The sequence below is a fragment of the Triturus cristatus genome, chromosome 5_1 (assembly GCF_964204655.1).
Source record: "Triturus cristatus chromosome 5_1, aTriCri1.1, whole genome shotgun sequence".
NCBI classification, from domain to species: Eukaryota; Metazoa; Chordata; class Amphibia; order Caudata; family Salamandridae; genus Triturus; species Triturus cristatus.
The window spans coordinates 565,606,359-565,894,716 of NC_140587.1; positions in this window are offsets into that span (position 1 = coordinate 565,606,359).

The following is a 288,358-nucleotide window of genomic DNA, read 5'->3' on the forward strand; positions in this document are numbered from 1 at the left end:
AAAAACTCTACCCCACCTGGCTAAACCCTCTACCCTACCCTTTCCTTGCTTCCTTCCCAGCGAAGGAATTTGTTGGAAATAATATGTGGTGGTGGGAGAGGCCACAGAGTAAAGTGGCAGTAAGTGCATGATTTGATGTCAAGTTTGGTGTGTGGGATACACAGTGATGAATGTGACAAATACAATCTATATAGCCTATTCCTTCCCCTGTAGTGCAGTCCATCATTGTCTCCATCTACTTACTGCAGACATGATAATATTAATATCCACATTTTATACATGAGGTATATGATGTAGTATCTTATTTATTATTCATCTGCCTCTTTGCAGTCGGGGTAGAAAGAGAAATGCATTTGAAGAAGAGAAGGGCCAATGGAATTAACAATTGATCATTGTCAACTACAACTGCCCCAGCTGTGGACACGCTGGCTAGCAATGGCTTCATTATTTTAGCAAAACACACAACTTGTACTCCATAGTACATAATGCTGTACTCATTAATGAGAGGTATTTATTTTTCAACTCAAAGTGTCTGTTTATAATTACTTGAAAAGCTTTAGAATAAAAAAAATATCAAATCGCTGTTGTTTTAATTCAGTGTTATTCTCCCTTTTAAATAATACTTTTCTGCCACACAGTCAGTGCTTTTTATGCAAGGTATGTGTGAGTAAAACTTAAAATTGGCCTAGTGACTCTCTTAATCATAATCACATCAATTTCTAATGGCCCTAGGGGACCAGCAATTTACTGCTACTGTGCCAACCAGTAATTTAAAACAATTGTTTGCACAGAGCATTATTTACAATTTGTCTTTTTAGTTTTTTCTCAATATAGCTGCTCCGGCTGGTCCAGCTGGACCACCCACCAGGTAGGAGATAGCGGCCTGTTTGCGGTGGTAGAGGCTGGAGCATATCAAGCGAGAGTACCAGTGACTGGTGATCCTGGAAGAAGATGAGGAAAAAAATGCCTCTCAGTGCAACCAATTCCCCCCAGTCTCCTGGTTATCCCATCACCGGTGCCACCGCCAGCTTCCATCAATTGTTTTGGTGGTAGGGATTTATTATTGTAGGGGCTGGGTTGTGGAAAACTAGCTTCAATAGCTGTCAGCTTCTGCTGAAGCCATTTTGTTTGTGACAGCTATTTTAGTTAGCCATGTGCTCGCCATGTGCTTTCTCCCTCTTTGCTGTTGACTGCCCTTGTATTTTGCTTGTGTCATGTGATATAGTTAACTCTTTCAGCACTGAGCTAGAGCCTTGCACATGCTCAGAAGAGTCTGTAGCTGGTCATGCACCTGCCTTAGACTGTAACTGTCAGGCTGTTCTAACTGATGTCAGCAACTCATTACTCCTCCTACTTTGTCGACTAAGTATTTTCTGTTAGTCCTTAAATGTAACTAGCTATTCATGTGCACACTTGTACTGCCTCTTTTTGAGTCTTCATGCTCACTCAGCAATAAACTGGCCATAAAAGGCACCTGTTCTCTGTACTCCTTAGACTGTCTCCTACAGTGGCCTGAGGGAACTGCACGATGCAGTCTCCCTCATGTGAGGTTAATAAATACTTCTTTTTGATATTAAAGCTTCTGTGCCAATCTCTTCTTTGTTGGGTTAAAGGACCAGGTGTATCAGTGAACCCCTAAAAAGGTTTTTATTTCTTCAGGGTGGAGAGGGTAGGAAGAGAGTTGAGACCAGGCTTGACTTTCTTTAGAAATTTTGAATTTTGGGACATTGAGGTTTTGGTCATTTTTGTTTGGGGAGATGGGTGGGCATGGTATGTGGGTTGAGACAGTGAGTTTCTTTGTAAAATAATAAAGGGGGAAACTATTTTATTTCATCAAAATGTATGCCTGTAGTAGTTTGTTTTACTTTTACTTTGCACTGCTGCCTACAGCTTTTACGTAGTCTGTTGATGTACTTGTAAGAAAGAGTGTAGCACTTAATCATAGAGTTATACTCTAACTATCTTGACCATTAAGGGGAATGCTGCCATTACCTATATTGTCTACAACAACCTACATAAACAATAGTAGCAGTTAGTTACTTACTGACTTTGTTAACTAGTTCACTTCACTCCATACTAGTTGTTTTACCTGAATATAGATGAAGCAATAACAGGGAAGGCATCACAACTGTCCCACTTCCAATTTCACCCAGGTGAGCTCCAACTGTAAAATTAATCTGAATGATTGATTATCCATCATAGGCAACTAAATGCTAATAAAAAGGCTGAGTTAGGGGTTATATTTTTATCAAAGCTTTACAAAGAATTGACACCTGAGTACTACATGATGACAGAAGGAGAATTTCTGATAGTGCTAAAGTTTTAAAAAATTGCAATACTGGTAAGTTTTGGCTAATGGGGAGCTAGAAGTATTATTTACGAAATCCTCTCATAATAAAAAATGGACTCAAAGTCTGGAGTGGATAAACTTGGGTTAGGTGTTTACGGTTGCGTAACACAAGGCCTGAATGATGATGCTGACGACTGATGTTTTACATTCTATATTTAAAATATGGATAACTTTTCATGCACGGGTGGGTAAATGGAACCAGTGTGGGCTATTACTAAGACGATCCTGCAGTAAGTTGGTGTTGCTTTCACCACATCTGCCCCATGAAGTGTGTGATCCATTGATGATGTAAATTAAGCCTTCCCCTCAAAGAATTGCACGACCCGGTGGAAGAGGGTCAGCAGTTTGATGATTGGATGGATGGGAAGGGGGATTTGGGGAAAGGTTTGACAAAGACAAATACTACACAAGGACAACATTCATCTGGGCAATGAACAGCACATCATTCGTCATCAATCTGTTGTTGAAAAAAACAAAGGAATGATTATGACAGAGTACAGATAAATGCATTACAAACAGTCCTTCTGCTCCCGAGACCCAAGTCATCTAAATGTTCTGTCTTCTAGGTTGGGGAGTGAACCCACCCGCCCAGTTCTCCAAATATGATTGTTAAAAGAAAAATGATACTGTATTGCAAAATTAGGTGATGCATCTGCATTCTCCTCGGGAATGTCTAATCTTGGGTGCCTGCCTGGACTAGTCCAGTAGGTAAGTAGGTGTGTTGCTGAGCTAAGCATTTGCCTTTCGTTCGTGCAGGAGACTAGAAGAAGGCCTGCAGACTGTAAAAGAGAAACTGTATTTTAGAGTCAAGGAGAAGGACAGAAGGATAGTAAGTTTCATTAGTAGCATATCAAGAAGACTCAGAGGCAGAGCATACAAGCATTGGCATAGCCAATAGGTCTCGCCTTTGGGACCTTATTAGCGTTTAGCCATGCAACAGTTGCATAACTAAATACTTATAAGGTCCCAAAAGCGAGACCTATTGGCTATGCAAAGCGGCCGCGAAAGTGAAAGTGATCGCGATCACGATCAAACATCAAAGCGGCCGCGAAACCGAAAGTAATGTCGGTAAAGCGCGGCGCGCGCGCCCGCGCACATGCACTGTGGTTCTAGGCTGGCCTGGTAGCACTTTTTGGAGCCCTCTCAATAAGTCTCGCCAGACCAGCGCATGCGCTGGGTCAGGGGAGACCTAAAAAAACAAGAGGGGGACTCAGAGTTTAACTTTTGCCACAAGTCCAATACACACACACAGGAGCATTTCACAAACACACCTCTCTCCATTTAACATAGCTGTGTACTAGGTCTCAGACTCTTTTTTCCTTTGAACTGAAGTTGATAATGTCTTGCATATAGCTGTTGATGCGTTCTTCCATCCTCCTCATGAGTTCTGACTCCGAGTAGCTCCGTCCGAGACCAGTCATCATCATGACACAAGCAAGATAGACTTTTAGTGCTGCTGTTGAAGAACAAGTAGAGAAACAGGATTGCAGTATTTTCCATAGGTTTTTGTTTGTTAACTAAAGTGATTGTTCTGGTCTCCGAAGAACCAGAAAGAAGAAGAGGAGGACCCTGCAATTAAATCTGTCTAAGTGTGAAAGGGCCAATCTCCTCCAGAGGAAAAAATGACCGCCCATCACTCAGGCCCCAAACATTGCAAATCAAAACTCATCGCAAGAAATTTTCAGTATTACAGTTCAACACATACCCTCCCTCACTGTCAGCCACCACATCAATCATCACTCACAGTCACTCGATAATCTGATCACTTATTGGTGCAATGGTTACCTATTCCAACCGAAGCACGATGGTAGGTACACCATCTCCCCTTTGATTCAAGCAACAGATTGTAATTTGCCAGTTTTGTAAATCAAACGAATGTCTGTGGCTGCCATCCTAGATTATGAAAACAAAACAGAATGATTATAGGAGTGGACCATGCAGGTTAATTAATTTTTGCTAAGTAAGTTTGTGAAGGCCAATCACTTCTAGGGAAAAAATGAACACCCATGACTCAGGCCCTAACATTGCAAACCACTCATATCAGGCAAGTTCCCACATTACAGTTCAACACCCTCTCTCATTGTCTGCCACCACATGAATCATTAATCATCATCATCATCACTCACACAATCACTCACTCACAGTGCAATAGTTGTAGTTACCTCTTCCAATCCAAGCACGTGTAGTTTAGGTATTAGGTATTCATCTTTGATGCAGGTAACACATTGGAATTGGTATTGGCAGGCAGTCTTGTAAATCAATGATCTTCTGGAGAACAACTTCTAGTGCTAAGTGACGCAAAAAGGGATAGGCAATAGACATGCGGGGGCAGGCATTGTCTCCAATGTCTTGAAGGAATTGTGGAGGCTTCTTCAATGCACACCGGTACAACTGCGTTCGGACAATATATGTGACTTAAGAAATGGTGGGGAAGCATAAATCTGACACAAAAATATAATGTTCTTATAGCTATTTTTTAGTTTTTTTGCGAAGATAGAAGTTCAACGAGAAATAATTTAAATGTTTTATAGGGGCACTGGAATTCTTAGTCCGGAAGTAGAGTTTGTCCTCAAACTCAGGTGATTCACCCAGAAGTTGATCAGCTAACATATTTGATTCAATTTCAGACCAATCACACTCCTCCTCCTGTGCTGTTTCAGTAACGGTGTAATTGTGTGGTATATAATGTTGGTTCATTTTGATCATAGTGAATCTCTCCACATTTTGAGGTGAGAGACCGGTCCTTCTCACTGTAACAACTGCACCAGCTGCACTGAACACAATTTCAGCAGACACCCTGGCAACAGGACAAGCCTCATACCTTATTGCCAGCCTGCAGAGCTCTGGCCATTGGCGCATCTTCCCATAACAATACATCAATGGGTTTTGATCCACATAGACCTATTTTGGATCATCCAGATACTCCTGGAAAATCCAGTGAATGGTCATTGGTGCTGCCACTTGCTGAAAATGTATTAGCATCACCTCTGCACTGGACTTGAGCCCTGTCAATTGAAACCAATATAAGGCAGAGGTTGGGTCTGATCCTTCTGTTGCTGGTGTTGCCAGTGTTCTGGTTGATGGTGTTGTTTGCTGCTGTGGGAAAAGACTGCCCTCACTGGAGGTTGAAGGTGGCACCCCAGAACTGCAGGGTGGGACGCGAAGTTACAATCATTTTTCTTCTAAGTCTCCGGCTTGCTCTACAATCCATTTCTTGTATTTTAAAACATCCCCTTCAGAAAAAGGAATGAAAGTAGGCAGAATTGTTTTGTACTGTGGATCAAGTAATGTGGCACGGATGTACTCTTTGAATGCGATGATGTCATGTTGCAGTCTTATATTACAAGCCAAGCGAAAGATTAAGGTCTCATTTGCTTCAGTATTTTCATTCACACCTGCGGGGGTGAACCTTTCAGACACATTCTTTACCTGTTCCTATAGGAGATGCAACAACGGGATAGCTTGGCCAATCGTATTGTCCTCCTTGCGAACTTCCCCAGTGAAAACCTCTAAAGGGAGAAGCATCTGTGCCAGGCATTTAACTAAGCCCCATTTTTCTGCATCCATGGTCATCTCCAGTGGCGTAACATAGGCCCCACAGCCCCCGCGGTGTAGTTGTGGCCCCAAGCTCCAGGGGCCCCCTCAGCACAGTACCTTGACCTGAGAGTTCCTGATTAAGATTGGAGGGTGGCCCCTCCATGTAACTTGCAGGGGGGGGGCTTAGGTTTTGATACGCCACTGGTCAGAGGTTTCCCAACTGCATCCCCTCCTTTTTAAAAGACATACTCATTGATCTGTTTGTACTGCTCAGGCAGATGTTGTAACATGTAAAAGGTTGAGTTCCAACATGTTGGCACCTCCTGAATCAGGGCTTTAACTGTTGCTCTGTTATTATCCTGAATAATCTGCAACTGATTATGGGCTTTAACAGAATGGCTGAATTGAGTGCGGATTCTTCTTCAGCTGGTCAGTATGTTGCAGACTATGGGCCAGATGTGCGACCATTCAATTTTACGAGTCGCAAGCTGTGACATTTTGCAACTCGCAATTTACGACTCGCAAAATGGAATATGCAACAGTGTCTCAGATGCTGTTTGGGACTCCTAATGTGGTTGCTAAAGACCTACCTCTTTAATATTAATGAGGTAGGTTGCAATTTACGACCCATTAGGAATCTCAGATAACACTGGGATGGTGCCTCATCATGTCTGTGTTTGTTTTTTAAATAAAGCAACATTTTTTCTCCAAATGCAGCTGTTTTTCTTAAAGGAAAATGGGATGCATTTAAAAAAAAAAGAAAAGTGTTGTTTTCATTTGCCTCCTGTTAAAAAATATTTTTGCATACATTCACAAAGGGGAAGAGGTCCCTTGGGTACCCCTTCCCATTTGTAACTGGCTTACTACCTACTTGACGTAATTGCAATTGTTTTGTGACCGCATTTGGGGTCGCAAAATAATCGCACATACCAGTGTGACTCGCTATTATGAAGGAACGCCCTTGGCACACCCCTTCCTTATAGTGACTCGCAAACCTTATTTTGCGAACCAGTAATAGGTTACTGACTCTCAAAATAGAGTTTGTACATACCAAAGCCCTTTTTAGCAGTTACAAATGGGCGATTTCCCGTTTGCGACCACTAAAAGGGTCGTACATTTGGCCCTAGGTCTTCTTTTTTGAAGAAATCTTGCACCACGAGCTTGATGCAATGGGTCAAACACAGGACTCTGAAAGAGCCTTTGTCCGAGACCTTTGAATCGCAGCCATTATACACCTTGGTGTTAAATTTCTCCAAGATGTTTACAGCTTTACAGCTGTATGCGATTTCTCCATGGTGAACAAGGCCACTGTTAAATGCCGCCAAACGCTCTTAAAACGTAAAACTTTCTTCAGGGCCAAGAAAGGCAGATATCTTTTGCTTTACCACCGCAATAGAGATCCGGTGTGCAGTGATGCACATGTAATCAGTCACCTGACAACTATTCCATATGTCTGTCGTCAGGTGGATGGTGTGCACAACACTTTGCTGCAAAGCTTGCCCACCCAACTGCAGCACATCGTGATGGAGCACAGGAACAGCATCTCTGGAAGAATAGGTCTGACTTGGTACCTTCCATTTCAGGCAGATGGCTGTCACAAATTCTCAGAATCCCACTCCTTCCACAAAAGAAAAAGGGAGGAGGTCCAGCGCTACCATTTTTGCCAGCTTCTCATTGTACAAACATGCATTTGGGTGGTTCCGCTCGTAGGGAGCTTTCTGCCCAAAACATGTCTGTAATAGCAGCCTGGATTTTTTTATTTTCTGGGGCCATTGACCCAGGTGTCTTTTGAGAAGCAGATGGTGGTGGTAGACTCAATGTGCATTGTGGTGGGGCAGTCACTGTATGCTGTGGTGTCTCCATCTCACTCTGAATCTTGTGCCATTTTGAAGTGACACAGGTGGGTGAATCTGATGGTGCACTGCTGGGGACAGGACTGCTTTGCTTGAAGATGTCACACCCTCTTCTTTCTCATCATCACCTTCCACTATGATTGGAATTATAGCTGATGCTCCCTGGCTCCCCTCACCATCACAACCACATTCAGCAATTTCTTTAAGGTGCTCCTCCCACTTGATTGTGTGGTGTTTTTTCATATGGGCCATTTGGCCTCCAGTACCAAAATGTGTACCATGCTTACCTCGACAAACATTTGTGTAGCAAATAGTGCATACTGCAATGCTGTAATGGGCTCTCCCTCTTTGCTAACTGAAAAAAAGTCCCAAACTGGAGAGGAGTACTATTTTAATGTGGCACTGCCAATGCCTGATGAAGAACTGGAGGTAGGTGGGCATGTCATCGATTGCCTCTCTGCTACTCCTGAGGTAGTGGTTGGTGCAGGTCTCAGCTGGGGCTTTGCAAATATGGGATCTGGTGGCGATGCTACCTGTGCCACATCCCTTGGAGCAGGCTGAATGGCAATGTCAGACTCATCTGTGTCACCTTCCACCATGACTGCCTCGTCATCATCATCCTCCTCATAATCCCCTTCCATAAGTCTAAGTCTTTCAAGAACTTTTCTTTTCCCTTGCCTCACCTGTTGTCTCCTGGACTCTTCCAGGGTCCAGTCCATGTCCCTTTCATCATCATCATCAGAAGAAGAAGTGCTTGGAGAACGTGGTGGAGTGGTACTCCTCCTTTTCCTTTCTGGAGATTTGGGAGCCAATGATTCTGAAAAAATAGGCTCTTGCTCGGACGGAGGCTCAACTTTCTATTCTGCTCCAACATCAAGCAAATGTACTATTGCTGGCTGTGACTGCTGTCTACTCTGCTCTGTTTCCTGAAACAATTGTGCACTACTTTGCGAAAGGGACATATATAATTCAACGTCACTGCTCGTCGGTATTGACATGATTGCAGTGGCTGCCTCATTGACCGATATGGTCCTGGGCTTAGGTTGGAGGGGGGGGTCCTATTGATGCAGGAGTGCTACTCTCAGCTTGCTCACCAGAGTCTGGTTCAACAGGCACACGTTTACTGAAAACGGTTCTGGCGTGCACACCAGTGGTTGAAATATGCTTCTTCTCCTCCTCACTGGCTACTTTCTTGACAGCACCTTTTTTTAGGTCATCTTGAAGTTGTAAGTTGGCAGCGGCACTTACCTTCACAAGCTGAGGAGATGTCCGTGTTGCGTAGTCAGTCATGTGTCATGTTGTACACAAGCCTTCTGTCTTGCATTACTCTCCACTTATAAGCAAACAAGCAAGAAGAACATCAGTGAAATGTGGCATTGTTTCAGTTCAATTAGTAGTACAAACAAACAATATCATTTAGTATGGCTACTTAAGTTATTATAAATATTTAGCAATACAGTGGAACTATCCATTCGTAAAACCATACCAACATAAACTTTCCTGGTGTACACCCAGGAAGGATAAGAAAGAGCAACAACAACATACAGATGTAACTGTTTGCTTTATGTGCATCAAGTTGGGATGTGGTACTTAGGGATGTGCAGGTGACAATGGAATAATCCTTAGACAGTTAATGCTGTTGTGCACCTATAGCAGGTATGGGGTTGATGCGGCATGTTAGGAAAATGGGAAAAACAACAAAATAAAAACAAAAAAGCAAAAAAAAAATATTAAAAAAAATAAAAGAGAAACAATATAATAAAAAATAATGAATAACAATTAAACAAATTCAAAAATTCAAAAATTAAAATAAAAAAAGTAAAAATTCTAAATACTTGTTTTTTATAACTAAGTGAAATTATCCTCAAGCATATCATTTATTAAACTGCTATCTCAACCATCCATGCAAGCCTATGGCAAAGGACCACACTGGCTGGACACACAAAATGGCTGATAGCCAGTGCTACATGGTCAACAACAATGAGCAAGAAGGCATGGGGAGCAAGAAAAAAGACATGCAGGAAAGCACACTGGCTGCTTACACAAAAAGGCCACCAACCACATGGTGAAACAGCAATCAAGGAGGCATGGCCACAACAAAGAAGACATGCAGGCCTATGGCAAAAGCACACTGGCTACCTGCACAAAATGGCCACCAGCCACATAGTCACAACAACAATCAAGAAGGCATGGGGAACAAAAATGATATGCAGGCCCATGGCAAAGGCACACTGGCTGCCTAAACAAAAAGGCCACCGACCCCATGGTCAAAGAGCAAGCAAGGAGGTATGGCCACACACAAAAAACACATTCAGGCCTATGGCAAAAGCACACTGGCTGCCTGCAGAAAATGGCCACTGACCACATGGCGGAACAGCAAGCAAGGAGGCATGGCCACAACAAAGAAGAGATGCAGGCCCATGGCAAATGCACATTGGCTGCCTACACAAAATAGCAACCAACCACATGGTCAAACAGCAAGCAAGGAGGCATGGCCACAAACAAAGAACACATGCAGGCCTATAGGCACTGACTGTACAAAATGGCATCTGGCTACATGGCATGGGAACAATACATTTTAAAAATTGAATAAAATTACAAATAAATCCAGGTGCATGCCCTCAATAAAACAAACAACACCCTTATACACCAATTTTTCAAATTACCAGTGAAATCTCAAATAGAAAGTCCTTAAATCCAATGGTATATATGGCGCAGACAAGGAGAGCGATTCTTCCAGCTCCAAATCCCAATGAAAAGTGACCTGGAGAGGGGCAAAGCACTGGGAGGACCCTGCTGGACAGGAACAGGAAGTTGGAGTCTCTGGGGCACTTCTTTCCTGTTTGGAAAAAAAAGTTAAAAAGAAAGGCTTCTCGCACACAAAAAACAACAACTCCAAAGGTCAGTTGAAGAAGAAAATCTACTACAAAAGCCTCTCAGCAGCATCTCAAGCACAAAAGCTGCACGAGCGCTCAGTTTGCGAACTGCACTATATTGGCACTGTGAGGTCTGGAAGCCATGCAAGTGAGCGCAAAGTCTTGCAGGAGCTCGCTAGCGGTGCGAAAAGTATTTTGTGCGCTCACAAGCGGCCCGAGAGTATCTTGGTGCTCACGAGTGAGTGCCAAAACAAAACTTGAAGGTGCAAATGGAAAAAAACTCTGCTTCGTCCCCGAAAGGCAGAATTTTGCAAACTCCGCGAGCCGAGCAGAGTTTTACACCTGGGCCTAATAGAGATGGGAAAAAGAACATTGAGTAAATGTTGGGGATCTAGAAACTAGAGCAATGCAGTGAACCAAACAATGTTGCTTTGTTGTGTTGAGCTAAGGGGAGAGACCAGTGTTGAGATGCATCTACTATGATGCTTCTCCCTTCCCCACTGCTGGCATATAATCAGGCTGACTAGTGCTACACACACATCTTTGCACCATGGTGCAAAGGTTTTTGTTTGTGTGATGTCTAGCATAGGTTTTATACTGGAAGGGTACTCTTTCAGCTCAAAATACTAAGCCTAGACAAAGTTTGAACTTTTCACAAATTGGATGTGTGCTGTACAGTGCAGCACACATGCATGCTCTAAAACATTAGCAGAAACTAAAAGATTTCTCCTACTTAATGTCTCATTCAAGAGGCTGTCAGAACTCCATTTGCAGGGCAAGCAGGGGTCATTGGGCTCCACCGTGGGCTTTGAGGTGTTTTACTCCTGATGTCCCAGGGCCCGACCTAATGATCGTGAGCAACTGGGCCAAGTACTCCGACAGCACTTGACTCTCAGGAATAGCGTTGTCCGAGCAGTTCAAGGCTCCCTTGGGGGAAGCGAATACAGGAGATAAACACAGGCGGACAACTTAAAAAATACATGCACCAGCAATAATATATTGTCCAGACTAAAATACTCACTCTTTTATGGCAAAAGAAATCTTTTATTTTTCTGCTATCAACACAAAGGAAAATAAGACATTTACAAAGAACTGCACAGCCCCCCTGAGGTCCGGTCTCTGGTGTTTCCTAGGTGGTTCCCTGACTCCCACTCTCTTCTCACTCTAGTGATAATGGTTATTTCTCAATCACTATAGGGAACATCCAGTGTAAGCCCCACTAGCAGTCCGAGTCTACTCTGGCTCTGTATTAAATTCAAAAGTGTTTTAGTGCCGAAGTGCTATCTGAAAAGTTCTCCCAGGTTGACTGGCCCAAAATTAGTATTGCCCACATCTGCAGGATTGGAGTGACTAGAGTTCCTGAGCATGCCCCCTCCATGGGCGTTGGAGCAGCAGCGGCTGGTTCAGGTGAATTCACTGCTTGCGGCACAGGTGGGCTCCACTCTGCAGTCTTCAAGTTCCTCACACAAAGTTGTGCATTCTCAGTGACCAGAGGTTTTTGTCAGCTCCTACTGGCAAGGTAATTATTTGGTTTGTCCCAGAATGTGTGGGGGGAAATTAGTGCAAAGGTCCTGTTGCTGAACCTCTGTTCTGGTGTAGGGGCGCAGGAGTCCCCACTGTGGCTTGAACAGGTCACACTTCTTGCTGGTCCCAGCGACATCTTCAGGCATAAGAGCTCACTGTCTCCTTACAGCACATGGGCTCTGGCCCAATCACCACTTCAGATTCCTTCATGGGGGCCTCTCCTGGTATAAGGGGTTGCTGGCAGCTACCCACTGTTCATGGGTCCAGTCCACTCCAGCACAGCAGTCTGTTTATAATGGCCCCTCCTGGCATATGGGGCCACCGGTCACTCATTGCATAGGACTCCGCTGGATTGGCACAGCCGTTATCACAGTCCATTTTGCAGCAGCCCCTCTTGGCATACGGGGTTGCTGGTTCCTCACTGCACACTGGTGATGAACCTGTTCGCACAGCTCCTCACTGTCCCCTGGCTCACTTCACAGCAGCCCTCCAATGGCATACAAGAGTTGCTGAAATTTCCTGCTCATGGGCAATGACCCGATCAGTGCAGCAGCTGTTTCCTCACACCTTGCAAAGGTTTATTAAACATGATTCCCAGCAGGACTTCACTCCATCCAATGTGCTCCTCTTCCTCACAGTTGTCCTGCCAAGCAAGCAAGAGCTGGTGCTCCAGTCTCCATTGTAGGTGCTTTGAATTCCCAGGGAGATGTCCCATCTTCCAGCTGGAAAACTAGCAGGCCCTGGTTCCCAGTCCTAATTACACAAGATTGTCTAGTTGCAGTGACCAGAGGTTCTGGTCAGCTCCTCCTGGCAAGGTAAGTTCTTTGGTCTGTCCCATGGTGTGTGGGGACACAGTAGTGTGAAGGTCCTGGTGCTGATCCTGTGTCTAGAGTAGGTATGCAGGGGTCCGCACTGCAGCCTCACTCCTTAGGTGATGATCCTGACCAGGCCACACTTCTTGCTGGTCTCAGTGACCCCTTCTGGCATAAGGCCTCACTTTCTCTCTACAGAACACAGGTTCTGGCCCAGTCAGCACCTCGGATTCCTTCACGGCAGCCTCACCTGTCATTCGGGGTCTCTGGCTCTCCACGGTACATGGGATACAGTCCACTCTGCATGTCAATCTGTTTACAGCAGCCCCCTTCTGGCATATGGAGCCACCTGTCACACATTGCATATGGGCTCTGCTCGATCTGCACATCAATGATCACAATTCATTTTCGCAGCATCCACTCTTGGCATAAGGGGTAGCTGGTTCCTCACTGCACACTGGTGGTGACCCGTTCCACTCATTAATGTCCACGGCTTTCTTCACGGCAGCCCTCCTCTGGCATACAAGGGTTGCCAACATTTTCCTGCACACCAGCAATGACCCGATCAGTGCAGCAGCCATCTACTCACATCTTGCAAAGGAAGTAAACTCAGCAGGACTCCATACAGGACCTCACTCCCTCCAATGCTCTCCTGTTCCTCACAGGGTACATTAATTTTGGTAAGCATGCAGACGCTGGTGCTCCAGGCTCCAGGACAGTTGGTCTTGGATTCCCTGAATGATGTCCCATCTTCCAGCTGGGAGACTAGCAGGCCCTGATCACAAACAAAAGTCGTAAAGACCTTCTCCTCCTCACAAAGCCCGACTGACTGCTTGACAGGTGACAGTTGTTTGGGGTCACAAGCTCCCCTTTGTAAGAAATTGAGTTAGTGGTTGTGAAGTACTCAAATAAATATCCCAAGGGCCACACTTACCAGTGACCCGCAATATATATATATAATAATGGTCAGTCTGCAGCGGAGAAGGATCAAAAGCTTTATTGGCCAAAGCAAACTCTATATAGAGGAGCCTCATCGATCCTCACCCATCAGGTGCGCCGAGGAAGACTGCTGGCTCCTTGACAAAACCACACTTATATACATAACAGATACAGCATACAAAGCCATACAAGTGGAAAAGTACCAGTTAGTCCATGGGTTCCTGAATGAGCTCATACAGTGTTAAGTTTCAGCCTTACACAAAGGGTTGCTATCAATACAGAGGAGGTCGGCAGGGTGACTCCCTTTTCGTCCCAGGGACTGAATGAATTTGCTTGATACTCCCTAAAGCAGATGTGACCTTGGGCCTCGGCCGTAAATACAACTAACCTGTCTCTGGGCTGGTACGAACTAAATCATGAAGATGGTAGGCAAAGGAATCCACGTGATCTGACACATGGTCTATCACAAACCAAGATGGCTACAGTATGGTTTTCGGCCCTTTTTGTCGTGTAGGAAGAAACGAAAGAAAACGCTTCTCCTAGAACATATCAATAGGCGTTTATGCGCTCAGAATACTGTCATAGATACATTGTGCTAACTTTACATGGCGCGAATAAACAGAACAAATGATTTTTATCCTTAAGTTGAGAGGTGTGAAACCTTACTCAAGCAGGAACCACAATCCTTGCCTGAGTAAAGTCACAAGCAAACCCTAAATTAGCCTGGGCTCAACCCAAGGGTAGCTTGGCACAGAGCAGTCAGGCTTAACTCAGAGAATATGTGTAAAGTATTTGTGCAACACATCAAAGAGTACCACTGTAAAAACACAGCACAAAAAGATCCCACACCAATTTAGAGAAATGGGGCAATAATTTCTAATAAATAAAACAAGACCAAAATGACAATCAGTAGTCCGGCGATATGCAGATTTAAATATTTGAGTAGAAATAGCGCCAAAAAGCACAAAATTGCAACTCTGTTCTGGCCGAACATGATTGAGCACTGGCTTGCTACAGGCTTGGTGAACAAAGTACCATAAATCCTGGTTTGCGGGGCATTGCAAGGTTCCACATCGAGGATGTGTCGCTCAGCCTGGGTGATGCCCTAGTTCCGAGGTGATGCAGATGTGCGATGAGAAGCCCTGCATAGTTACCGAAGATACTGTTGACACGGCCTTGCAATGCCAAGTCCAGCGTTGATGATGCGGTGCGCAATAGAGGTGAAACATCAGTTCTGAGGAGGTGTGAGACTGCGGTGTGAGAATCTGCATCGCCATTGAGGCTACCATCAACGAGAGATGCAGGGACCTGTGTCAAGAAAGCTTTGCACAAGCTATGGTTCTGATGCAGCTATGGGTTGATGGGGAGTCCCTTGCATCGGAAGAACCTTTGCAGCAGAGGCAATGCATCGGTTCTGAAGGTGATGATCCGAACAGCAAATGCAATGCGCTGGTTCTGCTACAGATGCACCACAAGGAGTTATATTGGTTCTGCTGGATGCACAGTGGCTGGCTGAGCGCCTAAGGCCCACTTCTAAGGGTCCAGGACTGGGGTGGCACAACTTGATAGGGTAGACTCTCAGATGGCAGAGTCCAGGTGCTAGGTTCACGGTTGTTGAAGCCTTATGACCTTGAGGCTCTAGTCAGGAGGCCAGCTAACTAGCTCTTGGAGTCACTTTGGGGTCCTGGATTCAACATTTGCAGGTCCAGTCCTTCTAATTCAGGCAAGAGGGCAGCAGGTGAACACAGCAGGGCAGCAGTCCTTAAGAACTGCTGTCCAGCACACTGGCAGTCCTTTCAGCAGCACAGCAGTCCTTCTTCCTTGGAGAGTTTCCACAGGTCCAGAAGTATACCGAAAAGGTGGTGTCTCGAATACTTATACCTGGTGACCTACCTCTGGAAGGTGGGAGAAGCTTCTAGAGGTTTCCGTTTGAAGTTCCCAGGCATCCTTCCTTCCCTGTTCCGGTTCCAGATTAACTACAGTTGTATGCAGCTCTTTGTGTGGTGGTAGGACACAGTCTATTCAAGTGTAAGTAGAGCTGTGCCCAGCTCCGACATCCCATCCTGCCAGTAATGGCCAATCCAGGCACACCTAAGCTGTTGATTGTGTGTGGCTGTCTAGGAGGATTACTCAAAGTCCAACTGTCAGCTACACACAGTACTGTGAGGCACGACAGGCTAAAGGCACTAAATGGAAAAGGCAGAAAAATGCCAACTTTCTAAAAGTAGAAAGGGAAACTAGGACCTCAGTCTTAGACAGAAGGTGCACTACGCTATGCACTCTAAGGAGTCGTGTCTAGTTGGTCCGGCGTTAGGATTGGAGGCAGCACGTCATGTTAAATATCGGCTGTTAGAACTTGGGGTCTCTAGTTGGCAGAGGTAGGTACCTTTGACCAAATAGGGACCATTTGCTTCTAAGTCAGGGAAAGGGGATTACACTACTGGATAACCCCTGCTCACCCATTTGGTACCCACTTGACAGGCTTATCTCAGAGGCAGTGTGTTAAGCATTTGTGAACACACACAGTAATACAGTGAAAACACTACAGATGGACACCACACAGGTTTTATAAAAATAAGTATTCTTTATATAGACTTAACACAAGACCACACATTACAAAAATCCACAATACTGTACTCAAAGTTGACTTAAAGATGGTAGGATTAACTTAATTCAAGTGATGGTAAATGCGACACAGTTCTCACAAAAGTACCTGGATGCGTAACGCAAAATAAACAAAAGGCTCGCAGCGTTGCAGATGCGTCGATTCCTTGCTTCAGGAGAGACGATGCGTCGTGCCTCAATGTGCAGAGTAGGGGATGCTTCTTGATCCTTACTGGAGAGGAGGTGATGCGTAGGTTCTCGTGTTGCAGCCCGGTTGCGATGCGGCAAGATGGCGCCTCGATGAGATAATCCGGTGCGATGCGATAAGATGGCACCCTTGATGCGATGATGTTGAGACGATCCGGGCACGCCCTGGCAGACTTGCGGCGACTCTGTATTTTGGAGCCGCGACAGGCTCTGCGACATGCTTCTCTGGTGATGCGACGGTGACCCTCACGGTTGCGACGCGCTTCTCCGGTGCGGCGGCAATGCGGTTCTTCTCATTGCATCACGCTTCCAGCTCTCAGCGACATGCAGGCTTCAGCAGATAGAATTCCCAGCAAGGAAATTCAGAGGAGAGCTGGCGGTGAAGTCTGTTGTCTTTGAGACTTCAACAGGAGGCAAGCACAAGTTTAAACCCTTGGAGAAATATTCTTCAAGATGATGAAGTACACACAAAGATTCTTCTCCTCTCCTTGGCACTAAAGACACCACTGTAGGCTAACCCAGCAACACAGCACACTGGCAGGGGGGCAGCCCACTCCTACAGCTTCCTTTGGTTCTTCTCCTTGGCAGAGGTTTCTTCTTGTTGTTCCAGAAGTGATCTAAAGTCTTGGGGTCTGGGTCCCCATATTTACACTACTTTTCTCTTTGCTCTCGGAAGGCAGAGAGGCCTTTGCCTAGTCCAAACCAGTTATGGTCAGTCCTGGAGCATTTTGTTGACAAGACTTCTTTCCTTTCACAGTGCAGACCAGGGACATCAGACGCACAACAGGAGGTGGAGCCAGCATTGTGGAGGGAAGGCACCGCCCTATTTAGGTCCCAGGTGCAACTCCTCCCACCCATTTACATGCAGATCTTTCTATTCAGCCCTGTGCTCTCTCCTGGAATCCCCCAGCCCCTGTCACTCACAAAACCAGACACACAATACACAACCTAGCAGAGGCAGGCTTGGACAGTTAAGCAAGAAAATACCTACTTTCTAAAAGTGGTATTTTCAAACACAGAATGTTAAAACCAACTTTACTAAAATATGTATTTTATCATTCTGAGTTCAGGCATACTAAACTCGAATTTCTACCATGTTCCCTGAGTCAGTTAGGATTATAAGATGTAATAATCAAACTGCCCATTCGGGCCTATAGGGAACAGGTAGCCTTGCAATAGTGAAAAACGAAAATGGCTGTAATTCACTATTAGGACACGCCACACACACCAGGGCATGTCCTACCTTATACTTACAATGCACACTGCCCTTGGGCCTACCATAGGGATGTCTGAGATGAAGATAAGGGAAAGTTTAGGGACTGGCAAGTGGGTGCACTTGGTCATTGAGCATGGCAGTACCAGACTGCACATAGGCTCTGCAATGGCAGACCTGAGACACACTTTACAGGCTGCTTCTGTGGGTGGCACAACTAGTGCTGCAAGCCCATCAGCTGCATTTGATTTACAAGCCCTGGGCACCCATGGTCCACTGTACTAGGGTCTGATAGGTAAATCAAATAACCCAATCATGTAGTCACTAATTAATACATCAATTTAACATAGGGAGCATTTTCACTGTGGCACTGAATGGCAGTGGCACAGTGCCCAAAGCATTTAAACCAGAAAAACATATCAAAAACAGAGGAGTCAATCTGAAAAAAATGGAAGGGAGACTCACGCCAATGGTACCAGGTCTAACACCGGCTGCATCACTTACTATCAGAGCTTCACTTAGAATCCACGGGTGAAAGAAGAAACAGAAGTTTTTCATCAGTTACCATGTCGGATAGACGTATGACAGTGAACACAAAGGTTCGGTAAGTCGAGCAGAAGTTTCAGAGCCAGTAAGAGTATAGCATTGCGTTTGTAACTCAAACGCGAGAGAGAGAACATGGACCGTTATAGTTTATTTTCGTTTGCTACAGTGGGAGCTGTTCGTGTAAACTGTGGGTGTGTCACACTCTGTAATCCCCTTTGGACACATAGTCATATTCCAGTCAATCTTGAAGATAGCAGAGGGCCTGGCTCGTGGAGTTGAGTTCTATACATCAGATAGAAGATTGGTAAGTCTGGTGGCCATTTTGAAATTGGGATATCCGTAGTCACTTAGTGTATTGCGGTACAGTGGCAGACAATCATATGGATTTTTATGTTGCAGTTGAAGTAGCTCCGCTGATTTGGGGAAGCGGAACCAGTTGAATATGTTGAATACTTCGGACACCTCACCGATACCTATCAGTGCTGTCCATACACAATACAGGAAAATCACATTTAGTCAGGTATACTATAGCAGGAATGAGTGGACTATCGACAGCACTAGAAGGTATTTATCTAACGCAGGAGGAATGCATGCGTGGGAGCATGAGAGGTCACGATGAGGGAAAGTGATTACAGCGAGTGGTCAGGGCCACAAACGGAGCACATTTTGTTTGCATGTCTCAGGAACACGTTGGGTGAGGTCTATGGAGCGTCACATTACTATCTTTCTTTACCATCTTTTTTCAACCCTTTTTTCCTTAAATTTTTAAGCCATTTCCACCCCTTCCTGTTGTTTAATATGAAATTGTAGTATAGCAGTAATTCTGGTTTTAAGGCAGGTTATTCACGTAATTTTGAGTTAATTATCCACCTCATTTGAATATGTTGGCCATGCACCAAAATGAAATGTTTTTGAGTAATTGCATGAGAGGCATGTTTACAACAGTTGTTATAATTTACTTATATATTCCCTGAAGAAGGGCTTTTTTTTTTTTGCCTGACCTGAAGAAGGGCTTTTTTTGTTGCCTGAAATGCATTGGGACTAGCAGTGAATTACATGGAAATTGTTTAAAAGACATCCAAACACTGAATGACAATCTCTCCATGAAGCATTAGTGCTTGAATATTAACGCAGAAGTTGAAGAATCAAGTGTGTCGGAAATGACTTATTGGAGTAATATGATCATGTATAATGTTGCTTGTGATTAATGTTTTGTTTGTATATTGATTGGACATAATTCACTAGTGGTATAATTAGAGGTTGACACTCCTTAGAGTGCATAGCAGTAGTGCACCTTCTGTCTAAGACTGAGGTCCTAGTTTCCCTTTTCACTTTTGAATCAGGAGGTGGGGTAGAACCACCTCAGAGGGTGCACACTCAATCATTTACATTTGTTTCACAGAACAAAATAGTAGAATTTAGTTTACTTGAGTGCAACAAAGCTATTCTTTTGCTTTCCAACTTTTTAAAAGTGGCATTTTCAGAATTGGAATTTAAAATCTGACTTTAACATAAGAGAGATGTTTTCATTACAGTTCCAAATACACCAAACATGAACTGGTTACCTGCTCCCATTTGGAAGGTACAGTGTATTAAAGGTAATAAGGTAACTCCAATGTTATCCTATGAGAGTGGTAGGCTTGCAATAGTGAAAACCAGATTTGAGTCTTTCACTACAATGCCATGTGCAACTTAAAGTTACATGCCTTATGCTTTAAATATACTGCACCCAGTCCAGGGCCTACCCTAGGGGTGCCTTAGATGTATTAAAAAGGAAGGTTTGACCTTGGCAAAATGTTTGTTTTGCCAGCTTGGAATGGCAGGTTACATTTGCACACACAGGCTGCAATGGCAGTACTTAGACATGTTTAAAGAGCTACTTAAGTGGGCGGCACAATAAGTACTGCAGGTCCACGTGTAGTATTTAATTTACAAGACCTGCATACATGTAGTACCACTTTACTAGGGACTTATATGTAAATGAAATATGCCAATTGTGAATAAGCCAATGTTATCATGTTTTAAGGACTGAGCATGTGCACTTTAGCATTGGCTAACTGTAGTAAAGTGTGCATTGTCCTAATGCCAGCAAAAACGAGATTAGGACTCAGGAAAGCCTTGTTATAGATGTAAAGCTTTCAGGCATTGCAAACCGCAGTAGTGAAGAGGAGCTTTGACACTGCCTGAATGGTTGCAGGCAAATGACCCATAATTCTGGCTAACCTTCAGAGGGATAATTCTCTATCATGGGTACTAAGTGTATTGCTTTCTTTATTAACATGCTCTTGTTTTTTTTTTTTTTTTTTTTTTTTTTTGAAACCGTTTATTGCACGATGAAAAAATTACAGGCATGGGCCTACAACCATCAGGCCGGCCGCTAGAGTAGCAAAAGGCATATAACATACATACAGTGAGAGTCTCTCGGCGGAGCTGATTGGCAAAGCAGGTAATATCAATGGCGTAGGCCGCATAACTCCTAGCCCACAATACGGTTTCCTTTTGTCAAACAGAACAACACAAAAAACCACACCCGCAAGGCAACCCGCGATCCAAGTGACAGTACGTGCTCCGTAAATGGGGGATCCTAACCAGCAGCAAAACTCTGAAGAGGGGAGTGAGAGTAGAGCAGGGACTGGGGAGCCACGTGCCCACGGCTGAGGGAGGGGGTCGGCTAAGGAGATGGGGCTGGCGAGGCTGCCGGTAGCGGTGGCGGCTCACAAATACCCCCACGGTAGGCGTTCCAGGGGCTCCAGATTTTCACCCACGCCCCAGGCTTACCCCTCGCCACATACACTACTTTTTCACGAAACATACACCAATCCATATGTTCTTTCCAGGCCAGCACCGCCGGGGGCCTCTGGGATCCCCACAATTGGGCAATGTCACGCTTCGCTATCATGTATCCCAGAGTCACCCACCGCGTCTGCGGGACCGAATAATCATTTGGTTCCCACACATTCAGCAAGCATCTCCTCGCTTCAGGCAGCAGTGCGACACGCGTAACCACACGCAAAACCTCATGCACACCACGCCAGAATCGCTCCACTTTCGGGCACTCCCACAGTATATGCATGAAAGTGGCCAAAGCACCACAGCCGCGCTTACACAATCCGTCACCAGCAAAGCCCATACGTAGAAGCCTCGGCCCCGTGACGTAAACCCGGTGAAGGATCTTAAGCTGGACGAAACGAAGGCGAGCCGGGACGGCCACCTCCTTCGGAGAGGCCACCGCGGAGATCCAGTCCTCGTCGTCCAGCTCCAGCCCATCGGCAACCCAGGCCTCGCGGAGGCCAGTCAGCAGGCACGATCTGTCATTGATCAGTTTTTTATATATAAGGGAGATCGTGCTGTCTGGTACATGGCCATCCAGCACCCTGTCCTCCAGGGGGGAAGACTCCGGAATGGACGCAACATCCGGGAAGACGGAGGCCAGCGCGTGGCGGACCTGCAAGTATCGAAAGTACTCACTGCCTCGCAGCTGAAACTCCGTCTGCAGCGTCTCAAAAGTCTTGAAACCCCCCCTCGTCCAGAGATCTCCCACCGTGCTGATTCCGATCGTGTCCCACTTCTCGAAGCCCTTCGATGTCCACAGGGAGCCCAACCTCTCAGACGCATATAGCGGTGACGCCCGGGTCAAACGGTCCTTCCACCCCATAGCTGCATTAGCCGCGTGCCATACATGCACCATGACACGCGTCGGTCCCGTCAGACGGGAGTCGGGCGTGCCAGAGTAGAGCGCTCGATTATAATCGCCACCGGGCAGGAGCATCCTGTCCATTTCAAATGCCGGGTTCAAGGCGGGCCCGTAAAGGCCATGATTGATTGCAGCTAGCTGGGAGGCCCAGTAATACCGTTTAATGTCCGGGAGGGCGACCCCCCCATCGTACCACGGGAGCGTCAATTTGGCCAGAGCAATACGCGGCCTCCCGTCCCAGAACAGGCGCCGCTGCAGGCCCTCCACCTCGCGGAAGTAGCGCGCTGGTACCAAGTCCATAGTGTTCTGGAGGGCGTACAGAAAGCGCGGCAAGGACATCATCTTAAACAAGGCCGCTCGGCCAAGTGGCGAGAGCGGGAGACGCCGCCAACGCGCGACATCCTCTCGCAAGCGCTGGAGGGGGGGCAACAAGTTCCGCTTATAGCGGGCCTCCGGGTCTAGAGTGATATATATACCCAGGTACCGGAACCCCTGGGAAGCAATCTGGATCGGGCAATCACGCGGCAGGGCCGAAGCCTCCCCGGAAAGCACATATACGCAGGATTTCGCCCAGTTGATGACAAGGCCTGAGTTACGCCCAAATGAGCGCAAAACATCAACCAGGACAATCAGCGATTTGCGCGGGGAGGCGAGATACAAAAGGATATCATCGGCGTAGAGGGACACGCGGTCCTCATACTCAGGGGTCCAGCGGAGACCACGGATAGAAGGGTGCCACCGTAGCCACTCCGCCAAGGGCTCCAAGGCCAGTGCAAACAGGAGCGGCGACAAGGGGCAACCCTGGCGCGTGCCCCGCCCCAGCTCGAATGGGGCCGAGACTCGCCCATTCACCACCACCTGCGCCAATGGGTCCGAATACAACAATTTGACCCAGCTAATGAACCCCGGGCCAAATCCGAATTTCGCCAGCATCGCCCAGATGTATGGCCATTCAAGCGTGTCAAACGCCATGGTGGCGTCTAAGGATGCCAAGATGGCCGGCTCCCGCACAAACGGGACACGCGCGAGCACCCCGTGCAAGCGTCGCAGATTAAGAGCCGTGTTGCGATGGGGTATAAATCCAGATTGGTCTTGGTGGACCAAGTCGCCCACCACACCGACCAACCGGTTGGCCAACACCTTGGCGAGGATTTTGGGTTCCGCGTTCAAGAGCGAAATTGGCCTGTAGGATGTGACCCGCTCACGGGGTCTCCCCTCCTTGTGTATCACCACGATCGTGGCCAGACGCTGGTCCGGCGGGAGGGAACCCTGCGAGTGGGCCGCCAGGAACATCGCGCGCAGGTGGGGCGCTAGTACATCCGGGCGCAGCTTGTAAAGCTCGATGGGGAGACCATTAGGGCCCATGGCCTTGCCGGACGCGACAGAGCGAATAGCCTGGGCAATTTCGTCCGAGGTAGGAGGAGCGTCCAGCGAATCCCTGTCCTCCACCGAAAGGGAGGGCAGCGCTATGTCCCGAAGCAGGGAACGGGAATCGTCCTCCGAGCAGGGGGAAACCGGGGAGTACACCTCGCGGAAGTAATCCGCGAAGCAGGAGACGATGGCTTCCGGCTCGGTGATACGTGTACCATCCATCCTCTCAATCAAAGGAACCACACGACTCGCTCTCTCCCTCTTATCCAGCCACGCAATCAATTTACCCGCCTTATCGCCCACATCATACAATCGTCCCTGTTGCTCTCTACTGAGGCCCCTGGCCGCCTCCGTGACGAGGGCCCTATAGGCCGCCTGCTTGAGGTGCAAAACATGCAACTTGGCATCCGTTACCCCGCTCCCCAGGTCACCCTCCAGTTCCACAATCTCGGCCTCCACCCGGGTCACCTCCTCCCGTTCACGCCTCCGGGCATGGGAGATAAAGGAGAGGGCCTCCCCTCTGAGGACTACCTTAAAGGCCTCCCACAACATGCTCTTGTTGATGGAGAAAGCACAATGTTTTCACCAAATCTATTGTGAAGTTGAGAAATTGAATACTTTGAGTTAGGATTAATATTTATTTTGTCAGGTCTTTCACAAACCGTAGGTGTTTAAGAAGGGAAACTACCCAAACTCTTTGTTCAGTTGATCTCTGAATTTTGCCATGAACAACATGTTGTCTAAGTACTGAGATCATAGAAACACTATCACTGATTTGAGCAGCTTAGTGAATCCCCAATGGGGTACAACCTGAAAGGGTGCCTCTTGAATTGCATGGTCTGTCCCTTCCACTGACACTATATAATGTGTATGTGGGATCAATGGTTTGGAACTGATAGATATGCATCCATGAGATCCACTTTCACCAACTAATCCCCTTTTTGTAGGAAATCCCTCAAACAATGTTTTCCCTCCATTTTGAAATGACTGCAATGAGAATAAATCCATTCAGCTGTTTTAGAATTATAACCAGACAAAAACCTTCATCAACCTTGTGAATCAAGAACACGTTTCTGAGAAACCCTGGGAGTGAATTGGGACATTTTATATTGCCTTTTTGTGAAACAACTCTTTTCCCACTTGTGTTATCAACTGTGTCGATAAACTTGTGAATTACAATGGATGGGGAGGAATCGGCTGAACTGCAGGAGTATATTATTCTATTATTTAAGCCTGAAAGATTGCAAAGCCCATCGACCTGTTGAAATTAAACTCCAGTTGTGTAGAATGAGGACAAGTCTGCCACCCAACATTCTTTGGGAAAATAAGTTTTAAAAAAACTAACATACCAGCATTCGAGCTAAAATGTTCTCTACTAATCTGTGGTCTTCATCTGAAGTGATTTCCTCTCAACAGGAAGAACGGAACATATCCTCCTCCATTGCTGAAGCCAGCTGTTTGTGCTGTCCTCTTGGAGCATAGAAGTTTGGGCAGTAAGCACTCTAGTGAAGGGTGCTCGTAGATCTTGCTCTTCCTTTATCGGCCTTGGCAAAAACACATGTCTAATTATTTTTCTAAGGTTTTGCTGAGCTTTGTCCTAAGATGTAGAAGTTTGAGCATATATGAAAATCTCTTTTACGAAATAGCTATCAAACTAGTGACACTCTGCGTCATATCTAATTCTTTGTCATCCATATCTATGAGGTTCGGATCAATCCTCATTAAAAGTATTTTCTTCGTTCTGTCAATATTTGCATTAGAATTCCATAGGAGGCAAACTTCAATCTGACTCCATCCCCTAAGGACAGCTTGATTAACCATAGTTCTATAGGGTGAAGCATGTTCTGTGATGGTCATAATTTGAGTAAGTGGACCCAAAATGTCTAAAAGCTTGTCTTGACAGACTCTGGTGGCTTTGTGGATCCCTTTCTCTGGATCTTTACTTTTTTGGATAAAATGGAGACTGTAGCTAGGTCAACTTCCAGAGGCATAGCCAATATGTGCCAAATTATTGGTCTCTAACATACTGGCCAGAGCTTATTTCTATTAACCTTGTCATTAGGTGTCCTAATCCAGTGGGCTACAAATTCAGAAATTGTAGTGGAAGAATCCCATTCTCCAGATTTAGGATGCATAATTATTTGTAGGTCGCAATAGGGAGAACCCTCAAACTTCCAAAATAACCCCAGTGCTCCGCGCTATGGAGTAACTGCGTTCCCTGATGTGTGTGAGTTATCCGGATTTTCATCATGATCGGAGTCTTGTTGATGTCCAGTAGGAGAAGAACTCAACTAGAATTAGAAGGGTATGTTAAAGAAACCTTAGCTGCTTTGCTTTACAAAACAGATCCCCCACAATGGTAACCTTTCCAGGTGTTTTAGGCATAAATTGTGGTCTGTTCTTTCGGATAAGATGGGGTGTCAATATATTCTATAGTGCAAGATGCCTTCTTTGAAGACGTTTTGGCATGTTCAGCATGTGGGAACACTTATTCCTGGGAGGCCTGTAGCTCATTCCTAGGACATAGGGAGGGGGGGGGGGGGTGGGAGGTCATTGCTGACTAAACAACCTCCCGGACTGTGACTTGTCCTTCATTGACCGAGTCATGTCTTTTTGTGCCCTCCGGGCCATCCTCTGTCACAGAGGAATCCAGTTCAACATGGTCTGAACTCAAATGCGGCTTCAGAGCAGAACATCTGCTGAGGCCACTCTTGTCAGTAATCCCCATGATACACTTGTAAGCAGTCTCTAAGGCAAGCAACACTGGCGTAACGAAACTTGAGGTGGACCCTTGCGAGGTACCTGGAGGGCCCCCTCCGGATTCAATCAGGAGCTCGCCAGCCAGAGTATTGTCCTGAGGGGGGGGGCGTGGAGCTTGGTGGCCATCCCACACCGAGGGGGGTGCAGCGGCCTGTGTTACGCCACTGCAAGCAGGCACAAGGAAAATAAGGTAAACCTCGTAGTAAAAGCAGCCAAAAGGTAAAAAATTAGAACATTTGTTGTGAACTTCTCCTTTTACTTTTATTTTATTGTTTAAATAAACCTCTGTCGAATAATACCACTTAAAATAACCCTAGCTGTGGCTGCCCTTATAATCAAGCAACTAGAAATAACTCAATATAAAGCATTCAGTGTGGGGAAGGGCTTCATTGGTAATGCGAAGGGAAAAATGAGATACAATGTTCCAGCCGAGAACTCTCCTGAGAGAGGAAGCTGGGGCATCATCAAATTGAAGGACTTAGGCAGCTGAAGGAAAGCCACAATGTTGCTTGTCTGACTCAGAGACGCATCCGGAAAAAATAAAGATGGGAGCTGGCAAGTGCAGAAGAAATACAAGGCAGACGCTGCAGAGGATTACAAATGTACCAAAAAGGAAAAGACCCGATCAGGCCTACTCGTCTCGGGGAGAACAGACAGCACTAATACATACATTTATGAACAAAATAGAATGATACAAGAACCATAATTAGTAAAAGAGCACTTCAAATAAGGGACAGATATACAAATAATACCATGCTTGAACCATATGCCACAAGTATATAACAACATCGAAAAACAGTACTTACCCCTGCGAGAGCAGGAAAGAAAAGGGACGTTGAAGCTTTGCAGGTGTTACCGTGCTATGTTATGGAATAACATTGGTGGCTTTATTGTGATGTCATTCAGCCAATGGACCGCTGCTAACCTGTGTTGTGTTAGGTTACTTTAGTATCCATGGTGGCTGTCTTGTTTAACACTATACTTTTTCTTTGCTGCTAGAGTTTTCAGTAAGCAATTAAAGTAATAATTGAGACTCCAGTCTAGTACTAGAATCTCAGCCCACTGTGTTTACTTCTGTGCCTCTGAGTTGCAGCATAATTTACTACATCCTCTCTGATGTCAAATGTTGGTATGCACCATCTGGCAAATTTATTTGAAAACAAATTAACCACCAACTCCGCTTAGGGCTTTTATTTTAATACTATTTTAAAACATATCTATAGTGTTTCGCCAAATTCTTGATGGTGGCTCATGATCCATCTCAGACTAGCAGATTATTGGGAGTTCTCCCAACATATTTTTCAGTTCACACAATTGAATTTGTGCATGTGTATAAGAGTAAGTGTGAGAGCTCCAGAGTTATATACCTAAAACATGAAATGCCATAATGCAGAGTCAATCAAATTGAAATTGATATACGACCGCTGAATTTAAAAGAACAAGGCGGAAACCCTCAATTCTTTACTGCTTTCCAACCAATAATTCACATAAAGCAAATCCAAGGATTCACAGAAAAAAAGGTTTCTTCATTTTTGATTCATCTGGGAATATAACATCTCATCCAGATTGGATGAGCAGGTTGCTAAAATGAAGGCAAACTATCTTCAAAATACATTGCTTTCCATTTGAACTTTTGGCCTTTTAGGTTCATAGGGCAAAATAAGGTCTACAAATTGTGGGGTTAGAAAATGGAAAGTCTCTGTGGGAGTGAAGGATTAATTAATCATTTTCCTGAACAGAGTGAGTGTGGGCGATTTGCAGATAGAGGATTTTCTCTGTGGTGGTGTTCAGTGAAAGATAGGTGGATTTTGCTACTTTCCAAGGAAACCCATGTGAATTTCAAGTAGGCCATTGGTTGTCCCTATGTGCTGTTCTGAATTGAGGGAGAGAATTCCGGTTTCATGGAACCAACCTAATCTGAGCTGGCTTGACAAGTTTGTCTGTCAGTTCTTGAAGTACCAAGAGGTGTTTTAATGGCAAAAGGGCATGTGCACTTGTTTACTCCAATCATTGGCCATGTCAGAGTCATTGTAATTAATGAAGTCCATAGTACTTAATCTTTTACGCTTTGTATTATTATGTGGAGTTAATGAAATGTCTTTGTGGCCGCTTGAGCTTTGTGAATGTTTTGTACATAGTGCTTGATTTAAATTTAAGGCTACGGTATTTACATTGTCAGGACAACAGAGTAACATACTCCGTCTGCATGACGGTGTACCCGTACTTCAAATTTAGAGATATTTTCCAGCCAGTGGAAATCTCTAGTCATTGACAAGAGCCACCACACAGCAGTTCCTTTCAAGAAATTGAAAGTTTGACAGAAAAATGACAGTACCAGTGGCGGTTTCTTTATGACGGCGTGGGGGTGTTGCCCCTCTGCCCCGGCCCCATATTAAACAATAACATTTCCATGTATTAGTCACAGCAGTGTGCGGCATGGCCTGGGTAAACTTTGCCGTTTTGTAATGTAGAGTCAGCTGCGGGTGGGCGGAGTCAGACTGAAGTGGGTGAGGGGGTGGAGCTTGAATGCTGGCTGTTGAGTGAGTGTGACGACGCTGGGACGCCTTGGTGGGAAGTGCACATGTCAGTTGGACGGTGCTTTGCTCTTCCCAGTCCCGACATGTGTACTTGATGCCTTGCCTACCTGCAATGATAGGAGCCCGGGATGGATTACATCCAGAGCCCGCAAGTCTCCAGATGAGTGTTGGCAGCCCCCGACTGAGCCAATTCTTGTGCTGCTCTCCTGCTGTTTAAGGCAGTGGAGCAACGCAAGGATTGACTCAAGAGTCGTGGGGGGGTGGGGCTGCAGCTCGGCCGAGTTGGTGAACAGTGAAGGCCGTGACCAGACTGGAAGGTGAGGACGCCTGCTCATTTTTCTTTTTTAAAAGTGCCTTCCTGGTGCCTCATGTCATTGGAGCTCAGCCGTTCTTAAGACACATTGAGCTCACATTGTCAGATCCAACATCTATGAAAGGCCATTTTGCACAAGTTTGTATTGTTCTGCCAGGCGCTAGCAATGTCGGAGCAACCAAGTAAATGGCAGTCTTCTATCTGCATTAAGCCCGTTCTCAGTTTATTAAGTGGTCATTTCAAGTCACACATTACATTGATAGTTGAAGTGATTTCACACCCTGTTCATGCTAGAAAAACACAGGAAATTACATCACACAACCTTTAATCCCGATGATCGGCTACAAAATTTCTTTATTGAAAACTCGAGCCAGCCTGCTGTATGAAAAGGACAAGTGGCAATTAAAATCATCATCAAAATCTACAACTCTACTCACTTTTAGAGATCAGCAATCAGAGATTAATTTTAAAAGAAAGGTAGCAAAGCTGGCCGTAAATCTGTATGAGGCAATACACGATCAACCATGGCCGCCCTTAATTCATAGTTCTCAAGCGGGCACATTGCATGAGGCTGACTTCGAGCCAGTCCTGGTCACCGAGCATACATGCAAGGCGGAAGATGAAACTATAAGTCCGTGCTTGCCTTCGGTTATTGGTGGAAACAATGGAGTTGTGCCAAGCATGACAGGGAAGTTGGCAGGTCGGCATTGTGATGATTTGACATGTATTCTAACCGTATGAGTTGAATAGCAATAGAAGTTCTTTCCATAAGGCTTGGTGTTCCCAAATATCTCTCAATCAGCAAATCATGTTTGTCCAGTGCATTCTGGGACATGAAGTCCTCGATTTCCTTCATTAGATGTTGCTCCCAAGTTTTGCATTCAACATTTCTTTCTGTTAATACCATGTGCTTACCCAGAAGGCCCTAGACCCTATGCCTGCTGCCTGACAGGCCTCCGATGCAGCATGTGTAATTCTTCTAACACAGCACTGCTGGAAGCGGGAGCTGGTAAAGATATGCAGGTTGATGGATATTCTCGGACATGACATGCAGTATGCTATTGTGAATGCATCCTGAGCCCAGAATGTGTTGGAACAGCAGGAACAAGGCCTTTTCACTGCTTGTTATATCGTGTTGAAATGTATGACCCCCTGATCTCTGCACAGCTGTAGTGACTTGGTGAAAATGAAATGCTTTTCTTCAGACTGAATATTTTATGGCAGGAGCACTGCCATAATATGTTCAAGCCAAAGGTCATGCAACATTTTCTGGTGAAACAATGTACTTACGTGTGGTATGGAAACTTGAAAAATCCTACCTTTTTTGGTCACAGAATGTTGTTATGAATATTATATCTGCCAGTCTGTGTTTCAAAAATAGTAGTTGCTCTTTGCGCCTTTTGTATATTGACACATAGCTGAGGGAAGAAGTGTGTGGCTTCCATGACAAGTGACACTATCGTTGTTTCTCATTTATCTTAAACAGTTACAGCAATTTACAAAGCCAATTGTATTGTCCGGTTTTAGATATATGTCAGTTGTTGTGTTATATATCTGGATGCAAAGACATCTCAGAAATAAACCAAAATACCGAGCAGTTGGCACATTATAGGAATCACAGAAATGCATTTTACATGTTCCCTTTTAGAGAGCCCTCACTTTTTTCACCCAACTCCAAAGTTGATGTCACATGTAATGCAGGACAATGGGCAAGCACACACTTTAAAGTGCTTAAGTTGTCACGCTGGACAATTTCCACATTACAGTAACAGTTTAACATATTAATGTAGTAAGATATGGGGCCGTTTTTAAGGTGTTTAATATTTCAAGAATACGCATTCCCCTAATTTATCACATTAATTTGCTTTAAAATGCACCATTTGCCAATTTTTTTAAATTGGGAGGAGGCCCTACCATGTACTCACCTTCGACCCCACGCTTGTCCCTTAAGCTCGATAGTGTCGCTCGCGTACATAAAAGTCATACCCAACTGTTACGCCACACCACTTCTAAATGTCACCAGCCACCACTGGATGGTACTGTCTGTTAAACTTTTAAATTGTTTTTTTTTGTTTTCAAAAACAAAAACCCAAGTGGGATTCAGTTTTTGAAAAACAAAACAAAAGACTCCTGCATCATGGGAGTATTCACACACGGTGTGAGGGTTATTTAAACATTTTTACTTTCCTTCTTTCCCTTACCTCCACATTTATCACGTCAGGAGTAAAAACTGCTCATTCAGTGACCCACTGTAAATCGGTTGAACATTTGAATGAACCAACTCTTTAACGGCCAGTTGTACTTCATGTTATCAGAGGATTATGTCAACAACGGAGTAGCCTCCATCGCTGATATATTTAAAAACTGCCCCACTGTAAATCGTTGAGCACATATAGTTTCAGTTGTTGATTGATTTAGTGCTTACCTATGTCTCATAACGTCATAGATTACAAACAGCTCTTCAGGCTAATTGTTCTAAACATAGTCTTGTCTGAACTGCGTTATTTGTTTCAACATTCAGTTTCCATTGTGAAATATTGATTATCTCCCTTCAATGTTTCAAATAAATTTTGTTAAATGATACCTGGCTGGGCAACGCATGTATGGGTAGCAAATTAAAAACCTTTCATTTCTTTTGCTGTGCTAGTATGTTCAACATACATTTTTTAACTGTAACGTAACTTTTAAAGACGTGATTGCAGAAGCAGAAAATTAAGGCATAAGGAGCCCAATAGCAGTGTGCAGCTGCACCACTCTTGGAGTTTTTTTTTTTTATAAAATAAAAAGCAGGGAGGGTCAGGGGAACAACAGCAAAAATCTGGATTATAACACAAAACAAGCACAGTTAGCATGGAGTACAGTAATACAAAAAAGTAGTTCCCTGATCGAAAGCCGTGCAAGGATACAACTCATCCAGTCAGAAACACTATAAAACAGCTATGCTCCTCTGAAGGGACAAAACAAGAAGAGGGGAAAAAAGCCATCGAATACAAAGCAAGGAAAGACGAATGACATGAATGTCAACCATTGATAAGCAATAGGCTGTAAAAAGCTCACTCTAAGTAATGGTATTGTACACAGTGGGTTTTTCAAGAACAGATTGCTAAGGCTAAAGCTGTCTGTAGGGAAGACATACAATGGCTGTTGAGAGGTGTGTGCGGGTAAAAGATGTGCGATGGAGCCACAGAGTTTGTGATCTGGAGACATAACTCGTAGATATGCTCATGGGTGTAAGAGACCCTACATATTTCAATTAGCTTTTTTTTCTAAATATTCGCGAATGCTAAAAATAAATAAAGTGGGTGCCGTTTGATGTACTTTTCTCATTATCACAGATTTTCACATATTTGTCACTATGTTTAGACTGCCTCCTCCTATGAAGTACAGTGAACGTTAACAGGCATGGAATTTTGGTTGTACCTCTGAACTTTTTTCAGAGTGAACCATAGCATACAGAGAAACCACAACAACCATTTCTTCAGTATCGTCTCCGCTAGCACTTTGTTCTTCCACCACAATTATGAAGCAAGTTAAAAACTTCCACAAAAACTCCTTCCCAAATGTTCTCTTGGTGCAATGTATTTAAAAAGTAGGACATTTAATTTGATGTTTTAAATGTCCTGGCAATGAAAAACTCTTGAATTCATTTTTCACTACTGCAAGGCCTGTCTCTCCCATATGATAACATTAGAGTTCCCAAAATGCGAAGCGATAACCAATTTGAGTTTGGTGTCTCTAGAATCACAATTTAAAATCCTAACGAATGCTGAATTCAGATTTTAAATGGCAATTCTGAAAATGCTTTTGTAGAAAGTTGCCATTTCTTGTCTTAGCCAGCCAGTGCATGTAGCCCATCTCTAATCACATGACTGGGAGAAGCTGGTAGTTGAGCTTTGTGTATTCCTCCTAGACAGCCACACACAATAGGGAGCTTAGGTGTGCCTGGATGGACCATCACTGGTAGGATGAGAGGGAGGAGTGGGGCACAGATCCACTTACACCAGTATAGGCTGTGTCCTGCCTCCACACAAAGGGATCCATACCCCCTTTAGTTAGTCTGGAGTCAGGGCAGGGGAGGTTGGATGCTGGAGGACTTCAAAGGGAAGCCTCTTGAAGCCTCTTGAAGCTTCTCCCCCACTTCAAAAGCACAGCAGGGTTTAACTACTAGACCTCAGACACCAACTTCTCAGTACAATTCTAGACCTGTGAATATTCTGCCAGGAAGAGATAAAGTGGGTGCAGCTTGATATACTTTCTCATTACCACAGATGTGCACATATTTTTCACCATGTTTAGATTGCCTCCTCCTATGACGTACAGTGAACGTTAACAGGCATGGAATTTTGGTTAACTGTGCTGCTGCAACAATTTCCACTCTAATGGACTGCTACAACTTCATCTTGAACCCAGCGTCCCAGAGTGACTCAAAGGCTTAGTCAGCTGGTCTCCTCATATGTGGCCCATGGAGATAGAAGGCTACCCAACCTGTTCCCTGACCACCAAGTGGGGTCTCTCGGGTCCTGGTCCCTTAGTGTGGCTTAGAGGCTCTTGAAATCAAGCTTTTGGGCTCTTCATGACCACAAATGGGTCAGTTTGCACCAGAACCTCACCTCTTGCACTGAAATTCAGCATGAGCCACCACCAGCAGTGCTTTCCTGGCGCCCTGCGACCCTCTCCAATGCGAACGAGACACTTGGCACAAAAGCTTGAGAAGATAAAACTTAAACTGGACTAATCTGGAACTGTATCCGACCCACACTCCATCGCGGTCGGCCACTGGTGTAACGAAACTTGAGGGGGCCCTCTTGCAAGGTACGTGGAGGGGCAAGCTCCAGCCTCATTAGGGGCTCTCCGGGCAGAGTACTGTGCTGAGGAGGCCCCTGGAACTTGGGGGCTGCGAGAGCTTGTATTACTTCACTGCAGTCTGCCTGAACTTTTGACTTTGACCTGGTCCATCACAGCCAGATAGCTGCGGTTGGTACTTTTTGCTTTTAGGCACTATTTTACAGTTCATTTAAAAAAAATTCATAAAACTGGTTCAATGGACTTGGCATGGGATCCTTTTCACTGTTTTACTGTTTGGAGAGTTGCACAAATACTTTACACATTGCCTCTAAATTAAGTCTGACCACTCTGTGCCAAGCTACCAGACAGTTGAGCATAGGTTCATTTGGGTTTCCTTTTGCCTTACCCTGACAAGGATTGTGGTAGCTGCTTGACCAGGGCTAACCCCAGTCAACCAGTAACCCAATTTCTTACAAATATCATCCCCAGATACTATCTCTGTTACTTCCTTGTGCCCTATGCCTGCCTGACTGCCACTATGTCAGATGTTGTGTCATGACCAGGGCTCGTGCTGGTGTGCACTCAGAATCCCAGTTACTACTGTGAATGAATTAACTTATGTGTGTAGACTTTGTAGATGCATCACTGGTGGTTCCGTCTGTCCTGCAAGACTACTGGATCAGACACCACCGTGGGTGTGGGTTAATGGTGAAGAATGGTCTAGCGGGCCAGCTATACCAGGAAGGGGTGGGGCTCTCTCCAGTTAATTTCCCTGAACTGGTCACCTCAAGGATTTACTATGGCAATGGGTCCTCCAATGAGTGAGAATTAACCCCTGGAAAGGCCCCTGGATACAGAGCTTACAGACTTACCTAGTTACAAGAGGGGAGGAACTCCACTTAATTTCCACATTCCCTCCCTCCCCCACCCCCCTCCAAGGGATTATAGGCCTCGAGGGAGTAGCACACACTTTTCATACAGACAAGTACATGTGATCAAATAATGCCTCCAAATGCTGTCACTAATTTTGTGAAATATTTCATGAGTTTTTCCTCTGAACTGCCTTATAAACGCGACTATTAAGGCAATCCATTTACAAAGTGTTGCTGCACAATAACTTGTAAAAGACACACAATTGATGGACGGAATGCAGAACAAATCAAAACATTCACCCCCAGTCAAGAGATCTGGGTTAAATCCATCATTCTTTTGCTCACCATGCCACCCCAGTTTATACCTGGCCATATGCAAATCAGTCTTGACACTGTGCCTCATGGGAACAGTCCAGCCCAAACTGCCAAGCCAGGTCCTCCCTGGACCATCAACTGCTGCTTTTAGGTCGAGGACCGTCCGGTCTGCCGAAGGCAGAACCGGAAGTCGGAGATTTAATGTTTCTGAGAGTGGCTCCTTAGCCCGCCTCTCTTTTTGCCTCTCCTCCATTGGCTGGCTTCCTAAACGGAGGCCAGCCATTGGAGGAGAGAGCCGTCCCTCCAAATAGGCTCCGTCTTTTTCAGATTCGGGGGCGTGTTCCTTGCTGTTCTTTCCACTTTTTAGCCACGCCCTTTTTCGAACAGCAGGAACACGCCCTCGAATCCGAAAAAGTTTGGAAGCTTCCATCCGCCATTTTTTAGCAATCACGCGAAGCTCCGAGTGCCCTGCCCCCTCGATTTCTGCAGCTGAAGGCGGCACAGTAACGGGGCATGGTACGGGTAAATGCGTTGCTTGTTTTTTTATTTGATCAGAAAATGCTTTAGTTTATCGACTGAATTTAAAATAAACTATTTTCGCATAATGTAAAGTAGTAGGCCGTTTAGAAGTGGAAATTTACTTTAGTTCACAAGACGTACTGAGGCTTTTTATGTTTCTCAACTGGTTCCCGGAAGAGGGCGAATTGGAGGTTTGACCGGTGTTCGAGGAAAGAGCCGTTTAGGCGAGTTTAATTTGAACAAAAGACATGCCATTTGCTCCAATAACTATTGGCGGGTTATAAAGTGATGAAGCGGAGGTGGTGACAGCGATAGTGCGCCGAAGACTTGTGCTTTACCGCGCATCCTTGACGTAACGTCTCCCTCTCGCACCCATCAATTACTGAAAATTGCAATCAATTACTTGCCGCCATTGCTCCCAGGGCGGGGGATGGACACTGCCTTCTATGTAGTACTCTCGGGTGAAGGGGGCTGCTAGGTGCTTCCCTTGGAGCCTCGCCGGGTGGAGGGGCAGATCCCTAGAGGTCTGAGCCTCCTGCTGGACCGCATGCGAGCAGCCCAGCCCAGCAGAGGGCATCTCTGCCTTGTCCTCGCTCTAAGGTGGCCATTGTATGTGTCGAGCAGTGCCCTGGGGACGCAGCGGCCCACGCGCTTTTGCTCATTTCAGATACAATCGAAACCGATGCCTGGCAGCCACAGCCAATCCCTAGGACACGCTCTGCCCAAGTTACAGAAGAAAAACGAAGGGGAATAAAAAAGTTACGCAATACATTATTTCATTTTATCCTTGTGTACACGATTATTGAAACAACCCAACAGGACCAGTAACTTGACAATAAATATGGCTTTCGGGGGAGTAGTAAATACTTATCGAGTTACTTCTGAAGAGTACGAGCTAACAGCCATTGTGAGTTATTTTGTTTTTGAGAGGGTTGTTTTAGTTTTAGTCTCGTGTGTAGTGTTGCGCTTTCATTTCCAATACGCACGTTAACCTTGCGAGTTGCAGCCGAGAACTCGGGAGCCCAGTGCGTGGTCCACAACCACCCCCCTCCCCCGAACACACTCACACAATTCTGCGGGGCCCGGTGCGTCCTCGAACCCTGCGGGCACGGACAACAGGGCCCTGGTGCTTCACGGGCAGCGCAGAGTATGCTGACAGGTGGATCGCAGGTCTGTTGCGCACGCGGGCTGCACAACCCTTGACCATGGGCACACACTTGGAGATGCTTGGAATGATCATGAAACAGCAGCATTAGCGGTGCATTGAATGTTGATTGCTTCGTGAGTGAATGCGTATGATCATATAGTAGTGGGCTGTGTTGCACTACGAACACGAAATGGTGCGGTTCATCCCCTGCCTAGAAATGCAGATGGGCCATTCAAATGTCGCGAGCAGTGGACGCGGGAAGGTAGGGTCTAGGGAGGCACAATTTTTTTAGCAAAAACAAACGACCTGTTGAATTGCTATACCTGCTACCCCTTCAAAAGCCTACATGAGACAGGAGTCCCTCCTTCATGCAAAGCTCACTCCCCCTCTCGCAACAGCACGTTAAAAGAAGGGCAGCATGCTCAAACTAGTACGGCAGCCCAGGTGGTCCGTGTCCCTGCTGCTTCTGTGGGTTGGGACCCTGCAGGTTAAACATACGAAAGTCACGGAGCTCTTGCTCCGACTTTCATCTCTTTGTGGTGGATAAAGAAACTAGTGTCGTTTAGTTGGGGTAATACTAGTCACTTAAAGCTCTGTAGAATATTTTCTGTTAGGTAGCAGTTTACAGCGCATTTCAGAAGTTCTTGTCCCTACGCCAGGCTCCTTCCGCTAGGCATCACATTGCTGGTGTGAACTGGGTTGTTTTACAATATCTAAAAACTCAACTTTCTTTCTTTGGCGTAACAACGATCGGAATTGACCAGTCCATGCTTTTCTTGTTAAATTGTGTTTTTGTTTGTTTGGTTTTTATTCTATTTTCAGAAGGGCACCGCTTCACCTGAACGTCAGGAGAAGTGTTAACAATAAACTCACAAAAATATGATGTGATGCTGCTTTTGTGAAGGGTTCAAAAACGTCTACAGTTAATAAATTAAATTAATCGGGGTTTCTTTGTACATAAATATGTTTTGCTAAGGTAACTATGATATCTACAACACAGCAGGTGATACAGGAGACAGGTTTACAATCTTTTTTAAACATTTCAAATATATAACGCTCTGTTCTTTACAACAACAGTATTTACATAGTTAAACTATCACAGTTTATTGACTCGAACAGTCCATATTCTAGCCGTGTAATTTCCCTTTGGTTTGATATAAAAACCTTGGTTGGTCTATTGACAAAGAAGGTAGTAAAAATAACTTTAAAAAACAAGGTACACGCTTTGCTTTAAGTGCATTGGTTACCTTTAAGCCTCAACTGAACTTTCCCTCCTGCAACCGACAACCCCCTTTGCCCCCAGACGATATGCAAATTGCTGAATCAAAAATTTAAAAATACCATCCGGGGCTCCCGAAGGATCAACATAGCGTACCTACCAGGAAGGCGAAAATTCGTATACTTAAACAAAATCAGTGAGAGTAGGAATGAGCACTTAAGCCAAAAAAAGTGACGTTCTCGGCTAATCGCCGCCTCAAAGGAACATTTGACATCATTGTGCAAATTATTTAAAAATATACTTTGTATGTTTTTTTTGTACTCATGAGGATGCTATTAATGATGCTGGGCAGAGATTACGTTTCCTAAAAGTAGCAGCTATGGGCTGGCAGTCCCGGCGGCCTCGCCACTGTCCATGTGATCGCTCGTGTCTGGCTGCAGTCAAGCTGCTTGTCCGCGCTCGGTGTCCTCCCGCAGGGCTTTCTTCGCGCTGTTTGTGCATTTCCTGTTTGGTCTCTGGTTGCGTCCCCAGGTCAGTCTCTAACACACCTCCTTCCCGGCACCGGGCCCAGGCAGGGGGCTGAGCTGTGTGAGCTGGGCGGCGTGCTCCTTGGCCATATGCAAATCAGTCTTGACCCTGTGCCTCATGGGAACAGTCCAGTCCCAACTCCCAAGCCAGGTCCTCCCTGGACCAGAAACAAGCATCCTAGGACCGGTTTTGGGGTTTCACCCCTCTTCAGCCAGGATAGCTTGATTCCAGTGGCACAGTGAGCCCAGGACCCACGTCTGGGCATACCTGGCACACTTAGGGCGAGAAAGCAAAAGACACACAATTGATGGACGAAATGCAGAACAAATCAAAACATTCACCCCCAGTCAAGAGATCTGGGTTAAATCCATCATTCTTTTACTCACCCTGCCACCCCAGTTTAGACCTTACCATATGCAAATCAGTCTTGACCCTGTGTCTCATGGGAATAGGCCAGCCTGAACTGCCAAGTCCTCCCTGGACCAGAAACAAGCATCCTAGGACAGGTTTCGGGGTTTCACCCCTCATCAGCCAGTGTGTCTGTTGCAATATACATTATCAGCCATGGTTTTCTGTTCATCTGAACTTCTACGCTTAGATGTGGTCAAAATATATATTATTTTTACATTGTGGTAACTGTTGTGTTGACTGTGTCATTGGGGTTTCTTATAGACCACAACAATTTTAGAACTCAATAAGAAAGATTTTTTTTTTTTTAAAGTCCATCTGCCTAAATGAGTTTGACAAGCTAACAGAAGAAAAACCTAGAGTGTAAGGATTTTCTGAGGTTCTGGTGATTGTCATGGTTATCATAAGTTTCCCTGCCAGGTGATGGGTTTAGCAGCTGACATGAGTATGGCTACCCAGAAACCTGCTGTTTTGGTTTGAGTGGCTAGCAGAGATACAGATTTGAAGCCCCTCACGAGAAGTTACGGTAAACATTTTCCAGGTGGGAAGCTGATAAAGGCTTACTCTTGTGTCGAAACCTCCAACTCCAACTCCACCTCTGGCTGTCCTGATGATATCGTGGTCACTAAAACTGATAGCAAGAAAGTTGTGAAAGGTAGTATGGTACATCTGTCTAGACAGTGCTGTAACATCGGCCGTCGCCATACCTTGCCCCTGAGGTCCTGATTCTTTCAAAATTAGTTTGGAGGGTCCAGTCCAGGTTGCAGTTCTCTCTGGTGCCATAAAAAGCTAAGTGCCAATAGAAATGACAATGCCATTTATTTAGGGATACAAAAATAATAAAAAAAAATAATGAGCAATACCAATAGCTCTACCTATAATATTGCCGAGACCATTGCATTGTAAATGCTTGTTGCATTTGTCACCTCGAGTGGGACGGGTATGCTCAGACGTGAGTCCCGTGCTCTCCATGCCACTGGAATCAAGCTCTCCTGGCTGAAGAGGGGTGAAACCCCGAAACCGGTCCTAGGATGCTTGTTTCCAGTCCAGGGAGGACCTGGCTTGGCCATTCGGGCTGGACTGTTCCCATGAGGCACAGGGTCAAGACTGATTTGCATATGGCTGGGTTCAAACTGGAATGGCATGGTGAGCAAACAAACCATGGCTTTAGGCCCAGATCTCTACTGGGGTGAAAGTATGACATTGTTCTGCATTCTGTCCATCAACTGTTGTTTTTGCACAATAACTTGTAAGAAGTGTTTCCAAAAACTAACCTGAGGGGCGAACACCCCCTCCTAAATATAAATAAATGCGTGGACAGACTCGGGCTGCATTTCAGAAGGCAGACCATTCGCGCAGCGACTCCAGTATCAGCACCCCCCGCCAGCCATACCGGAAACCAGAGCGAGTCTCGTCGAGTGGCGGGTCTGTAGTTCTCCCGAGCTGGACGCTTTCCAGAAATGCACAGGCCAGACGGCCTTGGTCCTCGCGCATCGATACACCAGAACAGGTCCCGGGGTGCAGCGTCTACCGGCGAAGGTAGCACATATGGGAACAGGCATTTCACTTCTCCGCTTTTACAGCAGACTATTTACTAGAAATGGATTTGTTGACTTCTTAATGCGTTTTAGCACAAAGGTCCCTACATCGCATGAAGGCAGAGAGTGAGCGCACAGTAATGATTGACGTGCCCTGCACGTGTGCATACGCTCACAGCCACGTGATTGGATTGAATACTCACTGTACATCTTACGCACCGTCGTGTGACCTCGGATTGTCATTGCTGGAAAGTGGTCCGTGTTAGGAAGCCCCCCTTAATGTCCTGGGTGGAGAGCTGCAGCTGGACACCCAGGGGGGCAGGCTGAGTGGCCGCGGGGGGGGGGGGGCGGGGGGGGGGAGGGGGGATCGGAAGGGGAGTTACTACCCGCTGGAAAATTGAATCTATTCCTGCAGAAACCTACTCAAATTCAAAATCCTGAAATTGTATTTGCACCAGTAAAATTAAATAGCGTTAACATGTAATGCAATTTCTAACGGAACGTGGATATTTCAGAGTCCGGTTTTAGGAAGAATCATCCATGAAAATGGGAAGCACACTGGAAAGTTGTGCACCGCATTTCTGGCGGCGTCTGGTTTTGCCCTTTTATATGCATAATACCACATCCTTTTTTATCTAACTCCTATCTGTTTGTCATCCATTTATCCAAACACCTAGAAAAAGCTTTCATTATGTATATCGAAGTCCATACATTCATCTAACCTAATATTTCCCTTTCCCTTTCCTCCAGCTTTTCCTTTCCTTATCCCCCTCTTCCCTCCTTTATTCTATCCTATCCTCTGCTCTTTTATTTTTTGCTTCCCTCTATTTTATCTTGTATTCCTGCCTCACTCCTTACAGTTTACTGCAGTTCTGTTGTCCAGTCACATGGCTCTCTCTACCTCTCTGTGATATATTTATGTCACTTGTATGTCCTGGAGGGTCACCAATTAGAATTCGATTTTGTCCCCTTAGAGTACATTAGTTCCGGGCTTTAAGTGGGATGAAAAAACTAGGGGGTCTCTCAAAGGGACGTGGCCAATGTAATTAAGGGCGTGGCTTAAAAACACCTACACAAACAATCTGTGCTTAGCATAGTGTGCCGCCCGACTTGTATATTGCGGTTTCTGTCATCGCATCCAGATATATGACAGAACAAGTAACATCATACCTACAAAGAGTCACGACTGTTGGCTTTGTCAATGGTTGTTAGTTGCAAAAGATAAATAAGCAGCAACCATTGCTTGTATATAATATTAATAAAGCATCCACTTAAAGCCCTGGTGCCACCACGACAATGTTGCTGCTCCTGAGTTCAAAAAGAGAAGGGAAATCCAGAAAGAAAATCACTCTCTTTAAAGAATTTCCCTTTCACTACAACGCTCACCTGGCATGACGTCATGCCATAACTTCTCCACTAGTGAGAAGTGAGCAGTGTGAACAGCGCACATCGATGTGCCTGCTGTCATTGCAGTCCAGAAAAAAACAGACCACCTGAGCCAGGGCACAATACAGAGCCCGATAGAGACCAGTTTTGAGGCCTCCTTAAAAAAACTGCCAGTGCTCAGCACCGGTGAGACCCGACCCCCTTAAAGCCCTGCATTAGTTCTGGCTAAACATTGGTTTCAACGCGTTTCCCTACAGAGATAATTATTAGTTGGGTGAAGGATTATGGTGAGGTATGATTACAAATGTTAAAAAGTTGAGAACCGGCCCATCATGCAGAGTGAAAACCATGCATTGTTATTGTATTTATGTATGTATGTATGTATGCGGCATTAAAATAAAACAATCCTGTGCATTGAATGAGGATGCACAGAATATCACATTACAGTTGTTTGGAACTATGCAGAAAATGGGGACATCAACTGTAAGTGGTCAATAGACGGAGTCCATCAATTCCCAGCCAACTTGAGCTTTGGTAGCTGAAGTTTAGTTAGAGGCAGCATCTGCTCAATAACCTTCTAATTTGAAGAAATGTTGCTTCGGACTTTGTTTGAAAATATATATTTATATTTTATTGTTTTTTATTAACATTTGTAAATTCGATCAAACACAATAACAACCGCTCTCATATATAGAGGATCTTTCATCCCTGATGCATTGTAAATATATCCACACATTGAGATCAGAATTAGCCAGAGAGTGCACATCAGAAATGTTCACCACATTGATATTCTATACACTGTTGAAATAGGAAACTGCCTACACAATAGTTCAGGAGATGATTGCAGCACGAGGGGGAGGGTGGGGGTATCGGAGTTGGGTAAACCTCCCCACATAGTCATACAGTCTAGAGGAAGTGCCTCAATTGGACCCTCTCTGCATTTCTTTGCAGATATTGAGTCAAGTGACTGGCTTGATTTTAAGGGGAAGAGCGTGCCAGCAGTGGAAAGCCATAAGAGAGAATAACCTGTACCAAGAGGAGCACTGTGGCGTTTGGAGAGGTGGATGTTGTAGATGTGTGTATTCTGGTACTTAGAGACCATAAACCCAACTAGGCAGAAATGGAGCATTGCACATACAGATAGCGGCTTAAGAACAATGCTATGTCATTTGAAATGATTCTCAGTCGTGCATGAACGCTGGGGGGAGAAAGCTGTGGATGATAGGTGATGTGAAAAAGATGTGCCGGGTAATAGACTGAGCTCAACAAGAGGGCTATGTTAGTGAGGGACATGTGCACTACTTAGAAGGAGCTTGAGATAGACAGTAACTGGTTAGCTTGGTCCTCAAAGGCAAAGGTGGGTGCAGAGACAGAATATTGATTCAAAAATATCGAGCTGCACAAATATCGAGATGCAAATATAGTGGGTCAGAAATATCGACATAGAGATTCTCGTGGTCAAGAATATCGATTTTAGGTAAGTAATATCGATGTTAAAAATATCGAAGTGTTTAATATCGTTTGCAAAAATATAGTTGTTAAAAATATTGTTTGTTTATTAATGTTATGTATTTTAGTATATATTTTATATGTAGGTGTCGTATGTTTTTTGTATAAGACCTATTTTAAAAAAAATATATGTGTTACATTTTTTGTAGATATTATTTTTTTATTTATTTAAATTTTGCGTTTTTAGTTCTTTAGCGGGTGTGGGTTTATAGGGGAATAGGGTGGGAAGTAATTCAATTATATTAAATATATATAAATATATTATTTCTTTTTTATTTATTAATATTTGTTTAATTGAGATGTTATATGGTTAAATGTGTAAGTTAATTTATTATTAATTAACAATTGGTTGTTAATTAATGTTAATACATTTAAATTAATTAATTGGTAATTAATTATGGTAATTGTGTAATTCATTTTAGGTGTGTTGTGGTGTTTATAGGTGTTAAGGGTGGGAAGTTATTTATTTTTAATTGATGAATTAATAATTGTTTGTTAATTAAATGTAATTAATGAATTGGCAATTAATTATGGTAATTGTGTAATTCCTTTTAGGTGTGTTGTGGTGTTTGTAGGTGTTAAGGGTGGGAAGTAATTTATTTTTAATTGATGAACTAATAATTCTATGTTAATTAATTTTAATGAATTATTGGTAATTAATTATTGTAATTGTGTAATTATTTTTAGGTGTGTGTTTTGGTGTTTATAGGAGTAAAGGGTGGGAAGTAATTTGTATTTAATTATTGAATATGTAGTTGTTAATTAATATAATTCATTAGATTTGTATTTTGGGTCATTGTTAATTTTTTTGTCTGTTTTTTTTACTTTAAAGGGGTAAAGGGTGGGTATTAAATACATTTTAATTACTTTATTATTAATAGTAATAGTTTTTAATTTATAAATACGTTTTAATTGTGTTTTATTATTTTTTGAGTTTAAATTAGGCGTGTGTTGTGGATACCATAATGTTAAAATGTGTCTTGCCAATTATTCTTTATTAGTTCTTTTTATTATTAATATTGTTTAATTGATTATTAATTATGTTAATTTTGGGGGGAAATTAATTCAAAATGTTGAAGTGTTTTGTTATTGGTGTGGTCTGATAGAGTAGGAAATACAGTAAATACATTTATGTATTAATTAATTTATTTGTTTGTAAATATTTTCTAGTTTAAAAGAATTTTATTTTAGAAACGTATTTATTATTTTACATTACCAATATCATAACAAGAAGAGAAGTAGGGGCATGGAGCTGACAGGACACGGCAACAAACAAAAACGGTGAAAACCATCCTTTTAGGTAAACATTAACACTTGTGTGCCCCTGGTACACCTCCAGAGCACCACATCCATGAAGGCTTTCATGTACAACTGCGGGACTGGAAGAACTAGTCGCTTCGACATGGGACAATTTAGGAGTCAGCAGTAGAACTGTAAAATTATAGATATAGCAACCCTCCTGAAATAATCAGGTAGTATATTATTGAACTTCCAAGTGTTCTGCTGAAAAGTGCAGGTATTACACCTATAATTTATAGAACAAGCAAAGCCCTCTCCAGAGCAGTGCAACTTTGCATCATCACCCCCCTCTGGTCATGGCCAGTCATCACTCCACAGTGAAATGTGTTACAATCAAGCATTTCTTCACTGAACCAACTCACATTAATAGCATGAAGCAGACCGTCACTCTACGTCCCATCTCACCAGATAACATAGCCAAGTGCACTGAGTGAACAAGTGAAAAGACAAATATATCACAACATCACCAGTTGCAATACGAGTAGACAAGTGAACCAAAACATCACCAAGTGAGCCCCATGGAGAAACACAGACCTCACCAAACCCTCACAACTCTCAAGCCACCATTTTTGACAGTGACATCCACCCTTTATCACTGTGAATTCTTCATTGTGAGACTCTCTCACAACCTTCTTCAACATTAAAATGTGTCCCCTCACTCAAGTAATCTCTCTAGACACACTCAAAACGAGACAGATCCTACCACTCCTGAAGCTACGAATCCTGTAGAACAACCACCTTGAAAGCTACAGACCACTCCACACTTAGGGTTCAATTAGAATGTCGGGCGGATCGCCACCGCCTGCATGACAGTGGCTGTCGCCCGACATTCTCCCGCCCGCATGCCATTTACCCCCACCATATTTCTATGGCGTGGGGGACCCCGGCGGACGGAAAAACCATCCGCCAGTTTTCTGCCTGGTCGATGAGTCAACCGGGCGGAAAAGGTTTTAATATGGTGGCGGTATCTGTTAGACACCGCCATCCATATTAGGATACATGCAGGGATTTGCCTTTGCCACGGAAAGGCATGCGGTGCTTGCCATTGGGGACCCATTGCGGGCCCCCAGGAATTTTGGGGGGTGGCGGGTGCACATGCGGGGTACCTATGGTACCCCCCTGCATTTGCATGCACAACATGGCAGACTCCGCGCGGTGCCTGCCACATTGTGCATGCAAATGTACAGCATGCATTTTTGGCATTGCGGCGGGTGGTGCTGGAAGCACCGCCCGCCGCAATGTCAAATATGCAGGATGCGTCTGCCAGTGTGGCGGGCGCATATTAATCTCCCCAACGGGACCGCCGCACTTATGGCGGACGGCCCTTTTCACGTCGGGATGGCGGGCAGACTCATCCTAATGATGCCCTTAGCATTCTTTGGGTAGCTATCTCCATGCACTAACACAACACAATCCATGAGAATGATCACATGCTCAATTGCCAGTCCAGCTTTGGGCTTTGATGACATACAATATGAGACAAAGGGTTGCCACCGAAAATGAAAGAAAGCTTGTGAGGTCTGGACCATTGGCCCACTGCAGTGACTTGGCTTACACTGAGTAGCCTACCCAGCCGCCAAGCCAAGGAACTTAGGGAACACTTTAAAGCAGATTTTATTAATATGGGAAGTTAATGACTGATGTATGCAGAAATCAGTCAAAGCATGGTTATAAACAATAAATATGTGTGAATGAAAGTGGGCCACATTATTGAAGACATTCTGTACACTTTGTGGTCACCCTGTGCAGCATGAGCAGTGGGTCACCCGGCACTCACCACTATTCCTGTATTGAAACGCTTAGTTATCAGAAGGATGGCCAGCTCCCGGGAGCCCCAAGTGAAGTTCAAGTGGCAAACGCTTGTGCAGCCATATCATCCAAGGAAAAGTCTTTTTGTGCCCAGGACATGCATCTTCTGGAGGAGGAGCATAAGTGGGGTCAGTCGTTTTATATTTGCCATAACAACACCTTTTGATTTTGCTGTTTAAGTCCTTTTACGTGCACATGGTATTTGCTCTGGTGTGCTATGCTGTGCCACAGTGAGTACCATTAGTGTCAATAGCACAGATCTGTGATGCGAACTAATCCCTGTTTTAGTGGCACTGTCCGCTTCTAAGATAATTCTGTATCTTGAGGTTGATTTAATTTATGTCTGGGTTAGAGACAGCTTTAGCTGTCTCACTAACCTCACCCCCCCCCAAAAAAAATTAGACCTGTGAGTAATTTTAATTATGCTTGAGTAATTAAAGTAATTTTGGTAATCTGTGTTACTCTTTAATGCAGAATTACCAATAATAATGCAATTACACCAGCTCTCGTGATTCTGAGTAATTTTGAGGTCTTTAATCACAGCAACAACACATTTAGCAAGAAGCTGCTCATGCTGCTGTTCATGCTCTTTTGCATTTAATGCTATTGTCTTAGCGTTAAATTCATCTTCGTGCCCATCCTCACACGCACACCTGCACACACCCACGCACATGTTCTCTTCCTCTCTCTCTCTCTCTCTCTCTCTCTCTCTCTCTCTCTCTCTCTTTCCCTCTCATTCTCTCTCTCACTCTCTTGGTCTGCCCTCTTCATCCTTTGGTCTGGGCATAAGCTATTCAAATTTTGCTTCCACCCATCACAGCATTGGGCAATGTGTCAGCCCACGTCATTCACTGGTTCTTTTCACAAGGAGTGATGGTATTTTGGTTTTACACATGCACCTCACAAATTACTCTACTTTAGTTCTAAGGCTGGTAGGCCAGGTTCTGCCCTCATTTTTTTTTATGGATTCTTGCAAAGGTTAGTTTTTAGTTACTTTTCTTGTAGATGTGCACACCACATGTAGATAATGTTTTATTAATTTTACACATTTAGGTGCCGATTCCGATCCTGTAAAACCCGGGTACGAATGGTCGTACGGAGCATATTCTCAGTCCGACTCGTACCCGGGAAAACCACCTTACAAACCCGCAAGTACGATTCGTACAGAAATACCATTTCTGTACGAGTCGTACAAAACACCGACCGGCAAAAAAATACCCACAATTCCGATCCAGGACATCGCGTACGTGACGTCCGGACGGAGTCAGGCAGCGTTTTACGGACCAGCAAGTACGATCCGTGCCCACGTCACTCCACACCGCTCATTTTTTACGGCAGCCAAAAACTCCCGGGAAATTGTGGATGACGCGAAGAAGGAGCACTGGTACGCGACGGACAGCCATGGACCCCATCCTACGTGTCATCCAGGCCTTCGTAGCCTACGACATGGTACACAGAAACCGACGCAGACGCAGCAGAAGGTCAGAACAACACCCAGGGGCAAAGGGGGGGGGGAGAGGGGCAGGAAACATAATCCCCAGCCAATGTAAAACATATATATCCTGCACATAAATTACATCCATGGTCTGGTCACTTCGGGGGGCGTGTCCACCAATCCCACGTACCGCCACAACAGAAGTGGACGTGGACGCGCGTCACCACTACAATGTTGGTACGGCCCGTACCCACGCCCCCAGAGCGTGGGTACGGTCCGTACCACCATTGTAGTGGTGACATAGGGGTACGAGTGGTACGGACCGTACCCACGCTCTGAGGGCATGGGTACGGGCCGTACCACGCGTACCCCTACGTCACCCCTACAATGGTGGTACGGCCCGTACCCGCACCCTCAGAGCGTGGGTACGGGCCGTACCCCTACGTCACCCCAACAATGGTGGTATGGACCGTACACACGCTCTCAGAGCGTGGGTACGGACCGCATCATGCGTACCCATAGGGCACCAGTACATCAGTGATACAAGGCGTACACACGCCACGAATGTTGTCATAAGGCCTGGTGCAGCATCTAACCAGTATATTAGGGGGGGGGTGTATGCCCCGGAGACCAGTGTACTGCACCAAGGGTGCAGGCGGGTGGGTGGGTGGCTGCCTAGGATTCACATCAGTGGACAGAGACATGTGAGGGTTGGGTGCAGAGGAATACCTGCAGTGGACAGAGACATATGAGGGGTGGGTGCCTATCACTCCCAGCAGTGCCCAGACATATGAGGGGTGGGTGCCTATCACTCCCAGCAGTGGACAGAGGCATGGGGGTGGGTGCAGAGGAATACCTGCAGTGGACAGAGACAGACGAGGGGTGGGTCCCTATCATTCCCAGCAGTGCCCAGACATATGAGGGGTGGGTGCCTATCACTCCCAGCAGTGCCCAGACATATGAGGGGTGGGTGCCTATCATTCCCAGCAGTGGACAGAGACATGGGGGTTGGTGCAGAGGAATACCTGCAGTGGACAGAGACATATGAGGGGTGGGTGCCTATCACTACCACCAGTGCCCAGACATATGAGGGGTGGGTGCCTATCACGCCCAGCAGTGCCCAGACATATGAGGGGTGGGTGCCTATCACTCCCAGCAGTGGACAGAGACATGGGGGTGGGTGCAGAGGAATACTTGCAGTGGACAGAGACATATGAGGGGTGGGTGCATATCACTCCCAGAAGTGCCCAGACATATGAGGGGTGGGTGCCTATCACTCCCAGCAGTGCCCAGACATATGAGGGGTGGGTGCCTATCACTCCCAGCAGTGCCCAGACATATGAGGGGTGGGTGCCTATCACTCCCAGCAGTGGACAGAGACATGGGTGTGGGTGCAGAGGAATAGCTGCAGTGGACAGAGACATATGAGGGGTGGGTGCATATCACTCCCAGCAGTGCCCAGACATATGAGGAGTGGGTGCCTATCACTCCCAGGGGTGCCCAGATATATGAGGGGTGGGTGCCTATCACTCCCAGCAATACCCAGACATATGAGGGGTGGGTGCCTATCACTCCCAGCAGTGCCCAGACATATGAGGGGTGGGTGCCTATCACTCCCAGCAGTGGACAGAGACATGGGGGTGGGTGCAGAGGAATACCTGCAGTGGACAGAGACATATGAGGGGTGGGTGCCTATCACTCCCAGCAGTGCCCAGACATATGAGGGGTGGGTGCCTATCACTCCCAGCAGTGCCCAGACATATGAGGGGTGGGTGCCTATCACTCCCAGCAGTGGACAGAGACATGGGGGTGGGTGCAGAGGAATACCTGCAGTGGACAGAGACATATGAGGGGTGGGTGCCTATCACTCCCAGCAGTGCCCAGCCATATGAGGGGTGGGTGCCTATCACTCCCAGCAGTGCCCAGACATATGAGGGGTGGGTGCCTATCACTCCCAGCAGTGCCCAGACATATGAGGGGTGGGTACATCACTCCCAGCAGTGGACAGAGACATGGGGGTGTGTACATCATCCTCAGATGACCACAACTCCATGGGTGTATGAACGCATCCACAATGTGCGACTATGTTGAGAGTGCCATAACAACACATCACTGACAGCAGTGTCCCACTCCCATGAGGATGTATGTCCTTCCCCCACTGCATGACACACCACATGTGTGTGTGATGACAAATGACACATGCATACCCACCCCTGGTGGATGCAGCACAATACACACACTGAGATCATGCCACAAGACTGTATAGTCATGTTAAAGCCTACTAAACTAAGAGAGCCAAAGGGAACACACACTGTCATGCACATTCCAGGACTGACAGGAATGTACAATTTCTGGGACAGCCACCAAGTTGTTGTCTCCCATGGAAGGAATAGGGTGGAGTTCCCACAGATACAATGCCCACAAATGTGAGTCAGGTGCCCAAATACCCTGCAGAACAAGTAACATATGTGTGCTAGGCTGGGAGTACACACATGCATAGTGCGTAAAAGGGACAATTTCTACATGAAGGCATGGCAACATACTCTATACACAATTACAGTGACTACCAAGAATGGCACAGACGATGCAGGCGGAGACATTGATGAGCAGGCATGGCCATAGTTGAAGGGATCCGTCACCCACAAACGAAATGTAGACACAGGTCAGCACAACAATTGTGCAACTCCCTGCAGGGAAGATGTCAGGTGCCACAGAGGAAGGAACACTCCTTGGGACAGTGTCTCCAAACACAAAGAGCATATACGACCAAAGATTCTTTTCAGAGAACTTGTGATGGCACGCAGATACCAGGGTCCACCCCATGAGCAGCAGACTACAACATTTCCCAGACACCTAACACATGATCACAACCCCAACTCAGGGAGCATCAGCACCAACATCAATACCTGAAAACCAATCATGGTCCAAGGAAAAACAAAATGCTTTATTCAGCATTAAATTAAAAGGTATAAAAGGACAATATTTACAAAGGCCATAGGCCAGTCCAGATGCGAAGTATTGGGGGGGGGACACATGTCCACGCATCTCCCCGAGCTTGCCTGCACATACTAAACCTCTGGTTCAGCAACTGGGGGGGGCATCATGTGGGGAAGGACCAGGCACCGCAGGGACAGGAGGGGGAAGGGTAGGTGTTGTGGGTGCAGGGACGGATGACTCCACCACAGGGGGTGGGGCAGCGCCAAAGGTGGAGGTTAGCATGGCGCTGCACATGTCCGCAAGCTCGGCCAGCATCTCCCCTGCACTCGAAGAAACCACAGGCCCCAAGGAGGAGGGGGGGTCAGAGGGATGGGTTGCAGCGCTACTGAGGGAGGTGGTGGACAGGGGGGGGAGGCTCAACTCCCCTACCCGTGGAGTGCCTTGCCCGTTTGCATGATGGTGAACCAGTAGGGCAGAGGCCCAGCACAGCCAAGTATGTCTCCTTCTCAGACTGTGGGGCAGGGGAGCCGAGGGGAGTGACATTGGAGGGACTGGGGAGTGAGGCATGCAGACTTGGACTGTGGCTGCGTGTCTGCCTGTGTGCCCTAGACCCAGTGGGTGTGCCTTCTTCCCCCTGAGTGTGCGTGACAGGAGGTGTGCGCTTGCCCTTCCCTGTTGGTGTGCTGCCTGTGTCTGGTGGGGTGCGTGGCTGGGAATGTCTGTGTGTGCTTGGGACAGGCATGGGAGTGGGAAGTGTGGATGGTGCAGGGGTAGGGGGGGATGAAGCTCTGCATGAGACTCACTGCTGCCGTCAGTGACGAGTCCATGGACCTCAGCAACATCCGTTGGTCAGACATCGCTGATGACATGCCCTCCATGTATGACGCCATCTGTGTCAGCAGTCTGGTGTGGCCATGGAGGACAGTCAGGATCGATGTCTGCCCAACCTGCAACTGCCGCTGAATGTCCACAGACTTGGCAGTGAGGGCAGCAGGGGAGACAGGGGCAGGGGGTGCGGTGCGGTGCCTGGAGGAAGGAGACACGTTGTTGCCCTACACGGACAGAAGGGACCCGAGCAAGTGGGAGGGCGGTGATGGGAATAGAGGGGGCGGTGACTATTGTAGTGCTGCTGCCAGCTGTTGGAGCAGCCTCCGCCCCCTCAGGGAGCTCAGCCTCCGACCCGTCAGCGTCGTAGTCGGTGTTGGTACTAGACAGGTCCTCCGCCTGACTCCCCTTGCCCTCCGTGCCATTTGATTCCACCGAGTCCCCAGCAGTGGTGGCACCGGTGATCGATCCCTCCTCCTGGTCCGTGCAGGTGTCTCCCTCGGTGTCCCCGATGATGCTGTGTGCAAGGTGAAGATACATGAAATAATCAGTCACCTGTGTACATCTGACACATGAGTCCAAACAAAATCAGTCACAGTGCATATCAGGAAATGCATCATGAGTAACATCTAGAATACTCCGCACATATGTAAGCCATGCACTCCCCAGTTGGTTCACCCACCATGCCCCCTGAAAAAATTAACATCAGGACACAACAGCAAATAACTCGATATCCAATTATACTGAGAAGCTAGTGTCTGTGAACAGTGGAGCACAGCCAGACTATGAAGGCATGCCACCTCTTGTTCACTGTGACAGAAACAGTATTGGTGCACCCAAGGCCAAATAACAGACGCCAATGCTGAAGGTGTCCCCACACTCAGAGACCTGTGACTACTTTGTAAACCTTAAGGAAATACATTGTGATCCCTTGGGAATCACAACACTTTACACAATCGACATGTTTGGAATGTGTGAATGTGCCACTTTTGGAACAGAACACACATTTGCCTGGATAACAGAAGTCACACAAGGCGGTGAACAAAAAACTACTTTTACACAGTCATTGTATGAGCTACCAGCCTAATGCAAACAAGCCACTGTTAAGAAGAAATGTGGTATCAGGAAGTACATATACATGGCACAACGGTGGTCTGGATGACTTGACACCCGTAAGTTGGTATCAGCAACAACCGAGGAATAACCCTAATGCAACCACACTGTGGGAACATGTATATGTATAATCTCTAATCAATTTTATTACAGAATTGTGCCTTTGTTTTAAATGTGCCAGCATGTCCCCTAAAAGTGTAAAGGTGGTTTCTTGTGCACTTACTTAGGAGACATCTGTCATGCAGGCATATTATTGTCCTTCACAACAAAAAATCAAAGTCAAGCATATAAACTATTGGGACATGTTGACAAGTGTAGTCAGTGCCAAGGTACAAGACATCTTGACTAACAACTTGAATCATGCCACCTGTCACATGGCCATCCGTACCATGATGACACAGTTGGCAACACATCTGACCCACTACCTGTCATGTGGAGTGGCACACATGTCCAGACACAGGACAATGCATTAGCTAATGGCCCTGCAATTGTGTCGGAATAAGGAGCACCTGCACTGAGGAGACACCCTCATGGGAACCAAGAATGTCCACACAGATGTCAGCACACACAGACCAAACTACGTAGCATCTGGAGCACACACCGGTGCCAAAAATGGATGAGCAGGAAACATGTCTTTTAACTTTTGCCACATGCTGCAATGCACAAACATTACACCCTGCACAACATGCCTGGGTCACTGCACGTTGAGTGTCTGTCCAGACAATTATCACACACAGGTCAGACTTGGCAAGGAGACATAAGGTTTGGACATGTAGGCCTTGCCTGCACAAACCCCCCTACCTGAGACAATGTGATTGAGACAGAGCAAGTAGTTACACCTCTTAATCTGGGATTAATAAAATGTGCATCAAGAACTCCTAAATGTATTCAACATCTGTTGCAAAGTCATCCTGTGCCCTGGGCACCCCCCAACTTTTTGCTGACTGGAACTGGTGGTAACTGACTCTGACTGACCCTGGGCTCTGCCTAACCAGGCCCAGGCCAGTGCCAAGCTGAAAGGAACACATTAGAATACAGTTAAAACACCCAACAAACACTAGGGTACACTATGGTATGGTGGGGTGCCCCTGTAATTGGTATGACCTACCCCATAACCCTCTAGTATCTAACAGGGCAGGGGATTGAAACTACCTAGAAGTCCCCAGTACCCTGCGGTATGGCAGTTTAGAGGCCAGCAGCTTTTTCTGCACTAGCATGTGTGCAGTGCTGAAGCCTGAGGTCAGTTTAAATGCAGCACTGGGTGCCAGGACTGCTTTGAAACAGTAAATTGCTGGTCAAATTCGACTTTGATACTAGAAACACAGTAAAAGGAGAATCTGCAATATTTCTACAGATTCAGAACCCCTAAAGTCTCCCCTAGTTGCACAGGGGGTGGGGGTCCTGTAGAAATTAGGGAAATACTTATAAAATATGTTTTTTATAAGCCCTGGTGCTAGAAGACTGGCCCAAGTCATTTTCCCCATTGCAAACCTCATGGCCCATAGGATAACATGGTAGGAAGTTAATGATTAATAAATATTGATAGGAGAGGACTAGCCGGACCATTCAAAGACTTCCCAGAATGGTAGTAGTATATCCAACAATATTATATTGTTGAATTTCTCCTAACGTGTACATACAAGAAGCTATAAGACTTTCTTGTTTGTAGTCCAAATTCAGCCTTCCAGTGGTCTGCCCTGATTGGTCAGAGTTAAGTGGATTAGCCAGGCTGCTTTGAAGAGGTGATAAAGAACCACTCTGCTGGGAGGGCAGTGTGCTGGTCTATGGGTATGCCAGGCCAGGAGGTGTAGTCGTAAACTCAGGGCTAGGCTTAAGGAAGGTATGTGCAGATGGTAGGGGGAGAGTCCATGGAAATAAGCCATCCCAGGGGGTGTGTTTAGCCAGCTCCTACCTCCTTGCTGGAAAATCAGCCATTATGGATTTGGAAGAATGATGTACTCTGGGACAACATAATGCCACACTCCACCGGATGTGGTCATAACTATGAGGATTTACCCTGCTTTCATTGGTCAGAAGTGACCTGTGGCTTGACCCAGAGAATTTTGAATAAGTATCTGAGAGGGGCAGAGCCCTCCAGATCTGCTGCTTGAAACTTACTTGAAGCAAGACGTGCCCTGCTGCGAAGTTCTGCTGTGCAAAGACTTCTAAGGCCTGACCTCTGAAAACTGCGCCATCTGAAAACTGCAGCCCTGTGGATTACCTTGCTACAAAAGGACTAATAAGTAGACTTCCTGCAAGCTACAGGTTAACAGAGCTCACCTGGACATCCCCACAAAGAATCCCCAGCCTGGAGCACCAGTGGATTTGAAAGGGTTTTGTTCAAGTGGATTGCGGAATTGAAGTTTCACACTTTCAAGGACCCTCTTGGAGATTCCAGATCCTTGGACTGTGTGTTGGATACTTTGGAACCCGCAAGCAGAACTTCAGGAAGGAGTTCTAACTGGACCTGCCTGCTGGAGAAGGCAGCACTGCACAGTGGTGAGGTATTCTCCAGGACAGTTTCTAAAGGCGTGTCCCTGACAGAGAAAACGAAAAGACTAAAAGGGGCACTGTTGGTTTCTAAGCACTAGAAAGTGAGTAATCTTTAAAAATTCATAACTCTGGTTCCCTACAGTGGATTATTTTCGTTTTGGTGTCATTTAAAAGATAAAAATATTACATATTTTTATAAATTGGTGTTGGATTTTTATTTTGTGTTGTATCTTAATTATTTACTGAAATGGTGTTTTTGAATGCTTTACATACCTGTCATTGAAGTTAAGCCTGTCTGCTCGCAGCCACGTTACCAAGGGTTGAGCATAGGAATAATTTTCTTAGACCTATGCTGGGTCCTATTATGTGTTAGTGGCCTTATTGCCAGTGGCAGACCTACATTTGCCCCTACCAATAACCCACCTTCCAACATTTGATGGCAGCGGTGGGATGTGGACTTGCATTTAAAAAGTACACCTTTCAGTGAATGATTTAAGAATATAAAAATCCTCTAAATTGCCTTAGAACAAAACTTTTGAGTTTGATTTTTGGAATTTGGACTAAACTGTTTTTAATCCATTGTTTTGATTTTTCCAAATTGTTTTAAGTCTGTTGTGCCTAGTTTTTTGTGACCCAAAACTAGGGAACCATGGAGCTGGACCTGCCTAAACTGTCCCAGTTCGCAGTGGGTGATCTTAGGGTACAGTGTAGGCTTAGGGGGCTTCCTGCTTCCAACAAGATTAAGAAGACAGCGTTGCTTAAGTCCCTAATGACCTGGGCTGGGGTAGCTGAGGAGATGCAAGGGGGGTGGGAGGATGTTCCCCTCAACCTCAGCCGAGAGAGAGGTGAGGATGAGACCTCTCCCATTGTGACTAGTGTTAGCCAGGTGGATCAAGGTGATGGTGGGAGTGGGGGAAGGGTCCCTTACTCAGGTACCACTACTGTCCCTTGCAGAGAGACAGCTTCAGGCTCAATTAGAGCTGGTTGCCTTGGAGAAGGAGACATTCGAACTGGCTAAGAGAAGATGGGAGAGGGAGGAGGAGAAGAGGAATGGTGGCAGCGAAAGTGAAGAGGATGTTGAGATGTCCAGGGGTGGTAGATTTGAACCTAAACTTCCCAAGGGCATAGTACCCAAGTACACTGAGGGGGATGACATTGACAGGTGGCTAGCAGCTTTTGAGAGGGCCCTTAAAATGAGTAGGGTCCACTCTAGGTATTGGGGTGCACTCCTGTGGGAGTTGATTGCAGTAGCTGGGAGGTATAGGCTCCTGACCCTGAAGGGAGAGCATGCAGAATCATACCAGCAGATGAAGGCATGCTTAGTCAAGAGATTTGGTCTGACTCCAGAGCAGTACAGGATGAAGTTTAGAGGCACCCAGAAATTGAGTTCAAAGTCTTGGGTAGACTTTGTGTACATTTCAGTGAAGGCACTGGAAGGCTGGATTGTTGGTAACACAGTTGGCTCATATGAGGGATTGTATAATTTGTTTTTAAAAGAACATATTTTGACTCATTGTGCAGAAGAGAAGTTACGCCAGTATCTAGCGGACTCTAAGCTGACAGACCCCAGAGAGCTGGGAGAAGCAGCTGATGAGTGGGTGAGAACCCGGGTTTCCATTCAGCACCAGGGGGGTGACCAGAAGAAAGGAGGACAGGTCCCTCCCCAGGGGAAAGCCCAGGGAAAGGAAGGTCAAAACCAAGAGTCCTCCAAAGACCCACAAAAACCTGCACAAGGAGGGGGGGCCCGAGCCAACCTAAATTCAAATGGAGGGGGTATCAGGGAAAGAATGTTAGGTTCTTTGATCCCTCAAAGGTGGGTAAGTGCTTTGACTGTAACCAGCCAGGGCACAAACAGGGAGATGCTGTCTGCGCCAAGAAGCTCCCCCCTAAGGGGCCATCCACAGGGAATGCCAGTGTCAGTGCAGGGGTGGAGAGTGGTGCCCCAGAGAGAGGTAGTCAGGTGGTGGAAGCAACCTTAGTGTCCCTGGGTGGGGTGAATATTACAACCCTTGCTGCCTTACCTCCAAACATGGACAAGTACAGGCAGAGGCCTAAAGTGAATGGGGCTGAGGTTGAGGCTATCAGAGATACTGGGGCTAGTGTAACTATGGTCCTGGATGAACTGGTGCCTCCAGAGAGGTTGTTACTTGGTGAGTTTCACCAGGTGACAGATGCAGACAGCACTACCAAACTCCATCCTATGGCTGTGGTGGATTTTTAATGGGGAGGTGTGTCAGGCCCTATGAAGGTAGCTGTGTCAAAGGTGCTCCCAGTCCAGTGTTTACTGGGCAATGATCTTGAAGCCTCTGTGTGGTCAGAGGTGGAGAGAGTACTCCATGTGAAAATATTGGAGCTCCCTGAGTGGGTATGTGCTGTGAATAGGTCACAGACTAGCCAGAAGGGAAGGGCTGGACACTTGGACCCTGGAACAAAGGGCCAAGCATCCAAGGACAAGGGCACTGGGCCTGGTGAGCCAGCCCAGGGAACTCCAGAGGTGCAGGAATAATCTAACCCTGATGGGGAGGATCTGGCCTCTGAGGGAGGGACTCCATCCCTGCCAGAGCTGTCAGATTTGGCAGAACTGACAGGAGCAGGTGGACCCTCCAGAGAGGAGTTCAGTCAGGGACAGTGTGACTGTCCCACCCTTGAGAGCTTGAGGCGGATTGCTTCTAAGCAAGAGGAGGGGGATGACAGTGGGTTTCACAAACTCTACTGGGAAGATGGACTGCTTTATACTGAGGCAAGAAACCTCAAGGAGGGGGTCACCAGTTGGTTGGTGGTGCCGCAGAAGTACAGAGAATTCATCCTGACTTTGAGTCATGATATCCCCTTGGCAGGACATTTGGGACAGACAAAGACATGGAACCGGTTGGTGAACCATTTCTATTGGCCCCTTATGTTTGAAAAGGTAAAGGCGTTTTGCAGCTCCTGTGTCACCTGTCAGGACAGTGGCAAGGCAGGGGGCAAGACAAAGGCTCCCCTAATACCACTGCCAGTGGTTGGGGTTCATTTTGAAAGGGTGGGGATGGACATTGTTGGTCCCCTGGACCCACCTACTGCATCAGGGACTAGGTATATCTTAGTGGTAGTTGACCATGCCACTAGATACCCTGAAGCCATACCTCTTATAACCATTGATGCTCCTGCTGTGGCTAGAGCACTGCTTGGTGTGTTCACCAGAGTGGGTTTTCCAAAAGAGGTGGTGTCAGATAGGGGCACAAACTTCCTGTCCAGCTATTTGACTGCTATGTGGGATGAGTGTGGTGTCAACTACAAGTTCACCACCCCCTATCACCCACAAGGAAATGGTCTTGTTGAGAGATTCACCAAAACCCTGAAGGGCATGATAAATGGGATGTCAGAGAAACTCAGGAGGAGATGGGATGTTCTCCTCCCATGCTTACTGTTTGCCTACAGGGAGGTGCCACAGAAAGGGGTTGGTTTCAGTCCCTTTGAGTTGGTGTTTGGACACCCTGTGAGGGGGCCATTGAGCCTGCTAAGAGAGTCTTTAGAGAAGCCTCTTAAGGAAGCAAATGACAATGTGCTTGATTATGTGCTAGGCCTGAGCTCTAGAATGGCAGAGTACATCTACAAGGCAAAGAGGAAACTGGAGGCCAGCCAGGAGCTCATGAAGCACTGGTATGATCAAAAGGCTACTATGCCTGAGTATACTCCAGGACAATTGGTGTGGGTGTTGGAGCCTGTGGCTCCCAGGGCCCTCCACGACAAGTGGAGTGGGCCCTATCCAATCTTAGAAAAGAAGGGTGAGGTTACTTATTTGGTTGACCTTGGCACCCCCAGGAACCCTCACAGGGTCCTGCATGTGAATAGATTGAAACCCCACCATGACAGGGCAGACATGACCATGTTACTGGTCACCGATGAGGGTGTGGAGGAGGAAACTGAGCCTGTGCCCAACCTCCTTTCCACTAATGTGCAAGATGGGTCAGTGGAGGGAGTTGTACTCTCTGCCAAATTGACAGACCAGCAGCACAGAGACTGTAAGCAGGTGCTGGAGCAGTTTGCTGGCCTGTTCTCTTTGACCCCAGGCATCACTGAGTGGTGTTTGCACCACATTGACACTGGTGACAGCCTACCTGTCAAAAATAAACTGTACAGGTTGTCTGACCATGTCAGAGCCAGCATTAATGCTGAGGTTGCTAAGATGCTGGAACTGGGGGTAATTGAACCGTCTGAGAGTCCATGGGCCAGTCCAGTGGTGCTGGTACCTAAACCTAATCCTCAGGGGGGACCCAAGGAATTAAGGTTCTGTGTGGACTACAGATGTTTGAATGCAGTCACAAAGACTGACACACACCCTATACCTAGAACTGATGAGCTCATTGATAGGTTAGGGGCTGCTAAGTACCTGAGTACGTTTGATTTGACTTCAGGTTACTGGCAGATTGCCCTCACTGATGGAGCAAAGGAGAGGTCAGCATTCTCCACACCAGAGGGACATTATCAGTTCAAGGTAATGCCCTTTGGATTAAAGAATGTACCTGCCACCTTCCAAAGGTTGGTGAACAGGGTCTTGTCTGGGTTGGAACAGTTCAGTGCAACTTACCTGGATGATATAGCTGTATACAGTTCTACCTGGGGGGATCACTTAAACCACCTAAGGGAAGTGCTTCAGGCCATGCAGCAAGCAGGCCTGACTATTAAGGCAAGCAAGTGTCAAATAGGGCAGAGTTATGTGGTGTACCTGGGCCACCTGGTAGGTGGGGGCCATGTACAGCCTCTCCAAGCTAAAATCCAAACTATTTTGGATTGGACAGCTCCTGTTACCCAGACTCAGGTCAGGGCATTCCTTGGACTGACAGGGTACTATAGAAGGTTTGTTCAAAAAGAGGCCCAAAAAGGTGATTTGGACCCCAGAGTGTCAGAAGGCTTTTGACACTCTGAAAGCTGCTATGTGTTCAGCACCAGTGTTACTGGCCCCTGACTATACAAAATAATTTGTAGTTCAGACAGATGCTTCAGAGCAAGGGATTGGGGCAGTGTTGTCACAGCTAAATGAAGGTGGCCTTGATCAGCCAGTTGCCTTTATTAGTAGGAGGCTTCTTCCCAGAGAGCAGAGGTGGAGTGCCATAGAGAGAGAGGCTTTTGCTGTGGTGTGGTCACTGAAAAAGTTCAGACCCTATTTGTTTGGGACTCACTTTCGTGTTCAAACTGACCACAGACCTCTTAGGTGGCTCATGCAGATGAGAGGGGAGAATGCCAAGCTGTTAAGGTGGTCCATTTCCCTACAGGGAATGGACTTTACAGTGGAACACAGACCTGGGGTTGCCCATGGAAATGCAGATGGACTTTCCAGGTTTTTCCACTTAGCTGATGAGGACTACCAGGGTGTAGGTTAGTAACCCATCACCTTTCGTTTGGGGAGGGGGGGCTATGTTGCAAAGTCATCCTGTGCCCTGGGCACCCCCCAACTTTTTGCTGACTGGAACTGGTGGTAACTGACTCTGACTGACCCTGGGCTCTGCCTAACCAGGCCCAGGGCCAGTTCCAAGCTGAAAGGAACACATTAGAATACAGTTAAAACACCCAACATACACTAGGGTACACTATGGTATGGTGGGGTACCCCTGTAATTGGTATGACCTACCCCATAAGCCTCTAGTATCTAATAGGGCAGGGGATTGAAACTACCTAGAAGTCCCCAGTACCCTGGGGTATGGCAGTTTAGAGGCCAGCAGCTTTTTCTGCACTAGCATGTGTGCAGTGCTGAAGCCTGAGGTCAGTTTAAAAGCAGCACTGGGTGCCAGGACTGCTTTGAAACAGTAAATTGCTGGTCAAATTCGACTTTGATACTAGAAACACAGTAAAAGGGGAATCTGCAATATTTCTACAGATTCAGAACCCCTAAAGTCTCCCCTAGTTGCACAGGGGGTGGGGGTCCTGTAGAAATTAGGGACATACTTATAAAATATGTTTTTTATAAGCCCTGGTGCTAGAGGACTGGCCCAAGTCATTTTCCCCATTGCAAACCCCATGGCCCATAGGTTAACATGGTAGGAAGGTAATGCTTAATAAATATTGATAGGAGAGGACTAGCCGGACCATTCAAAGACTTCCCAGAATGGTAGTAGTAAACCCAACAATAATATATTGTTGAATTTCTCCTAACGTGTACATACAAGAAGTTATAGGACTTTCTTGTTTGTAGTCCAAATTCAGCCTTCCAGTGGTCTGCCCTGATTGGTCAGAGTTAAGTGGATTAGCCAGACTGCTTTGAAGAGGTGATAAAGAACTACTCTGCTGGGAGGGCAGTGTGCTGGTCTATAGGTATCCCAGGCCAGGAGGTGGAGTCGTAAACTATGCTCTCCAAAGGCAGAGGGGAGGCCTGGGTTTCAGTTTCACTTTGACACTCGACCCAGAGTCAGGGCTAGGCTTAAGGAAGGTATGTGCAGATGGTAGGGGCAGAGTCCATGGAAATAAGCCATCCCAGGGGGTGTGTTTAGCCAGCTCTTACCTCCTTGCTGGAAAATCAGCCATTATGGATTTGGAAGAATGATGTACTCTGGGACAACATAATGCCACACTCCACCGGATGTGGTCATAACTATGAGGAGTTACCCTGCTTTCATTGGTCAGAAGTGACCTGTGGCTTGACCCAGAGAATTTTGAATAAGTATCTGAGAGGGGCAGAGCCCTCCAGATCTGCTGCTTGAAACTTACTTGAAGCAAGACGTGCCCTGCTGCGAAGTTCTGCTGTGCAAAGACTTCTAAGGCCTGACCTCTGAAAACTGCACCATCTGAAAACTGCAGCCCTGTGGATTACCTTGCTACAAAAGGACTAAGAAGTAGACTCCCTGCAAGCTACAGGTTAACAGAGCTCACCTGGACATCCCCACAAAGAATCCCCAGCCTGGAGTACCAGTGGATTTGAAAGGGTTTTGTTCAAGTGGATTGCGGAATTGAAGTTTCACACTTTCAAGGACCCTCTTGGAGATTCCAGATCCTTGGACTGTGTGTTGGATACTTTGGAACCCGCAAGCAGAACTTCAGGAAGGAGTTCTAACTGGACCTGCCTGCTGGAGAAGGCAGCACTGCACAGTGGTGAGGTATTCTCCAGGACAGTTTCTAAAGGTGTGTCCCTGTCAGAGAAAACAAAATGACTAAAAGGGGCACTTGTGGTTTCTAAGCACTAGAAAGTGACTAATCTTTAAAAATGTATAACTCTGGTTCCCTACAGTGGACTTTTTTCTTTTTGGTGTCATTTAAAAGATAAAAATATTACATATTTTTATAAATTGGTGTTGGATTTTTATTTTGTGTTGTGTCTTAATTATTTACTGAAATGGTGTTTTTGAATGCTTTACATACCTGTCTTTGAAGTTAAGCCTGTCTGCTCGCAGCCACATTACCAAGGGTTGAGCATAGGAATAATTGTCTAAGACCTATGCTGGGTCCTATTATGTGTTAGTGGCCTTATTGCCAGTGGCAGACCTACATTTGCCACTGCCAATAACCCACCTTCCAACAACATCACCTCGTGAGGCTGACCACACATATTTGTGACAAACAACCATCAACAGATAGTTGTACATAGACACACAGGCACTGGCCAGTGTGAGGATGCACAAGCCTAATGGGGTCACCATGGACAGTGGACACATGTAGCACACTTTACGTAAATACAAATGAGGCCATGGAACAATGCCACGGAGGCCAACCTATGCTGAACACACAGTGAATGGGCACAGTGTTTGATGCCACACATGATTCCTAGGAAAAGGTGCCTCAGGGGACTGTAGTGGGCACACTGCTCCATGGTCCTGGAATGATCTGACTGTAACAGGAGCAACCGTCCCGGCAGTATGCATATCTCCCACTCATGCACATCATGTCTGAGGCCACTACATCGTTCATGCATGCTGCAAGTCTGTTTATTTGAAACCTCACACTCCTATGTTGAGACTCAGGACAGTGCCAACAATTATGGACCCCCAAATGAGTGAACAGAACATGGCACAGGCAAGGTACCAACACATGTCACAGACCACCCCCACCCATGATGCTGAAAGCAGTGTGCACCTTGATTAACTTGCAGCCTAGATGACCATGTGCAATAGTGATTACACACAGACCAGGGAACACATGTCAAGGAGGGGAAGGGAGGAAGAACAGCACCGGTTGACTTGGGGGAACAGGATATGTACTGCACATATCAACCCTGGCAGTGTATCCAGGCGACTGAGCACTTCCAAAAGCTGGTGACACACAACAAACACACATGTACCTACCCCCTTCCTGCTGCTGTCTCTCCTGTAACCGCCTTTCCATCTCAGGGAAGACCACCGCCAGGACATGCTTCATTTGGTGGGTCAGGCGCCGGCGCCCGCCTGGGGGCGTGGTGGTGAGTCCCCCAGCAGGACCCGGGCGATGCTCCTGGTCCAGCACCGGATGTCCTGCCAGCGTTTCCTCACTTGGGGCAGGCGCCGACTGCGACCCTCCACCGTATTCACGGACCTGACGGCCCTCTTCCAAATTCTCCCCTTCTCGTAGGCGGTTACCTGTGAGGATGAGAAAGTGAGACTACATCACTACACCTGCTCCATGTCACAGAGACACACATTTTAACATCTTTGATTTGTTGAATAGGGCATAGTATGCTACCAACTAATAGCACCTTTGTCATAGGGACATTCGCCTCTGTGTAAGCGCCAATGCACTACATGGCATTGAAAGTACACAGGTGGCATGAGGGTTTCGACACACTCCCTGATCATGGCACACACTGTGCATCACAAGCAACACAAGGCTGATGGACAGCACCTCCAAGCAGTCACATGCCCCAGGCCACTGACGCAACCTCAGCGGAGTAAACAGACACACACAGGCACAGATCATTCACCAGCCATTGGCAACAGCGGATACAAACCTCACTCTGCACATGTGCCACTTGCCTGGGGGGTGTCACAGGCGTGGGGCTAGCCCAGCAAGTCAGACACACAGCACGGCTTACTTCTCACATCAGATGGGTAGAGCAGTTGCCTCCTCCATGCAGCTGTGGTGCGACACTCCACATAGACACTCACCCACATGACAAGGAAAATTCACACACATCAATGTCCAGGGGGCGTACACATCATTTGGACACTATCACCACAGCTCCACTCAACTCACACACATCTGTGGGTACACTCACCTGTCACATCGTGGGAACCACTGATTCACCTCAGGACTATAGAACAAGAATGCCCAAGAGGATTAGCCACGCTGAATGTGCCATGCACCATGCAGTGAATGTCACAGTAAGCACAATGCAAGTGAGGAGTGCACACATGAACCACATCATGCTCTGCATGAGAGACATAAGCCATTCCCCCCCCCTGGGACCCACTCTAAACAACATTGCATGTCTGTCACACCTGGACACAATGCCAGAAGTGACAGTCACAAAAAAAGGGGCACAGTCAAAGGTAGTGGAGTCAGCACTCACCTGCTCCCCTGGTCTACCATACAGGCTGGGGTACTGTGGAAGGATGACATCCAGCAACGCCTCATTCTCTTCCTGTGTGAATGGCTGGGCCCTCTCCACAGACCTTGACATGGTGCCAGAGGAAGACAAGACAGCAGCAGTGGTGTCGACTGACATGTTGTGCAGGCAAGTGCCCTCTCATGGGTTCTGCCTGACTTATATCTGCCTTGCTGGCCTATTTCATTTACAGGAGTACAGAGTGATTGGTCAGACTCATTTGCATCCAACGTTTCCTCTAATCCCTTTAAACATACACCAGTGACAGCATTAGCATCTTTCAAATTTGCAGCAGCATGTCAAGTCAACAACCACTTTGCAACAATGTATAATGTGGCCAACTGCTTTTTTCAGCCCACATGATGGAAAAAATTGATCTTGAAACTCGGTATCCATGACAACCAGCATGCATTTAGGCCCTAATACTTGTCCCTTATGTGTCCCCATTGTAATTTTCAAATCCCCACACAGGTACGGTGCGTTTCACACGTACCCCTAGGGCACCACTACTATTGTGATACGGCCCGTACACGCGCGTGTACGGGTCGTATCCCTATAGTAGTGTTGCCGTAGGTGTACGCCATAGTGATACGGCCCATACACGCGTGTGTAGGGGTCGTATCCCTATAGTAGTGTTGCTATAGGAGTACGCCATAGTGATACGACCCGTACACGCGCGTGTACGGGTCGTATCCCTATAGTAGTGTTGCTGTAGGTGTACGCCATAGTCATACGGCCCGTACACGCGTATGTAGGGGTCATATCCCTATAGTAGTGTTGGCGTAGGTGTACGCCATAGTGATACGACCCATACATGCGCGTGTATGGGTCGTATCCCTATAGTAGTGTTGGCGTAGGTGTACGCCATAATGATACGACCCGTACACACGCGTGTACGGGCCGTATTACTATGGTGTACACCTATGCCAACACTACTAGGGGGATAGGACCAGTTTGTACACGTACGTGTACTACCGTAGTACACGTACGTGTACACACTGGTCGTACACATACATGTGTACGGTCCGTACACACACACGTACTCCTACCCAAACCCAATATAGTGATACGACTGTACACACGCCCTCAGAGCATGTGTACGTTGCGTTTCACAGCTTACACTGGTGATAGGAGGCGCACACGAAAGGAATGGAGGTGTCTGACTCGCACAAGGCTGTACATCAAGTCAGTGTCAGTGCAGTGCTTCATGTGCAGGGCCTAGGTGTGTCAGGCAGTGATGTGGCACATGTCTCCTCATGTTTTAGCACAATAGATGTGTGGTGACCTGTGTACACATGTCATGTGTGATGGGGCACTATGTTGCACACTTCCCCTTCACACTTTGCACATGTCTGCATGTAGTACAAATGTGTCAAGCACTGCATCACTGGTATGGCACAGTCCCCAACACCCGCAACTGTCCCCTGATGCCAGGTACACGGATAATTACACCTGACATCTAACTACCAGCATGCCACGATGTGACTATGTCATGTGTGTGTCATGTGTTCCCATGAGCTTGCTGTTGGTGTTCCGTCAACTGCATCTGCTGTTGCTGCATCCAACATGTGTCTGTGTGTAGATGGGCATGGCACACAATTACGCACACCATGCCACACGTGGAATCCCACGTAACGTGTGTCTGTATGCATCGAACATGGTATTTCGACCTGAGGACATATCTGCGTTGTCTCAATGTCTGTGTTATCAGTTTTGACATGTACCCCTTCATGGCAATGTGTGTGATCTGTACTTTTTAAATGACATGTGACGTGTGCATCTAGCTAGCCGAAAGCTGTCTGAATGAGATAACATCCTTCGAATGCAGATATGTGGATGTATGTCACTCCTGTAATGTGTCTGGCTGTTCACTTACACTGAACCACAGCTAGTTTCATGGCATGTCATGTAGACCTTGACAATCAACGTTTGTAGCTGGCTCTTCGTAGGAGTATCACCTGGCTGGCATACGTGTCCTGGATGTATTGCCCAGACCAGACTCTGTATCAATTTGATTGAAAATATGGAGTATAATCCAGATATAGAGACCTTGGTTACAATGGACATCAATTCATTGTATACGAATATTCCCCAACAAGACAGTATTGAGGTAATTAAACAAATCTTAGACAAAAGACCAGCACCATTGGAGGTCCCCACAGAGTTTATTATCGATCTGTTGAACATTGCCTTGACTAAAAATTATTTTAGGTTCAACTTGGACTACTACCAGCAATGTTCGGGTACATCAATGGGTGCAATTTTTGCCCCAAATCTGGCTAATCTTTACGTTGGAGACCTAGAAGAAAAGTTTATCATCAATACCAACAATCCTTTCCACACTAACATCAGGTGTTGGAAAAGGTATATAGATGATATTTTCTTCATATGGGTAGACACTGAGGATCTGGATGAATTTATATCATACCTACATACCTGCCAGTCTGCACTCACTTTCACCTACTTCAAAAACAAAGAAATGGTACCCTTCTTAGATCTAAAAATCAGATGTCGAGTTGACCATCTAGACGTTACACTGTATCGAAAACCGACGGACAGGAACACACTATTGCAATATAATAGTTTCCATCCTAGGTCCCTCAGAGATGGTCTACCCTATGGCCAGTTTCTGAGGTTGAGACGAAATTGCACACAGAAACAGGATTTCTTCACAGAAGCCAACCTTTTGAGTTCCAGGTTACGTGAAAGAGGATATCCCAAGAGATTGGTTAAAACCTCAATGAAGAGGGCCTGGTTTAGTCCTAGGGAGGTTTTACTGGAAAAAACGGTGAGAGAACCTATAAAAAAAGTTGTGTGTGTCACCACCTTCTGCCCATGGAGTACACAGATACAACGGATAATCAAAAAACATTGGTCCACCTTAAACACCTTAGATTGTTGCAAAGAAATGCCCCTATTCTCCTTTAAAAAAGGAAAGAATATCAGGGACCACCTGGTTCACTCAGACACGAGTGTGTTCAAAAATGAAAAGAGCATACAAGAACTTTGGTCATTACCAGCGGTGACAGGGCATTACAAATGCGGGAACTGTGTGGTTTGTAGCCTCACAAGAGAGACAAAATTCTTCGAACATGGAGATATCAAGATCAAACTGCATGACCTAACAAATTGCTCAACCCCTAATGTCATTTACTGCATTTGGTGTCCGTGCGATCTAATTTATATAGGACAAACCATGCAACCAGTAAAAGCACGGATCGGCCAACATAGGAGTAGAATCCGGTGCAAAGTATTGAACGCCCCCTTGGTCGATCACTTCATTGAAAAAGATCACACAGCCAATGATCTAACTTGGCAGGTGGTGGAAAAAGCTACACTTCCACGTAGAGGTGGTGACATGTCCCTGATTCTCCAGACCTTGGAATGTAAATGGATAGACAAGTGTGGGTCTATCAAAAAAGGTCTGAATAATCTCGAAGAGTGGCGTAAATTCATTAGTCTACACTGAATAGACGGAAAGGGTTCATTTAATGAAAAAATCTCTGTATAACACCATGTCTTGATCTCGGCTACTGTTACACTAGCGAGATGTGAACTGACAAGAAAAAATATTTTTAAAGAAATATCGATCTTTTGTGAGGTGTAATTGTCATATAGATATATATAAATATGGCTGTTACAATGAAATAATAATCGATAATTATACAATGACAATAATGAGAAATGTACCACAATCTGATTTGACCATTTATGTGGAAATATTCCTACACCAGTATTTACTGTATTTACGCATGCATCTATGTATACGCCATATGGAATTTTTTGTTTCACCTTTGTGTATTGTTATTTAGACAACGGGGAAGTCTCTCCCCCTTCCTCTATTTTTCCCAATCCAAAATTGCTATGTTTTTCTTCCAAAACATATGTCATACCAACAAGATGTAAATTGATAGGAGAATGTATTTTTAAAAATAAGAAATATCGATCTTTTGTGTATTACAATTGTCAAAATATGGCTTTTGCAATGAGATAACGATGTGAAGTGATAATCTATGGTCACATAATGACAATAATGAGAAGTGTATTAGAACCTGATTTGACCATACATGTGAAAAGATTATGCATCAGTCATTATCGTTTTGTATCATTTATGCGCATATATATACCATATGTAATACATTTGTATCACCGTTGCTGTATTGCTAACTAGATCACTGGTACATTTCCCTCTTTCCTTTTCTCCCAATCCAAGATGGCCACGCTTTCTTTACTAAAATCGGCCTCCCGAGACATAGATTGAAGACGTTTCATTAATGAAATGATTCACTAGATATGTCGCTTTTGGGCAACATATTGGGGTATTTACATGCCTAATCATGTGAGGTGATGGGATTTTATATATATTTTTCACCGTTTGAATCGTGGAACATCGTTAGCCACTAAAAGATGGCCGCCATTCTTTTCTTTCCCCGGGCCGAGAGAGATAGATATAATTCTGACTCACTTCCGGGTCTGGGAGCCAGTGTGATTTACTCCGCTACCGGCACGACACGGATTAATCGCGTGTAGAGTTTGGGTTTGATTACGGACCCCGTTTCCTTCGCTGCTGTCTACCAGACTTGTAAGTAATTACAATCGCTACTCCAGCGTGGAAACTCTGTGGCAGTCATGTATTGATTATCTCTTTCGATACATTACAGCAAAGTCGATCTAAGAACAGGTCGTATCCCCCTGAATAATTGGGGCACCACTATAATATAGATAAATATTAACGTAAAGCCCAAGTAAGTGGTTTTGAAGGAATTCACGACACCGTGGTGTTATTTAAGAATATTCATGGAATACAATTAACAACCCCTATTCCTCATTTAATAGGGAAGTGTGTCCCGCTATATCTTCGAACAACCTTTTGACCATTATGGGTGGAAGATACAATAATATACAATATATTCTGATCACAAAGTAAAAGTAAGTACATCTAAAGATTCCACTCCATGGTGAACTAATGATCAACGTCACATTTGAATTCATACTATGAATCATAATACGTGTATGTTCATTACCTACAGGTTTGGACACAATAATTTTATTTTGCATACTGGATCCGAAATGGACTTATGTATGCCATAAACTAGGTAAGCCGTTAAGTTACTATTCACAACAAATTCAAAGATTTTAATTGTATATATTAGTACCTTGATTACAATAGAGTTATACACGCCCTCTTTTTCTTCCCTCCATTAGTCCCCATATTTACAGTCCTGATGAGACCCGGTATTTAGAAGTGGGTCGAAACGCCGTCGACAAAGGAAATAAGAGACAGCTCTGACTGAATTATCATACATTATTTATAAACTGTCCTTGTTATTTTTTCCAATAACCCTTTGCACTTTCATTATATTTTTTGTTTATTTGTGTTTGTGAGGTTATGGTTTCACTGGGGTCACTTTGCACTGCGAATGTAAGAAAGAGAGGAGTAATGTATATATGATATGTTTTTATATGTGATAAAAAATTTGTGTTAAATAAAAGACCTCGGCTGAGGCTTGGTAAATTATGATTGGTTGTGTGTAGGCTTACTGTGTTAAGTACTGACTTCGTGTTAGTCTTGTGAGAGATTAATTCAAACACAACTATTGAAGTTGTATGCAATAGATGACTATTTTCAAATGAGTTCCTTGTGAACATTGTTTTGTAGTACAACAGACTCTGTATTTAGCAGATGTGTATTAGCTGTTGAACATGTGCTCAGTTCATTGACATTGGTGTTGTAATGTACTCAATCTTCGTTATTGCTTCCAAATTTCTGCAGGGCACCGCCTCTCCCCGACCAATGCCAGACTTGGGTGCCATAAGGGAACGTGACTGCATACGCCATTACAGATTCACCCAACAGTTAATTGAGGACCTGACAAACAGGCTGGCACCACACCTTCAACCGCGACACAGTTATCCTACTGCGCTGACCCCCAAGATGAAGGTGATGGCAGCCCTACATTTTTTTGCCACCGGTACATTTCAATTCACCATAGCTGATGTGGGTGGCATGTCCCAGACCATGTTCAGCCGTGTCCTGCATGATGTTTTAGAAGCCATGTTGGAGCACCTGGATGAATTCATCCATTTACCAACTCCTGAGCAGTTGACAGGTATCAAGGGTGAGTTCTATGCCCTGGGAGGGATGCCCCATGTAATTGGGTCCATTGATGGGATACATGTGGCTTTGGTACCACCACAGGCACAGGAGGTAGCCTATCGAAACCGAAAACCTTATCACTCCATTAATGCCCTTGTGGTGTGTCTACCTAACATGCTGATTTCCCATGTCTGTGCACGTTTTCCAGGGTCAGCACACAATGCCTACATCATGAGGCGTAGCAGGGTGCCAGAAATAATGCTGCGGCTGCACAACGATCGAGCATGTCTTGTTGGTGGGTATACTCTGTTTGTCCTGTATTTAGCGGTATCTTTGTATGTTACGGCATCTCCTGACCCACTTCTTTACATGATGTTTCCACGTAGGGGACTCTGGCTATTCCCACATGCCATGGCTGATGACGCCTCTCCGCAACCCCAGAACAGCTGCAGATCACCGTTACAACAACGCCCATGGGCAGACCAGGTGAGTGATTGAGAGGACGTTTGGCCTCCTAAAGAGCCGATTCCGGTGCCTCCACAAGACAGGCGGGTCCCTCCCATATGCACCGGTGAAGGTCTGCAAAATCTTCCTCGTGTGCTGCATGCTGCACAACATGGCAGTGGAGAAAGCTGTGCCACTCATCCTGGATCCGGATGAGCAGGAACATCCACCCGTGGAGGATGAAGGCCTTGGTCACGAGGCAAGTGAGGAGGAGGAAGAGGAGGACATCCTGAGTCAGCTCATACGCAACTTCTTCTCATAATGGTGAGCCCCTGGGTCTGAGTGTGCACGCTTGGAGCCTTGTGTGGCATGTGTTGCAATGTGTGTGTCCAGCTGACTGTATGCTAAGTGACTTAGAGGTGTGTTCTGATGTGTCACTCGAGTGATGATGTCATTCCACACATTTTAGCTGACACACTCAATTTTCAACTAGCATGTTGTCAACCTTATTCATGTAGAGTACATGACCATGCATGCGGATGACTATCTTTTTCCTGACTTCTTGTGTGTCTGTCATCCCCAGGTAGTTGCGCATGCTGTCTGCTCGTGGCATCGTTGTGCTCCTGCTATTCCTCATGAGTATTGCAATGTGTTCCGAATCAGCGTTACATGCACGGACATGGTGAAAAGTCTCCTTTGGGTAAGGATTGCAGCAAGGCATTTTGGGTGTGGTAGTTGTTTGTAATGTGTGGGCACTGCTCCTGTGCAGGTTTTGTTACTATGCATGCATGACGACTCACCATGGGGCACATGACATGTAGCATGGCTCACATGAATTGATAGTCACACTTTGTGACAGTCATCTGTAATGGGATTGTGGATTGTGATGAAGGCCTCAATGTGTGTAAAACTTCCCTCTGAAACATACGGGATGCTACATGTGGACATAGTGTGGGACATCCCCATGAGAGGCTCAATGGGGAATTGCAGCCTCTCCGTGTGCAGCAGGGGGTGTTTGGCTCACCCCCTTCACTTGTGTGCCAGTTCAATGGATTTACAGCATCTGTGGTGCGAAGGGGGTGTCCAGTGTAGGTCCCACATGTTCATCCAAAAGACCTGTGAGTCTGTTCATATTGATGCATTTCCATAGGTGTGAGCCTGAGTAATAAAGGTGTTCCTCACCCTCCAAGGTGCCTCATCTCTGTCAATGCAGGTCTCTTGCCACTGTGCATGCGGCATCTCTGGCAAAGTTGTCCAAGATTGTGCATATGAGTCTATGTGTAGATTAGCAACATGTATGCTGTTCTTCATGTATTTGATTCTCTATTGTGCATGAAGTCCATGGCTGTGTATGTGTTTTGGCATGTTGGTCCCCACAACAGGCCGTCAACACCTGCTGAGGGTTTGTTTCCTGAGCACAGCTCGGCCTTCAGTTTCCTGATCCGGTGTCAGTCATCTTTGGTGATTGTGCATCCATTGTCTCTGGGTGTGCCATGGAAAACCGGACACTCCTTCCTTTATATACACCTGTTGCAGTTGTCCTTTCTGACATCCTTGTCTTTGTGTCCAACTTGTGGCATAGTTTCCAGGACATGCCGCCTGCTGTTGCAGCCCCTGCAGCAAGGGCACACGAAGTTTCCGGATTTGGCAACACACATACATCAAAGATGCTCCTCCCTTAACCCATTCATTTGGCTGTCATCAGCTTGTCTGTGCCACAGTTGCGGCCACGCGGTGCCAAAAGCTGGACCGTCTGCACATGCAACGTGCACATTGCACGACCCTCAGGTCCTTGCATGACCCACATCACACTACAGTCTGATGTGGCAGCCACCCTCCAAGCAATGTCCATCCACAAATCTACCGCCTGCTCTCAGGCATACACTAAGCACACACACAACACCTTTGCATGATGAGTGTGCAACTCCAACTGCCTACACAGCGCTGCCACGCTTTCCAGGCCCTGTCACACCAACCAGGTCATGTCCCTCCTACTCCCCACCGGCTCTGTACCCCAGCAAGGCCATGGGAGTGGGACTCAAGGCTTCTGCATGTAGTATGGTGTCGTCATCAGGCACATGGCACAGGTATCATCTCTCAGCGTGTCAATCTACAATGTGTCCAGGACCCCCCTCTCCACTATCACATGCGCACAGCCCCTCATCATCAGCTCGTATGCCATTGACAGACAGGTGCTCCTCACCCTCACCAAGGACGCAGACATTGCCAGTTCTAATATTCAAGAATGCATGAGATCCATTGATGAATGGCTGAACATCAGCCACCTGAGGCTGGACTTGTACAGGACTGAGGTCAACATCTGAGGATTGTCCCTTTACAGCTGGGTAACTGCTTGTGTCCCACCCGCAAGAGCCCTGCACAAGCACCCAGTGTCCACGCACACAAGATGGTGTGCATCATGGATTGCTTGCTCACATTTGCCATGCTAATCACCAGCATCTGTGCCTCAGCCTACAACACCCTCTGCATTATGCACATGATCCCCAGATAGATCCACTCCAAGAAAAGACGGACCATCCCCCAGGTCCACGACAACATCCGTGTCAAATACTGCCCTGCCCTCTACAGAGCAGGCACATCCAAACTCCCGGGAAACTTGTCCACATCCAGGGTGCATCTGCACACCTCAGCTTCAACATCCGGCGCACCAGCCACATCACCATCCAGCAGAGATAGCTGCAATGGATCACTGTCTGCTGCAGGATGACCTTCACACTACACACCCACACTCAGGAGGCAGGCCACAACCCCGAACCCAAACCAACCTTGTACCACTGTCATCCGAGACCCCGTTGGGCCATCTTCGTGCATCCAACCTTGCCCCGGATACCATTCTTCACATCCACCTTACTCCAGCATGCAGGACATAGTCCTCCCACCTGGCCACACATACCTGGGACTCCCTCCACATGAGCCATGACCTCTGCGCCTTAATGATACTCTTCCAAATAGGTCTGTCCGCACAGTATTGCAAGCCCCCCCTCAGCAACTTGAGGACATCACAGGTGAGTATTGTGCTCCATGTCTGCATTGAATGATACATTGTGACCCATGTGTGTCCTGTACCAGACTCAGATCCCAGGGTATGGATGGGTTGAGTTAGTTCAACACTCATGCATAGTTTGATATTTACACACACATATATTGTGGACTAATGCAAAATGACAGCAACATCTCATGAAAAAATAATGATTTTTATTTAGGGTGGGGTACGTGTTTTGGTAGATAAACTAAGGTGCTCTACCGGGTGCATAGAATCCAAAGTTCACAGGGGGAGATGGGATCCTTTGCTTTGGAAGTCATCAGAGTCCAGACCACAGTGTTGGTCATCATTGGTCAGACTGTGACCAGCAAGTCCATGTGGCAGAGAATGTCATTGGATGAGGTGCTGCTGTTGCGCCAGAGGGCCAGGTGCCAGGCCAGGTGACCTGGGAGATGTGGATGGTCCGCTGACTCTCACGGTCTTTTCCGTGGACGACCCACCTTCCTGGGGGGACCCTCAGATGCATGCCTTGACGATGCTGGTGATGCTCCGTCGGACGAATCCTCCTCCTCCTCCCTCCCTGTGGCTGGTGGTGGTCTTCGCCTGGTGGCGCAGGGAGGGTTGCCCATGTTGTCGGCGATCCGACGGAGTGAACGGCTCATGTCCGTTTGCACCACCAGGAGCTAAGCCAGTCTTGCCTCCATTCGTCCTTGGTGTTGTTGTTGACTGGCATGTTGCTCGGCCTGCAGGTTCTTCATCTCGTCGAGGGTCCCTTTCATCTCTGTGAGGCTCACCACTACCTGGCTGATGCCCCTGGTGTCACGCCGGTATGTGTCCAGGATGTGGTGTATGTGTGACATACCGGTTCCCTCAGCTGGCTGGTCAGGTTCGCGCCACCGTCTGCCTCCACTCCCACCACCCCTGCCCACACGAGCCTGGCCTGCCGTTGTGGGCACATCGGGTCTACGGGACCCCTGAGGGATGGCATTTGCGGGGTTGTCTGCCTCCTCCTGGGTGCCCGGAGAACCTTGTCCCTCCTGGTCAGACTGGCTCTGTTGTTCAGTGCGAGCAGGGCTCCTGGGTGTCTCCTGGGATGTGGCAGGAATGGGGGTGGGGGTTGGCACAGATGTACCTGATGCAGGTGCTGCAGGGGCTTGGGCACCAGAGGGGCCAGGTTGGTCGGGGTCATCCACGGAGTGGTGAGAGTCGTCGCTGCCGGTGGGATCATCTTCACGCTGAGCCTGGGACTGTGATTGTTCCCCCCATTGTTGGGGGGAGGTCCATGATGTTGCCCTGTGTGTGAGAGAGAGACAATGTTAATGCTGTTTCATGCCACATCCATGTTTCATACATATTCAAGTTGTCACAGTTCCTCCAGGTAGTTGGATGTGCCTGGCATTCCTCTCAATGGACACTTGGGGATGGGTATGTTGCGGGGGACAGATTGATATGTTCTCCTGAGTGTTTGACCAGTAGAATTTTGGCTAGGATGCTTATTTGGCTATGGATTGGTCTTGTTGTGTCACATGTCCATTGTGAGAGTGGGTAAATCCATTGACTGCCCCGGGGGTGTGTGCTTGTGTAAGGGGGGGATGTGACCGGGCCTGCTGTTGGGTGTAGTGTGATTTGTCATTGGGTCTCCCAGGTGATGTGTCTGTCCCCTCATGGTGCATGCTGGCATGACAGTGAGTGTGAGTTCCTGTGCTAGATATCTGAGCTTGTGGAGTTGGTGTTTGAGTGTACAGTGGTCACAGGAGGGCCTTGTGCTGCATACAGCAGGGCAAAGTGTCAGCTACCTTGTCAGTACTTTGCCAGTCCCTGTGCATTGGGCATGGTGCATGGGTATGTACCTAGGCCATATGGGCTGAGTGCATTGGTATCTGCTTCTGAGTTGCACAATGTGTTGTGTGAGCCCCACCCTCCCAGCATCCCGGACATCCAGTCTTGGGTTTGTGGTTGGTGTGGCCTGGGACATGGCATTGCTTTTATTTGTGAATGGGGCATGGAGACGTTAGTGGCATGAGCGTGGTTTTTGAGTGTGGTTGTGTGCGGTGAGGGCTTGGGGGAAGTTGCGTGCATTTGGTGTATTTGTGGTGTGGATGCCATTCCCCCCATGTTACGTGAGTTGTTTCTGTACTCACCAGGCTCTGCTGCGTGTACTCCCATCCGCGGAAGCAGGGCCATCACCTTCTCCTCCCAGGGATGGTAATGTACCGGTCTGCGGGGCAGCCCACCTCCAGTGATGTTACTCTGGGCGTATTCCTCGTTCATTTTCCTCTTGACTGCCCTGCGCAGATCGTACCACCTGGCTTGGCATTCATGCCTGGTCCTTCGGATGGGTGCAACAGCATTCACCTTATCGACGATCCTCTGCCACAGGCTTGTTTTTTGGTCTATGCTGGTCTGTCTGACCAATGTTCCAAACAGCTGTGGCTCGACTTTGATGACTTAGTTGACAAGGAGGTCCAGCTCTGCCCTTGTGAACTTTGGATTCTTGTCTGTGGGCATGGTGTGGGGTGTGGGTGTGGATGGTTGTGGGTGTGTGGGTGTGAATGTGATGGTGTGTGTGGGAATGTGAAGAGGGGGTGTTTGTGAAGGAGGTTGTGTGAAGGTGTGTAAGTTAAGGTGTAGTTAAGTTGTAAGTAAGGTGCAGTTGTTTGTCTGTGGGGTCTGGCAGCAGTGGGTCTGTTGCAAAGGCTCATGGGTTGTGTGTGTGAGCCCTTTTTATTGGTCCATTTGTGGGTGTGGCTGGGTTTGAAATTTTGGTAGGTGTGTTATAAGAGGTGGTTGTGATTTTGGGCCTCTGTTTGGATGTGGCAGGTCAGTCATTGAGATGTATTTTGTCATGTAGACGTGTTTTGTGGTGTTGTGCGAGTCGAATTGACCCTCCTTGTGCTGTTTTACAGTGTCCTGGTTCTGTACGAGTCTTTTTCGCCTAGGTGAGTGTGGAAATGTGGATTTTCCTGATCAGTTATGTCCCCTATCTTGGACCCCAACGGTTCTATATGCATGTTACAAGTACATGTATGTTCCCTCCAGTTCCAGTTTCTAAGACGCAAACATATGTGTGTCTACCGTCAACATGTTCTCTGTCAGATCCGCCATCAATGGGCTGGATATTCGATTCCTAAGTATGAAAGGCCACCGACTTTATATGGCTAAGTTACTTCATTTTTACAGTTCAGGCAAGTAGGCCCGATTCTGTCCTCAAGCCTTTCCCTGCTCTCTGTCTCTGACAGCTTCAGCTTGAGCTCGCATCTGTATCCATGAACTTTGTCCTACTCCCTGTGCAGCTAACGGTGCCTGCCTCGGCCAGTTTTCGCCTGTCTGCCAAGAAGTTGTATTTCACCTTCGAATTATCTATTTTGCTCTCCAGCCGATGCATTCCTGTCCAGTGATTTAGGTAAACATTTCCTTTAGCTCACAAGCAGAGGACTCAGCCTTTCCGTCCTCCTGCAAGTGATTCATAGCCCTGTTGCCATGGAAAGTTTTCTATCCCTCGCATCTCATATAGACACTTAGACGCTTGTACACGTACACAGTCAGTATAGAATAGATTCTGTCCGAGAGTCTCTTCCTTGTGGATAACATAGTTCTTTAAACATAGGATGTTAGATATGATTTGGGATTAGGTTGACTTGACCCCCAGACTTCTCGTCTCCACATGTAGAGCTAAATGTCAAGTCCCCTTCACCCCCTAGTTGCACGTCAATTACACGTCATGCTGCCGCGCGCGCATCTATGCCAAGTATTATCTTATAGATCCACCTATGTCTGATAATTCTAACCAATCATGTTTCTTTTATTCCTTATTACGCCTAGTTTCGATTATGTCACTGTTTTGTCACTTTTCTTATCAAATGTTACGCCTTCTACATTCGTTTCATTGTAATGTACTTATTATAAAAATACATGTCTGTTAATAAATTATTGTACTTCACTTCCTGAACCCTCGTGGTGACGGAACCTGAAGGCCGCGACTCGAGTCGGCCATTTTGAATGGAATAAAGCCCATTAGAAAACCTCTTATACCACGAATTCTGCCTCTTGTTATTTTGAGCTATTTACTTTATTTTAAGATTCCGTATGAAATTCAGTCCGGTATTTTTATTTACCACATAATGGCGCCCGAACAGGGACACTTTCTCATCTCACGCGCCGGCGGTGCGGTGCAGGCCCGGTCTCCTGCCACAGCTGGACGGACCATAAACGCGTACCAGCAGGATTTCCTGTAAGCTCCCTCCGGTCAAGCGGGGGCGACTGAGGCTGCGATCAACCCAGACGAGGCGGTGAGAAGTGCGAAGTATCCCGACCAGAGCCTAGCTGAGAGAGCAAGATCCGAGGTATACAGAGGCCCACCAGGTTTTCCGAAATCCCGACGTCCAGAGGGTCCGATGTCCGCAGTTATCGAGTCCTGTCCATTCTCTGAGGCCTTCCGTTTCAAGGAGCTACTCGGTGAGTACCATCGCCGGGGAGGCGTGTTGACGCGCACATAGGTTGTGCCGGTCAAGACGGATTTGGGTACACAAATCCGGTCTGCACTGTTTAGCAGTGTATATGTACTGTTTAGCAGTATATCAAGTATTCCGAAGTATTCAGTTATTGTCAAGAATTCAGCGTGGTGATTAGTTAGGCAGACTGTCATCATTGTCGATCATTGTTATAATGTTTAATGTTTAATGTTTAAAGTATTCAGAAATGTCTTGCATATTGTGATATGAATGACTGTTCATTGTTCACTGTTCATTTATGGTGTTTTTCGTATAAAGAAAATTCAAGAGTAAAGTATCAGATCAGTTGTCAATATGCCGCTCTTCTCGAAGTTAAGACAGATTACTACCAGAAAAGGGGTGCTTGAAGAAGCAGTTCCTATTCCTCCTAGGGACACCCCAGGGCATTTTATGTACCATAAACATGGCTTAGATGCCATATTGTTTCTTGATCTATGGGTAGATTATACCAAAGGATTACCGGAAAGTCAAAGGTGGCCCATAGCGGGAACCTGGGATGCAGAGTGCATCATGAAAGTGGAGGAAGAGTTATGGAAAAGAAAGGTCAGACAGTCACAGAAAGACGCTGTTGAGTTATGGCGTAAAGAATCTCATAGACGAACAGAAAAAGCACGTAGACAAGAAGAGAGGAGTAAAGAAAGTTCAAATAAAGTTCAAGAAAATCTATTAATTGAGGAAGGTATCCGAGTGAAATCAGAACAAGTGAATAGACAAAGAAATGCTCTTATGAATGGTATGTATCCCCTTCTAGCCGAAGGACTACCTAAGGCTGTTACAGAGATGCCAAAAGACTTGCCACCCCCATTATTTCCAATTAAGGTACATCCAAAGGGGCATCCCAGAACCGCAGAAGATGTTTTTCTTTCCTCATATCTAGACGATGCAGCTCCCGAGTATGCTAACGCCACACCACATAGACCGTCTGGCGGAGGGGTTCAACGTCAGGATCAGGTATCTGTCCCCGTGCAACAGCAAGTCCCGATACAAGCTTCGGCAAGCACATCTGTTTCCGCATCTGTCTCCGCAGTCGATCCTATAGGGGTATCGACACCCATAGTTGCTGTGTCACGTTCAACGAATCCATTCACACCCGACGCCCCAGATGGGGCCACGGGAGGTGCTAGCAGTACCTTTACACCACCCAGAATAAATAAACTTGTTTTTCAAGAGTCAGCGCATTCACGTACACCTAAATTCGTAAGTGAACGTACGCTTAAGGAACTCCTTGTAAATTGTAGATATGACCCAGTGGTTGGTAAAGAGGACGAAATGGTCCTGGCATCATTACGTATCAGGCGAGCCGCAGAGTATTTAGCAAGGTTACCAGGGATGACTACGCATCTAGATAACATATATCATTTTGTTCAAACAGGACGAGATCCAGGATGTATTAACAGAGCTATGGAATTCCAGAAAGTAGAGATACAGGGGGAACTGTTACGTTTCCTCATAAACTGTGTAATCAGAAATCAAGATCGTCCGGGGGTAGACCCGAATGCAATGCTTATTCTTACAAGATGGAGTCAGAATATATCAGAAGGGAGACACGATAAGCAAAATTGTATAATAGCCATGTGCCGAAAAATACGTAAAGAAATAGAGCGTATTCATGAAGAGAGATTGGGAACAGACGAGTTTGAGCAAGATGAAGTGTCCGAATCAGGGAATTCCGCAAGACAGTCAGAGACCATAGCCTATGTAGGCAAAGGAAGATATTGTGAAAATACTAGATGTTTTTCTGATCCCATACACTCTGTATGTCCAAATAATAGCAGAACGTATCCGACGCCTGTAATAAATCTGAAGTCTCCTGAACATTTGTTTCAAGCCGCAGATAAAATACTACGAGAACGAAGAGGTTACCACCTCCTCGATTCCATGGATGAGCAAGAATTAGCCAGATCAGCCGTTCACTGGATTGACAGTCCTGAAAAATACGGTGATGAGACCGTAGCACACACGTTTCTCAACCTCAGTACAGATGAACAACGTTTAGCTGGAATCTATATGATTCAGCAACTCCTCATATTATATAAGAGCCAACATACTGACCCTGGTCCTTTACCTGATATATTAACGGAACTACTCACGAACAGATGGAGAGGTTCTAGTAACAAGCTAATTAAAGAGATATTAGTGTCACGTAAGCAGTATGTCCTTTTTGTAAGTCCGGATTCTCTCTCGCTGCCCCACAGAGAAAGAGCGCCGTACTATATGGATAGACAAAATCCCCTACGAGAAGTGCACCCAATAAAAGGCGAAGACAATGAGTTTCACCGTGTATTTGTTTACACACCCATATCAAAAATGGAATTATTAGAAATGAAAAAAGTAGTACCTAGTCATGACAAAGACCCAGCGGGTTTCCACCGAGAAATTAAAGACATGTTACTGATGGGAGAGTACACCTTTCCTGATATTATGACGATATTAAAGGTGCTTTTGCCTGCTGGCATATATGAAAAACTGAAAGAAAAAGAGTGGGAAGTGGGAGACCAAAAGATAGACTGGACAGCATTAGCAGAGGAAGAAAGGGGCCGAGCTGCAGGTTCAGGGCTCGGGGATAAAGTTAAACTATTACCAGGTTTACTAGTACAGGTACTGCCACGTTTATTAACTACAAAAAAGGAAGATTGGGGTGCAATCACAGCCTGTAAACAAAAGCAAGATGAAGACACAAGCGATTATTATGCTCGATTTGAAAAATGTTTTGGTATAAATAGTGGTATAAAAGCAAGTAGTGACTCATATCCACATTTATTTGTGACAAAATTAGTGGAAAATGCATTGCCTCCAGTGAAGAATAGAATATTGAAATTCGAGAGTACCTGGCAAAGTAACACTCCGTCGCAAATGCTACAAATGTTACAGTATCATCACAATAGAATTAGGGATGAACAAGAACACGAGCATAGACGCATGAAGGATACAAAAATGAAAATGCTAGTTTCTCAGACAGTACCAGCAGATGGTCACAAAAAGGGTGTGACACATTCTGGTGATTCTGCAGTTCCTGTAAAAGGAACCTGCAATTACTGTAAACAACTAGGCCATTATGTACATGATTGTCCAGTCCTGAAACGTAATATAGCTACAGGTATTGCAAAAGAGAGACCACGATTAGTTAGACAAGATCAGAATGAACAAGGAGCTATGCAGCATGGACAGTCCATGCCAGTTCAGCAACAGTCCATGCCAGCCTCACAGCAACCCATACAGTTTGTGCCAGCTGCACCACCGTTGCCTGCTACTGCCACATAAACCACAACACGACAAATGTATCAGACTGCACAGTATGAATACCCTGAGTATCAGCGTTACGCATGAACCAGCCTAGAGAGGGAAGTTGACTTACCGCTTATCGAGATTCCTGTAGATCAAGAAGGACCTTATGTACATAGTGAATTATTAGGTCAAGATAGAAAATTCTTACTCGATACAGGGGCAAGTCGAACAACCATAAAACGTAGTGAAGTTCCAGGGGCACCCCTCTCAGGCTCTCAAAATGTTTCCCTTGGTTTTTCGGGAAAACCTATTGTTAATGAAGTATCACAGCCTCTACCACTTACGATAGGACCTTTGACACGAACTACAGATTTATTGCTTACTAAATCATGCCCAGAAAATCTGTTAGGAATTAAGACTCTGAAAGCACTAGGAGCCATAATATGTTGTTCTCCGGAAGGAGTAAGGTTGTTTTTACGTGATTTTAAAGGTCACTATGTGTCCAGAGACATGGATCCCCGACTACAGACTTTACCAGTACAGCTATGGGCACAAGGCCCTACGGATGTTGGCTGCATGAACATTACACCCTATCGAGTTACATTGAAAGCAGGAGTGGTACTACCACGAATGCGACAATACAAGTTACCGCATGATGCTGTAGTGGCTTTGTTGAAAATCATTGATGAGCTGATTGCCCAGGGAGTAGTTGTAGAAACAGACTCCAATGTATGTAATTCACCGATAATTCCGATTCTTAAACGAACTGATCCTACTGCCCCACCAGTATACCGATTGGTTATTGATTTGCGTGAACTAAACAAGTGTATTGTACCACAATTCCCTGTGGTCCCTGATATATCATCATTGTTGACAGCAATTGATTCCGAAGCAACATTCTTTACTGTAATTGATCTCAAGAATGCCTTTTTCAGCGTCCCAATAGATCCGGAAAGCCAATACTTGTTCGGATTCAGTTTAAATGGGCGCAGCTTTAAATTCTCACGCGCTCCTCAAGGATTTACAGAAAGCCCCAGCATCTACAGCCAAGCACTGAAACGAGAACTTGACAGTATCCACATGCCAGTCAATACTGCATTGCTTCAATATGTCGATGATCTGCTGATCACCGCGAGAAGCGAGCCAGAATGTGAAAAAGCTTCTCTGACAGTTTTACATTTCCTAGCCGACAAGGGGCACAAGGTGTCCCCTTCTAAGCTGCAATTCTGTGTTCAGCGAGTTATTTATCTTGGTCACTCGCTGTCCAAGGAGGGAAGGCAGCTTACACCAGATCGCATCCAGTTAATTGCTAACATGTCAATACCCCAGACACAAAAGGAGGTGCGGGCTTTCATAGGCCTCACTTCATATTGTAGGCAGTGGATCCCTCAGTACGCATTTCTAGCAAAACCACTCATTCAGTTAACCACACAGGAGGCAGCCACATCGACTGTTCTCCCTTGGACTCAGGAACATACACAAGCTTTTGAAAGCCTAAAGGAAGCTTTATGTCAAGCACCTGTTTTAGCAACACCATGTTATAGCAAACCTTTTACACTCTTTGTTACAGAACGCGAAGGTACTGCCTTGTCAGTACTCACTCAGGATCAAGCAGGATCATGCAAGCCATGTGCTTATTTTTCCAGTACATTAGATCCCGTAGCTCAGGCTTTGCCTGCATGCCTGAAATCAGTGGCAGCGACAGCTTTAGCAATCAGACAAAGCGATGCCATAGTATTAGGACACCCATTGACAGTTCAAGTACCACATGCAGTAGAGGTTCTTGTGAACCGAACACAAACACAACACTTGACCATAGCAAGACTTACCGGTTATGAACTGACATTGACTGTAACATACTGACAGATTACTTGGCTTCCTTGATGTCTGCACTACAATCTTCTCGTTCACAGGTAGCTGCAGCCTTTCCCGACAACACTGAGGCGAAACCCCATGACGTTGTTCCGGGTAATCTTGTCTTTGTGAGAAATTTCGACAGGAAAAGTCAACTGGAGCCCAGGTGGAAAGCACCCAAGTTGGTCCTGTTGACCACAAGAACAGCCGTGAAGATCGAGGGACGCAAAGGGTGGATTCATTCAAGTCACGTCAAAAAATTTCATGGACTACCTTCAGATATAGACACTGTGCCCTGCACTCCCTCACAGACTGATTCAAAACTTCCTTTTGTTGAACAGAATGACTCTCAGTGCTATAAATTAAAGCTTAGGCCCAAACAGTCGAGCAATTTGATTGTTTAAGTCCTCTCCAAGGTGAAGCGGTTGAATTGTCTCCGACATGTATCCCTTGGACCTGAGTAGAGAAAATACCCGAGAAATGTTGAAACGACAGGCGTATTGTAAATCACTGCGTAGCTACTGTATGAGGACATTATTAATTTTGTTTTTATTGAGTATTTTAGTAATTATTACGAGTGTGATTTTGCACATATATCATCCTATCTCTAGACATGTTTATAATGTTGCTGCAGAACATTCTTTTAGTGACCTACCGCCACATGAATTATCTTATAGACTTGCGCTGCGCAATAACACCTTCATTAGTATGTTACATCATTCCCATCAGACTAGTAATGCGACCAATTGTTGGGTGTGTGGCCGACTTCCTCCCTATCAGAATAACCAAGGAGTTCTGCCTTTCTTTCCACATCCGTTCACACACAATGGCTCCTGTGGAGCATGGTTTAGTTTATTAAATTCCATAGACCCAGACACAGCAGTTTATCAACAACATTGGATATGGGGAAATCTGAATCTAGTTTTATTCAAAGTCTGTCACCCTAATAAGGAGGGTCACCCCAGTAGAACAGGAACTGATTTAGAAAATGAAGTGTATAAATTAGGTAATTTTACGCCTAATCTTATGATTCTGAATGTCAAATCCGAAGTTGAACTAATTCTGCCCACTATGTCAGTATTTCCAGTTAAGGGTGAATTATGTGTAAGAAAAGTTGGTTCCATACATATGGGCCATAGCCAATGCGTTACTACAGTAGAATATAGTGATCAAGGTAAATCTTCATTTAGAGCTTCTCGCCATTCTTACTTCATATGTGGTCAGACGGCATATATGCGTCTGCCTCTAGATTGGGATGGTACCTGTTACATAGCATTCCTTTTGCCACCTGTTTTCCTAGCTCCCCCTGATTATTATCGAAATGTTCATTTAGTACACAATAGAGAGCAAAGAGATCTCCCAGTTGTCGATTATACTGAGACAGCATGGGACAAGTATGTAGATTTCAATAAAGGTATCTTTCCCTATATAGGTACAATATCAAATAGTAAGCTGATACGCAGACTCACCAAGACTCTTGAAGCTGTAGTAAACGAGACTATAGCCGCCCTAGGCAATCTGACAGAGGAACAATCAGTGATGAGAATTGTTGTTCTCCAGAATCGTCTTGTCCTTGACGTCATCCTGGCCGATAGGGGCGGAGCTTGCAGGGTCATCGGATCCAGCTGCTGCATATTCATACCAGAAAATTCGCCATCTGTATATAAAGCTATAACACACCTTCATAAGATTGTAAGCCAGATACACGAAAATCCAGGCACTTGGACGTGGTCCGGGTGGTTTTGGAGTGTGATATCAGCCTGGGGATGGAGAGTTTTATCCTTCCTAGGTATTGGCCTTCTTATGCTCTTCAGTTGTTGTTTATGCCTGCAAGGTGGACCAGCGATTTGTGGTCTGTGTGCCACATCATGCATTCCACATCACAGGTCCCGTTCAGAATGCCGGAAGGAAGAAGAAATGATGCTCCATGAGCAAATCAATGGAATGATGAAGATTGATGTCTCGTGAAGGGCAAGAAGGGGACAAGGAGGGAATGTGGAAATGTGGATTTTCCTGATCAGTTATGTCCCCTATCTTGGACCCCAACGGTTCTATATGCATGTTACAAGTACATGTATGTTCCCTCCAGTTCCAGTTTCTAAGACGCAAACATATGTGTGTCTACCGTCAACATGTTCTCTGTCAGATCCGCCATCAATGGGCTGGATATTCGATTCCTAAGTATGAAAGGCCACCGACTTTATATGGCTAAGTTACTTCATTTTTACAGTTCAGGCAAGTAGGCCCGATTCTGTCCTCAAGCCTTTCCCTGCTCTCTGTCTCTGACAGCTTCAGCTTGAGCTCGCATCTGTATCCATGAACTTTGTCCTACTCCCTGTGCAGCTAACGGTGCCTGCCTCGGCCAGTTTTCGCCTGTCTGCCAAGAAGTTGTATTTCACCTTCGAATTATCTATTTTGCTCTCCAGCCGATGCATTCCTGTCCAGTGATTTAGGTAAACATTTCCTTTAGCTCACAAGCAGAGGACTCAGCCTTTCCGTCCTCCTGCAAGTGATTCATAGCCCTGTTGCCATGGAAAGTTTTCTATCCCTCGCATCTCATATAGACACTTAGACGCTTGTACACGTACACAGTCAGTATAGAATAGATTCTGTCCGAGAGTCTCTTCCTTGTGGATAACATAGTTCTTTAAACATAGGATGTTAGATATGATTTGGGATTAGGTTGACTTGACCCCCAGACTTCTCGTCTCCACATGTAGAGCTAAATGTCAAGTCCCCTTCACCCCCTAGTTGCACGTCAATTACACGTCATGCTGCCGCGCGCGCATCTATGCCAAGTATTATCTTATAGATCCACCTATGTCTGATAATTCTAACCAATCATGTTTCTTTTATTCCTTATTACGCCTAGTTTCGATTATGTCACTGTTTTGTCACTTTTCTTATCAAATGTTACGCCTTCTACATTCGTTTCATTGTAATGTACTTATTATAAAAATACATGTCTGTTAATAAATTATTGTACTTCACTTCCTGAACCCTCGTGGTGACGGAACCTGAAGGCCGCGACTCGAGTCGGCCATTTTGAATGGAATAAAGCCCATTAGAAAACCTCTTATACCACGAATTCTGCCTCTTGTTATTTTGAGCTATTTACTTTATTTTAAGATTCCGTATGAAATTCAGTCCGGTATTTTTATTTACCACATGAGGTCCGTACATACGCGATGCTGGGTGAGGGTGCTGGGGTACGGTGTTGTGGTGCAGCGCGTACAGGTACGGGGCTGGGGTACGGGCCTGGGGTGCGGCGTGTACATGCACGGGGCTGGGGTATGGCCCTGGGGTACGGTGCGTACAGGTACGGGGCTGGGGTACAGGCCTGGGGAGCGGCGCGTACATGCACGGGGCTGGGGTACGGCCCTGGGGTGCGGCGCGTACATGCACGGGGCTGGGGTACGGCCCTGGGGTACGGCACGTACAGGTACGGGGCTGGGGTACGGGCCTGGGGTGCGGCGCGTACATGCACGGGGCTGGGGTACGGGCCTGGGGTGTGGTGTGTACAGGTACGGGGCTGGGGTACGGGCCTGGGGTGCGGCGCGTACAGGTATGGGGCTGGGGTACGGGCCTGGGGTGCGGCACGTACATGCACGGGGCTGGGGTATGGCCCTGGGGTACGGCGCGTACAGGTACGGGGCTGGGGTACAGGCCTGGGGTGTGGCGCGTACATGCACGGGGCTGGGGTACGGGCCTGGGATGCGGCGCGTACATGCACGGGGCTGGGGTACAGGCCTGGGGTGCGGCGCGTACATGCACGGGGCTGGGGTACAGGCCTGGGGTGCGGCGCATACAGTTGTGGGGCTGGGGTACGGGCCTGGAGTGTGGCACTTACATGCACGGGGCTGGGGTACGGGCCTGGGGTGCGGCGCGTACATGCACGGGGCTGGGGTACGGCCCTGGGGTACGGCGCGTACATGCACGGGGCTGGGGTACGCCCCTGGGGTACGGCGTGTACAGGTACGGGGCTGGGGTACGGACCTGGGGTGCGGCGTGTATATGCACGGGGCTGGGGTACAGGCCTGGGGTGGGGTGCGTACAGGTACGGGGCTGGGGTAAGGGCCTGGGGTGCGGCGCGTACAGGCACTACGGGCCTGGGGTACGGTGCGTACAGGTATGGGGCTGGGTAAGCGCCTGGGGTGCGGCGTGTACAGGTGCGGGCTGGGGTACGGGCCTGGGGTACGGTGCGTAAAGGTACAGGGCTGGGGTACAGGCCTGGGGTGCAGCGCGTCCTGGCACTATGGGCCTGGGGTACGGTGCGTACAGGTACAGGGCTGGGGTACAGTGCGGACGGGGGGGGTACGGTGCTGACATACGGGGGTACGGTGCTGACATATGCGGGGGGAGGGGGGGCTGTACGACTCGTATCCGGGCACAAGTTTACCCGTGTACATGTGTGCTACTGCGTTTGCACCGTACGGGGCCTTTTTACATGCGGTTGTGTATTCGGACGGGCGGTACGGATCGTACTTGCGCGTTCGGACTTCTGTTTTACGATTTGCACGTAAAAATGTCCGGCTCCCTCTTGTACACTTTTCCCGACGCTATTCGTACGTAACAATGTCCGGCTCCCTCTCGTAACCTTTTCCCGACGCGATTCATATGTATTTTTCACGCACGAATCGTACTTCGCCGTTTGTACGGTACTTGTACGATTCGTACGTGGAAATATACGGATACGAGTCATACGCAAATTCATTTTACCGGATCAGAATCGGCACCTTAGTGTCTATTAAACATGTGTGCAAAAAGTATGTATCACAATCCAGAAACCTTTGGGTCTAAAACAAAACACAAATGTCAAAGGAAAAACCAAGCTGTGATGCCAAGCCACTGCACTGGCTACAACCCCTTCTCGAGAAGGAGCAGTTCAGGGATGTTTTCTTTTGGAGCTTAGTTGTATTAAGTGCAGTGCACCCCTAAAATTCTTATATTGTTTCTCCCGGAACGCCCTTCAAAATCCTCTACTCTTGCTTCCAGTGCAGCCGCAGTGGCTAGCAGAGTGCAGACCTGTCCTTCCAATGTTTTGTTAGAAGTCTGAAAGGTGGTTATGGAATCTTCATCAGATTTTACGCTGGAGCCAAAGTTTCGAAGATCCGCGTGCATCAGGGTGACTTCTGATGCTACGTATCTATCTTTCCTTCCAGCACCTTGCGAAGCCCCTGGAAAGCCGTCATTATATCCTGTAACGTAGGGGTATCAGCAAGGTCAGAGAAGGCACCATCTGTTCCTCGGGTGATGTTCCCTGGGGGTCCGACTTGCCCTTGGCAAACTTCTCTAGTTTTGTTTGGTGGGTTGCACGCGCATCTTTGCTCCCCGACATCCTCTTGCTGGGTTGGTTACCCTTCAATCTTAGGGAAGGGCCATGACCTCGGCCCGGGAGGGAAACGACAATGGTATTCAGGCCCTGTGGACTGAGGCCAGCCCTCGAGGCACAAAGTATGTGATCGAATTAAGTAATTGGCTTCAAATGTCGCAGAAACACTCTTGGGTGTAAGTTAGGACCGGCTCCTGCCTCAGTGTCTCAATTAGGGTGGCACTTTAGGTGAGTCAGGCCCCCAGGGGAGAAAACCGAACACGAAGGGGGGGGGGGGGGAGTCCAGGTCCCCAGCCAGGAAGATAAACAATGATATTATTCAGGCCGTATGGATTAGGACCGGCTCTCGTGGCACAAAGTACATATCAGTGTTGAGGTTTCACCCTTACCCACCCCAAACATGCTCCGGGGCGCAAGTCAGGGTTAGCCTTTGCCTTTTTTTCCCCCTAATTGAGGTGGCCTTGCAGACGAGCCAGGCATCCGGGGTAGAGGACAGGACACCGGGGGAAGAGTCCAGGCCTGGTCAGTAGGCTGCAACTCAAATCAGCCTCTGTGTCACGAAAGGAGCCACTAATTGCCTCAAGTTTAGGATCTCCCCCTCCGGAACCATCAAATCATGTTCAGAAGGTCATCGCCGCCTCCTCCGTTTTGGCAGCGTCCTCCTCGTTCGCCCTGGCACTCTTGCGTCAGGCGTGCAGCAGTTGGTCTCGACTCGAGGCACCTGGTTGCCCTGCACTACATCCGTCCCGCTCCGGAGCCACCTCCTCACCGGAGACTCATCTACTCTGCTTGGGAATTGCTTCCGCGTGCAGGCCCCACCTCGTCGCAGCCTCCCTCAGGACCTCTGTCCCGCAAGGCCTGTATTACATCTCCGGGCTGTTCGAGCATTTAATAAGTGCCGATCAACAAGTTGTTCATGCTGGATCGGATATTTTAACGGATATTGCAGGGGCATTACGAAGAGAGTCGCCGGAGCTCCTTCAATAAGCAGCCATCACGGTCGGCTGTTGGCCACACCCCCCTATTCCTGCATTGTCATTCACAAAATATTATTCCTTTAAGGGATGAACTGCAACTACAACAAGCATTGGTATGCCAATTAGTTTGGGTTATTAATGAAAGTGCCTTTGTGTCCTTGTTGGATTTAGTCACTAAATAAATCTTCGGACGCTGTCACTTTTTTTTGCACACATGCATCCATTCAGCCATCCAGTAACTCATTGTATGCACCCTTTGACCCAATCAAAATAAAACCCAAACACTCAACAACATACGTAAGATGAATGACACCCAGACAGACAAGAAGAAGGCAGACCCAAAGAAACTTTAAGGGCCTCAGCATGATGTTGGTTGGATCGCAACCGACATGGCGGTCTGACCGACATCTGGTGCCACAGTCCGACCGCCGTATTATGATGCGCGCCGGCTGGAGGCAGCAGGCGGAGAGACTGACCAACGCTTCCAACTGTATGCTGAATATTGTCAGACCCCAGTCACACATCTGCGTTGAATTAATTGTTTTTTGCTCATCATGCCACTCCAGTTTGCACCCAGCCACATGCAAATCAGTCTTGGCCCTGCTCCCCATTGGGTGAAAACCGTGCTTTAAGATATCAAAACCCATGCAGCAACTGAAAGTGGCAGATTGTGTCTGCTTCATATTGAGTCCTACTGATTAGCATTTCAGCTGGCACAAATAAAGAGGAAACAGCCTTTACAAAGAAGACTGAATCATGCAAACCTTTACAACGAAGGCTTTATCACACAGGCGTCTATTTGACGCAAGCCTTTACAGCTCAGGATTTTACAACCAATATGCCTTTGGCTTTTGTGTGGAAAAAGTCTTTGGATTTCGAGGGCTTCTTTCACCGACTATTGCATTTGGTTACACTGTAAGCTCTTTGCAGTACTATCGCTTTAAATGTCCTCTGCAACTAAACTTCACTGTGTTATTTCTCTGCCGGGCAGTTCCCGCATTCGTTAGACTGGAATATTTAGGATTCCATGGGCTCCTTTCACCAAGCATCCCTTTTGGAACTTTCAGGCGATTTTTCACAAGAGATGCAAGAATCTGGGGAATTAAAAAATGTATGGGTGAGTTATCATCATCTCAGGCGCTGAGATGCATCCCAGAGTTGAAGGCAAATGCCTCCTCATGCAGGGCTACTCGAATGTGGAATTACCATGGAACTCAGTCTGGACGCGTTTTGTGTTTTTAACCGCTCTGTTGCTTACAGAAATGGCATCTGAAGGCTCAGCGCAGAGTAATTGCACAGAGATTGCCTCTCCTAATTAAACTTTTACCACTCACATATCTTTACCAAGCATGCAGTCACTACGAAATGTTCATGGTAAAGGCCTGTGCTTCTAAACGCCTATGCATGGTAAAAGTTTTCGTCCCAAAGAAATCCGTACTAAAGAAGCATGCGTTGTAATGACGGTGTTATAACAGCATGCGTTTTATTGACATGTGTTATTCCGTCATACAACCCAAATAAAGGTACATGCTTCAAGACGCCTTAGTAACTCCTTTGTTGGTTAAAATTGAGCAGGGTGGAGGAGGCATCAGAACACCGTCTTGGGAAAGAACAGCCAAACACGCACAAATGTCCCCTTGTAGAGCAATAATAGCAAAATAATAGGAGGAGGGGAACCGACTTAGGAAGACTTTGAATCCAAAGGCATAAAAACAGTAAATCATTTACTAAAGTAAGGCAAAGGGGAACCTTTTGCAGAAACACAAGCTGCATTTTATCTGCAACCCCTCCATTTAAAGTCTTTATGTACATGGTGAACATACAATGTGGTGGTATCCAAGCTCTATAAAATCAACAAGAATCACACCTTTTCAGAACTGATATCTAAACCGTTGAAAGATTGGTGATCACTCCGGCTTCAGATTGATTGCTCAGTCAAGGACTGGCTAAAACTTATGACCAATCACGACGAAGAGAAAGACGCCTGTTTGAAGCTCGGCTACTATGAAATCATACACAGATGGCATTAGTCCTGTAAAAGACTAATGCCCAAATGTACACATTTGTTGCATCATGGTTGTGTTACATTTTTAATGCAGACCTGACGCAAAATCCATGCTGGTATTAACAAATACAATTGTTGGTTTATAACCAAGAGTAACACAAGTCAGCACACTGCGCTGGCTTGCTTTACTTTGCATCAAAGCGGCTCATGGGTTGTGCATGGGCATTCCCATGCATCCACCCATGTATTTCAATGCAAACCCATATCTACAAAGAATTGAAGAGATTGATTTGTGCCAAAGTCCTGTGCCTTCTGAGGCTGGCGTATAGTGGTAAAAAAAGGTTATTTCTCCTCGTTTTCTCCTCTTTGCATGTGCTGCATTTTGCAGCACACAGACAAAGAGCAAATTGCCTTAAACCACAGCTTTTGAGTAGGAGGGAGCCCTTCCTGCTTAAAAACTATGCTGATCACAATGCAGACACCTTGCACTATGGCTCAAGGGTGCCTGCGTTGATGCATGGCTGCTGAAAGTGCGCGGCACAGGAGAGAGCAGAACTGCACCACTTCTTTGTAGATATGGCACAGTTCTTCTCTCTCCAGTGTGCGCAACGCACACAGCACTGTTCAGCACAGCAGCTTTGCTTGCTGCCCTGAGTTGTGTCAACTCTTTGTAAATCTAGGCCCTACGTGAAAAACAATTCATCACGCCTAATGGATGGCACGCATTTTTAATCGTATAAAGAATCAGCTGTCAGTCTCTTTAGTCTCATGCAATAAAAACATCAAAACCAGAAGTAAAGATGCATGTATGTACATTAATAGAAGGGTTTCATGCATTGTTCTGTTCTCTTGCCATTCACATTTTGCCTCCGCGCGCCAGAGCGTGAAGCATTGGCAAATGGATCACCGCATTTGGGCCATTTGCTCTTTTGCACCTTGCGTTAAGTATTTTTCTGATCACATGTACACATCTACCTAAAAAGAAGTGGACTTCAGTGCTAGAGCTAGCACATGAAACAGCAGCGCTCTTCCCTTTCCATTCTTTAAATGTTTTCAATTTTTTGGAGCCACCCTTGTGTGTGTAAACTATATTTTCAAATAACATTAATTTAGAGCGAATAGTACATTTTCCTGTTGAATTGCGTTTACAAATTTCAACGAAATACAAAAAGAAACGTAGTTAAAATGCTAAGTATAGCGAGTTCTTGAGCAGAGTATGCTAAACGCTAAACTTTTCTAAAACCTTTCCTGCCTACATCCAAGTCATTAATAATAGGCACTTAAGTCAGACGACAATATATAAGGAGACCGCAGAATTCTAAAATAACGTGCCATATTCTAAAATGGCAGATTATGATGAGGTCAGTACCGCGTGGAAACAGAGGGGGCGCAGGAGGGCTGGCAGGCCGCAGACTACAGGCGAGCCTCAAACGCGGCTCTCCTCGTCCTGCCCTTGCAGGGCGTTCAGCGTCACCGACCCATCGATTGGAATTAGGAAGTTAATAAGCTTTGGGCTAATTCATCCGCGGGGTAGGGACTGGAACTGCACTGCAAGGCTTAATCAAGTCATCAAAGCTTCTGGGCCGTGGAGGAGGTAATTAAGGGAAAAGGATGCTCAGTGGATAGTAACAAAAGCGGAGGAGGAAGGACTCGGAGAGGAAGATAGAGAACCTCCATTTACCCCTGCGCCTTCTCTTGATATAAATCAGGCCAAACGACCCGAGTACAGAGTTCTGCTTCCTATCGGCCGCGGGTCTGCCACCGTTTGTAAATCACTCACAGAAAGTCATTTGCTTCAGCTAATCTAATTGCCTATGCTCCCATGTTTTCCCATTTAAGCTCTATTTCAGTGCGAATTCCCTTTTCGTAGAACTCTTTGGGGCCCCGGGTGTCCCGGTTCTACAGCCCTTTCAGTCCTCATGGCTTTTTACCTCAAACAGCTCTGTATGACTTTTTAAAATACAAATTATAGGTCAAATTGTTTTCAGATTCACACAAATCCATTAATAGTGAAGATTATTTGATAATGCCAGGTTCAATACAAATATTGAATATTGTGTGAGAAATGCTGGTTTTTATCCTCATTAGATCATTAACCCTTACTACCCTCGCTAATACAAAGTTAGAACTAATTTTGCTCATAGACATTAAAAGTTGTGTAGAAAAACTTGGATCCTCACCTAGAAACTACATTTACATCAGGCACTCTGCATGATCTCATACACAACATCACTTGTGACATCTCAAATGACATCATTACTGACATAATTGATGAGGTCTCACATGACATCTTTGATGACAACAATTATTAGATCAGTGTGTGGCGCAGCGGCCAGAGTGCCTGACTCCGGATCACGGTGTTCACGGTTCGATCGCCGGCAACAGGTTAGCCCAGCACCATGTGCCTCTTGGCAATAGCTTGCTTAATCTTCCTGAAAGCCCCCAGCGCTGGGACACCTCTCCGGAGGTAGCTGTGCGCTTTACAAATGCTGGTATTTCATTTCATTTCATGATGTCACCAATAACGTTATTTTAGAGGTATACATTGTGGGCTTTAATTATTTCTTATCCTTGCTTGATGTGCACACTGTCTGTAGTGCACATTACAAATGATCACATGGTGATTTTGTCATTGGTGATTTGATAAGTAAACTTCTGAATTTTATATATTATATATTGAAATTAATAGTGCCCCTTCCTTTCGATTGAGCTGAAAAATGGCAACTCAGACAAGTCGGGTCTGTTATGTCCTTTTATACTATGCTTGATGTTGAGTTGTCCCGAAGAACATTTCAGGAATAGTGCATGGAGACAACAGCTGTCACTCGTGTTTCGTGCCTCTTTCTTTTCTCTCTGTCCTTGCCACCCTAGACCAACTTCTTCCTATTTTTCTGACCCTTAAACCATAGACCCTGCCACAGCTTGGCTTGCTTACTCAGAAATTTCCCTGCCAAGCTAGCACCTTTGTTAACTTGGCTATTTGATCTTTCCTTCATTGAGGGCAATTTTCTACAAATGTAAAAAAAAGGCATTATCACCCCTTTGTTAGAAAAAATAAAAACAATCTGTACCCAGCAGTGCTAGTTGATCACCTCCCGGTCACTGGCCTGCTGGTACATTCAAAACTCTTGGGGAAAGTCATAAGTTCCCAGTTACAATCTTACTCATATGCTAACTGCTGCCTCTTGCCAATTCATTCTGCCTTTAGACCATCATTCAGAACTGAGAGTACCCTGACTGGCTTTTAGGGTGATGCATTTCAATTGGCTCATGAAGGAATTAGTTGTTTGCCATTAATGTTAGAATTTTCAGCTGCCTCCAATGAGGTGGACCAATCAGCTCTTCACAAAAGATTTTCCTCTGTTACGACAAACATGCTCTTCACTGGTGAATGTCTGTTTTTTTGCCACTCCACCCCAGGGCCTGATTCACAAAGGTAAATATACATGTGTATATTTAATCATGTGGTATATTTACTTTTACACATACATAAAACTCTACAAATATTTGCTCCTCAGCATTTTAGAGTAGGACTTACACTTATGTGTAGATATATATGTCTTCCTCACTTCGAAGGAGCAGGTGGAGTCTCCTACGATGATATTTATGACAGCAAGTTACTGCAAGTAACTTTAAACCTGAATTTTACATTCCATCTGGTTGACAAACATTTCCGACCCAGAGATGGAGACTATGGCCACCGAGGTGGAGACCAGGGTCGGACTGGCCGTAGCGGGCATCGGGCGTCTCCCCAGTGGGGTGGAAGAGTGGGGGCCGGTTTTGTATCGTTGAGGGCCGTTTTTGTTGCTTGGGGCCGGTTTTGCAGCAGTGCTGGTTTATGATCCCAGTCCGGCCCCGGTGGAGACCCCGGAATGGAAGACAATAGGTAAATACTGTGCACATTCCCACGTTGCACAAAAATGATGCCCAACTACTTAAAAACATATAAATACAGCCCACACCCTAGAATATGTCCTTACTTAAAAGCATATCAATACAGCGCACACCCTAGACTATGCCCTTTTCCTCCTGCACTACATGAACATGCAGTCACCGGGAACCACATTTGTCTCCAGGACACAGACAGCACTGACAAGGAAGAGGAGATTCACTGAGGAGACAGCCCTTGTAGTTATATTTGTGATTAAACACTACAAACAGCCATTGCCTGTCTCCATTCACCCATCAGTGGAGAACAGAAGACATCCTTGTAACAGGAGGGCACAGGCTCTATTAATGCTTTGGAGGAAGAGCCATGCACTGTGGGTATCACAGGAGGTAAGTGAAATAAGTGCTCCAGGATTAATTTGGCAAAAGCAATTCCTGGGGGAGCATCTGGAACCCATCTACATCTAACCCCACTCGAGGAGTTTGTCCTCTCCGCAATGCACGCTCACCTACTATAGGGCCTGTCTGAGGAAAAGAACCATAACAGAATACCAGCCTTACAACCACTCACACAGCTCTGTCCTTCCCCCAACCACACATGTTATGCAAAAAGCCCATACATATCCTCCAACAAAAGATTAACACACATTTTAAATGAGATGCTATTTATACCAATTTCCTTCTATCTTCCTTCCTCTGGTATAGTCACAATTACAAATGAAATGGATGTTACAGCTGAGTCAGCAGTACTTCCGAATGCAGCAGGGCAACACACAGGGCCTGTCTCTGCACGCAACCTCAACAAACACAGGTATGTCCTTAATATCATTATGCTATCACATTTAACACTGTATAAGGAATGTTTCCCTTGTTGCTTCCTGTTTCACAGTTTAATCTATTGGTGTTTCATTATGATTAAGTATTTTCTCAACTATAACTAATTTTGTCACTTCTTTAACACCAATATGCTTTTATATGTTTTATGTTAATCCACTTTTAAGGGCCTGTGTTGTTGTCCCATTTTCCACCTGCCACCGCCTCTACTTCTCCTAGTGCGGTACTAAAAACACGATTGGCTGCACAGTACACACAAAGTGACTGGTAAGTATACCATTTGTTTGTCTGGGTTGGGCAAAACCCATCTCTCTTTAAAAAAAAAATATATATTATTCAGCTTGCAAGCAGTAAAATCAGAAGACACCCCAACATGAGGTGAATTATGCCAGCAACTGACACCCCAACATGAGGTGCATTATGCCAGCAACGATTTTCCATCACAGGATATCCATAGAAGCTGTCTTACAATTATAGAACTCAACCCAACATGGACTATCCCTGCAACTGCCCCCCCATCCCCCTCGGCACTTGCAATAGCATTTCAATAAGTCCTGAATAGCCCTTCAGGGTAACATGCAGCATAGATTCTGACAGTCCCTTCACCCTCCATGTACAGTCCAGCATAGCGTACGATAAATTAACATTGGTCTGGCTTGCCTAGTAGATACCCTGTAAGGGGAGCCCAGAAGTCCTTGGGGCGAGATGCCTCCGGTGTTTCCTCCGCATAGGTGTCCAGCTGGTCCCTACAATACAACAAGTCACGTATCCACTGTTTCACTGTGGGAACAGCTTTAGCCCCCCCACCTCTGTGCAACCGCTCGCTTAGCAAACAACGTGGCGATGGCAACTAATCTCCTGTTGCAAGGTTTAAGCTTACAAATCTATCCCAACAGACGTACAGCAGGCACACATGCTACAGGTTCCATGACAACCTCCGTAAGCACTTGCGTAACCTGTGCCCAAAACTCGGCGATGCCTGCACAGTGCCAGGCCAAGTGCAGAAAATCTGCGTCATCTTGACCACAATGCACGCAACGCGCACTATCTCTTAGCCCGAAACGTCGTAGCTGAAGCGTGGTATAATAGAGTTGATGTAGATATTTGAAATGTATTATTCGGAGATTACAATTCGCCGTCAATCGTCCTGTCAATTCACAACAAAATTTCCATTCAACCAGTGTCATAGAGGTACCCACTGCCATCGCCCATCTGACATATGAGGGGGACTCCGCTAGTTCAGTCTCTCTAAGAGAGGCATTGTATAGTTTTGTGATCAGGCCCCTGCGTTCCTCCCCCGCCAGCACAGCCTGCAGTGCCCGCAGAGTACGTGGTTCTGCCGGGAATTCTGGGTAGATATCACGGATGGCTTGTTGCACCCGCACATAGGTAAATCCCAGCATCAGGCCAGCGCCATGACGACTCTGCAAATCTGAAAGGGCCCGAATCTGGCCTTGAGTGTACAGATCCCGTAGGTAAGTGATCCCTACCTTGCCCAGCATCTGCAAGGCAGTTTGTTCCAGTGCAGCCGGTATATCTGGATGCGCCGCGATCGGCAGTTTGGGGGCATATAGGTAATCCACCCCCGCCCTCTTAGCGAGTGCACTCCAAGCCCAAGCCGTACAATGAACCGGGCTGATTTCACTCCGTGGACCCCCCTCCACCCATCAGGGCTGCTGCAGCCAGGGACACCGGAAGGAGTGAGTTCGCCTCAATTGCCATGTGTGGTTGGAACCTCTGTGGAAAGTACAAGAAATGCGCATATTGCGCCTGAGCACATAAGTAGTATAAACGGAAATATGGGGCCTCAAAACCACCACGCTTAAACGGCAGTATCAAAACCCTCCAACTGCACCGGGGTTTCCCACCACCCCAAACAAACACGAGCAGGACTGACTGCAATGCATTAAAAAGCGCAACATTCAATAGGATAGGGATATTTATAAAAAGGTACAACAGTTTGGGCAAGAATTTCATTTTTATTATCGCAATACGATCCGCAAGAGAAAGAGGTAGCTTAGCCCAGCGCGCCGTTTGGTCCATAATCTTATCGACGGTCCAACCGTAATTAGCAGAGATGACCACTGCAGGGTCTCTATGCAGCCATATGCCCAAATACTTCACTGGGTCAGTTGACCATTGCAAGGGTAAGTCCATCTCAATCTCCTGAGTACCGGCTGTCAGAGGGAACACCGTGGATTTAGCCCAATTAATCCCTAACCCCGAAAAGCCCTCAAACCGGACATATTCTCTTAGTAGCTCTGGCAAGTATGTGGCGGGCTCCTGCACATAAAGCATCATATCATCAGCATATAATGACACCATTAAGGGTCGCTGACGGAACTGCAACGTCGCTTGGGCATGTTGCTGCCGCAGCTTACAGGCCAATGGCTCCAATGTCAGCGCAAACAGCATGGGCGACAGCGTGCATTCCTGTCGGGTACCACGCCTGATGGGAAATGAGACCCAGCCATTTACATGAACCCGTGTCACCGGTGCATCATATAGGAGGTGGACCCATTTTAAGAAGAACGGATGCAAACCCATTCGCAGTAGGACAGTGAACATGTACTTCCACTGGAGGGAGTCAAACACCTTTGCTGCATCAAGCAGCATGGCCACTGCCTGAAAATCCCAGTCGAAATAATGCAAAGTAGAAAAAATAGTACGGAGGTTGTGTGTCATGGACCTGGAAGACACAAAGCCTGATTGGTCCAGTAGGACCAATTTGGGGACCAGGGGCTGGAGCCTGGTGGCAATCATTTTTGCCAAAATGTTGGCATCTATATTAATAATAGAGAGGGGTCTATATGAGTCACAGGCATTCGCTGATTTATCAGGCTTCAAGAGAATTACAATTAAGGCTTCCGTAAGGGATGGAGGCAGCTTGCCAGATTCATATACTTCAGCAAATACCTCCAGCAGCTGCGGCACCAGAGCTTCAGAATAAGCCTTATATAACACGCTAGGCAAGCCATCAAGTCCCGCTGCCTTGCAAGTAAGGAGGGGCATGATTGCCTGCTTCACGTCCTCCACGTCAAACGTCATAGTGAGATACTCCCGTTTATTGAGGGACAACCAGCCCAGTATCATCGAGGGAGTCATTAACCTCACAAATAGGTGGCTGATCGCGTTCCTCATATAATTTAGAGTAGAAATCTAAGACCACCCCACTGATGTCCATCTTACCGAAATGCACCTCACCTGCCTCGTCCACCAACTCGGTGATGTAGGCCTGTCTACAAGGCGCCACCAATTTCTGCGCTAGTGAATGCCTGGGTCGGCCCCCCTCCCCATAATATCTAGCAGTGCACCTCCGTGATCTATGCCTCATTTCTTGATCAACTGCCCCGTTTTTTTCCGACACTAGCTCCCGGATTTCAGCCAAATTTTCAGTGGCGGGGCAACTGGCATAATCACGCTCTAAAGCAGTTATGTCCTCCCCAAGTTTCCTAATCCTACGGCGCAGATCTTTGAGATCCCCGGCCTGCGCTCCAATACAAACCCCCCGAATAGTAACCTTGAACGCCTCCCAAAAAACCCCGGCGCTGTCCACAGTGCCAACATTTTCCCAGAAGTAATTATGAATGGCTTCTCCAACAGTGTTTTTAAACACCGGATCCGACAGAGAGGACGGCTGCAATCTCCACGCAAATGGGGGCCTCCCTCCCCCTGGGACCTGCAATGCTAGCAGAACCGGCGAGTGATCGGAAAGAGTTTTGGCCAAGTGCTTGGCATCCACAGCCCACGTGCAGGCCGCCTCAGACACCAACCAATAATCCAGGCAAGACCAGGACCCATGCACAGTAGAAATAAAAGTGCTCTCTTTGACACCAGGGTGCCTCAAGCAGACATCATGCACATAACCAGCATTCAAAAACCCCACAAGGGTATCAGTGGACTGTCGGTGTTGCGGGTCCCCGCTCCCCCCTGTCCTCGTTAATGTCCAAACACGTATTAAAATCGGATGTATGACGTTACAACGCATGCTGTTACAACGCATGCTGTTACAACAAAAGTTTTACAACGCGAGTGCATTGACAACGCAGGACATTACAACGCAAGTCTTTACATCGACTTGCACTAGATGGTGTGCTAACATTAAAAAAGTGTAATTTACTATTCCAACTCCAGTCCACGTAACAGTAGGGAAGGTGTTGGGATAGTAAACTACACTATTTTTAATGTTAGCACGCCATCTAGTGCAAGTCGATGTAAAGACTTGTGTTGTAATGTCCTGCGTTATCAATGCACTCGCGTTGTAACAGTTTCGTTGTAATGGTAGTGCGTTGTAAAAGTTGCGTTGTAAAGGTTGTTCCCCATTAAAATCCCCTCCCCAAATAATTTCAGCACTAGGAAAGGCAGATATCCTGCACCAGACATCTGCAAGAAAAGGAGGCATCATCCACATTCGGACCATACACGTTCACCAATAGGACACTCGTACCACCCAGCGTACCATGTACAATCGCCAACCGACCCTGCTCATGAACCCGGAACGGTGTGCCCTTCTTGACAAGAGTCATCACACCCTGGAGTAGGATGAGTAAGAAGATATAATTCTAACTTCAGCCCATCTGGTACCTACATTTTTCTCATTTAGCAAAGTCAAATGTGTCTCCTGTGACAAGGCTACCTGAACATTTCACCTATCCAGAGACCTATCCTATACACTGCGAATTTTCTTTGGACTGTTGAAACCGCGCACATTCCAGGTTACAAACCGGAACACACCACCCATGGCGCATTAGCAATGTGAGATCCGCCCCTGAAAACATTCCTTCAAGGCATATATAAGATACAGTTCACAAGTGCCGACACCCCCAACCCAAACCCCCCACCCACTTCGGCACCCCCAATTTGCCACAGCAGTCCCAGTTGCGACTTAGCAAACCCCAGAAAACCCAACAGAAAAGCAACATAGTGTGGGGAATTCCCATACAGGGGGCGTCAGAGTGCTACTACCGTCCCACTTCGTAGGAGGTGGCAGATCAGGTCTAGTACCTGTGTTATGATCCAAAAGCAAATATTTAACTTTAAGACATCCAATCTAGTTTGCATATAACATAGAAACATTCACCCTGCCCATATATACAAGAGGCAGTGAACTAGAGTCATGTTGCATAAAGTGAGTCCCGCTAACAGGAGGATTCACTTAACAAGCACAACCACAGCCCCACCCCAACATTACCATTCTTCCTCTCCATGTTCAGTCTCGGCCTCACGCCGGTGTCTCTTCAATTGTTTCACATGCTCCATCGCCGCCTTAGGGGTCGAGAATATTTTGAAGTACCCTTCTGAACCCACACGAAGACACGCGGGATATAACATGGCGTAAGGAATGTTTTTGGACTGGACACATTTTTTTACTGCCCCAAACTCACGCTGCGCAGTTTGAACTGCGACAGTAAAGTCAGGAAAGAAGAACAATGTGTTCCCCTGGTGACATATGTTGCCCATCTCCCTGGCCAGCGGCAAGACGACATCCCGGTCCCAGTAGTTCAGTAGCCGAGCTATTATGGGACGAGGTGGAGCCCCTAGGACAGGTCGCGCTGTCAAAGAGCGGTTGGTTCGCTCTACTACAAACATAGAGGACAAGTGCTCAGGGCCAAATATTTCCTTAAGGTGAGACTCAATGAAGTGCTCCATCCTACCGTATTTGTAGATTCGAGAAGGCCCGTAATTCGAATATTGTTCCGCCTAGACCTGGCCTCCAAGTCTTCGTTCTTGGCCTGTATGAGGGCTAAGATCTATTCCATATTTAGGGTCTTACTGGAAACATCGCTGAGTCCATCTTCCGTGTTAGAGACCCTTTGTTCCACCTCCCCCATTCTTGCATTTTGTGTTTCTAATTACGAAGACATATGGTCCAGCCCATGATTTATAGTCGACATGCTACTCTCAATGGCCTGGAGACTTTTGCATTGCCAGCAATGTAGATTCCAGATTGGGCGGGCCCTCTCCATGCCCATCAGCCTCAGAGTCAGAAGCTGCTTTCTGTTGGACCCTGCCTGACTTTCGCGCCTCAAACGTAAGGCGGGGCTGTGACTTGTCCGGCTTCCCCATAATGAGCGACATAGAGGGCAGGCACCAAACAACCGCCACAGCAATATGTCAGCTCCCTCCAGCCACACCCTTAACACTGTATCCGAGAATGGGCTCAGCGGAGGATTCAAACAGCACAATTAACTCTCCTTACAAGACGGGTGGCATACGCCTTCCTAGGCACACCAGCAATCAGAGCCAAGCCAGCGCTAGAAATCGTGAATAGTGTGACCATGCAAGGCAAAACTGCAATTGTATTAATGCTCCCAGCAGACACTGATGCTTGAGCAATAGACACAGCCCGCTCCCAGAGGCTCAACAATGATAGAAGAGTGGCAACAGTCCCGGGTGTGCTCCCACCACAAAGCAGCTCTTCCTTGATCCCTGGGGATGCAGGTCACCCGGCAGTAAGCAGGGACCAGGTCATTCGGCAATGCAATAAGCTATGAAGAAGGTGATCTCCATCTGGCACTCTATAATGGTGTGCAGCCCCCGTGCCCCCACAGTCAAGACCAGGCCAGGCCCAAGAAGCTGAATAGAGGGAGCGAGAACATACAGTCAAGCAGTACGGTGACAGAGTCAGCACTCAACAGAGTTTCCCAAAAATGCATGGGGTAATGTCCAGGCCAGCCGCAGATGGGACTCAGGCCGGTACAACCTTCGTGCAGGACCCCGCAGGCCTCCCAACCACCGCACACCATGCATGCAGGCTGTGGTGCTCAGAACACAGCCTATCGCTCAGGCCCACATCTGCCTCCGCAGCTACAGGTCCAAGCAGGCCGCACCCCACTCATCACCCCCTGCCGCGGGTGCCAACAGTTTCTTTCAGCGCTGATCCCTGCACACCAGAAGTCCGCCTCGCTCCGGGCAGGTCCACAGGATGGGACTGCACCGATATGTGCAGTGATGCGGGACGAGATCTACTCTAGCCCCAGGAGCTCCAGAGACCTCAGGTAGGGACTCTGCACCCTGCAGTTACGACGGGGGCAGCAGCCATATTTGCCTTCCCAGGCTCAGCCGCTCGCCCGCAGCAGATATTGGCCGCAGTCAAAGACCAGAGCGGGCCCCAGTAAGCCGCCACACACTCCACGCCCGCTCCCGGGACAGCCTTATGTTAGTGCAAGGGCAGGTTCAGTTTCTTCTGCCGTCCTACTAGCGGCTCGAGCAGTCAGCAGCAGCGCATTCCGTCAGGCAGGAGACTGCGTGATCCGATTACAGCCACGGCCGCTCAATCCCCAATTTAGAGCTTACAGCACAGTAGACAGCCAGTTGGGCTACCTCCGTGCTCCAGCGGCCGCCATCTTGCCTACCGCCAGCCGTCGCTCGCGATGTAGATTCCGGCTTTCACTGTGCACTCCGGGGAGCCACAATTGCCCGAACAGCGGCAGTGGGGGATCGTCTTGCAGGGCAATCTTTTTTTGGAATGCGATGCGTCGATTTTGAGGCGGATTCTGAGCGGATATGGGATCAGCTGGGCCAAGAAGCACTAATGTGCGGTCATCTTGCCTGGCGCCCTCTAGCGCCCCCACCGTCTATCTTTTTAAGTAACAGGATAGGTATATATCTACTTTCCCACATAAGCATATCCACAGAGGTGCCCAATTTATGAAACTATTATTTGTGATATTTTTTGTCACTTTTCTTTATCCTCAGACTTTGCCTTTAATGGCAGCACAAGAATATTTCCTTTAGCCCTGTGTTAACCTCCAGGAGAGGATCCTGTGTGTCTGTTGCACTATAGATCCCAGACATCACCATCCCATCATAATGTATGTCTTTGCATGTTTTACTGCACAACAAAGTTTGGGGCAGGCCCTGGCCTGTGCCAACACCACTGATGCCCAACTCCCTGCTGTGCATGGCCTTTGGCCATGTGTGGCGTGGTGTTGGGCACAGGGCATGGTGTACTAGAAGCTCCTGCGCCAAACTCCCTGCTAACGCCATACCCCCACAGCAGATTTGCTGTGCGTAGCATGCAGTTGAGCACAGGGCCTGGCCTGCAGCCAGGCTCTGGGCCCAAACCCATACTAGCACCCAGCTTCCACCCCGCTACAGACTGCCTATGGCCGTGAACAGGGTGGGTTTGGGAGCAGGGCCTGACCAAAACACCCAAATATAAAAAGTGGGCCTATTGGCTTAATCAAGGGGTCAGCGTATCAACATACATAGAGTAGACCTATTGTTGTTGTCAAAATTGCACCAATAATTATAATCAAATGTGCATTTAATTAATTTTCACATTGCAATGTTTAATAAAAGTAATTATCATAAAAAAGATTGAATAAAGTTTTATTTAAAAAAACAACATGTCTGAGACTTTCTTTTTACATTATGTAGCCCACAAAATGCAGCCATTAAAACAACCACAGGATGGCATAGAGCTCCAGCTAGGAGTGCTTTAAAAAATGGTAAGTTTTCGTGGGATTATGGATTTAATGATCCAGGAGACTTATTGTTTTTTTTTTCTTCAATGCTGCAGGGGGCTGCTGCACTCCCTGCTGCTCCCCACAACATTAGGGAAAATGGTTGGTGGTGTCCCTACCCCTTCTAAGGACATCCCTAGGCTCAAACAAATCAGTAAAAAGCCCTTTGAGGGCATTATGGGGCACTCCATTCTGGAGCAGAGAATAATGAGCAGCTGCTGTCACTTATTTATTATTCTTTAATATATTTTTCAATTATTTGTGGGGTGTCACTTTGTTATGTAATACTGGGGTGCCCCAGTGCCCACCCAGGCTCCCCTCAGCATTTCCAGCCTTGGGTGCTGCATCGAGAGCCCAATGCCCCCATAGAGCCCCAGCGGCCCCCTGTCTGCACTAGTCCTGGGTGCGGCGGAAGCCGGCATTGCTCCCACCTGGCGCAAACAGCTTTTCTCTGCTTCCCTGCCTGCAAGAGTGTTGGCAGGGAGAAATGTTTGTGCCCCCACACGGCAGAAGAAGCTTTCTGCAAGCAGGGAAGGACAGTGTCCCGGGAGATGGGTTCCCCTGGACACTGTGACTGAACCTGCCCCAGGAGAAAGGGGTCCTGGGGCCCCAGTAAAGGATTAGCGAGGAGGGCTGAGCACCCCTTGCCCTTTACATTTGCATCAGCCCCAAAGGATCGGCTCTCAGGGGGCTAGGATAGGCTCATGAAGGGGGGCTGCATCCCCCCCTCTATTGAGTGTATCGGCCCCAGGAGACAGGGTCCCCGGGGCTACAAGGAGGCTCAGGGAGTATTGCCACACATCTCCATACCCTTAATTGTTAACTTTGTCCCAGGAGATGGGGTCCCGGAGCCTGTTAATGGCCTGGGGAGGAGGGGACACACACACCGACCAGAATTAAATAAATTTGCCAGGGGATGGGGTCCCAAGGGCCGGGAAACACCCAGATGGGGTGCATGCCCCCTTCCCCTTATTAATAAAATCGGCACTGAGATATGGAGTCTCGAGGGCATGGAAATTGCCCAGGGAGTGGGGCCTCACACTCCCATCTCTTATTAAAATGTATTAACCGCCCACCCAAGGCTCTAGCCCACCCAAGGTTTTTTTAAATATTTACCTATGGATTTTCAGATCCACTATAAAACTGCAGTAAAATGTAAAAAAATAAGAAAAGTACACGTGTGGCCCACCAGGCTTTCTGGGCCAAGATGTATTGCTTTCTACAAAATTTTGTGCAATTCAGCTGTTTTGGCTGTAGTTGTGTCTAATTTCCCTGTGGAAAATTGCATTGAAAAAATGAATTTCTTTGCACCCACCCTCCTTTGTCTCATTCCCCGCTTTACAGATCACCCCAGAACTTTCCAATCAGAAGCTGAGGTGGAAGTGACTTTTTTGGGAAATGTTTGTGAAAATTCGTCAAACAATACCAACATCAAAAGTAATCCCAAAAATGCTTTTCCTTTGGAAACATGGTCCTAACTATAACTACCCATTGGTGACTGCCACTGGATAATATATATCTATATATCTATATCTAAAATAATTTTGATTAGATAGTCATGAGCAGACCAAAAGATTTTTCATTAGGCCTTCAATGCAGCATTTTTTGTGATTAGAAACATGTATGAAATAAAGGATCAAGGTATACAATCTTTATTAGGCAAAATTACCCTTCGCACGATGACTACCATAAAAATTATATAGTAGTAAAATGACTCTTTATCTTTATTAGAATGTTTGTATACATGTTAACTGGATTTTTATTAACAAATAGACCTCCAAAAATGCTGTGTTTAATGGAGTGTTTCATACATATATCCATGCATTTTGGATTGCAAGTTAAGTTTACACAATGACAGCCTCACATAAAAATATGCTGTCATAATTGAAGTGTAACAATGCCAAGGTTAAAATGATGATATATGCTCACCAAATATAAATCTTACAATACATTTCCATCATGCTAATTTAATTTAATTATGCTTTCACAAATGATTTAAACATTTAAAAGTGTATGCAAAATGAACAGTCATTCAATTCATTGGTATAACAATCTAACACTTGTTAAAATCATTCTGTACATTATGAATAAACATTAGACTTCCTGGACATCACATGCAAAACACATATTACACTTACTGTCTCTCAGCTGCCCCAAAGCTTCCCTCTGAATGTTGAGGGTTGGCCAAGCTATTCTCGGGACTCTCCTGTGCGTTTATGTCATCCTGTGTGGTGCATATGTAACTTTGGGTTCAGGCCATTCAAGTAATAGCCTTTGATCTGGGCCCAGGGCCGAAGCTTATCCCAGTGCTTGCTTCCCTTTTTGGATGTGAGCACCTATTGCACTGAAGCATGTGCCAATATCTTTCCATATTTGGACCCTCAATGCAATACTCAGCGGGGTCTCTGGTCCTCCATGAGGCAGAGCAGAGGTTAATTTTGGAGAACCACCTCACAAATAATAGATAATTCTTCATTTGTGCATCTGCAAATCTTTTTTTCTTCTCCCTCAGCCATTTTGGGGGCTTAGCTTGCCTAAGGAGCAGCAGGATGGAAGAGAATGGTGTTGTGGTGAGAGAATGGTGCAAAAAAATGACAGGGCAAAATTTCTGTTATTTGGGCATCATTTCACATAACTTTGCTAATTGCATGCTATGCTCCTATACGAAATTCCAGAAATTACGAATATACAGCAAGCTCATGGAAACTTCTCCAAAGAACAGGAAGCAAGTGACTGATGTTTATGGCGCTCATGTTGTATACATTATTTTTAGCATGAAATGTGTCCTTGTGTCCAAAATGGACAGTAGGATGGATTTGCTCTAAAATATAGCACCAAATGCTGATCTTGCATTTTACATAATTATATGTAATATATCCTTATTTTGCATAATTTTTCAGAAATTCAAAGTAATTTCATAAAAGCGAATTATGTAAATTTAGCAAATTCATAGTCAGAGTGACAAGAAAATGGCCAACCTGCTGCATGTAATTTCTTGTTCGTAGATGCCCACCCTGAAATGGAGGTCTCTGCCCCGTATGCAGTATGCAGAGGTTTCTGCCTCGCCTATGGAGTCTCCGCTCCGCATGTAGAGGCCACCATCTCACATGCAGAGGATGCTAAAAAAATATTGAAGAGTGTGATATCTGTTACAGGGAGTAGATTGTGACATGATTTAAGGTGTTAAGTTATATGCATACATAGTTGTGCATATTATGTGAATGATTTTACTTCAGTGTTAAAAGGCTAATATGATGGAATAAGTGTGAAAGGAATATCTATGTGTATGAATAAATAGAGGCTTGCAGTGACATTATAGTACTGACACTGTTGCCTCAGGATGATATGTGTGGACGATGTATTAGTCCATCAGTCATCATTAATTTGGTACTGTCAAACCACATAAATGCAGCAAACAAACTAGGTCTTAAGGGAAAAATAGGTCAACTAGTTGATGCTGCAACTGCAGACCCTGAACTTTGCTCTGTATCCTATCCTCAGAATCTGGAAACTACCTTAGAACAGGAGTAGTATCTATAGGTAAGTCCTACTGCATGGCAGTGTTGTGCAATAGGCAGGTGAGGTTATTACTATCTTGCACACAACTTCAGTGAAGTACAGTAGAACCACCCTGTATGGTCAAGACATCTGAAGCATGATTTAAGGATTCCAAAAATCCATTAAATAATGACTCATGTACATGTGTGTACCTTATAAAACCTATATTGAGGTAGTGAGGTTGGACTTTAGAAGGGTGTGAGGAGAGGTCATACACAGCATCACCTAAAACAAAGATGGGATATTTCTTAAAATGTGCTTCCATTCTAAATGTACGGTACTGTATACTTTAGCCTTACATGCTGTTAAGGAAAGCATTATGTGTTTCTATTGTGTTGTAGTGAATGATGACTAAATATGTTTGAGGTGACACCCCCATATATACACATGCGATCCCAATGTGAGGTGTTATAACTTACCTATGAGCTGCTGTTGCAGGGATTCTGCTTATGCACAGAACTATGCACAGGAAACCAGGACCTCAGTGAATTGCGGTGTACCAAAAACTCACCTCAGAACCCAGAACCCCTTATCCGACCAGCATCAGTGTCCCATTCGTTATCCGAGGTTTATCTCGGTGGTCCCAATGTATAGACAACCCAGAACAAGCGACTTAGGGTATTCTCAGGAATGGTGGGAATCAGAAATACCTGTTCGTAATTATTCTCATATCAGTCCACAACAGAATAAACAGAGACACGGTAAAGTTTAAAGAGTTTATTTTATAAACCTTGTGTCCTAAGATGCAGTACTTTGGCTAACATAAGCAGACAAATGATTAAAATCAAAACCATCAGCATAGTTACAATACCATAGAAAATGAAAGGAGTAATCATACTAAAATGACAGTGGATCTCAGCCACCTTCCTTTCGCTAGCAAACTAATATTATTATTATTATACTAGTAAAAGGTCTCTAGGCTTAAATGGGGAACCCCATACCGTAAAGATCAGCTCAGTGAGATCACATCACAGGATCAGCTAGGCTCTGCTCCTGGGAAAGCTCTTCTTCCGAATGTAATGAAAAACATGTAACACTGCAATATTAAAAGCACCCGACTTTCAGGTATTTGCAGCTGCGTGCGTGTTATGGCTAAATAGTGGGCCGATCAACCTGAAACCAACAACATGCACCATCTAGCGACCCAGACTGTTTCTTTACACGATGTGCAGACCAAGGTCGCTGCTCACTGTTTGGGATGTGAACAACAGACAGTTCTCATGTGAAGCAAAGTCGAGCAAGCATTTCTCAATTAATAACATGTAACTACAGTGTTGTGTGCAAAAGCAGCAAAAGCGGCAAGATGGCTTTCTAACATCTAATGCGGTTGTGCTAACTTAGCATTGTACTTATATAGATAGCAATCTTCACTATACCCCCCTTGATCGGACCACTAACCAGTAGGGGCGCACTTGCAAGAACGCAGAGTTCAAGTTTGATAGAACGGAACCAAGGGCATGAACTGTAAGTCCATATAAGGTAAGTGAAAAAGTTCGAAGAGAAAAAACAAAGAAAAAATAAAAAAGAATTGAAAAAAAAAATTTAAAGGCTAAAAAAACATCATTGAAGGACGTATGACGAAATGAAAGTGCAAAAAAGTCAACCCATCAATGTATAAGCACAATAAGTTGCAACAGCTTCCAAGAGGAAATCATTGGAACGTTCTGCAAAATTATCTGCCATCCAGTTCAGCACGGGAAAGGAACATACATGCTCCTCGACCACCGGAGCCTCCAGCACCATTCGAGGACAACTGGCGTGCTCTTCTAGATAACTTCTCGCTAAGAATTCAGTTGCAGCCGTTCCGATGTCCCAATTCCCAAGGACTCCATGTGCTGCTCCACAGGCCATAATACCGACGCCAGAACAGTCCAACTCATGAGCCACTAAGGGGCTCATCAGCCGATCATAATACGGGGCAGGAGGCACCAAGTTCGACAGACACAAATCGAGAGCCCATTGGAATGGACAATCTAGGCAATGAAAGACGAGCTGTACACAAGTAAAGTAGGTAAACCGGAAGGACAATCCATAGGCTATGCTTAAGGTCGCCAGTGGTAAAGTGCCATAGTATTCAACCATCCGGTTACGAAGATGTAACAGCCGGGACCTGCTGTCGTGAGACGCAAGTTGTGCATCCATAGCGTAGTGCGCAGATCAACAAAAGTACCCCAGCTACGAGGGCGAGAAGCAAAGGGAGACCTCCGAAGACGATGGAAAAATGCCGGGATCACACCAAAAATAGTTTGAAAGGAGGTCACGAGGCCGGAGCCCACAATTTAAAAAAAATGAGCCAGGCCACTTGTTGACGAGGCATTAAAGATAGTCTGAATCAGGGTCCCAAAATGAAGTGGGAGATCAGTATTCAAGAGCGCTTGCACCTCAGTGCGCGTGTTTTTTCTACGTGAAGGACAAATGTTTCCCGGGATGAAGTCAACGCGACTTCTTTTTGAGACAATAGAGCCCTTTTTCTGCTCATCTTATTGAACTCTGCTTTCAAGGTTGGGGATGGAAGGCCAGATGGATACTTCGAGCCGTCCATGCGGGGGTGGGAAAAGGACGTTATTACAGCAAACCACTCTCTGTGATACAGTCACTATGTAGGGAATTCCCACTAACATCCCACAGCAAGCTTCATTATTTAATAGCAAATAACTACCGTTAGCAAGCAGCATAAAAGACGGTGTTATAACTGGCACAGGGATCCCTTTCAGGACGCAAGCTAAATTAGGAGCGTGCACATTACATGCACCATGCAATTGAATGTGCCTACACACAACAGAGTGATCCGGAGTGGAAGTGCACTCTTCACCTTTTAAGTATACCTCGTTTCCGTCTCTCACACATCTATACGTGAATGGGAGTGACCAATCTTCGTGCAGGAAGGCAGAACCAAGTTTTTCATATCTGCCAAGGGCATAATGTTTCATGCACGAACTGAACTTAAACAGAGGGAACGGTAATGTGATCAACCCATGGATAAGCCACACAGCGGAATTTAATTCAGCAACAGAGAAAGGTAAATGTTCTAACTTTTTAATGTGTAGCAATGAATAAGTCGCATCTTTCACGGACATGAACTGTTGTTTTGCGGTTAAATTAAAAGAAAGGAACAAAGATGAAGTATTCATGTAATCCCAAGGGACTTTCCCAGCCTTTAACGTCTGCAATGTCCATGCAAACTGCATAATAGAACGCAATTGATTCTGACCATTATACAAAACAGACAAATCATCCTGCACAATGTCTACCACAGATGAAACAATATTGTCTAAGGTATAAATTCTGGAAGACAGGGTGTTAATGCTATTATCTATTACAGCCAATACCTTTTCCATATTGGCTTGATCAATAGCACGTAATCTGGATGCAGCCTCAATTTGTGATAACTTCCAAACTTCGTTGTAAACAGCATACACCCATCTTTTGGACCTGCCAACCGCAGGACCCTTAACAAAATCATTCAAATCTATTTTGTCGTTTAATCGTGCTAAATGAAGTTTACCAGATGCTAAGTTGGAATGTTGCAGCCAAGATTGGCATAACTTCCCTACTGAGTAGGTAGTTACAGTGTGAGAAGATTCAAAACGGGGTCTACACGAACTTGTGTATACCCCGGCGCCAAATCCAGAAACCGATGTTGACAGGAATCCAAACTCGTTTGCCACACCAACCACCCTTCCGGGTTCAATTCAGAAATATTGAAGGATGTGCTGGAAATGTATGACTGCAACGTAGCAAGGGACAGATCCGTATGATTACCCCAATTTGGATAAGCACCCAGACCCGGAATGGAGGGAGAATTTAATTTTTTAGACGTAGCCAATCCAAAACAGGTGGTCTGAAAGATTGAGGAATTTAAAAATACCATGTGATTCGGGATAAGACAGGCACAATGCAAAGCTTCTGTTCCTTGTACCTGCCACGGTTTAGAACCCCAAACTGATTTAAGATCGAAAGTAGCTTTCCACAGATCATATCCTCCAATTGCCAACTCGTCCATAAAGGACTTGGAATACAACAATTTAGTGTGTGTCAGTCTAACTTTAGAAGCAGACTCAGGCACAACCTTAAAATAAAAGGAGGCCGGATTTGACACACTGAAGTCCGAAAAATATGTGAATTTGTCCACTAACGTGGTGGAGCTGCCCAGCCTAGGGGCGGGACAGTGTTCCCATTGTGTATAATTTACGAAATTTCTAAACTTATTTGCTTTGTGTAGGAAGTGTGTGCCATAATGTTGATAGCAGAATTGCTCATCATAATTAGCAGTTTCTAAATACAAATCTTCAGCATCAAATGCAGCATAAGATTTCAAATCAGAAAACAGTGCCTCTATTGCTTGTACATCCCAATCATCCGAGTGGATGTTCTGCTTAACTACATCACCCATAGAAACACGAAATACATTTGGCACATTGATCACTTCAGTGGGGCCATGAATTTGAAATTTTACAGCACCCCAAGCGGTCCCATCACGTACGGGCCAGGCAGTAATGTTCACAAAAGTCTGGTCCCTTTTCATGATATGAGATGAGGAGTGGGGGGCCAAAGTTCCATCAATCAGTCGAATTGTAGATCTTTCTTTCAGGTAGTGTCCATTGATAAGTCTTAAAAATACTACCACAAAGCCAATGGACATAAACAAAAAAATACATATGAGCACCAGCCAAATGCAAGTCCAAGGTGGAATTAAAAAATGTCTTTTGAACCAGGCCACAAAGATCTAAACTTTTGACGGGGCAATGGAAGTCATTGAATTAGAGTCAAAAGAGTATCGGGACTGGGTAACTGTGGTGGATTGTAAAACAGGCAATGAAACATCCGCAGGATAAGAATACTCAATATCTTCAGGTAGACCACCAGGTGTCGGCGGCAATAAAGGACCAGTAACTGTATGCATCTGGACGGCAACATCAGGCAAGGTGTTAGAAGCTGGGGCCACAACAGAATTTCTCAGCATCGAAGGGCAAGAAACTGCCGGTGTCATACTAAGAAGAATCGGCCACTCGCTGCAGCTTGACATTGTCAATAGAGATGTACCTGTTATCTTTTCGACCAGGAAGTGGAGGTAAAATGACTGTTCGTGTACCCTGTACTCCAAGCACTGGAACTGGTGCACGATAAGAGGGGCCAAACTCCTTCTTGTTCTCCACCTTCTCACGGACCAGATCACCAACTCGAGGTAGCCAGCCGACTATCGGAATCTTAAGCGCAGCATCAGATGAGGAGGGTATGTGTTCCTTCGCTAGACTGTCTCTGGCTTCTTGAAGATTCTGCAATACAGCACAGTGATCATCTACGTCAAAGGGTGCGGCCGACGCCGCCATGTCTAGACCATCAAGGTCCGGGACAAACATTCGTATGCCAAAGAGCATCATGTATGGGGTCCGCCCACCCAGAGACCTTCTAGGGAGATTATTAAGTGCACGTTGCACGTCATATAAGTGGGCTAGCCAGTTCCGGCCAGTACCTAAAACCCTGGCTGTCAAAGATTGCTTTAAGTCACTGTTCATTTGCTCCACTACACTATTACCCTCAGGTCAGTATGGAGATGAAAATCTGACTTGGACCCCAAAATTTTTCATGGTATCTTTGTACTCCTTAGAGGCAAACGCAGGGCCCTGATCAGAATGAAAGGTACCACATGCAAAACTTCCAACAAAGACACGCAAATCCTTGATGACAGTACGGGCAACAGCACTCCTTTGTGGCCACACCCACAGAAAACGTGTGCACGAATCCACTGCAACCAAGATGTATTTGTACGCAGTATCAGAGGTAAATGGACCGCAATGATCTAAATAAACACAACCCAGCGGTTTATTAGATATGTACAACTGAGTCTGTGGTGGGCGCGCCACAGTCGAAGGTTTTATCTGCTGGCAAATGTCACAATTAAGAACATAAGCTCGGGCTTGTTTATATAAACCGCACCACCAGTAACGTTGTTGTAACAGAGATACAGTAGCTGCAACGCCGGCATGCGCGGACGCCATGCCCTCGTTAGCTGCTAATATCAAAGATGGTCTGCAGTCCGCGTTGGGAATCAATCTGTCACCAATGTCATTAATCCTCACTAATGGGACGTTATCAGGACTTAAACGATAATGGTAACGAGAAGGGAAACCTCTTGGACATTTCGTTCCCTTCTCTGTAACAGCAATAGCTGCCAAGATGTCATCATCGATCTTACTTTTGGATCTTGTAACTGCTGCTACTAAGTATGTTGCCACTGCTGTTTTTGCTGCCTCGTCAGCCAGACTGTTGCCGACAGCATGGACACCAACTCGTTGGTGACCAAGAGTGTGAATAACATTCACGAGAGGCAGATGTTCTTTAAGTTCTGCCACTCAAACCCAAACGTTTTATGCTTAATCGTGCTACCTTTGGAATCATGGTAGTCATTCTGAGACCAAAAATGTAGATTGTCGTTGTATGATTTGACACAATAAAATGAGTCACTCACTATAAGGGTAGTGACTCGGGGATCAGCAAACTCCAGCGCTAGCACCAGAGCTCGAAGCTCCTCCAACTGTGCGGTACAATCACCCAATGACTGCGTATGCACGACATCGGATTGGAAATCACCATTTACGAAAGTACCGACCACAATTGCGCAGGCCGCTGAATAGGCATGCTTTGATCCAGTTGCTGGTTGCGCAGAACCGTCAGTGTAAATGACACAATGGTAATCCTCGAGCGGGCGCAAAGACAGAGGAGCTGGATGAACGAATTCATACTGCAAAAACTCCTGAGTCTGAAGTGCCGCGTCAAAGATATATGTGACGTCAGGCGATGTCAAGGAAGTGGCCCATTGTATCCACCTTGGATGCAAAGCCTTAGAATTTGGTACACTTGCTTTTGTCACCGCCTCAAGGGCAGGATATGGTGTTACCACCAGCATGCGTTTTCCTTGCGATAGCGCTCGCTCTTTCAGAATCGCTATCTGTACTGCCGTCAGAACTTTCTCGACAGCGGAAAATCGCAGTTCAGCTGAAGTGTACAAGTGAGTTTTGTAGGCAATGGGGACGGTGTCGCCCTCTTTGAACGTCAAGTATGTGAAACCCACTGCGCCTGGCACAATTCTTATGACCAGGTTAGTGTGGTTATCACGCGTCAGTAAGTATTTTGAAGCAAGAAGATCAGCTTGCAATGATTGCAATATAGCTGAATGCTCTTGCAGCCAACATGATTTGGAAAAAGTAGGTTGTATCAAGGCATAAAGCGGCTTGATACGCTGGGCATAATCAAGAATGTACGTTCGACCGAAATTCAGAAAGCCCAGCAGAGATTGTAATTTCTTCAGTGTCGTGGGAGCACGTAGGCATGCGCATTTCTCTAGGAAGTGCGGAGCCAATCCTCGACCTTCATTGTTGAGTTCGTACCCCAAGAACAACACTGTATATTCCGCAATGTGAGACTTCGCAAAGTTGAATTTGTAACCGAAGTCTGCAAACAAAACGATAATGCGATCAATGCGACTGAGATGCGGTCCCAACTCGTCATCTGTGAGATAAATATCATCCACATACGAGTACGCATCAGGGTCTATGCTCTCTAACAGAGAGACCACGCGAGCGGCGAAGACACCAGGGCTGTTTTTATAGCCCATCGGTAATCTTTTGAAATGTTTTTGTTTGCCACCCGAGGTAAATGCCGTCCACTCACTACTAAGAGAGGACAGGGTATGGCTGTAAAAGCCATTGGAGATGTCAAGTGTGGTTTTAAACCGTTTTCTCACGAGACTATCGACGAGAGCCGAACTGTGGGTATTTTGTACCGCGCATGTCCGGCAATGAGAGTTTAAATGCCGGTAATCCAAAACTAAGCGGTACGACCCGTCAGGCTTTGTCACTGTGAATAAAGGATTATTAATTGGTGACACACAAGTTTCAATTACCCCTTGATATTCCAATTGTTCAAGGATAGCCGCGACGTGAGATCTTGCTTCGCGACGCATGGGATATTGGGGTTGTGGCTGGGGCGTGGACCGCAACGGAATTTCATGGCTGGGGGACAATTTATCCCAGCCTACCTGATTACGATACAGAGCAGGTGCAAGCACCAGAGCCCACTCCTCGGTGAACTTTTTAGCTTGGTCCCTTGGCACCGTGTGCGCAAAGGACGGGAGGATTACCTCCTCCCCTCTAGGAGCATCTAAAACGAAAGCCGGGGGCCAATCTGCCTCTGCTAATAGAATATCATATGAAGTGGTCAGATGATCCCAAAAAATCCCTTTAATCGTGCTTTGTATGTCACCCTCAATTAAAAGGACTTTGTTATATAGTCTGTCAGGGGGAGCCACTCTAGTGTCAGCAGTTTCTACAGTTATGAACGTATCAGTTGCTGTCGCCACCAGATATAGACGCAGTGCTTGTCCCACTAATGTAACTTCCGCCGCGCTGTCGAGCAGCGTTAGTGCCCATGTCAGGTTCTGAAGCTGCGTCCGCACCATCTGTGGCATACCTCGCTGTTAGCGCAGCAACTTTCTTCTTCTGAAATGGGGGTCGTTGACGCGCAGACTCGTCCTGTTTGCCTTTGCCGTCAGTCTGGCGGGGTTGCTCACGACTTTGGGCACCCCTTCCTTTCCCATGGTCTCCGCCACCGGATTGTGAAGCCGATGTTTTCTGTGAAGAACGAGGAGAGCGTTGTTCAGAAACCTGAAATCTATCAGGAGACTTAATACGGGATTGATCGCGCAGATCATATGTGCGTTCACTAGACGACTGCACGGGCGATGCATGACGAGACCCCTGTTTCTGTTGCTGCTTACCCTGTTTCTTTGCTCGCCAACTTTGTTTAGGAAAGCTTGGGCGTTCGTCTTTAGTTGACGAGCTCACCTTAGATTGCTGTACTATATCAGGAATAATAACGGCTGGTTTAACACCCAACGCACTACGGCCAACTTACCGGTAGGCCTGCGCAATTATTTTTGCGAACTCCTTGGGCTTGTCGAGTTCATCCACGCTGTCCAACTTATTTAGTACTTGGAACTGCATGGCATCGCCTTTGAGGTTGCCCATTACCATGGAAGCCACCACATCGAACACTCCGACAAGCCTCATTCCCAATTCAACAGCAGCCTCCGCACCGTGATTCTCTTGAACACGTTTGATGACGGAGGGTAGTACAGACATAGACGGAGTGCCGAAGCACTTCGAGTAGGTCGCGGCAAAGACCTTGCCCCGGTTTGTGCAATCAGCCATATCTGGGACCAAGTCACTAATGGTGAGTATCCTGTGTTTCTCCACAGGAGTTGTATGCGGAAAAACCGCCTCCAGTGGTCAAATTTCTCAGCAAGCCAATCAGGAAAATCATCCCTATTCTGTGGGCGCTTGCCCATAACCGAATTAACCATAACAGGACTAATAACCACCGCCTGGTGGTCCGTTGGTTGTCCCGCAACAACAGGTGTCCCCACCTGCACGTTGCGTGACACGTACTGCACTAAAGCCCTATGGACTGTAATCAGGGCTGTGTGTAGTACTCGCAACTCAGCCGCCGCCACCGTGAGATAGCGGGGATGAGGCGTAAAGCCGGCCAGCACCGGCCATGTGGCCCCTGCAATGGACAACGGGTCCATTCTTGCCAGTGCAACCGCATGGGGAAGTGCGCCATTAAACCAAATGGTATGCTGCCAGGCAGAGATTGGAATTTCTTGTGTCCTATACGGGGTATAGACCGCAGGCAGCTGTGTGGGAGTAAAGGTATGATACGTATCATCGTCATCCACTGCCGGAAAAGTCACCCATGAGTAAAACAACTCATACGGGTATGACGCATCAGCGCTCACCACAAAAATAACAGCCATCCTATCATCTGGCACCCCATATGTCGTCAAATGACGGCGTAGAGGTGCACGACTATGCGCGGCTATGTCTACCGTCATTAGGACACACTAAAGAGTATCAACGATATCAACAGTAGCACTGGGGTTCAGTAAAAATAACATTTTTAATGCTCAAGCTTGAAGGAACCTATTAGTCGAAACACAGGTAGGTTAAACCGTCACTCACGTCAACCGGAAACCAGAGTGAGGGAGTTGTGGACTAATATAAGCACTACTAAGGCGTTTCAAATCAATAGGCCAAACGTTAGGTGTGCCATGTTGCAGGGATTCTGCTTATGCACAGAACTATGCACAGGAAACCAGGACCTCAGTGAATTGCGGTGTACCAAAAACTCACCTCAGAACCCAGAACCCCTTATCCGGCCAGCATCAGTGTCCCATTCGTTATCCGAGTTTTATCTCGGCGGTCCCAATGTATAGACAACCCAGAACAAGCGACTTAGGGTATTCTCAGGAATGGTGGGAATCAGAAATACCTGTTCGTAACTATTCTCATATCAGTCCACAACAGAATAAACAGAGACACGGTAAAGTTTAAAGAGTTTATTTTATAAACCTCGTGTCCTAAGATGCAGTACTTTGGCTAACATAAGCAGACAAATGATTAAAATCAAAACCATCAGCATAGTTACAATACCATAGAAAATGAAAGGAGTAATCATACTAAAATGACAGTGGATCTCAGCCACCTTCCTTTCGCTAGCAAACTAATATTATTGTTATTATACTAGTAAAAGGTCTCTAGGCTTGAATGGGGAACCCCATACCGTAAAGATCAGCTCAGTGAGATCACATCACAGGGTCAGCTAGGCTCTGCTCCTGGGAAAGCTCTTCTTCCGAATGTAATGAAAAACATGTAACATTGCAATATTAAAAGCACCTGACTTTAAGGTATTTGCAGCTGCGTGCATGTTATGGTTAAATAGTGGGCCGATCAACCTGAACCCAACAACATGCACCGTCTGGCGACCCAGACTGTTTCTTTACACGATGTGCAGACCAAGGTCGCTGCTCACTGTTTGGGATGTGAACAACAGACAGTTCTCATGTAAAGCAAAGTCGAGCAAGCATTTCTCAATGAATAACATGTAACTACAGTGTCGTGTGCAAAAGCAGCAAAAGCGGCAAGATGGCTTTCTAACATCTAATGCGGTTGTGCTAACTTAGCATTGTACTTATATAGATAGCAATCTTCACTACACCGCACGCCACCAAAATCCCCAACAACCATTTGACGTACAAGAGGTGATTGATGAAGGATGTAGTGGTCGTGTGTGCTTCCTAGAAAGGTGACGTGCACAGCTCCTGGCACCACAGAGTGCTGCATGTTGATGAAGTGACAGAGGTGTCTATTGGGGAAAAGGTGCTCCTGAAAGGAAGTGTCTGATGTGCCACATGGGTGCCATCAATGGCACCCATGACACCAGGGAAGAAGGCAGATTCATACATTTCCCTTGCCACCCTTTGCCTTTCCTCTAGTCACTGTGGCATGAGAATAAACTAATTCTCTTTTCTGCTGATGCATCTCTGTCCCAGATGCAAGCTTCAACATTGACTTGCTTGTGAGGTGCATTCATTGTCAGAAGTAATGCCCCGGGAAAGGCTTAGTGGCCATGAAATGGAATGTAGCCAGCATTTTGACATGAGTAAGGATAGCCTGGGAGTATGTCATAGCCAAATCAAGCTCCTACTCCCAGTCTGCAACCATGCCAAGGATTGTTTTATGTGAGAAGCAGTATCTTCTGATGGCTCCCTGGACATGCCAAAGATGTCAGTCCTTTGCCTATAACCCCTATATCTCCTACCCAAATAATTGGCCCTCAAATTGAGTGACAAAGCTACAAAGTCATAGTCTAAGGGGAGCTCTAGCTTGCTATCACTTAAATATCCCACACATTTTGGTCAAAATGTGAACACGATACTGTGGTTGGAAACTTTTATGTTATATTTTGACATAACTGATATGTGCAAATATCTTTGCATGTTATATATAGATTATAAGGACTTGTGCACTATGTTCATTTGCCATTATATTTCTCTTCTCCTCTTGTTGCCCGTAGAATGTCCATGTTAGAACACTCTCTCTCCCGTGGAAATAAATGACGAGAAAGGCAAGAATGACAGTGAGTGTGAGTTGATGCCCCCTCATCCGACGTTTGGTGATGTTGTTTTATCTGCAAAATAAGCACCTATTTTAATCTGTTGAAGAGGCAGTGTTATTATGACAACAATAAACTCTCTTCCCAGATTAGCCCATTAATAAGCTATTACTACTGTACCTTCACTAACTTGAGACTGATGTTACCACTATTATCCACCTTGCATAGAGCCGGTGTGAACCTGCAACCTGCAACCGTCTCTATGCAGGTTCTACAGCGCAAAAGGGTGCGATATGCCAGTGAATGCCTTGTAATGGTTTTATGGAAAAGGGACCATGTTACATTAGCTAGTCGTGCACCCAACTGGCTACCAGCCATCACAGGGTCAACTTTAAACTGGCATAATAGATTATTAACTGCATGAATAATTTAGCCCCGGAATATCTTTATCAACCTATTCCCCTGCCTGCGAAGTCAAGCAAAAAATATCTGATGGTTTCGAGCATCCAACTTACATGAGGGAGAGCAGGCCTCTTCTGTACTGGGTCTCTCTTTTTGGAATTCTCCACAGCAAACATTAAGTTGCCAGCAAATTTTACCGAATTCCATGCTGCTCTAAAAACGCACCAGTTTTAGGCTTCCCATGACCGACGCCTAGGAGCCCATCACAGGGGTAGCATGTGCCATACTGTTATACCTGCTGCTCAGCCAGTGTGTAGCGGTGTGAAATGTTGGTGTATGAGGTGGCTGTGGAAAGTTGGTTAGTGAGAGTGTCAGTTGGAGGATAGGCTGAGCAGCAGGAAGGCTGCTCCTGGTGTGGCTCTACATTATTAACATCTATCTTGAATAAACCAACTTATAACTTACACGGACAACCTGGCGTAATTCTTCTACAACATATTTTAGCGACGATTTAAAAAAGAAGAACCTACGTGCACACATGGATTGGAAGAAGAAATTAAATCTACTAGAAACAAACTTGATGAAACCAGAGGAGAAGAATTTTACAAGAACTTAAGCTAAATAATATTTACAGAGTGTCAGAATGCCCTGTGGACCCACCAGTGTCCTGTTTCATCGGTAGCCTTTTAGCACGGGCATCTCTGTCTGCAGCTTTAATGCTGTTCACATTTGTCCACATGTTTATGCGAGCTGGCTGTGCCTGCGAGGATGTTTTGTGCCTACGAGAAAGTTTTATGCATATGAGGAAGTTATGTGCCCAGCACTTTGTTCCAACTTGCTGTCACGCTCTAACAGACGTGGAAAGATATTTGTGGGTTTGGAAATCTGGCAATGTTGCTGCAGCAGTAGCATTGTTTCTACCACCTCTGCGCTTATTGGGATTACGTCGAGGAATACATAGGTCACTGCTGGACCGCCTTGATGTGCGAGGTATCTGTGAGTACTTTACCTCAAGTGCGTTTGGTGGCGAGGTTGTTTGAACAATTGAAAATTGTAAAGTTGCCATCACGCTCCTCTCACGCAATGCCTACCTGTTTTGGAATACCAGCGAGGATGCCGCCGGGGACTTTGGAGCCACATTGCGTTTCACGGTTTCCAAGGAGATGCACTGGAGCATCCGATAACGTCTTCGTATTCTCCTAAGCTGCTCCTTTTACTCTTTAAGGTGTGTGCATGCCTCTGCCCAGAGCCATACGACGCACAGCACGTTTTTGTGCCACCATTGTTTGCATGTTGCTCACGTCTTCGTACTGACATCCACAAGCCCAGGCAAGAATACTTCGACCGCTTGCGTGTGGACATCCGGTGAGACCTCCACCTTCTACCACTCGTCTTTCACCGTCATTCAGCATGGTACTTTTATGTGTTCTCTGGTCTGGTTTGTGGTATCTTAAATCGTATGTGACCATATTGATAACTTTGTTTTGGGTACAGCCTGCTCCCACTTTGTGGATGGTTAGTGATTTGACCTTGCCACAACGTAATCGGGCCCAATAAGCATGGGGTTATTCTGTTGATGTTAAAGGATTATGTTTAGTTTAAATAGCAGTAAATGTTCAAAAGACTAGAGGGGTCTCGGGTGAGATGTCGCTCACTGGATTGTTTCACATGTCTTTCCTCAGTGCTGCCATATCCGCTTATTTTCAATGTCCTATTTTTTCCCCTACTGTGGTGAGATTTACCAGTCTTGCATTAGCGAATTTGAAAGGGCACTTATCCCGGTGGGTTTATGATATATGGAAAGTTTACTCTCTCTATTTTAAGTTGTTATGTTGATGGGGTTATTATTTTTCCAACTTCATCAGTACAAGTAATGTAATCTGTCTATTCTCCTGCAGTCTTTCTTGGCAAGACGAGGAAATGTTCATCTAAGACTTTCTACTTCAGCATATTATGTGATTAGAGACAGTGTGTTCCTATTTATCTCCCTATGGTGTGGTACTGCCTATATTTTTGTCTTCCAGAGATTGTGTTGTATGTGTGTGTGCAAAACATGTTCTTTACTGGGACGTCACTGTTTGCATTGGGAGAGTTCTTTGTTTTTGTGCTGTGTGTTGTGCTGCAGTCGTGGTATGGTATGGAGCAGTCCATACGTTTCTTGCTTATTTGGGTTTGTTGCAGTTGTTAAGTAGCCTCATTTTTAAAATGTGAGTGAGGTTATTGTTATTTTGTTTATTTCACTTTCCACCCTCACTTAGAGTTTGGGTGAAGGGCATTTTTGAAGTTTTTGCCACCATTCCTACGGGGAAAGGGTGATGGGCAGAGAGCAAGCCGAATGTTTAACTGTGAATGAAGCTATTTTTACTTGTTTGGTGTGCCACACTTACCACCCTTACTACTGGAAAGGGTGAAGGGCAGTGGAGATGCCTAATTTGTTAGTGTTGTGTGGCAAGCCACAGTACATGGGATTTTAGAGTTTTTCCACCCATCCTATGGGGTTAGGGTGAAGGGCAGAGAGTATGCTATTTTCTTTTTAGAATGAGTGTTTTATCACTGGTGATTCCTGTTTCAACTTTACTACTTGTTTGAGTGTAGAGCTGTGTAGTTCCCACATGGTTGGTGTGGAGTGTTTTCCCACACTTTCCACCCTTGCTATGGGTTTGGGTGAAGGGCAGTTAGATGTCACATGGGTCGTGTGGGATGGTGTCCCACACTTACTTCATTTTGGATGGTCCACTACCGCGTCCCGTGGTCGGTTTCCTATGTACCACTTTTATGTTAGCCTGGCCAGCTGGCATGTCTGTAGTATCAGGGGTCGGGTTGAGGTTTTGTGGTATGGTAGTGTGTGTGTCCTTTGGTTTTGTTAGAAAAGGAGATGGTGTGAGTGTATTCTCTTTACCTTTCACTATGTTCCTTTGCTTGTTTCATTTTATATTTCTTGTATTTCCTTTGCTTGTTTTATTTTATATTTCTTGTGTGTGAAATGTTTCCATCTGTATTTTCATTCATTCACATTAGTCCTTTGCTATATTGTTTATATCCATGCAATTGTTCTAATGTCATTCTGTTGCATGCAATAGTTCAAATGTCATTCTTTTGCATGCATTAGTTTTTTTATGTCATTCTTTCTAGTGTTCCAATGTTGTTTGTGTAAAGAAAGGAGATGTGTTATACCTGCTGCTCAGCCAGTGTGACTGTGGTGTGAAAAGTTGGTGTGTGAGAGAGTCAGTTGGAGGATGGCCGAGTAGCAGGAAGGCTGCTCCTGGTGGGGATCTACATTATAACGTCTATCTTGAATAAACCAACTTATAACTTATATGGACTCCCTGGCGTCATTCTTCTACAACACATACAAATTATACTATAGATACATTGGTGGCTGTTATATCCCCACCCCTTGCATGCGTTGATACAGATACAGACACATGAGGCTTCAGTGGAAGATAGAAGGTTTCAGAAACATGTCTGTTCCTCAACTGAGCCTTGCCAGAAGGTGTATTGTTTTCATAAATCCGTCAGTTGGCTCAAGAAACTTTTTCTCATTTGGAAAATGTAAATGGGGACAAAAGCAACTGAGAAGCATTGTTTAATTTTTTTAAAACAATGAGATCAAGAAGATTTTCTTAGGAGTATGGTGGTGACCAGTGCTGCGGTTGCCGAATAGCTGGGCTATTTTTGATTCAACCTCATGTCTCATGCTTTCACCCCCGTAACTTTCTGTCTCTTTATGCACGTCTCCTTCATTCTTCCTTTTCCGTCTTTTGCTCTGGATTAAAATCTGATGCTGAAGAATAAGCTTTAGTCCCCAGCTACGGCAACCACCTACAAAAATCAAGCAGTGAGCATAATGTGACAAAGGATTATGCTATTTTTAGTTTTTGTCTCTCACCTGACACGGGCTGCTCTCTTGAACTCTTGTCTACTGAACAAACAGCATTATGAAAACAAATGAAACTATCTTTAAAAAAAAACAAGAAAAGTAGATTCAAATGCGAAACGACACAAGGTAGTTCATATATTGAGGGACATATTTCTGAAAATTGTCGCATCGCTGCGATAAAATAGTGATGCAGCAATTTTCACTGCGCCCTCCTTGCGACACGTATTTAATGTATGGCGCTCCATGTCGCATCAATGACAGATATGTCGGGAATCCTGACGTATCTGTTGGCATAAAAGTCACGCATTGCTGAAGTTGTGTTGCAAGCATGATTCAACTCCAGCAATGCATGGGGTAGGCCTATTCCCATTGCACTGTGTCACCCTTACACCGGTGGCATCCTAGAAGTGTTGCAGTGAAATATTATAGATTTCACTGCGACAATTCTACGACGACCCTTTTTATGTGGGAACGCCCACCCTGCATACAGGGCTTTACAAGGTGACATATTTGCCTAGATGCATCACCTTGTAAATATGCTGCAACGTGGTGCACTGTTTGCGCCGCCGCTGAGTCACGAAACGTGACGCAACGGCGGCGCAAAACTGTCACAAGGCCTTTATAAATAAGGCCCGAGTCCTCATCCTCAGGATTCTATGCTCCCCTGCTTGTATCAGATTTGCACGTTATTGGACATGCAGCACCAGAAGGCAGTGAATGATGTAAGGGATCCCAAGTAACAACACCAAGCCCTTCATTTTGAAGTAGTTCTTGCAGTCATGAGTGATGACACTGATTCATTTATCTTTAGCTCAAAAAGCATGCACAGGATCACAGTAAAACGATAGCATTTTTATCTAAAATTAAAACACATACAAATTTCATGCAATCTCACCTTATATTAAAGCATATTTATTGATAATGCTTCATACGCAAATAATGTCTATGCCGGTATCCCAAAAGGAAATACAAAAACCACTAAGTAAGCTTTAGACCCTAATGAGAACTGAAATATCATGTTTAAAATGTATTGTCTCTGCTGTTAATTGCCTTGGTTCGTTTCTTTTAACATGCTTTTATGTGTCATTTACTTCTTCGCTTTTCTCTTCTTTCCACCCTCTGTGGATCAAACCAGTGATTTACGCTTTTATTTGAAGCTGTGTTTAATGTCATGAAACACAAACATTGATGGCAAGGAATTAAGGGCTTTCTTATTACTTCTGGATAAATAAATAAAGATAATTGCCTTGTAGTGTCTCTTTAAGTTACCTTTTACGTTTTATGTGTCTGAGGAGTCACCTTAGGGTTTCTACTAGGAGTATGTAGTACTAGATGGGCAGAACAATATAAAACGCTGGGCTTTTCATGCAAAAATAATAAACCCTGCTCCTGTCACCATGAGACAAAGACCTAGGTAAGTAATAACTAACTCTATGATACTCTACACTTTCATAGGACAAAACAGAATCCTTGGAATTACTGTCCAGAGGGTGAACTGGTCATTAGTTTGGGAGTTGTTGTGCCATCATGCTAAAAGTCAGAAATAAATTAGTTGCATAGCTGTTATGTGGGTTGTCAGCGGTAATGCGCCTGCCATCAATCATCTACTGGGATATCTAGCATGCAGAAAATCGTTGCTGGGTGGAGCTGTTGTATATTAATTGAATTTTGTTTCCAATTCTAATCAATGCAGCAGGATTCGCTGCCCTGTTTTCATTCAGCAAATGGTAATATTGAGAGGCATTTCGAAGAAGATGTTATCACTTGAGCTGTTATTGCTAAACACAATGTCAGCGGCAGTTAAAAATGTACTTCTCCCAAACCTCACCTGCGCCTTTGAAGTTCCACATGGATACTAAACACGCTCCTTCTGAGCTCTGCATTTATGCCTGTAAGTTATCAGTAATTGAATGTTGTCAACTCTGCTCAGCTGAGCATTTCATAGGCTACTGTTACACAGGAGAGTTTTTAATCGTCAAAATTTAAGAATTTAGACATAAAAAGTACATTTATTGTTTTAGGGGAATACGTGTGTCCATTTTGCCTAAGTGGAAATGTGCAGACTTTGTCTCTGAAACAGAATTTAATTAGGCCCAGAGACTTGGGCCCTGATAAACAAGTAGACTGATCAACTTTGATATGTGCAGTAACTCTAATTATAACACCTATCGAAATTCTGAGTTTTGAAGTCAATACAAATATAGTATTTAGTGGGTAATATTGTCAATGGAACGATTTAAATATTTAAATTACTATATTTAAAAAATATTAAAATGTTTTGTATTTCTTATTCTTTCAATATATTTAATGTTAGATGTTAAAATATTTTTAATTAAAATTATATTTTTAAATATTTGATTTTGAATGACAATGAATTTTAACATTGGATTTTCAAACACTGAATTTAATGTGCGATTATTTTGTTAATTATACGTTTTAGATTTTGTAATGTTTTGGTATATTTGAGCTTTTTTTTTATTTATTGGGTAATATTTTACTATATTTACAGAAATCCAAACATTATTTTTCATTTAGTATGTATTATTATTTGATATGATTTGTTATTTAGTTTTCTTAAATTTTTTATTTGCATGTAGTTTTATTTTTTATTAAGTTTATTTAGTATTTCATTTATTTTCCTCAATGTTAGGTGGTTTGGAGTTGGAATAGTAAAACAGATTCCCCATTATATTCACATTCCCCAGTGTTACTTAATTTGTAGTTAGAGTGGCAAATCCCGCCCCCCTTCCACCAATGGTACTTGGGTTGGAATTCTGAATTGTAAATGTAGTATCCACCTATATGAATTTTCCCCAGCGTTAATTGGTTTGTAGTGAGACTAGTCTGATTGTCCAACTATATGCATTTTCCAAAGTGTTATGTATGATAAAGTCAGAATAGTATATGTTATTCACTTCTTTGATTCTGTAACTTGATTAATGTTTATAATATGTTTATTTGTAAATTTGACTGGTTGAGGCATTGGTCAGAGGGACCGTCCACTGCTGTTCCGAATGACTCCTTGAGCCCGACGGAGCATCGTAAATGCTCATAATCCCTTAATGACAGCAGTTAGTTAGTTTGACTCACTTGTCCATAGAATTCAATTTGTGATACTCTTTTCGTTCTATAGTTGCATAGCCATTCCAAATAACTGTAGGGGAACCTGAGTCACCTTGACTTTTCTGTCATTACGTTCTCTTTCACAGGTTCTGGATTTACCATCTTGAGAATCACAAAGGAGATTCTATGAGCCACCTAGGGTCGTTGTCCCTGAAAATCAAGAAAGCAGGTCAGCGCGGGCTACTAAGGAGGACTGACTCCTCCCAGAGTTTTAGGCTAAACGTTAACTGTAGAATGGGCGGTTTAAATACTGACTGCGGATATCATTGCCAGTGGGCTTTGCTGAAATCACACGAGGTTTCGGCAAATCCTGTGGCACAGCAGTAACATGATTGTAGGCCTGGAGCTCCCTGGAGAGAAAGAAGCAGGCAGCACAACCTGCTCATAATGGACGTCACATGATCATCAAGGGCAATGAGACATTTCATAGAAAACCATCCATGTAATATAACAAAATAGGGCACAACTTAAAATAAGGAAAGCAAGGTGTGGCACTAAAAGTACAAGGCCCAATACATATATATTAATGCAATTTTGAAGGGTTCTGGATACCTAGCAGTGTTGAGTGAAAGATAGCTGCAGAGTTTAAAGCATTTGGTGATCAGCTAGGAATCATGGAACTCGATGGGCCAGGAATGGTAATCATGAGAGAAATGTTTGATAGTCTTGCTTTTTGTTTTGCAACATATATAACTATACATATATTGTACATTTTCTATATAGATTTTCATGTATTTTTGAGATTGTTCTAAATATTTAAAAACATTATTTAACTCATTCACTGCCATTTTATTTAGCACATGTAGTTAATTGTAGTTTTGTGATTTTGCTTCAGTTGGCAGCAGGGAGGTTGGATTGTGGCTCTTCGGGTTACATAAGGTTCATATTAAGCTATATTTTATTAGTTTGTTTAGGTCTTGGGTGGGAAGTTTTATGTTATTTGAGGTCTGCCAATGGTTTTATGTTTAGATGTAGATTTATCAGGTTTAGGTAGATATTTGTGTTTGACTACTTATGATAATATTTAATAGTCTTATATGTATTGTGTGTATTAGAATGTTTATTCAGGTAAGGTTGTTAATGTGTTTTATTTAGTGTTTGTTTAAGTGAAAGTGTGGTTTTTGGATGGGGTGAAAATCGATTTGTTGATTTTTATTGCAACATTAGAGATGAAGATTTCAATCGAGGTTTTTTTGCACTACCTATTATATCTAACTTTTAAAGTATTTTTTTTCATTTTTCTGTTTGTGGTAAATAGTCCATTTTTTGAAAAATATATTTTCTGAGTTTTTTTGGTTACTGGATGGATTTTCTTTATGGATGGCTTGTTTCTTTTCTGAGTCTTTGGATTTTTGTTTTTTTGTGTGGCCTAACCTTTGTGGATTAATGTCTGTTGAAGAGAATTTTTGAAGATGCTCTACTGTTACAGAATTTTGAGAATAACTTTATCTATATATTTGTTGGGACCAAAAATACCCTACCCTGAGTGCCCCAACTGTACTGATGTCTGGATCCCTCATGCTTATTTTTATTGTCATAGGCAAACACGTATCATGCATGTGCACCACTGACATAGACCTGTCTTATGGATTGCAGGCTTGTTGGACTGGGGGGTGCCCAAAGTGGTACCCTTATATTGGTGAAAGGCTACTTCCTTTCACAGGAATTGAGAATCACTAACGCAGTGGTGGCAGAATACAATGTAGTGATAGGTAGGAGTGAACTGGTATTTTTTAACCTGTGTTACTGGAAGGAGGCCTACAGACTCACTCATTTAAAGTTGTCCTGCTGTGTGCTTAACTCAGCCTTGGCCTACATCGGTTTGGTGTGAAGTGCTGCGCGACACATGGGTGGTGTACCGGTGCTTGGGTGTATGTGTGCTGGGGAAGAGTACAATACAGGGATAATGCAGTACTGCGTAGTGAGTGCACATTAGATGCATTTGCTGGGTGTGTGAATGCCTGTGAGTGGTACAATACATAATGGATGTAGTGCTGAGCGTACCTAATAAATGCATGTGCTGGGTGTATGTGTTTGTGAGTGCTACAATACATAAATGATGTAGTGCTGTGCAGTGCTTGCATGTTAAATGTATGTGATGGATGTAGATGTGCCTGTGAGTGGTACAGTACATGAAGGATACAGTGCTGTGTAGTGCATGTATGTTAAATGAATGTGCTGGGTGTATGTGTGCCTGTAATTGGTACAGTACATGGCAGACTCTGGGTTCTATTTTGGGAGTCCCAGGGCTGCAGGATGAAACAGGAGGAGATAGAGGAATTTCCTCAGACAGATTTATATATTTCTACATTCCTGTAAGCTGGGTGGGACACATGGAGAAGGGAGAGCCAGGCTTTCCCCGTATACTTCAAATGGTGGTCTTTGATTCAGAGAGAGGTCACAAGTAAGGGGCTTGGGGACAATTGGGGCTGATAAGAGAATCATAAGGAGGGCTGAGGCCCTGGACTAACCTTTTGATATACAAATCACTGTGGCTGACATCCAGGTGTGACCTCAAGTCACTCTCATGGCCTGTGTTGTGGTGTTTTCAGATTTGGAGTTGCTGCTGGTGTGACAGGCTGCTTTCAAGAGGAAGAGAGGGCAGAGGAGTGGCTACTTCAAAAGGAAGCAGACTGCCAACATAAACTTCAAAGACTCAGACTCTAAGTCATATTTGATGTTTGGAAATGATCTAGCTTGAGACCCCCAAAAAATTGTCAACAGTCAAGCAGACAGTTGGGCTGTGCATGTAGGAGAAACTCTGCATGCAAGAGGAGGGCTGCTGTGAAGTGAGTCATGGACATCACAGGTCATCGTTCATGTGCAGCGAGGAACCGGCACTTGCGTATGCCAGGAGGGCCTCTGCAAAGTGAACTGTAATAATTGTTGTGCTGATCGGGCCAGAGGCTGTGTGCAGAGAGGAGCTGGCAACCCCATGTGTCAGGAAGGGGTACTGTGATACGATTGCCATGCTGAGTGGCCCATAGCCCTTGTTCAGTGGTGAGCCAGCAGCCACTTATACCAGGAGGGACCACTGTGAAGGAATCTGTAGTACCAATCAGGTCGGAGCCCATGTGCAGTAGAGATATGGTGACCCCATATGATGGAGGGGGTCACCCGGTTCAGCAAGAAGTGTAACCTGGTTGGGTTCATAGCCAGAGGAGTAAGGCTGCAGTGAGCACACCTGCACACCTACACTTTGACAAAGGATCAGCCAACACCACTCCGCATGCTGGGATTTTTGAACCCAAACAGAGTTAAAAAAATGAAACTGCAAGTCCCAGAATGCAACATTGTGTTTGTTAAAAAGTCAGGATTGTTGCAGGGTCATATAGCTTTATCTCAATGAGTGGAAAGGGACATCATTTCATTTACCCTGAGGGTGCCCCTGGCATCTCAGATGTGACCTGGAGTGTTCTCTGAAGCACATCGGCGACTGAAAGTGAATACTACACGGGGCAAGGATGACACCAGGTTAATGGAGAGTTGTATTAACAAGTAGTGCCAACACATGTAAACGCATGTATTCAGAAAAGCAGTTTACATGTATTACAGCCATACATGCTGGTTAGTACATTAAATCCTGCCCTATTGGCTTTGCTAGTACTGAGACAAAGTAGCAAAAGAGGATTTAAAAAATAAAATAAAATGCACATAGGATATAATGAATTAAGTATGACAATCAGTGTGATGATTGAGAGTAAAAAATGCCATTCTACAGCCAGGTAAGGATTTGATGCTCTTGCTACATGATCCAACATTTGATGCATAATTTGATGAATTTGGGGATGAAAAAATGTTGTTTTTAGCTCAAGCAGATCAAAGTTATTTCAAAGGCGATACCTTGCGTGCAACTTCATGCCTGACTCTTTTTTAGGTCTCGCTGAGGTCTCTTTGAGTTTTGAAAGTGCTGCTGGCTGGCCTAGCGCTTGCGTTCACGCGAGCGTGCACGCGCGAACCGCTAGCATTCAGCAGTACTTTGAAAACTCATGCTTTAGCGCGTCATCGCGATCACTTTCGCTTTCAGAGCGATCGCGATGACTTTCGCTTTTACGGCCGCGCGGCGTTACTTTTACTGCCGCGCGGCCAATGCTTGTTCTCTTTGCCACATGGCACCACAAGATGGCAGTATTGTAATGCCTTCATAAGTATGCACAGTACCTTTTCTGAATCTGATGGTTAAAATGGCTTGTAACTTTATTTTTGCCGCGCTTTTATGAATTGTTGCCACATTTGAGTGTTACTATGTATCATGTATTTATCCTTCAACGCCCAGTAAACGGTGGCATTTTGATTTACTCATTTGTTTGGAGGTATAAGAATCTTTTTTCGGGCTGAAAAAGAATCTATGTCTTTCCTTGTGCTACTAAAGGGACTTTCAAGGCATTCCATGTTGCTTAACGTATTCAATGGAAGCAAGCCCTTGAATGTGGTCTTGTTTTGTACTGCATATGATAGTTTGCTTCCCCAACATTCAGGGGTTTCTAAAAAAAAAAAAAAAAAGCAGTTGCTGTGCATACTGCTTTAAGTACACAAATGTTTCATTCATTACTAATTACTGTGCGGCTACATTCCACAGTTTCTCCAGTGGTGTAACAGTAAACCACAGACGAGTACGAGAAGGAAGGCAGTCGTTTGATTGAGGGAAAGTTCTGTATAGAATCCGTAGCTCATTTTATTCTAAATGCTACACAGTCAGTTCTGGTGTCTTATTTTTTCCTCATATCAAAGGGCAGCATTTTCTTGTTGCTGAGCCAGTCCCAAATTTGCTTTCCCTGGAAACACTCAAAACCGTTCCTTATTGGTGTTGCCCCAAATTTGCAAGGCTATTACTATACCTCAAGAAACAATGCTTAATGTTTTCCCCAGGTTGAACTCTCAATGGAAGAAATGATTCTCTACATCTAAGGTGCAAATGCTATCGCTCTTATTTGCAGAGCCACCTTGTGCAACTTGAAGATGATTTTGTTTCCGTAATTTGACTCCTAGGACATCTCTATACCGTCAGCCTGAAAGAAAGGTTTCCACACCGCCAAAGCATATGGTCCGATTATTGACTCCTTAGGGCTTTTTAGACTTTCAGTTCAGTTGTGAGAAGGTATTGGGTTTACATCAGGGTTCCAGTAATCAACCTGAGCGCAAGCCGTGGGTGCTCTTCGTTACACGTGGCGGAGTAAGTAGCGCGTGCAACTTTAACCTCCCTCTGATGACCTTTCAGAACTCGCTCAGTGGTCTCTGCCACAATCCATTTACTTAGATTGAGATCTAATTATTGAATCAATGAGTTATAACCTTTTACTGCGTACGTCTTGTGTGTTTTTCCAAAGCATTCACATGCGTAGAGATGTGTTGTAATATGTTATTTAGATATTAACTTAGCATGTTTTATTTTTTTAAACCAAAGAAACCTAAGAATAGATGTTTACATTTTTAAACCAGAACAAAGTGGGAGTGCCTAGATCACTGCCGCTGATTTTCATTAGTCAGGCCCAGTTCACAATCCTCTTGCCCCTACTGTCCATGACTGGTCTTAGTCAGTCTGCACAAGATTGTTACTGCCATTCTTATTTGCTTGCTTTCTATTAGGTGGTTTGCCTTATTTCAGCCTGTCAATCTTGTGTTTGTACCTCCCTGGAGCATTGCCTCTTTACTATCTTTGGGGCATATCAACAAGGGCTTTATCTCTGCTTTTTTGGCTTTAAAAGCCAAAAAAGCAGAGATAAAACTAGCGCCCTATCAACAACAGGGTGCTAACACGCCAATTTGCATGTTAGCACCCTTTTACTCTACGCTTCTCCTTGCATCTCTAATGAGATGCAAAGGCGGCGTTCCAGAGTAAAATAATAGGAGAAATGTCGCTAAGCGACATTTCTCCTATTATCAAGAATGTCGCTAACCCTGTTAGAGACAAAAAAAGCAGCGCTAACCGCGGTTAACGCTGCTTTTTTACGTCTGCTAATTTTCAGACTTAGCCATGATATCCTATGGAAGGAGGATATCATGGCTAAGTTTTCCTGTCCCTATCAACAAGGTAACGTGTGATTATCGCTGGGTTTCCAGCGATAATCTCACGTTAGCCTGTTAGCGTGTAGATTTTTATCGCTATTGAGATAAGCGTTGCTAATAGCACGCTATCTCAGCGATAAAAATTCACGCTAGCCGGCGATAATTATGCTCACGCTAAGAGCGCTGAGCGATAATTATCGCCGGTTGTTGTTGATATGCCCCTTTATGACTAGCTGGCCCTTGTGGAAACAAACTACTCTTTTGTAGGTCGAGCTTGCTCGACTTTTAGTAAAGGGGTTAAAAAAAGTGCTACCAGATGCTGCGCTGGCCGACCTAGAGCATGAGTGCATGTGCGCGGGCGCGTGCTTTGCGTGCCTCTCTCTGCGCTTCAATTCCCTCCCCCTCCCCCACCACAGATCTCGTCACTCTGCTGGCCTCATTAAGTGCATCGCGATCGCGATGCACTTTCACTTTCGCACACGACTCCCGGGCTTCTCTTGTGTTTCTTCCCCCACTGTTCTTCCTTTAATTCCTCTCCAGCCCCTTTACGCATCTCCCAATATATGCCGCCTGTTTCTCCTTTTTTCACGGTTCTGCTTCCTTCCTGTCTACACTCTGCTTCCTCTCTTTTACACATTTCTCACTGTTCTGCTGTCCCGACTTTGCTCCTGTTTTTGCATTCCTTTCTATCTTTTTTCCCATCTCTCATGAGCTGGTCCTCTGTCTGTCCGCCATCCTTTTCACATTTTTTCCACTTTGTTAAACATCTCCCACTATCCTTTTCCTCTGTCTTGCACACTATCCCCTTCTCTCCAATTTCTCCTATCTGCATCCTTTCCCTCACCTTTTACACATCTTTTACCAGTCTGCTCATATCTTGAATGTTGTTCCCGCTTCTGTTCTTTCAGCTATCCTTTCCATCCCCTTTAAACGCCTCCCACCATCATGCGCCTTTCCCGTCCACACTGTTCCCCCAACAAACTACATCACCTTTAGGTAATTTCGCAAATTTAGGGCCCGAATGCCACTCTGATGGGTTTTGGAGCACCAAGTCATTAAAGCATATTGAAAAATCAAGTCGCAATGAAAAGAAGAAACTGCAGGAAGGTCATGAGTTATAGCATGGATTGCAGCACTGCCCACCACCTTACAAATTATTTGCACGGATATTATTTGCTTTCACAAATGAATGTTTCTCCGAAAAGGGTACCTTGTTTTCTCGTCTGTTCTTTTATTGAAAAGGGTTTATGTACTTTAAATAAAAAACATGCATTCACCGAGTTTATTTTTAACCAAATAATTGTGTCTTTTTAGTACTGGCTCGAGATGAATTCTTTCATTTCGGTACTCTGGTGTGGGTGCTCCCAATTAAAGGCAGCCATTTTTGTCTTTATATGGCTGTCTATCAAAGTCCACCATTTGAGCCGATTAGAATTGCCCGAAGGAAGAAAATTGACCCCGAGAAGATGGGCTTAGAGTCAGATCTGTCAAGTAGTGGGTGGGAGGTTCTAGTTTTCGCTCTTTCCAATACTTTTCTCTGAGAGTGTGCAATTTTCCGCTCTTGTAATTGTACAAGACTTAGTTGTTTTGGTTCCTCCTGTGCTTGCTCTACACCATGTGATTGTAATGTGGTTTCATGAACTACTTCTGTTCAGAAATGTTAGGAGTGAAATCGCCCAGTAGGTGCACAACACATCTATTCGAACTCTATAGTGTGATGGCAGTCTTTAATATTTAATGTCCATCCTCCAAGATCCGCATTGACTTTCCCCAAAGTTTTGTGATCCATTCAGTTCGGTCTCAGCAACATACTGAGCATTTCAATGCTTTGGCCGCAAGATAAAACAAGCATTGGCATAGCCAATAGGTCTCGCATTTGGGACCGTATAAGTGCTTAGCCATGCAACAGTTGATGTTGTTGCACCAAGGATATTGTGCTGCATAACTAAACACTTATGAGGTCCCAAAGGCGAGACCTATTGGCTATGCCAATGCTTGTTAGTCACATCTCATGAGTTCGTTTCTGTAGGCTTTCATTTGGGAAGGGGACAGTTGTGCTCAGGTTTATAATCATGACCAGCTGGTTTCTACTGGTGACACAAATTCTCAATGTAGTACTTCTTACAAGAGGGCACAGGACTTGAGCCCTAAAGTCCCTCCGTGTGAAAAACTTGCATAATAAATATGAAATGTGCTTTACTGTACGGCACGGCTATTTCTTAACCGATAGAGTTGCTTCCAGAAGCCCCGCAGTGTGAACACAATGTAAACTGGAAACCAAAGATAGTTTTAGAGCATAGCTGGGAAGCCCAGAACAAATGAGAGACACTTTTTATTACAAGTGTGTACAGACAGACTTCAATTCTGCTGAGTTCAACATTGCATTTTTTCCATACTCGGTTTCACTCGGAGAAGTAGAAAGAGCTGTGCCAATAGAATGGGCTTTTGGCGCTTCTCTCGTGGCTAAATCAATGAAAGCGGGTGCATTCTGAAGTCTTCAGAATGTCTAATTTCCTTTCCCAATAAACCTATGCATTTTCTTCCATTCTGATTCCTTTTGTATCACTGTATATGTTAAAATGGCAAAATGTTTCGCTAATTATGCTAAGAATGTACCGTATAAGTAGCTTTTTGTTGATGCATATTTTGCCATGTCTTGCTGCCCTGGTTATTTTCTATTGGCTCACTATTTGTACCACCTTCCATGACGTAGGAATTCACTGCTCAAACATGCTAGCCAGAAGTGCCAGAGAGGATGTGAAAACCCAACTTTAAATGTCATGCCTAATGTCCACCATCCTGGTCATACTGCTAGGTTATCCAAACAGCCTCAAACGCATTTGGAGCTTGGCAAACATGTTGTGGTAAATAATGCTGGCAATAACACATGGCCTGATTCACAAAGAGTGGTGTAGCTTATACATTGTTGCAAGTTGTCCCGGCTGTATTTATTTATGTAGCTATGTAGATTACACGAGGGTGTTTAGCTGTAAATCATCGAAATAGGCAGATGTTAAGTTAAGAATCTTAAATCTATACTATTCCCTGTATGTGCACTTTGATAAGGTTGGCAGTCAATATTGTGGGGTGATGTATGTGCAGGTCGATATGCTTGGATCTCAGTATTGTGACATACAGTGCTCGGCAGGGAATGTACCCTGCATGGTGAATGGATATGTTTTCTTGGTCTAAGTGCCCAACTTCATGTGTATTTGGTATCCCAACTTTATTTGGCCCTAGAGTCATGCTAATCTAGCATGAGTACAGAGGCCAAGGCCTTTCCTGACTGTGTGAAATCCTGGGCCTGTCCTGTGACCTAGAGGCGTGCACCAAGCATAGCCCCTGCTTTTTAGTGGGCAACTCTGCCTGTACTGTGTGTAGCGCCTAAAGGGATGGAGGCAGCATAGCATTTTTCTGAGATTTATAGTGTGAGCAGACCATTTAATCTGTGTTACTGAGACTGTGGCCTATAGGCCCCGCTTGTTCTGCTGTTATCTGAATGCCCTTAACTTGAGCTGACATCCTGTGTGTATGGTGAGTGCATATCTAGTGTGCATATAGCACATGTGCAATAGTAAGTCTGTATGTGAGAGTGAGCCTCCTTACTGAAGCCCGTGGCACCAATTTTGGATATCTCTAGCTTTGCAAAGCACAACATGAAAGATGAGACCCACTTCCGCAGAGAGAGGAAGTGTATTGCCTGCATTTCACCTGCATTCCTGTGGCTGGAGATCCACACACTGAATTTAGGAGGACGGGGGCAGAGTTACCATAGAAGTTGCACAAGCTGATTTGTTCTTCCTGAACTTGTGAAGTTCATTGAACAGAATATAAAACAAGCATTTGCAATGCAACATGTCTCACAATTGCGAGATTTTGAGCTATTGGCATTGTAAATAACAATGCCTTTTATTTATGTGTTTAAAAAAACCTGCAATAATAAAAGGAATTTGTCATTTACAATACCAATAGGTCAGAGTTTCTAACATGCAAGACCTATTGCATTGCAAACGCTTGTTAGAAAATGTCCCGGGGAGAAGTCATCCATCCACTAACTTAACAAAGCCACTGCACCATCGCGCTCACGTGGCCATGAAGGGCCAGGGCGGCGTGTTATGTGAGAGAGCCCGGCTGCAAGCTATCGCCCTTATCAAACCATCCCTCTCTCAGTGAACAGGCTTGGGGCCCATGCAATAAGGCTGCAATGTGGCAAACAAGTGCTGACCCCATCTCCCGCCTCTGCAAAGCTAAAATAAACAAACTATAAAAAAAAATGAGATTACGGAGTTTGCATCTCTGAACCACCTCAAAGTGGCTACATAAAAGAAGCACAAACTAGGTTGCTCTCATTAACGTGCTGAAGTTCAGAGGAGCTCTCACATGAGCGAGGTATGGGTCACGCATTTTACTTAAAAACGACCAGTTTCCCACTGTCTAAGTACAAGAAGTTTTATTTTCAAAGACCGTCATCATCGCAACTATCCCAGATTGGGAACTACAACCATAGGAAAGGACTGGAATGTTTGGGGGGATGGAGTTTACTCACCGAATAAATACCCCTGTTGTGTGTGTGTACACACACACATCCATGCCTTATCCACAGTTAGATCACATATATGTTAATTTGGGGGGACGTCTTGCATGGCCATCCTTTGACCTTCACGCTGTCAGACTGCAGTACTCAGCTGTATACTGGCCTGTTGCCGCACAACCAGGAGCTGCCTGGACACCCAGACACATACCGCATAAGACAGTCCCTGAAGTCCTTGCTCTTCATGTAGTCAATAACCTTGCGAGCCAGTACTCTGGCCATGGTGGCGGTAGCAGTTAGGGGCTCACAGCGGCAACAACCAAAGCTAGCGCAATCAGCCGGTGTTGGCAGAGGGACTAGCTGAGACTGTGCGCCCGCCCCACCTGCTCACCAAGTCATGCTCACCCCCTTGCGTTATCGCTTTATGGCACCCTTCGCACAGGGCCTCTAGAACAACGTCACCATTACTTGCAGCAAGACCAAAAAAAAAAGAAAAAATGAAACCGGGCGCCATGGTAGGGAGAGTGGCGCCCGAGTGCATTAATTAAAAAAAAAATACCATGAAACCGGGCACCGTGGTAGGGAAAGCGGCGCCCGAGTATGTTAATAAAAAAAAAACATGAAACCGAGCAACATGTTAGGGAGAGCGGCGCCGAGTGGGTTAATTAAAACAAGCTGTCGCCATTACAAAATTAACACAAGCTGTTGCCATTACGAACACAGCAGCATGTCTTTTTTTGCACCGCGCTTTCACTTTAAGTGAAAGCATGATGCAAAGATGAACACGCAGCTGCTTTTGCCAAACAGGAGTGAAAGAAAATAGTGCTCAGCCACCAGATAAAGCCACCACGTAATTTCTGCCAGTAAACGATCCAATCCGGATGGGCGGAGCTAAAAGGGGACAGGGCGGTAACAAAAAAGCCTGAGTCTCAATTAGAGGCCAGCGTTTTAAATAAATGATGACACTAACCAATAACAAACATGGGCGGGGTTTCAAGTCCATTTGTAAAAGCCACTCTACCACAATATGTCTGCGAGACCTAAAAAGGTTCTAGGTTTCATCTGTGATAAGACTGGTAGAAGTTAAAGGACCCAAGGGTCAAGAAGTATTCTGACAGAATCTTAAAATGTGGTTATTCCAAGCTAAATGGATTCAGGGCCTTCCCCTGGTAGGCACTAGCCATGAGTGCATAAGTCACCCTGACTCTCTTCTCAACACTATGAAGCTCTGATATATTAATTGCTCTCTGTAAGCATAATTAGCATGATGAAAACATGACATAAAAGAAAACATAAAATTCTACCACACCATGCTATATCACATGATAGATGACCATCACTCATGACAACACACACATCTCACCAGACTACATCTCACCACAATACACATAATACATGCCTGAAAACATATTAACACATAGTCTGAGAGGAGACTTGGGCCAGATGACACTTGACCTCTGGTGACTCTGGGGCTCGTGCACGAATATTGCCTTGTACAACGATAGAGTCAGGCAAAACTTGGACTAGGGCTACATTAGTACTAGGGAGGCAGATTTGCAGGAGAGATATGGGTGATGGGGAGATATGTGGGCAAGAAAGACATGTCACTAGAGAAAACAAGCATGGGTGGGGGAGCCAGAAGGACACGGAAGATGAACGGATGTTTCTGACATGTGGAACAGAGGACATGTTTGGCCAGAGACACATGTAGGCACTGGATACATGTAGAGCAACAATAAATTGAGGGATCCCTGGGGCAGAGAGGATTGGGATTTTAGAAGCCGGGTCAGGGGAGGTTCTGGATGGCGACAGGCAAATGAGACAATGCAGCAGGATGGAAATCCATAACAATGCAGCAGAAAACAGAGAGGCAGGTCCATGTGGGTTAAGGAATATTAAAGTAAGGGGCAGGTTGAGCTGGAGTCGATAAAATAAAGTACAAGAACATGTGAGTTCAGGCACATGGTAACATGATGAAAGACCCAGTGAAAAGACACCGCGGAGAAACAGTGAAATGGACACTTAGAATGGAATCAAAGTAAAGGTAAGATGGGCCACCCTGAGATTTTCCTAATCCTACTCATTATATAAAGGAGACATATTTATGATCTAGTTTCTTTCCAACAGAACTACCAGTATTTCCCTGCCTCTTGTCAGCTCTCTTGATGTGACCTAGTATTGTCAGCTTTCTCGATGTGACCTCATCATGAAGTTTCAGTGCTTAAGAAGCAAGATGCCCCTATAGCTGTGGGAAGATATTTTTTGGAAAGCTCCTCTAAATCCTTGGTCAGATACTTTGAGTTACTCAATAACAAAACATAGGAGTACAGGAAATCTTGGCGATAGCAACATCAGGGCTCGTGAAAGATTCTGAGATGGGGTTATACATGGGCAGAGAGCTTCAATGGCAGGGAATCTAGTGGACATGGAGTTTGGGGGTCAGTGACCCACAAATATAAGGAGTCTTTAGTGTACAAAAACACGGTGGCCCAGAGTGATGGGATAGGGAAATAATAGGCATAATGATAGTCGGGCAAGATTGATTAATTAGACACATTTTTGTAGCCTTCTTACATATAAATGTCTGCTGAGTGAGGGACTTGTGAACAATAGAGTACATGCTGAGAGAAAAACAATAGAGAACAGGTTGTGAGAAGGAAGGACCATACTAAATGAAAGGTGAAACAGAACATCCAAACCTGCTCCCTGTTGCCATAAAAATGCTTGGGCAGGGACGGTGGCAGAGGGTTGGCTGTTATTGTGGCCAAAGCTTTAAGTCATTTTACTGTTTGGTAATACAGCTGGTAAAATTCGGGTCTAGTGTTCCTGTATCCTGGAAAATCGGATGTGGAAACACTGGCCTACTCACGAGCAGGCATAGCCTGACTTGTAATGCAGCTTAAGAATTGAACCGTCCTATAGAAAGAAGTCAAAGGGAATCTCAAGACGTAGGTAACATTATTAAAACTTAGGGTAAAGACCAAAATCAGCTCCTTAGATGGATCACTACCATATGGAAAAACTATAACCCACTTAGATCTAGATTTACTAGGCTTTGCAACACCGTAATGTTGTACAAACTGATGCAAAGTCCTGCATGTTATTTAGTATCCTACAAGGAAGACCGTCGTGTACATAGGGACCTGGGGTATATGATATTTTCAAGAGACAGCGGTTCCCACATAAATGAAGATTTTGTCTCGAATAGCAAAAAATAAATATATATTTAAAACAATATATTGATATTCAAAATTACAAAAAAGCTTTCATTTACATCCATAATAGAGGACAGTGAGGCAAATGCGTTGTGATAGTGTGCTCAGGCAAACAAAAGTGATAAATGTGACTTAACAGTGTATTACTTATGCCACAATATAAATAATAGCAATGCAGCCCAATCAATTTTAATATAAAGAGAAACGGGGAGTGGACAGAATGCAATGTCAATGAAATTTCAAAACTATATAAATATGCGGATCATCATCAGGACAGTTGTAACTACAGTTGTAATTAGACGCCCGAGATGCAACTTAATACATAAATATACAATCATAAAAGACTCACAAAAATAAAGAAATAATAATGAGTTACAGAGAAAAGTTATACGTCACAACATAAAAGTGAATAAACAAATATCAAGAGTACATAACAAAAAGATATTTTATAAAAAAGAGGGATTAAGCATAACTTTGTGAAAATGAGGAAATAAATAACTTATATATGGAATATTTTAAGACGATAACATAATTCATACTTAATATATATTCCATATGAATTATTACAGCTGTACATTTCTATTGTTGTTTAAAACCTTTTTTGTGTGTCTCACTGTGACACTCTTTTGCTGTACACTGGGAGTCATTGAATCATGGCAGGTTGTGGTATAAATAATGTGTTTCCCAGTGTTGTGCTGTGTAGTGGCAATATAAATTTCACTTTGAAACAACGTATATTTTTTTGTATCATAAAAAGAGAAATGCATAGTGTTTGCCCAGCATATCATGTCGCCATGCTGATCAAAGTATACCTTGTATCTAAAATAAACATTTATTTGTGCTAGTAGTTGTGGTTATCATATTAATTGTACACTTTTTATTTCTTACCTGAAGTGATAAGGGTCAAGATTATGTCACCACTTCCTGGGAACATTCAGGATCAAAGGTCATGTGAGGTCACTTTTCATGATGTCAATGAGACGAAAGGGTATGAGATGTCTGTTCTGCTACTCCTGTTATTTTGGTGAATCAATGTTGATGAATGTTTGAGTCATTCAGTGCAGTAGTTGGCAAATGGTGATGGATGATCTTGAGTTGCTGTCATTGAGGGTCCAGATCAGCTGGGGTGTATATTTAATTTGCTGGGGCATGGAAGCTATTTTATGCACCCATGTACCCATCACCACTTGCTTTGCTTTTGTCCTCTATTTTAGGAGGTTAGAAAAATGCAATGGGATTGCGACAGAATGGAGGACATTCCTTATATTTTGGATTTTGGGTCACTTGTGCAGTTGTAAAAGGAAGCAGGTATGGTGAGGTGGGAGGAGTTGTGGCAGAATGAGGGCACCCAAAACTCTTTTGGATTATTTTCTGCAGTTGGTATCAAGGGACAGGTAGGTTGGGCCAGAGTGAACGTTGGCAGGGGTGAGGAAGGAGGATACCAGAAGTCTTCGTCATCTAGGAAAATATGAAATAAGTCAAGTCTTAACTTCGCAAGTCTCTATAATCTTGAAATTTAGTTAAATTGGTTCAGTTTGGGTGAACCAAGGCTAAACTTTCAAAATCCATTGGATTGGTAAATGAAAGTCAAACACTTAAATCTTCTGGTGACCTTAAAGCTGGGACATCTTGTATTGCTTGTGACATGAAGAGGGGGGGGGGGGGGGGGGGTGTTACAGGTGTCATATGGAACGGCACCCAATATTTTTTTTTTTAATTTTTGGTCTTTTTCTCGGTTGGAGACATTCCAAAAGATCTGTGTGTTATATGTGGATTGATGGATCTTGATATTCTTGCTAGCAAATGGGGCCCAGCTAATGGTAAAGGTTGAAATTGACTTGATGCAACTTTGGAGTGTGCTGCAAGACACAAGAATACTCTCTGACATGAGCTGCCTATTTGGATGAGCTGGTATAGATTGGGGTAGCAAACCACTGCAAAATGTTGCCATTAAATCATTTATAGGATGAGGGCATTTGGCAATTAGTGGTTGCTATGTCTCTCAATCAATCAATCAGTACATTTGTAGAGCACTTTTGGAACTCTGGAGGAGATGGAGAGGCCCGTAGATGGAAGGGTAGCTCGTTCCATGTCTTTGCTGCTAGATATGATAAGGTGGGACCTCCACATCTGCTATGTTGAATGTGGGGGATAAGGGTTAGAGAAAGGAACGCAGAGAGGAAGTGTCTGGTGGGCTGATGGAGGTTCAGACAGTGGTTCAAGTAGAAGGGTCTGCAGTTGTGTAGGGCCTTCTATACATGGGTCAGAAGCCTGAACTGGCATCTTTTCTGTACAGAGAGCCAGTGGTTAGAGGGTGATTGGATTAGTCTAGGGAGACCCAGGACAATTCTAGCTGAAGCATTCTGTATAGTCTATAGTCGTCGTAGGAGGTGAGAGCGTTGCTGTAGTCCTGTGTGCTGGAGATTAGGGCCTGGCTGATGGTGTGCCTTGAGCTTTGAGGTAGCCATTTGAACATCTTACAAAGCATGCAGAGGATGAAGAAGCAGAAGAGGGAGATGGATTTAGCACTAAGTCATCATGGTTAGCTTGTTGTCCATAATGATGCTCAGGTTCCAAGTTCTGAGTAGTTCTGGGTGTAAAATCCTGCTCCGCTTGCAGAATTTGCAGAATTCGGGAACTCTGCTTTCTGCGGAGAACGTGGAGTTCTTGATAAACTTGACACAGCGCCTCATGATGGAATTTGTTTTCGGCTGGTGCACTCGAGCCGTGTTTTTATCCGCACTGGTGAGCGCGATGAGTCTTGCCGATTGTTCATGAGTGCCAGCCAAATTTGCCAGCTGCCTTTGAGCACCAGTGAGACTTGCGGACCGAATGCATGCGAGCATACAAAAGACTTGCCGGCTGCTAGCACAGCTTTAGGCCGTGCCGGCGACATCTGTTGCCTTTTTTTTTCATAACAACAAGCAAAAGAGAGCGCCAGCGACCGCGGCTGCATCCTCAAGCATATTTTCCCCTCAAGAAGCCACTAAATAGATTTGAAAATAAGTTTTTGATTGAATGTTCTTCTCAAACGTACCATTCAAGTTGTTTGTTAGTGTGGGGATACTTTATTTTATTTGGCTTTTTTTTCAACAAGAAGGAAGTGCCCCAGAGACTCCAACTTCCTGTTTCTAAACAGCAGGCTCCCCCCAGTGCTTTGTCCATCTACTGGTGTTTCTAATTGAGATTTCACAAGTAAGTTGAAAAACTGGTGTATAAGGGTTTTGCTTGTTTTATTGAGGGCATGCACCTGGATTTATTTGTACTTTTATTCAATTTTTTTTAATTAGTTGCACTTAATTTTTCTTCTTTTGTAAAGGAAAAATGTTGTACAGTTTCTCCGTGTTTTTTACTTTATTTGCAATATTCATATATTATGTACTATGTGGCTTAGTCTGCCAATGGGCCACCCAGTGAAGAGGCTGAGAACTAGTCATGGGTGCATTAAACAACTGTTTCTGTGGTGTCTGTTGAATTGAAACATCATTTAGGCTAGGGATGGCATTGGATTAAATTACAACTTGTGTTACTTAGGGGTATTTCACTTTTTTCTGTAAAACGATAATGTATCTTTGATGCCTTTGGAGGATCTGTGTTGTTGTAAAAGTTTACAGCTCAGTTAGTTTTTGTTTTTGGCATTGCCGAATTAATGCTGTTTTCTCCAGTGTTACCATGCCTTCTTTGTCTTGCCAGTGTGTGAGTGTGTTTCTCATAGACCACCATTTGTCTTTTTTCCCCATGCCTTGTGGCTAGCGGCCATTTTGTATAGTCAGTGTCCATAGACCTCCATGCATTCTTTGTTTTTCACTGCCTCCCTGCTTGTTGTTTGACCATGTGACCGGTGGCCATTTTGTATAGCCTGCCAGTGTGCTTTTGCTATCGGCCTGCATGTGTTCTTTGCTGTGACCATGCCTCCTTGCTGGTTGCTATCGTTTGACCATGTGGTCAGCGGCCATTTTGTGTAGTCAGCAAGTGCACTTTTGCCATAGGCCTGCATGCGTTCTTTGTTATGGCCGTGCCTCCTTGCTAGTTGTTATTGTTTGACCATGTTGTCGGCGACCATTTTGTATCGTCAGCAAGTGCGCTTTTGCCATAGGCCCTCATGTGTTCTTTGTTGTGGCCACGCCTCCTTGCTGTTTATTGTTGTTTAACCATGTGGTCGGCGACCATTTTGTGCAGCCAGCCTATTTTTCCAGTTTTCAACAAGAGATTGATAGGAGAGGGTTATGCCTTTTTGTATTTTTCTTTTACTTTTCCCTGATATCAGTTTAATATTTTGCTTGAAAATCATTGTGTAATATTATATATTTGTATATTTATTAACAGTTTTACAATACATGCTTTTTGCACTTTTTACCTGCACCCCCTTACCTCCAAATGGATTTCTTATGTTCTCCTAGAACACAAGCAATTATTTATTGTTACTTTTTAATTTTATTATTTTATTTTAATTTTAAATTCTAATTTTCTTATGTTATTTATTTTTTATTTCCATTTAAAAAAGCAGTTTTTTAAAAGTTTTTTCACTATCCCTCCACCACCTACTTGCCATAGGCACACAGCAGCATTAATTTTTTAATGATTATTTCTTTTTCCTCCAGACCTTCTGCCTGCCATAAGTGCACAACACACACCAGCATTCATTTTTTAAGGATTATTCCTTTGGACACCCTACCTGCCATAGGTGCACACCAGACACCAGCATTCATTTGTTAAGGATGGTTCCATTTTCTCCTGGACACCCTGCCTGTCATAAGTGCACAACACAAGCCAGCATTGATTTTTTTAAGGATTATTCAGTTTTCCACTGGGCAGCCTGCCTGCCAGAGGTGCACAACACACACTAGCATTGATTTTTTAAGGATTATTCCATTTTCCCTGGACACCCTGCCTGTCATAGATGCACAACACACACCAGCATTCATTTTTTAAGAATTATTCAATTCCCCCCTGCCTGACTGCCACAGGTTTCTCCCTTAGAGGCATGCATTGCACACAAAGCAAACAGTTATATTGTTATCCTGATTTGAAATTAAATATTGTGTCTGGTTGTGGGGTTTGACTTTGAAATGCACTGTTGTTGTTAATTATTTAGGATTATAATTTAAGTAACCACACTAAATTATATATCTGTTCTAATTCAAACTGCAACAATGCCACGTTCCACTACATGTTTTTCTTGCTTGTTTGCTTTTAGGGGCACAAGAGACATCACCTACAGTACTGCCACGTGAGTCTTTCAGTCTCTTCCACTTGGGCAGCTAAATTCCACTGCCAAGTTACAGCTTCAAGATAGCCCCACAGAATGGTACTGCCAAGAAAATAGCCAGAGGGGAGGAGAAGAAGCAGATTTCCACAACTGGTGTGTCAGCCAGAACCTTTTTTGGCAAATTTGTGCCTGCTGCACTGGCCTCCGAGGAGCAAGCTGGGAGCAGCACCCCAGCATCAATGGCACCACCCCAACCTAAGGCCAAGCCCATGTCTCTCAACAAGACAGCCACTGCAATCATGTCTCAGCCGATGAGCAGTGACATTGAATTGGATTGGTCTCTTTCCCAAAGTAGTATCCAATCTTTTCCGGGAAGTGGACAACAGCCACAGCCAGCAATGGATCTTAGTGAACAGAAAAGGAGGGTGAGCCTCCTGCTGAGCAAAAACCTCCTCTTTTACAGCCATTGGCTTTCGACTCTGGCAAGAACAAAGAAGAATGCTACACCATCTTCTCCAAGCCCCCCTTCTGATGATCTGGACACGGATTAGACCCCGGTTGAGTCTGAGACTCGCCAAGGGAGGCTCAGGAAAAGGAAAGTTCCTGAAAGAGGGTGAGGATGACGATGAACAACTCGTTGTAAAAGCTGCTACAGAGGAGACTGACATTACCCCTCCCCTCCTATTCAACCTGCTCCATGGTATGTGGCACCACCACCCGGACTGCGCCAGTTCCTATATTTGCAAGGCTTACGCTGAGACCTGCATCCACCACTAGCTCTGTAGAAATGCCCACTGCAGGGAGTATATTGTCAACACACCCATTTACCTTCAGTTCGTTGGGAATTCACAGTGCCACCAGAAAAGGTACTCCTCTCCAGTTTGGGACTTCTTTACAGTTAGCAAGTGGGAGCACATTGCCGCAATTTGCTTCATTTGCAATGCTAGAGTTTGTCGAGTTAAGCTTGGTACAAACTACGGTACTCGAGGCCAAGTGTGCTATTTGAATAAGCATTACACACTCTGTTGGGAGGCGCACATTAATAAACTGTCTGCACATGATGGTGGTTAAGGTGATGTGGGAGGGTATTGGCTTCATAGTCTCCCATCAGAGTGAGAGTTGTAGGTAGTGATAAAGAAGAACAGGGTGACTTCTTTATTCAAAGCAACCCTGTCCCCAGCAGTTCACCAGTATCACCCGCCTCATCTTCAGCAACCTCACAATGGCACAGGAGTCAGATAGAGACAACACAGCATACAGTAGTGGCTGCCCCAAGATGCACATTGAGTCTGCTACCTCCTGGTCCTCTCCAGAGGTTGCCTGCATCAGTGGCACCACCAACAAAAAAAATTCAGTCTACTATTATGAGCATGTTTCGGCAGGAGGGGCCTTCCGACTGCAACCACCCAATGACACGTTTGTACAATGGTAAGCTAGCCAAAATGTTAGCATTGGACCTCCTCCCTTTTTCTTTTATGAATGAGTGAGATTCTTAGAGTTTGTGGCAGCCATCTGTCCGAAATGGAAGGTTCACAGCAGGACCTACTTTGTCAAAGTGGCTGTTCTAGTGTTCCATCATGATGTGCTGGAATTGGTTGGAAAAGCTTTGCTGCAGAATGCTGTTCAGACTATCCACCTGATGACAGGCATGTGGGCCAGTTGTCAAGCCACTGGTTACATGTGTATCACTGCACACTGAATCTCTTTTGTGGGGGTTAGGCAACAGCTATCGACAGGTGTCAGCGCTGAAGAAACTTTTAAAGGGGCTCGGCGGCATGCAGCAGTTGCCATGTTCACCATGGAGAAATTCCATATAGCTGCAAACATCTTGGAAGACTTTAACAACAAGGTGTTTGAATGGTTGTGACCCAGAGGTCTCAGAATTTGATTTGTTGCCAAGGATAAAGGCAGTATTATAATTAAGGTAGATGATGGCTATTTCCAGGTCCTGTGTCTGGCGCATTACATCAACATCATTGTGCAAGAGTTTCTCAAAAAAGACGACCTAGCAAGCTGACCATCTGCAGAAGAATCTGCTCCCATTCTAGCCATTCTTTTAAACCCCGGAAGCAGTTGAGGATCATGTTGCGTGCTAAAAGAGTACCAGTTAAAGCTCTCATGCAGGATGTATCAACACGATGGAACTCAACCTGTTACATGTTACAATGTCTGTATGAGCAGTACAAACCAATCAATGAGTATGTCATGCAAAGAGGAGGACATGTAACTAAAAGCATGACCATTGGGATGCACAAATGGAAACTAGTCAAATGCCTGACAGACATGCTTCTTCCTTTTGAGGTTTTCACACGGAAAGTCAACAAGCAGGACAGTACTATGGGCCAAGCTATCCCGTTGTATCTGTTAAAGGAGCAGTTAAAAAACATGTCTGACAATTTCACAGCTGTGGGCGATGAATACAAAGGTACATATATTTTGATTTAGATCTTAATCCTTCTCTTGACAGAGAATACAAGGCTGCAAAGAGACATCATGTCCTCCAAAGAGTATATATGGGGCACAATACTGGATCCACGTTGCAAAAAGATACTGGCCACTTTCATTCCTTTTTCAGAAGGCGATGTTTCAGAATACAAGGAGTGGATTGTTCAGGGAGCTAGAGTCCTGGGAGAAGAATAGCTTGGACACAGAGTCCCACTCACGGAAAGAAGTTCTGGGGTGCTACCTTCTACTTCCAGACAGGACAGTCCTGTTGTCTCACAGCAGCAAACACTAGCAACAAGAACACTGGTGGCAACAAAACCAACAGGAACAGAAGAATCATCTACAACCTCTACATTGGCTTGGTATCAAATGGCAGGACTTAAGTCCAATGCTGAGGTGAGGGTAAAACAGGTCGGGCAAGTGGCAGCACCACTGACCATTGAGAGGATTTTCAATGAGTATCTGGATGACACAAGAGGGGTCAATGTGGATCAGAACCCATTGGTGTATTGGTATGCGCAGATGAACCGATGGCCACAGCTCAGCAGGATAGCAATCTTGTCTGGCCGGTAATCAGTGTGTCAGCTGAGCGTGTGTTCAGTGCAGCTGGTGCAGTCGTCACAGAGAGAAGGACCAGTTTTCACTTCAAAACTTGGAGAAATTGATCATGAATAAAAAAAATCAACATTTTATACCACTGAATTACACCTTTCCTGAAACACCACAGGAGTAGGATGAGGGTGATTGGTCAGACTCAGATCAGAGTGTGTTAGCTGACCTTCTTCTGGGCGAACCAAATGAGTTTCAGGATGAACTCTATTTCCCTGACTAAATATGCCACCAAGGAACTTTTTTTGCCTAATTGCTTTGCAAAAACAAAAAGATGAATTGCTTTTGTGTGACTGGCTTATAGAGCCCCACTGTTCTCAGCACATGTATAGCTAGATTGGAGTTGAACCAGTGTGCAGTGGAGAAGTCTCCCCTCATTCCCTTGAAGGATATTTAAGAGGCAAAGCTTGCCTCTGCCATGTGCCTATCCTTTTTTCATCCCCTAGCAGGACTGCCCAAGAACATTTGATTCACAAAGATGGCCCCAATGTGTGTTGCATGCATCAAAGAGGATCAACAATTGTGTACCACCGTGCTTGGATTAGTAAAGGTAAATGATATATTGCACCAATGAGTGATTGTGAGTGATGATTCGTGTAGTGACAGACAGTGAGGGAGGGTGTCCAACTTTAATTTGTAAACTTGATTGTGTTGACTTGCAATGTTTGTGGCATGATGGGTGTATATTTTTCCCAAAGTTGATTGGCCCTTCCCCTTTTACACTTAGCGAGATCTGCTTGCAGGCTCCACTCTTGTTTCTTTTTTGTTCTGATAACTGGTTCCCAAACTAACATTCAAAGACCTTTTTAGACCATTTAATAACAAACACAAATCTACACAGAAAAATTACTCTGTTTTTCTCTTCTTGTTCATCAACAGCAGTGCACTACAGGTTGATCCCTCTCATTTTGGTCAGGAATCTGAACTGAATTGGACAGATTTGTTTTTTGGGCTTAGTAGGATAACGGAAGAACTCAGGGTGGGACTACCTAAACGATAGCCAGATGAAAGAAGTTATCAACTTCAGGGAAACCAACATGATGGTGACTATAAGAGGCCTACTCATCTCTGTGGACTGGTGAGAGATGCATTGATTTGGGAAATGCAATGCTGCTGAGTGTGTGGGCTGGCTCAAATTTGGAACTCCTCTATTATGTGGTCGGTGGGGGGCCTGTTGTAAGTTACTAAAGCCAGGTATATGATTTCATCACATTATGCATCCACTCATCTAAAGGTTATAATGACAGTTGTCAGATTGATCAGCCTGGTACATACGGCAACTTGTCTGTGATTGGTTGTAATTTCCTCTCAGTTCGCACATTAGTCATAAAATGATTGATTGCAGCAGGCTATGCCCTTGCTCTGCTTCTCCGAGTCTTCTTGGTACACTTAGTTTCTGTTCTGTCCTTCTCCTTGACTCTACAATATCATTTCTGTTTTACAATCTACAGGCCTTCTCTTCTCCTGCACAAAAGGCAAAAACTCCATAACACTCCTGCTTACTTAACCGGACCACTACAGCCAGGCACCCGAGATTGACAGAAAATCCAAGAAGAATGCAGATGCACCACCCAATTTGGCAATACAGTATCTTTTTTCTTTTAAGAATCATTTTTAGAACTGTGTCGGTTCACCTCACTCCTCCATAATTTGTATACTATTTTTCAAACCTAGATAGCAGAACATTTCGATATATAAATAACTTAGGCCTCTGGGACTGAACAACTGTTTCTGTTTGCAATGCATTTAACTGAACTGTGTCATACTCATGCCTTCATTTCCTTCCACAACAGATTGCTGATGTGCTGCTCATTGCCTGATGAATATTGTGTCATTCTATAGTGCTTTTCTTTGTTACACCTTTACCCAGAACACCTTTCCCATCCATTCATCGAACCCCTAACCGTCTTCCTCCGGGTTGTGTGATTTTTTGACACATGACTTAATTTGCACCATAAATAGATCACACACGTGGTGGGGCAGATGTGGTAAAAGCGACACCAACTCACTGCAGGATCTTCTATTACCTGGTTAATAGCCCACGCCGGCCCCATTTTATTTTACCCATCCACGTATAAAAGTGATCCATATTTTAGATATGGAAGAACATAATTTGTCAACATCATCGTTCAGACCTTGTTTTGCATAAACGCTTAATCTTGCCCACTCCGGACTCTGAATCAACTCCTCCTGACTCGAAAATGTTGTCAATTTACTACTTTAGTGTTAGACACTAGCTCCACATTGCTCAGAAGTTACTATTGTTAGTTTTTGTTATATCAGGTCTTCTTTGTTATGTCATGTTGGTATTCTGGTCTCAGTCTTTCTAAAGTTATGATGTTGTTATAATAATATAAAAACCCACTAACTCTGTGTTTTCTTTCAATCTAGTTGCCTGTGATGGATAATACTTTGAATAATCCTACAGTTGGAGCTCACCTAAGTGGGAGTGGGACCTCGCTTTTGGTTCCCTCCATGTTAACACGCTAACCTGCAACTATTACCACCCCCACAATATGGCACCTTGGGGAACCCTGAATTAAGAACAATGAGAGGTAGCAACCTTCACTTCATCTATTTAAGTAAGAGAACTATAGAGCGTTGTCGTAATATAAGCAGTGGTAATGCTGCCCTAGTGGTCAATATAGTTACAGAGTGTCGTAGGACTAGGATACCATATGGCATACACTTTTTTAAACAAGTTTAAAAAACAGGTTGCACTAAAAGGCAGCAGTGCAAAGTAAAACACCAGAAAATAGATTTGAGGCATAAATAAAGTAAAATAAATAATAATTTTCCTTTTTTAACAATAAATCTTACCCCTTCCAACCACAACAGGCCCACCCATCTCCCAAACCAAATCTCCAACATCCACAACCAATGTCCAAAATATCCAACAAAAAAGTCCAGGAAACAGTCCCAGTCCCAATCCCAACTCCCATCATTCCCACCCGCTCCACCCACCAGTCCATCCCACCAAAGCAAATATAAAAAAATGGGCTAAAGAAGAGGGCACTACACTACACGTAGGCCAGAAGCTGTTTGAGATACCCCTACATGTATGCCTGTCTGCTTTCGATGCGTGCCAGCCTCAGCATGATGCAGCACTGGAAAGTGTGGTTTGAGTGCAAGGGGGGCAGCAGTAGTGATGTGACGGGCGGCTGCCTTTAGCAATGGCGTTGTTCTTGCCGGGAGGCTGGAGGCACTGTTGGCTGGCTGGGTCCTGGTCAGTAGCAGCTGCCTCCTCTTCTTCCTCCTCTGGGTCACAAGGTGCAGAAATTTAGCTCATATGGCCTCCAACCTCTGCTGCCATAGCCGGGCAGCTATCTCCTGCCCAGTAAGTTGTCAACCAGCAGGAGTAGCTATATCAAGAAAGAACTTCTTTAAAAGTATAACATAGCACAGTAGCAGTACATTGCTGGTCCCCTTGGGCAGTTATGAATTTGATGTGATTGGAATTACAACAATTTTTACTTACATATGCCTCACATAAGGCTAAAACTGGCTTAAGGGAATTAAGGCAGAATAACAGCACACCTGTTTAAAAAAAAACTGTTATTTTTTTATTAAAAGGATTTCCTAGTAAGCAAATAAACAGACAGTTTGTGTAGAAAAATACAAATAAATTATCTCTCATTAATGAGTAAGACATGCAATATGGAGTGCAAGTATTCTCGTTGTGCTAAATTAATGGAGGAATGCTAGCTAGTGCGTTGGTAGTTGCTACTTTGCTACTCTGCAGTCTGCAACTGGGGCAGCTGTAATGGACAATTATCTTATCCCAGTGGCCCTGCTCTTCTCCAAAATGCCTTTGAATTTTACTGTGACTCCAAGGCAGATGTATAATAATGATACAATGTCACACACACCAGGTATAAATTTAAATGGTGATATCCTATGCCATAATTAGACGGTGGAAAAAACGATGCTCTGCAATTCAGGGTAAGGATTAAGGAAAGGGATATATAGATTGTATTTGGCACATTTGTCACAGACTATCTCATTCGCAAAAACTCAAGGCACTTAGGGCCAGATGTATGTAGACTTCCATTTGAGATTTCCTAATAGCGAAATGTTGCGATTCGCTATTAGGAAATCGCAAACAGCTATGTACAACAGTGTGTTTTACACTGTTTGCTATTCCCAATAGGTCACAAGGGACCTTCCTCATTATTATTCATGGGGCAAGATGCAATCTGTGGCCAATTGGGAATGGTCGGCACTTACAGGGATATGGCCTCCTGGAGTCAGCAGACCACCATGTCTGTGACTGCTTTTTAAATATTGCAGTTTTTTATTTTGAAATACAGGCAGTTTTCCTTAAAGGAAGGACCACTACCTGCTCTTAAAAAATGTTGGCACCCACATTCACCATGGGGAAGGGGTCTTTTGAGGACCCCTTCCCATTTGCGAATGAATTGCCACCTTTGTCAAGGAGTCGGTAAAGTAATGAATGTTTTGCGACTGCATTCTGGTTGCAAAGCATTCATACAAGCCCCTGCGACATGTTACTAAGTAGAGACAGCCTTGGCACCCCCATTCCTAATAGTGACTCATAAACCCAATTTGCAATTCTGTAATAGCTTACTGCATCTAGCCCTTAGTCTCACTTTACTCCCTGGCCTCGTGCTCCACCACTATTTGTAATTATTTCCAACAAATACATTTGCTTGGCGATATGAAAAGCAAAATTAACTTACTTGACTGCAGGGTAAGTTAGAGGGATTAGGCTGGGTAATTAGGTAAACGTTTTACTACAGAATACTAGTGGGGTGTCACTGATGTTCATCATGTGCCTAAGCTTTGGCTTAATCAGTCACTATAGCGGACAAATGTTGAAAGGGAAAAATTTGAACAGGAGTAAATCTGTTATGGAAGCCATGAAATATATAAATCACTTGGACAGAAAAATGTGGCGCATCCCAAGATTAGATTTTACAATTTTTTGGGCAGGCTGGGACAGAACTTAGGAAAGAACAAAGGACTGAAGTACTAGAAAGGGACTGAGTGGGTACTAGGAGTCAAGGGAAACATCTTTTGTTTTCACTTTGCCATGCATTGAAAACTTTGTAAATGCCACATTAATTGAAGCAGACGCACATTGCACAGCCAACACTGCAGTGCCAAACTGAACTTTGCAGCAGTTAGGTCATTTGTGGCATTGACAAAATACCATGTGAAGGGATGTGATGCATGGGATACATATCTGCCTCGCTTAACAAATACAGTGAGTCAAGGGAGTAGACTCAAGTGCCCCGCCACTTTAAACCAAGACTTTGATAAAATCATTCCAAGCAAACAAAATAGGTGTCCATAGGTGTCCACGCCGCTCTCCAGAAGAACTCCTTTGTTTCTTCATTCAAGCAATTATACATTCATCATTACATTGTTCTAGTATTCTTCACGCTTTGATACCCACCATTAAGCTTTACATCCTCTCATCCAGTCTTTCACTATTGAAAACCATCCCTCCAGATATATCCATCTATCCACCATTCACCTATACACTGCTCTCAACCATCCTTTCACCAATATATCCCTTTACTCACCCACACATCCTTTCACCCTTTCGCCCATCCTGCATTAACCCACCTGAGGAGAATTCCTTTTATCCATCATCTGTTTCACCCACCTAGTCAGGCATCACTTCACCCATATACCCATCCTTCAGCCACCCGTACATCCTATCACCCACCTATGCATCTTTTCACCTTCATTCACCCACGCATCCTTTCACTCATAGTATAAACAAATCTGGGTCCTTCCGGGATCAGTCCCGTTGTCAGGTGGTGCATCAGCCGGCAGGAGCCCCAAGCCGGTTCGTAAATATTCCAAAAGTTACTTGAAGTAAAAATGCACACTCAGAAGTCCATTGCTAAACAGAAGGGTTTAATCCTGTAAACCGCTACGTGTTTCGACACTAGAAGTGTCTTGATCACACGAATTTTACAGTATTACATGACGTGCATAAATAAACAATGAACATAGAAAAGGCACTTAGTTTAGCAGCCTCCATCTGACATCACCGATGGCAGCCATCTTAGAACGGTCACAAATTATTGCAGCACAAATTGACATAGTTAAATTCCTTATCTCGTGATTGCGAGATATTAGTGTGAATAAAAAACAGGCTAAACAAAATTAATAAATGCCTGCAGCATGTCCTGTTCCTAATAAAACATAATTATTACAATTTGAATTATTTCATCATAATGTGAACATGCTGTTGTGTCGGCCACGACCGTGAGGAATAACATTCAGCGCAAGTTACCAAGTTAAGCAGTATCAATACCGAATGCAATATTAAACCTGGCTGTGTATGACTCAAACCAAAAGACCTCTAAAGTAGAGAAACGATTGCTGAGGACTGAATTAAATGCCCGAATGGAAGATCCATCATGTACAATGGGCAAGTGCCCAGTTGAAAATCCCCGTACAGTGAAACTAGATGTAGAATGAAAAAAACAAAAGCCTTTCACTCATATAGCATTTCAATTATATTTTCTCTTTCCATCCTTTTTTCACATTTTCCAACAACCCATCATTTTTAGCCTTCATTTATGAGATTTGTCTGATGAGTTGCAGATAGAAGGGGCCGCTAACTCTACCCCGCTGTAGCTGCTAAAGCGGGGGGGGGGGGTCACGACACACTTGCAGTGATTATGCTAGTAATTGTCAATAAGCAAGCAATGTGACTTACCACCACCCGTCTCTGCTGGGACTCCCCCTTCGACCGCCACTGCGTCTGCCCTGCTGGCACTGTCGCCGATCCTGGCAAAGGTCTGTGCTGCTAGAAAAAACATGACACATTTTAGATGCCAGATACTCTTACCCTTATTATTTTTTAACAAAATTCAAACACAATTCATCTCTACAGTTTGGTTGCAGTGTCTTCTATTACAAATATCATGTTGGGCATTTTGTTTGGTGGCAGTGTTTGAGAAGCCAGGTAGTCAAGCCTGCCAAAAACATTATGTTGTGGAGGGGCAGAGCTATGATGAATCTTGAGTCATTGGTGCTCAATGAAGGGGAGAGATAGTAATTGGTCAATGAAGGACATGGGCTTGGTTGGCAAATGAAATGGGACTATCCTCATACTAGTTTCCAGCCATGCTACACTGTCATCGAAACTGCTGGTATACTACTACTGAATAAATGGATGCATACACAACATTGGGGGGGTTCGCCCATGACCATTGGCCACTCTCTAGTTTTATTGTTCGAGCTTAGCAAGAAAAAGACAGCCTTCTTAATGAACAAGCGTAGAACAAGCATAGCTTACTTGGGCATGCAATTTGCACAGTAGAGTACCTGTCCTAAAATCTGTTGTCTTAGTTTTACAGTAACAGTCCACAAGATGTAAAAGCGGAGAGAGAAATCTCACTGTCAAAGCAGAAGAAAGGAAACTACAGACAGACTAGTACAGACAGGAGTAAGTCAACTACAGAAACTTGAAATATAGAAAATAACTAGGATAATGCAAGGATAGCAAGAATTTGACAAACTTTTGATAGAAGTTATACGAAGAGGAGTTGGGACAAAAAGAATTAGGTGAGAAGCACAGTAAAAAAACAAAAAGGAAAAGTATTCTAAATGTAGAGCGGTAAAAGTTAGGGAAGTAATATTAATAATATTAACAGGCTTACTTACTGGGGCCAGCAGATCCATTGGCATCAGCATCGGCACTGGTGTTAGTAATGGAGGTGGAACTTCCACCTACCACGGCACTGGTGGTGGCACCCCCGTCTTCCTGACCCGCCCGTGCTGCTAGCCCTCTTCTTGCCACTGGATGCTGATGTAAAAAATAAAGGAGATAAAATAAGAAAGATAAGTGGTACACATGATAATATCCCCCAAAAAATTTAACAGGCAAAGGCAAACACAGTAAAATTGTACTTTTATATATCAGATCGCCTATACAATTCTAGTATCGAGTTCACCTATTCCTAATTTCCAAAACCTAAGCCCCATTCCAAATTTCCTAAGCTACATTTTGAGACTACTAATGCATTGCAACAAATGATCTTTGCTTCTCATTCTCAATCTCAACCCGCTTTGACGAGCTAACTCAGTCTCATTTTTTTTCTATACATAAATGCATACTTCACATAACTGGGAGATTGCCTGGGACTGTAGGAGCTACATAAAGAAAGGCACAGAGAATGTTACCTCACTGATATTACTACCACTATCTTAGTGACAGGACAGAGGAGTCTGCATGAATTCTTATATAATCAGCCCAAGCGAGCACCAACGAGTACGATTAGGTAGCGCCGAGCACATGGCTGGATCACATACTATTTGTAATGTAAGCTTAACTTACCTCTGAGTGTGATCAGCTTGCAATTTGTTAAAAATAAATTAGCATAGAAAGAACACAACAAATAGTTACTCACTGAGCCCCGCAACGTCCACGACCCAGATGTCAGCCCACCAGTGCGTTAACTGCTACTGGGTGCGCTGGACCCCAGAGCTCCGGCGCACACACTGCTGCACCCTCCCCCACAGCAGTCAATGCTCTCAGAGGCCGTACCCACTGCCAGGCCTACCACCTGCTGCCAGCGTGGAGGGGAGGTCGTGCAGCCCTAAAAAAGTAGTGCAGCGACCTCCACCTCCAAAAAAATGCTGCACCACTTGGCGGCAATGATGACCGCAAGGTGTGCCGCTAATAGCTGCTCTGGCATTGCCACTCCTCTTTTCCCCCAGCTCTGCCATGACACTGGGTGGTCCCAAAACAAAACAAAAGAAATAGGAGAAGAAAGAAAGAAAAAAGTAAAGACTTAAAGGGAAAACTAAAAAAAAGTAGACAAAATTCTCGAAAAACACAAACGAAATGAGAAAAACGTAAAATACATAAACACAAAAAAACACACTAATACAATAAAGGAAAATGAGGGGTGGATGACTTAGATGGGGGAGGATTGAAAAGATAAAGGGTAAAATAAGAAACAGGCCCCAGCTCCATGCATAGAAAGCAGAAAACATGCACCACGTTGCTGAACATCAAAAATGAAGCACGAACAGGCACGATGAGCATCTCCACCTGCTTGTGGAATTCCACTGAGTCTCGCTGAGTTTTTGGGGTGCTCTGGAGAATTCTGTGGGGCAAAGCTCAGCGAGCTCCTCTCAGACCTAGTTCTAATGGGCACCAGGTTGCATCCCTTGGGGAGCTTTTGTATAAAAAAATCAGTACCTCTGTCTTGTCCATGTTGAGCTTCAGGCAGTTGTCCTTCATCCAGTTGGTGGCATCTGTCATGCAGTTGTGGATGTTGGTGTTGGTATTGGTGGTGTCTTCAGAGAGGGAGAGGAAGAGTTGCATGTCATTGACATGGGATATGATGTTGGGTCTGTGGGTTTTAGTGATGCTGGCCAGAGGTGTCTTATAAGTGTTGAAGAGGGTGGGCTGAGCGAGGATCCTTGGGATACTCCTTAGATGATTTCCTTGGGTTCAGAGGTGAAGAGGGGGAATCAGGGAAGAAATACTTTTTGCGTTCTGGTGAAGAAAGAGGTGATCCACCTGAGAGTGGCTCCTTGGATGCCTATGTAGTGCAACCTTGTGATAAGTGTGTGGTGGGAGACTGTATCAAAAGCTGTTGAGATGTCTAGGATGATCAGAGCTGTAGTCTCTCCTTAGTCGAGTAGGATTCAGATGTTGTCGGTCGCCATGGTGACTGCTGTCTCGGTGCTGTGGTTTCTGTGGAATCTGGATTGTGAGGAGTCTAGTAGGAGGTTCCGTTCTAGATGTGAGGAGAGTTGCAGGTTGATGGCTTTTTCTAACACTTTGGCTGGAAGCAGAGAGATTGGTTGGTGGTCATTGAGTTTGCTGGAGTCTGCTGATTGTTTCTTTATTAGGACATTGACGTCTACGTGTTTCCAGTCCTCGGGGAAGGTAACCGTGGCAACTGAGTTGTTGAACAAGGTGGTGAATACATGAATGATTCTGGCTTTGCCTAGGTTGAATATGTGGGGAGGGCATGGGTCAGTTGGGGCCCCTGAGTGGATCGAGTTCATGATAGAGGCGGTGTCCTGTGGGACGAGCTGGATACATTTTTTTAGTCGGATGTCTGTGGTGGTAGCAGGGTCGTTGTGTTGGGCTGTCTTTGAAGATTCTGTATATGCTGGTGATCTTGTTGTGGAAGAAGTTTGCAAGGTTGTCACAGAGTTCCTGTGAGAGGGTAATAATGTTTGTTACAGCTAAGGGGTTGGAGAATTCTTTGACAATGTTAAAGAATTCTTTGCTGACATTGGAGCTTCATTCGATGCGTGAGGTCTTTTATTCAATTCTCTCAACTGTCTGTGGTAGAGGTTGAGGGCTGTCTTGAAGGCGGTCTTGTCAGCCGTGCCCTTGCTAGTGCGCCATTTCCTTTTCAGTTGTTTAGAGTGTCATTTAGTGGTTCTGTGCTCTTCAGTGTACCAGCTAGCCTGCTTGGTGGACCTTCCGTGGGTGTTGTTGGTGATGGGAGCAAAGCTGTCGGTGCAGTTGGTGATCCAATTATTGAAGTTTCTGAAGTTCTGGTCTAGATTGCTGGAGGAGTTGGGGTGGACGGTGTTGAGGGCGTTGATCTAAGTGTCCTTTGAGACTTTAGTCAGCTGCGATGAGGGACGTTGGGCAGACTGAGGGTGGAGGTCCGTTAGCTGGTGTTGTTGAAGTGAACGATGGAGCGGTCTCTCCAGGTGAGTTTCGTGGTGTGGCTGTACCTGATGCAGTCGCTGGTGGTTAAGATGGGGTCTAGGTTTGGCCTGAGGTGTGCATGGGGTTGTGGATGAGTTGGGTGTGTCCGATGTTGATCATTATGTCGAGAAGGTCGGTAGTGTTGATTTCATTGTGGTTGTCAAGATGGAAGTTGAGGTATTCGAGAAAAATGTAGTTGTTGAAGTCTATTGTAAGGCAGGCCATGTAGTTGCAGAAGACTGGACGTGGTCCTGGAGTCCTGCTGCTTTGTTTTCCTAGTTTACCTTGTAGTCCTTTAGGAAGACGTTGGTCTAAAATCACTCATGCTGCTAGTTAGCAACTGTCTTCTTGATAATGTTAAAAATAAAAGGAAGTTGTGTTACAGGTAATAGTGAGTGAGATTTTCAGGCTTGAAGGGAGTCTTCAGAAAAGGGAAGATCTGTAAGGTGCTGGGGAAGGCGTCTTGGGTGAGAGAGGTGTTGGTATAGTCTACTTTACTATTGATGTCAGGTGGTTATCATCTTTAAATGATGTGGTGTTGAAGGAATTGTGGAGTCTTGTGAAGTTGCTGTTGGTGAGGGTATTGAAGTGAGGTCACGTAGGTAGCACTAGCTTCCTACTGGCAATGGCTGATGGAGCATTGTCATTATTAATTCATGTGTTTCCTGATTTAGTCAATTCTCCTTGAAAAAGCTGTTGAGTATTTGGTACTTGTTTTTGGAGTTATCTTTTAGAGATGCCTAGTGTGGGGTTGATGCAAAGCCTAAAAGGCTTGAAGAGAGCTCTGCTTTGATTGGAGGATGAGTTAATGGTGGTTGTGCAGTAGTTTGCTTTGGCTTCTGAAATGAGCAGTCTGTATATCATACAGAGTGGTTTCAGGGCCTCACGGATTTTCAGGGGTTGCGGTCTTTGCCATTTCGTCTCTGGTTTATGGATAGTAGAATTGTTGTCCATGAGTGTCTGTGAGTACCACAGACCTGATCACTTAGATTTGGTTAAGGGGATTCCTGTGGATGGTTTGAAGTGTGTAATTGTGTGTACCCACTGTGTGTTCTATTGATAAATATAAACATGTCTGATATAGCAGCAAAGGTGCTGAAATACTGATGAAGTACATTTTGAAGGAGGAGTGTAGTTGATTGGGGGGGTCAGACTGACTGGGGTGAGAGGATTTAGTGGTGGGGGAATGAAAGGAATGGCAGCGTGTCTTGTTCAGTTGTTGCATGGTGGACGGATGCAGCTGAGGAAGAAAAGTCAAAGTCAAGGATGTTGCCTTTGATATTAGTTGGAGGCATGATGTGTTGTGTGATATTGGCAGTGCTCACAATATTGAGGAAGTTTTCTTTCATATAATTGGAGGTGGCATCTCTTTGGAAGACCGAGGTCACAAATGAAGATATTGTTGGAGTAGCTGACAGAAGCTGAGGTGAAGATGTCAATGCTTTTATCACTGAAACATGAAATGTTTCACAGAAGCGTGGAGATGTATATTTATTTGCAGTGAGCAGATACTGCCAGACAAGTCAAGCTTGTAAGGTCTTCGGTTGCTTGTGACTGTTTTTTTTTGTAGCACTTTTGTGTAGTGCAAATTTGTTCTAAGGCATCATAGCACTTTACATGAGAACCGGATTATATTACACAAGTTTAAACCTTTTTTTTTCTTCTATAAGGCGCAGGGAGATGAAGTAGTTTGCCCAGAATTACAGGATGTTGAGCTGACACAGGACTCAACCTGGTTATCCAGTTCCAAAGTCAGCAGCTCTTGCCATTAAGCTACATCTCCTCCTGTAGAAAGTGAGTGTGCCAAGTTGATCAATAAATGAAGGCCACCTGCTGCCACATGCTGTCTTGTGCTGTTAAAGGGTATGATGGATGTAGGGTCTAGATGGAACAAGGATATTGAGAAGATGACGAGAAGCAGGAGATGGCTAGGTTCTTAATGAAGAGTTCACCAAGGTTGTATTTTGTTTCATTTTATTTTGTTTCATTTTTATAGTGCTTTAAACAAACCACTGTACAAAAAAAATAAAGCCAGCACAAACATTCAAAGGAAACTACAAAGAGAAACCTATTTAAACAAACTAGAAGACCAGGTGAGATAATATTATCATTAGAATGGAGTGAAAGGTTTGTAAAGTAGGGTCACAGTTATTAGAAATAGAATTAAAATACTTATGGGCAAGAAGTGATATTGAAATACACAGATAGAGGAAGGGCAAAAATAATTTGTGAAGCAAACCAAATAGTACCAGTGGGAAACTAATGTCAGGGTTGGATCGAGAGGAGGTCATAAACTCCAATGCTCCACCAGTCTTGGAAAAAACTAATTGGAAATGATCACCCGCTCGAACTAATTTGCGGGTGATCATTGCGTGAAATAAAGCACTCAGTTTAGTTCTTCCAACAGGGAGGAATGCGAGAGAAGTTGGCGGTCTAGTTTCTCGTGCTTGGATCTGGGCGCGAGGTCTTGCTCAGGTGTGAAGTGCCGCGGTTGAATTTCGAACCGCGCACTTCACCAACGAATTTCCCTGGAGAGGAGCTTGTCCTTGAAGCTCAGTAGTCAGTCAGAGTTCAGGTTAGTTTTCTTGCTAGGCAAGGTGTAGGTTAGCGCGTTTCGTAGCGGTGGTAGTTAGACAGGATTTAGTTTTGGTTCTAAGAAGTTTAGGCATAAATTGGCCTATGTAGAATTTTCACTTACCGTTAGTCTTCTGGTCAGGAGTCTTCCAAAGGTTTGACGACAGCGTTCAGCATACTCGTTTACCTGCGGAAGAAAATACGAAGAGAGTTACAGAAAATAACAAGTAAGTCTGAGTGTGAGTGTGAGAGCAATAATAAACAAATGAGAGAACTTCCTAAGAGAGAAAACTAATAAGTCTTGTTTATGGTTTAGGATGTTATTTATCAAACACTAAGGAATATAGAAGAGGAGCAAAGGCCCTTGACCAATTGGGTAAGGAAGTTCAGGAGAAAGATATCTAGAAGAGGAAGGGAGGGGACTCAAGAGAAATAGTAATTGTGTGCTTTCTATTACAGTATTGTCTCAATAGTAAAAGATAAGAGAGAGAGAGACCTGGAAGAGAAAATGACATTCTGAAGAAATAAGAAGAAGGCTAGTGAGAAGATACCGAGAAGGTCAAGGCAGTCTCCTCTCTGTCCACTTCCCCTTTCCCCCGATGGGGTTCACGCGACCGCCAGTTAATTTGGGATTCGTGTGGAGGCCTGAGGTGGGAATTGTGAAATACTCTCCATTCTGCTCCCGGGAGTACTAGTTTGAAGTGAGTAACAAGAGCCTTATGACAGCTAAAGACAAACAATGGAAGTGAGAGATAGGAGCAAGAAATAATTTGAATGTTATATAAATGAAATAAAGAAAGTATCAGAAGGGAGTAGAAGCTATTGTATAGAAGCAATGATGGAGAGGGAGACAGAATGAGGGCAGAAAAAGATAATATCAAATGCATAATTGAAAACTGAGTACTGAGGGGAAAGATTCTACCTCCTTGTATGAAATCATGAATCATACTTTAGAGCTTCACTGCTCTTGAGCTAGAACAACACTCTGAAAGCACACTGAATAAAGAATGCAACCCGACCACCAAAACCTACTTTAGGTCTAAGGGGTATGTAAAGAGCTATGTAAGTACCCATAACACAGCATTAAAGCATACAATAGCAGGAGGACAAGCAAGGTGCTTACAAGAAGAGAGAAGCAATGCTAAAGATTGAGGAAAATGAAAGTACAAACGGAACTAATGCATAGATTTTGCTTATAGTGTTAAAGTTGGCCCAAAGGGGGTATAGAGGAAATTAGTTTATAACAGGAAAGAGAGGAGTCATAGATAATTCCAAGATTACCCACATTTGATAAGAGGGTAATTAAGCCAGCTGAAGGACTAAGGTAAGAAAAGGGTCTTATTTGTATTTGGTTTAAGCTGGAAGGATTAAGGGGACATCAGAGACTGGACAAAAGACAGATAAGTACTAGAGACTGTATTCCCAAACTGTACTTTGTAGTATGTTTCATAGTACTACAGTAGTACTACTCATGCATTACAAGGTGCTAATCATAAAACAACATGCAGAAACCTCTGCCTCCAACGCTCGTATGTTTTCTACGCATAGATCTCCACCCCGATTGTTGAAATTTCTGCTTACTTATGCACACTTTTTTGTAGTAAATGTGGGAGGGATAGGGGAAGTGTCTAGTCTGTAAAATGGGCAATCCCTACTTCAAAATTGGAATGGTGTGTGTCCATGTTGCATTTTGGGCTGTTTCCTGTAGCGGGCACTACGCCTACCCACACAAGTGAGGTACCATTTTTATCAGAAGACTTTGGGGAATGCCGGGTGGGTGGAATTTCGTGGATCCACACAGATTAAAGAACTTTCCATCACAGAAATGTGAGGAAAATGTGCTTTTTAAACAAAGTTTGAGGTTTGCAAGGGATTCTGGATAACAGAACCTAGTGTGAGCCAGACAAGTCACCCCATCCTGGATTTCCCTGGGTGTCTAGCTTTCAAAAATGTATAGGTTTGCTAGGTTTCCCTAGATGCCAGCAGAGATAGGGTTAAACATCCACAGCTAGGCACTTTGAAAAAAAGGGTCAGTTTTCACTGTAAACATGTCGCGTGTCCACGTTGCGTTCTGAGCAGTTTTCTGTCGCGGGCACTAGACTTACCCACACAATTGAGGTACCATTTTTATCGGAATACTTTGGGGAATGCATGGAGGGTGGAATTTTGAGGGTCGACGGAGATCCAGAACTTTCCATCACAAAAATGTGAGGAAAATGTGTTTTTTTGACAAAGTTTGTGCTTTGCAAGGGATTCTGGGAACAGAACCTGGTGAGAACCAGACAAATCACCCCATCCTGGATTTCCCTGGGTGTCTAGTCTAAAAAAATGTATAGGTTTGCTAGGTTTCCCTAGGTGCCGCAGAGCTAGGGTTCAAAATCCACAGCTAGCCAATTTGAAAAAAAGGGTCAGTTTTCACTGTACTAATGTGGTGTGTCCACGTTGCGATTTGAGCTCAAAAACCAAAAAACTGTTTTAAAGGAAGAAGCTCACAATATTCAATATACAATTCTATCTATTTGATAGAATTGTATATTGAATATTGTGAGCTTCTTCCTTTAAAACAGTTTTTTGGTTTTTGAGCTCAGGATTATAAAATTATTTAACTAAGTGAAGTAATTGGCTCACATGTATTAGTAATTGGTCAAGGACCATTGTTTTTGGTATCACGATTATACCCAGGTCCCTTAACCATGGGTTACCCCATTTTTGTAATGGCCACGTTGCGATTTGGGCCGTTTCCTGTCGCAGGCACTAAGCCTACCCACACAAGTGAGGTACCATTTTTATTGGGAGACTTGGGGTAACACTGAATGGTAGAGGAACTGTTATTAGCTATTGACTTTTGATGCATTTCTGCCTTCCAAATGAGACAATGTGTAAAAAAGAAGTCTCTTTGAAAAATGTCCTATAATTCTCATGCTAGTAATAGTACCCACAATTTCAGAAATGTGCAAATAGCTACTGTTTCTAAACTCTATATTTTGTTCGAATTTCAGAAATACACAGGTGTCTTTCATCCCGATTTTTCACTGTATATATTTTCCCAAATGAATTGCTATTTTCCTAGTAAAATAATAAAAAAACATTGCAAGACCCTGCTCAGTTATTGGCTCTGGGTTTGTCGGGTTCTTGGTGAACCTACAAGTCCTATACATCCCCACACCAGAAAGGTCCAGCAAATGTAACAGTATGTTGCTTTTAAACATCTGCCATAATTAGAAGAAGTTACAGGTGAAAACGTTGGCACAAATGGCTATTTTTTTCAACTAATTTTCAATTTTTCCTATTTTCTACTGTTAGTTTCTATAAAGAAACCTTGAAGGATTTACACAAAGGACCTCTTTCTGAATTCAGACTTTTGTCTACTTTTCTAAAATGTATAGCTTTCCAGGATCCATTATTGCTTTCATACCCATTTCTACCATTAACTGGAAGAAGGTTGAAAGCACAAAAAATAGCAAAAATAGGCTATGTCCCAGTAAAATACAAAACTGTAAAAAATGTTGGTTTTCTAATAAAAGTCTGTAAGTCCCTGAAAGCTGTGAAATTTGGGATTTCAGCCCTACAAAGCCTTTGTTGATACCATTTGCAAGGAAAAAAACAGACGCTTTCATTTACAGCACTTTTTCCCCCCAAAAAAGAAATGTTTGCTGTATTTTGGCTAATTTCTGGGTCCCCTCCAGGGGAATCCACAAACCCTGGGTATGTTTAGAATCCCCATGATGTTGGAAGAAAAGGACGCAAATTTGGCAGGGTTACCTTATGTGGTCAAAATGTTACAGGGGCTTAAGCTCGAACCACCCCAAATAGCCAAAAAAAGGCTTAGCACGGGGTGGGTTGGGGGGGTCTGACCTAGCAGCGTAGGGGTTAAATATAAATGTAACTTAATATTTTGTCACAAAATGGTAACGTTATTGAAATTAACCCAATATATATTGTTTAAATATTTTAAAAATGTTATACAGATGAAAAATACATTTCTTTCTGTAGGTGTGGTTTAAAAAAAAATAGTCTGTAAATAAATAATTATATATTCATTAAATATATTTTAATTAATTAATTTGTAATATACTTTTAGGATAATAGCACTGTAGCTTTTTTGCATTTGTTCTTGGTTTAATAAAAATAGATAACATTATTTTATATTAATATGTGACATGAAAATATTTTACTAATTTATTTTGACGTTTAATGCATTTTTTCATTTTTCCCTTTGTTTCCTATTCTTTACCATGGGGAAATCTCTAGTAGCAGAGACCTCTCTCTGCCTGCATGTGAAAAGTTACTAGTAGTGGCATTACACTCTTACATTTGCCACCACTCCCTAGGTTCAGTTGGTTGGACATGCAAGTCTAATCTTTGTAGTAACTTTACACTTTGAAATGGTGACCAACCACAAGTAGTAAAGTTGCCACAAAGAATAAGAGTCAATTTAGACATAAGTACATCTTTACATGTAAATTTACCTTTGTGAATAGGGCCCAGTATTTTTAAAGAGTCAAAGGAGAAAGAAGAAAGATCAGGAAAATATCTTCACACGAGTGTCAGTAAAGTCTGAAGGAGAAGATTTGAAAAGCAAAAGGGTATCTAAACAGAGCAAAGAATGGGCTATAGCAGATGAGACACATGGGAAGCCAGTGCAGTTTCTGAGGTAAAAAGGGCTCATGTCAGAATTTAGAAACCCCAGTTAGAGTAACAGTTACAGCACTCTGCAGTACCTGCAGCTGACTCATCAAACACCCAAGAAAAGAGTATTTCTGTTGTTGAATCTGGAACTTTGACACTTCGCAACTTTGAGCCAATGTGTGGTTCTCGCATATAATGTGCCAAGAAGGGCAAGAAATGAGTAAGGGCATGTTTTTGTAACAGTAATGGTCAGGAATTGATTAGCGTTTTGGACATTAAGGTGGAGTTCGTGTTACCAAATGTAAGGGCTATTGGTTTTACTCAGGGAAGGCAGGGAGAAAAGAAGGGTGCAGAAAGGGTCAGGTAGGTTATATCAGTTGCTACATACCCTGTTCTTGAGCCCTAGACTAGAAATTAGCTGTCCATAGGTCAGCTCTTCCATCTTCCATAATCACCTCAATCTGATCAAACATCATCTTAAGCCTTGGCCTCCCATCTACTCTCTGACCTGTGTATTTCTTGAATGCTAGAGCTGACAACGTATCCCTCTCCAAAGAAAGGAGGATATATGTTATCAGCATACATGAAAAAGAAGTTATGGTAATGGAAGAATCATTCCAGAAGTTCAACTTAGAGGTTAGTACTTAAGACTGAAAGAGAAGACCCCAGAGGGAACCCACAACTGAATGCATGGACTGCAGAGGTGCATCCTGCAAGAAATTAGGAAAGCCACCTGATACTTACCTCCCCATCCCAGGTTCCCATTGTCTGCCCTGCAAGTTTTCTTCTTACCCTCCTAATGTTTTTATAGGAGGAAAAATACATTTCTTTAAATAACCCTCACCCACCAGGGTTACCCCTAGGTGGCATGCTTCTTCATAGAGTTCTTCCCATTCCGCTGCGGGATGGGCTGTGCTACGACCTATGGATACTTGGGAGCACTAACAACGGATGCTGCTTATACAGAATGCCATGTCGAGTGGTGGTCACAGAACACCATATAAGGCACTGATGGAGGAAAATCATGTGAATTGGCCCCAGGGAATATTTTCATTGAGACCTCCTACGTGCGTCTTAAGCCTAAAGACTCTTCATTGCTCTTTCTCAAATAAATGTGATTTTTTGCTCAATTGCTCAATGATCACCCATTTTAGGTCACTGGCAGTGTGTTTAATCTCAATGTGGTGAGCGGACATCTTTGTGGTAGCGCAACCGCATTGCAGATTGCTGCGGTGTTCACAGATTCTAGTTTTCACTTTCGGTGTGGTTATCCCTATGTAATGTAGGTCACAAGAGCATGTGATCATGTATATCACTAATTAGGAGTTGCAGTTGGTGAAATGTCACAGCTCCCATTTCATGTTGTTATTGAATGTGAGCACTGTTTTTGCCTTAGTCAAGTGGCAGACACTGCAGTTACTGCAAGGGTGGTGTCCTTTTATCGGGGTGATAAAGGCTTGATTGGATCTTGTTTTGCTGTTTTTGAATGGTCGTGTATATTCCAACATGTCTCTTAGGCTGCGGCCCCTTCTGTGCCAGAACATGGGTTTGGGATAGTTGGCTGTTCCTCTATTCAGTATGCACCAATGCTTATTGACAATTTTTCTTACTTGATTGGAAGCAGTGGTGAAGATGGTGATGCATATGGGTCGGTCTTCCTTGTCTTTTGGTGGGGGGATTGCAAGTAATGCTTCCCTGTGGTTGTTTCTGGCTCGTTTAATTGCTTCAGAAACAATTGTGTGATGGTAGTTTTGAGTTTTTAGCTTAGAGGCCAGGTCTTCCAACTGCCTTTTGTAGTTGCTCAGTCAGAGGTGCTATTAAAAATTTATTTTCCGACTAGCCAGGTATTTTTAAATCTCTTATTCCATACAACCCCTCACTCCTATTTACTTCTCATCAGGTTATAAAACTATTAGTGCTCTCACATATCCGTAGGTCCGCAGCGGAAAGGGAAGAACCCCATGATAAATCATGCCACCTAGGGGTAACCCTGGTGGGTGAGGGTTATTCAAAGAAATGTATTTTTCCTCCAATTAAAACATCAGGAGGTTAAGAAGAAAAGAACAGAATTCACGTTGGTCTGAGTGACTCTGTTTGGTTTTGTAGCACGATATTGTGGAGGATGAGTCCTCATACAACCTCTGCCTCCCCCATTGTTGTTCATAAGTCCTGCAAGCTCCCATGGTCGACAGCTTCAAAATACACCAACAGGTGTAACAAGATCAGGGCATTGCAGCCATTTGCTGCGAGGCAAATGTCGTCTAGGACTGTGACAATCAGTCGAAGTGCATTCAAAAAAGCATGGGAACATTGTTTGCTGTGTACAATGGGGGCGTGGTGAGTGAGCATGGTGGTGGGTTCAAAGGTGTGGCTAAAAACAAAATTCTGTAACTTTTTTCGTTCTTTCACCTTCAGGTTGTTAAATATAAAATAAAACACAGCTTATATGAAAAATAAATGCAAGTTAAGTTAATCATTGGGAAATCCACTATCATACATAATGAAACCTCTATTAGTAAATGCACTGTAGAGGTCAGTGTAACAGGAGAGCAACAAAATTGAATCTTGGTTGGAGCAGTGGAGAATAGTGACTCGTGTATGTTTATTGCTGGGAGGTCCCAGTCTGTGACAAAAGCACTGTGAATATTGAAGTCAATACCATGCAGAAAGAATAACCTGTGTCATGAGAAATAGTTAGGTGATTCCATCAATTAAAGCAAATACCAGCTTCCAAACACCCTTTCCATTTGCAGATTGACCAGTTGCACACATTTACATTTCTTTCCGGGACGCAGACACCCTTGGAACAAGCATTTACAATGCAATAGGTCTCGCATTTGCAGGAGCTTAAGCTATTGGCATTGTAAATGACAATGCTTTTTATTTGTCAGTTTTAAAAATCAACTATAAATAAAAGGCATTGTCATTTACAAATTCCAACAGCTCAAACTTTCGCAAATGCATTTTGATTCTTCTGCAAGGCTGTTCCTGCAGCTATTAATTAATACGCCAGGGGCAGGGAGGCGGACGGGGAGGGAGGAGGGAGGGGCAGAGGAGAGGACTGGATTTGGGGGGAGGCGAGGGTTACCTCTAGCTGTAAGTTTAGCCGCAGGCTGCTGGGGTGATGAAGACAGCATGCCTTGCAGCACACACAAGCAACTCTGCTCAAAAAGTAAATCGAGAGATGCAGCCTAGAGCTGAACCAAAACAATTAAATGAGTCCCTTTTTACAGTCCTCTGCGATAAAAATATCGATTTTTAACACTTAGCTAAAGCAGCAGACCTGTTCTGTTTCTCTCTCACACAGACATTTCATGTAAAGCTACTTTACAACAGGCTATTTCAATTTGCCCCAATGGTGCTCTGTCAGTACTTTTCAAACTTTATTATCACTGCATATCAGAGCGGACTAGACAGCATGCGATCGCAACAAACAGCAGCAAGGCATGCCGCCATTGTTCGCGCCGAGACGGTGAAACAAGACATCTGTTTCCTATTATCGCGCACGCCTCTGTGCACGATAATTGCAAACAGATGGCGGGCCTGCGGGTAACCGACACCAATAGGCCATGGGCGGAGCAATGCGCCCGCCTTTGGCCAATTGCGTGCTGTCTTTGTTAAAAAGATGCACGCAAAGGCCAATAGCGTGTGCCAAAACAAAAAGCACACGCATGAGCGTGTTCGATTCTTAGGTTAGTTTTGAAACCCCCTACATGAAGTCGACCTAAAAATCACTTGTTTAGCGGTCTCGGCCTATCCCGTTTTCTCAGCACAAGAGACTCCTTGCCTTACACTACAGCTGAAGCCTCTCAACTCTCGGAATTAGCTCTCCCGGGATGGTTGTCTTCTCACAAAAAGTAGGGGAATGTTTTTTCTTAAAAAGAAAAAGTATGGGCACATCGTGCCCCTCACATCCCTCCCACTTCGACCACGGGCTGTGACTAGGATGGGCTTGGCACTGTGCCTGAAATGGAAGGCATGAACCTTTCATTGATGACCTTTTGCTTCATTTTGTGGGTAGTTTTGATCTTTACTTGGGGATGCAGCGAGAAATTGCCAAAGAAGAAAAGAGCAGAATTCACGTTGGTCTGAGTGACTCTTTTTGGTTTTGTGGTACAAAAGGGGGTGGCTTGGCAGTTCGGGCTGGACTGTTCCCATGAGGCACAGGGTCAGACTGATTTGCATATGGCCATGTCTGAACTGGGGTGGCAGAGTGGGCTAAAGAACGGTGATGGATCAAACCTAGATCTGTTGACTGGGTGTGAGTGTTTGATTGGTTCTGATGCTCCGTCCATCACCACCCCCTTTTGTACCGCTTTGTTCGCCATAAGTTGGCAGGGTATGCTCAGACGTGAGTCCCTTGCTCACTTTGCCACTGGATTCAAGCAAGCCTGGCTGAAGACGGCTGAAATGCCAGAAACCGGTCCTAGGAAGCTTGTTTCCGGTCCAGGGAAGGCATGACTTGGCAGTTCGGGCTGGACTGTTCCCATGAGGCACAGGGTCAGACTGATTTGCATATGGCCATGTCTGAACTGGGGTGGCAGAGTGGGCTAAAGAACGGTGATGGATCAAACCTAGATCTGTTGACTGGGTGTGAGTGTTTGATTGGTTCTGATGCTCCGTCCATCACCACCCCCTTTTGTACCGCTTTGTTCGCCATAATTTGGCAGGGTATGCTCAGACGTGAGTCCCTTGCTCACTTTGCCACTGGATTCAAGCAAGCCTGGCTGAAGACGGCTGAAATGCCAGAAACCGGTCCAGGGAAGGCATGGCTTGGCAGTTCGGGCTGGACTGTTCCCATGAGGCACAGGGTCAGACTGGTTTGCATATGGCCATGACTGAACTGGGGTGGCAGAGTGGGCTAAAGAACGGTGATGGATCAAACCTAGATCTGTTGACTAGGTGTGAGTGTTTGATTGGTTCTGATGCTCCGTCCATCACCACCCCCTTTTGTACCGCTTTGTTCGCCATAATTTGGCAGGGTATGCTCAGACGTGAGTCCCTTGCTCACTTTGCCACTGGATTCAAGCAAGCATGGCTGAAGACGGCTGAAATGCCAGAAACCGGTCCTAGGAAGCTTGTTTCCGGTCCAGGGAAGGCATGGCTTGGCAGTTCGGGCTGGACTGTTCCCATGAGGCACAGGGTCAGACTGATTTGCATATGGCCATGTCTGAACTGGGGTGGCAGAGTGGGCTAAAGAACGGTGATGGATCAAACCTAGATCTGTTGACTGGGTGTGAGTGTTTGATTGGTTCTGATGCTCCGTCCATCACCACCCCCTTTTGTACCGCTTGTTCGCCATAAGTTGGCAGGGTATGCTCAGATGTGAGTCCCTTGCTCACTTTGCCACTAGATTCAAGCAAGCCTGGCTGAAAACGGCTGAAATGCCAGAAACCGGTCCTAGGAAGCTTGTTTCCGGTCCAGGGAAGGCATGGCTTGGCAGTCCGGGCTGGACTGTTCCCATGAGGCACAGGGTCAGACTGATTTGCATATGGCCATGTCTGAACTGGGGTGGCAGAGTGGGCTAAAGAACGGTGATGGATCAAACCTAGATCTGTTGACTGGGTGTGAGTGTTTGATTGGTTCTGATGCTCCGTCCATCACCACCCCCATTTGTACCGCTTTGTTCGCCATAATTTGGCAGGGTATGCTCAGACGTGAGCCCCTTGCTCACTTTGCCACTGGATTCAAGCAAGCCTGGCTGAAGACGGCTGAAATGCCAGAAACCGGTCCTAGAAAGCTTGCTTCCGGTCCAGGGAAGGCATGGCTTGGCAGTTCGGGCTGGACTGTTCCCATGAGGCACAGGGTCAGACTGATTTGCATATGGCCATGTCTGAACTGGGGTGGCAGAGTGGGCTAAAGAACGGTGATGGATCAAACCTAGATCTGTTGACTGGGTGTGAGTGTTTGATTGGTTCTGATGCTCCGTCCATCACCACCCCCTTTTGTACCGCTTTGTTCGCCATAAGTTGGCAGGGTATGCTCAGACGTGAGTCCCTTGCTCACTTTGCCACTGGATTCAAGCAAGCCTGGCTGAAGACGGCTGAAATGCCAGAAACCGGTCCTAGGAAGCTTGTTTCCGGTCCAGGGAAGGCATGACTTGGCAGTTCGGGCTGGACTGTTCCCATGAGGCACAGGGTCAGACTGATTTGCATATGGCCATGTCTGAACTGGGGTGGCAGAGTGGGCTAAAGAACGGTGATGGATCAAACCTAGATCTGTTGACTGGGTGTGAGTGTTTGATTGGTTCTGATGCTCCGTCCATCACCACCCCCTTTTGTACCGCTTTGTTCGCCATAATTTGGCAGGGTATGCTCAGACGTGAGTCCCTTGCTCACTTTGCCACTGGATTCAAGCAAGCCTGGCTGAAGACGGCTGAAATGCCAGAAACCGGTCCAGGGAAGGCATGGCTTGGCAGTTCGGGCTGGACTGTTCCCATGAGGCACAGGGTCAGACTGGTTTGCATATGGCCATGACTGAACTGGGGTGGCAGAGTGGGCTAAAGAACGGTGATGGATCAAACCTAGATCTGTTGACTAGGTGTGAGTGTTTGATTGGTTCTGATGCTCCGTCCATCACCACCCCCTTTTGTACCGCTTTGTTCGCCATAATTTGGCAGGGTATGCTCAGACGTGAGTCCCTTGCTCACTTTGCCACTGGATTCAAGCAAGCATGGCTGAAGACGGCTGAAATGCCAGAAACCGGTCCTAGGAAGCTTGTTTCCGGTCCAGGGAAGGCATGGCTTGGCAGTTCGGGCTGGACTGTTCCCATGAGGCACAGGGTCAGACTGATTTGCATATGGCCATGTCTGAACTGGGGTGGCAGAGTGGGCTAAAGAACGGTGATGGATCAAACCTAGATCTGTTGACTGGGTGTGAGTGTTTGATTGGTTCTGATGCTCCGTCCATCACCACCCCCTTTTGTACCGCTTGTTCGCCATAAGTTGGCAGGGTATGCTCAGATGTGAGTCCCTTGCTCACTTTGCCACTAGATTCAAGCAAGCCTGGCTGAAAACGGCTGAAATGCCAGAAACCGGTCCTAGGAAGCTTGTTTCCGGTCCAGGGAAGGCATGGCTTGGCAGTCCGGGCTGGACTGTTCCCATGAGGCACAGGGTCAGACTGATTTGCATATGGCCATGTCTGAACTGGGGTGGCAGAGTGGGCTAAAGAACGGTGATGGATCAAACCTAGATCTGTTGACTGGGTGTGAGTGTTTGATTGGTTCTGATGCTCCGTCCATCACCACCCCCATTTGTACCGCTTTGTTCGCCATAATTTGGCAGGGTATGCTCAGACGTGAGTCCCTTGCTCACTTTGCCACTGGATTCAAGCAAGCCTGGCTGAAGACGGCTGAAATGCCAGAAACCGGTCCTAGAAAGCTTGTTTCCGGTCCAGGGAAGGCATGGCTTGGCAGTTCGGGCTGGACTGTTCCCATGAGGCACAGGGTCAGACTGATTTGCATATGGCCATGTCTGAACTGGGGTGGCAGAGTGGGCTAAAGAACGGTGATGGATCAAACCTAGATCTGTTGACTGGGTGTGAGTGTTTGATTGGTTCTGATGCTCCGTCCATCACCACCCCCTTTTGTACCGCTTTGTTCGCCATAAGTTGGCAGGGTATACTCAGACGTGAGTCCCTTGCTCACTTTGCCACTGGATTCAAGCAAGCCTGGCTGAAGACGGCTGAAATGCCAGAAACCGGTCCTAGGAAGCTTGTTTCCGGTCCAGGGAAGGCATGGCTTGGCAGTTCGGGCTGGACTGTTCCCATGAGGCACAGGGTCAGACTGATTTGCATATGGCCATGTCTGAACTGGGGTGGCAGAGTGGGCTAAAGAACGGTGATGGATCAAACCTAGATCTGTTGACTGGGTGTGAGTGTTTGATTGGTTCTGATGCTCCGTCCATCACCACCCCCTTTTGTACTGCTTTGTTCGCCATAAGTTGGCAGGGTATGCTCAGACGTAAGTCCCTTGCTCACTTTGCCACTGGATTCAAGCAAGCCTGGCTGAAGACGGCTGAAATGCCAGAAACCCGTCCTAGGAAGCTTGTTTTCGGTCCAGGGAAGGCATGGCTTGGCAGTTCGGGCTGGACTGTTCCCATGAGGCACAGGGTCTGACTGATTTGCATATGGCCATGTCTGAACTGGGGTGGCAGAGTGGGCTAAAGAACGGTGATGGATCAAACCTAGATCTGTTGACTGGGTGTGAGTGTTTGATTGGTTCTGATGCTCTGTCCATCACCACCCCCTTTTGTACCTTTTTGGTTTTGTAGCACGATATTGTGGAGGACGAGTCCTCATACAACCTCTGCCTCCCCCATTGTTGTTCATATGTCCTGCAAGTTCCCATGGTGGTTGGCTTCAAAATACACCAACAGGTGTATCAAGATCAGGGCATTGCTGCCATTTGCTGTGAGGCAAATGTCGTCTAGGACTGTGATCATCGGTCGAATTGCATTCGAAAAAGCATGGGAACTTTGTTTGCTGTGTGCAGTGGGGGCGTGGTGAGTGAGCATGGTGATGGGGTCAAAGGTGTGGCTAAAAAAAAATCTGTAACTTTTTTCGTTCTTTCACCATCATGTAGTTAAATATAAAATAAAACACAGCTTAAATGAAAAATAATTGCTAGTTAAGATAATCCTTGGGAAATCCACTATTATACATTATGAAACCTCTATTAGAGAATGCACTTTAGAGGTCAGTGTAACAGGAGAGCAACACAATGAAATCTTGGTTGGAGCAGTGGAGAATAGTGACTCATGTATGTTTAAATCTAGGAGGTCCCAGTCTGTGACAGAAATCACTGTGAATATTTAAGTCAACACCATGCAGAAAGAATAACCTGTGTCATGAAGAAGAGTTAGGTGATTCCATCAATTAAAGCAAACACCACCTTGAAATGGAAGGCATGAACCTTTCATTGATGACCTTTTGCTTCATTCTGTGGGTAGTTTTGATCTTTACTTGGAGATGCGGGAAGAAATTGCCAAAGAATTGAGGAGAGAACTTCTTGGGAGTAAAGCCCTGGTTGGTTGAACAGAAACAAAGCACCAGAGTGCAATAGTCTTCAGAGTGCAATGAATGTGCATATTGAATGCTGCCATGGCAATCCAAAATGTATAAACACCCTTAAAGAGTCTCCACCTGCAGGCTCCGTGATTCATGATCCGGAAATATAAATTCTCCATCGTTGATTGGATTATTTTCCTCAATCTGTAATGGCACTTCCTATACATCCTAGGGAAGAAGCAACTGAGTCCTCCCACTGGCATATTTCTCCACAGATGCTGTATCTCTGTGGTGAGCACCAGTGCGGCAATCATGTAACAGGGAAGCAGGACTCCGTACGCTCCTTTTCAGTCAATAGCACTGAGAACATACACCTTCTGCACCATCTGCCAAATATGAGGAACTGCATCATAAGAAAATGGAAATATGATTCTCCTCGCAGCCGCTGTGGTTTGTAAAATGAAGGCAGGATATTCCAAGTGGGTAAAGGTGTATAGAGCTTTTTGTCATTTTGGAGCCAGAAACTGATGCAGATATTCATGGAACATGGGTGAGAATAAAATCCCACACTCTGGGAGTACCTGGTTGAGCTAACACTTACCAGCGCATGGTGCTGTAGCCTGGAGCCAAGTTGTACAGGTACATGGCACCACAGAAAGAGCAGGGTACTTCTCATTACATAATAGACTGCAACTGCTGTGGCACATGTTGCCTGTTCTTTACAGGCTGTGCTATGGGAATATAGTGCTGCAAGTGGTTGCTCAGACAGAACAGTACTAGTTGTAGTAATCTCGATTTGTTAGTCTGACAGATGCAAACTTTGAGGTCAGCGGTCTTCTAGAAGGAGAAAGTGGCCATGAAATACAGTGTAGCAGGTGCAGTGAAATAGACAGAGACTGCCAGGCAGAGTTGGTGATGTTAGTCCACATTTTCAAACCCTAACATTATAAACAAAAATTTGTAGTAGTAAATGATATCTCTCCTCTACCTCTTCATGTGCCAGAGGGTTAAATAAGACAATTTGGGCCAGATGTATGACCCTATCGATTTGTGAGTCGCAAATTGCGTCGTTTTGTGACTTCCAATTTGCGACTCGCAAATAGGAATTTACAACAATGTCTCAGACACTGTTTGCGATTCCTAATGGGGTTGCAAATTGCCTGCTGCATTAATATTCATGAGGCAGGTGCAATTTGCGACCCTAATAGGAATGGCTAGCACATGTCTGTGACTGCTTTATAAATAAAACTGGTTTTTTTGAAAATGCAGCCCATTTTCATCAAAGGAAAATGGGATGCATTTAAAAAAGAAAAATGAAACGTTCTGTTTCATTTTTTAGGAGTAGGCAGTGGTCCGTGGGACCACTGCCTGGTCCTAAAAAATATTTTCACACACACTCACAAAGGGGAAGGGGTCCCATGGGGACCCCTTCCCATTTGCGAGTGGCTTACCACCTACTTGAAGTAGGTGGTAAACTGCAAATGTTTGGCCTCCGCAATTGCGGTAGGAAAATAATCATACATTTAAGTGAGACTCGCTATTAGGAAGGTATGCCCTTGGCACGCCCCTTCCTATTAGCTAGTCACAAATCCTATTTTGCGCCTCAGTAATAGGTTACTGACTCGCAAAACAGGGTTTGTTCATGGGGCAGACCAATTTTGCAGTCGCAAACGTCCCGATTTCCGGTTTGCGACTGCAATATATAGTCGTACATCTGGCCTTTAGTGGGAAGAAAAGATCATGCAAGTCACTGGTAATTCAGCCTTCCTTTCACAGCATACAGTAACAATCTCATGTCTTAAAGAGGCCATGGTTCCAGCGACAACACATGCACACACTTCCTGTGTCATTGTTTCTTCTTGTTAAGCCAAAGCATGACAAAGTTCTGAACTCTCTCGCCAACGGTGTGAAACTTCTTTGGAGTTTATGATGGAACAAGCAACATTTGCACTGTATCTTGGGAAAATAAATAATGAAATATTAGGGTCAAGGTTTGGTGTAGTCTGAGTGGGTGCCCAACATGCTTCTGTGGACAGAGGTGACCTGACCTTTCATAATTATCGTAAAGTGATGCCATGGCAATGGATTGCTTATTGTTTGTCACTTTGCATGAGTCTTTTTCCTTATCTGAGCTGCATCCATTTTTACTATTTATATTTCTTTAGGGTACTATCCCTGGGTGGAAATCTCTTCCGGCTCTAACCTTCCATGAATAACATTAATTATCATCAGCCTAAGCTAACATATAGCTCCAAATGTTCAGTAGAGGATCAATGAAATAGAAATGGAGAAAGAATAAAGGCAAAGGCTGTATGCTCACAGGCTTCCGATTTTGGATTTTCTTTGCAAAGTTCTGACCTCACTACTAGTAACCACTTGCGATTTAAGAATGCTTGAGATCCCCAAAGTCAGTTAATCGAGCAAGTTGGTAGATGTCATGTGAGTCTTAGGGTTCCCCCATGATGAACATATTGTGGGGACCATTGCAAATGGCAAGAAATTTAATTTGGGTGAGAGGGGAGAGAAAAAGGCCAGAAGAGGCTATTCTTAAGCTAATGCACATCCACATTTCACTATGAGAGGATCATGTGGCTCAGGGAGGAATGTGTGATGGTGAGGGGTCCTTAAAATTTCTAAGGACTCCCATTACTCAGACAGGAGTTCACAGAAGAGCTGGTCTTAATTGTTGAGATGCCAGTAGCTGCCTGTAAATGTTTTCAAGCCTGTGTCAGGAATGTAGATGAAGTCAGAAAGATCCTGAAATACCACTAAGCCATGGATTGAGTTGGCATAGGTGTTGATCAGGATCTTACCACAATACTGTATGGGTTGAAGGGTATTTGGGTTCAGAAACAGCCCCTTTATTCTGCGTGTCCTGGTTCAAAAAAGCTAAATAATTTGGGAATTCTTTCTGGCCATTGGCACTAGGTTACTGAATGATCTGCCTTGACATCTGATGATTGTACAGAAGCTTCTGAAATATGGAAAAGCCCTTAGCCATAGCTCTTGACGTAGTATTTGTAGTAGGACATACGGTCTTGTGAGGTATGTCCCCTACAGTGACCAAGATGACAGTAATAGGTGTGGGACGGCGATTCTCCAATTAACATACAGAGAGAATCTTGATTTCATTAAAGATAACAGAGGCTAACATTATGCAATAGCGTTTTATTGCTGCCTTAACATGCAGCCCTTTAAAGAACATAAACTACATCATAAATAAAACATTCCATCTTAGAATATTCAATACAATACATAATTCCATGTCACTATGCATCTTCCTCTTAAAGCAGCAACAAAACAAATGATACTCCATTGGCTTGAATCAGAAGAATTCTTACTAAAAAGAATTATCTGAAAAAGAAGAAACCAAGTGATACCACAAACATTTATTCTAAAGTAAATAAAGTAAAACATCAAACTAATGATATAATCACAATAAATCATGGTAAACAACTACTTCAAATACACCACTGTAAGATAATTAAATGGGAGTGGTGGGTGGGATAATGTTAGCCTCCACTGTCCAAATCAAGATTCTCTCTGTATGTTAATTGGAGATTTGTTATTTCATTACAAGACCGGAGGCTACCATTATGCATGTTTAAAGTTCCCCAGCGCCACACTGCTCACATACTCCAGTGGCTTAACATAAAAGCTCGCAAATGTGTTAACACTTGACCAGTCTCCTGCTTTCAGTATGTTTAAAAGTGTACCACCTGCTCAAAACACCTTACTGGCCATTTCACCCCAAGAAGAGTGAGTTCCGAACAGGAGTAAATCAATTCCTGCCTCAGACATCACTGACCTCACCTATAGTGAAATAGTAGCTTTAGAAACTGCCCTATTGGGTTTAACATAGGAAATAAATAGCTGATCCTCACCATCTGGTCTAAATTCCAGCATTCTGTGTTCATAAGCTTTCATGCAACTCACCATACACAATATCTGACAGCCACTGAAAAAGGGATAAAAGATGTTTTCAGACATGGATTTGGTCCTCTTCCAGATCTCAAAGTGGACCCCATCTTGGGGGAAAAAAACCTTTTCAAACCTCTAATTCCTTAAGCTCCAAGACTCTTCTGAAAGATAATAGACAGAGTAAAGTTGCTAACTTCTGTGATATCTGGCTCCTGGAAAGATTTGAATTATCAGGCCAGGAGACGAACAGGTCAAAAATAGCATTAACATTCCATAAGGAATCATACCAAGCTCTAGGTGGATGCCTAAGCTTTATTCCCTTCATTACTCTGCGGATCAAAGGATCACTACCAATAGCAAAATCATTCAATAGGGAATGCCCTGCTGAACCACCAGATCTGCAACAGTTAACAGTTCTAAAAGACAGGCCGGACTTGAACAACTGCACGGACATTCACTACATCTACTGTAGGAGCCTCAAAGGGATCCAAGTTCCTTTCCAAGCCCCAACTACACCACTTTCTCCCTACTCCTGTGTATCTTTTCCTGATACCTGGTGCCCATGACTCATCGAATAGGTTCTTAGCCTCTCCTGAGAGGCCAAAGTATATGCCAGATCTCCTTAAATCCTTCAGAAAAGAAGGCTTAAGTTTCCTTCTAGCACTAAAGGATGTTTCTCTCCTTCCTGCCCTTCTAATAGACCTGGAATCCCTGGTATTATGCGGGGAACTTCCACAGCTAGCTTCATTACTCCAGGGAACCACACTTACGTGCTCCAAAATGGAGTTACCAGAATGCTGCTGCATCGTTCCCGCCTACTTTCAATAACACCTTCTGGATCAGTGCAGATGGAGGGAACACATAGCATTTCTCTCCATGCCAAGTCTGTAGCAAAGCATCCATTGCCAATGCCTCCAGCTGTAATACCGATCTACCTGAAAAGTCAGTCTGCTGGCAGACAGATCTATCTGAAAAGGCACACACAGGTTCTGAATCCTTTGGAAAAAAACTGGACTCAGCTTCCAGTCGCTGGAGTCCCTCAAAAATGTCGAGCTCCAGACTGCTCTCTTGTTCTGATGACCCGTGATCAACTCTGCTTTCAAAAGAAGTTTCTGATTCCAACAAAAATACCAAATTTCCCTGGCTAGTTTTGCAAGTTGTTTTGATGTTGCCTCCCCTGGATGATTCATATTGGATACTGTGGTGAAATTGTCAATTTGGATTAAAACTACGCTGTTTGTTACAATGGGCCTGAAACTCATCAAAGCGTTCAGACCTGCCAAAATCTCTAAGCAATTTATGTGTAGGGAGAGTTCCTCCCTGGACCGTTCCCCTCCCCCCCCAGTTTCTATCTCTCCTAATCTTGCAACCCAACCAAGGTTGCTTGCATCCGAGTCTGTAGTAAATTTAGGGACATTCCCAAATACTGCCTTGCCATTCAAGATGTCCAGATTGCTTAATCACCATTGAAGGTCCTCGCGAGTCTCCTGAGACAGAAGAATTGTATCTGCGTACCACAGACCGTTCCTAAAACCCATGCATTTCAGTCTGTGAAAAGTCCTGTAATGCAACTTTCCTAGGGATAACAGACTGAAAGGAGGAAGACAAAAGTCCTACCACTCTTGCCAGACCTCTCGAAGTCATCACTTCCTTTGTTAGAACATAGGCTATCTCCTGCTTGATCTTTGACAATTTGTTTGGAGGGAGGCAAAGCTGTGTCATATTGGCATCCACCTGAAACCCCAGATGTTCCAAGTTCTGTGTTGGAATCATGATTGACTTTTCCACATTGATAATGAACCCTAAAGCTTGTAAGAGATCTGTTGATCAATACATGTGCTTCAGCAATTCTCCTTAACCCTGAGACATTAGTAACATGTCTTCTAGATAAAACAGTAAGCATACTCCTCTCTTTCTCAAGAAAGCAACTACTGTACGCAAGAAGTTGGTGAAGTACCGGTGGGGGGGGGGGGGGGTGATGGCAGACTAAAGGGAAGACAGGAAAACTGGTACAATATGTCTCTCCAACCGAGCCTTAAACTTAATACATCTGAGAATCTAGATCCATAAGAATTGTGAAGTAGGTGTCTTTGAGACAGTGGCGTAACTAGGGTTGTTGTCACCCGGTGCGGGTAACTCATGGTGTCACCCCCTCACGACTTACCGCATGGACCTCCTCCGTTCCGAGTCCGGCTTCCCCCTCATTTCAGGGCGTGCCTGGCGGTTTAACCAGATTTAACTGGTGGATGCGTTTCTGCCAGGCAGCTCTCCACCATGGTGGAGTCATGTGACAATGACACTGTAGTTGAGCCTCCCAACCAGGCTTCGACATCGGGGGGAGGTGCTCCGACAAGCTATTCCAAATAAAAGTCTCAGTTCAATAGCACATAAATGCCCAATAAAGGTCAGCCAAATATAGCCCCCGCCCCCCTTCCTGTACTCTGATGGGAGTGAAAGAAGTAAATGGTCTGAAAAATGATAGCGCCACAGATTCACCCCTTGTGTCGTCTTCACATTTCAAATTACAGATGGTTGCCAGGTCACATGATAGTGAATTTTACAGCATATTTTTCATTACATATTCAAATTGTATCAACTTTCAAAGCACAGTAAATAGTAGATGATGACCTTAAAGAACATCAGGTTACCCACCCAGTCATATGTACCCATAGACATTCTTTCGGAGAGCACCAAAAATAGACACAAGTAGTGAATCAGAGAGAATAAAGTAAAAGCGAGACCACCCCCCACATGGTGTGTAGCGAGCAAGGCAGTGAGAAACCACTACTAGGGGGATTTTGGGGGGTTGAACTTCTCCCACCCCAAGAAAATTTGGGAGACAGAAAGGCCAAAACAAAGCATTTTTCAACAAACTTTCATTACATATTAGATTGTATTAACTTTTAAAGCATAGTAAATGATTACTTTATAGAGCACCAGGATACCCAGTCATAAATCACAGACATTCCTAAAGAGAACACTAAAAAATGAAATGTCGAGCATGAAACATGAATTTAAATATAACCAATTTATTCTTCTACCACCCAAATCTGTGTAGACAGTGAGAGCCCAGCCGTGCCTCTGCAGACAGAGACCCCTGTGCCTGTTAACAACAGTGTGATAATGGCTCATTAATCAGGTTGTACAGTGGGCTACCTGCTAGTCAACAGTTTATTGGAATTTATAATATCATAGGTATGGTACTTTATACTGGTGTGGTGTTCCCACTATCCAGCAACACGATATATCAGTGGTTGAAGTGGGGGAAAAAACAGTAGGGAAACTGTGGGCGGAGAACCAGAGGGCAGGAATAACCCAAGGATTGGATCAGTGGGTGGAGCCAGAGGTGTGGCCAGAATACGCAAACAACCCAATTTTTTGTATTTGTTTGGTTTCACTGCCAAGTTTTATCAACCAATGGATACACATGATTATTTAAGGTTATAATGAGTTATTGACAGTAAAATGTATTCACAAAGTGAGATATACGAATCACAGAATGTCCCCAAATACGTTAAAAAGCACAAGCCATTTGTCTCCGAGCCAAGGAGTTTCTGTCATCAGCACTTCTCCCTTTTCCACAACAGCAGTTCAAACATGAATGGCTAAAAATCCTAGTTTGCAAATGTTTTCTAAATAATAATGGCTCTGCCATATTTGCCACATAATGCAAGATCTGCAGCATGATCTGACCATTTAAACTAATAAATTGTTTGTAGCTCAAACGTATCAAAAGTTAATAAAAAATGTGACTTGGGTTGCTGCGGAGTAGATGACAGCTAATAGTTCACTGTTCTATGTTAGGATTTTAACTTATAAACTGCAAGTAACAAAAGGATCTCTCTGACAAAAGCAGTAGCCCACTGGCCTATTTACATTATGTGCACTTTGTGATCTGCATGGTACATGTTCTTTGCAGCAGGTACATTAACTCTCTGAGCTACCTTTCCATGAGTCAAATCTTCCATCAGACAAAATTCCGATCTCTCTCTACGAAGAACATTAATCACCAGTCATCATGACATTTTTATTGTTACTGAAAACTGCTGGAGGCCAGGAAGGAGGCAGCAAGCGCGTTTAAAACCATAATATACTTGCAAAAATTATGCCTCCACCTAAAGTCAGCCCCTGGTGCGGTCACACCGGTTGCCCCGCCCTAGAGCTGGCCCTTCTCAAGGGTCCTGTGATCTCAGTGACAGGGTCACTGTTGTTCTAGGGTGTGCTGCTTCATAGGCCTGCCCTCAAGACTGGAGGTGAACTTCAGTATGAATATTGGTGGACAAGCCTTGAAAGTTAACCTACGGTGAGCACTTGAAAGAGGTCCGAGAGACACGTAGTATCGCCGCTAATAGTTACCTCGATCATGCAAGTTACATGCACATACATGACACGGTCCAAGGCTACACAGTTGAATTCACCGGTGGCTGGCAGTGACTGGCAGTACAAAAGAGAACACACTGCATGATCTATCTGGGGACTCAGAAAAACCTGTGACATCCATCAGAGAGCTGCGTGAATAATTACCTGGTAATCCCCTCAGCACAATGCAAACATGCCCATACATGACACTGTTCAGGGATCCATCATCTACAGCTGACATTAAATGACCATTAATGTCACATTAACCCTCTCTGCTACCTTTCCAGGAGTTAACCCTTCCACTAGACAAAACTCCGATCTCTCTCTAGGAAGAACATTAGTCACCGAGGTTATCATGACATTTTTATTGTTTCTGAAAACTGCTGGAGGCCAGGAAGGAGGCAGCAAGTTTTTTTAAAACCATAATATACTTGCAAACACTACGCACCCACCCGAAATAGGTACCCAGTGCGGTCACACCGTTCACATCACCCTAACCTGCTCAAGGTTCATGTGACCTCAGTGACAGAGTCACAGCGACTGGATCACTGTTGCTCTAGGGTGTGCTGCTTCGTAGGCCTGCCCGCAAGACTGGAGATTAACTTCAGTATGGATTGTGGTGGACAGGCCTTCAAGGTTAACCCACAATTGACACCACTAGGGTACACCTGCTTGTGCTAAGACATCAAGCCTTCTAAGGTCTAGTGGGGCCTTCTAAGGTCTAGCATGGGAATGTGCTCCCTCAGTAGAGTGGTCTGGTGGACTGGTCATGAAGGCTGAACCCGGTTCCCCAGTTCCAAATTCGACAGCTCTGGCCATAGTGCCACATCCTCTCCCCCACTGAACACCATACTTCACCACTGAGAAAAACTCGCACTGCCTTCAGCTATAACCTAATTGTGCCCGCTATAAACACTTGGATGTGGCTCAATTCAAATTATGCACTTGATAAGAGTAATATGCTGCCTAAAAAAAAGTAAAGGTAACCACTCATAGGGAATGCAAGATTAAGTAAAGCATGTGAAATGTAAGCAGAAACAACATGGTTACCATAATGATCTCTCCCTCACTATTCAGAAATCTGCGAGTGATTTTACTTGAAAAGTTAAGGACATGACTAGAGGGCCCTGAAGGGAACCGTTTCAATGTCCATTGCTTATATCCTTACAAAACGTAAGCAGTATGGTTTAAAAAGACCACATCCATAAACACAGAGCCATGGTACACATTTTGTTTTCCAATCCACCCATCAACCAGGTATTGCAGTACATCCAGGAATGGTACACTTTCCCAATGCTGTTCAAAGAAAGACGAGAAAACAAAAGTAGCGCTTCACTGGCAAACTCTGTAAAGTAATGCGGCGGAGGAGGAGACAGTGCGCACTGCGCACAGGCACCTCATCCTCCTGAAAAGTTAGGTTGCGTTGTGTTGCGTTGCTCTGCACGGCACACTCCGGCCCTTTGGTGTCACCCCGTTTGAGGGTGTCACCCGGTGAGGTCAGCAACCCCAGCACCCCCATAGTGATGCCGCTGCTTTGAGATTTAACTTCACAAACTAGTCTTTTTCTTGTAAAATGTCCCACAAAAGATGGAGCCCTTCCATCTTGAAGTGCCTGTAAACCAGAAACTTGTTCAGTTCCTTCAAGTTTATTACAGGTCACCAGCCCTTGTCCTCCTTCACTAGGAAAACAGTACTTATAAATCCCTTTTCTGAGTCCCTTTGAACAATATTTGTGCTACCTCTATATCTACCATTGTGGATTTGTTTCTGATATAAGGACAACTCCCGTGGCCGATACTTTTGGTAAGGAGGTAAGTAAGTAATTTTTATTGCTTGATTAATAAAAATCTTAGCAAAACAGCTGCATATTAAAACACATAAAACATTGCTCGATCCGATAAAATCGCAGTGGTTTCATAAAATACAGAAGTATAAAACTTGCATACAGTACGGAAGATATAATATTAATATGTGTAACGTGTTTAGGTGCACAATGACTACTGGGAGACTGTCCTCCTTGAAGTTCGCCTAGGGTCAAGTGTCTGTGTGATTATGTATAAAATCCTTGCCAGATTAAGGGTAAGTCAAAAATCGGTACTTCCCAGTGAGCAGATACCAGATGAGTTAGCAGCAACCTAGGGGGCTAGCCAATCTGTTGGGAGGTTGCCACGTTCAATTTTGTTTTTACTATTTTCATAAAACGTACAAAGCTACAGGCTAACCGGATGTCACCCCCCTCGAAGCAGGCCTTCACCGCCTGTCTGCATGTTCATATTCAATTTTCATTCAGGCTCTGCTTTAGAAGCTGTCTTCGTTCAAGATCTAAACTCTTACAGACGCACAATAAATGTAAGATGTCCTCTTTGGGGTTATCGCATAGTCTGCAGTTGGGGGTTGGATGTGTACGTTTCCACAGCGGTATGTGTGGTTTTACCGGTAGAATCCCCAGCCTCATTGCCAGAAGGCTTTCCTTCATACTTCTCGAGAAGCTTGTACTTCAATATGGCTGAGGAGCGCTTCTCGAGTAGCTCTGAATCACAAACCAGCTGTGTGCTCTCTTATTTATGTCTGTTTTGTCTTTTTATAGGGAAATAATCTTCACCGATTTGTTCACCAAGGCTTTAAAACTGTTGTAAGGAAGACCAGATTTCCACAAATCCTGTAAAGCGAGCAGCCTTATTCCTGATTGAAGATAAACCATAGCGGGGCAGTCATTTTTTCTAGTCATCTCTTTCCACAAGTATGTATTTAAAGAACCAGACTTTGCACTCTTTATTTTGTACCAGCATTTGGCGTAAACGCCCTTCCTTGCTATTTGCTGCTTTTGTAGGCCAAGCTCCAGCCTTATTTCTGCTGGAGAAGTGTATTGTGGGAGATTGAATATCATTCTAGCAGCTTTGGAGACCACCTTGTCCAGAGTTATTTTGTCTTTCCCTCTCATTGATTCGCTGCCATACGTGATTGTAGGTAGAAGTTTTGCCCAGAGTACTTCCAGTAGAGGGATAAGGTTGGGGCCATACTGGTTCCTCTTCCTTGAATAGCCACTTTTTGTTGGTGGTACGGTCCCATGCTGTCAAAGATAATTCCCAATTATTTGTAACTTTTAACCGTCTCCAGTTGTCTGCCCCCCCAGCCGCCATCTGAATTGATTCTTGGTACTTCGTTGGTTAAAGACCATTACTTTGGACTTCTCATGGTTTATGCTTAATCTGTTCTTTATGGCGAAGTCGCTCGTTACATTTTCAAATGCTGCACACCAACTGGGGTTCGGCTGATCAGTATCAGGTCGTCGGCGTAAAGTAAGTTTGAGAGTGACAGGCCACCCCAGTTCAGACATGGCCATATGCAAATCAGTCTGACCCTGAGGAGGGTTATGAACCCGAAACCGGTCCCAGGATGCTTGTTTCCGGTCCAGGGAAGACATGGCTTGGCAGTTCGGGCTAGACTGTTCCCATGAGGCACAGGGTCAGACTGATTTGCATATGGCCATGTCTGAACTGGGGTGGTGGAGTGAACTAAAGACTGATGATGGATTAAACCCAGATCATTTGACTGGGGGTGAGTGTTTGATTTGCTAAAACGCTCCGTCCATCATCCCCTTTGGTATCGCTTTGTTTGCCCTAAGTTGGCAGGGTATGCCCAGACGTGGGTCCCTTGCTCACTTTGCCACTGGATTCAAGATAGCCTGGCTGAGGAGGGTTATGAACCCTAAACCGGTCCCAGGATGCTTGTTTCCGGTCTAGGGAAGACATGGCTTAGCAGTTCGGGCTGGACTGTTCCCATGAGGCACAGGGTCAAGACTGATTTGCATATAGCCAGGTCTAAACTGGGGTGGCATGATGAGCAAAATAATGATGGATTTAACCCAGATCTCTTGACTGGGGGTGAATGTTTTGATTTGTTCTGCATTCCGTCCATCAATTGTGTGTCTTCTGCTTTCTCGCCCTAAGTGTGCCAGGTATGCTCAGACGTGAGTCCTGGGCTCACTGTGCCACTGGAATCAAGCTATCCTGGCTGAAGAGGGGTGACACCCTGAAACCAGTCCTAGGATGCTTGTTTCCGGTCCAGCGAGGACCTGGCTTGGCAGTTTGGGCTGGACTGTTCCCATGAGGCACAGGGTCAAGACTGATTTGCATATAGCCAGGTCTCAACTGGGGTGGCATGGTGAGCAAAAGAATGATGGATTTAACCCAGATCTCTTGACTGAGGGTGAATGTTTTGATTTTTTTTCTGCATTCCGTCCATCAATTGTGTGTGGTTTGCTTTCTTTTCCAAAGTCAGCAAACAATAGATAGTCTCTGGCCTCAAGCAGATCTTTTTCTGAGTATATAATGCCTGCTCTTAACCTTGATCCCGTATATCTGGCCCAAGTGAAATGAAATAGACGACCCTCTGCAGCATTTCCACTCAAACTGTTGGGCCTGTCTCACCTCCTGAGAATGTCTGACTATTGGGTGTGCAGCGGTCTTCATAAGGACTCAGATATGTATGCCCCTTTCAGAGGACCGGCCTAGTACGCACTTAACATGTTCATTATCTTCACGCCTTCCAGTGGGCGGGAGAGATTTGAAGTAGCTCATGTCTAGAGATTCATTTTTATTAGGCGGCGATGAACTTGTGGCTACACAATGTAATAATGCTCCCAGGATTGATGGCTGCGGGAGCTTGTATACTTTATTAATGTCACCGGCACTTTCTCTCCCTCTCGCGCCGAGATTGAAGATCCTGTTAATGAGGGTGAGTAATGATCGTGCGGCTTATGGATTTATACCGAAAAATGACGGCCGCGCATATAAATCATGGATGCAATCATCAGTGTCAGGAGCGTGGGAGGCCTCAGTGTAGCTAATGCACATTAGGCGGAATCTGCCATCTCTCATTAATGTGACAATATCGGCAAGATGGCTGATAATCACAGCAGCCTTCCTCCTCTCAACCAGCAGGAGAATTTGAGCAAGGCTGTAAAAGGACAATCTAAGAGGCAGGAAATAAAGCTGCAAGCAGTCTTCCTCACAAGTTAAGCAAAGGAGAAACAGGGCCAGATAGAAGCAGGGCCAGATGGAGGCTGGAAAGTGTCTTGCTATCAGTGTCTGGAGATGGCGTGTGTAGTACAGGACAGTGAAAACAAGAGTTAGGGCCTGGTGTACTAAGAGACAGGGCCCAAAAAGTGGTTGCAAATTGTGCATTGACTTAGGGCCGGACTTAGCGCTGGTGGCGCCCAGTGTGACAATGTTTGTTGGCGCCCCCGATGACCTCCTTTTCCACAGATTCCCTCACTCCACCACCCTTTATCAGTGCCTCTTAAGTATTCATTCCCAGTCTCTCTCTCACATGCATTTCTTTTATTATATAGTGCCACTCATCCCAGCGTATAGCGTCAGAGCACCATGCATCACACACACATTACACAGAGACAATGAATCATATGTGTGTAAATCAATATTTAGGACATGTTACATAAAACAGAGGACTACAAGGTGTAGGATTCACATGCCAACCATACTTGTAGAAAGCATAGTTTAAGAGTGCTTGGTCTGGAGAAGCATAAACTCAGAATTTAAAATGTAACACCACGGCTGGGGATTGTCTTTACTAATAAGAAAGCATTTCTACCCACAACATTAGGATAATGGGAATGGGAAAAAATCATAACTCAGACCTATACCTTGTAGTTTGCATGCAGCTCTTTGATGACAGCTAATAGCTAACTGTTCTATATTAGGATTTTAATCTATAAACAGCAAGTAACAAAAGGATTTCTCTGACAAAAACAGTAACCCACTGAACTAGCTACATTATATGCACTTTGTGATCTACATGGCACACGTTCTTTGCAGCAGGCATATTAAGCCTCTGCTCTACATTAAGATGAGTCAAAACTGTCACTAGACAAAACTCCAGATCTTTCTTCAAGAAGAACATTAATCACCGGAGTTAACTTGACATTTTTATTGTTACCTAAAAATTGCTAGAGGCAAGGAACGTGGCAGCAGGTGCTTTTAAAATGATAATATACTTGCAAACACAGTGCCTCCCGAAGTCAGCGACTGGTGCGGTGGCACAGTTCTCACCGCATTAGTGCCAGCCCTGCACTGTCTGTTTGCGACTTCTCTGATTTTGCAATGTGACCGATGTACTAATAGGTTGCATTGCATAATCTCATGTCTCAAGGGGTCTCAAAACGATTTGCCTAATGAATATTAATTAAGCAGGTAGCTATATGCAATCCTCTGTGATTGGGTACAAATTGGGATGGCTGCCTGCAATAAACAGCCATCTACCATCCCTGTGTTGTCATACTTAACAGGACACTTTTTTTAAGCAACTTGTGTTCCTTAAAGTAATTGCAATTGCAAACCATTGTTACCTACTTGCTTGCATGCACCTCTTAATTAGGAGGGACCCCTTTCGTGGCCAGTCCTAAATGTGATTCGGAATGGATCTCAAAACCCATTTTGCAAGTTGGAAAGACTTTTCTGACTTGCAAAATGTGTTTACTAGTGCACCCCGTACCCCATTGCTGGAGTGTGGCAGAATGTGCACAGTCCAGTCAATGGGGATACATACAGCAGAAGGACTTACCTGCCTACAGGATCATTGGCATTGGGGTTGAGCTTCTGAGTTGTAGGGGGGACCTGAAGGGAAGGGTCCATGGTGGAGACTGCTGGAGAGAAGCGGATTGGGGTGAGTATGCAACCCAAATGCTTAGTTTCCGATGACTCGAGGCAGACAGTCAGACTGCCACGGTCCCGTCGCCGGATACCCACATCGTAATCTGGATGGTGGTCAGAGATCTCTGTTCAGCTCTATGGATGGAGTCCATCTCTGACCGCCATCTTGGTGGTCGAAAAAAAGCTGTTGGAGTTGCCAGTCTTTCAGCGGTCAGTCGGAGTACACAATGCATGCATTGCAATCCGGTGGTCAGACCGACTGCTTCCGTAGACACCTTCAATGGTCCGACTGCCCCTGAAAGGACCGCAGAAGCTGGTCCGTCGGCATCGTAATCATGCCCTAAGTCTGAAGGTAAACCTTCTGATCTGGTCGACCTGGTTTCTCTATCTAATCGGTGCTCTGTTGTGGTCAGACTTAAATCATACCTAGGTACTGGTCAAGAGCAACCAGATGACCGCAGTTTGCACTTAATGCTTTTTGGTGCTATTTTCATTTAAAACTTAAGCAATTCATATCTAGGGTTCCCCTTATTGGATTTTTATCATTTTGGTGTCATTTTATTCATTCAATTACTTTCTGTTTTTATAAAGTGGAGTGGCATTTTTATTGTGTCCTTTTGACTTTTGAATTATGTTGGTACTTCTAAATTCCTTACACGTTCTCTTACGTTAACCTTGCTTACTCTGTGCCATAGCTAAAAGGGTTGAGCTCAGGTATAAATTACTGGGCCTAACGAGAATAGTGACATTATTACTTGTGGTGGACTACCATCCACCCCAACTAATAATCCACTTTCTCACATTAAGTATGCTGGGACCCAATATTTGCCATGGACTGCCATCAACACATCCCCCAAACATGAAAACAGTGCTGTAGGCTTATCATTAGTGACAGAAGTACCTATAGTTCAAGTCAGCATTTTGAGAGAATTATAATGCGAAAATAAATAACCATTTCCTCTTGTAGGTATATACGGGTCTAGATGAACCACACCTCTATTTGATGAGCCTTCTTAAGTCAATGTCCTATCTGTAACACTGGTGCAGAGGAAGAGAGCATAGATCAATAAATAATGTTACCATTGTACTGCTTCCTCTATAGACATTTCATTTCTATATTGCAGATGAGCAAACAATTTGTCAAAAACAAGAAACATTTGGTGCTTTTAAAAACATAGGCATCTGTAATTTTTTAATGGCAGCGAGGAAGCTGTTATTAGAGATGAGATGAAATGCAAAAATACATTGGTGTTGGTCTATACAATTTCATAACAGAGTCAGAGAACCAGAGTGAGTTCCACTGCCACGTTTATAACTTAGCTGTAATTTGATCATCTTCTGTGCCCTCACAACTAAATCAAATTCCTTTATCAGTATATTGAGCATCAGTGACTGAATGAATTAATTTGAGATGTACATAAGAACTAAGTGCCCGGTTATGACTTTGGTGGTGCGACGCTGGCTCTCTGCCGGCACAGCACCGACAAAACCGGGTAAAGACCGCCTGCCTGATCACGAGTTAAACTCTTGCTGGCATACGGTTCTTTTGGCTTTCCCATGGCGGTACCCTGAAAAAGGGCATCGCAAGGGGAACGGCAAAATGTTCCAGCACGGCGTGGACTGGGAAACCCATGCCGTGCTGGAACTCGGGGTGCAAACAAACAGGGGGGCACATGTTGTGCCCCCCTGAATGCACCCCCATGGTGGGGGGTATGGGAGTCCTGTTCCCCCACTACCAGCCTTTTCGTGGCGGGCTCACCGCCATGAAAAGGCTGGTGGTGGAAGAATTTGTAATATTGCCAGTCCCGCGCAGCGTATTGCATTTCCCCTCCGCCGCGTCACCGCATGGGAATCCGCTAGACGGATGACCACAAGTCTGGCAGTCCTTGGACTGTCAGAGTTGTCTTCAGGCCCTAAATCTTTATCGATAGTCTGGAAGTACAGGCACAGCTGAATATCTAGTATGTAGTTTGAAATTATTCTGTTCTGCTAAAATGATTAAAGTATAACATGGTTCTCTGACAAAATTTCGAAGGTCAGAAATTCGACCTACAAAAATATCGCAACACTAATATCGATGTCAAGAATATCGACATCCTATCTACAACATGGTAAGTGCAAAAATATCGAAAATAAAATATAGATGTCAAAAATATCGTTTTTAAAAATATCGTTTTTTTTTTTAGTGATAAAAAATATGTAAAATAAACATAATAATTCTTATAAATAAAATAAACATAATAAAATATATTTCACAGTGTTAAAGATTAATAATAAATAAATATAATTTAATAAAAAATTAATTAAACATAGACATATAATATATAATATATACACTTACTTAATAATGTTTTAATAATTATTTTAATAAATTATAAATTATTTAAAAATGTTAACAATTGCAAAAACATTACACACATAAAACAATAACATAAATACAAATTAAATAATTATGTATAACAAATTAAAAAAATTACATTTAATTTTAATATTGTTAAAATTAATTATATACTACATTAGCTAAAAAATTTAAAAAAATATTAAATAGCAGACACAATAAAACTACTACTCCAGCTCCAAAAAAAACAACAGAAAGGAAAGTGTTGGATTGCATAGGGGTAAAAATTACTATTCTAACTCCAGAGAGTGCAACAGTAGGGAAAGTGTTGGATAGCGTAGGGGTAAAAATTACTATTCCCACTCCAGAGAGTGCAACAGTAGGGAAAGTGTTGGATAGCGTAGGGAAAAGAATTACTATTCCAACTCCAGAGAGTGCAATAGTAGGGAAAAGGTTGGATAGCGTAGGAGTAAAAATTACTATTCCCACTCCAGTGAGTCCAACTGTAGGGAAATCGTTGGATAGCGTAGGGGTAAAAATTACTGTTCCCACTCCAGAGAGTGCAACAGTAGTGAAAACGCTGGATAGCGTAGGGGTACAAATTACTATTCCCACTCCAGTAAGTGAAACAGTAGGAAAAGCGCTGGATAGCGTAGGGGTAAAAATTACTATTCCCACTCCAGTAAGTGAAACAGTAGGGAAAGCGCTGGATAGCGTAGGGGTAAAAATTACTATTCCAACTCCAGAGAGTGCAACAGTAGGAAAAGCACTGGATAGCGTAGGGGTAACAATTACTATTCCAACTCCAGAGAGTGCAACAGTAGGGAAAGCGTTGGATAGCATAGGGGTACAAATTACTATTCCCACTCCAGTAAGTGAAACCGTAGGGACAGCGCTGGATAGCGTAGGGGTAAAAATTACTATTCCAACTCCAAAGAGTGCAACAGTAGGGAAAGCGTTGGATAGCGTAGGGGTAAAAATTACTATTCCAACTCCAGAGAGTGCAATAGTAGGGAAAGCGTTGGATAGCGTAAGAGTAAAAATTACTATTCCCACTCCAGTGAGTCCAACTGTAGGGAAATCGTTGGATAGCGTAAGGGTAAAAATTACTATTCCCACTCCAGAGAGTGCAACAGTAGTGAAAACGCTGGATAGCGTAGGGGTACAAATTACTATTCCCACTCCAGTAAGTGAAACAGTAGGAAAAGCGCTGGATAGCGTAGGGGTAAAAATTACTATTCCCACTCCAGTAAGTGAAACAGTAGGGAAAGCGCTGGATAGCGTAGGGGTAAAAATTACTATTCCAACTCCAGAGAGTGCAACAGTAGGAAAAGCGCTGGATAGCGTAGGGGTAAAAATTACTAATCCAACTCCAGAGAGTGCAACAGTAGGGAAAGCGTTGGATAGCGTAGGGGTACAAATTACTATTCCCACTCCAGTAAGTGAAACCGTAGGGACAGCGCTGGATAGCGTAGGGGTAAAAATTACTATTCCAACTCCAAAGAGTGCAACAGTAGGGAAAGCGTTGGATAGCGTAGGGGTAAAAATTACTATTCCAACTCCAGAGAGTGCAATAGTAGGGAAAACGTTGGATAGCGTAAGAGTAAAAATTACTATTCCCACTCCAATTCCCACTCCAGTGAGTCCAACAGTAGGGAAAGCGTTGGATAGCGTAGGGGTAAAAATTACTATTCCCACTCCAGAGAGTGCAACAGTAGTGAAAACGCTGGATAGCGTAGGGGTACAAATTACTATTCCCACTCCAGTAAGTGAAACAGTAGGAAAAGCGCTGGATAGCGTAGGGGTAAAAATTACTATTCCCACTCCAGTAAGTGAAACAGTAGGGAAAGCGCTGGATAGCATAGGGGTAAAAATTACTATTCCAACTCCAGAGAGTGCAACAGTAGGAAAAGCGCTGGATAGCGTAGGGGTAACAATTACTATTCCAACTCCAGAGAGTGCAACAGTAGGGAAAGCGTTGGATAGCATAGGGGTACAAATTACTATTCCCACTCCAGTAAGTGAAACCGTAGGGACAGCGCTGGATAGCGTAGGGGTAAAAATTACTATTCCAACTCCAAAGAGTGCAACAGTAGGGAAAGCGTTGGATAGCGTAGGGGTAAAAATTACTATTCCAACTCCAGAGAGTGCAATAGTAGGGAAAGCGTTGGATAGCGTAAGAGTAAAAATTACTATTCCCACTCCAGTGAGTCCAACTGTAGGGAAATCGTTGGATAGCGTAAGGGTAAAAATTACTATTCCCACTCCAGAGAGTGCAACAGTAGTGAAAACGCTGGATAGCGTAGGGGTACAAATTACTATTCCCACTCCAGTAAGTGAAACAGTAGGAAAAGCGCTGGATAGCGTAGGGGTAAAAATTACTATTCCCACTCCAGTAAGTGAAACAGTAGGGAAAGCGCTGGATAGCGTAGGGGTAAAAATTACTATTCCAACTCCAGAGAGTGCAACAGTAGGAAAAGCGCTGGATAGCGTAGGGGTAAAAATTACTATTCCAACTCCAGAGAGTGCAACAGTAGGGAAAGCGTTGGATAGCGTAGGGGTACAAATTACTATTCCCACTCCAGTAAGTGAAACCGTAGGGACAGCACTGGATAGCGTAGGGGTAAAAATTACTATTCCAACTCCAAAGAGTGCAACAGTAGGGAAAGCGCTGGATAGCGTAGGGGTAAAAATTACTATTCCAACTCCAGAGAGTGCAACAGTAGGAAAAGCGCTGGATAGCGTAGGGGTAAAAATTACTAATCCAACTCCAGAGAGTGCAACAGTAGGGAAAGCGTTGGATAGCGTAGGGGTACAAATTACTATTCCCACTCCAGTAAGTGAAACCGTAGGGACAGCGCTGGATAGCGTAGGGGTAAAAATTACTATTCCAACTCCAAAGAGTGCAACAGTAGGGAAAGCGTTGGATAGCGTAGGGGTAAAAATTACTATTCCAACTCCAGAGAGTGCAATAGTAGGGAAAACGTTGGATAGCGTAAGAGTAAAAATTACTATTCCCACTCCAATTCCCACTCCAGTGAGTCCAACAGTAGGGAAAGCGTTGGATAGCGTAGGGGTAAAAATTACTATTCCCACTCCAGAGAGTGCAACAGTAGTGAAAACGCTGGATAGCGTAGGGGTACAAATTACTATTCCCACTCCAGTAAGTGAAACAGTAGGAAAAGCGCTGGATAGCGTAGGGGTAAAAATTACTATTCCCACTCCAGTAAGTGAAACAGTAGGGAAAGCGCTGGATAGCATAGGGGTAAAAATTACTATTCCAACTCCAGAGAGTGCAACAGTAGGAAAAGCGCTGGATAGCGTAGGGGTAACAATTACTATTCCAACTCCAGAGAGTGCAACAGTAGGGAAAGCGTTGGATAGCATAGGGGTACAAATTACTATTCCCACTCCAGTAAGTGAAACCGTAGGGACAGCGCTGGATAGCGTAGGGGTAAAAATTACTATTCCAACTCCAAAGAGTGCAACAGTAGGGAAAGCGTTGGATAGCGTAGGGGTAAAAATTACTATTCCAACTCCAGAGAGTGCAATAGTAGGGAAAGCGTTGGATAGCGTAAGAGTAAAAATTACTATTCCCACTCCAGTGAGTCCAACTGTAGGGAAATCGTTGGATAGCGTAAGGGTAAAAATTACTATTCCCACTCCAGAGAGTGCAACAGTAGTGAAAACGCTGGATAGCGTAGGGGTACAAATTACTATTCCCACTCCAGTAAGTGAAACAGTAGGAAAAGCGCTGGATAGCGTAGGGGTAAAAATTACTATTCCCACTCCAGTAAGTGAAACAGTAGGGAAAGCGCTGGATAGCGTAGGGGTAAAAATTACTATTCCAACTCCAGAGAGTGCAACAGTAGGAAAAGCGCTGGATAGCGTAGGGGTAAAAATTACTATTCCAACTCCAGAGAGTGCAACAGTAGGGAAAGCGTTGGATAGCGTAGGGGTACAAATTACTATTCCCACTCCAGTAAGTGAAACCGTAGGGACAGCACTGGATAGCGTAGGGGTAAAAATTACTATTCCAACTCCAAAGAGTGCAACAGTAGGGAAAGCGTTGGATAGCGTAGGGGTAAAAATTACTATTCCAACTCCAGAGAGTGCAATAGTAGGGAAAACGTTGGATAGCGTAAGAGTAAAAATTACTATTCCCACTCCAATTCCCACTCCAGTGAGTCCAACAGTAGGGAAAGCGTTGGATAGCGTAGGGGTAAAAATTACTATTCCCACTCCAGAGAGTGCAACAGTAGTGAAAACGCTGGATAGCGTAGGGGTACAAATTACTATTCCCACTCCAGTAAGTGAAACAGTAGGAAAAGCGCTGGATAGCGTAGGGGTAAAAATTACTATTCCCCCTCCAGTAAGTGAAACAGTAGGGAAAGCGCTGGATAGCATAGGGGTAAAAATTACTATTCCAACTCCAGAGAGTGCAACAGTAGGAAAAGCGCTGGATAGCGTAGGGGTAAAAATTACTATTCCAACTCCAGAGAGTGCAATAGTAGGGAAAGCGTTGGATAGCGTAAGAGTAAAAATTACTATTCCCACTCCAGTGAGTCCAACAGAAGGGAAAGCGTTGGATAGCGTAGGAGTAAAAATTACTATTCCCACTCCAGAGAGTGCAACAGTAGTGAAAACGCTGGATAGCGTAGGGGTACAAATTACTATTCCCACTCCAGTAAGTGAAACAGTAGGGAAAGCGCTGGATAGCGTAGGGTTAAAAAATACTATTCCAACTCCAGATAGTAAAACAGTTGGGAAAGCACTGGATAGCATAGGGATTCTATAAACATAATAACCAATTAAATAATTAGAAAGAAAAAAAATAGCATATTAATATTTAATTTACTAAATATGTATTATTAAATACCAATTATTTAAAATAAATATTTATATAAATAACTTTACATTACATCCCACACTATTCCCCCTTTAACACACAACACACTACACATACAAAATACACAATACATTTAAATATCAGTTTATCTATTATTTACAATTAATAATACATTCTTTATAATTAATATACTTATTATTTACAAATTTATACATATTAACTACCAAATTACAATTATTCACAAATTAATTATTAATTAACAATACATTAATTAGCAATAACAACAAATAACATGAAATAATAAATTATTTATATTTACTATATTTAACGTACTAATAACAATTAATTACCAATTAATAATTAATTGACAATTAATTATTATTAATTACAAATAAATAAAAATTATCAGTAATTATTTGAATTTAATTACATCCCACCCTATTCCCCTATAAACCCACAACCCACTACACATAAAAATTCACATAATTAATTTAATCATCAATTAATCACTTAATAAAATTAAATCACCAATTAATTAGTAATTAACAATTAATTAATTAACAATACCAATAAATAAATATTAATATTAAACTAATTATAACTTATATAATTAACCAATTAATAAAATTAATTTACAATTAATAATTAATTAACAATTAATTAATCAATTAATATATTTAATTAGCAATTAGTAATTAATTAACAATTAATTAATCATAAATACCAATTAAACAATACATATTAATTAATTAATTATAATTAAATTACTTCCCACCCTATTCCCCTATAAACCCACAACCCGCTCTGATACTAAAACGCTAAATTATATTTATATTAATATTAAACTAATTATAACTTATATAATTAACCAATTAATAAAATTAATTTACAATTAATAATTAATTAACAATTAATTAATCAATTAATATATTTAATTAACAATTAGTAATTAATTAACAATTAATTAATCATAAATACCAATTAAACAATACATATTAATTAATTAATTATAATTAAATTACTTCCCACCCTATTCCTCTATAAACCCACAACCCGCTCTGATACTAAAACGCTAAATTATATTTATATTAATATTAAACTAATTATAAGTTATATAATTAACCAATTAAGAAAATTAATTTACAATTAATAATTAATTAACAATTAATTAATCAATTAATATATTTAATTAACAATTAGTAATTAATTAACAATTAATTAATCATAAATACCAATTAAACAATACATATTAATTAATTAATTATAATTAAATTACTTCCCACCCTATTCCCCTATAAACCCACAACCCGCTCTGATACTAAAACGCTAAATTATATTTTAAATAATTATTAATCTCTAAACATTTATTTTTAAATTTATTAAAATACATTACAATAATCTTTAACATACAAATAAAATACATATTAAAATACATTACACTAATAAAATATCGATATTCTTCACATCGATATTTTTGCTTACGATATTACTTACATCTATATTAATGACTTCGATATTATTAACTTCGATAATACTTACCATGGGGTCGATATTCTGTCCATCGATATTCTTGACTTCGATATTCTTTACCTACGATATTTACGACTCGATATACTTGTAGGTCGAAATTTAAAACTCGATATTTAGACTGCTCACCGTATAACATATTGAATGTGAGAAAGTAATTTCATTAAATATATTAGCATTAGCACCCAACCTAGTAAAAATAAAGCCTATACCTAAGTTTACTAAAGGTGTGCAAAAGGTAAAACATCTGTTACAATGGAAATGATCTAGCTAACATTAAACTATGCGCACCTTGGTTGCCGCCTTAACGTTATATGAGCTATCTTTAATCATTTTAAACTTTGCTCTTCTTTATTGCTACCTTGTTTCTAAATGGATGTTTGTAAGAAGTGTCAGTGACAAACTGGTGGCAGTCTAAAAACGATTTGGTTAAAAAATTCTGTTGCCCAAAATTCAGATGCCCAAAAATCCTGATGCCCAAAGAGACTAGACTATAGGAATTTTGAAACCTAGTAAAATGTAGTAAAATAAACGTGACAACAAATTAACACATTTGCGTTTTCATGTAGAGGTCTGTCTAGGATTCCTCATAAGTGAGACCAAGAATTAGTGGGATGTTGGGCTGGAATGTTTGGCTTGTGCACGTGGCTCGTGAAATATTGTGTGGAGAGCATTCCAACAGATGGGGGGAGCCATTGGGAGAGAAGACGGGGAGGCTGTGGGCTGCTGTGCTCCCTGTGATCGGGGTCTCTTATTTTCTATAAGATGAGTCTCATCCAGGCTACCTCTACGTGTCTACTTTACATAGGGCTATTAGTTGCAAGTTGAGTTTACTAACTCAGCAAATATTTGCACTGCATATGTGAGGGAGAGGATGTTGCGTTACGGCCAGAACTGTCGAGTTTGGAATTGGGGAATGTGGTTCAGGTCTCAGCGTTGGCTCAACATCCTTTGATTCTGGTCAAATGACTTAATGTCCCCGTGGCTAAAACACGAACATGTCTTTGTGTAATGTAACTGGTGCTCATGTAAAGTGCTCCAATACCTGTGGGTCGAGTTAGCGCTATATAACTTTGCGGAATAAAAACCAATGGTAACATTTAAATGCATGCCTTATCGCAAGCACAAAGTTTCTCCAGGCTTTAAATTCTAGTTTCTAACGCCATCGAGATATTTTACATGTTTTTGTCACATTAATTAAACCCACAAGTGGCTGTCACTGATACATTTAAGTGTTTTTGTTTCTCATTGTCATTTTATGCAATTTCAAAATGTAACTTGGTTGACTATATCTACAGCCACAAAAACACTAAGCCAACAGATGCTAGTGCATATTTAGCAACAACATATTTATTTCTAGGGGAAAATAGAAAATGGTCATTCAAGCAAATATATTGAGAAAGCAAGTCAGGAAGTGTATAAATTTTGAACTTAAACTTTACAATTTGCAAAGAAAAATAAAACATGAGAAACTAGCTACAGATCCCTCTCATACCATCACAAAATCAAGTACATTTGCTCCTCAAGCTTCTCAAATATGTCTGAAGTTCAACTTTCTCCAACTCTTGAATCCTATTTTCATATTTTGGAGCTACACGACTTTTCCAGCAGTCAGAGCCCATGACTAGCCATGATCTGCTTCATCCAGTTTACAGGAGTGATATGAAACACCCACAACCCAGCCTTGCTCTTCTATCACTGCTGAAAGAACAGACAGAGCAGGGAAATGGGAGAGAAAGTGAGCGGGAGGACAAGGTGACTGCTGAGGTATCTTCAGTATCGCGACCATCATTGTCTGCACTGCAGATATATAAGTGTTCTGCACCTTGTGGCTGCTTGATGGTTGTAACAAAACACAAGATAGAACAAAGAAGAATATGAATCCAAACAGAACAATAGCCACGTGCCATCAAGTGTAGTCACGGGCTTTTATGTGTATACCCGGGAACATGTGAGCCCTTCCTCATCACACAATTGAACCTTCAGCTGAAGAACCCCCAGAATGGTGCAGCCCTCTGTAGTGCAAGGAGAAGAGTAGGCCCGGGCGAAACATCTATCTATCTATCTATCTATCTATCTATCTATCTATCTATCTATCTATCTATCTATCTATCTATCTATCTATCTATCTATCTATCTATCTATCTATCTATCTATCTATCTATCTATCTATCTATCTATCTATCTATCTATCTATCTATCTATCTATCTATCTATCTATCTATCTATCTATCTATCTATCTATCTATCTATCTGTCTGTCTGTCTGTCTGTCTGTCTGCCTGCCTGCCTGCCTGCCTGCCTGCCTGCCTGCCTGCCTGCCTGCCTGTCATTATCTATCTATCTATCTATCTATCTATCTATCTATCTATCTATCTATCTATCTATCTATCTATCTATCTATCTATCTATCTATCTATCTATCTATCTATCTATCTATCTATCTATCTATCTATCTATCTATCTATCTATCTATCTATCTATCTATCTATCTGTCTGTCTGTCTGTCTGTCTGTCTGTCTGTCTGTCTGTCTCTCATTAACTGGTATTAAACACATTTCCTATCAACTATTAACTTTATTAAATCTTTGCCTTCCTGAATCCATTCTTTGATAAATAATTTTGCTTCCCTTTCTGTACTTGTTTAACATATTAGACCTGATGTGCTGTGCTGTGCCCTCACCCTCCCCTCCCCCCCTCCCCTACACCTCACCACCCCACTTGTCTGGCTCCCCTCCCGCACCCCCCCAACAACCCTCACGAGCAAATAGGTCAGGCATGACCTATGAGAGGCAGCTGATGCTCACATCTCAAGTCACACGAGGGTACATTTCATGATACAAAAATATTGCAGTTGTTTGCACTATTTGTGTATCATGAAATGTACCCTTGTGTCCAAATTAGAAGCGAGGACACATTATGTGTTAAAATACATTCTATATTCCAGTTTTACATTTCGCAAAATTTTAAGTAACTTCACACACCTCTAGACAAGAGGAAAGCACAAATCAATTACACAATAGACCACCTTACAACGTTTACATTTATGGTTAGTCACCTTCATACCCTAAATTCACCTTTTACTTTCTCGCTATCAGTTAAAGCATTCCTTCATGTTAATACTCAGTTCTGAAATGAGTCCAAGGTGCAGCTGATGAGTTAACTCCAAGCATTCATGATGACTGTGAGTCCAACAGTATTAGTGTGACAGTTCTTTGCTTTGTTTTTTCAGAGTTGCACAGGGTATAATGGCCAATTCTAGAAATAATCAGACTGCAAGCACAGTAGAGTGCCTACAAACATAGGCACAAGAGGTTACTACTGCTGAGATAGCTCTTTATTTTGTCCTCTACCTGGTGCTGGTGTGCTGACGAAGATAGAGGCATGGAGATCAGACTGAGTGGGGCTCAAACACATGGAAGAATTATAGGAAAAGCATGTGGGTGGGCCTGCCTGAGCACGATTTACACGGGTAAAGCATGTTCAAGATGTCTGCCACTATCACAAGACCCTGAAATCCCGCGGTACACGTGATCCTTCCAGTCGAGTATTATTTCTCCTTGTTACACAGAAGACCTGCGGTCTCCACAGGTTTGGACCTTTGTACCTCTTATTTTGCTAGTGGTGGAGATCCAATTCTCAGGTGGTTGCCCAGCATCATGGTTGTTTTTGGGATAGGGAAACTGACTCAGCACCCACCAACGATCATAGAAAATGCTAAAGTAAATTAAATGCAATTATATTGTTATGTCACACTTGTATAACAATGCACAGACTCAATCTGGGCTTTTCTTAAAAACGGTTTAATTATTGAAGATCTTTTTTTTAAACTTTTCTTCTTTTATTCTTGATGCAACCAACACGTTTTGTCCCCAAACAGAACATTTTTCAGGGCTTACAAATAGAGTCTTGTCTGTGTAAACAGATGATATTATGGAACGTAATAAAAAAGTCTCTGTAGCTTTGTATTTAAAGAGAAAAAAATCTGTTGTAAGTAATTACAAATGAAAGGCCTTTATTAAGGAGAAATATCTGCCGAAGATAGACTGTGTTGGAATAAGTTAAAGATCGGCACCAGCAGATTATTAGGGTGGGATTCTTGTGAAATGTCCTGTATAGCCTCTGGGGTCTGAAGAACAACAGTGTTCAGTTTTAGGGGCCTTCTGGCCCCTATCTGTTATTTTCCTCCTGATCTGTCGATCCCAAGGGGTCTGCAACTGTTTGCATCAGTTTCCTTTGCCCCTCTAACACCTCCCTGAAAAGGTTGTTCTGTTTGCTAGAGGTTCCACCAGCACCTTCTTGGGATCAAGTCCTCTAAACCTGCTGAACATTTTGAGAATGTCACACTCATTCTATATTCAAATCTTCCCCAAGTGTACCACCTGTTGAGCAGTTGGTTTTGTATGTAGAACTCATCTGCTATGTCAGGTTAAGCTTTTTCTTTAGTAAAGTTCTTAATGTCTTTTACGACCTTGTAAGCCTATTTTCTTTAACTCAATGCTATTAAATTCAGAAATTGATTTATTCAACTTTTCTAGGGCTTACTTTGAGTATCAGATCCCAAGAGTTCCTTCTCTACTCCTGCTATCACTTTGAGTTCTTCTTTGGCATGTTCTAGGGAAGGACCATTCAGCGTCAGGAAAAATTCTTGGCAATGTGTCTTAACCCACTCCTGAATGTCTTGTCTTGTCTGAATATACTAGGCACATTAATTACTTAGAGACCTAATGAAATAATTCCAGCTTTCAAATACTCAGTCAACATTTACGCATCTAACTCAGTTGTACATGTTTTTGTCATGGCTTTCTCTAATTTGTCTTATATGGTCTGTTTGGGGTCTTTGGGTGTTTGGACCGTGATAGAAAAAAAGCAGATGGTCCCTTATCATCTTTGCACTGTTTTTGTCCGTGTTTAGGTGTGTTTTCCTATCTGTCATAATGGAATTATGTCGACTATGGTGTATAGTATACAAAACCCAATTATTAGGGTAGGGATGATGTCAGAACCTTTTTCAGAGGACCATGGGGCATGCAGGGGATACTGGGCCCAAATGTAGTGGTTGAGGGCTTTTACTCCTGTTGTCCTGGGGCCTACAATGGATACTGTACAACTAGACCGAGTACCCCTTCTGCACTTTACTTTCAGTGGTACCTGTGGACGAGCAGTCAAAGGCTCCCTTGGGCAGGAAGTATGAATACAGGTTAGTGAACATGACTTATTACTCAAAGAGTGCAGAGCAGTGTCAATAAATCAATGTCCAGTCAAATAATTATTTTTATAATACAAAAAAGGATTTTATTTCTAACTCCACTCATCCAAAGCACTGTTACGACATACATAAACTATAACACATTTCCCCTTGAGGTCAGGCTCTAGTGTTTTTCTGGCAATCACTGTCCCTCCCGCTCTTCGTAATGTGGCAGGTGTTATTCTCCATTCACTGGTGACCACATCCAGGGAATACTCACTATTTGGCCTAACTGAAGAGCAGACTCCGACTCTTAGCAAAACAGTCAAAAGTGTCTTGGAGCCGCAGTGCTCTTAGCAGCAAGTCCCTCAGTGCCCGATTGGCCCCAAACCAGTCTTACCCGCTCCAGCAGAGAGGAGGCTTGCAGTGTCTCAGTGGGTGCCCCTTTAACAGGCACCTACAGTGCTCTAGTCCTGTTGGGAGAGTCTGCTGCATATGAGAGGCGTGGACACGTGCTACACATGGATCCTCCTCCAAGCTTATGCCACCAGCTTCAGTAGAGATCAGTGGTCCCCCTGGGCTTCTCCTGCACAGTAAGCTCTGAGCTCCCCAACAGTGGGTTGGGGCAGAGGTGAATTTTGGATTCCAATGCTCCCAGTCAGGGTCCCTGTGATGTGGTGATGCACTTATAGCGCCCTCTTTGGTTTTCAGATGCAATTCAGGTACAGTCATCGATGCTTCCTTGTGACCTACGGATCACGCAACATCACGGTTCTCAGGTGAAAGCTGGATCCTCACAGCAATCTTGATATTGGTAGCCACTCCTGGCATGCGGGGTTGCTGCAACACTAAAATCAAAAAACTGGCCTTTAACACACAGTAGTCTGTATCAAGGCATACCCTCCTGGCATACAGGTTCACTGCTAGGCGCTGCACAGGCTTTGCCCTCCTGTGTCCAGCAATAACTTCCTTGGCAGCCACTCCTGGCATACAGGGTCACTCCAACTGGCACCACACAGGCTTCACTCACCCCGCACAGTACTCTGTTCGTGGCTGTCTTCACAGTGGCCCTCTCCTGGCATATGGGGGAGGTTGCCGACTTGAATCTGCATACGGGTAATGACGCGATTGTTGCAGCAGCTATCCCCTCACATCTCGCACTGGAAGTCCACTCAGCTGAGCTCCAAACTAGACCTCGCGCCCTTCAATGTTTTCCTCTTCCTCCCAGGGTGCACTGGTCTTGGTAAGAAGGCAGCATTTGTGCTTCAGGCTCCAGAGCAGGTGGTCTTGTCTACCTTAGGTGATATCCCCTTACCCAGCAGGGAGACTAGAAGGCCTTGGCCCCCAGGCCTGGTCATAGGCAGAAGTCTTACAGAGCTTCCCCTCCTCACACAGCATGTATGGCTGCTTCGCAGATGATCAATTCTGGGGGGGGGGGGCTCAGTTTCCCTTTCTTATAGTTCTTTTCCAGACACCAAATGTGATTTAGGGTCTGGGTCTATCAATGTTTATGGTGCTGAGCACGGCAGTTTTTTAAAGGGGGCCTCGAAACGGGTCTCTATCGGGCTCTGTTTTGTGCCCTGGCACAGGCGGGCCGTTTTTTACCGGACTGCAGTGACAGCAGAGATAGACCTGAAGGTTTTATACTCGAATGCCTTGAGATAGTCCTGATGAATAATTTCTTTGACTTCAATGGAGCCATATACCAACAAGTAAAGGGCACCAGTATGGGAGCTTTGGTTGCTCCCAGCATAGCGAATACCTATATTGGTGAGTGGGAGATCAAAATGTCTTCAATGAGGCGGCTCCATTTTTCGATCAAGTCAGTACATGGAGACGGTTCATTGACGACATTTTCTTCATATGGAAAGGAGACAGTGACACTTTGCATGAATATATATTATGGCTTAATGCATGTGATAGTAATCTGAATTTCACTGCCAAATCTAGTCCCACCCATGTGGAATTCTTGGACATCATGATCACTGGATGTAATAATATCCTTGAAGTTAGTCTATTCAGGAAACCAATGGCAAAAAATACAATATTGCAATATCAGAGCTTTTACCCTTCATGTCAGAAAGATTCAATCCCCTTTGGGAAGTTCTTGCGGGTTTGGCGTAATTGCACCAACATGACTGAGTTCCACAAACATGGAGATGCTTTAAAGACACGAATGCTAGCTAGGGGTAATTCTCATAGACTCATTAGACGTGCCTATAAAAGGGCTAAGTATTACGGCCGTGATGCCCTTTTACAGGGAACACATCACACTTCTCAAAACCAAGTGGTATGTGTCATTAATCATTCTCCACTCAACTATAAAATCAAAAACATCATTAAAAAAAATTGGAAAATTCTGAATACGAATGAAAATGAGACTCAGTTAGAACCCCCTCTGGTGGCTTATTGGAGGAACCGCAATTTACGCTATATTTTGGTACATACTAGACCCCCTCCTCAGAACAACTTACGACAGACTACCATTACTGGCCTACCTGTCATTCTAGGCAACCACAAATGTGGGTCATGCCATGCCTGCGACACTGCTATTGTCACAGAATCTCTTTTGTATCAAGGACACAACATTAAACTAAGAGACCTCACAAATTGTAGGAGTCAAAATGTCATATATATGCTGTTATGCCCATGCAAGCTAGCATATATTGGGGAGACATCGCGTGAATTTCGTACCAGATATAGTGAACATAAATCAGCTATTCGGACAAGCAAGATTACACCTCCGCTTGTCCAACATTGTCTGGACAAACACCACTCAGAGAAGGACATCATGTGGTGCATTTTGGAAAAGATCAAAATCCAAGCAGGTACACCAGTTGATGTCACTCGCAAAAGGAGAGAAACCTTTTGGATTTTTACTTTACTTGTCAAACATGGACTCAATGAGGATATTCAGTGGAATGTAACTAGACCTTGGTAGTGTCATCTCTGAGGTCCGTGTAGATTACAGATTTGTTGCTTCAAATGTTTTTCCCTTTGTAATTCAACACACCTCTCATATGATCAATAAGAGTGATTAGTCATCGTATTTGGTAACATACCATCACATGTTATGGTTACTATACTTATCGCTGCAACCTTCTTTGGGGCAATTTATATAAAATTAGATATATTGAGTTATTGTACTTAGTCATTGAGGGTAGCTTTTATTCTTATGGCAGTAAGTAGAGGCATAGGTAGGAAGTCCTATTCATGGTAATGTAGATGCCTCTCTCTCAAATATCCAGGGGCAGATTTATGTTCCCTGGCACATCCCTGCAAATCAGCATTGATGCGCCAGGGAAGATGCGTCACGCAAGTTTGCCCATGCGCCACCGCAGATGCGCCGCATTTACAATGCGGTGCATCGTGGCGCAAGGACAAGCAGATACTTGACGCCTCTGCCGGCGTAAGGTTGGCGCAGTGCTGAAGTTGCGACGCAAGCGCGACGCAGCTCCAGCACTGTTCCAACCCACCCTATCCCTAACATGGTGCGTCAAGCCTTACGCCTGCTTCAAGCAGGCGCAGGGTTTTGACGCATCAGCGTTGGGAAAGTGACTCAGTGAAATCTTATAGATTTCACTGAGTCACTTTTCAGGGGCGTTCCTGCGACAGAACGCCCCCCCCTGTGTCGAAACACCCACGTGAAACCTGACGCAGGTTTCACGTGGCGTAGGGCTTTACACCGTGACGCATCTCCATAGATGTGTCACGATGTAAATGGGGCGCAACGTGGCGCAGGGTTTACGCCGCCGCTGCGTCACAAAAGTGACGCAACGGCGGCGTAAAAGGGGCGCAAGTCACTCATAAATCTGCCCCCAGGTCTTTTAAGTTACCTAACTCTTCTCTTATCTCTTTGTTATTGACGAAGAGATATCATCATCGTAGTCACTAGCCTCTGCTAAACGTGACTAGTCCCCATATATTCATAAAAAATACAGACACTAACAAGGGTATAGTGTCACACCTTAGAAGGATTATAACTACTGTGGGATACCCGGGTCAGGTTTTCGCCCCTAATATGCTTAGGTAGTAACTTGTGGGCAAAATGAGTATAAGGATTTCACATAGCAGCACGCCACTGTGCTGCACAAACTTTTGATAATATTATTTGTAGATACTGATAGGATTTTAATATTGAGCCCCCGAGTGGAATCACCACTTTAACATGGCGTTAGTTGCAACTTTTTCATGTATAAACATACAGAGTCCACTTCTATGAGAAATTACGAGCTGAAACATAGTTGCACGTTAATTGTGTAGGTTATTACTGGGTTATATTCTCTTCGTTCAACATTTACAATGTCCTACCTTCTTGGGGGCATATTATCAAGGACGGCGTTAAAATTATCGCCAGTTTAGTGGCAGAAAACTGCCGCTATAGTGGCAATAATGGGCTTGATAATATGCCCTGGAGAATTCCAATAGAAGCCCATGTTCACACCAGAACATGGACTTCTAATGGAATTCTCCAGGGTATATTATCAAGCCCATTTTTTCTGCCGCTAAACCGGCGATAATTTTTAACGCCGTCCTTGATAATATGCCCCCTGGTTTTTAATATTGATAACACTTCCCTTTCCAGTTTTAACACGCATTATCCAGTCTAAGATGGCACGACCTATACTCTTGTACTAGTCCTTTATTTAGTCATTGGACAGTACATCACATGAGCGCGACCAACTTGCGTGCGGTTTTTGAGTCTCGGACTGCATATAATTGTCACAACATTTACTGGTAGCAACTCCTTTGGAAACGCCGTCCTGTTGTACCCTTGTCAAGCCTGTGAGGACCTTATTCTACATAACCACGGTAAGACCCATTGCTACTTTTTGTAGCTTATATCGAAGGGCATTGGGCTTTCACGTATCGTATTACAATCGTAAGTGGAGGGTCACATGTATTGGTCACTAACTTTGCATTGTAGACACTAGTGGTATTATTTAAGGCAGTCTCTAGCAATTGCCTTTTCGATCTGACTAGGCTGGGAAAATAAACCTTTTAAGTGTTGTCTTTCAGGCAACATCATATTAGGTCACACTTAGGGTGCCGGACCAATATGAGAGAAGTCTAAGTAGATGTATTTCTGTTGAGATTGTGAGTCAGTATTCCGTTTTAGGAAGGAATTCAAATGTAAGCCACTTTTTTAGATTCTTGCTCACAAATGTTATCACACAATGCTATGGTGATAATAATAGGACTTGCATTATGGAAGTAGAACACATTAAATATTTGAATACTTCTTCTAGGTAGACACATATGTGTCCTCCGTGTGCGATTTATGTGACCACATCTGAATATAATATTTTTTAGCATCAAGCTCATAACTTAATACATCTCCTTATGTCAATTTTTTTTTAGCATTTTTGGACTTAGACCAACACATTCTAACCAAATCTTAGAAGCTGCCACAATGGATTGGTTCGATTAAAGCAAAACCAAAGGGGATGATGGACAGAGTGTTGAACAATGCAAGCACTCACCCCCAGTCAACTGATCTGGGTTTAATCTGTCATCATTCTTTAGCTCACTCCGCCACCACAGTTTAGACATGGCCCTATGTAAATCAGTCTGACCCTGTGCCTCATGGGAACAGTCCAGCCCGAACTGCCAAGCCATGTCTTCCCTGGACCGGAAACAAGCATCCTGGGACCGGTTTCTGGCTAATCAGCCGTCATCAGCCAGGCTAGCATGAATCCAGTGGCAAAGTGAGCAAGGGACCAACGTCTGGGCATACCCTGCCAATTTAGGGCGAACAAAGCAAAACCAAAGGGGATGATGGACGGAATGTTGAACAATGCAAGCACTCACCCCAGGCAACTAATCTGGGTTTAATCCATCATCATTCTTTAGCTCACTCCGCCACCCCAGTTCAGACATGGCCATATGCAAATCAGTCGGACCCTGTGCCTCAAGGGAACAGTCCAACCCGAACTGCCAAGCCATGTCTTCCCTGGACCAGAAACAAGCATCCTGGAACCGGTTTCTGGCTAATCAGCCGTCATCAGCCAGGCTAGCTTGAATCCAGTGGCAAAGTGAGCAAGGTACCCACGTCTGGGCATACCCTACCAACTTAGGGCGAACAAAGCTAAACCAAAGGGGATGATGGACGGAATGTGGACCAATGCAAGCACTCACCCCCAGTCAACTAATCTGGGTTTAATCCATCATCATTCTTTAGCTCACTCCGCCACCCCAGTTCAGACATGGCCATATGCAAATCAGTCTGACCCTGTGCCTCATGGGTACAGTCCAACCCGAACTGCCAAGCCATGTCTTCCCTGGACCTGAAACAATCATCCTGGGACCGGTTTCTGGCTAATCAGCCGTCATCAGCCAGGCTAGCTTGAATCCAGTGGCAAAGTGAGCAAGGGACACGCGTCTGGGCATACCCTGCCAACTTAGAGCGAACAAAGCAAAACCAAAGGGGATGATGGACGGAGTGTTGAACAATGCAAGCACTAACCCCCAGTCAACTGATCTGGGTTTAATCCATTATCATTCTTTAGCTCACTCCGCCACCCTAGTTCAGACATGGCCATATGCAAATCAGTCTGACCCTGTGCCTCATGGGAACAGTCCAGCCCGAACTGCCAAGCCATGTCTTCCCTGGACCGGAAACAAGCATCCTGGGACCGGTTTCTGGCTAATCAGCCGTCATAAGCCAGGCTAGCTTGAATCCAGTGTCAAAGTGAGCAAGGGACCCACGTCTGGGCATACCCTGCCAACTTAGGGCGAACGAAGCAAAACCCAAGGGGATGATGGACAGATTGTTGAACAATGCAAGCACTCACCCCCAGTCAACTGATCTGGGTTTAATTCATCATCATTCTTTAGCTCACTCCGCCACCCCAGTTCAGACATGGCCATATGCAAATCAGTCTGACCCAGTGCCTCATGGGAACAGTCCAGCCCGAACTGCCAAGCCATTTCTTCCCTGGACCTGAAACAAGCATCCTGGGACCGGTTTCTGGCTAATCAGCCGTCATCAGCCAGGCTAGCTTGATTCCAGTGGCAATGTGAGCAAGGGACCCACGTCTGGGCATACCCTGCCAACTTAGAGCGAACAAAGCAAAACCAAAGGGAATGATGGACGGAGTGTTGAACAATGCAAGCACCCACCCCCAGTCAACTGATCTGGGTTTAATGCATTATCATTCTTTAGCTCACTCCGCCACCCTAGTTCAGAAATGGCCATATGCAAATCAGTCTGACCCTGTGCCTCATGGGAACAGTCCAGCCCGAACTGCCAAGCCATGTCTTCCCTGGACCGGAAACAAGCATCCTGGGACCGGTTTCTGGCTAATCAGCCGTCATCAGCCAGGCTAGCTTGAATCCAGTGTCAAAGTGAGCAAGGGACCCACGTCTGGGCATAACCTGCCAACTTAGGGTGAACAAAGCAAAACCAAAGGGGCTAATGGACAGAGTGTTGAACAATGCAAGCACTCACCCCAGTCAACTGATCTGGGTTTAATTCATCATCATTCTTTAGCTCACTCTGCTACCCCAGTTCAGACATGGCCATATGCAAATAAGTCTGATGTTGTGCCTCATGGGAACAGTCCAGCCTGAACTGCCAAGCCATGTCTTCCCTGGACCGGAAACAAGCATCCTGGGACCGGTGTCTGGCTAATCAGCCGTCATCGGCCAGGCTAGCTTGAATCCAGTGTCAAAGTGAGCAAGGGACCCACGTCTGGGCATACCCTGCCAACTTAGGGTGAACAAAGCAAAACCAAAGGGGATGATTGACAGAGTGTTGAACAATGCAAGCACTCACCCCCAGTCAACTGATCTGGGTTTAATCCATCATCATTCTTTAGCTCACTCCGCCACCCAAGTTCAGACTTGGCCATATGCAAATCAGTCTGACCCTGTGCCTCATGGGAACAGTCCAGCCCGAACTGCCAAGCCATGTCTTCCCTTGACCAGAATCAAGCATCCTGGGACCGGTTTCTGGCTAATCAGCGGTCATCAGCGAGGCTAGCTTGAATCCAGTGGCAAAGTGAGCAGTTTGCATTTCTCACCCCGAGGGGGACGGGTATGCTCAGACGTGAGTCCTGTGCTCTCCATGCCACTGGAATCAAGCTATTCTGGCTGAAGAGGGGTGAAACCCCGAAACCGGTCCTAGGATGCTTGTTTCCAGTCTAGGGAGGACCTGGCCTGGCATTTCGGGCTGGACTGTTCCCATTGGGCACAGGGTCAAGACTGATTTGCATATGGCTGGGTCCAAACTGGAATGCCATGGTGAGCAAATAAACAATGGATTTAGGCCCAGATCTCTGTACTGGGGTGAATGTATGACATTGTTCTGCATTCTGTCCATCAATAGTTCTTCTATTTACAATGGATTGGTTCAGCACAATATAGTAGGATGCATGATTGTTAACGAACTAACCCGATAAGATATGTCGTATCCTATGAGCTCAGTATAATAATTATTAACATCTGCTGCCCACAGCTCAATATTTTTTAAAATCTTTTCTCCTTATAGGACTCATTGTTTTGCCGACAATATACCTGCCTAGATGCCCCACTTAATGCACAGCGCATAAGAGAAATTTTGGTAAGATGTCAGTGACGCTTAGTAGATTTCATACTGTTGGATGCAATCTGGAAATGAGCACTGATGACATGCATCGCTTTATTTACCCTAAACAGAGTGCGGTGCATATACATATAGAAAAATAGTTGCACAAGAGAAAAACGTAGTCTCCTGTGGAGTATTAGTGGCAGTAAGTACTTCAGAGCTTCTATTCTTCTTAACTCTTGCCTACTTTGCAAGATAGGGTTATCAGTGCCCTTTTGACAATTAGTGGTGTTCTTACTTTGTTTTTCTTTTTCTTTGTACTTGTTTTTTCAAATTGCCTACCTTGGCGAATTTTGTGGTGGTGGTATAATAAGATTTCTTTTACCTTTTTGATTTTATCAAAAAACCTTCCCTCAGTATGTAGGGGCAGGATTATGTGGTTAATCTCGGTGGTATATGGAGTACACTTTTCGGTGGTATTGCGCCTTTTTGTATATATGTACCGTGTTATATCACAACCTATTGCACTTGTAAAATATAACCTACACATGAAGGTCCAATCGATATGGTCAGTTTTAAATCATGGGCCATGAATTGATTATACTTATACCTTTTCAGGTATCCCCTGGGTGTACCGATATGGATCTGATATCTGGTTAAGGTCCTGAGGAAGGTGGTGTCATCCATTCTTCAAGCCACCGAAACGCGCGTGGACCAATGCTGTTCAGATCCTGCTATATGCAGTCATTTCAATTGGTCATGGAGATTTAAACAACTAATTGTCTCCTATCCTCCAGATATATGCGTTTATGAATGTGGTATGGGTGTACTTGAGGAGGAGTGCATATGAGGTAGCGTGTATGAATGTTTTTTTCTTGTCTCCTTTCCCGGGGGTTTATGATGAAAATGTTATATCACTAATATGTAACACTGTATGTAGATGTTTACAACATTGATTTTACATGTAAAAAGATAGATAAAAGAAAGTATAAAAATATTTTTGATAAAACAAAGGAAATTAATAAATAAGTTGAATATTTACAAATATGATTATGTTTTGGGATTTTGTTTCTGTTTAGTTTTTCTTTAGCCCATGTTGTACGCATGTTTAGTTAGATAAAAGTAATATAGGTCACGAGGGAGCGTTCTCAGATTGTATTGCAGTGACAGCAGGCACATCGATGTGTGTGTACTCACACTGCTTACTTCTCACTAGTGGAGAAGTTACGGCATGACATCATGCCAGGTGAGCGTTGTAGTGGAAGGGAAATCCTTGAAGAGAGTCCTTTTCTCACTGGATTTCCCTTCTATTTTTGAAACTCAGGAGCAGCAACATTGTCGTGGCGTCAACAGGGCTTTAAGTGGAAGCTTTTTCATTATTATATACAAGCCAAAGTTGCTGCTTAATTATATTATGCAACTAACAACCATTGATAAAGCCAATAGTTCTGACTTGTTGTAGGTATGATGTTACTTGTTGTATCCTATATCTGGATGCAATTACAGAAATAGCAAAATACAAGTACTATGCAAAGCGCAAATTTTTAGCTGACATGTTTTAAGCCACGCCCTTAATTACATTGGCCACGTCCCTTTGAGAGACCCCCAGTTTATTCATCCCACTTAAAGCCATGCTGAAGTTGATAGTCCCACAACACAGGCCAAGGGAGTGAATAGAATTCACACCTGGATGTCAGCCACAGTGATATGTGCATGAAAAGGTTAATCTCGGGCTCCCAGCCCTACTCTTTATTATTCCCTTATCAGCCCCATCTCCTTCCTGATATGTGTCCAGGACCTTTCCTTGTGATCGCTTACCGAAATCCAAAAGCAACCTTTGAAGTGTACAGGGGTTGTCCTTCTCTCCCTTCTCCAGTGGGTCCCACCTACCTTACAGTAATGAGGCAATACACAAATCTGTCTGGGGGATTCCTCTACTTTATCATGTAGTCACAAAGCAGGCCTGGGCTTCCCCAAATGAAAGCCAGTGTCCTCCATGTAATGTATCTTTACTGGCTCACTTGTGTTCAGAGTCTGTACACAGCACACAGACTAGCAAGTACTAATGCCTCCATGCATTGCGCCACCCCAGCACACATACATTCAGCACACACATTCACTCGGCATGCACTGTTGAGTACTGTAGACTTTGTGTGGTGTCATGGTTCAACTTGCAAGCACACACACTGCTAGCAAACACATTCCCCATGTACATGCTGTACAGCACTTTACCCTCCATTTATTGTATTACTTGCAGGTATACATACACCCAGTACATGCAGTCACCAAGCACATACTATACAGCACTACATCTCTCATATAATATACTCCTCACAGGCATATGCCCAATACATGCACTCACCATGCACGTACTAGACGGTACTGCTCTATCCCTGTACTTTAGCTTTCCTAGGCACACATACATCCAATGCGGAGTCACCACTCCTGTGTTGCACAGCACTTTACATCTAACTGATGTAGGCCAAGGGTGAGTTGAGAATTCAACTGCAGAGGTTTAAAAAGGTGAGTGAGCTGGTAGGCCTCACTCCAGTGACTCAGGTTAAAAAGGACCTGTTCACTCCTACTGATCACCACACGGTATGCTGCCACCACCGCGCTTGTGTTGCTTAACTCCTGGTGAAGGCAGTAACCTTCAACTACCATGAGGGTAGCGCTTAGGGTGCCCCTCCCGGTCCAAAAAAACCTCCCAGTATCGTCCCACTTGCAATTGTGAACAACTGAATTTTTGTCGGCTTGGGTAGGCTGCCACTTGGAAAAACCTACCAGATCCAGCCAGTTCTGGAAACTAGTAATCTGGGGGAGTCCAGGACGGTGTGCTTCACATGCATCCCACGCCAGTTTCTTACTCACAATGCCCTGCAAACTTCAAATGTTGACTAAACACACACATTTTCTACACATTTCTGTGAGGAAAACATCTGGAATCTATTGGGATCCACACATTTCATACTACTCAGAATTCCCCCAAGCCTCCTGATACAAATGGTACCTCACCTGTGTGAGTGGTGGCCAAGAGACCTTGACACAAAAGTCCCTAAAATGCTACATGGAGAGATCAGCAATAGGGATAGCTGTGGGATTTGGGACCATGCTTGGCTGCCACCCATGGAAATCTGCCAAATAACAGACTTTTTTTTAAAGGAAACAACCAGGTGATTCCAGGGAGATGTGCCTTGTGTGAATCCCATGATTTTTTCTTACCCACAATGCCCTGCAAACCTTAAACTTTGCTTGAAATCACACATTTTACGTACATTTCTGAGATGAAAACTTCCAGAATTAGCAGGAATGCACACAATTCCTACAATTCAGATGTGTCCACTTGTGCTGATAAAAACCCTGTGTCACTTGTGTGGTTAAGCCTAGTGCCAGTGAAAGGAATGGATCAAACCAAGCTCAATAGGAGTCCCCATGCAAGGGCTCCCATTGACTTTCATTTGATCCATTCCTCCAGCCCAAATTTAAGGTTTCAAGAAGGGCTTACCCTGGAGTGAGCATGACCCCTGAGAGCCCTTCTGATCTGTTAGTTCTGTTATCTGCAACCGTCATTGCCAGTGACCTGTAGTTGACACTGATGGTTGAAGAAACTCTAAATGAGGGGCTCTATCTCCATGTGAAAACTTCAAGCAAGATGTAAGAATTCTACTGTCCCAACAACTCATATCCTCATTCAGGACTTTGACTTTCCCTGCGCATTATTACTGGGGATGCTGGTGATCATATGCCCTGCTTACATTAGAAGCCATTGTAGTTTTGGCACGCCAATTGTTGATTTATCCCTACCTGGCTTTGGAGAGTCCCTGGAGAGCAGTAGCGGATGTCAACTTTAATGTATTGTGCTGCTTGAGACCTTCCAAACTCTTCTTCATCTCTTTGGTATTACCGTGGGACACTCATGGGGCAGGTATATCATCAGCAGTGATATTCTAGATGCTGCTATTTGTTTAATGGGATGTCTTCCACTTCCTATATCAAAAAAGGACATTTCATGCATCTATAATTGTTTTAAAAAGTAGCTATTCCTGTTGAAGACCACTGATATATGTTTTTGCCTGCTCCTTTATTACTTGATGATTCTGGTAGAGTGCCTTTTGAGTTGGTTTCTCCTGTGGTATTGTAGACTGTATCCTGTGGGGAAAACATAATCATTTTCATGGGAGAGAGGAGGATTGGGGAGATACAGAAGCATTTATGCAGCACTTTACACAGAGGTTCTACCTGGCATAATATTGTCTCCTGATGAAGTTATGGAATAGTCACCATGATGGGCATTCTCAGCAGAATATCTAGCTGCATTTTGTAAATATATTTCTTGCTTATGTGTTATGTTAAGGTATGAAGATTTGAATGGCACTCTTATCACCTCGGGGTGGGGGGTGTCCTGGCACACAAGAAAGGGAGGGGTCAAGCTGCCATGACTGGGTAGCAATTGAAAAGCCAGTTTTTCAGTTTCTTGCAAAGTTATAGATCTAATGTGACTACTGTGTAGTGGAAGGTTGTTCCAGGTTTTAGGAGCCAGGTAAGAGAAGGCACAACCCCAGGCTCTGGCTCTCCTGAGTGGAGGATCATGGGCAAGAAGGAGGTTGGCAGAGCAGGGGTTTCTGTTTGGGGTAGGGAAGTTGATGTGGCTATTCAGGTGTGCCGGCCTTGATTGTGCAGTGTTCTGTAGGTGAGGGTGAGTTTGAAGAATGGGCATTCTAGTTTTACTTTTACACATCTTGTAACATATTTATTTATGCTCCACCACAAGAACGGTAACTTATATTTATTTCATTATCATTACTTTTAGGGGCTGACTGTGATGGTGGTGGTTAGACCTCTGCCTGCTATTGCGGGAGTCAGGAGACTGCCCGACAAGCAAGTGACAATCCAACTGCTGCATAATGATGTGACCGCCATGCTGGAGGAAAGTGTTCCTTATCAAGGCGGCTTGTGCTGAGGCCAAGGAAAAGGGCCTCAGCACAAGCCACCATGATAAAGAGCACCTCATGCATGTCCATGGATCGTGTGCCATGCACCATGTTGTGCATGGCACACAGTGCATGAGGGTGAGTGGGGGCACTGCATTCCGTTTTCTACGGCCTTTTCATGGCAGTCTTCCTGACATGAAAAGGCTGTTGGAAAGGGATATCATAATACTGACGGTGGTGCCTGCCTCAGCACCGCTGCCATTCGGGAATATGATTCCAATCGCTACCCTGTCGGGATCACTGATCCTGGAGGAGATGTCTTTCCCCCGACCACTGTAAGTCTGACTGCCAGGATTATAATCCGGCAGTCGGACTTAAGATCTGGCGGCAAACGTACCACCACCGGCGGCCTGTCGGTGGCGGCCCGGCTGCTATTGTAATAAGGCCCTTAGTCTCAGGTACTGTATGTGTGTATTCAAAAAGTTCACCCTTGCGTCTTCCACCTGAGTCCAGGGAGACTTGCTATAAAACCAAAGATTCTCTGCTTTGAGGTTTCAAAGCAGCGGAGATCTAGCATGTGTGTATCAAAACATGTTCACATGTACACACCACACTGGGGAAAGACTAAGGTGCCGATTCCGATCATGGAAAAACCGGGTACGAACCGTCGGTCGGAGGGTTTTCTCCGTCCGACTCGTACCCGGTTGTAAAACTTTACAAACATGCAAGTACGATTCGCACGGAAACACTATTTCCGTACGATTCGTACAAAACACCAACCGAGGAAAATAAACATACAAATGACATCCGGAAAAGCGCCGATGTGACGTCGGGACGCATGCAGCCTGCGTTCCACGAACCAGGAAGTACGATTCGCACCGACGTCATCCCGCACGGAGAATATTTTCCGGCAGCCAAAAACTGCCGGGAAATCAGGACGACGCGCACAAGGAGCACCTGTACGCGACGGACAGACATGGACCCGAACCTACGTGCCATCCCGGCCCTCATAGCAGTCGACCTCCTCTACAGGTACCGACGCAGACGCCGCAGAAGGTCAGAACAACACCCAGGGGCAAAGGGGGGGGGAGGGGCAGGGGCAGGACACAAAACCCCCACCCAAGTCACACAGCACACATGCCCTGGACATACCTGACCTCCAGGCCCTGGTCACTTCGATGGGGTGGGGGCGTGTCCAGCAACGCCAGCGTCCGCCACAACGGAAGTGGGCGACGACGCGAACCGGCAACACAACAATACAGGTACGTACCGAACCCACGCCTTAAGAGGGTGGGTACGAGTCGTACCACGACCACACCCACAGTGGATGTACAGACCGTACCCTCACCCGCTTATGTATGGAGCATACCCCCACCCCAACAGTGGACGTACGGACCGTACCCTCACCCGCGTAAGTATGGAGCGTACCCCCACCCCAACAGTGTATGCACGGACCGTACCCCCACCCGTGTATGTATGGAGCGTACCCCCACCCCAACAGTGTATGCACGGACCGTACCCCCACCCGCGTATGTATGGAGCGTACCCCCACCCCAACAGTGTATGCACGGACCGTACCTCCACCCGGGTATGTATGGAGCGTACCCCCACCCCAACAGTGTATGTACGGACCGTACCCCCACCCGCGTATGTATGGAGCGTACATGGCCAGACGCAGGAGGGGTGGGTGCCTATCACTCCCAGCAGTGCCCAGACGCAGGAGGGGTGGATGCCTATCACTCCCAGCAGTGCCCAGACACAGGAGGGGTGGGTGCAGAGTCCTCCCAGCAGCGCGTATGTATGGAGCGTACCCCCACCCCAACAGTGTATGCACAGACCGTACCATTGTGGGGAAAAGGTTAACACCGGGCTCAGTGTTGGATAGATACTACTTGCAATTTGACTCCCAGTAAACATGCATATCACTCATTCTATTAACAACCAACTAGTAATGTGTAACAAATACGACTTGTGAAATAGATAAACATACAGGCTAATGAATATGTGATATATCTTTTTTATTTTTGCAAAATATAAATATCTATTTTTTGCGTTTTCTGTTTTTCAATTTCTTTTTTTCACGATATATTCTTTTTTTTAACAACAATACATATGGACAATAATATATTTACAAGTGATCCTCTGTGCAAATTAATTCTTATTTATACAGTACAAACTTATGATAGATTTATAATTAATTGATCATAGGAATTGTCCTTAGCCTGCTAGTATTGATCATATTGATAGTTCATTTTTACTACTATGATTGTTTTTCCTCACACACACTATATACAAGAACTAAAATCAAAAAAACCAGTGAAAAACTGTTTTTTGTTTGTCTCTACTATATACTCAATTGTAAAACAATGGGCACATAGGCGGTCGATTGACACAACGCGTTTCGGCTAGGCCTTCGTCAGGAATCCGCTCTGAGTTTAACACTATATGTAAAAAAAATAATAACAACAAGGAAAAAACATATATATCAATTAAAACCCATTTTGTGAATTGTTTACGGGAGTCAAAATAGCAATGATAATTCAGTAACATAAACAATGATGAGCTAATTCATTTGAACTATGCAATCCCCTCCCAACGTCTCTGAGCTGCACAGACCGTACCCCCACCCACGTATGTATGGAGCGTACCCCCACCCCAACAGTGTATGTACGGACCGTACCCACACCCGCGTATGTATGGTGAGTACCCCCACCCCAACAGTGTATGTACGGACCGTACCCTCACCCGCGTATGTATGGAGCTTACCCCCACCCCAACAGTTTATGTACGGACCGTACCCACACCCGCGTATGTATGGAGCGTACCCCCACCCCAACAGTGTATGTACAGACCGTACCCACACCCACGTATGTATGGAGCGTACCCCCACCCCAACAGTGTATGTACTGACCGTGCCCTCACCCGCGTATGTATGGAGCGTACCCCCACCCCAACAGTGTATGTATGGACTGTACCCCCACCCGTGTATGTATGGAGCGTACCCCCACCCCAACAGTGTATGTACGGACCGTACCCCCACCCGTGTATGTATGGAGCGTACCCCGACCCCAACAGTGTATGTACGGACCGTACCCCCACCCGCGTATGTATGGAGCGTACATGGCCAGACGCAGGAGGGGTGGGTGCCTATCACTCCCAGCAGTGCCCAGACGCAGGAGGGGTGGATGCCTATCACTCCCAGCAGTGCCCAGACACAGGAGGGGTGGGTGCAGAGTCCTCCCAGCAGTGCCCAGATGCAGGAGGGGTGGGTGCCTATCACTCCCAGCAGTGCCCAGACACAGGAGGGGTGGGTGCAGAGTCCTCCCAGCAGTGCCCAGACACAGGAGGGGTGGGTGTAGAGTCCTCCCAGCAGTGCCCAGACACAGGAGGGGTGTGTGCAGAGTCCTCCCAGCAGTGCCCAGACACAGGAGGGGGGTGTGCAGAGTCCTCCCAGCAGTGCCCAGACGCAGGAGAAGTGTGTAGAGTCCAGACTCACACTGCATCAGAAGGTACATCAGGATTATGTGCAGCACCTCAAAGCAGTCACATGCCACATGCCACAGGCCACTGACGCTACCTCAGCAGAGTACACAGACACACACAGGCACAGGACATTCACCTACCATTGCCAACTGCAGCTACAAACCTCACTCTGCACTAGACTGGGGGGGCTCACAGGTGTGGGGCTGGCACTGCACGTCAGACACACAGCACTGCTCCCTGCTCACATCAGATGGGCAGGGTTTATCCATCCCTCATGCAGCTGGGGTGCTACACTCCACATATGCACCCACCCACATGACAGGGGACTTACACACACACCGATGTCCAGGGTACGAACACATCATGTGGACACTCTCAGCACAGGTACACTGAACAAACACACATCTGTGGGTACAGTCACCTGTCACACTGGGGTGACCACAGAATCACATGAGGACTGTAGAAGCAACATTCCCAGGAGGATTAGACAGGTAGAATGTGGCATGCACCATGCAGTGATTGTCACAGTAAACACAATGCAAGTGAGGACGGCAGACATGCACCACAGCATGCTCTGGCTGGGAGACATTAGGCATTCCCCCCCTGGGACCCACCCTACAGTACAATGCATGTGTGTCAAACCTGGACACAATGCCAGAAGTCACAGTCACAAAAAAGGGCCACAGTCTCTGCTAGTGGACTCAGCACTCACCTGAAACCCTGGTCGGCCATACAGCATGGGGTACTGTGGGAGGATGACATCCAGCAATGCCACATTCTCCTCCAGGGTGAAAGGCTGGGCCCTCTCCACAGACCTTGACATGGTGCCAGGGAATCACGAGCAGCAGCAGTGTTGTGGAATCAAAAGATGTGCAGGCAAGTGCTCTCTCATGGGACCTGGCTGCCTTATATCTGCCTTGCTGGCCTGTTTCATGCACAGGAGTACAGAGTGATTGGTCACTCACATTTGCATCCTATGTTTCCTCCAATCCATTTAAAGCTACCCCTGTGAGGGGGTTAGATTTTTTTAGAATTCAGCATGATGTCATTTCAACAACAACTTTGCAACAAAGTAGATTATTTCAAACCGACTTTTGCAGGCCACCTCATTCAACAAATTCAAAGTTTAAACTCGGTCTCCATGGCAACCAGCATGCATCTCTGGCTTCATACTTGTCCCTCATGTGTCCCCTATGTAATTTGGAGATTCACACACAGGTACGGTGTGTTCCGGGGCCCTAGGGCACCCCAAATGCATAGCAACGGGCCGTACAGGCATGTGTACGGTCCGTATCACTATGGGTACGCATACGCGAGCAAACCCATAGTGATACGGGCCGTACACACGCGTGTACGCTCACTATCACTATGGGTGTGCTCGCGTATGCGTACCCATAGTGATACGGACCGTACACACGCGTGTACGCTCACTATCACTATGGGTGTGCTCGCCTATGCGTACCCATAGTGATACGGACCGTACACACGCGTGTACGCTCACTATCACTATGGGTGTGCTCGCATATGCGTACCCATAGTGATACGGACCGTACACACACCTGTACGCTCACTATCACTATGGGTAGGCCTACGGCAGCACTCCCATAGTGATAGGGAACGTACACACGCCCTCAGAGCGAATGTACGGTGCCTTTCACAAATAACAGTGGTGACAGACAGCACACAGAAAGGAATAGAGTTGACATACTTGTCCATGGATGGACATCAAGGCATTGTCTGTGCAGTACTACATGTGGGGGCCCAGGTGTGAAAGGCTGTGATGTGGCACATCACTCCTGAGTTGTGAAGGCAATAGATGTATGATGAGATGTGTACAGATGTTATGTGTGATGGTGCACTATGTTCCAGACATGCCCTTCACTCCTTTGACATGTGTGCATGTCGTACAGAACACTTGAGATAAGCGTCACTGGCATGGCACAGTCAACAACACACGCAAGTGTCCCCTGATGCCCGCTACAGGGGTTACCACACCTGACATGTGACTACCCACGTTGCACGATGTGACTATGTCATGTATGTGTGGTGTGTTCCCATTAGCTTGATGTTGGTGTTCCCTCAAATGCCTCTGCAGTTGCTGCAACCAACATGTGTCTGTGTGTAGATGGCCATGGCACACTGTTACGCACACCAGACCACATGTGGTATCGGATGTAAGGTGTGTATGTATGCATGGGACACGGAGTAGCGTAACAAGGACCTGTCTGCATACTCTCAATGTATGTGTGATCAGTCATGACATGTACACCTTCATGGCAAGGTGTGTGGGCTGTCCTAGTGTTATGTCATGTGACCTGTGGCTCTAGTGTTCCGCTACCTGTCTCTGCAATCAACATCCTACATCTGCTGATATGTTGATGTATGTCACTCCTGTATTGCGTCTGGCTGTTCACTTACACTGGGACACAGCTAGTCCCATGCCATGGGATGTGGAGGTTCACAATCCCCGTGTGTAGCTGGGTCTTGGTAGGAGTGTCACCTGGCAGCCATACGTGTCCAGGGCATGTAGCACATACCTGACTCCGTATGTAGCATATGTGTATTGACAGATTAACATGTGCTCAGTACATATAAATTGTTGTTGTAGTGCACTCACTCTTCCTTGTCACTTCCAAATTACTGCAGAGTGCCGCCTCTTCCCCGACCAATTCCGGACTTGGCTGACATGCGGGAGAATGACTGTATACGCTGCTACCGCTTCCCCCAACCGTTGATTGAGGAGTTGACGGCAAGGCTGGCACCACACCTGCAACCGCTGCACAGGTATCCTACAGCACTGACACCCAAGCTGAAGGTAATGGCAGCCCTACATTTTTTTGCCACGGGTACCTTTCAATATACCATAGCTCATGCTGGTGGCATGTCCCAGACCATGTTCAGCCGTGTGCTGCATGATTTTTTAGAGGCCATGTTGCTTCACCTGGATGAGTTTATCCATTTCCCAACTCCTGAACAGTTGACAGGTGTCAAGCGTGGATTCTATGCCCTGGGAGGGATGCCCCATTTCATTGGGTCCATAGATGGGACACATGTGGCTTTGGTACCACCACAGGCACAGGAGGTAGCGTACAGGAATCGCAAGCACTACCACTCCATCAATGCCCTTGTGGTGTGTCTGTCCAACATGGTGATTTCACATGTCTGTGCTCGTTTTCCAGGATCAGCACACGATGCCTACATCATGAGGCGTAGCAGGGTGCCTGAAATGATGACGCAGCTGCGCAACGAACGAGCATGTGTTGTTGGTGGGTACACTCTGTCTGTCCTGTATTTTGCGTAGACTTCCTGCCCGACTGCTTCTCCTGTCCTACTTATGTCCATGTGGTTTCCATGTAGGGGACGCTGGCTATCCCAACATGCCATGGCTGATCACACCTCTCCGCAACCCCAGCATGCCGGCCCAGCTCCGCTACAACACCGCCCATGGCCGGACAAGGCGAGTGATAGAGAGGACATTTGGCCTCCTGAAGAGCCGATTCAGGTGCCTACACAAGACCGGCGGCGCCCTCCCATATGCCCCGGTGAAGGTCTGCAAAATCTTCATGGTCTACTGCATGCTGCACAACATGGCAGTTGAGAAAGCTGTGCCACTTATCCTGGATCAGGATGATCAGGACCATCCACCCGTGGAGGACGAAGGGCTTGGCAATGGGGCTAGTGATGTGGAGGATGTGGAGCCGCAAGAGGACATCCGGAGTCGGCTCATACGTGACTTCTTTGCTTAGTGGTGAGTACCAGTGTCTGAGTGTGCACGCATTGGTCCTTGTGTGGCATGTGTTGCAATGTGTGTGTCCATCTGAATGTATGCCACATGAGTCAGAGGTGTGTGTGGATGTGTCACTCGAGTGATGGTGCCAGTGATGAGTGTATTTCCACAGTCATAATTGTGACCTAGCATGTTGTCATCCTTATATGTGTCGAGTACATGCACATGCAAGTGGATGAGCTTTTTGTGGCTGACTTCTTGTGTGTCTCTCATCCCCAGGTACTTGCACATGCCGTCTGCTGGTTGCATTGTTGTGGCACTGCTATTCCTCATGGACACGTCATCGTGTGCTGACTCAGCGTTACACGCACGGACAAGTTTGGAAGTCTCCTTAGGGTAAGGGATGCATCAGGGGTGTATTGGGTGTGGCAGTTGTTTACGATGTGTGCACACTGCCCCTGTCGATGTTTGGTTCCTCTGCAGACATGTCGCATCACCATGGGCCACATGACATGTAGCTGGATTCACCTGAATAGATGGTCAGACTTGTTGACAGTCATCTGTAATGGGATAGTGGATTGTGATGAAGGCATCAATGTGTGTAACACTGCCCTCGGACACATACGGTTTGCATTGGCTTGACATGGTGTGGGACTTCCACATCAGAGGATCAATGGTGTATGGCAGCCTCTCCGTGAGCAGCAGGGGGTGTTTAGCTGTTACCCGACACTTGTGTGCCAGTTCCACGGATATCAAGCATTTGTGATGCAGAAGGGGGGTGCCAGTGTTGGACCCACATGTTACTCCACATGACCTGTGTATGTGTACTCCGAGTTGCCTCTGCATTCCAGAATACATGACTAATAAAGGTGTCCCTATGCCTCCAAGGTGCCTCTTCTCAGTCAATGCTGGTGTGTTGCCACGGTGCATACGGCATGTCTGGCATGGTTCTCAGTGATAGTGGCTATGTGTCTATGTGTAGAGTAGCAAGATGCAAGCTGTTTGTGTGGGATTAGACTCTGTATTGTGCATGATGTCCATGACTGTGTGGGTATTGTGGCATGTGCCATCCCCATGCATCCAACGTTGGCCAGGCCACCATTCTCTGCATCCACCTGACTCAAGCTTGCAGGACATGGTTCTGCCACCTGTCTACACATACCTGGGTGCCCCTCAGGACACTCCACATGATCCCTGACCTCTGCGCATGACTGTTGCTGTACTCAATGTGTCTGTCGGCACGGTTGTGCGGCCACCCCCTCAGCTGGTTGGGCCCATCACGGGTGTGTATGGTGCTCCATGTCTGTCTTGCCTAATACATTGTGACCCATGTGTGTCCTGTGCCAGACTCAGGCCCCAGGGTATGGATGGTTGAAGTCATATGAGAACTCAGGCATGGTTAGACTTTACAAGACACATGTAATGTAATAATGCAAAATGTAGTCATCATCTCTTGATCGTGTAAGTTTTTATTTGTGTTGGGTACGTGTTGGGGGGGGTTATGACAAGAGGGGCTTTCCGGGTGTGTGGAATCCAAAGTTCACTGGGGGAGTTGGTATCCTTGCCATTGGAAATCATCAGAGTCCATGCCACAGTCTTTGTCAACATTGGTCAGACAGTGACCAGCAAGTCCATGTGGCAGAGAATGTCATTTGCTGATGTGCTGCTGTTGGGCCAGTGGGCCAGGTGCCAGGCCAGGTGTCCTGGGAGATGGTGCTGTTGCGCCGACCCTCACGGTCTTTTCCGTGGACGACCCGCCCTCCTGCGGGAACCCTCAGAAGCAGGCCGTGACGATGCTTGGGATGCTCTGTCGGATGTATCCTCCTCCTCCTGATCCCTCCCTGTGGGTGGTGATGTTCTTCGCCTGGTGGCACAGGGAGGGTTGCCCATGTTGTCGGCTATCCGACAGAGTGAACGGTTAATTCCCGTGAGCACCGTCACGAGCTCAGCCTGTCTGTCCTCCATCCGTCCTTGGTGTCGCTGTTGACAGGCATGTTGCTCCGCATGTTGCTGGGCCTGCTGGGTCTTGATCTCCTCGAGGGTCCCCTTCATCTCGTTGAGGGTGGACACTACCTGGCTCATGCCCGTGGTGTCCTGCCGGTATGTGTCCAGGATGTTTCTTACATGGGAATATACCGGTTCTGCTGCCAACTGGTCAGGCTCGCGCCTCCGCCGTCCTCCACTCCCACCACCCCTGCCCACTTGCGCCTGGCCTGCCCTTGTGGGCACATCGGGTCTCCGGGACCCCTGAGGGGTGGCATTTGCGTTGTCGCCTGCCTCCTCCTGGGTGCCCGGTACACTGTGTCCCTCCTGGTCAGCCTGGATGCGTTGTGGTGGTGGGGCAGGGATCCTGGGTGTCTCCTGGGATGTGGCAGGAGTGGGGGTGGTGGTTGGCCCAGTTGTACCTGACGCAGGTGCTGCAGGTGGTTGGACACCAGAGGGGCCAGGTTGGTCGGGGTCATCCACAGAGTGGTGAGAGTCGTCGCTGGCGGTGGGATCATCATCCCGCAGAGACAGGTCCTGTGAGTCTTCCCCCCCAGTGTTGGGGGGTGATCCACGACGTTGACCTGTGTGTGAGAGAGACAATGTTAGTTTTTGTTCCATGCAACATCCATGTTTCATTAGTTTCAAAGTTGGCACATTTCCTCTGGGTATTTGGATATGTCTTGCATTCCACTCACAGTGCACTTGTGCATGGGTATGTCCCTTGGCCACAGCTTTTGAGACTTTACCTATGTGTGACACAGTCTTACTTGCTGCGTCAATTGTGACTGCAGTCAGCAGTGGAGTGAGCAGGTGTGGCGAGCCATGCATTGGCGCCTTCTGTGTTGCACTGTACGTGGGCAAATGGAGTTGTTCCACACACTTATATAATGCAGGTAGCTGGCGTTGTGCTCGTGCACAGGTTGACACATGGCCCAGTGTTTTGCCATGGAGAAGAGAGGGGGATTCAGGCACTGGCCACCCTTGTCTACATGCACGCAGTCCACCTGCTGACGAGCAGACATTCCCACACCACCCAAGGCTGAATTGGTCTCCCTGTGTCTCCCTTTCTCACTCCCTCTCTGTCCCCCTCTCCCTCCCTCCCTGTGTCAGCCTCCTCCCTCTGTCCGTCTCCCTGTGTCTCCCTCCCTCTCTCTCTCCCTCTCCCTCCCTCTGTGTGTCACCCTCTGTCACCTCAGCCCAGCTTCCTAGGCACACACTGTTTGCAGATCTTTGAATGGCCCTTGGCTTGTTCATGTGAGTTTGTTTCTGATCTCCAGGCACCCATTGGGTGTAGTGTCTGTGTCTGCGCTGCTGCGGTGGTGTTTGCTGCCACTCTTTCACAGTGTTGGCTGTTCATTAGCTGCTGTCATGTGCAAAAAGTGCCTTCACCCCCATGTCTTCATGCAAGGCGTCCGCCATTTGCAGGCAAGTCTTTCCTGTGTGGGAACACACTGTTTGTCTGGCTGTGACCTAGGCCATATGGGCTGAGGGCATTGTTGTCTGCTTCTGAGTTGCACTATGTGATTTTTGAGGCCCACACTCCCGCCATCCGGGTTACCGTGTCTTGTGTTGGTGTTTTCTGTGGCCTGTGACTTGGCATTGTCTAGCTGGGTGCATGGGGCATGGTGGCGCTAGTGGCATGTGCGTGTTTATGGAGTGTGGTTGAGTCATGCGATAGCTTTGGGGTGGTTGCGTGCATGATTGTGAGTTTGGTTGTGGATGACGTTCCCCCCATGTGAGGTGAGTTGTTTGTGTACTCACCAGGCTCTCGGAGTCCTTCTACTCCCTCCACTCCCACCAGCGGCAGCATGGCCATCACCTTCTCCTCCGAGGGATGGTAGTTTACCGGTCTGCGGGGCGGCCCTCCTCCAGTGATGTTGGCCTGGCTGTGGTCGTCGGTCATTTTGCGGCTGACCGTCCTCCGCAGATCGTACCACCTGGCTTGGCATTCATGCCTGGTCCTTCTGGTGGACGCAACAGCATTCACAGCATCGACAATCGTCTGCCACATGGCTGTTTTTTCGGAAATGCTGGTCTGTCTGACCAATGTTCCAAAGAGGTGTGGCTCGACTCTGATGATTTCGTCGACAAGGACCTCCAACTCTCGGCTAGTGAACTTTGGACTCTTGTTAGTGGTCATGGTGAGGGGTGTGGGTGTGGATGGTTGTGGGGGGTGTGGGTGTGGATGGTTGTGGGTGTGTGGGTGTGGTTGTGCAGGTGTGTGTGTGAATGTGATGAGGGGGTGTTTGTGAAGGTGGTTGTGTGAAGGTGTGCAGGTGTAAGGTGTAGTGGAGGTTGTAGTATGGTGCAGTTGTTTCTCTGTGTGGTCTGGCAGCAGTGGGTCTGTTGCAAAGGATCATGGTTTGTGTGTGTTGGGCCTTTTTATTGGTCCATTGGTGGGTGTGGCTGTGTTTGAACTTTGGGTGGGTGTGTTATAAGGAGTGGTTGTGTTTTGGGCCTCTGTTTGGGAGTTTGGCAGTTGCAGGTCAGTGAATAGGTTGTATTTGTGCTTGTTGGACATGTTTTGTGGCTTTGTGCGATTCGAATGGAGTCTTCTTGTGTTTTCTTGCGTTGTCCTGGTTGTGTACGTGTGTTTTTAGCATCTGTACGGTGCGTACATCGGCCATTTTGTTGTACAGTGCTGTCCTTGTCTCTGGCTTGGTACGACTCGTACATGCGCGATGTTGGGTGAGGGTGCTGGTGTTGGGGCCTGGGGTGCGCTCCGTACTTAGACTGGTGGGGTGTGTGTTCGCTCCATACATACACGGGTGGGAGTACGGTCCGTACATACACTGTTGCGGTGGGGGTACGCTCCATACATACGCGGGTGGGGGTACGGTCCGTACATACACTGTTGGGGTGGGGGTACGCTCCATACATACGCGGGTGGGGGTATGGTTCGTACATACTCTGGTGTACATACGCGGGTGAGGGTACGGTCCGTACATACACTGTTGGGGTGGGGGTACGCTCCATACATACGCGGGTGGGGCTACGGTCCGTACATACACTGTTGGGGCGGGGGTACGCTCCATACATACGCGGGTAGGGCTACGGTCCGTACATACACTGTTGGGGTGGGGGTACGCTCCATACATACGCAGGTGGGGGTATGGTTCGTACATCCACTGGTGTACATACGCGGGTGAGGGTACGGTCCGTACATACACTGTTGGGGTGGGGGTACGCTCCATACATACGCGGGTGGGGGTACGGTCCGTACATACACTGTTGGGATGGGGGTACGCTCCATACATACGCGGGTGGGGGTATGGTTCGTACATACACTGGTGTACATATGCGGGTGAGGGTACGGTCCGTACATACACTGTTGGGGTGGGGGTACGCTCCATACATATGCGGGTGAGGGTACGGTCCGTACATACACTGTTGGGGTGGGGGTATGCTCCATACATACGCGGGTGAGGGTACGGTCCGTACATCCACTGTTGGGGTGGGGCTAAGCTCCATACATACACGGGTGGGGGTACGGGCCGCACGTACACGGGTGTATCTACACGGGTGGGAGTACGGTCCGTACGTACGGGGGTGTACATGCACGGGTGGGGGTTCGGCGCGTACATACGAGGGCTGGGGGGGTGGTTGGGCACGTACATACGGGGGCTGGGGGGGTGTTCGGCGCGTATGCGGGCACATGTCTCCATGGCTGCTATGGGAGTTCAGTGCGGACGGTGTTTTTTCTATACGGTTGTAACATCGGATGCACGGGATGGATCGTACTTGCGCGGTCGGACTTCACTTTTCACATTTGTATGGTAAATCGTCCGGGGACGTGTCGAACACATTTTCCAACCCGAGGACGTGTGGGGAATTATTCCCAATGCGATTCGTATGGACTTTTTCCCATGCGAATCGTACTTGGCAGTTTGTACGGCACTTGTACGATTCGTACGGTAAAAAGACCGGATACGAGTCGTACGGGGAACTTTTTTCCAGGATCCTAATCGGCACCTTGGTATTTTTCAATCCAAAGAATATTTAAAACTAAATTGGCAACCGTGACTAATCATCTTCAGAAAAAAGGCTCTGAAACTGCAGCGTTAAAGTATCCAGCATCTGGCCATGTTGTCAGCCATAAATAGTGCAAATCACCGTCATGTGCAGGTTTGCCAGTCCATGTTACTCTGGCGTGCTTGAAGCTAAAGCCGTTTTCAGATTCAACATCGGTGCTTTACATTCAACCATCATGTGGCGGCAGAAACCCACCCGCATTACCTATTGCTGTGCCTTGTCCTGCCAGTCAAGAGAAAGGAATATTAATTTTCTATATAGCCATTATATCCTTTGCTATGCTCATATAGACAGTTGTTCAATGACAATTCATATCTGTGATGTAAACTGTATATTTTCATGCTAACCTTAATAAATAATTCACTGGACGTTGTGGTGGCCACCCAGTCATGAAGGAGTAAGTCGAAGAAACACGACTGAGTAACCTGTGTTCTATTGTAATTGTATCCACATTTTTAAGGAGGTCCCTTAACCTACTGATACAATGAACTGTTGCAGTACATAAACTCATCAAATGAAATTTGTATTAAATACTAACAGAAAATTGAAATATATATGAATTTAAAATGTAACTATTAATTACTACAAACGTATTTTGGAAATAACCCTACCTCAAAAAACATTTACAAGCTTAATTAATGTTAAGTTAATTATTACATTCTAAATTTAAAACAAATAAACAATAACTATAAATGTTTATCACTAAAAATATATATATAATTTAGCCCCTTCAGTGCCACGCCCTTTCCCCCTCCTGTGCCGGGCGTTACATTAGTGGGTGGGGTTCATGACGAGATAGTCTCGTCATGGGCACAGCGCAACCGTGCTCTATGACGAGACTATCTCGTCATGGGCACAGAAGAGGTTAAGTGTTGAACTAATTGAATACATTTACCATTAGCTCATGTGAGGTGCTATTTTAAAAACTGTCTCCATTGTTTTCTGCGAGAATGTGTTTTAGTACCAGTGTTTGGGCATGTGTGGTTCTTGACTTACTCCGAGGGTGAGAGCCTTGTTTAGGTGTTTGTAGGGCGATAGTAACTTTGGAAGTATATTTTGTTAATTGCTATAGTCTCTTTTGTGGATATGTGGTACTATCAGCTAGTCCCTCAAAAACTCCTCTTTAAATTTCCTTAAATGCCACCCCTTTTCGAGCAATTATTCCCCAATTTTCCACAACTCCCTCTGGATCCTCTTACATTTACTGGAAAATTATATATTTATGTGTCTGGAGATCTCTGAAACAGTGACAGATCTCCACACAGAAAGATAGGAGAGACCGAAATGGAGGTCTCCCGTCTGAGGTTTGTGAATTGAACTTAGTGGTATTGAGTAGTGCTACTGTAGTACTTTATATACTACAGCATGCAATTGAAGCCAATTGGTGTACCAGCATAATTTTTGTTCCTCATTTTTAGGTCCAGCTAGGTCTAGTGTTTATGCCATCAATACACAGAGAGAGGGGCAATAGGTCATCTCCCTCAACCATTGATTGTTATGTCATCCATAAGTTAGTCAGTTCATATTTGATTCCTTGATAGTTGTAAATGAATGAATGAATGAATGACCAATATTTATAGAGTGCACAGCTACTCCATCTGGAGTGTCCCGGCGCTAACAGTTCACATGTGCCTGCCCTACTATGGGCTTAGTTCTTAAATAGCCATGTTTTCATCTGTTTTTTGAAGTGGGAGAGAACTCAAGTATGAGATACTACTGTATGGCTCCTTCCACCCACATTTTAGGGAGTCGATCTGGCCTACAGAGTACCCCATGCCAAATTCCATCAGCAATCCAGTGTAGAATCTGGGGGTGTGGTTCAGCGAGGACCTTTGGTTCTCCCCCCAGATAAAGAGACTTGCGGGTATGTGCTTTGGCATACTGAAATCTCTCAGAAAGTTTCTGCCTCTGCTGCCTAGACCGGCAAAGAAGATGGTGACACAAGCCCTTATTCTTTCGCGTATTGATTATGCCAATGCACTCTACATTGGATTGCCAGACTACCATCTTAAAAAATTACAAACTATACAAAATGCGGCGGCAACAGTTTTGCTTGGCATTTCCAGAAGATCTAGTATGAGACAACATCTCAGGGACCTTCACTGGCTTCCTGTGGCCAGTCGTGTCCTGTTTAAGGCCCTCACGCTCGCGCATGGAGCGCTACATGGAACGGGCCGCCCTATCTTAGAAGGCGTTTTAGCTTTTACGAGCCCAAGAGACAACTGCGCTCTGCAGCACATTGTTAAGTTGTGGTTCCCCGCTTTCACCTCTCTCGCACGGGGGGCAGCTCCCTCTCTTTTAAGGCCGCTGTAGCCTGGAATGCTCTTCCTTTCGAACTTCGGAACACTCAAGACCTCAGGCTGTTCAAGAAGCATTAAAAGACTCTGCAGTTTAATTAAGCTGCGTTTCGCTCAGTTGTGTGCAGCTTGTTGGTTGCCGCGCCGGGACACTCTTGAGTAGCCGTGCGCATTACAAATGCCAATAACATAACATAACATAACATAACATAACTGTTGATGCTCTCAGAGCTGCCAGCAGTTTGTTCCAAGCGTGGGCTACTAGGAAGCTGAAGGACCTACCTCCTCTGCATATCAGATGTGTTTTGGGACTACAGGCCAGGTCTGCGGAGGACGATCTGAGTGTTCTAGTAGGTACATATCGGCTAACTCGTTTTCTAAGGTAGGCGGCACCCATGCCATGGAAGGGTTTGAAGAAAATAACCATGTCCTTAAATTTGATCCTTTCCCTCACTAGGAGCCAGTGTAGGGATTTAAGATGGGGGGTTCTTATGTGATCTGGGTTTCAGTTTAAGAATCACCCTTGCTGCTGAATTTTGCACTACCTGGAGGCGCTGGATCAGGTAGTCCGGTAGTCCCAGATATAGGACATTAGCATAGTCCAGTCTGGAAGCGATCAACACCTGAGCCACTGTCCTCCTTGAATCCATGGGGAGAAGTGGCAGAAATTTCTTCAGCATCGGCAGTACTCCAAAAAAGGGTTCCCACTAGGGCTTGAACCTGGGACCGCATTGAAAGCTCATTATCGATGTACATACCCAGGTTTTTGACTGTCGATTGGGCAGTTCTGGATGGTGAGAGATCTGCGGTCCACCACAGACTCCAATTGCTTGCAGCTGGTTGGCCGAGGAATACAATCTCAGTTTTGTCAGGATTACATTTGAGCTGGTTCTGCTTCAGCCATTTGAAAACCTTGGTGAGGCAGGATCTAAGTGCCTCCCCGTTGAAGTCATCCCCTTTATTGCATGTAAAAATCAGCTGTGTATCTTCAGTATAAGAGACTATTTTGGCGCCCTGTGCCTCTGCTAATGATGCTAGTGGTGACATGTATAGGTTGAACAGAGTTGGACTTAGTGAGAAGCCCTGCGGGACTCCAACCTGTATGCTTGGCATTGGGGCTGAAAACGGAGGGGTCCAGATGACCTGTTCCCTGTTCCCCAAAAATGATGTAATCCATGCTATTGCTTTCCCTTCTAGGCCCATGTTCCTTAATCTGTCTAGGAGCATCCTGTGGGGCACCGTGTCGAATGCCGCCAACAGATCAAGTAAGATAAGCATTGCTCTGCCCCCATGATCCAGCTTGTCTTTAAGGTGTTCCATCACTTCCAGCAGGGCAGACTTGGCGCTGTAATTGGCCCTAAAGCCGGATTGCGTGGGGTGCAGGAGATCGTGTTCCTACGCAAATGTCATTCAGGATGGCTAGGGTACTTGTTGTGCAGAGGCACAAATTGCTACAGGCTTTTCAGCTCCTTGCAGTTGGGGTTGCCTGCCAGGCATGTCATTGTCTTTTGGGTTCATCTCTTATTATAATGAAACAGAGCCTAATTGCTTGATTGCCATTTTAATTCTTTATGGAGTTCTTTGAAGTTGTTTCTTTTTATTTCCCAGTAGTTGGACAGCTGCTTGAATTCCTGATGTTAAGGATTGGGATCCATTCGTATATACGTCCTTGCAGCTTTTTTCTGCCACACCTGTGTTTGGATTGGAGAAAGGGAGTGTCTTATAGTCAGACAATGCATCACCATTTGTAGGGCAATAGTAACTTTAAAAGTATATTTTGTGAATGGCAATAGTCTCTTTTGTTGATGTCTAATTTTCACTACTTCCTTCTTGACCACCTTGCATTTACTACGAAATAATATACTTTTATGTATGGAGATCTCTGCCACAGTGACAGAGGTCTCTAAACAGAAAAGACAGGAGGCCGAAGTGGAGGTCTCCAGATGGATGTTTGCGACTTGCACTGGTTTGCGAATAGTACTACTGTAGTACTATTTTACATACTACAACATGCAGTTACAGTTAATTGGTGACCCAACATTATTTCTGTTCTTCATTTGTAGATCTAGCTAGGTCTACAGTTTATACATCAATACACAGAGAGAGGGGCCATAGGTCATTCCCTTCAACCATTGCTTGTTGTGGGATCCATATTTTCGTCTGCACAAATCATATTCCGGGGTATTTGTAAATGTAATTGAGGATGTATTGGGTACTGGTTGATCAGTGGCACATATTCGCAGTCTTTTAGTTCCTTGTAATTGGGTTTGCCTACCTCTCCTGTCATTGTCTTTTGTGTTAATTTTTTATAATTGCATAGAGCCTAAATGCTTGATTGTCATTTTCATTTTTCATTGAGTTCTTTGAGCTTGTTTCTTTTTATTTCCCAAAAGTTGGGCTGCTGCTTGGGTTCCCAACATTAAGGACACTGGGCTCCATTTGTATTTCCTTCCTCACATTCTTTCCCTGCCACAACTGTGATTGGAAAAAGGAGCGTCTCACAGTCAGACAGTCCACCACTCCCACACAGCCATTTCATTTGAGGCAAGGCGTCTTAAAGTAGATGCTGATGCAGACTAAATAAAAAAATAAAAAGGCATTGAACCAATGTAGCTTGGTGCCCCCTTCATTTGAAACGATTTTATTTTGCCAATCCTTTTGTTTCCTTGTATTTGCGGTTGCCTAACCCCCAGTCATTGTCTTTTGGGCTAGTTTTTTATTTTGAAGCAGAGGCTGGCACAGTAGATGCATGCAGCAAGGGTGCTACAAGCACACCAGAGGCGTGCTTGAGGCAAGCCCACCTACACCCATGGGTGAATACCCAGGCCTAGGGCCAGAAATGATGCATCTCATACCCCATGCATCTTATCTCAAATGATTTCCATAAGTCCTTACATCTCTCTCCTACCCAAGTAAGCATGCATGGCACTTTTATAGGGGTGCATGAAGAATTCCGCTCTGCTGATGCTCTGACTTCAGACACAGAGCTTTTTCAGTCTTGCAGCTTGCCAACGTTGAGTTGGCAAGCACGAATGAGAAAAATTGCACTCAAGACTTCCTCTCAGTGAGATTTCTAAATGTGGGCGGTTGCTGCAGGTCATGACTGCTCGCTTTGAGAAATCTGCTGCTCGTGAATTGTAAGCTATCGCTCGATTAGAATATCTACTGGAGCGGCAGAAAGAAGCAGGACCTTTTGGTGTGATGCGTAGTGCCATTCTCGCTGATTTTACAGCGTGGGACAAACTCCAGGTGCTAAAATCAGTGCGAGCATGACTTATCACACTCTACAGCTTGCAGAACTACGTGAACTCCGCCCAGGCCTACTCTTTTATGCCAAGCCTGTCAGCAACATCCCTACATTCCAAGGGTTGCTTGTCTTCTCATGCTGTACCCAATGAGGTGTTCTTAAGCAGTCTACTACTTAGGTGCCGATTACGATCCGGTAAAAAATTTCCCCGTGCGACTCGTATCCGGTCTTTTTACCGTACGAATCGTACAAGTGCCGTACGAACTGGCAATCACGATTCGCATGGTAAAAAGTCCATACGAACCGCATTGGGAATCATTCCCCACACGTCCTCGGGTCAGAAAATGTGTCCGACACGTCCTCGTACGATTTACCGTACAAATGTGAAAGGTGAAGTCCGACCGAGGAATCACGATCCATCCCGTGCGTCCGAGGTTACAACCGGATGGAAAAAACACCGTCCGCACCGAACTCCCATAGCAACCATGGAGACGTGCCCACATACGCGCCGACCCCCCCCAGCCCCCGTACGTACGTGCTGACCCCCCCAGCCCCCGTACGTACGCGCCGAACCCCCCTGTATGTACACCCGTGTACGTGTCGAACCCCCCGTGTACGTTCGAGTTGAACCCCCCGTGTACGTTCGAGTCGAACCCCCCCGTGTACGTTCGAGTCGTACCCCCACCCGTGTATGTACGGTGCGTACCCCCCGTGTACGTTCGAGTCGAACCCCCTGTGTACGTTCGAGTCGAACCCCCCGTGTACGTTCGAGTCGTAACCCCACCCGTGTATGTACGGTGCGTACCCACAGCGCGTAGCGCTGGGGTACGCACCGTACATACACGGGTGGGGGTACGACTCGAACGTACACGGGGGGTTCGACTTGAACGTACACGGGGGGTTCGACTCGAACGTACACGGGGGTTCGACTCGAAAGTACACGGGGGGGTTCGACTCAAACGTACACGGGGGGTTCGACTCGAAAGTACACGGGGGGGTTCGACTCGAACGTACACGGGGGGTTCGACACGTACACGGGTGTACATACAGGGGGGTTCGGCGCGTACGTACGGGGGCTGGGGGGGTCGGCGCGTACGTACAGGGGCTGGGGGGGGTCGGCACGTACGTACGGGGGCTGGGGGGGTCGGCGCGTACGTACGGGGGCTGGGGGGGGTCGGCGCATACGTACGGGGGCTGGGGGGGGGTACGGTGCGTACCGGGCCACCTACTCTGGTCGATTCGCGCCGTACTTCGCTTTTCCGGCACTTTTTGGGTGCCGTGAAAATATTGCCGTCCGGACTGCTGTCGGTTCGAATCGTAATTCCTGGGTCGTGAAACGCTGCCTGAAAGCGTACCGACGTCACGTCGCAGCATTCCTGGATCACATTCGTATGTATATTTTTGTCGGTCGGTGTTTTTTCCGATTCGTACGGAAATGGTGTTTCCGTGCGAATCGTAATTCCATGTTTGTAAAGTTTTACGACCGGGTACGAGTCGGACGGGGAAAACGCTCCGACCGACGGTTCGTACCCGGTTTTTACCGGATCGTAATCGGCACCTTAATGTCTGTTTACTCCCACAGCATACTAATGACATATGCCTAATGCTGCAAATGCTCAAATGCAATATCTTTTTCTGACAGAGTTTTGACTTTGTGACAGCTCTTACCTTGATGTAGCAAATTCTCAGCCACCTTCCCAAAAAATTCTTCACATACATCGTTCAACCAAAATGTGGGGTGAAAATTAAATTGTTTTTTAAAATGTTCTCCATGTTTATCTTATTTCCTCCTTAACACCCACCTTTGAACAAATAGTCCTTTTTCAAATTCTGCTTTCCTGCTCCATTTCTGGGGCCCTAGTTTGAAGCCATGCAGTTCGACATCTAGTTGATCAATGTTCTTGCCATCTACAAACTCTACGCCTCTAACTTATTTATTCTAGGAGACCTAACTATCTGGATAGACCACCCTCCGCTACCCCACACAGCATCCCTCTTGGATTCATGTGCTGCGGTAGGTCTTCTCTGGCAGGTGGACTCATGTATGCAGCATGGGTGTCACATCCGCAATCCTATTTTTTCAGAATCTCTTATTTTGAAATATCTGCCCCCATTTCTGTCCCTTGTACTAATCCCTTTGGAGTACCTTTCAACCTTTTTACATCCTTATCTGTCCCTACTGCTGTCCCATCTGCCACTTCTAAGGTTGCTTGCCAGTGGTCTGAGGTTTTCCTCACTGAGCTTGCCCATGCCTTTTTCTCAATTAATTGTTCTCTATGCTCTTCCATTGAGCCCAGACAGACAATTTTACTGCCTGGTCCACTAAAGCGCTAGATAAGGTGGCACCTTTAAAACCTCCCACGTGTCCTTGTGCCAAACCTTCTGCTCCATGGTAAACACCAGAGCTTTATAGTTGAAATCACTAATGTAAAGCCCATGAGAGAAGCTGGTGATTAGATCACAGGCAAGTGAGACTTCAATATACAGCATCACGTAAGATTGACAAAACCACCAAAGTGATCCATAACACTTCTCACATCAAAGAACCTAAAAACTCAGCTAAATGTGTGCTCAACATTGTGAAATCTTTAGCTAATCCCTCTACAAACCCAACTTCAACTGTCTCTTAAGGCATGTAACTTTCTGACATACTTCTTTCATAACAAGATTGAATCTATCAGAGCTTCTTTTTGCTACTGTACCTCCCATCCATACCCCTTTGACTATTTCAAAACCCTCAGGACACCCCTTTTGTTTTTCTCACCTTATGTGCTCCATGCTACCTGTCTGAGGTTACACATCTGTGTAATCTAATCAAATCTGGTTCTCTCCTGGATCCATGCCCAGCAAGCTTTTTCTCTTCATTGGCTCAACTCTCAATAATGGCAGACCGTATTACAAGGTTTTTAGATAAACTCCCTATCCCATCCCTATCCAGTGAAAAAAGTGAAATGATAGCGGCTGAGTTCTCTCTTGAAGAGATAGATAAAGTAGTACATTTAATGGCTAATATCAATACAGCTGGCAAGGATGGTCTACCAGCAGAAATATATTTATACCCCCCAGCATCCTTCCACACTGCCGTGGTAGTTAGTATTCTAAACAATTCCTATAGGTCAATTAGCTTTCTTAATGGCGATTATAAAATCTTCACAAAGCTACTTACCAATAGGCTCAAGAGGATTGTGGGATCAATCATTCATTGGGATCAATGTGGCTTTGTACCAGGCAGGCAGCTCTCCTCAAATACAAATTTTTTGATAGAAGCTCTGGACTATTTTACCCAGAATAAAACAGAGGCACAGGTGTTATTTTTAGAGGCTGAAAAAGCTTTTGATTTTGTTCCCTGGGAATGTCTTTAATTCTCGCTAGATTTGGGTTCTAGAAAAAATGTATATACATAGTGAAACAGCTATACGAGGACTCTACAGCACAAATAATTATTAATTCGAGAGATGTAGGTAGCTGTAGAATTAACAGGGGGATACGACAGGGATGTCCTCTATCCCCAAGTTTGTTTGCCCTATTTATAGAACCTCTGGCAATAGCCATCAGACAAAAAGCACTACAAACAGCACCATTGCAAGGCGTGTCCAATATAAAATATATGTCAATGATACTGTTTTATTCCTCAGGCCTGGGGAGAGCATTCAAAAGGAAATTGTAGCAATTTTTGGGGTGTTTCAAGCGCTGGGAGGGTATAATATAAATAATGCCAAGACGGACATTTTACTCTGCATCTGTCTAGGCCACACATTAATACCAGACTCATCTCTACTTCCTTCACTTGCCAAAGGTAATTGTGGGCAAACAACTGAATTTTCTTAGTCTCTATTAGGGCTTTCTCCAATTATGCACAGTTCTGGGAGCTTCTGAAAACTTGCCTGTTCTCCCCCAGTTACTAGCACATCCATTTCCCACCTTCCTCTGATCATGACCTTGTAGAGCCAGAACAGTATCTTTGTGTCTGGAAAAAGCTAAACCTCTCTGAAGACGTATATTAGTAGTGAAACACATGTCAGGGATTGCTTTTATTCATTCCAGGTTGGCTTGGATGGTATTTTACCAATCCAAAGCAGTAATACTGTGCCTGGAGTGGTAAAAGGCTTTTGTTATTTAACATCTCGGCGTGGATGACACTGTGCTAATCCTAGGCTTAGAGACTTTGCTGTAGAAATGAATAAAGACTTTGTCCCTTTCTAGCTCAGCGTGGATGGCACTGAGCTAATCCAATGCTTAAAAACTTTGCTAGAAAAACAGAAATTTGAGGTGAGCAGATTCAGAGTGTCACTGGTGTTGTAGGGTGCTCGTACAGGAGCTTCTCTCCACCTAAACTTCAGAACTGCCCAGAGTTCTCTGCTTTTTTGTGTCCATATGTATACATATACATATACACATTTATACATATACTGTGATTATTGAAAATAAAGTAAAGGATACCTTGAGCCCCAAGTACAGACTTTTTCATGCAGTTTGAGGAATTTTTTGTAACATACATTAATATCTATATATAGTATACAGAAAGTACACACATTTTCTTTTCTGCCCTGCAGTGCTCCCTAAACAGGGGCTTCTTTGGAATTATGCTGCAGCCTCAACTTTGTAGGTCCCTCTCAGTGACAGGTCTCAAGTGCTTGTCTGTGGACTTTGAGAAAGTGACTTAAGCTGGGTAAGGTCTGAAGAGCTGAGCCCAAGTGCTTGCTACCCTACCACCACCTTCCAGTTGTAGCACAGCCTTTCAACCCATGGGTTCTGGATACCAGTTGAAAAGAAAAAGATAGACTCCATCCACATTATTCCATAAAATTAGGCAGCCGTTTAGAAAAAGTGATTCTTGATTCTCATAGACATTTAAATGTTAAAGGATCATACACATCACATTTGATTTGTGCAAGCACGCACCCATCCATTCTTTCTTTAACTAATTCTCAAATTCACCCACTCACTCATCCACGCAACCACACACACAAACCTACCAATCACTCAGCACACCTTCTGACTTTAAAAAAAGACTTATTGACTTTATTAGTGTTTGGTTTAAATAGTGATTACTGTTACAATGTTGCAATTTATCTAACAGGTATTGCTTTTACCCCTCTTAATGGGACTCACTAATTCAAACAAGGAGATGGGGGTGCCTCATTCATTGCGCTATCAGCCCATGTGTTCTGGTTACCAGTTGCAGACAGAAAGATAGGCACCATCCACATCATTCCATTAAAGAAGGCAGCCATTTTTAAAAGAGTCTTCTTGATTCTCACAGGCTTTGAAATGATAAAAGATCATACACATCACATTGGAGTTGTGCAATCACTCACCTCTCCATTCTTTCATTAACTAATTCTCCCATTCACCCACTCACCCATCCACACAACCACACACACAAACCTACCAAACACTCAACACACCTTCTCAATTTAAAAAAAACAGACCTATTGACTTTGTTAATGCCTGTGTTAAATAATGATTGCTGTTACAGTGTTGCAGTTTTGTAGCAATTTATCTAACAGGCATTACTTTTACCGTGCTTATTGGGACTCACTATATCGAACAAAGAGATGGGTTTCTTAATTCATTGAGTTATCTTACTGATAATTACTGATGCATTGAATATGAGACTTTATTCAGTTAGATTAGATCAGCAAGTGTAACCGCCTGCAGTGCTACCAAACTGGTTTCAGACTTCACTGCAGCAGAGACTGACACCCTTCACATAGTGTACAACATCCTTTTCGCCGATAAGAATGATTTTTGTCTTTTGGTTCTCTTTGACCTCTCTGACACACTTGACACAGTTCACAATAAGATTCTAATCCATATGCTGTAAACACACAAGGGCTTCTCTTATATTGTCCTTTAATGGTTCATTTCCTACCTTATCCCCTACCACCATTTCATCCAGATGGGAATTTTAAGATCCCAAAACTATCTGTCTCCTATGAAATGCTCCAGGGTCCCACCCTGTGCCCCATCATCTTCATACTCTACGTATAACCCCATGGTACCATATTTACTGACGTCAACATCAAGATTCATCAGTAGGCTAACAACACACCACTATACCTGAAAATCTACAACTCTCATGATATCCATTGTCTCAAAAGCTGCCTCAATCTCATTCAGAACCGTATGTCCATCACTTATCCAAAAGCTAACACAACAAAGACATAATTCCTCCTTTTCACCTAAAGTAACAAACAATGACAAATTCAAGCCTGGCTTCACTTGCGTTCATTCTTGATATTGACCTCTTCTTAAAAGAACACAATGCAGAGAAAACCAAGACAGCATAGAAACAACTCTTCCTACCGAAGACAGTGAAATCCTAACAGGTCAAGCCTTAGTCATCTTCCACCTCTCTCTAGAATCCCTGGCACTACACTTGCTCCATAAAAGGCATCCTGCATGCAGCAGCACTTCTCATACGAGGCTTAAAATAGTTTGAGAATATCACTCCAAGGCTTTCTGAATTGCAGTAGTTCCCCTTCAAGCCAGTATCATCTTCAAGATAAGTTGCCCCACATGCAAGGACATGAACGCCAACATCCATCTATACCTGGGAGAGGAATTAACTATTTTTGGGGGACAGTCCCACATCAGAATCCAAGGCATTGGGGAGAGGAGTTGGCCTAACTGCTAGGACGGTCTACCTTGAATCTGGGGAACTGGCATTGAGTCTCAGCACCGACGCTGAACGGTGAAGAGACAGAATATCGAGTTTTTTATTTCGACCTACCAGAATATCGTGTTTTAAATATCGTAGGTCAAGAATATCAACATTAAGAATATCGTGATACAGAATATCGACAGTAAAGTAAGAAATATCGTTTTATTTAATATTGAAGACAGTAATATGATTTGTAAAAATATTGGGCCCGATTCACAGAACACACTTGAGACAAAATCCTAAACTTACTACCATTTTGGTATTCACAGAAGGCACTTACTCATTTTGGTATTCACAGAAGGCACTTACTCATTTCGGTATTCACAGAAGTTAGGAGTCCTAACTTTAGGACTCCTAAATGCCTTCAGTGAATACCGAAAGTCTTAAAATTAGGATTTTTCTCAGTTTAGTAGTAGTATAGTTAGGACTCCTTACTTTAGGACTCCTAAATGTCTTCTGTGAATACCGAAATTCTTAAAATTAGGATTTTTCTCAATTTAGTAGTAGTAAAGTTAGGAGTCCTAACTTTAGGACTCCTAAATGCCTTCTGTGAATACCGAAAGCCTTAAAATTAGTATTTTTCTCAGTTTAGTAGTAGTATAGTTAGGACTCCTAACTTTAGGACTCCTAAACTGAGAAAAATCCTAACTTTAAGACTTTCGGTATTCACAGAAGGCATTTAGGAGTCCTAAAGTTAGGACTCCTAACTTCTGTGAATACCGAAATGAGTAAGTGCCTTCTGTGAATACCAAAATGAGTAAGTGCCTTCTGTGAATACGAAAATGGTAGTAAGTTTAGGATTTTGTCTTAAGTTAGTTCTGTGAATCGGGCCCATTGTTGTTAATAATATCGATGTTTATATTAGTGTTCTGTACTTCAGTATGTGTGTTAAAAGTATTTGAGGTAATCTTTTGGTATAAGAGTATTTTATTTAATGTACCTGTTAAATTTTTAGCAGTAAATATTTTTATGTAAAATACTTTTTGCGTAATTTAGTTCTGTAGCGGGTTGTAGGTTTATAGGGGAGTAGGGTGGGAAGTAATTTAATTATAATAAAGTAATTATTAATGCTTATTTATTAGTATTTATAATTAATTTATTATTAATTAATTAGTAATTGGTTATTAATTCATATTAATTAATTAATAGACAAATATATAAATTGTGTACATTTTTCTAGGAGCGGGTTGTGGGTTTATAGGGGAATAGGGTGGGAAGTAATTTAGTAATAATAAAGTAATTATTATTGTTTATATATTAGTATTTATAATTAATTTATTATTAATTATTAATTGGTTATTAATTAATAATAATTAATTATTAGATCATTATATACATTGTCTAATTTTTTTAAGAGTGGGTTGTGGGTTCATAGGAGAACAGGGTGGAAAGTAATTAAATTATAAAAAAAATAATTATTAATATTTATTTATTAGCATTTATATATAATTTATAAATTATTAATTATTAATTGGTTATTTATTTATAATAATTATTTAATTGATAAGTATGTAAATTGTAACCCTCTGCTATCCAACGCTTTCCCTACTGTTGCACTAACTGGAGTGGAAATAGTTATTTTTACCCCTATTCTATTCAACACTTTCCCTACTGTTGCACTCACTGGAGTGGGAATATTTTTACCCCTCCGCTATCCAACACTTTCCCTACTGTTGCACTCACTGGAGTGGGAATAGTAATTTTTACCCCCACGCTATCCAACTCTTTCCCTATTGATGCACTCACTGGAGTGGGAATAGTATTTTTTATCCCTCTGCTATCCAACACTTTCCCTACTGTTGCACTCACTGGAGTGGGAATAGTAATTTTTACCCCTCCGCTATCCAACTATTTCCCTACTCTTGCACTCTCTGGAGTGGGAATAGTAATTTGTACATCTCCGCTATCCAATACTTTCCCTACTGTTGCACTTACTAGAGTGGGAATAGTTATTTGTACCCCTCCGCTATCCAAAACGTTCCCTACTGTTGCACTCTCTGGAGTAGGAATAGTAATTTTAACCCCTAGGCTATCCAACACTTTCCCTACTGTTGCACTCACTGGAGTGGGAACATAAATTTTTACCTCTTGGCTATCCAACACTTTCCTAAATGTTGCACTCTCTGGAGTGGGAATAGTCATTTTTCCCCCTCCGCTATACAACACTTTCCTTACTGTTGCATTTTCTGGAGTGGGAATAGTAATTTTAACCCCTTCGCTATCCAACACTTTCCCTACCTTTGCTCTCTCTGGAGTGGGAATAGTAATTTTTACCCCTACGCTATCCAACTCTTTCCCTACTGTTGCACTCACTGGAGCGGGAATAGTAATTTTTACCCTTACGCTATCCAACACTTTCCCTACTGTTGCACTCTCTGGCATGGGAATAGTAATTGTATCCCCTCCGCTATCCAATATTTTCTCTACTGTTTTAGTTAATGTAGTGTAAAACGTATTTTTTAAAGATTAGAAATATTGTAATAATTTAATTAGTTATATATATTTTTTAATTTTAATTTATATTCACTTAAAAAACCATAGGTTTCACACATGTTATAGTTAGGTGGACATTTCACTCGTAAAAAATCAATGAAATTTCCCCGTTATAGTTAGTTCAGATAACTATAACTCGCGCGCCCGCAATCCACTGCTCATGACGTCACATATTACATCACTCATGACATGGTCAGTGGCATCACTGATGACATCATCCTTGTGATAGAGTGGCAGTCGCGCGAGTTATAGTTAGCTGAACTAACTATAACGGGGAAATTTCATAGATTTTTTACGAGTGAAATGTCCACCTAACTATAACATGTGTGAAACCTATGGTTTTTTAAGTGAATTTGCAAGGTTTTTTAAATGCTAATTACTAACTATAACGTGTGTGAAACCTATGGTTTGTTCAGTGAATTTGTACGGTTTTTTAAATGCTAATTTATTTATGTATTATTATTTTTTTTATATATTTATTTTACAATAAAGTACGTATGAAAAAAAAAATTCTTTTTTTTTGGTTTTTCGCCGTGCGCGCACGGTGCGCGCACCCCCGCGATTTAAAAAAAAAATGTTTTTTTTTTTTTGGGGGGGGTTTTCACCGTGCGCGCATGGTGCGCACACCCCCACGATTTAAAAAAAAAATATATATATATATGTTTTCTGCCATCGGGGTCCTTCAGGGACCCCCTGACAAAGGCTAAGGGGTCAGGAACTCTCTACCCTGCCCCCTTTTCACGTTCGCCACCTTCCTTTTTCACTCTCGCATTGAAAACAAACAAAATGGCGGCCGACACTTCCTGATTTCGACCGATTCGAACGCTGACTAACATATAACCACCAATCAGAATTACGCTCGCGCATGTTAGGGTGCTCGCACGGTGCGCGCACGGTGCACGCACGGTGCGCGCTTATAGATATGTATATGCTTTTAAATGCTATTTTCTCAGGAACTACTGAACAGATTGACACCAGACCTGCAAAAGGCACTTCCCTGACCTGAGGCCTACTTCTCTACCAAATTTCAAGTAATTCTGTTCAGCCGTTCGGGCTGTACCTTCGACTAAAGGTCCTATGGAAAAATGCATGGGGAAAACGCGTTTTGGGACCCCCCTTTTTTCTCGCCCCCGCTTGACGAATCACCCCGAGACTTTCAGGGTAGGAGCTGAGCGGAGCGCCCCATTAGTTTTGAAATGTTCGCGAAGATTCGTCAACCGGCGCCAAAGTTATTCAAAATAGAATTTTGAGATTTCCTATGGAAACACGATCCTAACTATAACTATCTACTGGCGACCGCCAGTAGATAATATACATATATAAACATATAAATATAATCTGCATATCTATATAAATATAAATTCATGCAAACATATACATATACATATATGCATACATATGCATGGTATGTACATGAAAGTTTGAAAAACTCTAATACAAGCAAAGCTAAAAGCCACCTAATTACAAACAGAATTGCTTTAACTTAAACGAGGGCGAGACCTATTGCATTTTCAATGCTTGTTTACTTTGATTCCATCAAGAAGGCATTCAGATGTGTCACACATTTTCCATAAATTCTGAATGGTAGCACTCTAGTTGCTCATTAGATCACTGTAGTAAAGCTACTGCTCACCAGGGAAGTCTGCTGCTGGTATTGAAAGTGCATGTTTCAGTCTGCATGTCAGAATTTTTTAATGAAATAGAAGAGGATTTGAGAAGTCACTCAAAATGTGCCCTAATTTTTCTTTTACCTCACTAATCATAATTTCTATGGCAAAATGAACCTCCTCATTGTGTTCTTTTTAAATTAAACTACTCACTCTCTACTACTCACTCGCTACTACTATCTACTACTCACTCTCTACTACTCACTTTCTACTACTCTCTACTACTCTCTACCACTCACTCTCTACTACTCTACTACTCACTCTCTACTACTCTCTACTATTCTCTCTCTACTACTCTCTCTCTACTACTCCCTCTCTACTACTCACTCTACTACTCTCTACTACTCACTCTCTACTACTCACTCTCTACTACTCTACTACTCTCTACTACTCTCTACTAGTCACTCTCTACTACTCACTCTCAACTACTCACTCTACTACTCTCTCTACTACTCTCTCTCTACTACTCACTCTCTACTACTCACTCTGCTACTCTCTACTACTCTCTCTGCTACTCACTCTCTACTACTCTCTACTACTCACTCTCTACTACTCTCTACTACTCACTCTCTACTACTCACTCTCTACTACTCTACTACTCTCTCTACTACTCACTCTCTACTACTCACTCTCTACTACTCTCTCTCTACTACACACTCTCTACTACGTGCTCTCTACTACTCACTCTTCTACTCACTCTACTACTCCCTACTACTCACTCTACTACTCACTCTCTACTACTCTCTACTACTCACTCTCTACTACTCCACTACTCTCTACTAATCACTCTCTACTACTCACTTTGTACTACTCTCTACTACTCACTCTCTACTACTCTCTACTACTCACTCTCTACTACTCACTCTCTACTACTCACTCTCTACTACTCTCTCTCTGCTACTCTCTCTCCACCACTCACTCTCTACTACTCTCTACTACTCTCTACTACTCTCTACTACTCACTCTCTACTACTCTCTCTACTACTCTCTACTACTCACTCTACTACTCATTCTCTACTACTCAGTCTCTACTACTCTCTCTCTGCTACTCACTCTCCACTACTCACTCTCTACTACTCTCTACTACTCACTCTCTAATACTCACTCTCTACTACTCTCTACTAGTCACTCTCTACTACTCTCTACTACTCCCTCTACTACTCACTCTCTACTACTCTCTACTACTCTCTACTTCTCACTCTCTACTACTCTCTACTACTCACTCTCTACTACTCACTCTACTACTCTCTCCTACTCACTCTCTGCTACTCTCTCTACTACTCTCTACTACTCTCTCTATACTCTCTACTCTCTATTACTCATCCTCTACTCTCTACCTCTCTACCTTTCTCTACCTCTCTCTCTCTACTACTCTCTACCTCTCTACCTCTACCTCTCTACCTCTACGTCTCTACCTCTACACCTCTACCTCTCTACCTCTCTCTACCTCTCTCTACACGCACACATATGCCCACATATGCATATGCATTTATATATATGTATGTGTATATATATATATATATACATACATATATAAACATATATATAATCTGCATATCTATATAAATACAAATATAAATGCATGCATACATATACATATATGCATGTTATGTACATGAAATTTTGAAAAACACTAATAAAAGCAAAGCTAAAAAGCCACCTAATTAGAAACAGAATTGCTTTAACTTAAACGAGGGCGAGACCTATTGCATTTTCAATGCTTGTTTACTTTGGTTCCATCAAGAAGGCATTCAGATGTGACACATTTGCCATAAATTCTGAATGGTAGCACTCTAGTTCCTCATTAGATCACTGTAGTAAAGCTACTGCTCACCAGGGAAGTCTGCTGCTGGTATTCAAAGTGCATGTTTCAGTCTGCATGTCAGAACTTTTTAATGAAATAGAAGAGGATTTGAGAAGTCAAAATGTGCCCTAAGTTTTCTTTCTGCAGCACTAATCATAATTTCTATGGCAAAATGAACCCCCTCATTTTGTTCCTTTGCAAATTAAATGTTTTAAATGTTACCACTTTATTCCAATCAAGATGGCTTCAGGTGTGCCATATCTTTGTCATAAGTAAGACTGTTAGCGCTCTAGTTGTTCTTTAAAACACTCTGGGATTTCTGTCATTGGGCTATACTTGGGCTACATCTCGGTGATATTTGTGCTACATTTGGGCTCTTTTGTCTCTGGTGGCCATCTTGGGAGACTTGTTATGAAGTTTCCTAATTTCCTCATTTACTGCAGTCTCCTCAGTAGGCATACTGTCAGTTTTTTACTTTGATTCAATGAAGAAGGCATTCAGATGTGTCACACATTTGCCATAAATTCAGAATGTTAGCACTCTAGTTCCTCATTAGATCACTGTAGTAAAGCTACTGCTCACCAGGGAAGTCTGCTGCTGGTATTGAAAGTGCATGTTTCAGTCTGCATGTCAGAATTATTTAATGAAATAGAAGAGGATTTGAGAAGTCACTCAAAATATGCCCTAATTTTTCTTTCTGCAGCACTAATCATACATTCAATGGCAAAATGAACCCTCTCATTTTGTTCCTTTTTAAATTAAATGTTTTAAATGTTACGACTTTATTCCAATCAAGATGGCTTCAGGTGTGCCATACCTTTGTCATAAGTAAGACTGTTAGCGCTCTAGTTGTTCTTTGGAACACTCTGGGAAGCTGCAGTAGAACACAAAGCAATCAACTGACAGTCTCTGCCCTTGTTGGATGTACATGTTTTACTGAGAATGTCAGACTTCATTCTCACATGACTGAGAAAGATAATGTGAATTTACAGAAAATATGCTCTCAGTTTAGCTTATAGATCACCTTCCAAACCTCTGTGGGAAAAGCATGTGAAAATAGTTTTCTCTCAAACATGATTCATGATATCCCAGCAGAAGGCTTTTTCACATGGTAAAATCACCTTAGAACATACCGCAATTCCTAAAATGAGTATGGTACCATCAACACATGATTTATAATGTAACTAAAGTCTTAAAACCTTCTATTAACTGCAATGCTTTTTAATGAGGTGCTATCATGTATATTGGTCCCAAGATGGCTGCCAACACTTCTTAGATGAAGTGCTGACAGCCAATCAGATCTCACAATGAGATGTGTGGTTAGGCTCCGCCCAGATATGTATATGATTTTACTTTTGATTTTCTCAGGAACTACTGAACGGATTTACACCATATATGCAAAAGGCACCTGCCTGACCTGAGGACTACCTCTTTGCCAAATTTCAAGTAATTCTGTTCAGCCGTTCGGGCTGTACCTTCGACTAAAGGTCCTATGGAAAAATGCATGGGGAAAACGCCTTTTGGGACCCCCCTTTTTTCTCGGCCCCCGCTTGACGAATCACCCCGAGACTTTCAGGGTAGGAGCTGAGCGGAGTGCCCCATTAGTTTTGAAATTTTCGCGAAGATTCATCAACCGGCGCCAAAGTTATTCAAAATAGAATTTTGAGATTTCCTATGGAAACACGATCCTAACTATAACTATCTACTGGCGACCGCCAATAGATAATTATTGGTGTATGTGTATATATATATGTATTTATAATTTTGGATATGTTTTAAAACAATGTGGGGCTGATTCCAATCCTGGAAAAAGGCTGTACAAATCGTTGTATGGAGTGTTTTTCCCGTACAACTTGTACCCGGTAAACTTTTCTTACAACCTAGGAAGTACGATTCGTACAGAAAGCCTCTTTCCATACAAATCGTACAAAAGACCATGCAGATAAAATAAACCGACGATTCTGATCCGGAACAGCTTGCATGCGACGTCTGTATGTATTTAAGCAGCGGTTTCCAGCCCAACAAGTACGATTCATCCCTACGGCACTCCGTACGGCTCTTTTCTTACGGGAGCCAAAAACAGCTGTAAAAGCAGAGTCCCCAGGGGTACGAGTCGTACAGGCATACACCCCCATGTGTTGTGTATGTACGGTGCGTACCCCAACATCGCGTATGTACTGTGCGTACCCCCAACATCACGTACCCCAACATCGCATACCCCAACATCGCGTATGTACTGTGCGTACCCCAACATCACGTACCCCAACATCGCATACCCCAACATTGCGTATGTACGCACCGTACATACGCGATGTTGGGGTACGCGATGTTGGGGTATGCGATGTTGGGGTACGTGATGTTGGGGGTACGCACAGTACATACGCGATGTTGGGGTATGCACCATACATACACAACGCACGGGGTGTATGCCTGTATGACTCGTACCCCTGTACCACTCGCACCCCGGGAACAACTTTTCCCGGGATACGAGTCGTACAAAATTCGCTTCGTAGCGGGTAATGGCATTCCCCGTGTACGAGACGTTTTCCGTACAAATCGTAAATCGGAAAGCCGGTCCGGATCGTGCTAGTACGGTTGGACTGAATTTTTACAATTTGTGCGGAAAAGTGTCCGAGTCCGTCTGGTACAACTTTTCCCAATCCAATTTGTAAGGATCGGGCCGATCCGTACAAATCGGATCAGGAAAAGTTGTATTTTTCCCATACGAATCGTACTTGACGGGTCGGACGGGACTTGTACGATTTGTATGGAAAAATTTACTGATACGAGTCGGACAGGAAAAAAAAATACAGGATCGGAATCGGCCCAAGTATGTAATTAAAATAATTATTTAAAAATATTATTAAGTATATATATTATATTTTATAGCTATATATGTTTAATTGATTGGTACATAATATGTATTACTTATATTTGTAAACATTTTTAAATATTTTTAACTATGTTTATTTTAGTTATGTGTGTTATTTACTTTATTTTACATTATATTTTATACGTTAAAAAAACTAAATTTTTAACAACAATACTTTTTTTATCGATATTTTTGTACTTACCATTATGTAGATAGGACTTCGATATTCTGGACATCGATGCTGTTGCATAGATATTTCTGTAGGTCGATATTTTGACTCTTGATATTCTGTCAGTGATCCACGCTGAACATCCTGTGATTCTGGGCAAATCACTTAATCTCTCCGTGCCTAACAAAATAACAAAAATGAATGTGTCCTCATGTAATGCAACTGGTGCTATGTAAGGCACTCTGATACCGATACCTCCGGGTCAAGTTCGCACTATATAAAACTCCCCCCCATAAAAATGGCATCGCCAGAATGGAAATAAAAAAATGCACAAAAAATTAAAAGCAGGAGGAAAGCATCTCCATGTCCGTTGCCAGGATATGCAACAACACTCCCATCAATATTAGATATGCTCAGCCCTTCTGCAATTTAGCAAGGTGCTGAAAACCCACCTCTTAAAAGAGCCCTACATCTTCCCACGTTTGGACTCCCTACCCACTGACACCCTGTTTCACTCTAAACGATCTTGACTTGTAAATCAGGTCTTCCAACCTTGTTCAGCACTCCAATGCCCTGCGGGGGTTGGTGCTCTACAAATATCTACCTACAAATCCATACATACAAATATGATGTTTTACAGAAGAATATTGTATTGCTACCTGTAAAATCATACATTGTCTCCCATGTATCGAGAAACTACACACAGAACTAAGGGGCCTATTATGATGGCGGGCACCACCGTACTGGGATACAGGACCGACCATACGCTAATATTTTTATGTACAGGTTTGAACTTGATCATATTCTCCAAAACCCTGACTGGAGTTTGAACCTTATTCTGTACAAACGATATATAGACGACATCTTCGTACTATGGAAAGGCACTGAATACGCACTAATCACAGTGATCCAACAACTTAATTCAGTTGATGACAGACTCGGTTTCACATCTTCCATCAGTAAAAGCGAAATATCGTTTTTGGATGTTCTCATCATCAACAATGAGGGACAACTGGATACCAAAGTATTCAGTAAACCTACAGATAGAAACAATTTCCTTCATTACACCAGTTTCCATCAGCCATCTTTAAAGCAACACTTACCCTTCTCTCAACTGCTCCACATTAAAAGAATTGCCTCAACAGAGGAGTACTACAATGAACACAAAATTGTTACCATCAACAAATTCAGGCAGAGAGGATATCCGGAAGCCACTCTCAATAAAGCTATGGAAAGGGTTCAAAGACTTGAAAGAAAACAGTTACTAGCGCCGCAACAAAAACATGACGAACCAAGAACAGTGTTTATTTCTAAATTTTCAACAAGGAGTCACAACATAAGGAGAATTATCCTGAAACATTGGCCATTACTCTCACTTGAAGAAGATTTAAAAGGAATTTTCACCAACAATCCTAGATTCGCTTATGCACGTACTCGTAATTTTAAGGAATTATTACAACCGAAGGAAGACACCACCAGGGTGAAATACCGCGGTACTCTACTGTGTCACAACTGCAGTAACTGCAATGCTATCATTTAGGGCAATGAAATTTTGAACCCCATGAAAGGAACTGTAATTAAATTGCGAGTAACAGGAACATGTGACAGCAGTAATGTGATTTACATGTTAAAATGCCCTTGCGGTCAAGCTTATGTTGGAAAAACACAAAGAAAAATAAAGACACGCATTATTGAACATAAAAGCAATATAAGACTCAAAAACACCAAATCGACAGTTGCAACGCACTTCAACCAACACATCATAACCCGAGCCAACTTCGTTTTTGTATATTAGAGAATGTACCTATTCTTCCAGGGAGAGATAACTCACAACATCTTTTGCGAAGAGAAATATTTTGGATCATCCATTTGAATACCCTTCAGCCAAGAGGATTGAACGAACGTTTAGATTTTAATTGTTTCCTGTAATGCATTCTGATTTGTCCTTGTCGAAACAAAATTTCATTCCACAGTAATTGCTGTTCAGTGTACACACCCATGTATTACTTATTATTTGTTTGATAATTAGTTTGGATTATTTTACACTCTCGGTTATTATTTTTTACCATTGTTTTTTATTCATTCACTTTTTTTCTTTCACCTCTTTTTCCACGTTATTCACACCATTTATTATATGAGTCGCTCTTTCCTACAGACCATGACGTTGATAGTCTATTTTTCATTTCCGCTATCACGTGACCATATCTCTTCCTACATCTTCTTTACGTTTTGATACCCGGGAAAGCCGACCTTTCAAACGCGAACGCGGGTTAGACAGTTCACACCGCGGTAAGTCCTAGCGTTAAACTGCTTGTCAGTTTAATTCCTGAACATACATTACAGAATTCGCGCAAATTATATTTGCACTTTTATTTTATAGGCAGCGCATGTGATTCCCCACGTTCCATTATCTTTTTTTAAAAAAGCCTCGGACTCTGGCATACATCACGGACCATTTCGACATTTATCTGAAGGTCAGAGTTTACGGTTAATCCAGCACTGTCTCATTGATACCACCTACTAACAACGTGTTTTTTCTTATTATACCGCATTAACGTTAAGCACGCCATTTCTAAATTCACTAATTTTGGTGCTATTTACACCACTGTTTGTGCACTTCTCGTTGAGAGTCACACACGAGCACGAGATCTGATTTTTGCCACTAAGCAATTGATTCGTTGAGTATACGAGCACTAAAAAGAAGCGCGGGCTTTCTCCTCAATGTTGTTGATTTCACTATGCAATTTCGTTTTTGTGCCCTTTCCACTTTTCACCTTTTCACTCAGTTTGCTACTTGAAACGGTCAATATCACAACACACCTGTCTTTTCAACATATGAATATAAGATTGATTTTGATTCAATGTCTTATTACAACATTTTTTAATGCTTTCAGAATACAAGCCCCCTGATAAAGGGCACGCCCGAAATGCATTGGGCAGAAATATGTGAAATGAGCAAATAATGTTCGGAATACTATGATTGGAATAGTATGAATACCTAATGAAATCGAAATAAGATTTAAAAAAAAAAACAAGTCAAACAATTTAACACCTTCAGTACAATTATTGGAAATCTTTCTCATGACGGAGTGCTGAGTAAGAGACGCTACTCTTACGGGAGATAACACTTTCATTCTCATACAGGACCGACCGCCACAGGCGCGGCGGTCCTACCATGGAAATCAGGATGCCACGGTGGTGGTGGCATCCCGCATATATTGCATTGTGGCGGGCCGTGCTGTAAGCAGAACCTGCCACAATGCAATATATGCATGTCATGCATTTGCATGCACAACGTGGCAGGCACCGCGAGGCGTCTGTCACATTGTGCATGCAAATGGAGGGAGGTACCATGGGTACCCCCCAAGTGCACCCCCAACCCCCCCAACTCCTGGGGGCCCAGAACGGGCCCCGAAAGCAAATTCCACCTGGCTTTAATGGCGGGTCTCCGCCATGGAAAGCCCTGCACCGCCGCCCATCCTAATATGGATGGCGGTGTCTTGCAGGCACTGCCACCATATAGAAGCCCTTTTCCGCCCGGTCGCCTGTCTGAACGGCAGAAAACCATCCGCCGGGGTCCCCCCACCATCGTAAACTGGCGGGGGAAATGGTAGGTGGGTGGGGGGAATTGGCGGGCGGATCGCCACCGCCATACGGGCGTTGGCGATCCCCCCGCCAACCTAATCGACTCCTTAGTACTGATCATTAATAGGTTTAGTTTTACCACAGGCACATTCAGTGAATAATGTAATTTGTGTTTCAATATCTTATTTGAAGCAACATTGCCAGTTTCTATAAACCATGGTTTGGCACCAGAGCCCGCACTTGTTAGAAGTCACTGTTCCATGTGATGAAAAATCATTTGAATATTGATTCAACAAAGAAGACTGCCAGTTTCATTGCGCCTGCAATTCTGCAATTCTTTTCAAAATCAAATTAGTGTAACATTTTGATATAGATATCAATTTATAGCCAAAAGAAAATAGGCCAAATGTACCAACAGTAGAGTCATTAATTACTCTACTAAAAAATACACACTACATTTAATTCGCTGCAGGACAGACAGTGGTTGCTGAGAAAAAACATGAGCTAAGGTTACGAAGAAACCAGAAAACTGCATTTGCAACTTGTTTATATGAAATACGGTAACAGCTCAGTTCCATAAAACCCATTAATATAAAACAGTTTGAAGCAATTTTGAAACACTTCTTACCTATTCCCTGCTGAAAACTGCAGGCATTAAAAATGATGTAATTTTCCTTAAAATATTTGTTGGCATTAACAAGCAGACTGCGGTCTGCAGACACTCTTGGTAGACAAGCAGGACGAAGCCCTGGAACATCTGAAAAAAATCAACAGTCTGACACTAGAAGCAATTATAACACCGTTTTAATGAGTGACTGGTATTTTCGAGGATCCTTTGTTTTTTTTTGTTTCCTTCACTACATGCTAACAAACTTCCTTCGTGTACCAAAGGGGATCATAATCCCTCCAGTGCAATGTGCGCTTGAGCAACAATCAAAGAATACAGAAATATATTATTGAATTATTTCTCTAATCTTGTTTGTTAATCGAGGTAGGGCTGAAAGAAACAGTTAATTACCTTCTTTCAACTGGCTTAAAACAAGCATTACCCCACGCTCACTCTGGTAAGTCAGTGTGAAAATGTAATCCTTTTATGAGCATCAAGCCATCAGATTCCGTCAGAAAACTTTAAATCCAGAAGCAGGTTGCACTGTTCATAGGTACGTTGATATTCAGCTCGTACAGTAAAATGAGGGCGATTGCAGACGCCTCACACAATAGAGGAAGTAACGGCGTGAACGAAGGCCTAACCGCTGCTTTCTTAAAATTGTTTGAACATTCCGCAGTAAATCCGTACGTGAAACAGCAACTGACCTTGGTTGGGTGATCCTTCACCCCCATCTCCAATCTAGGTTAAATCTGTTGGCAGCCACATGGGTGGGAAACATCCATTACCACGCGGTCATTGCATCGCAATGCCTTTACATCACGGGTAATACAACGCAAGTCGTTATGACGACTTGCGCTGGATGGCGCTCTATCCTCAGGAATCGTATGATTTACTATTCCAACACCTTTCCTACTGTACGTAGACTGGTGTTGGAATAGTAAATCATACTATTCCTAAGTCCAGAGCCCTCCAGCGCAAGTCGTTGTAACAAATTGCGTTGTAAAAACTTTGATGTAACGTTCCGCGATCATTTTGATCGCGTTGTTACATCACATATTCCTCATAGGTTTGGAAGAGTGACTTGCTCTGCTCGTCAGACAAGACACCATGATAATGAACGACATCCCTGCTCCAATGTCAGAAAGAGCTGAAGACATACCTCTGTGAAGTACACAACTCAAAGCTTTGCAATCATCCACTTCCGCATTTGGAGCTCAGCCATTCCTTTCAATCACTTGTTGATTATATCTTTGCCTTTGACCCTGGACAGCAATCCGTTGCCTTTCGGTACTTCACATCAGGGTCGGACTGGGAATGAATATAGACCCAGTGGCGTCTCCCCCGCCAGGGCGGAGAAGCGTCGCCCTACTGCTTAAAAGCAGTGCAATGCAAAAAATAAAAGGATAATAACCAGTGGTGTCTCCTCGTGGGAGTGCTGCAGGGGCAGGGAGGGGCATGGTGGGGGGTAGCAAACTCCGGCATACGGCCGAATGGAGTTAAGCAAATAAATAAATAAAACAAATTACATTGCGCGCGCTGCATCGCCAATTGGCGTTGCAGCGCGCGCAATGTAATTTGTTTTATTTATTTATTTATTTACTTAACTCCATTCGGCTGTAAGCCGGAGTTTACCACCCCCCACCCTAACCCTACCCCTCTCCCGCCCACCGCCCCACAGCACTCCCACGAGGAGCCGCCACTGATAATAACTTCTGTTATCATCATTTTATTTTTGGTATTCCACTTGCGCCAGTTTAGAACGGGGCGGGGTGATGCACCTAGAGTGCACATGAATGTTTGGCCGGCCATCTCGGACAGACCAAACAGTCATGCTCACTTTGCATGTTCTCCAACCAGGCTGTATTACAGCCTGAGTGGAGAAGATGCCCAGGCTCCCTTTCCCGTTCTGAGTGCTGAACAACAACAATCAGACCAATCACAACCCTGTTTTCAACAGCGTTGTGATTGGCCAGGGGAGTCTGGAAGCCTGGGTGCTTCCTGTTCCTGCAAGGAGAGGTATCGGCTGGTGGCGGCAGCAACGGTGACAGGGGCGGTAACGGTGATGACGAACAACAGGTAATATTTCTTTTTTGTATTTCCTAAACCCACCCCACCTTCCACCACCCCTAACCCGTCCCTAACCAGCCCTCACTGTATAGACCCAGGCTCCAAAATAAAAGTGGCCAAGATTAGTGAATTAAATAGCTAAAACATGGCCCATGTTTGCAAACTGGGGCAGTTCTGAACTTGTAAAGACACGCTGCATACGTATTTCACAAGTTATGGAGGACTGCATGGATTTGAACTTGCAGGCAATTTGTTTTAATATCAGGAAAATCAACAGTAAAAATCTGCCCAGAAGACCATGAAATAGGCCCACAGCCAGCTAAAACAGGGTCCACACACCGACCTGACAGAGTAGCCCCTCCAGCACTGACCGATTGCCCTATAGCCCAGTCCGACCCTGATTCACGCAATACAAACACTGCATACATAAAGGATGAGAGTGTGCCCTGCTTTGTTCACCAGACTTACGCTGATGCCGAATTTAAGAAAACCTGTCCACGTCACACTGATGCCCTATACTGTGCTGTTGGATGGCCAATTTAAAAATACATCTTCACTATATATTGTTATGATCCCCATCTTGTTTTAAGTGCACTTCTGCCATTTGAGTGGCCTTGGTGCACATGAATAGTGCCTGGGCACCCTTTTAGCACAGTTCTGGGGTTTCTCACTGACAGGTAAAATGGCCAGTGTCACTGAGATTGGTCTGAGAAGATCAGTCTGAGATTAAAAATAATTCACAACAATGCAATAACTGCACCCAACATAATCCTAAGGGACTTTACTAAAAGCTCACATCTGTGTGTTCATGTCTTTGAAACGTGTGACTGCAGGGACCTCTTGTCTGATCTCTTGCTAGAAACCAGCCACATTATTATTTTGTTATTAGAAATGTTCTGCAGCATGCAAAGTCAGCACCAACTAACAGCATTTAGCTCCAACTAAAAGAAAAACTATAATGCACTTGAAATGCCATGATTTCAAGATGTTACCTCAGTAAACATGGAACTGTACTGTTAAGGTGGGAAGAGCTTACCTCATTGAAGACTGCTCAGTATTTTAAAGGTAAAATGAATATTGGATAAAGAAATTAAAAGTATACTGACTGCATCCTCTACAGTGCTATGAGGTCTTACTGGAGGCACATGCCTGTGATAGGGTTTGTGCTGCTTTGAGTAAGTGCCAGCACAATCTGCAATGACATCTGTTCAATCTATTATTTAATGACGGTTGATATTGGTTCAGTGTTAGATCTGGCTATGGATTATTGTACTGTATGTTGTGAATGAACGTGTGTGCTGTTTGTTTTGTTGTATAAGGCTGAACTATTGTCCATTCTCCAGCATGCAGTGTTCATACTATTTGAGAGGCAACATTTAGCCCCTATATAGGTTTGGTGCTGAGGGTTTTGTGTTAAGTTCTGGTGTGGTCTGGATAAGATGCATTGTTTACTTTGGGACCGACATTCATGTGAGGAAGGAAATGCCCTGTTGGGATGTCAGTGCTCAGCCAACTCTATGGCTTTGGAGTCATGCTGTGTGCATTATAGTGTTGGGATGGGTAACTGAGATGCTCTGTTGGCTGATGAGTGCAGTGGCGGCTTCTCTGCTAAGGCGGAGGAGCGTCATCCCTACTGCTCTCCAAGCAGTTAAAAAAGGAAGAATAAAATGATAATAACGTTATTAGCATTTTATTTTTCCTACTGCAGTTGCTCAGTTCATTTCCTGCGCGCTGGGCTGGGCTGGGCTGGACTCCATGATGCCAGAGCACTGCAGGAGAGGAGTGGTGGCACTCTCCAGGTGTGCATTAGGGTTTGGCTGGCCCACTTGGGCCGACCAAACTGTCATGCGCACTTGGCATGTTCTTCACCGGCTGTGTTGTACAGCCTGGGTAGAGAACATGCCCAGGTTTCTAGTCCCCGTCTGAGCCCTGAACGATGGCACTCAGACCAATCACAATGCTGCATTGCAGTGTTGTGATTGACTTAGGGGAGCCTGGGAGCACAGGTGCTTCCTGCTGCAGGTTCCAGGAAGAAGATGAAGAAAACGGAGGAGAGGCGGTGGCCGGCCGTACTCAGTTAAGTGTTTTTATTGTCCTTTTTTATTCCCCCCTACTTCCCCTGCCCTCTATGCCTCACCACCCCAGTCCTGTAGCAGCCGCTACTGGCTAAAGGGTTACTGCTGTATGGAGCCAGTGACACTCACCCAAATGGTACATATTCACTGTGGTGGAAGAAGGAGTGTAGTTTAGTAAATAATTGTGAGAAACTAGGATGTTGGTTGACTGTGGTGTGAGCCCCGGTCAAGCAACAATCACAACTGTGTCAAACAGTCAGATCGTGAAGAACCTGGGAGTCTATTTTGACTGTAATCTCTCCTTTTCCAGCCAAGTCAAGCGTGTGACTTGTTGCTGTTTTGGTCTCCTCCGAATTCTGCGAAGATTCCTTCCGCTTCTCCCTCAAGCGGCCAGGGAATCGGTGGTTCGGGTGCTTATTCTGTCTCGTCTGGACTATGCCAATGCGCTGTACGCAGGGATCCCAGCCTATGCTCTTAATAAGTTCCAAGTGATCCAGAATGCGGCTGCCCGACTGCTGGGTGGGCTGGGGACTAGAGAGAGCGTACACGTTTACCATCGCTCCCTTCACTGGCTCCCGGTCAAGGCACGTGTGGCATTCAAATCGCTTACCATCGCCCATCGTGCACTGCATGGGCAAGGCCCTGGTTATTTGCAGAAACGCTTCTCTTTTTATGTCCCGGGGAGATCCTTGCGCTCCTCATCCCTTAGGTTGATGAAGATTCCTGGTTTCCAGCGCCATCGTTTGGGGGGCGCCTCCATGGCCGTGCTTGCGGCCCGCACTTGAAACGCACTTTCCCTCTCACTCCGCATTGTTGAAGACATTGGAGTCTTTAAAAAACTACTAAAAACGCACCTTTTCACCTAATGCTCGGTTATTCTGTATCCCCTACTGTGCCGCGCCGGGACACTCCTCGGAGTAACTGCGCGCGTAATCAAGTGCAATTAACATAACATAACAGAACAATTCCTTGCAGGCTGAAACACAAAAAGTCGCTAAACTAACCTATGCTTACCCCTTGGTAACTTGGCACAAAAAGCAGTAGGCTTAAATTAGAGACAATGTATATAGTATTTATGCAGCACACAACCAGTCATAAAGTAAAAACACAACACAGGAAAATCTGAAACCAATTTAGAAAAATAGAATCAATTTTAATAAATTACTTGACACCTAAGCAACAAAAATCTGTAAAACTGGAGTTATAGATTTTTAAAGTTTTTAGTCAAATCTAGCACCTAAAAGATCAAAGGCCAACCGCAGACATCTAGTTCAGCAGGGCAAGGCTGCAGAAGGTGTCCGAGAAGGGAGCGTCGTTGTCTTATGTCCTTGGGCCGAAGTCGTGATGGAGATTTCTATGTTCAACTTAGTCATTGAAATGGAAGTTAAAAATCTACAGTCAGACGAGGCAGAGAACTGTAGCCGAAGACATTTCCACAAGGCTGGATACCTCTATAGCGAAGGACCACTGAAATAGATTTGCTGCTGCGGAAAAGAACGTAGTGGGAGAAGCCACAAAGTCAACCCGACTGGCGATGCACCTCAGGCGTTTAGGCGAGCAGGTTGGTCCCAGTCGCCTCATGGTTTTCAGAGCAGTTTCTAGCCAAATCATTTTACACCTTTGGATTTTGGCTATCTGGTCACCTTCAACACCAGTTCCAAGAGTCCAGGACTGGTGAGGCACAACTTGAAGGGTGAAGACTCACTCAGGCTGGGTTCAGGTGTGGGCCCAAGGTGAAGGGAGCCGTTTGAGGCCCAGATCAGCAAACTAGCCCTTTGGAGTCACCCTGGAGGTCCTGGGTTCAAGGTACAAGTCCAGTACTTCTTCCCTAGACAAGAGGGCGGCAGAACAGAAAGGCAGCAATTCAACAAGGCAGCAGTGCCGGTCATCAGTCCAGCAGAGTGGCAGTCCTCTTAGAATCACAGCAATCCTTCTTCTTGGCAGAGTTGCCGCAGTTCAAGAAGTGTATAAAGAGTTGGTTTCTAAGGCCCTACATTTATACCCTGTTGCCCTGGTTCTGGAAGGTGGGAGAAGCTTCTAGACAATGTCTTTGAAGTGCATGGAATTTTCTGACTCTCCTGCCCTGACTCCAAGCTGTCTACAGTGACAATGGGTACGTGTTAGGACCTTTGTCTGAGGGCAGAGAAGTCTGTATCGAGTTGCAAGTGGGGCTGTGCCCCATCCTGCCAGCAGATGGCCCACCAATGCACACCTAATCCCTCTATCGTGTGACCATGTGGGAGGAATTCACAAAGTCTCTTAGTTACCCTCAGTCATGTGACCCAAGGCAGGCTACAGGCACATAAGGGCTAACAGCAGAAAAATGGCAACTTTCTAAAAGTGGCATTTTCAAAATTGTAATCAAAAACCCAACTTTCCCATTAAATAGAGCTTTTCATTACAATTCCAAAGGCACCAAATTTTACATAGCTACCTGCTCCCAATTGGAATTGACAGCTTATTAAATGTAATAAGAAATCCCCAATGTTAGCCTATGGGAGGGGTAGGCCTCATGGTAGTGAAAGACACATCTAGGAGTTTTTCACTACCAGGACATGTACATCTTTAAAAGCACATGTCTAACTTTTCAATTACACAGTACCCTGCCCTCTGGGCTACCTAGGGCCTACCTTAGGGGTGACTTCTAAGTAATAAAACAGGAGTTTAAGGCTTAGCAATGGGGTTGAAATGCCAAGTTGACATGGCATTTTAAAACTGCATTCAGGCTGCAATGAGGCCTATGACATGTTTAAAGTTTCTAATTAAATGGGTGCGACAATAACTGCTGCAGGCCCACTGGTAGCATTTAATTTACAGGCCCTGGGTATATGGTATACCACTTTACTAGGGATGCCACAGTGAATTAAATATTCCAAACAGGTGTAAAGAATTCTTACTTTTTTTAAGGAGAGAGCACAAGCACTTCAGCACGGGTTAGGAGTGGTAAAGTGCACAGAGTCCTAAGGCTAACAAAAACAAATTCAGCAAAAAGTGAAGGGGAAACGACAAAAAGTTTGGGGGTGAACCTGCAGAGAGGGCCAGGTCCAACACAACCCCCCCCCTCCAGCCTCAAGCCAGGGGAGACTAATCAATACCTTGATGGATAACCCAGCTTAAGTGATAGAACAGGGACATTGTCCCTCTACTGCAGTTGCCTGTGCCAGGTCTATGCCCCCTGAATTCAGTTGTATCCCTCTGTCTACACCCTCCTGAGCCACTGAACTGACTCATGCGGATCCCTTCTCCTCACCTGTAGAGCCATCTGTGCAGTACCTAATATTATTTTGCTCACAGATGCATCACAGTAGGCAGACAGAACCACCATGGCCAAAAAAGTGATGTGTACCATTCCACCACTTCGATCACACTTCTGTCCCCACCACAAGGAATGCTTTGCCCATAAGAACACCAACCAACAGAGGCCACTGACAGCTGTCAGTGTCAAGACCCAGGTCCCAGCCCTCTCCAGGATCTTTGACCCCTATTGTTTCTACAGGGTGGGAGGCAATGGCCCCAGGTGTTAGGCATCCTTCTGGTTGCCCTTCCTAGCTCTTCTTTCACCAGTTGTAACTCATTCCCCAGAATACAGTCAATGGGCATCTGGAAACTAACTATGACCCTCCTCTTGGTCACCTCCCCACCCCCCTCTAGGGATACCAGGGCCATTGGGTGGACAAAGTCTTCCCCTGGGACTGATCTACCCTACTAATCTGACCGGAGTACTGCTCTGGAGAAACCAGCCTTTCCCCTACCATGGTCTGGCTGGCCCCGGTATCCCTCAGAGCAGTGGACCCCATTCACCTGTGACTTGGTGAATGTGAAGACCTCCACCCTTCTTGCCCCTGGGGACTATCTACCACTAAGGCCATATTGGCCACCCCTGTACAGGTACCACCAGAGAGTGATTTCTTTTGTTAGACAGAGTCCCCCTTCTTGTGTCCTAGCTGAGAACAATCAAAGCAGCGGAATGGAAGTGCGGAGCTCTGGGCCACCACCCACCACCCACCAGAACCTCCCTCCTTCTCTGAATGGGGCATGGGAATCCTTTACTTCCCCCTTATCCTGGAACTTTTCTGTATCTCCCTTGACCTCCTCCTCACTCTGCTGGGGGGAACTTGAACCACCCTTCCTGGGGTCAATCCCAGGTACCTTTTTGGACACTCTGGGGCTGACCCAGAGAACCGCATCTTCACCAAGCTTCTTGGGGTCAGTAAGCCTGCTATCCACTAGGTGTTGCCACAGCTCTGTAAAATTGATACTGAGCATGAGCTCACTCAAAATGAGGTTGTACAGCTCAGTAAAATCATCCACTTTAAGGCCCCTCACCCAGCTCTTCAGTGCCTTGCTGGCATAATCTAGGAAGTCCACCCAGGACTGGTTTAGGAGTTTGTGGCTGACCCCGAACCTTTGATGGTACTTTTCAGGGGACAACCCAAACTTAGCAACAAGTGCTGGTTTCAGGGGAACATCCTCTGCCTCTAATCAATCAATCAATCATTCATTTGTAGAGCACACTAATCACCCGTGAGGGTCTCAAGGCGCTGAAGGGGGGGGGTGCTGCGACTGCTCGAACAGCCAGGTCTTGAGAAGTCTCCTGAAGGTCAGCAGGTCCTGGGTCTGTTGCAAGTGGGTGGGGAGGGTGTTCCATGTCTTGGCGGCGAGATGGGAGAAGGATATGCTGCCGGTGGTCGTTCTGTGGATTTGTGGAACGGTGGCGAGGTCAGCAGAGCGAAGCTGGCCATTCGGGGTGTAGAAGGTGAGTCGATTGTTGGGGTATACTGGTCCGGTGTTGTTGAGTGCTTTGTGAGCGTGGGTGAGGAGCTTGAAGGTGATCCTCTTGTTGATGGAGAGCCAGTGCAGGTCTCTCAGGTGGGCTGTGATGTGGCGGGGGATGTCGAGGATGAGGCGTGCGGAGGCGTTCTGTATGCATTGTAGTCTTTTCTGGAGTTTGGCCGTGGTTACCGCATAGAGGGCGTTGCCGTAGTCCAGTCTGCTGCTGAAGAGGGCCTAGGTGACCGTCCTTCTGGTTCCAGTGGGGATCCATCTGTAGATCTTGCGAAGTATGCGGAGGGCGTTGAAGCAGGAGGAGGTGACGGCATTGACTTGCTGGATCATTGATAGCGATGAGTCCAGGATGAACCCCAGGTTGCGTGCATGGTCGTGGGTGTCGGTGCGTCTCCCAGTGTGGCCTGCCACCAAGAGTCGTCCCAGGTGGAGGGGGTGGAGCCAAGGATGAGGACCTCCGTCTTGTCCGAGTTCAATTTCAGGCAACTGTTCTTCATCCATTCGGCGACGGTCTTTATTGCTTCGTGGAGGTTGGTTTTGGCGGTGGTGGGATCCTTGGTGAGGGAGAGGATCAGCTGGGTGTCGTCGGCATATGAGACAATGTTGAGGTTGTGCAATCGGACGATGTTGGCGAGCGGTGCCCATGTAGACGTTGAAAAGGGTCGGGCTGAGTGATGATCCTTGGGGTACGCCGCAGGTGATCTTGGTGGTTTCGGATCAGAATGGCGGGACGTGGACCCTGTGGGTTCTGCCGGTGAGGAAGGAGGTGATCCAGTCTAGGGCTTTGTCACGGATCCCTGTGTCATGGAGGCGTGTGCGTAGGGTGTGGTGTCAGACGGTGTCGCAGGCGGTCGAGAGGTCCAGGAGGATGAGAGCCGTGGTTTCACCATTGTCCAGCAGGGTCCTGATGTCGTCGGTGGCGGTGATGAGGGCGGTTTCGGTGCTGTGGTTGCTGCGGAATCCGGATTTGAACGAGTCCAGGGTGTTGTTCTCGAGGAGGCGGGTCAGTTGCCTGTTGACAATCTTCTCGATGAAAAAGTGTAAAAAGAAATCCCTCCCTACTGTGGGCATGTGTTTCCACATGCTACCACCTGGGTAGTACTCTGGGAACTTATGTACCCGGAGTGCAACTTCATAAGCAACAAACCAGTTGTCTATATAATCTCCTACCACATAGTTAGGCACCAGCTTCTGGAGTATGTGGACTCTCACCTCTCTAGCAGACATTGTCGGTACACTGTCACCATCACTGTTGGGTCCTGCATGTTACCTTTCCTTTAGCTCCAGCTTCCTCATGTTTTTCTCATACTCCAGCAACAGTTTATTTCAAGCTAAGGTCCTCTCAGCCTCTGCATTCTCCTTTGCAAAGGCTCTCTCAACCTAAGACTTTTCTCTTTTTCAGCCTCCAGTTTTAACTAGGCCCTTCTACAGTTTGAGATTCCTCTCCTCCCTCCTGTCCTCTAACTCTTCTGATCACAGGCCCTCGGAAGATACACTGCTCTTTGCCCCATCCCGGGCATCATTGTTCCTCACTGGTGGGCTGTGGTACCCATCCTGTAGATCAGGGTCCCTTTCTGGATCCTGATCCTTATTCGAGTCCATGTCCTTCTCAGGGTCATCCTCCACTGTTGCTGCTTGCCACCTCTTGACTTCCTCATAGGCCCAAAGGGTTATCTGTAGATCCATTTTGGAAGCTTTCTTGCTCTCATTAAGCCCCCCTCTCCCTGCAAAGCCTTTGAGGCTAGTGACCTAGTGAGGTTGTCAACATTGATCAGCTCCAAATCCATGGACGTAGAGGAGGATAGGGTTACCATATTTAGAAAAATGAAAAGCCTCCAATGGAGACTAAGGATATTTTTTTTAAAAGGCTTGAGTTGGTATCAAATTATTTACCTGGGATTTTGTGTTACACAAATCACTGTATGGCACTGCACAGATACAAGTCACGAACCATACCACTGAACACCAATGTGAGAAATGAGTTGTTGGTTGAGTAGGCTGTGGCCATTGGCCATTTGACATCAAGCAACAAAAATCCAATCAGTAGAACTAGAGTTATGAATTTTTAAAGTGTTTAGTAAAATCTAGGGCCTAAAAGATTAAAGTGCCAACCGTGGACATATAGGCGTGTAAGACCGGGTCAAATTCGAAAATTATGGCTGACCGCAATGGAGCACGATTCGGATGCAAGAAGTGGATTGGGCCCTGACAGTGCTTACCTTCGGACTTATAAGAATTTCTGAGGAAATATGTTCTAAGGAGGTAAACTTCAGCGGGGCAAGGATGCAGGAGGTTTCCAAGAAGGGAGCGTCTTTGTATGCTTGGACTTATTCTCTGAAATGAAGTCGAAAATCTCCAGCGGTGTGAGGCAGAGGGCTGTAGCCGAAGATATTTCAACGAGGCCTGTTACCCCTTTGGTGAAGGACTGCTGACACTGATTTGCTGCTGTGGAGAAGAACGCAAAGTTAACCCGACCAGCGCTGAATCTCAGGCGGATATGCGAGCAGGTTGGTCCAGGTCTCCTCCTGGTTCTCAGAGCAGTTTTTACCCAAAATGTTTCACACTTTTGGATTTTGGCTATCTGGTCACCTTCAGCACCCCTTCCTAGGGTCGAGGACTGGTGAGGCACCACTTGAAGGCTGTGTACTCACTCAGTCTTGGTTGAGGTAAGGGTCCAAGGTGAAGGGAGCCTTTTGTGTCCCTGGGGCCCAGCTCGGGAAGCCAGCAAACAGCCCTTTGGCATCATTATGGAGGTTCTGGGTTCAAGTTGCAAGTCCAGTCCTTCTTCCCAAGGCAAGAGGGCAGCAGGGTAAAAAGGCAGCAATTCTGTAAAGCAGCAGCAGGTCAGCAGTCCAGCAGAGTTTGAGTCCTTTTAGCAACACAGTAGTCTTTCTTCCTTACAGAGTATCCACAGTTCCAAAAGTGTACTAAAGAGTTGGTGTCTGAGGTTCTACTTTTATATCCTGATGTCCTGAAGGCAGGATAAGCTTTTAGACACTGACTTTAAAGTGGCTAAAGTGACAATGGGAAGGTGCAAGGTACTTTGTGAGAGGGCAGAGCACACCCTATTCAGTTGTAAGTGGGCTGTTCTCAGCTCTGCCCCATCATCCTACCAGCAGATGGCCGATCAAGGCACACCTAATCCCTCTATTATGTGACTGTCTGGAGGAAATCACAAAGTCCAACTGTCAGTTGCATCCAGTCATGTGACCCAAGTCAGGCTACAGGCACAAAAGGGCTAAGGGCGGGAAAAATGCCAACTTTCTAAAAGCAGCATTTTTAAAATTGTAGTCAAAACCAACTTTACCATGATATAGGCTTTTCATTAAGATTCAAAAGACACCAAACATGATATAGCTCCCTGCTCCCAATTGGGAATTACAACTCATTAAATGTAAAACGGAATCCCCAATGTTATCCTATGGGAGGGGTAGGCCTTACAGTAGTGAAAAAATAATTTAGGTGTTTTTCACTACCAGAACATGTAAAACTTAAAGGTACATGTCCAACCTTTCAATTACACAGCCCTCCCCCCTATGAGCTGCCTAGGGCCTACCCTAGGGGTGACCTATGTAATAAAAGGGGAGTTTAAGGCTTGGCAGGGCGCTTGAAATGCCAAGTCGACATGGCAGTTTAAATCTGCATTCAGGCTGCAGTGGCAGGCCTGGGACATGTTTTAAGGTGCTCCTTAAATGGGTGGTACTGTAAGTGCTGCAGGCCTACTTGTAGCAATTAATTTACAGTGGTATATGGTTCCCACTTTATTAGGGACTTACATGAAAATTAAGTATGCCAAACAGGTGTAAACCAATTCTACCACCTCTGTTTGAAGGAGAGAGCACACACTTTAGCACTGGTTAGCAGCAGTAGAGTGCACAGAGTCCTAAGGCAAACAAAAACAAATTTAACAAAAAGTGAAGGAAAAAAAGAGAAAACGTTTGGGGTGACCCTGCAGAGAGGGCCAGGCCCAACAATAATTTTAGGAGGAGTCAGTCTGTGAGTTCACAGCTGGCAACATGGTCTACCCAAATGAAAAAGGTAGAGATCCAGTAAGACTTCTGTACTAGGGTATGATAGTTCTAGAGCCATTAGAAATGAGTCTTTAGAAAAACCAAGGAAATTCTTGGTAGCACTGACACATACACAGTGATAAGCCACAACGCAAGTTAGCACAGGATGTCTACTATTTATTGTCAAATTGCAGTACACTATTGCAAAATATTTTTTTTTATCAAGGCAGTATGGAAGTACAGTCAGATATTAACAGTATTTACCTGACTAATTAAACCAACTATATTGATTCTTTTGCACTGGTCTGGAACTATTAAAACCTTTATATGTTGATTATCCACATTCACCTTGCCTGTCGTCATTATACATCGGTTTATTAGTAGCATTCTGTGGATCAATTTCTCTTTGGTGTGATAAACTTTTAAGACATACCTGTCCAAAGTTGTAACTGTTAGAGAACTAAAATCATAAAATGTGGAACTGGTTTGAAAAGCAATGCATGATTTGTGGTTAGGATCCATATATATGTAGGACCTTATATTCAAACATATCCATCTTTTAAAATACTCCATTTTGAAGCTACACTATGCAAGTTAAGCTTATCAATGACATTTGTTTCAAAATGATCTAATCATTTGTCCTCCGGATCGAAGGGAATTCTCTTGCAGTATTAGTGGTTTGCAATTGGGCTCATTACTTGCAACAATAACTGCTACACGCAGTACTAATTTGTAAGCTAAAGAAGACGTGGGTCAATGTTAGCATTATCATGTAGGAGCTGTGTTGTTTCATATAGAGTAGTTTGCCCTGCTTTAGTGTTGTCACTACTCATCCTTTCAGCTTCCTTCTCCAAAATATCCACATCAGAAACCTTTAAGCCGACAGCGGAAATCTGACAGACATTTCTTTAAATCATCAGGAGCTGTCTTTTGGATATTCTTAGGCAGACTCCGTAGCGGGGGCTTGATACAGTCAAACAGCAGCTGTTGTGTGTCATGGTACATCAAACACAAAACGTGATAGGAGGAATGCTTGCAGTTAGTCTAACCCCTGAGAATTGCTGGTGGTAGCATTCCACCCATCGTTCATTTGCCTACCATGCCACCTCAGATTAGACCCAGCCATAAGCACAGTGCCACATTTGTAATGCAAAGCCACATTCACATAATGTAGACTAGTATGTAACCACATGTGACATTCCATTGTGCCAGTGTGGGACTGTGTGCATGCTTGACTTGGATAACTTGCATGACTGAAGTATGTATTTTTAGGTAGGTGCTTTAAAGCAGGACTCAATTTAAAAGAGAATGTCCAATACAAAACCAAAGGCTAAAGAGCTGTACAGGGCATTTCTGCCACCCAGATATACACTGAAACATACTTTAACACAACGAGTACCAAACAGACTCTAACGCTGACATCCTCACCCTATGCCCTCCAATCCCCTCCAACCCTGTACAGAAGCCAGCCATTCAGCTTTACCTGATATTAATTAGATGCAGATTTGCTTGCAGGGTGGAGAGTGGGTTCGTCTCTTGCCAGAACTCTTTCTATTTTTGAGCAGAACATCCCCAATCTACCACTGTGATGGAAGGCTGTCCATTTTGCACTAGGTCCCAGTGAGATAGATCGGATAGTGTCACCTACTCAAGTCAATTTCTTCGACACAGTAATGGAGGGCATGAAAGTCAATAAGCACTTGCTTAACATCAGCTTAGGTCTAACATCATCATGAGTTGCTGAAGCAGACGCGTGGACAGGTAGCATGCTATGATCCGGTTAGAAAACTGATGGCATGCAGTATGGCCCAGTGGGAAGCATTTTGGGTTTTGAGTGAATGACCAGAGTGTTATCTTATCCTGACATATAACACTGCACCTAGGCATGTTACGGGGGAAGAAGAGTGAGGGTCAATACACATAAGGCATGATTGAGAGTTTTTTTGGGTGGGATCCTCCGTCACTAGAGTGAAGCATATCCTGTCTGCCATATTAGAAGTGCCATAGGATTAAATGCACTTTTAAGATCGTGGACAAGATATCTGTCATGTTAGTAACGGAGTATCCTATCTACCAAGCTCTAAATCAGCCCCATATTCTTTATGTTAGGTGGGATCACAAATTATCTTTTTCATTATGTGGGTGATATGTCCACTTTTAAAGACATTGACAACATGCTTTATTCTTGGGAAGCCTTTATCATAACAAGCCGTATGTCTTGAATAATGTGAAAATTGTCTTGGTTATTTTGGATAGTATTGCATCGCAGAAGTAGTTTGCAGGTCTCAGATCTTTGCAGGTCTTAGCCTTTGAATGTGCAAGCTTTTTCGATGTGAAGGAATACAAAGAGTCCCAGTGAAATGGTCATCTTAAAGTTATACCCTATCATTCAAATTTTCTCTGTGAAACTGCTGAGGCATTCTTCACGTTTTTCATTTCTGTGAGGTGATCTATGTTTGGGATTAGAGATTTTTTTGATATGTGAGAACTGCAAGCCTGTGACATTGGGGGTGGACAGTATTTTGCCTTGAAAGTAGGTGACATTGAGGTGCAAATGCTTAGTTTATATTTTCATAGTTTCCTTATCTTAGAGAGTAGTTGGGGTAGTTGTTTTCTCTATTCATTTTCTGTTTTCCATATAGTGTTTCTTGGTAGGGTATTGATTGTGAGAACCATGGTTGACTTGGTCTTGTGCAAGTTGTCAGAGACCCAAGCGATCCTCTGTTGCTGAGATGATGCCCTCATATTCACAAATCGCCTCTTTGACATTCATGGACATATCATGCATGGGTTTGGGAGAGTTGTATTCTTGGAGAGCAGAAGGGGTAAGATTATTCTGAGCATGAATTAATCTCTTGGTTTTTATGAGTTTTTAGGATTGGGGTCAGAATGAGTGTGAATGTGAAATGGGGCAGCAAACTGGTCAGAACAATCTATGGCAATAGGAGGATGGCAGTAGATGGTGTAGGAGTTGTCAAATATGAGGTCAAGCGTTTTGCATATTTTATGAATGTGCAGCGTGAGCAGCTGATGGACATTTTGTAGTATGATTGTGTATCTTGGTGGCTCTAGGAGGGAACTGGAATGATTATTTAACATTGATTCTATAAAGAAGATTGAGTTAAGATCATGGTCAGTTATGAGGTTAAATATTTCAATGCAATGGGCATTAGCTGACTTTGAGTGTAGCAGTATTTCTGTGAAATTAATATTTGATGCGGTCAGTTTGAGGTTTTTGGATTGAATGATTTTGATGTGAACAAGGTTGCTAATATATTTGCGCTCTGAGGATGGTGTTTGTTCTTCTGTCTTTTGTTACTGATGGTGGGACTGGTTAAGTGATGTGACAGTAAGCAGTTTTTTGGCGCTGGAAGTCAGATCAAGTATATAAGCACATTTGTTTTGTCCCGAAAATGAATTACAGAAATTAGGTGTCATTTAATTATTGTTTTAGACAGGGCTGGCTTCAGCGCTGGTGGCGCCCGGTGTGACAATCATTTTTGCCGTTCCCACACCCCATGACTGCCTCCTCGGATTCTCTCACTACCACAGGTCAAAAGTGCCCCTCATCGCTCCAATCATAAGCTATTGCTAAACACTGTGTCCCCTCCACAGTGCGGCCGCACCAGTCCCACGGCCCTAAAGCTGGCCCTGGTTTTAGATAATGGCTGACATTGCCATTTTATTTGAGTAATGTATTCCGTTCTAATGATATTTCAGATCTTCTGCTAGGCTTTAGTGATGTAATCTGACATACAATGAGGATTCTTGTGATTCAAGCTAATCATTCTTTCCTCACATTCACCAGAGTCTGTTTTAGATTACAGATGGCTAGATTTGCTGGAGGGTCAGTGACCAAAATGAATTTGATTTCACTACTGAATGCTTTCAGTTATATGAAGCAAGTTGAGATTAATGATTTCTGTTTTAGCTGGTGGTGAGCAGCTACATAGCTCAACTGATTATATGCAGTTTAATCTATGGCCACAAGTGGGAGTAATAGACAACCTGCCTTCTTGAAACTATATTTAGTGTATTTTCAGTGTTTGTGCATTGATTTAGGAGAGAAGATGTCTGCCCCAATTTATTTCTATATATGGGATTTATAAAGAGCATGGCTGCCTAACCAGGGGTTCTCAGTGCTAAAAGAACCTGCAGAAAATAGACCTATGGTGCCTCACCAAAAGTGAACATATATAAAAAGCATATTTTAAAACCTATTTTTAAAAGAGCCATGTTTTAAGAAGTTTTCAAAATCCCATTTCCGTAAAGAAGGATTACAACTGGGGAGGAAGGGAGTTCCACGTATATGTCAGCAGGTATTTAAATGAATGTCCACCAGCCCTACCCCACTTAACTATGGGAACCTGGGCAAGGTGACGCTTTAAGGAACAAAGACATCTGGTAGGGCAATATAAGGAGATGATAGACCGGGCAACTGCCTGTCAAGGCTCTGTAAACAAAATAAAGGGCTGTAAACTGGACGTGTATGTCCACAGGAAGCCAGTGAAAATCCATAAATTAACTCAAAATATGAGTGTATTTGGGCAAATATCCCAGAAGGTGATCTGGCCGTATTCTGGATGATATGTAAACAATGAGCAAAGACTTTATTTACACCCAGATATAAAACATTTCAATAATCTGTGCTGTTGGCCAGGAGGGAAATATGCAAAAAGTGGGTAGAATGTTCACCTCCACTGCACGCTGAGTGGTTGTCCTCAGTCTTCTCGATATCCAGGCTGGATCGGAGGGGGATCCAGAGTAGGAGGAGGAAAGCATTTAGGGATTTCTATTGAAATGGTCAAATGCTGAGATATCTGAGACCGGATAAGAAATCTAAAAACTGTTTCCCCTTATAACGAATATGGGTCCTATGATTATGCCTCTCTGGATCCCTCCAGACTGTATTGGGTACTCTCCATTCCTCCATTGCCAACATCAACAGTCTCCTGTGTTATCTGGACTTTATTGGAGACTGACCATGCCCTTTCTTTTCGGACTGTGCCATCCTAGTCCGCAGATGTACCGGCAGGTAGGCGCTTTCCCACTAGGTTTTGCCTCCCCAATAACATATAAGGTACTGGCGGCTAGCTTGCTCACTATGGTCTGAGGTGAATGAGGACAAAAAAAGGAAAAAAAAAAAAAAAAACAGAGACACTAGCTTTGAAACAGGTGCATATTCGGTTTACTCATCAATCTTTACCAACGGTGTCTAAGGGCCTGATTACGAGTAGGTCGTGAACTCCTGTTTACGCATGAGTCAGAAGTACAAGTTTAAAGGCATCTGATAATGATCAAATTCATTAAGTACCACAACATTCGTAACATTTCAGCAGGTTGAACCTGCCAAAATTTTATGGGGTAAAAGCATATAGCATTTACTGTATCATGTACATTTTGGTGCATTAAACACCAAAATCTGCATATTACTCCCCATAAACTCATAATAGGTGCTATTGATCACACCTGATAAATAATATACCTCGTGGAATGTCATTTATCATATGTGATAAATAACACTTAAACTCATGAACAGGCCACAAATGTCACTATTGGTAAAGTGCCATAAAATTTGATACCTATCTATCCGTACATGTTTCCACCTGATAAAGTATCTTCAAAAGTTTTTCAATCTGTTACCAAGTGCAGCTAGAAAGACGGTTGCAGTGGCAGTAATCCTGTTGCGTCTAAATTACTGCAACAGCTTGTACAAAGGCTCCAATAAGGCTGTGCTGAAAGAAATACAGATAGTACAACATGCAGCAGCCCGCCCGGTACTAAAATTGCCTCGAGGGTCTTCAGCGTCAGCAGCTCTGAAATCCCTACACTGGCTGCCAATACACAAAAGGATTCCCTTTAAGTTATTGGTAATCCCTTACAGATCCTTCAGGTCATCAGGACCTAAATCACTCAGAACCAGAAACAAACCGTATGTGACTCAGCGCCTACTAAGATCATCATATGAAAACTTACACACAGCTTTTATTTGGCGTCCAGAGGGAGCAAATCGATGGCAGTCCTATGGACTAAAGCATAGAACTCTTAACCCACCCATCTACGACTCTCTCATCAGAATCCATTTTTAAGACACTCCCGAAAACCTGGATCTTTGTAGCCCCAGACAACCTAGTGTTTCCACTCATCTGATTTTGTAGAACGCTTAGCTGCTCTCCTATCTTGTTTTTCCGCATTAGCGACATGATGCTCCCCGGAGTATGAAAGCTGCGCTCTACAAATGTTTTCATTCATTCATTCAAGTTTCCTTTCTCTGAATGAGACATCCTATTACCCTGTTCATCATCATTCAACCTTCTCAGGATCTATACAAAGACCAATACTCCCAGAATGAGAAACATTGCATAAAGGACATAAGGGATTCCTGACAGTGAGAAATGTGCCTACATTAAGAAACTTAGGGCCAGACGTATGACCATTACCTTATGCGAGTAGCCAAAAAATACTGATCCTGCAGCTGACTATATGTTTAAGCACCTCAATTTTAAAGTCCACAAAATAATAGAGTCCTGTGCCAATCGCCTCCGAGACCTGCTGCTGTTAGATCTCACTGGAAATCCAGAGACGCAATTTGGAGAAGAGTGGAGGCAGCACCAGGGATGAAGTCACACTTTAGCTAGTATGGTCATTTCAAATTCCTTTATTCTTCTTTGTATAAAAACACAGGACAACAGCCAACGCGTTTCGTTCCCTTTATAGGAACTTCATCAGGGCAAAAAGCTTTTTGGATGGACCACGTTCCATTTGATGAGTCAAGGCAATAATAAGCCAAATTGGACGAAAAACATCAGGGTAAAACATGAATGATTCAGGGCATAAACGATTCACACATGTTATTCACCAAAATCTTATAATCTTGGTTATTTCCCCAGCCCAGAAATTATTGGCACTCCGGGTAAAGGTAATACCAGGGCAGAGAAATAAAGTGTATTTTTACGGACCACTCGCAATGTGGCCCTTAATGTTTTTCTCTGCTTTCAATGATTAGGATATGAATGCTTTTCTTGGGGGATCAGGCAGTGCTTTCAAATGTTTTCCGAGTATACAAGTGAACAAACTTTCTAATTAAGAACTCATAAAATAAAAATTACGTTTGATCCATTACTACCTGTAGAGAAATCACGAAATGAAATACAAAGTTACAGTGACTGTTGGCAATGGCAATGGGTGAAAAATGGTCTATAATAATTAAATGTGAACTGATAGAAGCAAAGTATTGGAGTAATATAATTACGTATTTGTTTATTTGAAAACACAACACAGTTCCAACTCACCCTTTTATTTACAATTGGTACCTAACCTCATCTACCTTACGGTGAAAGGCTCACTGTTTAAATAGTCTGAGAAAGCTGGATGTTTGACAGGGATCACTAACACAATATTGTGGTAAAAAATATTGTGTACCAACACTTCATGATCCCATATGTATAATGAAAAGTAAAAATATATCAGAAAAAATAGAATTGACACTAATATCGCCCACAAATAGAGCAAACTATTCATTTTTTAAGTAGAGTTTAATGTAGTAAATGTAAAATATATATATATATATATATATATATATATATATATTCCATATAATGTAAAATAAATACATTCCACTAATATTAAATAGTATACATAAATTTAAACTTATAGAAACACACAAACACATATATATGTTTATATTTATAAAACATATATACCTATAGTTTAACACAATCAATACAAATATTTATTTTACATTATATTATTTCTATATTGTAAATGTATTACTATGAAAATATACATATAATAATAAAAATATTTATTTTAATTGTTTTACATTTTAAATGTATTAATATGAAACTATATATCTGTATATATTTGTACTAATAAATGTAAAATATTATTACAATTATTATAAACTAAAATAAATATTATTACTTATGTTACACTCTTCTCTCTCTCTCCCTCTCTCTCTCTCTCTTTCTCTCTCTCTCTCTCTCTCTCTCTCTCTCTCTCTCTATATATATATATATATATATATATATATATATATATATATGTCACACACAAACCCCAGAAGTGCGGAGCTTCAAGCATGGCGGTCCTGGACGGGCTCCGGCGTCCCCATACCTTACAAACACGACTTCTCGAAATGCTACGAAAAGAAATCCAGGACTCCCAGGGGTGCTGTATTCAAAGTTTAATCCAGGCAAATGTTCTGCCTCACCAGATCATTTGCCTGGATTAAACTTTGAATACAGCACCCCTGGGAGTCCTGAATTTCCTTTCGTAGCATTTCGAGAAGTCGTGTTTGTAATATATACATATATATATTACCTACTGGCGGTCGCCAGTAGGTAGTTATAGTTAGGACCACGTTTCCATAGGAAATCCGCAACATTCTATTTTGAATAACTTTGGCGCCGGTCGACGAATCCTCGCGAATTTTTCAAAATAGGTGGGGCGCTACGCTCCGCTCCTACCCTGAAAGTCTCGGGGGGATTCGTCAAGCGGGGGCTGAGATAAAAGGGGGGTCCCAAAACGCGTTTTTCCCATGCATTTTTCCATAGGACCTTTAGACACAGCTACAGCCCGAACGGCTGAACAGAATTACTAGAAATTTGGTAGAGAGGTAGTCCTCAGGTCAAGGAAGTGCCTTTTGTAGGTTTGGTGTAAATCTGTTCAGTAGATTCTGAGAAAATAGCCTTTAAATCAATATATATATCTGAGCCAGCTTACGGTGCGCTTACGGTACGCTTACCGTACGCGTACGGTGGCGTGCGCGAGCGCGATTCTGATTGGCTCTTAGATCTTAGTAAACATTCGAATCGGCCGAAACCAGGAAGCGTCGGCCGCCATTTTCTCTCTCGCACTGAGAGTGTGGATTAAAATACAAAGCACAAAAACATGTAAAGGGGCTGTTTGGACAGCTCCAAAACACCTAGCCATGTTGAGGGAGTCCCCAAAGATCCCCCAAGGCCAAAAACGGAATTTTTATTTTTTCGCTAATTATGCCGATTACGCTTACCGTACGCGTACGGTAAAAAAATAATTAAAAAAAAAAATTATCCACACTCTCCCCACCCCGTGTGCAAATGGTGCTCGAAGGGCACCATTAGTGCATGGCTTATCAGAGGTGTGAAAAATTTAAATATTACCTTTCAAAACGAAGTGCATCATATGTCCTCCATGTGCGCACGGTGCGCGAAGCGCATCGTGCGTACATGGCCCATCTAGCGTAACGTGGGCACGCGGTGCGCGTAGCGCACCGCGTGCCCACCGTGCGTGCACGGCACTAACTGCGTAAAGTGGGCGCGCGGTGCGTGAAGCGCACCGTGCGCGCACGGAACGAACTGCGTTAAGTGGGCGCGAACGCCACGAATGGCGTAAAGTAACTTAGCATTTAAAAAAACGTACAAATTCACTGAAAAAACCATAGGTTTCACACACGTTATAGTTAGGAATTAGCATTTAAAAAACCTTGCAAATTCACTGAAAAAACCATAGGTTTCACACATGTTATAGTTAGCGGAAATTTTACTGATAAAAAACCAATGAAATTCCCCCGTTATAGTTAGTGCAGGCAACTATAACTCACGCAACCGCAATCTTCTGCTGATGACATATGTGTCTTTATGAAAAAAAAATATTTGTAATATATGTATAGCTAAAAATTTATGGAAGAAGACATGGGCAAATAAGTGTCTAAATACAGTATTAGCATCAGCAGAGGATTGCGGTCGCGTGAGTTATAGTTGCCTGCACTAACTATAACGGGGGAATTTCATTGGTTTTTGATCAGTAAAATTTCCGCTAACTATAACATGTGTGAAACCTATGGTTTTTTCAGTGAATATATATATATATATGCTCCTTCACTTCTTGATCCACTAAAGCAGAGGCCGAGCACAGATTCTCAACATCTTGAAGGTATTTATTCAACTACGTTTTTATTATACGAACATTAAAAGGGCTTGTGTATTTAAAAAAAAAGAAATGCCCTGTGTGGGGGGCTCAAGCCCCCCCACATGCCCCAGGGACCGCCACCTCCCCGGGGCTCTAAATATGTAAATTGGGGGGTCCATGACGGACCCCCCATCCCCGGGGACCACCACCCCCCGGGGCTTTCTAAATTGGTGGGAGGGTGGCCGCGCGGCCCCCCCTGGAGCCAATGATGGCCCTGGGGACCGCCACCCCCCAGGACCGGCTCCTGCAGTGTCCCGGGGTGCCCATCCCCGGGACACTGCTGTTTGCTATGGCAGGGCCACAGGGTTCGTTTGCACAGTGGTGAAGGGAGGGGGGGGGGCCTGAGGTGATATGTGTGCAAACATGCCCTGTGGCGCGTTTTAAGTTCAGGAATTAATTCCTCTTCAATCTGGAGGGTCCCTGGGGGCCAACTAGCCCATCAGGTACCTCCAGTAAGCGCCACGGAGCTGCGTTGCAGAGTGTTGTAAAACGGGGTGTGGCCTCTGAACACCTCTCTGCAAGGCAGCTCTCTGGTGCATACTGGTGGTACCTGGTGGGCTAGTTGGCCCCCAGGGACCCTCAGGATTGAGGAGGAATTAATTCCCCAACTTAAACCGCGCCACAGGGTGTGTTTGCAGACATGTCACTTCAGGCCATGCCTCCTTCCTTCACCACTGTGCAAACCCGCCCCGTGGCGCGTTTTAAGTTGGGGAATTAACTCTCCTTTAATACTGAGGGTCCCTGAGGGCCAACTAGCCCAACAGGTATCTCCAGTATGCACCAGGGAGCTGTGTTGCAGACAGGTGTTCAGAGGCCATGCCCCTTTTTACACCTCTCTGCAACGCAGCTCTGTGGCGCTTACTGGAGGTACCTAGTGGGGTAGTTTGACCGTAGGGACCCTTAGGATTCAAGGGGACTTAATCTCTCAACTTAGAACGGCCACAGGGCGGGTTTACACAGTGGTGAAGGGAGGGGACGGAGTCTGAGGTGACGTGTGCAAACACACCCTGTGGCGCATTTAAGTTGGGGAAGTAATTCAATCCTTCAAAACATTCCCATGACACTGAATAATTAAAACTTCAATATATTACTGTAGGAGAGTGGAATCTGACTAATGGTTGCCCCCAACTTTTTGCCTGGTATTTGAGTGGTTTTTGACTAGTCTGGCTGGGATCCTGCTATCCGGGACCCCAGCCTATCTGCTTTCTCCCTAAAACTGATGTGAGTACTCTAGGTACAAACCTAATTGGATGCTGGGCATACCCTACCAGTCCCTTGTAGATGGTACCATAGGTACCCAGGGCATGGGTCCCTCAGTAGGCCTACCAGGGCTGCAGCACTTATTGTGCCACCCTGGGACAGCCATACAAACTGACACCACCAGACCACTACTGTAGTCTGGGTAAGGTGGTGCTGGCACCCCTTACAGGGATATAGGTACCCTATATCCCACCCCATTACAACACATGTACTCTCATAGGTCACCCTTATAGCAGGCCTTGCTAATCCTACAGGGCAGGGTGCTGACGTATGTGTGAGGGGGGACCCCTACATGAGTAGGGCCTCTCTGCAACCTTCGTAAAATCGTTACTGGGTTGTTTGTAGTGTAGCCATACCATATACTCTCAACCGCATTATAAGTCTATCGCGATACCGCGATAACTCGAGAATGGCTACACAGAACCATATCGTGTTTGGTGTCAAACATGTAGGAATCATACCCCCAGTCCAGCCATGGGCATGAGGGTACGATTCCCCCCTGCTAGAGGGGCGATATGGGAAAAGCGGTAGAATTTAGACACCAATTTAAAAGTGCACAAGTTTCACAAAATGGCTACTGCCCGCCACCTACACGACCCTGGCTGGCTGTTGCTGGGGAAAACCCAGCCTCGCCAGCTGGACAATAGGGCTCCTGTGGCAGGGAGGTGCTAGCATCTCCCCAGACAGGATAATGTGGATTGGAACAGGGTGGGTGCACCAAATGTCCTTTCAGAGTTGCACGTAGGCAGCTGCAGAGACCTAATTCTGCATACACCGCTTGGAACCGGTTCAGGGCCATCCTGCCCCTCGCCCAGGCGGGAAACACACAAAGGGGAGAGGGTGTAGCCACCCTTTCCCGCCTCACCACTCATTGGTGGACACTACTCTGGACACTCCCCTAATCTTGGGGATAAAGGTGAATAACGTGGCCCCAGAGCCTCAGATTAATCTTGAACTTTACAGTCTTGACCTTCAACTTGCTGCTGCCCAGCTGATGGAAGAAATCTCCCTTGGGATAAAGGAGTTATCCCCCTGCTTGGCAGGCACCTGAAACACTGCAAGTGACCCGGTTGGAACCTCGCTGCTCCTACGGACTTCGACGACTTCCAGCACCCTTGAGGTGGGTTTCCAGCGCATGTCAGAGGCCAGTGAGTGTGCTCAATGAGTTTGGGCACCATGGACCACGTGGGTCCCGAGATCCCCAATACCCCAGGACACCGGCCACCTCTTGCGTAGCACACGACCCTGACCAGTGGGGAAGTTGTGCTTTGGCCCGTTTTTGAGCCAACCACTCTACAGCAAGTGTGCCAAAGACCAGCACCCTAGCCCCGTCCGGTGGCCCGTGGGTGCCCTTTTACACACGCCAAATTTCCGCCTCCTGCAGTCCCTTGTCTCTCAACTTGTGGGCCCTAGCGGAGGTCTATTTCTACAATCAAGAGTTCCCCTGATTGCTCCAGGCCTGCTCTACAGTCTCTCCAAAGGAGACCTCTCCCAGACCTCGTGGGTCTGCACTGTAACCGATTTGTTTATTCTTTGTGGGTTGCGGTTGCCAAGGCTTAGTGGATCCAATCCGGACACTAACACCGCAGCGACCCTTATCCAACATGGGACAGTTGCCCTCCCAAAGCTGGCCTTCCTTGAAGCCTCCCGGAGCCCGTGGCTGCAGATACAAGCTACACCACTTTGCACCTTAAGCACCCGACATCGAAGGGCTCTTTGCTTTGAGCCTCCTGGTCACTTTGCCGTGACCCAGACTCTGTCCCCTCTGCTTTCAGGTTCTTCTCTACAATCTTCACATCTTTGATCTTCACGGCATCATCAACGCTTTTGGCTAGCAGCACTTTTGAACATTTTCCTATAGAAAATCAGCCCGCGACCCGACACCAGAATCGACCTATGCACCCGGCTTCCCTGGGGCAGGTAACAGTGGTACCTCGGTACTCTCGTGGTAGTGGGCTCCTCAAAAGCTTAAGTCTAAAGTTTTAACTTTGTACTCCTGCTAGAAGTGACTTTAATCTGTGTAATTTCAACCGCGACATTCTCCATAGACTATAATAGAGATCCCGATAGCAGCTAGTTCCACTGCACGCGCCTCCCGTGGGTCCCCTTCCTCATAACCTGGGGTGGATTCTTAAGGGGCCAGCGATCCTAAATGCCCTAGGCATTGTCTGTAGAATTGTCGTGGTTCTTACACCACTTTTTTGATATATGGTTTGGTCCCCCCCCCCCCCCCCGGGGCCCATTGATTCCTGTGCTATTTATTGTGTTTATAAATGCTTGTTTGAATTGTAACTTTGCCACTAGCCTCATAAAGAGACTGTGGGATTCTGTCTAGAATAAATACATATATTTTATATATATACCTGTGTGGGCTACTCTTTCATTTAGTTATTCAAGAGGTTATTATGGTAACACAATAAGCTTAACACTCCTTCAAGACTTAGCCTGAAGGCTGCTCTCCACAGCTACCACTAGGATAGCTTTCTTTAAAGGTTGTCTTAAACCTATCATCAATAAGAGTCGAATTGGACTGGTGCAAGGTGTCCCTATAACTAGGAGACAGCATATGCCAGGCCAACTTCTCACAATTACCTACTGGCTGTCGCCAGTAGGTAGTTATAATTAGGACCTATTATCCATAGGAAATCCGCAACATTCTATTTGGAATAACTTTGGCGCCATGACGAATCTTCGCGAAATTTTCAAAACTCGTGGTCCGCTCCTATCCTGAAAGTCTCGGGGTGATTTGTCAAGTGGGGGCCAAGAAAAATGGGGGGTCCCAAAATGTGTTTTCTCCATGCAATTTTCCATAGGGACCGTTAGTCGCAGCTACAGCCCGAACTGCTGAACAGAATTACACCAAATTTGGCAGAAAGGTAGACCTTGGCTCACACTCGTGCCTTTTGCTTAAATGTCGTAAATCCGTTCAGTAGTTCCTGAGAAAATCAAAAGTAAAATCATAGATATATCTATGGGCGCAGTGGATCCACGCACCCTGCCGAGCACGAGCTGTATGCTAATTGGCTGTAAACTCTCCAAACCAGGAAGTGTTGGCAGCCATCTTGTGCCTCGGTAGATACGCACTTTATCCTCGTTGGACAGTACAAGTACACAACATGAAGACTCTTATCTTAATTTATTCAAACTTGATGTGGAAGTTGGTATGAGTTAGTTCAACTAACTATAACTCGCGCCCCCCCAATGCACTGCTGATGACGTCACATATTACTTCACTCATGACATGGTCAGTGACAACACTGATGACATCACTGATGAAATCTCAAATGACATCACTGATGACATCACTGATGACATCATCCATGTGATAATTTGATGCATCTTCTCACACCCTAATATAACTTTTGATACACCCACTCTAAATTACAGACTGCCATTCTCAAAACCATAGACACTCCAACACCATTAACTACATACCCACTCACTGATTCTTAGGTTTACATACACATCCACTCACTCTCCCATACAGTCACTCTTACTTATAGTCACTCAGTACAGGACTATCATATGCACTCATATACCTATATAGACACTCCTCAATCTACTAAAGCAGCGGTCCAGCACAGATTCTCAACATCTTGAAGGTATTTATTCAACTACATTTTTATTATGCAAACATCAAAACATTCCCATGACACTGAATAATTAAAACTTCAATATATATATATATACATATATATCGGTTGTTTAATTTTTAATTGTTTTCGTGCCAAAAATCTTTGGTGTTCACATAATAAAATTGGAATTCGCATAATTTCTCCTGGATGGTGAGAATTTATGCCGTGAAAAAGTATATGTATATATATATATATATATATATATATATATATATATATATATATCCACACACATGGTTCTTGTGCTCCGAGGCACTAACATGGCATCTAAGCAGGGTTCCGGCAGCCCGTAATGTAACAGCACACAGTATCCCCAGTCAGAGATTCGCTCAGACACTTCTGCAGTTGCATATAATCCGGCTATTCATTAAGCCCTCATATCACAATACCGTCACCACCAAACCCTCAACCAGTAGTAATTTACAAATTGGGGATGTGGCTATATTACGCACTTTATCCTCGTTGGACAGTACAAGTACACAACATGAAGACTCTTATCTTAATTTATTCAAACTTGATGTGGAAGTTGGTATGAGTTGAACCAATGACTTTAAGCCACAATCCACTTTCTTACCTTCAATCTGACCCCTATGTGGTTATTTGCCAGTCAGACAAGGCTGGGTATGTTGTCCCGCTCCCCAGAAAAATCTATCTAGATGAAGGAATGAGACAATTGGCAGACACAGCATGCTGTACAATCTCTAGCAAAACAGAAGTCATGAGGACAAATAAGGATTACATAGGGATGCTCACTAACTGGAGGGAAAGAGGCCTTATAGAGTGGGAAGAATGTATTTTTCTTAAATGTGATAAACCTAAGATCCAAATTCTATACCCGCTGCCCAAACTACATAAACATGCTACAAACCTGTCAGGCAGGCCAATTGTTCATCCATAAGTTCCCTTTTGGAAAATGCTTTAAAGTTTATTGATCACTACCTGAGGCCCTTTGTCTCAACATTACCAGCAAATTTGAAGGGCACAACTTACTTCCTCACCACTTTTTGATGGCATACACTGTGAGGAGGACTTTACTCTTGTAACACTCAATATCACCAGCCTCTATACTTGCATCAAACAAGATGAGGGGGTGCAAGCATGTAGATATTTCTTGAGGGCGAGACCCCTAGAGTACCTCGTACACTCTAAAATGATCATTGATATGATTTATTATTGTCTGTATACATTTATTTTTCAATTTTGGTGACAGGGTATATAAGCAGATACAGGGAACAGTGATGGCCGCCTGCTTCGTCCCCAGCTACACAAATCCGTTTGTGGGCTGGTGGGAGGAGCGGATGGTCAGTAGCCACATTGATTTTGATGAACATGTTGTTTTATGTGATTTATTGATGACATCTGTTGTCATTTGGAATGGGGAAGAGAAATCAACTGCCAGCTTCACTGAACAAAAAGAACAGATGACGGACGGAATGCTGGACAAATCAAACTTTCAGTTGCCAGTAACAGATCTGGGTTTAATACATTGTTTTTTTTAGTTCAGTTTGGACCCCGCCATATGCAAATCAGTCTTGACCCTGCTCCCTATTGGAACTGTCCAGCCCAAACTGCCATGCCAGGTCCACCCTGAACTGTAAACATAGTAACAAAACAGTGGGTGACCTAAAAGACCCTTGGAGGCTTGGGCAGATAAATTATTGATAGGTGAGGATGCCTACAAGGAAATTCATTCAGTAATCTTAGGCAACAGTTGTACAGATTCATGTCTTGTATGTTGAGCCCCAAGAGGTAGCTCAGCCTTGAATAAATTCAAACTTAAATGAAAAATTAATATATAAAAAAGATTTTTTCAAACACGGGTGTATCTGCTTTTCTCAAAGTTACATATTTTTAATGTAAACCAAAAGTGCAAAAGAGGTACAGTCAGAAACAGTAACACACCGTAATTGAGGATACATAAAAGAACCTACAACTCAATGATGTAAACATCTATTTCAAAAGATCAAGATAAGGAAAAGAATCTAAAACAATAGAGAACAATTCCTCAATAGCCAAACATGCTGGGGAAGTAGATGTGGTAGTCGACATTTCGGTCTGTTGTGGCAGTTTCGTCCGTCAGACCATCTTCAGGACACACAATATGTTGTTTTTAAAAAAACCCTGTATAAATATAATGTATATAATTACTCAAAAAAAGTCTAAAATGACATAATTTAAAAGAGGAAAGAGAAGATAACCCGTGTGTAGAAAAAAAAAAGAAGATGGCGCATACATACATTGGCCATACTGTGATGCTTGAACCTTAACCCAAAGGGGAAGTTTAAGGATAGGTAGAAAATGTCCATTGATGTAGATTGTAGAGATAGGTTACACAGTAACACCCAGAGTGATTCTACTCTACTTACTTAAATTGTATTCGCTGATCAAATCGAACCAGATTGTTCAAGTATAGAGTGATA